The sequence below is a fragment of the Gorilla gorilla genome, chromosome 15 (genome assembly GCF_029281585.2).
Source record: "Gorilla gorilla gorilla isolate KB3781 chromosome 15, NHGRI_mGorGor1-v2.1_pri, whole genome shotgun sequence".
NCBI classification, from domain to species: Eukaryota; Metazoa; Chordata; class Mammalia; order Primates; family Hominidae; genus Gorilla; species Gorilla gorilla.
Genome location: NC_073239.2, coordinates 109,853,966 through 110,132,067, shown reverse-complemented (window position 1 = coordinate 110,132,067; position 278,102 = coordinate 109,853,966). Strand labels below are relative to the sequence as shown.

The window sequence follows — 278,102 nt, the reverse complement described above, 5'->3', positions numbered from 1 at the left end:
TGGCTCTCCCTGGTAATCCTAGCACTTTGGGAGGGGGAGGTGGGAGGATGCCTTGAGCCCAGGAGTTCTAGACAAGCCTGGACAACAGAGCAAGACCTTGTTTCAAAAAAGAAAACAAGAAAAAGAATGATAATGCAACTTCCAGAGAGTAGGAGAGCTGGGCTAAATATGAAATAAGATACCATAAAAAAGGAGCCACTTTGGCCAGGCACGGTGGCTCACACCTGTAGTCCCAGCACCTTGGGAGGCTGAGAAATAAGATGCCATAAAAAAAGAGAAGAGGTATTTCTGAAACTGATGTGCCTAACCTTGAAAACAATGGCCCTATAGCCAGTGTGTTATTTTCAAAGTATAAAATGAATTTCACAATGTTGCTGCAAGTACTCCACTTCTCAGGTGACCTTTGAGATCAGAATTGCTCTATTTAAAGACATGGCCCAGGAAACTGAAGTTAGACAGTAAGCTTCTATTTAAATCTTTTAAAAAGTAGCAGCTGACATTGGGATAGTAACAGGCCATAGGGTGCAGTTTTAAATAGAGATTTATTCCAATGCAAAAAGTTCTACTGGGGATAGAAGTAACTTCTAGAAACAGTAGTTTAAATGAGTGCTTTATGAGTCCAAGATATTGAACACCAGAGTACTGGAATTGTGTGCTGTAGCTCTAAGAGTTGTGACACTTGGCCAGGCATGGTGGCTCACACCTGTAATCCCAGCACCTTGGGAGGCTGAGGCAGAAGGATTGCTTGAGCGCCAGGAGCTTGAAACCAGCCTGGGCAACATAGCAAGACCCCATCTCTTAAAAAAAAAGAGCTGTGATACTTGCTGCATGTTAGGTGGTTTAAAAAACCATTATCTTCATGATTGTAGCTTGAGAATTTCTCAGGGACTCTAACCACCACTTAAACCTTATTTGTGAATGTGTTTTCCTCTGCATCAGTAAAGAAAATTGGCCAGGCGTGGTGGTTCACATCTGTAATCCCAGCACTTTGAGTGGCCAAGGTGGGCAGATCGCTTGAACCCAGGGCTCTGAGACCAGCCTGGCAACGTGGTGAAACCCTATCTCTAAAAATAAAAACAAAAAATAAAGAAAATTCCAAGACAACCAATATTACAAGAACTGTCAGTAAAAAAAATTCTGGTCTGTCCCTGGATCTAAAATAAATAAGTAAGTTGAGATACTCATTTTAAATCTTGGCCTTGAAGATAATATACCCCTACATGCTGAAATATGAAAGAGCTCAACAATTAAACTAGAAGATGGGACAGATTGTACTATGCATTTAACAGTAAATGTTAACTTTTTTTTTTTTTTTTTTTTGAGACAGAGTCTTGGTCTGTCACCCAGGCTGGAGTGCAGTAACGTGATCTCAGCTCACTGCAACCTCCGCCTTCCGGGTTCAAGTGATTCTCCTGCCTCAGCCTCCTGAGTACCTGAGATTACAGGCATGCATCACCATGCCCAGCTAATTTTTTAATTTTTAGTAGAGACGGGGTTTGGCCATGTTGGCCAAGCTGGTCTCAAACTCCTGACCTCAGATGATCTGCCTGCCTCTGCCCCCCGAAGTTCTGGGATTACAGGTGTGAGCCACTGCACCCAGCCAGATGTTAACTTTTAACCTTTATTCTATCTGGACAGTGAACTAGATTGCTTTGTGGTCTAGCAAGAAGTGTTCAGTGGCAATAAGAATTATTCAATAAAAAAATTACTGAGCAACTGCTATGTGCTGGGCACTGTTCTAGGCATAGGGCCCGCAGCAGTGCACAGAGACAAAATTTCTTGTATCATAGAGTTTAGATTCTGACAAAATATATAACATAGTACATGATGCTAAGTGCTATGGAGAAAAACAGAAAGTGGATGGTTAATTTCAAATAGGGGTCATCAGAGGCAGCCTTACTAAGGTGACATTTCAGCAGGCCAGGGTGGAGCATCCAGGCAGAAGACACACTGAGTGCAGCGTATTCTGGTGAGTTCAAGAATCAGCAGGAAGACCAGTGTCTGGAGTGGAGTCAAGGGCAGAGGGAGTAGTAGAAAATGAAGTCAAGGCTGGGTGTGGTGGCTCACGCCTGTAATCCCAGCACTTTGGGAGGCTGAGGCGGGTGGATTACTTGAGGTCAGGAGTTCGAAACCAGCCTGGCCAACATGGTGAAACCCCGTCTCTACTAAACATACAAAAATTAGCCGGGCATGGTGGCGGGTGCCTGTAATCCCAGCTACTCAGGAGGCTCAGGCTGGAGAATCACTTGAACCCAGGAGGCAGAGGTTGCAGTGAGCTGAGATCTGGCCACTGCACTCCAGCCTGGGTAACAAGAGTGAAACTCCATTTCAAATAAATAAGTAAATAAATAAATAAATAAATAAAATGAAAATGAGGTCAAGGGCAGGGCAGGGCAGGGCCATTTACTTAGGACTTGCCATGTGAAGGACTTTGCTTTTCATTCTGAGAAGGGAAGCTATGGGAGGATTTTTGAGAGGAGTAACATTTTAAAAGGATCCCCCTGACCACATGGATGATAACAGACTTGTAGGAAACTTGAGGAACAGATTTTGATGGGTGGAGAGATCGGCAGCTTAGATTTGAATAGGTTCAATTTCATGTGCCTGGTAAGACATATTACCAAGCACCATGTCAAGGCCTATCAAGCAGGCAACTGGATAGTCAAGTCTGGAGCTCAGGAGAAGGATCCAAGGTAGTGACATAAATTTGTATATTTATTTATTTTGAGACAAGCTCTTGCTCTGTCACCCAGGCTGGAGTGCAGTGGTGCAATCTCCGTTCACTGCAACCTCCACCTCCCAGGCTCAAGTGATCCTCCCACGTCTGCCTCCCAAGTAGCTGGGATCACAGACACGTGCCACCATGCCTGGCTAATTTTTGTATTTTTAGTAGAGGTGGGGTTTCACTATGTTGGCCAGGCTGGTCTCCAACTCCTCGCCTCAAGTGATCTGCCTACCTCGGCCTCCCAAAGTGCTGGAATTACAGGCAATGAGCCATCACGCCTGGCCAATTCATATATTGAAAGCCATGAGCCATGGATGAGATGTCCAAAGGAGTACACACAGAAAAAAGAACTGGGGCATGCCAACATTTAGAGGTTGAGCAGATCTCCAACAAGGAACTAGCAAAGACTTAAGAAGCTGCTGAGGGCCAGGAGTGGTGGCTCATGCCTGTAATCCCAGCACTTTGGGAGGCCGAGGTAGGCAGATCACTTGAGGTGAGGAGATGGAGACCAGCCTGACCAACATAGTGAAACCCCACCTCTACTAAAAATACAAAAATTAGCTGGGCGTGGTGGCATGCGCCTGTGGTCCCAGCTACTTGGGAGGCTGAGGTGGGAGAATCGCTTGAACCCGGGAGATGGAGGCTGCAGTATGCCGAGATCGCACCACTGCACTCCAGTCTGAGTAACAGAGCAACAGCTTGTCTCAAAAAAAAAGGAAAAAAAAAAAAAGCTGGTGAGGAAGAAAGCAAACCAATTAAATATCTAGAATGGGACCATCTAATACACGGTGCCACATATGCTATTTAATTAGAATTTAAAACTCAGTTTCTCAGTCACATTAGCCACATTTCTTTTTTTTAGAGATAGGATCTCACCCTGTTGCCCAGGCTGGGGTGCAGTGGTGCAATCATAGCTCACCGCAGCTTCGAACTCCTGGGCTCAGGGTATCTTTCCACCTTAGCTTCCCAAGTTGTCGGCATACAGGTGTGAGCCGCCATGCCAGGCTCATGTTAGCCACATTTCAAGGGCCCCTTTCAGGTAGCTGTTGGCTACTGATCTGGACAGCAAAGATACAGAACATCGCCAGCATTGCTAAAGTTCTATTGGACAGTGCTGGTCAGGAAGACAACTGAAGAAAGTATCTCAAGGACAGGGAGTGTCAAAAACTAATAGTAATAGTAATTTGAGGACTGAGACTTGACCATTGGATTTAGTTATGTGTAAGTGACCAGCAACTTCCTGACAGAACAGCAGTTTTGGCAGAGTGGGAGGCAAAAGCCTGATAGAAGTATATTCAGGACAAACTGGAGGAGAGGACTCGAAATCAAAAGAGACAACTCTAAAGATTTGCAATTAGGATGGCTAGGGTGAATTAAACTGCAACGTATTTGTTGAAGCTGTTCCAAAGACAAGCACAATTCTCATGACAGTTGAGTTTTTGGTAAATGGCACATAAAAACCCATGGACCAGTGATTTGCAACCCTGAGAGAATCATTTGAAGATTGCTTGGGGTCCATCCCAGAGATGTAACTGGTTGGAAAGGGACCCTGGCATTGTTTAAATGTAAGAAGTTTTCTTTGGGTAATTCTAATGTACATACAGCCACAGTCTAAGACCTATTCACTGCCTTAGAGGAAAGCATAAATACAAATGCATCATGATTCCCAGTCATGGTCCAAAATTATATGGCACTTCTTTTTATGTTGGAAAATTTATTAAACGATGGCACATATTTGCTGCAAAGATGAGACACGGTATTGTGGTAAGTTTTTCTGCCAGTGTTTTGGAGATTGAGAATGTTAAATCCATCAAGATGGGAATCAACACTAGATCGTCTTTTTTTATTATTTTTATTATTTTTTTGAGACAGAGCTTCGCTCTTGTTGCCCAGGCTGAAGTGCAATGGCGTGATCTCGGCTCACCGCAAACTCCACCTCCCGGGTTCAAGCAATTCTCCTGCGTCAGCCTCCCGAGTAACTGGGATTACAGGCATGCACCACCACGCACGGCTAATTTTGTATTTTTAGTAGAGATGGGGTTTCACCATGTTCATCAGGCTGGTCTCGAACTCCCAACCTCAAGTGATCCACCCGCCTCGGCCTCCCAAAGTGCTGGGATTATAGGCATGAGCCACCACGCCCAGCTGATAATCTTTAAAAAAAAAAAAAAAGACTAATCCTACTCACCATGAACAAATATGCTGGTTCCATGACTTTGTGGGTACAGTTACTCATAGAAGCACTTTATCTGATGACTGCACTTCCCCAAAGAAAAGCTTTCTGTTAACTGTACAAATTTTGAAATAGAACCAAATTCTAACCTTTAGGGAATCACAACTTTTACTTTAAAACTGGTATTATGAACAATTTAATATTAAAAAACGAGACAACTTAAAAACTGGTAGCATCTTTAAAACCAGAAAATTTACATGGGGCCTAAAGCTCCATGAATTACATGATTCTGTAATTCAGTTTTCTGTTCCCTATACTGGCACTTTTGAAAAAATAAAATATCTGGCATGTTTTGGTGAAAAGTCTCAACAGGATTACTTCATTTCACATATAGTTGCAAATAAAATCACCTATCAAATCATTGTAGGATATAGCTCTATTTTTCTCATCTCTGGAAGCGAGTGTTTCCTAGTTATGAATCCTAGAATGTTTGTCCACTCCCTAAAATCCCTGAAGCACTTACTATATTTGCCATTCATCTCACTAAGTAATCCTGTACTCACTGCTTTATGTATTGTGATGTGAACATGAAATAAATGGGCTGAGCACAGTGGCTCACACCTGTAATCCCAGCACTTTGGGAGGCCAAGGCGGGTGGATCACCTGAGGTCAGGAGTTTGAGACCAGCCTGGCCAACATGGCGAAACCCCATCTCTACTAAAAATACAAAAATTAGCCAGGTGTGGTGGCGTGCGCCTGTAATCCCAGCTACTTGGGAGACTGAGGCAGGAAAATCACTTGAACCCAGGAGGCAGAGGTTGCAGGGAGCCGAGACGTCATTGCACTCCAGCCTGAGAGACAGAGCGAGACTCTGTCTCAAAAAAAAAAAAAAAAAAGAAAAGAAAAGAAAATGATGATCTGCTATCACACACAGGTCTCCTAACCATCAATTTCAACCTCTTCCTCAATCCAAGAGCTAACAGATTAAAAAATATATTTCACTTTTCCCTCTTTACCTTACCTAAAAAATGCTTTGAACTATTAAATAGCCACAAACTAGAAATAATCCACAACTTGGATAAATAGCTCCTAATCAAAAAGCAGATTAAACCTGCAATCTGAAATACAGTAATTACATTTGGAAATACTGAATTTACTACGTTAATCCTACTCTAATTATTTTACTATTTCTTCTATCAAGGCAAAAGGCAATGTAATCTTGAAAGATAGAGATGGACTGAACATTTGCTTACCAAATCCCAAAATACTAGAATTTGAAGTATAAAAAGAGATGAATCGCCTTCATTAAGAAAACTTTGCAATACCAGTAGCAACCTCACAAACCTTGCATTACATAACCTTTTTTCTTTTTTTTTTTTTTTGCGATGGAATCTTGCTCTTGTGGCTCATGCAATCTTGGCTCACTGCCACCTCTCCCTCCTGGGTTCAAGCGATTCTCCTCCCTCAGCCTCCTGAGTAGCTGGGATTACAGGCATGCACCACCAGCCGTGGCTAATTTTTGTATTTTTAGTAGAGACAGGGTTTCACCATGTTGGCCAGGCTGGTCTTGAACTCCTGGCCTCAAGTGATCTGCCCGCCTCAGACTCCCAAAGTGCTGGGAATAGCATGAGCCACCCCTTTTTAATAGAAATGGGGTCTCGCCATGTTGCCCAGGCTGGTCATGAACTCCTGGGCTCAGGCTATCCTCCCATCTCTGCTTCCCAAAGTGCTGGGATTACAGATGTGAGCCACCACTCCCAGCCTACATAAAGCATTTATAAAACAAAACAAAACTGAAATAATTTTCTTAAATCACTGCCTCAAGACTAATAAAACTGGAAACTCTCGATGATTTCCCTCAAATTACTCTCCTTTTTGAGAAGAAGTATAGAATGATAAAAAGCTGGAGATCTGAAGCCAACATCCTAGGTTCAAATCGGCTCTTTCACATACTGGCTATGTGACTATGGACAAGTTATTCCTATGTGTTTCAGGTTTCTTCTGTAAAATGACACTAGTAGCAGTATAATACCTGCCTCCCAGGACTGTTGTGAAGAATAAATGTAAATCACTCATTAACAATGTCTGTAACATGCATACTGAATACTTAAAAGATGCAAGTGATTTGGTCATCTGACCCTCACAAAAACAAGTATTTCAAACTGCTGCTTACTTTGAGGATTCCACGTGTTATATCAAAAGATATATCATTTCAGTAACTAGACCTTTGGAGGCAGTGAGATAAATGAGACTAATTGATCTGAAGGATATGATCTGCTACTTTTACATCACAGAGGTACCTGCTTTATCTTTTAAGTAACAGCTTGCTATGGAATACTCAGCCTTCCTTTCGGGTTCAGTCAGATGTAGTGGAAAGATGAGGTTGCTAGGAAACTTTCAGATTTCTAGTAGACAAATGGAGAAAAACTTCTCAATACTATTGCCATTTCCATTCTTTGGCATGACTGGGCAAAGAGTACCCAGTGCTAAAACATTTGTCATTTGTGAGAAGCACTATGCCTCTGTGGTTAGTAACAAAGGCGTGAGAATGCCTGGTTATAACCCTGGCTCTGCTACTCGCTGTGACCTTTGGCAAGTAACTTGACTTCTCTGCCTCAGTTTCCTTATCTGTGAAATCTGGATAACAATACCCACCTTATAGGGTTGTTGGGAGGATTACATTAGTTAATTTCCATAAAGCTCTTAGAATAGGGCCCAACAGAATAAGCATCAAAAAGTGTTAAGATTATTAAAAGCATAAAATGTTTTCCAGTATTAATGACATAACTGTATAAAAATATATCTTGATCTCATGCAGAAAAGAAATGCTACTGTGTCCATGTTTTAGTTATTTGTATTAGTACCAGATGTGAGGTAGTACAAATGCAAAGGAGAAGGTACAGGAACACATCTTCATGTAATTAACCTACTGCCTGATGACCTGACCTTGGGCCAGAAAAGAAAATCAGAAAGATTATGACTTGATAGCATCTTTTAGAGGGGTCTCATGCATCTGATAAGGACTGGACTAAATTACCTGCTATAGGCTGGCCATGGTGGCTCATGCCTGTTATCCTAGTACTTTGGGAGGCCGAGGTGGATCACTTGAGGTCAGGAGTTCGGGACCAGCCTGGCCAACATGGTGAAACCCCGTCTCTACTAAAAAATACAAAAATTAGCCAGGCATGGTGGTGGGTGCCTGTAATCCCAGCTACTCGGGAGTCTGAGGCAGGAGAATAGCATGAACCTGGGAGGTGGAGGTTGCAGTGAGCTGAGATCGCACTTCTGCACACCAGTCTGGGCTACAGAGCAAGACTCCATCTCAAAATAAATAAAATAAATAAATACAGCTAGGCATGGTGGCTCATGCCTGTAATCCCAGGCCTTTGGGAGGCTGATGCAAGTGGATTACCTTAGTTAGGTGAGGAGTTTGAGACCAGCCTGGCCAACACACTGCAACCCTGTCTCTACTAAAATAACAAAAATCAGCCAGGCGTGGTGGTGGTCACCTGTAATCCCAGCTACTCAGGAGGCTGAGGCAAGACAATTGCTTAAACCCGAGAGGTGGAGGTTGCAGTGAGCCGAAGGTTCCAGTGAGCCAAGACTTCATCACTGCACTCCATCCTGGGTGACAAAGCAAGGCTCCATCTCAAAAATAATAATAATAATTTAAATAAATTAATTAATAAATAACCTGCTAGATTTTCATTGAACACATTGTTTCCATCTTCTATTTGTAAGTTATTTCTAGCCTTTCAACATTTAACAGTTTCCTCCCAGATAGTTTTCTAAATCAGTAGCATTGGGGCGTATGTTCTCAGGGCCTTCTGAGACTGTGTCACAAGTCATTAAAAAAAATTTTTTTTAATTAAAAATAGCTGGGCATGGTAGCTCACACCTGTAATCTTAGCACTTAGGGAGCCAGAGAGAGGAGGAAAGCTTGAGCCCAGGAGTTCGAGACCTGCCTGGGCAACACAGCGAGACCCCATTCTCCACAAAAAAGAAAAATATAAAAAATAAAACCATTAAAAGCATTAATAATAATTTAGCCATTACCAAGAGGAAGAACAAATTCTGCTTATCAAGACAGCCATTTCCTCAATAATTTTTTAGCAATGCCTCATAAGCTGACAGCAAGTATAGACAGCTGGCTTAGCTGCAATAGAATGAATCGGTGTTTTAAGTGTGAAGAATTTTAAAGCAAGCCAAGTAATTGTATAAAATTTAAATTTTATGATCATGTCTGGACCTTTTTACACTTAACACAATGGAAATGTTCATATTCATTTTTTTCCCCAAAGGAAAAATTTCTGAATCATCACTATGTTGCACAGTAGAATAGAAATATGAATTCAGGTACTTAGTCAAGTTTCTAAAGAATGCAAATAACAGACACGATTTAACTTCCAAAATCTGAAGTCATCAACATGATTTTGTAGTACTCTATCTCAGGTTTTACCTAAAAATTCGTTATTATTTAGATAAAGATAGCTCCCTAATCACATGTTTTTAAAAAGCCTCTGCCCCACCACAACTTCCTGAGATCTGTGAAGAAACTGCAGTCTTGTGATCAGACTCCATATAGGACTGGCAGTTTTGTAATCGTAGGGAAAAAACGGTGACTGATTTTACGTGTCAATCAGTTGTAGTCTGCTGATCTGATTAGAAGCCTTGACAAATGCCTGGTGGCGATTGCAAATAACTGCCAAGCATATAGGGATGATACAGTAGCCCACTGTTTTGGGATCAGCTCTTGTACAAGAGTATAGGAACAAAAACATCTGTAAGTAAGGTACCAGAAAAATAACTGTCCACAACCAAAAAGGCAAGGAGAGTAATTGAGCTTTCAAGGAGTGTGTCCATGTGGTTCCTTCAAGGGGCTCCTCAGGGTGCTGTTGAATGTGTTCCAAGGCCAGCCTGTTGTAAGTCTCACTGATTTCAAAAACATAGTAAAATGCTGCTGCACTGGCTAACAGATACAATCCCACTCCAATCCATCCCATCCGCTGACGGAAGTTCATCATTCTCCATGCTCTGTGCCTTCAAATTAAAAAAGAAAATACAATTAGGGTCTAGTAATGCTGTCACGGCAACTACTCCAAATGTACTTGCTTTATCTCCAAGAATTCTAGGCCGGGCACGGTGGCTCACGCCTGTAATCCCAGCACTTTGGGAGGCTGAGGCGGGTGGATCACGAGGTCAGGTGATAGAGACCATCCTGGCTAACATGGTGAAATCCCGTCTCTACTAAAAATACAAAAAAATTAGCCGGGCGTGGTGGCGGGCACCTGTAGTCCCAGCTACTCGGGAGGCTGAGGCAGAAGAATGGCGTGAACCCAGGAGGCAGAGCTTGCAGAGAGCCGAGATCGCGCCACTGCACTCCAGCCTGGGCGACAGAGCGAGACTCTGTCTAATTTAAAAAAAAAAAAAAAGGAATTCTGAAATATCCCACTAACACACTTAAGATTTAAAATAATTAAATTAAACACCTATTAAGAAATGTAAAACTTACAGGTTGTTTTGTGTAATACTTACAATCAAGTAAAACAACACACACAAAAAAACAAAAAACCATTGATTTCAGTATATACTGAGTTCTGCTTTTTAACGGGAATCCCTCAGAATAAATCACTGCATCCTACTCAAACAGGTCCATAATACCCGCCCTCCAGAAACTGGAATTAAACTAGTTTCTCACAGCACATTTCACTTTGACAGGTGAAACACTTTCTGGCATAACAGTACTGCTTCAGACGTGAACGCGGGGTGCTACAAGTCAAGCCCCCAAGTTAAGACAGTAACTCCTAAGCACTTACAATGGTCCCGAAAATCTTCCTGTTCCCACGGCAAGCGTTAAAGAGTCACTCAGCTCTGAATAATCGGGTGGGTTTGGCATTTCAGAGAAAGCCACCATAAAATAAATCCCCTGGGTCACCCGGCTAGGAGAAAGGTGAGCGCCGCCAGCCTGGAGCACCAGCTACTAGTGATTAAGAACGGCGTGACTGCGGCGGGTCACGCGCGGCCCGGCCCCCGTCGCCGCCGCCGGAGACCCGCTCTGAGAACCTGACCCGGCAGGGAGGCGTCCCCGCCACTTGGGCCTCCGGGCGGCCGGCCCCGCCCCCTGCCGCGCTGCAGCGCCGGCGCGCCGCGACCAAGGCTGCGCAGGCGGCGCCGGGCCCGGGCCTCGCCGCCTTGCAGCGCCGCGAGCCCAGCGCCCGTCAGCGGTCGCCGGCGGAGCCTGCTTGCAAAGCTGAGGTGCCGGATCTCACCTTCCTGTCCCGTGGTGGCCAGCCCGCCCGCCGTCCCGGATGCCGCCGCAGTCGGGGCTTCCGGCTCGGGCCGGAAGCGCGCGCGCCCCGCCCCCCGAGGCCCGCCCCTCATGACGTCAGATCGCCCCCGCCCGCCGCGCAGCTTCCCCGAGCGAGACCAAAACAGGTGGAATCCGGGCTGGAGCCGGAGCTCCGGCGGCGCGGGTGGCGGCACGTCCTTCCAGGTGGGTGGCTCTCTGGGTCTGGCGACTCAGCGCTCCTCAGCCTTGCCCCCTGGTGCCCGCTCGCGACTGTCATCGCCGCATCACTTCTCGTTGCAGACAGCACCACAGGCACCTGGAGTACCGGCATCGGTCGCTGTGGCCCCCGAGTGTCCGTCAGAGCCTAGGGGAGCCCGCCCTCCCGCGCCTCGTCGGGGCCCGGCCAGGCACCTTGGCCGCCGGCGCACGGACGCGGGCACGAACACTAGATCACGGTGAGTGGAAGCGGGCCCGACGCGGCCCTGCAGGCCCGACATCCGCCAGGCACCAGGGCTGAGAGGGGTGAGGGGCGCACGCCGCAGTGCGGCTGCCCTAGCTTCGCCGCTGGGGGCAGGGCGCGCGTGGCTTGGGGCCTGCACGCTTGCCCTGGACGTTGGCACCTTTAGCTAACCTGTCTGCTCTGTCTTGCAGGCTGCTGGACCTCGGCACGTTGACAAGATTTCTCTGGGGTACCGCGGAGGATTACTTTGAATTTCGGTGGTCGCCTGTGGTCTGGCATATTTAGAACTTAAGTCTATTATTTCGGGCACCATGACTTTGAGGCTTTTAGAAGACTGGTGCAGGGGGATGGACATGAACCCTCGGAAAGCGCTATTGATTGCCGGCATCTCCCAGAGCTGCAGTGTGGCAGAAATCGAGGAGGCTCTGCAGGCTGGTTTAGCTCCCTTGGGGGAGTACAGACTGCTTGGAAGGATGTTCAGGAGGGATGAGAACAGGAAAGTAGCCTTAGTAGGGCTTACTGCGGAGACTAGTCACGCACTGGTCCCTAAGGAGATACCGGGAAAAGGGGGTATCTGGAGAGTGATCTTTAAGCCCCCTGACCCAGATAATACATTTTTAAGCAGATTAAATGAATTTTTAGCGGGAGAGGGCATGACAGTGGGTGAGTTGACCAGAGCCCTTGGACATGAAAATGGCTCCTTAGACCCAGAGCAGGGCATGGTCCCGGAAATGTGGGCCCCTATGTTGGCACAGGCATTAGAGGCTCTTCAGCCTGCCCTGCAATGCTTGAAGTACAAAAAGCTGAGAGTGTTCTCGGGCAGGGAGTCTCCAGAACCAGGAGAAGAAGAATTTGGACGCTGGATGTTTCATACTACTCAGATGATAAAGGCGTGGCAGGTGCCAGATGTAGAGAAGAGAAGGCGATTGCTAGAGAGCCTTCGAGGCCCAGCACTTGATGTTATTCGTGTCCTCAAGATAAACAATCCTTTAATTACTGTCGATGAATGTCTGCAGGCTCTTGAGGAGGTATTTGGGGTTACAGATAATCCTAGGGAGTTGCAGGTCAAATATCTAACCACTTACCAGAAGGATGAGGAAAAGTTGTCGGCTTATGTACTAAGGCTGGAGCCTTTGTTACAGAAGCTGGTACAGAGAGGAGCAATTGAGAGAGATGCTGTGAATCAGGCCCGCCTAGACCAAGTCATTGCTGGGGCAGTCCACAAAACAATTCGCAGAGAGCTTAATCTGCCAGAGGATGGCCCAGCCCCTGGTTTCTTGCAGTTATTGGTACTAATAAAGGATTATGAGGCAGCTGAGGAGGAGGAGGCCCTTCTCCAGGCAGTATTGGAAGGTAATTTCACCTGAGTCTCAGGGAGCCACGAAGGGATATGGCAATGAGTAGAGCATGAAGGTAGAACAGTCTATATACTCTTGTGACACATACAATCCCTACCTTGTGCTGCCAAGTAACTCATTTTTGTGCAATTCTCAGTATAAGCCCTTTGTCGTTTCTATGCCTATTTAAAGTCTCCTAAAGGTGTAATTGACTAGGAAGGATGTAATTCTACACTGCCATTTACCTATTTAAATTCATCCTTGTGAATATCTTTGTTGTTGTTTTTGAGACAGAGTCTCGCTCTGTCACCCAGGCTGGAGTGCAGTGGCGTGATCTTGGCTCACTGCATCGTCCGCCTTCCAGGTTTAAGCTATTCTCCTGCCTCAGTCTCCCGAGTAGCTGGTTCTACAGGCATGTGCCACCACGCCCAGCTAAGTTTTGCATTATCAGTAGAGATGGGGTTTCACCATGTTGGCCAGGCTAGTTTCGAACTCCTGACCTCAAGTGATCCACCTGCTTCGGCCTCCGAAAGTGCTGGGATTACAGGCATGAGACACTGCGCCCAGCCTCATCCCTGTGAATTTCTTATTGTACACAAGTTCTTTCACTACCTGTGTGCAGTGCTCTGAGGGGACAGACAAGGCTTGGGTGTATATGCCAACCAGATCTCATTGAAGTATCAGCTTGTTTGGTACTAGGTGCAAGTGTAGCATGTCACATGTGACCATGTTGGATCATTGACAATTTTTAGGTATGTATTGACCTACATTTATGATGAAGATCCTGAGCGGAGGTTAAGATATTAAGTTATTTTCTGTATGAATCAGAATTATATTGATTCTGTGTAATCAAAACAAACGGCAGAATAGAATGCTGAGATTGGTTAAGTTTGCAATGACGATCTTGAACCACAGATTTCTGCTATGTGTCATCAAAACATCTAGTTCTGAGTAACATTTTCACGATTGTTATAAAATTATAGGTGTGAACTTCTAAAATAAAGGAATGCTAATAAAATGACTTTGTCTGTTTTGTTTATATCACGGTTCCAAGAGAGATTTCTTTTGAATAAAGAGTTCCCACAGCATGAATCTGCAAACCACTGGACCTACACAGACTTAGTTCCTTGGACTCTTTCCTCTTGGTGCTCAGGGGTAGGAAATTGTTTTCTAAGTGAAGGGACCTTCTACCGAAGCAGTAAAACAATGGGATGAAACAAGACAGTGCACAAATTAGTGCGAGTAGTGCAGATGTATCAGTGTGTCAAATTTGGAAGGAGAAGGAAAGAAATGAACATTGCATGCTGCTGCTTGGAAGATTGGACTAAAAGTTTCTCCATGTACTTTCCCATTTAATCCTCTTGAAAAAAGGTTGAGCAGTATAATCTTAGCACTTTGAGAGGCTGAGGCAGGAAGATCGCTTGAACCCAGGAGTTCGAGACCAGCCTGGGCAACATAGTAAGTACAAAACATTTTTAAAAACTAGCCAGGCATGGTGGTGTGCGCCTGCAGACCCTGCTACTCAGGAGGCTGAAGCTGGAGGACTGCCTGAGGCCAGGAGGTCAAGGCTACAGCAAGCCATGATCATACCACTGCACTCCAACCGGGTGACAGAGCAAGACCCTGTCTAAAAAAATAATAATAATTAAAAAAAATCCCACAATATAGGAAAACTCAGTTTCACACTTGTGGAAATGGGCACAAAAGGTTAGAAATTTGGTCAAGGGCCGGGCGCAGTGGCTCATGCCTGTAATCCCAGCACTTTGGGAGGCCGAGGTGGGTGGATCACGAGGTCAGGAGATAGAGACCATCCTGGCTAACGGTGAAACCCCGTCTCTACTGAAAACACAAAAAATTAGCTGGGCGTGGTGGCGGGTGCCTGTAGTCCCAGCTACTCAGGAGGCTGAGGCAAAAGAATCACTTGAACCCAGGAGGCGGAGGTTACAGTGAGCCAAGATAGTGCCACTGCACTCCAGCCTGGGCAAAGTGAGACTCCGTCTCAAAAAAAAAAAAAAAAAGAAATTTGGTCAAGGTGAAACATCCTTGGGCCAGAATTCTATCCTCTATAGTAAGTGTAGTGAGTGATTAGGCCAGAATTCTATCCTCTGTAGTAAGTGTAGTGAGTGATTAGGCCAGAATTCTTGTCTTTCTGCAAGGCCCATGTTCTTTCTACTGCCAAGAAAGAGAAACAATCATCAGGGTATCTATACCGAATAGCCTCACAAGGGAAGCAGGGCAGGCATTGGCTCCATTTCATAAGTGTCCATCTTATGTGCATTGGAGGGGAGTACAGTTGACCCTTGAACAACTTGTGGCTTAGGGGAGCCAGCCCACTGCACAATCTGCACATAACTTTTGATTCCTCAAAAACTTTGCTATTACTGACTGGAGGCCTTACCAATAACAGAAAGTTGGTTAACATATTTTGTATGTTATTTGTATTATATACTATATTAAAGTAAGCTAAAGAAAAAAATGTTCTTAAGAAAATTATATGGCCATATGCAGTGGTTCACACCTGCAATCCCAGCACTTTGGGAGGTCAAGGCGGGTGGATCACTTGAGTTCAGCAGTTTGAGACCAGCCTGGCCAACATGGTGAAACCCCATCTGTACTAAAAATACAAAAATTAGCTGGGTATGGTGGCATGCACCTGTAATCCCAGCTACTTGGGAGGCTGAGGCAGGAGAATCGCTTGAACCTGGGAGGCGGAGGTTGCAGTGAGCTGAGATGGCGCCACTGCACTCCAGCCTGGGCAACAGAGCGAGACTGTGTCTCAAAAAAAAGGAAGCAAATAATAAGATAAACTATATTTACAATTCATTAAAGAAGTGGATCATCATAAAGGCCTTCATCCTGGTTGTCATCTTCACATTGAGCAGGCTGAGGGGGAAAGGGAGGGTTGGTCTTGCTGTCTCAGTGGTGGCAGAGACGGAAGAAAATCTGTGGATAAGTGGACCTGTGTAGTTCAAGCTCCTGTTGCTCAAGAGTCAGCTGCACGTTATTCTGAATCAGAGTCCTACTGCAAATTAAACACTTAGCAGTGGAGAATATGAGACTCTATAAGACCTGGGCAGGTGGCATGGGTTATCTTTTACCTAAAAAAAAAAAAAAAATGGAGCATGGTTGACAATTGCTGAAAGGTAGGATAAAGCCTTTCATAAAAGTACCCAAATTTGGGATGTGCACCCTGGTTTTAGATTCAAAGGCATAGTATAATGTTTGTGTTATGACTAAATGTCATGATTAAGTTCCCATAAGTTCTACGATGGAAAGATAAATATTAGATGACATATGGACTCTGAAGAGATTAGAAGGTGTAATTCTGATCTTGTTTATATTTGTGTAGTCATTTGGAGTATACAAGGCATTGTGACACGGGCCACTCACTTGCCCCCTCAGTAGTGGGAAGCAGACATGGTTAGTGTGTGCACCCTTGGGTGTTAATACAGGTTGCTCCTCTCCATATGTGAGGCACTGAGCTGAGGGCTTAAGATTGTCGTTAGGTTTAGACTACAATCCCTGCCCTGGAGGTCTATTCAGGGTCAGTGATGATAGCTGGCGTTGAACAGCAGATACCGAGCACCAGTGAACACGTTTGATCCCACAACAAGCTCAGTCCTTGATTTTCCCCATTTTACGGATGAGACTGAGAAGCTAAGTAACTTGCCCAGGGTTTCATAGCTAGTGAGTGGCAGGCTCAGACGTTTCCAGAGTTCTCCATCTTAATGTATTCTATGCTGCCTTATTCAGAAACCTAGTATTTCCCCATTTGACAGATGAGAAGCTTGAGGATCAGAGAGATTCAATGCCAGGGGCAAGGGCTCATAGCCTGATTCCAGAAAGCTGTTCTTAAGGTGTTCTGACGTGTATCTGGTAAACACTACATAATTTTTGTTTAAGTTATGTTTATGAAATCATGTAAAATAAAATATGCTCCCCTTAAATAGTTATGTTTCAACTGGGCATGGTGGCTCATGCCTGTAATCCCAGCACTTTGGGAGGCCAAGGCAGACGGATCACCTGAGGTCAGGAGTTCGAGACCAGCCTGGCCAACATGGTGAAACCCTGTCTCTACTAAAAATAGAAAAATTAGCTGGGCGTGGTGGCGGGCGCCTGTAATCCCAGCTACTGGGGAGGCCAAGGCAGGAGAAATGCTTGAACCCAAGAGGTGGAGGTTGCAGTGAGCTGAGCTTGTGCTACTGCACTCTGGCCTAGGCGACAGAGTGAGCGCCACCTCAAAAAAAAAAAAAAAAAAAAAAGAAACCATCACAGATCACAGACTAGAGACTAAGGAGAGAGGTGGTGAACTAAATGTAATGTGTCCTGGAAGGGATCTTGGAACAGATAAAGGGCATGAGTGGAAAAGTGGGATCCAAGTACAGTTAGGAGGTTAGAGGTCACAGTAATGTGCCAATGTGAGTTTCCTGGAAGTGCCAAATGTATCATGGAAATGTAAAGTGTTAACAATAGGGGAAGTAGGTGAGAATACAGGAGCTCTCTGCACTCTTTGTAACTTATCTGTAAGCCTAAAACTACTATAAAAAATGTCCATTGAAACACACACATATCTTGGGTTCCTAGATGTTTCAGCAAAAAGTAAAAAATAATAAAAAAAGAAGGGCTGGGTGAGGTGGCTCACGCCTGTAATCCCAGCACTTTGGGAGGCCAGGGCAGGCTGATCGTTTGAGCCCAGGAGTTTAAGACTGACCTGACCAACATAGTGAAACCCTGTCTCTACAAAACCACACGTGATGGCACATGCCTGTGGTCCCAGCTACTTGGGAGGCTGAGGTGGGAGGATCTCTTGAGCCTGGGGAAGTCGAGGCTGCAGTGAGCCGAGATCGCGCCACTGCACTCCAGCCTGGGCAACAGAGCAAGACCCTGTCTCAAAAACAAAACAAAACAAAACAAAAAAAAACTATGTAGATATATACACCATATGCATGGTAATAACAAATGACCTGAGATGCCAACCAGTAAAACAAGTCATTTCATTCACTGAAACACCACTAGGTGGCGGTTAGCACGAAGGGCAGGCCCCAGCCAAGCCAAAGCAGGGAAAGGGATTCTTACGTAAACAGGGTCATATCTAACCCTGGAAAACTAAAACATTTCTCAAGCTTTTATGGAGGAAAATATTTTTGAGTGCTCAGTCTAGGACAATGACTTCTCTCTAAGTCCGTGACATTCTAGAATCTTCTAATTCACTGGTCAGAGAGGCCTGGCCTCACCAAATGGATTGATCTCAGTCTATTTAAATGAGAACATTCTTCGTGATTCCACTTCATTCCCAGCTAGAGCGTCTCTCAACATTGGAAACCAGATCAACTTCTGAAAGTCACTTATTTTAAAAAGAATGAAATTGAGGTTCAGGCTGGGCGTGGTGGCTCCCACCTGTAATCCCAGCACTTTGGGAGGCAGAGGCAGGTGGATCACCTGAGGTCGGGAGTTCGAGACCAGCCTGACCAACATGGAGAAACCTTGTCTCTACTAAAAATACAAACATTAGTCGGGCGTGGTGGCATGTGCCTGTAATACCAGCTACTTGGGTGGCTGAGGCAGGAGAATCACTTGAACCCGGGAGGCAGAGGTTGCGGTGAGCTGAGGTCGCACCACTGCACTCCAGCCTGGGCAACAAGAGTGAAACTCTGCCTCAAAAAAAAAAAAAGAAAGAAATTGAGGTTCAAAGCACTATGGAGCTATGGTGGGTTCCCACATGCTCTCCTTCTGCTGCTGCCAGCCAGCCTCACTCTGCTTTTAGAGGTGTTGGTTTTTTGTTTTGTCTTTTTTTTTTTGGAGACTGAGTCTCACTCTGTCACCCAGGCTGGAATGCAGTGACGCGATCTTGGCTCACTGCAACCTCCGCTTGCTGGGTTCAAGCGATTCTTCCCCCTCAGCCTCCCAAATAGCTGGGATTACAGGCATCTGCCATCATTCCTGGCTAATTTTTGTATTTTTGTAGAGACAGGGTTTCACCATGTTGGCCAGGCTGGTCTTGAACTCCTGATCTCAGGTGATCTGCCTGCCTCGGCCTCCCAAAGTGCTGGGATTACAGGCGTGAGCCACCACACCAGGCCTAGTTTTCTTTTTCTTTTTTTGAACTGGAGTCTTGCTCTTGTTGCCCAGGCTGGAGTGCAATGGTGCGATCTCGGCTCACTGCAACCTCCACCTCCCGGGTTCAAGCGATTCTCCTGCCTCAGCCTCCCGAGTGTCTGGGATAACAGGCATGCGCCACCACACCTGGCTAATTTTGTATTTTTAGTAGAGACGAAGTTTCTCCATGTTGGTCAGGCTGGTCTCAAATTTCCAACAGGTGATCTGCTTGCCTTGGCCTCCCAAAGTGTTGAGATTACAGGCGTGAGCCGCTGCACCTGGCCTATTCTTATATTACCATATAAACTGGGTAAGCATGTTAAATAAATTAGTGTCATTTATTACACTGATTTACTGATAATTAGTCATTAATTCACTGTAAAGTAGGCTTGTAAGTCACCACCCTAAAAGGTGGTTTGGGAGTCAGAGGTTGAATCTACAATAGTAGAATTCTACAGATGAGGCATGTGAGGCTCAGAGAGGGTGAGAGGCTTTGCTCCAGGACATGAAGCTAAGTAGTGGTGGGGCCCAACTGGGAACCCGAATCTGAGGCTGCTTCTGTCTTGCTCTGTGACCTGAGCTGAGATGCTTAATTCCTCTTCGACTTCAGTTTATTTACCTACAAAATCTGTGCTCTCTTTTAGCTCTAAAACTCTGGTACTCAGAGGATTCTTTTGAGTATCTCTAAACTATAAACTGGGCCGGGTGCAGTGGCTCACGCCTGTAATCCCAGCACTTTAGGAGGCTGAGGTGGGCAGATCACTTGAGCTCATGAGTTTGAGACCAGCCAGGCCAACATGGTGAAACCCCATCTCTACCAAAAATACAAAAAATTAGTTGGGCGTGGTCGTGCGTGCCTGTAATCCCAGCTACTTAGGAGGCTGAGGCAGGAGAATCACTTGAACCCAGGAGGCGGAGGTTGCAGGGAACCGAGATTACACTACTGCACTCCAGCCTAGGCGACAGAGTGAGACTCTGTCTCAAAAACATAAATAAATAAGCAAGCTATAAACTGACTCTAAGTTCTTAATATTTGTCATTTAATATGTGTTTCCAAATATTATCAGCATATCTGTTGATGAGTGTGCCTTTTAACTCTCCCACTAGATTCTATACTCCTCTTCAAGGAGTATCATATCCCTAGATAAGCCCAATACACTTGGAAGGTAATCAATATTTCTTTTCTTTTTTGAGACATGGTTTTACTCAGTTCCCCAAGCTGGAGTGCAATGGTGCAAACACAGCCCACTGAAACCTCAAACTCCTAGGTTCAAGGAATCCTCTGACTTCAGCCTCCTGAGTAGCTGGGACCACACACACACACCACTATGCCCAGCCGATCAATATTTCTTGTTTTTTTTTTTTGTTTTTTTTTTTTTATATGGGGTCTCACTCTGTCACCCAGGGTGGAGTGCAGTGCCACGATCATGTTTCACTGCAGCCTTGACCTCCCGGGCCCAAACAATCCTCCCACCACCTTAGCCTCTGGAGTAGCTGGGACCACAGGCATGCACCACCATGCCCAGCTAATTTTTTGTCATTGTTTGTAGGGACAGGGTTTCACCATGTTGCCCAGGCTGGTCTCAAACTCTTGAGTTCAAGAGATCCACCCGCCTCAGCGAGAGTAGGCATGAGGAAATGAATATAATCATTGGTGAACCTGTTTCTAACGTTGTAACCTAAACCCAATCCATTACGTCTCTTCTCTGTCTCTCTCCAATAACAATAATAATAATACAGCGTAACTTATGCTACAGAAGAGACAACACTGTTCGTTACCACCCAGCACAGCAACTATTAACCCTTTTCCTCTTTTGTAATTAAGATTTGTTCACCCACTTTACAGAACCGTTAATATCAGAGGAAGCTCAGCCTCTCTCTAGCCCTAATAGAAAGAGTGGGTGGTAAATCTTTTGTTGTTGTTGTTGTTTTTGTTTGTTTATTTTAGAGATTGGGTCTCACTCTCTAGCCCATGCTGGAATGCAGTGGTGCAATCATAGGTCGCTGCAGCCTCGAACTCCTGGGCTCGAGTGATCCTCCTGCCTCAGCCTCCTGAGAGAGTGGTAAATCTGATAAGTTTAAATGACTTGGTATCCTTTGCCAAACTGCTTGCTATAGGCGTGGGCAGATAATTCAGATCTAGCCAGTGAAATATGAGCAGCTATTTTTTAACCTGTCTTCATAGGAGCATAGACTCTGGTGCCAGATTGCCCCAGGTCAGATTCCAGCTTCAGGCCGGGCACAGTGGTTCACACCTGTAATCCCAGCACTTTGGGAGGCTGAGGCAGGTGGATCACTTGATGTCAGGAGTTCGAGACCAGCCTGGTCAACATGGTGAAACCCTGTCTCTACTAAAAATACAAAAACATTAGCCAGGTGTGGTGGCGCATGCCTATAATCCCAGCTACTCGGGAGGCTGAGGCAAGAGAACTGCTTGAACCTGGGAGGCAGAGGTTGCAGTGAGCCAAGATCATGCCACTGCACTCTAGCCTGGGCGACAGAGCAAGACTCCGTCTCCAAAAACAAAAATATTCCAGCTTCACCATTTTCTAACTCTGTGACCTTGGGCAAGTTGATTAACCCTGCCTGGGGCCTCAGTTTCCTCGACTGAAAATGGGGATAGTAATGAAACTCATTCCCAGGGGTCATCGTGAGGACCTAGTAAACCTGTACCTGTAAAGTGCTGTCAGCCACTGCACAGTGAATACTCAGAGATAGCTCTTGTCTCTGTTCACCACTGCTGCATCATCAACTAACCCGGAACTTAGTGTCTGAAAGCAGCAATGGTTTAATAGCTGTTATCTCGCAGTTTCCGTGGATCAGGAATCTGGCAGCAGCTTACCTGGGTGGTTCTCACTCTCGGAGACTGCAGCAGAGCAGCCAGCCGGGGCTGCAGTTGTGTCTTAGATAATCACCTTTCACACTCACCCACGTGGGCCTGTCCACCGGGGCTGCCTCATGACACAGGGCTGATTTCCCCTGGAAACAAGTGATCCAGGAGAGAGGGAGAGAGAACACCCACACGGAAGCCACCGTCTTTTAATCATCTTATCTCAAAAGTGACATCCCATTGCTGTGTCATATTCTATTCATTAGAAGCAAGTCGGTAATCCAGCCCATGCTCAAGGGGAGGAGAGAAACATGGGTGTGGATTCTAGGAGGTGGGAATCACTGGGGCTGTCTTAGAGGCTGCTGCTGACAGCTGTTAGTTTTACCTACGCAGATAAAAAGCCTATATTTTTGTTACTTCTACTTTATATTTTACCTACAAATGACAAAATTCCTCTATTAGAACTAGATTAAAAGAGAAAAAAATCCTCCATCCATTCCTTCATGTATCCGAGTAGTAAGCACAGAATTGCCCTGTGTCCATTCTAAAGGGTGCTAGAGGCCATTTGAGGTTCACTGGTGAACAGCCAGCATATGTTCACTTTTTTAGCGTACAAGCATAAGTGTCTCCTAAATCTTCCCTATTCCAAGCTGTAAATGTCCAGCTGCTTCTTGGCTTCCCCGATTCCCTCCTGATCTCACTTCCCTCCCTTCTGAGTGTCCTTTAAGAATAAGCAGTAAGCCAGGTGCGGTGGCTCACACCTGTAATCCCAGCACTTTGGGATGCCAAGGCAGGCGGATCACCTGAGGTCAGGAGTTCGAGACCAGCTTGGCCAATATGGTGAAACCCCGTCTCTACTAAAAATACAAAAACTAGTCAGGGGTGGTGGCGCATGCCTGTAATCCCAGCTACTTGGGAGGCTGAGGCAGGAGAATCACTTGAACCCAGGAGGCAGAGGTTGCAGTGAGCCAAGATTGTGCCACTGCACTCCAGCCTGGGTAAGAGAGGGGACTCTGTCTCAAAAAAAAAAAAAAGAAGAAGAAGAAGCAATAACCTGCTTGGCCTCTGACACTCTCACACCTCTTTCGGAGTGCGGAGAAGACTTACCTTGTACCAACCAGCTTCTGGTTTCTAAGCAACTGTACCCTAAATATTTAACAAAAGCTTTTATTTTTTTACTTTTGTCTCACTCTTTTGCACAGGCTGGTGTACAGTGGCACGATCACAGCTCACTGCAGCATTGACCTCCCAGGCTCAAGCGATCCTCCCACCTCAGGTGCCTGAGTAGCTGGGACTACAGGTGCATGCCATCACACTAGGCCATTTTATTTTATTTTTATTTCTATAGCGATGGAGTCTTGCCATGTTGCCCAGGCTTGTCTGGAACTCCTGGGCTCAAAGCAATCCTCCTGCCTCAGCCTCCCTTAGGCTTACAAGTGTGAGCCACCACACCCAGCAACAAAAGCTATTAAAGTGTGCATTCCTTTTATCTAACATATTCTATAGAAATGTATCCCAAGAAACTAAATAAGGATGTCTACAAAGAATGGGCTAAAATGTTTTTCATTGCAATATTTTTTATAATTGTGAAAAAAATCAGAAACCATATAAATGTCCAATCATAACTGATAGATTAAGTAAATTATGCAATGTCCAAAGGACTATAAACTCAGTAGCCATTACAAATTTTGTACTGAGGGCTGGGCATGGTGGCTTATACCTGTAATCCAGCAGTTTGGGAAGCTGGAGTGGAAGGATTGCTTGAGCCCAGGAGCTGGAGACTAGCCTGGGCAACATAGTGAGACCCCTGTCTCCATGAAAAAAAAAAAATTAGCCAGGCATGGTGGTGTGCACCTGTGGTCCCTGCTATTTGGGAAGCTGAGACAGAAAGATCACTTTAGCCTAGGAGGTCAAGGTTACTGCGATCAAGGCACTGCACTCCAGCCTGGGCAATATAGCAAGATCCTATCTATATTAAAAAACAAAAAACTTGCTTTGAGTTGTAAGTATTGCAGTTGCTGTTTTTGTAGGTCAAAACTATTTGAATTTGGGTAATTTCATGTTTCAACCTAATAGAAGGATTTTTTTTTGCATACAAATAGGTTCACAACCTACCATGTAGTGAAAAAAGACCAGGTGCAGTGTCTCACACCTGTAATCCCAGCACTTTGGAAGACTGAGGTGGGTGGATCACCTGAGGTCAGGAGTTTGAGACCAGCCTGGCTAACACGGTGAAACTCGTCTCTACTAAAAATACAAAAATTAGCTGGGCGTGGTGGCAGGCACCTGTAATCCCAGCTCAAGGCTGAGGCAGGAGAATCGCTTAAATCTGGGAGGCAGAGGTTGCAGTGAGCCGAGGTTGTGCCATTGCACTCCAGCCTGGGCGACAAAAGCGAAACTCCATCTCAAAAAAAAAAAAAAAAAAAAAAGAAAGAAAGAAAAAAAGAAAAGAAAAAAGGAAAAAAGCAGAGTACAACAGTATTTATGGAACAATCTCATTTTTGTATTGGCAAATACATATAAATTATTTGTTAACAAAAAAAGTCTTGGAGAGGCATATGCCAAAATGTTAACAGCAGTTATCTGTGGGTAGCAGAATTATGAGCAATTTTAACCTTTTTTAAAATGAAGTTTTGGCTTTTCTCCAATGAATACTTCCTATTTGTGTAATGTTTACAGATTCTTGAATAAATGAAATAAAAGAAACCACAAGAGACAAATTGTGAGCTTGAGTCTGGGAGGTCAAGGCTGCAGTGAGCTGTGATCATGCCACTTGCACTTCAGCCTGGGTGACAAAGCAAAAAAAAAAAAAAAAAATTCCTTCACTTAAAAATATCTGTGTTTGGCCAGGTACGGTGGCTCATGCCTGTAATCCCAGCACTTTGGGAGGCCAAGGTGGGTGGATTGCTTGAAGTCAGGAGTTCAAGACCAGCCTGACCAACATGGCGAAACCCTGTATCTACTAAAAATACAGAAAAAAAAAAAAAAAGCTGGCGCGGTGGCTCACACCTGTAATCCCAGCACTTTGAGAGGCCAAGGGAGGCGGATCACCCGAGGTCGGGAGTTCAAGACCAGCCTCACCCACATGGAGAAACCGTGTCTCTACTAAAAATATGAAATAACCCAGGTGTGGTGGCGCATGCCTGTAATCTCAGCTACTCGGGAGGCTGAGGCAGGAGAATCGCTTGAACTGGGGAGGTGGAGGTTGCAGTGAGCTGAGAGTGCACCATTGCACTCCAGCCTGGACAACAAGAGTGAAACGCCATCTAAAAAAAAAAAAGAAAATTCACTGGGCGTGGTGGTGAGTGCCTGTAATCCCAGCTACTCAAGAGGCTGAGGCAGGAGAATTGCTTGAACCCAGGAGGTGGAGGTTGCAGTGAGCCAAGATTGCGCCATTGCACCCCAGCCTGGGCGACACAGTGAGACTCCGTATCAAAAAAAAACAAAAACAAAAAACAGTTGTCCGTATTCCAAAACATATTGACATCGCTACTCGGCAGTCAACGCACCCACTTCTTGTTCTTGTAGGTTTATATTTGTTTTCATCCTTGACTGTCATTTTGGATGAGTTTCAGGTGGAAACAGAGATAACGTGCATTCAATATACAGTGTTTAACCAAATGTTTCTCTACAGGCTTTAAATATTTTTGTGACTAGCTTTATTCTTACATTTGTTAAAATATTATCTGCTTGTTTTCGAAATATTCTCATACCAAGGACAAATAGGCTGCTAGAAATCACATCTCTTGGTCAGGTGCGGTGGCTCATGCCTGTAATCCCAGCACTTTGAGAGGCCAAGGTGGGAGGCCAAGGTCTTTGGGCCAGGCACGGTGGTTCACGCCTATAATCCCAACCCTTTGGGAGGCTGAGGCGGGGTGGAGGATGAGAATTGCTTGAGGCCAGGAGTTCGAGACCAGCCTGTCCAACACAGAGAGAGCTCATCTATACAAAAATAAAAATTAGTCAGGGGAGGTGGTGCAGGCCTGTAGTTCTAGCTACTTGGGAGGCTGTAGTGGGAGGATCACTTGAGCCCAAGAGTTCAAGGCTACAGTGAGCTATGATCACACCACCACATCCCAGTGCCTGGGTGACTAAGCAAGACCCCGTCTCAAAACAAAAACAAAAACAAAAACAAAAACAAGGAAGGAAGAAGGAAGGAAGGAGGGAAGGAGGGAGGGAGGGAGAAGGTCTTCCAGCTCCTCAAGTAATCTCCCAATCTTGGTGCCCAAGAGTCTGAGACCAGCCTGGGCAACATAGTGAGACCCAGTCTTTATAAAAAATAATGAAAATAAATAAAATTAAAAAAAAGAAATCACACCTCTTACCCAAAAGCAATGGTTAAAATTTGGGTCTACCATTATATATTTTTGAGACAGGATCTTACTCTATCACCCAGGCTGGAGTACAGTGGTGCAATCTCAGCTCTCTACAACCTCCGCCTCCTGGGTTCAACTGATTCTCCTGCCTCAGACTCTTGAGTAGCTGGGACTACAGGTGCGCATCACCAAGCCCGGTTAATTTTTTTGTATTTTTAGTAGAGACAGGGTTTCACCACGTTGGCCAGGCTGGTCTCGAACTCCTGACCTCAGGCATCTGCCTGCCTCGGCCTCCCAAAGTGCTGGGATTACAGGTGTGAACCACCACGCCTAGCTCCTAATGTTTGTAAAGCATATCCCAAACACCATGGCATTTTGCCCCTACATGTTTCAGCATGTACTTCTTAAAATATAGACCTTTTCTTATAATACCTATAGCACACCTGACAAAATTGCCAGTAATGACTTAGTATCATCTAACATCCAGTTCATATTAAAATTTCCCCAATTGCGTCAAGAATATCTACTCACCAAAATAAAAAAGTATCTTCTTACAGTTGATTTATGGGAATCTGGATTCAAAACAAGAGCCATGCATGATACTTGGTTGCTATGCCTCCGAAGTGTCTTAATTAAAGCAGTCCCTTGCCTTGTCTCCGTGCCATTGCCTGGTTGAATTTCAATTTAAAAAAGACACATAAGAAACATACAATATTCCCCTTTTATCCACAGGGGATACGTTCCAAGATCCCCAGTGGATGCCTGAAACTGTGGCTAGTATAGAACCCATATAAGCCATGCCTTTTCCTATACATACATACATATCTATGTTTTGTTGTTGTTATTGTTGTTGTTTTTGAGACGGAGTCTCGCTCTGTCGCCCAGGCTAGAGTGCAGTGACGCAATCTCGGCTCACTGCAACCTTCACCTCCCAGGGTCAAGTGATTCTCCTGCCTCAACCTCCCGAGTAGGTGGGATTACAGATGTGTGACACTATGCCCAGTTAATTTTCGTATTTTTAGTAGAGACAGTGTTTCACCATGCTGGTCAGGCTATCTCGAACTCCTGACCTCTTGATCCGCCTGGCTTGGCCTCCCAAAGTGCTGGGATTGTAGCAGGACGAGCCGCAGACAAAACCTCTCAGACATCGAGTTGTAGAAGGAAGGGCTTTATTCAGCTGGGAGCATCGGCAAGCTACTGCCTTAAAATCCGAGCTCCCCAAGTGCACAGTTTCTTTCCCTTTTAAGGGCTCACAACACTAAAGATTTCGCATGAAAGGATCGTGATTGATCTGAGCAAGCAGGCGGTACGTGACGGGGGCTGCATGCACCGGTGGTCAGAGAGAAACAGAACAGGGCAGGGAGTTTCACAATGTTCTTCTATACAATGTCTGGAATCTATGAATAACATCGGTTTCTAAGTTATGAGTTGATTTTTAACTACTGGGTTTAGGCCAGGCAGGCCATGGCCTGGTTTTGAGCCTGGTGCTGGGCTGCCTGTCTTTGATTTTACTTCCTTGTTGTTTTTTCTTAAAACAGGTACTGAGTATAAAACAATATGAGAGGGTCTCTCTCTTCCCTCAGGATTACAAGCATGAGCCACTGCGCCGGGCCTGTTTGTTTGTTTGTTTGTTTGTTTGTTTTTAAGAGATGAGGTCTCACTATATTGCCCAGGCTGGTCTCGAACTCTTGGGCTCAAATGATCCTCCTGCCTCGGCTTCCCAAAGTGCTGGGATTATAGATGTGAACCATCACACTTGGCTTTTTTTTTTTTTTTTTTCTGAGACGGAGTCGCGCTCTGTCGCCCAGGCTCGAGTGCGGTGGTGAGATCTCGGCTCACTGCAAGCTCCGCCTCCCATGTTCATGCCATTCTCCTGCCTCAGCCTGCTGAGTAGCTGGGACTACAGGCGCCTGCCACCAAACGTGGCTAATTTTTTGTATTTTTAGTAGAGACGGGGTTTCACCATGTTAGCCAGGATGGTCTGGATCTCTTGACCTTGTGATCCACCCATCTAGGCCTCCCAAAGTGCTGGGATTATAGAAGTGAGCCACCGCGCCCAGCCATTTTTTTTTTTTTTTTAAGAGATGGGGTCTCATACTGTTGCCCGGGCTGGAGTACAGTGGTATAATCATAGCTCTCTGTAACCCCAAACTCCCGGTCTCAAGCAATCCTCCGGTCTCATCCGGTCCACTTGCTGGGATTATAGGCATGCACCACCAAACTCAGTTAATTTTTAAAAAAATTTTTGTAGCCGGGCGCAGTGGCTCACACCTGTAGTCCCAGCACTTTGGGAGGCCAAGGCGGGTGGATCATGAGGTCAGGAGATCAAGGCCATCCTGGCTAACAAGATGAAACCCATCTCTACTAAAAATACAAAAAAATAAATAAATAAATACCTGGGCATGGCGGCGGGCGCCTATAGTCCCAGCTACTCAGGAGGCTGAGGCAGGAGAATGGCGTGAACCCGGGAGGCGGAGCTTGCAGTGAGGTGAGATCGGGCCCCTGCACTCCAGCCTGGGCGACACAGCAAGACTCCGTCTCAAAAAAAAAAAAAAATTTTTTTTTTTGTAGAGATGGGGTCATGCTCTGTCGCCCAGGCTGGAGTGCAGTGGTATGATCATGGCTTACTGTAGCCTCAAACTCCTAAGCTCAAATGATCCTCCCATGTTAGCTTCCCGAGTAGCTAAGACTACAGGCATGTGCCACCAGGCCCAGCTACTATGATAAAGTTTAATTTATGAATTAGAAGCAGCAAGAGATTGACAACAATAACATAAAATAGAACAATTATAACAATATACAGTAATAAAAGTTATGTAAATGTGGTCTCTCTCTCTCCTCTGTCTGTCAAAATATCTTACTGTGTGTAGTATTTTAGGCCCCAGTTGACCGCAGGTAACTGAAACCACAGCAAGTGAAACTGCAGATAAGACAGGACTACTGTATTTCTATTTCCCACATTGTTCCAAAATCGTTTTGAGATAGTCCAATAGAGTGCACAGTTTCATTACATTAAGACTTGTGATGTGACTTGGGGCTAATGAATTAGCTTAGGTCTTGCTCAGATGTCAAACTCCGGCCCTAGGCATTTTGTCCCCAGAGCAGCCCCTGTACTCTGAAATTCAAACTTTTTCAGAAGGCACCTGTTTTTCACCCGAAGGTCTTGAACACCATATCCAGGTAAAATTACCTTTGGATCAGGTGGGATCTAGGAAAAGGCAGAGACCCCAAATACCAAATTCCTTCCACAGAGGCTATCGTGCCCAGGGGATGCTGTGCCTACATTTCCACAAGTTCATGTACAGACAGCGTCAAATTTTTATTTTTATTTTTATTATTTTTTAAATTTTTTATTGAGATGGAGTCTTGCTGTGTCACCCAGGCTGGAGTGCAGTGGTGCAATCTTGGCTCACTGCAACCTCTGCCCCAGGTTCAAGCGATTCTCATGCCTCAGCCTCCCAAGTAGCTGGGACTACAAGCATGCACCACCACACCAAGCTAATTTTTTTTTGTATTTTTAGTAGAGACGGGGTTTTGCCATGTTGGCCAGGCTGGTCTCGAACTCCTGACCTCAAGTGATCCGCCTGCCTCAGCCTCCTAAAGTGCTTGGATTACAGGCGTAAGCCACTGTGCCCGGCCAATTAATTAATTTATTTATTTGAGACGGAGTCTGGCTCTATCGCCAGGTTGGAGTGCAGTGGCACGATCTTGGCTCACTACAACCTCTGCCTCCTGGGTTCAAGTGATGCTCCTGCCTCAGCCTCCCAAGTAGTTGGGACTATAGGTGCACGCTACCACTCCCAGCTAATTTGTGTTGTAGTTTTAGTAGAGACGGGGTTTCACCATGTTGGCCAGGATGGTCTCCATCTCTTGACCTCATGATCCGCCCACCTTGGCCTCCCAGAGTGCTGGCATTACAGGCGTGAGCCACCACACGTGGCCCAATTTTTAATTTTTTTAGAGACAGGGTCTCCCTGTCATCCAGGCTAGAGTGCAGTGGTGTGATCATCGCTCACTGCAGCCTTAAACTCCTGGGCTCAAGTGATCCTCCTGCCTCAGCCTCCCAGAGTGCTGGGATTAGAGGGGCATGCCACCACCTGCTTTAAAGGAAGAAACAGACTGCTTTAAAAGAAGAAACACCCAAGAGTCCTTCCCTTGAATTACTGTTTCAGAATATTACTGAAATATGTATAGGAAAACAAATGTAACTTTTTTTTTTTTTTTTTGAGACAGTCTTGCTGTGTCGCCAGGCTGTAGTGCAATGGCGCAATCTCGGCTCACTGCAACCCCCACCTCCCGGGTTCAAGCGATTCTCCTGCCTCTGCCTCCCAAGTAGCTGGGACTACAGGCACCTGCCACCACACCTGGCTAATTTTTTGTATTTTTAGTAAAGATGGGGTTTCACCGTATTAGCCAGGATGGTCTCAATCTCCTGACCTTGTGATCTGCCCGCTTCGGCCTCCCAAAGTGTTGGGATTATAGGCGTGAGCCACTGTGCCCGGCCAACATATCTTTTTCTATGGGGGTCAAGGGATGACTTCCCTTGTCACCTCCTTCCTATACTTGAGGATCTGTCCACTGTATTCATTTCCCAGGGCTGCTGTCACAAAGCGCCCCGAACTGGGTGGCGTGAAGCAATAGAATGCAGCTTGTTCACAGTTCCGGAGGCTAAAAGTCTCAACTCCAGGTGTCAGCAGGGCCATGCACTCACTGAAGGCTGTAGGAAGGATCTGTCCCATGCTTCTCCCCGCTTCTGGTGGGTGCCAGCAATCCTCGGCATCCCTTGGCTGGGAGACATCACTCCAGTCTCTGCCTCTGTCATCATATGGCCTTCTCCCTGTGTATCTCTCTGTGTCTCTGTTTTCTCTTCTTATAAGGACATCAGTTATTGGATTAGGGCCTACCCTAATTCAGTATGACCTCATTTTAACTTAACTAATTACATCTGCAAAGGCCCTGCTTCCAAATAAGGTCACATTCTGAGGTTCTGGGCAGACATGAATTCCTGGAGGACACCATTCAGCCCCGTCCACCCACCCCATGAGTCTCACTGGGCCAGGGAGGGATGCAGCCCACCCCCTTCTACAGAAAATGAAAACACCCAATACACACTTTCTCAGTCTCCCTGGCAGGTGCTGCACAGATGCATGACCTGGGCTTGGCCAATGGGGTACAGCCACATAGGATTTTGCATCTGGAGCCAGGGATGCAAAGCAGCAGGAGTAGGAGAGATTCTCTTTTCTTTCTTTTCTTCAAGATGGAGTCTTGCTCTGTCACCTATGCTGGAGTGCAGTGGCGCGATCTCGGCTTACTGCAACCTCCACCTCCCAGGTTCAAGCGATTCTCCTGCCTTGGCCTCCCGTGTAGCTGGGATTACAGGCGTGTGCCACCACACCTGGCTAATTTTTGTATTTATTTATTATTTTTTTTTTGGAGACACAGTCTCGCACTATCCCCTAGGCTGGAGTGCAGTGACGCGATCTCAGCTCGCTACAACCTCCATCTGGGTTCAAGTGATTCTCCTGCCTGTCTTCTGAGTAGTTGGGATTACACGTGTGTGCCACCATGCCTGGCTGATTTTGGTATTTTTATAGAGATCAGGTTTCACCATGTTGGCCAGGCTGGTCTTGAACTCCTGGGTTCAAGTGTTTCACCATGTTGGCCAGGCTGGTCTTGAACTCCTGGGTTCAAGTGATCCACCCGTCTCGGCCTCCTAAAGTGCTGGGATTACAGGCATGAGACACCACACCTGGCCTGGAGAGATTCTTAAAGCTGGTCACATGTATTTTTTGTATTTTCTGTCAGCTTTTGTTGTGATAACAAACACCCCAAATCTCAGGGGCTTCCAACAACAAGCATGCGTTTCTCACAGTTCTGGGCATCAGTTGTGGGTGGTCGGCTGATTGGTGGCTTCTGCTGGAATTTGATGGGCAGGGCTCCAGACTGTAGATTGGGTTCAGGTGTGATCCACGTGTCTTGTTGCAGACCCCAGGCTGAAGGAGCAGCCAGCTACCTGGGGTATGCCCTTCTCATCCAAGACGGCAGGAGTGCAAGAGCAGGGGCAGGAACCCAGGATGTCTCCCGAGCTCTCTGCTCAGAACAGGTACAAGGTCACTTTGCCCATCCCCCATCAGTATGTGCAAGTCACACAGCCAACCCAAAGTCAGTGGGGGCAGGGCAATATACTCTGCCCACAGGGAAACACAAAGTGGGGCAAGAGAAGGAATCCTTTCTGGAAAATAATAATAGAATCCACCACACCATGGCAGCAACAGCTAGATGGCAGTGGTGTCCTTACTGGTCTGGATATGGGCTGTGGTTCCCGCCCAATTTATCTTATTTTTGTAGAAACAGGTGGTGCTGGGGCGGTAGGCGGTGGGGGGTGGGGTGGGGGGGTTCTTGTTATGTTGCCAAGGCTGGCCTTGAACTCCTAGCCTCAAGCAATCCTCCCATCTTGGCCTCCCATAGTGTTGGGATTACAGGCAAGAGCCAGTGTGCCCAGCCATCTAATTTCTGATCTGGTTTCTTTCCTTTTTCTTTTTCTTTCTTTTTTTTTGATACCTAGTCTTGTTCTGTCTGTCTCCCAGGCTGCCAGGCTGGAGTGGAGTGGTGTGATCTCGGCTCACTGCAACCTCCACCTCCCAGGTTCAAGTGATTCTCCTGCCTCGGCCTCCCAAGTAGCTGGGACTACAGGCACGTGCCACCAGTCCAGGCTAATTTTTTATTTAATTTTATCTATTTATTTATTTATTTATTTTAGATGGAGTCTGGCTCTGTCGCCCAGGCTGGAGTGCAGTGGCATTATCTCAGCTCACTGCAAACTCCACCTCCTGGGTTCAAGCAATTCTTCTGCCTCAGCATCCCGAGCAACTGGGATTACAGGCACCTGCCACCACACCCAGCTAAATATATTTTATGTATATATTATATTATATATATTATATTATATATTATATATATAATATATATAATTATATATTATATTATATATAATTATATATTATAATATATATATAATTATATATATTATATTATATAATATATAATATAATATATATAATTATATATATATTATAATATGTAATTATAATATATATGTGCTCTTGCACTCCTGCCGTCTTGGATGAGAAGGGCATACCCCAGGTAGCTGGCTGCTCCTTCAGCCTGGGGTCTGCAATAAGACACGTGGATCACACCTGAACCCAATCTACAGTCTGGAGCCCTGCCCATCAAATTCCAGCAGAAGCCACCAATCAGCCGACCACCCACAACTGATGCCCAGAACTGTGAGAAACGCATGCTTGTTGTTGGAAGCCCCTGAGATTTGGGGTGTTTGTTATCACAACAAAAGCTGACAGAAAATACAAAAAATACATGTGACCAGCTTTAAGAATCTCTCCAGGCCAGGTGTGGTGTCTCATGCCTGTAATCCCAGCATTTTAGGAGGCCGAGACGGGTGGATCACTTGAACCCAGGAGTTCAAGACCAGCCTGGCCAACATGGTGAAACCCCATCTCTATAATAATATTATCTCTATAATATTATATATTATATATATTAGATACATTATATATTATATATCATATATTATATATTTATAATATATATTATATATTTATATTATGTATTATATAGATCATATATATTTATATATAATATATATTTATATTATGTATTATATATTAATATATAGTATATATTAATATACTATATATTAATATATAATATATAAATATAATATATAATATATTAATATATTATATAATATATATTATATTTATATATATTTTATATATTATATATTTATATATTATATATATTTATATAATATATAATATATATTTACATATATTATATATTTTTATATATTATATATTTATATATATTATATATTTATATATTATATGTATTATATACACACATATTTGTGTATATACACATCTGTGTGTATATATACACACACATATATATACACACATACATATATATGTGTGTATATATATACACACATATATTTTCGAGACAGAGTCTCACTCTGTTGCCCAGGCTGGACTGCAATGGCACGATCTTGGCTCACTGCAACGTCTACCCCCCGGGTTCAAGCAATTCTTCTGCCTCAGCCTCCTGAGTAGCTGGGATTACAGGCGACTGCCACCATGCCCGGCTAATTTTTGTACTTTTAGTAGAGACAGGGTTTCACCATCTTGGCCAGGCTGGTATTGAACTTCTGACCTCATGATCCACCCTCCTTGGCCTCCCAAAGTGCTGGGATTACAGGCGTGAGCCACCATGCCCGGTCATTTTTTTTTTTTTTTGAGATGGAGTTTCGCTCTTGTTGCCCAGGCTGGAGTGCAATGGCTTGATCTCCGCTCACCGCAACCTCCGCCTCCCGGGTTCAAGCGATTCTTCTGCCTCAGCCTCTGAAGTAGCTGGGATTACAGGCAAGGGCCACCATGCCCAGCTAATTTTGTATTTTTAGTAGAGACGTGGTTTCTCTATGTTGGTCAGGCTGGTCTTGAACTCCTGACCTCAAATGATCCGCCTGCCTTGGCCTCCCAAAGTGCTGGGATTACAGGCGTGAAACACGGTGCCCAGCACCCAGTCAATTTTTTATATTTTTGGTAGAGACGGGGTTTCACCATGTTGGCCAGGCTGGTCTCCAACTCCTGACCTCAAGTGATCTGCTCACCTTGGTCTCCCAAAGTGCTGGGAATGCAAGTATGAGCCACTACGCCCAGCAATTTTTGTATTTTTAGTAGAGATGTGGTTTCATCATGTTGGCCAGGCTGGTCTTGAGCTCCTGACCTCAGGTGATCCATCTGCCTTGGCCTCCCAAAGTGCTGGGATTACAGGCGTGAGCCACTGCGCCCAGCCTCTGATCTGGGTTCTTAAACTAGTTCTGTGAGATGCCCAGTAGCCTTTGGTACATTGCTTTTCAGCTTCAATCAGCCGGAATTGGAGTAGCCAGGTGGTCACTGACCTAGTGTCTGTCATCCCCAAGTTCACCTGTCCACTTGCTCTGGGGCTGGGACTCTGAAAACCGCATTCCAGACTGCTTGGCCTGCTGGCTTTCTGGCGTGGTCAGCCCATCTAGAGAAAGAGACTGGCAGGAGGAATAGAGAAGGGGCAGCCTCCCTGACGCTTACACCCCTGTCCTCGCTTTCTTAGCAACAGCAGACAGTCCCGGCCTCCAGATTCCCTTAGCACCTCACACCCTGCTCCATCACACACTACTCATGGTTTTCCTGACGGGGTCCTCCCCAGTCACTGTCCCAGACTGGGGGCCTCCAGATTGAGCATATCATCCTAGCTTGCGGGAGTGCAAGGGGCCTCCTCCTGTCCCCACCACTGGGTAACCAGACATAGCCTCGGGGCTCTCAGGAGTCCTGGAGTATTTCAAAGAAGAGTCCACACTTTGGAGCCAGATGGGACAGGACAGTCTTGGGGCATCGCTGGCTGTTACCCCAGCTAGGCAGTCCCTGGTGAACACCTGACTCCATCCTGTGTGCAGACCAACAGGTGCTGCTCCCAGGGTCTCTGGAAGCTGATGTGGCTCTCAACAGTGCCTCTCAAAGTCCCTCCCTCTTCCCCTCTTCCTCGCTTCACACAAAGGCCTGACTCTCTTTTCTTTCCTGGGAGATGATGGCCCAATAAAACTGACCGCTAAGTCATTGCCCATTGGAAACTGGTTTCCCTTTCCCTAGGGCTGGAGGGACTAATTCTTCACATGCTACTGGAAAGGAAAGGAACTATTTACACCAGTGTGTGATTGGGATGGGAGGCAGCGAGGGTGTGGGGGATTCCCTTCCCGGATCAGGTTGAATCCTACACCAAGGCAGTGAAGAGAAGGAAGAAAAATAAAACTTAAACTTCCATATTTTAAAAGTTCATATTCTGGCCAGGTGCAATGACTCACACCTGTAATCCCAGCACTTTGGAAGGCTGAGGTAGGTGGATCACTTGAGCCCAGGAGTTCAAGACCAACCTGGCCAACATGGGGAAACACCATCTCTACTAAAAATACAAAAAGTTAGCCAGATGTGGTAGCGTGCACATGTAGCCCCAGCTACTCGCAAGGCTGAGGCACCTGGGAGGCAGAGGTTGCAGTGAACTGAGATCACATCACTGTACTCCAGCCTGGGCGACAGAGTGAGACTCTGTCTCAAAAAAAAGAAAAAAAAAAAGCTCCCATTCTGCCTCAGCTTTTTAAACTAGAATAAACTTAAAAATACAAACAAAAACTCATGAACTAAAGTTAACAACATTCAATCAACCTGATGGATGGATGATGTTTTACTGAAATGGAATCGAAGCGAATCACTGATGTGTGGGGTTTAATGGAAGAAAGATGTATTTTCAACTTGATTTTTCTCAGTTTTTTGTTTTTTTTTTGATAATGGAACTTTATTTGAGTCACTGACATAATCACTATTGATTTTTTTTCTGGATGTGAACAATAAACTCTTTCAACCACCTATCCAGTATTTTAATGAGCCAATCAATTTAATCATATACTCCCAAAATATAATACAGAAAATATTAAATGAAATTTCTTTACTGTTTATTTACTAACACACTGACTGCTAATGCAGATTGTAGTTTGGATGGGAAGAAGGTGGAAGTTGCAAAATTCATCTCACAGGACCACACAACTCTCTTGCCATTTTTTTGCATTTGAACTCTGGTGAAATGTTTGCCTTTAGTGATACTGCACACTGACTCATGTGCCGCGAACAGGATCTTAACCCAAATGGAAAAGCAGGTTTTAAAATCCTGAGCACTCATGGGAAGGATAAAATAAAAAAAATAAAATAAAATCCTGCAGGCTGGGTGCAGTGGCTCATGCCTGTAATCCCAGCACTTTGGGAGGCTCAGGCACTTTGGGAGGCTCGAACTTGAAGTGAGGAGTTTGAGATCAGCCTGGCTAACATGGTGAAACCCCGGCTCTACTAAAAATACCAAAATTAGCCGGGAGCGTGCCTGTAATCCCAGCTACTTAGGAGGCTGAGGCGGAAGGATTGCTTGAATCCAGGAGGCAAAGGTGGCAGTGACCCGAGATCATGCCACTGCAATCCAGCCTGGGCAACAAAGGAAGAATAGGTCTCAAAACAAACAAAAAAACCCAAAACCGTGCAAGGCACAAGAGTTCTGGGGTAGTAACCCAGATAACCCAAAAATGAAAACACAACATTCAAAACTTCTGGCACAGCTTATAGATCCCCAGGAATATGGCTGCTGATCCCACTTGAAAAAGCACCACCCTGAGTTACCTGGGGAGGGGAATTAGGATGAAAAGAGAGATTGCTCAGGGGCCATGTGCACGGGCCTTGGAAGTACCCACTGCTGAGCTGCAGAAGCAGCTTGGGAAGACCCTAGTTGATGAAAGAAATTGGGGGTGAGTTTCCAAGGACAAGTGTAGGCCCCTCATTTACATGTGAGGAAGTGGGCCTCCTCTAGGAAGCCTGGGGCAAACGTGGCCAGAGTGGGGCTCCTTCTGGAAGCAAACCCCATAAGATGTACGATTGCCTTTCTTTTTTAAAAACGTTTTTATTTATTTTTGAGATGGAGTCTTGCTCTGTTGCCTAGGCTGGAGTGCAGGGGCACAATCTTGGCTTACTGCAGCCTTGAACTCCTGGGCTCAAGTGTTCCTCCCATCTTAGTGTCCTGGGTAGCTGGAACTACAGGTGTGCACCACCACACCTGGCTCCTTTTTTAAAAACATTTTTAAATTTATTTTTTGTTTATTTTATTATTATTTTTGAGATGGAGTCTCACTCTGTTGCCCAGGCTAGAGTGCAGTGGCACGATCTCAGCTCACTGCAACCTCCACCTCCTGGATTCAAGTGATTCTCCTGCCTCAGCCTCCCAAGTAGCTGGGATTACAGGCATGTGCCACCACACCTGGCTAATTTCATGTATTTAGGAGAGACGGGGTTTCACCATGTTGGTCAGGCTGGTCTCGAACTCCCGACCTCAGGTGATCCACCCGCACCAGCCTCCCAAAGTGCTGGGACTACAGGCGTGCGCCACCACACCCAGCATTCCTTTTTTTTTTTTTTTTTTTTTCAGATTAATATTGTTCTTGTTTATTTTTTTATTTTTTATTGATCATTCTTGGGTGTTTCTCGGAGAGGGGGATTTGGCAGGGTTACACGACAATAGTGGAGGGAAGGTCAGCAGATAAACAAGTGAACAAAGTTCTCTGGTTTTACTAGGCAGAGGACCCTGCGGCCTTCGGCAGTGTTTGTGTCCCTGGGTACTTGAGATTAGGGAGTGGTGATGACTCTTAACGAGCATGCTGCCTTCAAGCATCTGTTTAACAAAGCACATCTTGCACCGCCCTTAATCCATTCAACCCTGAGTGGATACAGCACATGTTTCAGATAGCACAGGGTTGGGGGTAGGGTCACAGATCAACAGGATCCCAAGGCAGAAGAATTTTTTCTTAGTACAGAGAAAAGTCTCCCATGTCTACCTCCCTCCACACAGACGCGGCAACCATCCGACCTCTCAATCCTTTCCCCACCTTTCCCCGCCTTCCACTCCACAAAACCGCCATTGTCATCATGGCCCGCTCTCAATGAGCTGCTCGGCACACCTCCCAGACGGGGCGGTGGCCGGGCAGAGGGGCTCCCCACCTCCCAGACGGGGCGGTGGCCGGGCAGAGGCGCCCCCCACCTCCCGGACGGGGCGGCTGGCCGGGCAGGGGGCTGACCACCCCCACCTCCCTCCTGGACGGGGCGGCTGGCCGGGCAGAGGGGCTCCTCACTTCCCAGTAGGGGCGGCCGGGCAGAGGCGCCCCTCACCTCCCGGATGGGGCAGCTGGCCAGGCGAGGGGCTGACCCCCCCACCTCCCTCCCGGACGGGGCGGCTGGCCGGCGGGGGGCTGACACCCCCACCTCCCTCCCCGACGGGGCGGCTGGCCGGGCGGGGGGCTGACCCCCCCCACCTCCCTCCCGGACGGGGCGGCTGGACGGGCGGGGGGCTGACCACCCACCTCCCTCCCGGACAGGGCGGCTGGCTGGGCTGTGGGCTGACCCCCCCACCTCCCTCCCGGACGGGGCGGCTGGCCGGGCTGAGGGGCTCCTCACTTCCCAGTAGGGGCGGCCAGGCAGAGGCGCCCCTCACCTCCCGGACGGGGCGGCTGGCCGGGCGGGGGGCTAACCCCCCCACCTCCCTCCCGGATGGGGCGGCTGGCCGGGCGGGGGGCTAACCCCCCCACATCCCTCCCGGACGGGGCGGCTGGCCGGGCGGGGGGCTGACCCCCCCACCTCCCTCCCGGACGGGGTGGCTGGCCGGGCGGGGGGGCTCCTCACTTCCCAGTAGGGGCGGCCGGGCAGAGGCGCCCCTCACCTCCCGGACGGGGCGACTGGCCAGGTGGGGGGCTAACCCCCCCACCTCCCTTCCGGACGGGGCGGCTGGCCGGGCGGAGGGCTGACCTCCCCACCTCCCTCCCGGACGGGGCGGCTGGGCGGGCAGAGGGGCTCCTCACTTCCCAGTAGGGGCGGCCGGGCAGAGGCGCCCCTCACCTCCCGGACCGGGCGGCCGGCCAGGCGGGGGGCCAACCCCCCACCTCCCTCCCGGATGGGGCGGCTGGCCGGGCGGGGGGCTAACCCCCCCACCTCCCTCCCGGACGGGGCGGCTGGCCGGGCAGGGGGCTGACCCCCCCACCTCCCTCCCGGACGGGGCGGCTGGCCGGGCAGGGGGCTGACCCCCCCACCTCCCTCCCGGACGGAGTGGCTGGCCGGGCAGAGGGGCTCCTCACTTCCCAGTAGGGGCGGCCGGGCAGAGGCGCCCCTCACCTCCCGGACGGGGCGGCTGGCCAGGCGGGGGGCCGACCCCCCCACCTCCCTCCCGGACGGGGCGGCTGGCCGGGCGGGGGGGCTCCTCACTTCCCAGTAGGGGCGGCTGGGCAGAGGCGCCCCTCACCTCCCGGACGGGGTGACTGGCCAGGTGGGGGGCTAACCCCCCCACCTCCCTTCCGGACGGGGCGGCTGGCCGGGCGGAGGGCTGACCTCCCCACCTCCCTCACGGACGGGGCGGCTGGGCGGGCAGAGGGGCTCCTCACTTCCCAGTAGGGGCGGCCGGGCAGAGGCGCCTCTCACCTCCCGGACCGGGCGGCCGGCCAGGCGGGGGGCCAACCCCCCACCTCCCTCCCGGACGGGGCGGCTGGCCGGGCTGGGGGCTGACCCCCCCACCTCCCTCCCAGATGGAGCGGCTGGCCGGGCAGAGGGGCTCCTCACTTCCCAGTAGGGGTGGCCGGGCAGAGGCGCCCCTCACCTCCCAGACAGGGCGGCTGGCCGGGCGGGGGGCTGACCCTCCCACCTCCCTCCCGGACGAGGTGGCTGCCGGGCGGAGACGCTCCTCACTTCCCAGATGGGGTGGCTGCTGGGCGGAGGGGCTCCTCACTTCTCAGACGGGGCGGTTGCCGGGCAGAGGGTCTCCTCACTTCTCAGACGGGGCGGCCGGGCAGAGACGCTCCTCACATCCCGGACGGGGCGGCAGGGCAGAGGTGCTCCCCACATCTCAGACGATGGGCGGCCGGGCAGAGACGCTCCTCACTTCCCAGATGTGATGGCGGCCGGGAAGAGGCCCTCCTCGCTTCCTAGATGGGATGGCGGCTGGGCAGAGACGCTCCTCACTTTCCAGACTGGGCAGCCAGGCAGAGGGGCTCCTCACATCCCAGACGATGGGCGGCCAGGCGGAGACGCTCCTCACTTCCCAGACGGGGCGGCGACCGGGCAGAGGCTGCAATCTCGGCACTTTGGGAGGCCAAGGCAGGTGGCTGGGAGGTGGAGGTTGTAGCAAGCCGAGATCACGCCACTGCACTCCAGCATGGGCACCATTGAGCACTGAGTGAACGAGACTCCGTCTGCAATCCCGGCACCTCGGGAGGCCGAGGCTGGCCGATCACTCGCGGTTAGGAGCTGGAGACCAGCCCGGCCAACACAGCGAAACCCCGTCTCCACCAAAAAAATATGAAAACCAGTCAGGCGTGGCGGCGCGGCAGGCTGAGGCAGGAGAATCAGGCAGGGAGGTTGCAGTGAGCTGAGATGGCAGCAGCAGCTTCGGCTCGGCATCACAGGGAGACCGTGGAAAGAGCGGGAGAGGGAGACCCAGAGCCAAACCTCAGAGGGGCCACCTGCACCACCCTCGCGTCGACCGGCCTCTCTCCATCTCCTCTGTCCTTGTGAGCTGGAGGCTCCTCAGAGGCTTCTTGTGGGTACATCTTCTTCTTTACCGGGGAGCCATGAGGTCTCTGACACTGGTTGGTGTGCACAGCATATCTTCTTGTATTCTCATTGAATGTGCTCCCTGAAGTCACCTTGGTAGTAGAGTAGGGCTCCCTTTTCACACTCTTTTTGGAAGGCTTCTTCGAGTCACCGCCGAGGCCTGCCACCTCCTCCACCAACAAACGGAAGCCACCACATCTTCTCCGAGACTCGCTCTGACCTCGCCGCCGATGCTGCCCGGGCCTCCTTTTTTTTTTTTTTAAAGTAAAGATTGGGTCCTGGTATGTTGCTCAGGCTGGTCTGGAACTCATGGGCTCAAGGGATTCTCCTGCCTCAGCCTCCCAAAGTGTTGGGATTACAGGAGTGAGCCACCACACCTGGCGTGTATGATTGCCGTTCCACTGCTCCTCCTTGAAGCATGAGCTGCAAACTTCTTTAAAAAGGCTAAAATGAGGCCGGGCATGGTGGCTCACGCCTATAATCCCAGCAAATTTTGCAGTAGCACAATCTCAACTCACTGCCACCTCCGCCTTCTGGGTTCAAGCGATTCTTCTGCCTCAGCCTCCCAAGTAGCTGGGACTAGAGGTGAGCGCCACCACGCCCAGCTAATTTTTGTATTTTTAGTAGAGATGGGGTTTCACCATGTTGGCCAGGATGGTCTCGACATTGTGATCCGCCTGCCTCGGTCTCCCAAAGTGCTGGGATTACAGGTGTGAGCCACTGCACCTGGCCTTCACTTTTTTTTTTTTTCTAGAAAGCATAACTCAGTGGCACTCCACTTCTTTTTTGAGGTATAAACTTCCTTTCCTTGGCTAGGCACAGTGACTCACACCTGTAATCCCAGCACTTTGGGAGGCCTAGGTGGGCAGATCACTTGAGGTCAGGAGTTCGAGACCAGCCTGGCCAACATGGTGAAACCCTGTCTCTACTAAAAATACAAATATTAGCCAGGCATGGTGGTGCACACCTGTAGTCTCAGCTACTTGGGAGGCTGAGGCAGGAGAATCGCTTGAACCTGCGAAGCAGAGGTCGCAGTGAGCCACGATGGCACCATTGCACTCCAGCCTGGGTGACAAGAGTGAGACTCCATCTCAAAAAAAAAAAAAAAAAAAAAAAAAGAAGAAGAAGAAGAAAAAAAGAATCCCTTCATTTCAAAACTGGTGGAACTCTGAATTGTACACTGTTTATGATGGTCCCACGGGGTGGTACCACTCTAGCAGGTAAACAGAAATATACATCCTATCCCAAGTCAGCCACTGGGAACAGCAGCGTCCAGGTGTGCTGGGACTCAGGCATGTGGAGCTTCATTGAGTGGTCCTGGACATGCTCCAGCTAACAAGCACATCATCAGTGTTGTAATCACTTCTGCAGAATGGTTAGCTGAGACAAAGTGCTGCGAGGAAGTGCTCCCATCCCTGTGAGAGCACTTGTTGTAATTTATGTGTGAGCATTTTGCAAAATACTAGCAGTGATGCAGAGAGCAAAGGCTCAACGAAAGCAAAACAATACTGCAATGGCAGTAGAATTTGTGTTCTAAGGATCATGCCCCCAACTGTAGAGTTATTCTTATAAGAAATTATTCCTGAGTTTTTGAGCTGTAAATGATAAAGTCTTCAGAAACCTGCCATTCTCATGAAATGTAATTGACTCGATCAGATTCTGATCCCTAGGAAATGACCTCGGCTGGAAAGGAAGTACTGCCCTCCCAGCCTTTCCCATATAATCTGGGACTCCAGGATACAGGAGAAGAAACTAACAATTTTTTTATGCTTACTCACCTTCTCAATTTTTTTTTGAGACGGAGTCTTGCTCTGTTGCCCAGGCTAGAGTAGCGTGGCAAGATCTTGGCTCACTGCAACCTTTGCCTCCCGGGTTTAAGCGATTCTCCTGCTTCAGCCTCCCGAGTAGCTGGGATCACCAGCGTGCGCCACCATGACCCCCTAAGTTTTGTATTTTTAGTAGAGGCGGGGTTTCACCATGTTGGCCAGGCTGGTCTCGAACTCCTGACCTCAGGTGATCCTCCCGCCTCGGCCTCCCAAAGTGCTGGGATTGCAGGCATGAGCCACCACGCCCAGCCTCACCTTCTCCCATCTAACCCTTGGAGCGCTACCTGATTCCATCATCTTCTCCACCTACCACTCATCCTTTGTCAAGTGTTTTTTTTTTTTTTTTCTTCAACAGATGAGGAAACTGAAGCTCTGGTAGGTTAAGTTGCCCAAGACCACACAGCTGGCCATCAGTACAACTGGGATTTGAACCTAGGTCATCTTGACACCAAAGCACACCCTGTGTTGTCATTTCCACCATCAAAAACTTGGCAGGAGGGTCAAGCACCGTGGCTCATGCCTGTAATTCCAGCACTTTGGGAGGCTGGGGTGGGAGGATCACTCAAAGCCAGGAGTTGGAGACCAGTCTGGGCAACATAGCGAGACCCCATCTCTACAAGAAAAAAGGAGCTGGAAGTGGTGGTGCCTGCCTGTAGTCCCAGCTACTTGGGAGGCTGAGATGGGAGGATCACTTGGGTCCAGGAGGTTGAGGTTGCAGTGAGCTGTGATTATACCACTACACTCCAGCCCGTGTAACAGAACAAGACCCTCTCTAAATCTAAAAAAAAAAAAAAAAAAAACCCAACAGGAATAAACAGGTGTCTGCCTGTGAGGAGGGTACAGGGAAGGTATTTCTCAATAAGATATCATTATTCTTTCATAAATTATTCGAACATTATGAAGCACCCTTGAATGGGATGATTTTGAAGATTGTATAGGTGGAAACGGTCACACCTTCTCTCCAGACATAATGTCACCATCATGTGGTTAATATGGCAATGGTATGTATGTCAATCAGCAAACTCAATCAGTGATTCACTTGCAAGATTTTATTTTAGTGCGTCAGCAGACCTTTCATTTCATGGAGTCAAGGAGAGGTTGATGCAGGCAGGGCAGGAAATTGCAACACAGGGGCCAGGCGCGGTGGCTCACGCCTGTAATCCCACCACTTCGAAAGGCTGAGGCAGGCAGATCACTTGAGGACAGGAGTTCGAGACCAGCCTGGCCAACATGGCAAAACCCCGTCTCTACTAAAAATACAAAAATTAGCCAGGCATGATGGTGCACGCCTGTAATCCCAGCTATTTGGGAGGCTGACACATGAGAATCGCTTGAACCCAGGAGGCGGAGGTTGTAGTGAGCCAAGATTATGCCACTGCACCCCAGCCTGGGCGACAGCGTGAGACTCTGTCTCAGGGGAAAAAAAAAAAAACAAAAACGAAAATTGCAACACAGGCTGCAAGGGCAAACTGTCAAATGTTTCCTGATTCTCTGGGAAACTGCAAGGTTATTTATCTATCCACTCGCCAAACACAAATGACGAAATAAAAGCATGAGACCCTGGATAATTTACCCATTGCCAGATTACAGGCCAGCACTACCTTATAAAACAGCGTAATTCTGAAAGCGAAGTAGCTGTGTTCTCAATTAAATTGAAAGTAGAAATCAATTGAATTGCATAAGCATAATTCTAGGGGACTTACATAACACATTTTTCTTTTCGAAATCCTTTTACATTTGTTATCTTAATTTATCTCTGCACAACCTCCCTACTTTGGAAAAACTTTTATTATAGCACTTATCACCCTGTAGTTAATGTTTAGTGTACATGTCTGTCTCTCCCATTGGTTTATAACCTTCTTCAGGGCAGAGACCCTGCCGTATTTATGCATCTATAAAGCCCTAGCACTTGGTAAGGTATGAGTTAGGACTTGTTTTGTTAGGAAACTGACAGAAACCCACTGGATGCAGTTTAAGCAACAAGCGAGCTTTGTTTCAAGCAGCTCTAGGGCAGGGATGCAGCCACGTCTAGGATAACTGGGTACCAGGCTCTCTCACATTTCCTCATCTCCCTGCCTGCCTCACTAACACCTCTGCAGAAGTGTCTTTCATCGCTTCCTGGTCCACTGAAAACCTGGCTGCCAACATATCCTGAGTTAACTTGCAACTTGCCCAGCCCTGCATTGACAGCCTCAATCACCCTCTGGGCCCCGACCTCCCCAGTCTCCTCAGGCCTAGGCTCTGATTGTTCCGCCTCAGTGAGGTGTTCACCTCTAGTCCAATCAACGGCCGGAGGGCTGTTCCTATGGTAACCATGTGCCCGGGCAGAAAGGAAGAAGGCACAGTTCCCAGAAAAAAAGGGAGAAGGGGCAGGGCAGCTCAAACAATAGGTGGCTACGTCTGTGTGTACGTACGTGGTGCTCTATAAATGCTCACTGTGATCTGCCTTGCTCTGAATGCTGCTGCAATGCCCGCCTTCTTTTAGTTCCGCAAACACACGTGCTCTTTCTGGCCTCAAGGGTTCCCATGTGTGGTTTTCACTTCCCGATGGCTCTTCCCTGTCTGCACCCCTTGGCCTGGCTGATGCCTACTCTTCCTTTGGGTTAGCATCTGGACTCACCACCTCTTTAGAAGGCCTTTCCTGACCTGTGCCCAGAATACCCTGTACTCGCTTTCTTTATCTCTTTTTCTTTCTTTCTCTCTCTCTCTCCTTCCTTCCCTCCTTCTTTCTTTCTTTCTTTTTTTCAGTCTCACTTTGGCTTACTGTGATCTGCCTTGCTGGAGTGCAGTGGCACCATCTCAGCTCACTGCAACCTCCGTCTCCCGGGTTCAAGAGATTCTCCTGCCTCAGCCTCCCAAGTAGCTGGAACTACAGGCATGCACCGCCACGCCCGGCTAAGTTTTTATATTTTTTAGTAGAGATGGGGTTTCACCTTGTTGGCGCACCACCACGCCCGGTTAATTTTTGTATTTTTAGTAGAGACAGGGTTTTACCTTGTTGGCCAGGGCAGGTCTCGAACTTCTGACCTTAAATGATCTGACACCCTTGGCCTCCCAAAGTGCTGGGATTACAGGCATGAGCCAGTGCTTCTGGCCACCCTGTGCTATTTCTTCAAAACCCTCACCACCTTGCAGTTACTTGTTTAATTCCTGCCTGTCAGTTCCAGGGCTGCCAGCAGTCCCTGCAAATGAATTAGCCGGCAACCTGCCGGGGTGAGGGTGGCGGGGAGTTAATACCCCATGAAGCAAACCTTTGACTGATGGGAGATGGGGAAAGTGGATACATTCTGGCCCTTTTCATCCTCAATGGACTTTCAAGAGGAGGAGCCTCATAGCCACTATGGTTCCTTCTCTCCTCTCTCCCATGGTCTCTCCTCGGTGCTCTCTGCGATGGCCCTCACTTATAGAGTAGGATCAAACAGGTCTTTACCTCAAGGTTTCTGGGAACCCAAGCCAAGTTACCACCTCTGGCTGGCGTTAAGTAGAAACTTCCGTGTACGAAGCACAGTGCTGAAGCGATGCGTGAGGAGGCCCCTCTGCCCACCTCTGGGCTTTGCTTTCCTCCACATTAGGCAGCCTCTCCCTCCACGGAAGCAGTTTGCCACCAGCAGCTCCGGCTTTTTCCTAAGTGCAAATGATGTTCCTTTCCCATAGTTTCAGCCTAAGTCCCGGGCTCTGCCTCGCAGACTCTGATTGGTCCATAGAGGGACATGTGTTCTCCTTGGACCCAATCGCTGTGGGGGGTGGACACCGACCTTGATCTCCAGGTATGCATTTTTCAAGCGTCAGGAGCAGTGGTACCAGGAATAGGGAGCAGATGAGGCCCAGGAATTGCAAACAGGGTGTCTTATGGGAGAAAGGACCAACACAGAAGATAAGGATCCCTGGGGCCATCTTGGAGGCTGCCTTCCACAGCTCCCCGTTGAGTCCTCTGGGGATCAGCCCTATCTACCTACTTCCTGCAAAACTTTTTCCATGTTGTATTATGGATGCTTTGCCTTATTTCCAGATCGCAAACTCTTTGAGGGCAGCGACTAAATCTTGTTCATCTTTCCTTTCGTTTTTAGCCCCTAGAATTTCTTTCTTTTTCTTTTTCTTTTTCTAAGACGGAGTCTCACTCTGGCTGGAGTGCAATGGCGTGATCTCGGCTCACCGCAACCTCCTCCTCCCGGGTTCAAGCGATTCTCCTGCCTCAGCCACCCGAGTAGCTGGGATTACAGGCATGCGCCACCACGCCCGGCTAATTTTTTATTTTTAGTAGAGACAGGATTTCTCCATGTTGGTCAGTCTGGTCTCGAACTCCTGACCTCAGGTGATCCGCCCGCCTCGGTCTCCCAAAGTGCTGGAATTACAGGCGTAAGCCACCACGCCTGGTCCAAAATTTCTAATATAGAATATATATTTAATAAATGTCAAAATAGGCTGGGTGCAGTGGCTCACACCTGTAATCCCAGCACTTTGGGAGGCCGAGGTGGGAGGATCGCTTGAGTTGAGGAGTTTGAGACCAGCCTGGGCAACAAAATGAGACCTTATCTCCACAAAAGATTAAAAAATTAGCGGAGCATAGTAGCGTGTGTCTGTGGTCGCAGCTACACAGGAGGCTGAGGCAGGAGGATCGCTTGAGCCCAGGAGGTTGAGATTGAGGCTGCCCTGAGCTATGCTCGTGCCACTGCACTCCAGCCTGAGTGACAAAGTGAGACCCTGTCTCAAAAAAAAAAGTTTTAAAAAAAGGTCAAATTAAGGCTGAATGCATTCTTGAATGAATATAAATGAATGAATTAGTGACTACCTGGATGGATAGTTCAGAAGACTAGAGGAGATACTGTGAAATATTATATTATTAATTTCCCCCATTTTCGGCAGGCCAGATCCCTAATGAGTTGGTTACTCATATCTCGCTTTTTTTTTCTCTGATTACTTCTTCCCACTTCCCTGCCCCCACACCCTGTGGTTATAGAACCCAAGGTCTTGCTCGCCAAATTGGAATAACATCCAGCCCTCTAGTCACAGCTGGTTGGACGCTCACACCAGGAGGCACCAATGGGCTCCTTCTTAGGGAGTTTGAAGTTGGGACTAAAAGAGGCCAAGCTTTGGTCTGGCTTCTTTTTTCTCAGGAGGGACATGAAAACCTGGATAATGTTAGCAATAGCAATTCTTTGTTCTATGGACTGGGGAGCAGAGAAAGTCAATCTGCCAGAACAGGAGACAGAATGACCACATAGGAATGCGAATAAAGAGAGAGAGAAGGGTGGCCAAGGGCTACTGAAACACACCAGTTCCTGCTTCCAGTCCAGTCCTGAGATCCCAGCAGCATCTCCAGTCTTGGTCCCTATGAGACCAAGATTCTTCGTTTTTGTTTTTTGGTTTTTTTTTTTTTTGAGACAGGGTCTCATTCTGTCACCCGGGCTAGAGTACAGTGGCATGATCATACCTCACCGCAATCTCCACCTCCCAGGCTCAAGTGATCCTCCCACCTCAGCCTCCTGAGTAGCTGGGACTACAGGCACGTGCCACCACACCTGGCTAATTTTTAAAAAAATTTTGTAGAGACAGTGATTTCACTATGTTGCCCAGGCTGGTCTCCAACTCCTGGGCTCAGGCAATCCTTCCGCCTCGACCTCCCAAAGTTTTGGGATTACAGGTGTGAGCCACCATGCCTGGCTGAGACCAAGATTCTTACAGTCAATGGGACTGAAGTGGTGGTGTGCTAGAGCCACTCACCATGCCCATGTGAGCCAACTGGGCATACTTCTTCAGCGACATCACATTGGTAGCTTGAAATTGGCCATGGGGGGTACTGGGCACGGTGGCTCACACCTGTAATCCCAGCACTTTGGGAGGTGGGTGGATCACCTGAGGTCAGGAGTTAGAGACCAGCCTTGCCAACATGGCGAAACCCCGTCTCTACTAAAAATACAAAAATTAGCTGGGCATGGTGGTGTATGCCTGTAATCCCAGCTACTCAGGAGGCTGAGGCAGGAGAAACACTTGAACTCAGAAGGCAGAGGTTGCAGTGAGCCGAGATCACACCACTGCACTTCAGCCTGGGTGACAGAGCCAGACTCTGTCTTAATAGAAAAAAAGAAAGAAAGAAAGAAAGAAATTGGCCATGGGGGCAGTATTTACACCACAGAAATTGGTAATTACTACCAATCAGCTATCCCTCCCTAAGAGCTGCTTATTAAACATTTACAGGCATGCCACAGGATTTAAGGCCATTCTGAGGAATTTCTGTAACTTACAGCTTAGAGTCTTTCCGATTAAAACATTTGCTGGGCAAATTCCTCTTCATGCTTTGAGACCCAGTAGATTGCCTGTGAGAAGCCCCCCCTGATGTTTGTAGGAAGCTTGTTCTCGGCTATTTGTTGTGTCCCTTAGATATGATGAGACTTACCAGAACTCTGAGGGTTACATGACACAGGCCATGAGTAAAACTGAGACCCACCTAGGCAATAACTGTCTATTGCCCTAAGAGTGACGTCTGTGCTCCTCCGAGTGGTGGCCCTTGTCCTTCTTGTACGTCCAGACTCTTTCATGCTACCCCATCCCCATGCCCTGGCCCCTTAGCCTTCTCAATCTCTGGCCCAGACTCTCTGCTTAATGAGCTGTCGATCGTTTGGAGAATCTTATAAAGATCATGGACTTTCTCCCGCAAGAAACACACAGACACAAAAACATATGCATGTTGTTTCAAGATATTCATGGACCAAATATCTTCTTTACTCAGAAGTCTTTCCTGCATCCTGTGTGTCCCACTCTACCCCAAGCATGCTTCTATCTCAGGAATTAGCATTTTCAAATTTATGTTGATTTTCAAGTCCTTTACTACACTGGAGCTTCTCAGGGGAAGCACCTATTATTGTGTTATTTATGAGTACAAGGATGACTGAGGTGTGATTGAGGTGTGTCCCAACATCTAATTTCTAATCATGAGCTCATGGTGGCCGGGCGCAGTGGTTCACGCCTGTAATCCCACCACTTTCGGAGGCCGAGGCGGGTGGATCACTTGAGGTCAGGAGTTCGAGACCAGCCTGGCCAACATGGTGAAACCCCATCATCTCTACTAAAAATACAAAAATTAGCCGAGCATGGTGGTGCATGCCTGTAATCCCAGCTACTCAGGAGGCTGAGGCAGGAGAATTGCTTGAACCCAGGAGGTGGAGGTTGCAGTGATCCGAGATCACGCCACTGCACTCCAGCCTGGGTGACAGAGCGAGACTCCGTCTCAAAAAAAAAGAGATCACAGTGTAGCTACAGCCACAGCCCAGCTGTCTAAGCACAAAGGTGCCACTGAGGATGGCATTAGCATTGGTAAGGGACGAAGATTCCAACCAAAGATAGGCCTGGCACACGCAGAAGTGGGGGAGGAGGAGTCACCATGGCCAGTATATTCCCAGCACCCGTGGGATGAGGGGGCTCAGGGTGTGGGGAAGTGCCTTGGGCGAAGGAAGAGGAGCACCTCAAATATGGTACCAGGGGAAGAACCTGTACTTTGGGGTCTCAGAGATCTAGGTTCCCATTCTTGCTCCATCCCTTATGGCTTATAACTGTGAGCAAGTCACTTTGTCTTTCTGAGATTTAGTTTTCTCGCCCATCAAAACATACTTTATTGCCAGGCGTGGTGGCACACGCCTGTAGTACCAGCTACTTGGGAGGATGAGGTGGGAGGATCTCTTGAGCCCAGGAGTTTGAGGCTGCAGAAGAATTTGAGGACCATGTTTGCTCAGTCCCCTGTATGAACCCATCCTCTGCCCACACAGGTCTCTTCCTCCTGCCTGACTCCCCAGATAAGCTGGCCGAGTCCTCAGACGTGACCAGGGGAAAGGGAAAGAGACCAGAGTTGCAAGTTAAAATAGTATCAATCTGGCCGGGCGCCATGGTTCACGCCTATAATCCGAGCACTGTGGAAGGCCTAGGCGGAAGGATCGCTTGAGCCCAGGAATTTGAGACCAGCCTGGGCAACAAAGTGAGACCCATCTCTACAAAAAATAAAAAAATTAGCTGGGCCTGATAGCATGTACCTGTGGTCCCAGCTACTCAGGAGGCTGAGGTGGGGGATCACTTGAGACTGGGAGGTTGAGGGTGCATAAGCCATAATCGCGCCACTGCACTCCAGTCTGGGTCACAGAGCGGGACGCTGTCTCAAAAAATTTTTAAATGAAATAGTCTCAACCCCTCTGCTCCCCCTGCCCATCAAATAGCCTCCTCCTTACAATATGGCTTCCCATTTAGCCTGCTTATAGGTGCAACATGAACCGACCTCCTGGAGAAAACACGGGGCCTCGGGGAGGATGGAATATTGAATTTGTGTCCTGCCTGTAGAAAGAAGGTAATGGAAGGGGCTGAACTGCCGTACACCTTCGAAGAAGGCTGAAGGTAGAAACCTGAAGCTTCTCCAACACCCCCAGGGTGGGCGTCCAACTGCTTCTAGGGTGCCTGATGCTAAGGTAGCTGCTCTTCGAGAGCATCCAACCAACCCCCTTCTTTTTGTTTTGTTTTGTTTGAGACAGAGTCTTGCTCTTGTCGCCCGGGCTGGAGTGCAATGGCATGATCTCAGCTCACTGCAACCTCTGCCTCCTGGGTTCAAGTGATTCTCCTGCCTCAGCCTCCAGAGTAGCTGGGACCACAGGCACCCCCACCACGCCCAGCTAATTTTTGTCTTTTTAGTAGAGACGGAGTTTCACCATGTTGGCCAGGCAGGTCTCGAACTCCTGACCTCAGGTGATCCACCCGCCTCGGCCTCCCAGAGTGTTGGGATTACAGGTTTGAGCCACCATGCCTGGCAACCCCCTTCTTTTAACTCTATCCTCAAGTACCACTGCAATGACTAAAGCAACGTCTATCACCTTGTGTTAGCATGACTCGATGTGCCAGGCATTGTGTGAGAGGTTTTGTGTATATGATCTCTCTTTTTTTTTTTTTTTTTTTGAGACAGGGTCTCACTCTGTCACCCAGGCTGGAGTGCAGTGGCATGATCATGGTTCATTGCAGCCTCAGCCACTCAGGCTCAAGTGATTCCCCCACCGCAGCCTCCCAAGTGGCTGGGACCACAGGTGTGTGCCACCACACCTGATTAATTTTTGTATTTTTTGTAGAGACGGAGTTTCACCATGTTACTCAGGCTAGTCTTGAATCCCTGGGCTCAAGTGATCCTCCCCCTTTAGCCTCTCTAGTAGTTGATACCACAGGTGTGCACCACCATGCCTGGCTAATTTTGTTTATTTAACATAGAGACAAGTTCTCACTATGTTGCTCAGGCTGGAGTGCAATGGTGTAATCCCACAGCCTTGAATTCCTGCGTTCAAGGGATTCTCCTGCCTCAGCCTCCCGAGTAGCTGGGACTACAGGCACGTACCACCATGCCCAGCTAATTTTAATATTTTTAGAAGAGATAGGGTTTTGCCATGTTGTCCAGGCTGGTCTCGAACTCCTGGGCTCAACCAATCCTCCTGCCTCTGCGTCCCAAATTGCTGGGATTCCAGGTGTAAGCCACCGTGCCCGGCCTGTTACCTCTTCTGAGTCCTCACAGCACTAGTAGGAGGAGGCACTATTGTTGTCCCTGTTTTCTAGATGAGGATACTGAGTCTAGAGAAGTGGAGGAACCTGCCCGAGGTCACAGGGCAAACATTAATTCGGGAATTCTCCAAGTCCAGCGCTACCGCCCTGTTCCCCACTGCGGTGCTCCTTTGACCTCCCCCTGCCTGTCTGAGGCTGCCCATGCTCTGGCTAGTTCTGGCTTTGTCCAGGAAATAAAGCCCCAGGTTCACAAATGATGTCAGTGCCAAGCTTTTTCAAAAGGTATTATTATGTAATATTTAACACATACAAGAGAAAATATGTCACATATATGTAATTCAAAAAACATAACAATAACAACAGTTCCCCTGCCCCTCAAACCTACCTTCCAACTTAAAAATATACTAGTAAGTTTTCAAAAAACCTTTCATCTTTTGTGTTTTTAGAGATCTGTTGTGTTTTCAAAATGTGAAACCTTTCTCAATATAACCTTCTAACTGGAAACCTGAATATCCCCTGTGGGTTAGCCAGCTGTCTCCCTCTACCATCTTTTCCTGGAGGGGTAGGCGCTTGACTACAGTATTTTTTTTTAAATTTTTTTAACTTTAAAATTTAATTTTTTTTAAAGAGATGAGGGTCTTACTAAATTTAATTATTTTTTAAAAGAGATGGGGTTCTTACTAAATTTAATTATTTTTTAAAGAGATGGAGTCTTATTAAATTTAATTATTTTTTAAAGAGATGGGGGTCTTACTAAATTTAATTATTTTTTTAAAGAGATGGGAGTCTTACTAAATTTAATTATTTATTTAAAGAGATGGGGGTCTTACTGTGTTGTCCAAGCTAGTCTCAAGGTCCTGGGCTCAGGCCATCCTCCTGCCTCAGTCTTTCAAGTAGCTGGGACTATAGGTATGTGCCACCATGCATTTTTTTTTTTTAATCACACTTCTGTCAGCAAATTCTGTGGGTCTGACCTTGAAAATATATCACAAATCCAACCGTCTCTTCTGCCCTGATCTAAGTCACAATATGGCTGGACTCCTGCAGTAATCTCCCAGGCATTCTCCATCAGGCAGCTGTGGTGAGGTTTTTTTGTTTTGTTTTGTTTTTTAAAAAGAAAAAAAGGAAATTGGTCCAGGCTCAGTGGCTCACACCTGTAATCCCAGGACTTTGGGAGGCCGAGGTAGGTGGATCACCAGGTCAGGAGTTCAAGACCAGCCTGGCCAACATAGTGAAACTCTGTGTCTACTAAAAATATAAAAATTAGCCGGGTATGGTGGTGCACACCTGTAGTCCCAGCTACTCAGGAGGCTGAGGCAGGAGAATCGCTTGAACCCGGGAGGCAGAGGTTGTGGTGAGCTGAGATTGCGCCACTGCACTCCAGCCTGAGCAACCCAGCAAGACTCTGTCACAAAAAAGAAAGAAAAAAAAAAGAAACGGGCCGGGTGCGGTGGCTCACACCTGTAATTCCAGCACTTTGGGAGGCAAAGGTGGGTGGATCACCCAAGGTCAGGAGTTCGAGACCAGCCTGGCCAACATGGTGAAACCCGGTCTCTACTAAAAATACAAAAAGGTATCCAGGCATCATCCCAGCTCCTCCAGAGGCTGAGGCAGAAGAATTGCATGAACCCAGGAGGTGGAGGTTGCGGTGAGCCCAGATGGCGCCATTGTACTCCAGCCTGGGCAAGAGCAAAACTGTCTCAAAAAATAAAAAAATAAACAAAAAAGGAAGTCAAGGGCCGGGTGTGGTGGCTCACACCTATAATTCCAGCACTTTGGGAGGCCAAGGTGGGAGGATCGCTTGAGCCCGGGAGTTTGAGATCTACCTGGGCAGCACAGCGAGACTTCATCTTTGCCAAAAAAATAAAATTAGCCAGGCATGGTGACAACTGCCTGTGATTCCAGCTACTCAGGAGGCTGAGGTGGGAGAATTGCTTGAACCCAGGAGATCGAGGCTGCAGTGAGCTGTGATTGCGCCACGGCACTCCAGCCAGGGCGACAGAGCGAGACTCTGTTTCAAAAAAAAGGAAATCAGATGATGTTTCTCCCTGCTTGGTCCTGACCCTGGGACACACCTGTCCTGCTAGTTCAATACTGAATCCTCAGCACTGACCAAGGAGATAGGAAGAGAGTTCCTGGTCTGGCCACAGTTGACAAGGCCTTATGGTGCTTCCCTCTTTCCCTGCAGGAGATGAGCTGACACTCACTGTTCCCTTTTTCCAGAAGCCTTTCCCAGACATGCTCATGGCTCATGCCTTCCTCCATTTGCCTCTGCTCATTGGCACATCTGCCCTGACCTCTGACCTGCTCGACCCCTTTCCACTCCCCTGGTTCTCAGCTCACCACCGGTGAGATCAAATACGCCCTTTTTATAACACATAGTAATGTGCCCTCCCCTTTACAAGCATGAAATAAATTCACAGGCAATAAAACCTACCTAAGCATACACTTTAAAAAATCAATAGGATGTAGTGTAATTTATGGAAGAAAGAAAAGGAAATTAACTTTTAAATTTTTATTTATTTATTTATTTGAGACAGAGTCTTGCCCTGTTGCGCAGGCTGGAGTGCAGTGGCATGATCTCAGCTCACTGCAACTTCTGCCTCCCCGGTTCAAGCAATTCTCCTGTCTCAGCCTCCCAAATAGCTGGGACTACAGACACACGCCACCACGCCCAGCTAATTTTTGTATTTTTAGTAGAGATGGGGTTTTACCATATTGGTCAGGCTGGTCTCCAACTCCTGACCTCAGGTGATCCACCTGCCTCGGCCTCCCAAAGTGCTGGGATTACAGGCATGAGCCACCGAGCCCAGTCAGGAAATTAACTTTTTTTTTTTTTTTTGAGATGGAATCTCACTCTGTTGTCCAGGCTGGAGTGCAGTGGCATGATTTCTGCTCACTGCAACCTCTGCCTCCCAGGTTCAAGCAATTCTGCCTCAGCCTCCTGAATAGCTGGAATTACAGGCATGCGCCACTACACCCGGCTAATTTTCGTATTTTTAGTAGAGATAGGGTTTCGCCATGTTGGCCAGGCTGTTCTCAAACTCCTGACCTCAGGCAATCTGCCCGCCTTGGCCTCCCGAAGTGCTGGGATTATAGACGTGAGCCACTGCGCCTGGCGGAAATCAACTTTTAATAATTGAATACATAACTTCAGTAAATGAATGCCCTGGTGGCTATCTGCAAATATGCGTAGACTGATAGAGGTTGTGAGATGTTGACTTGAAATCGGCAGAGACGTGATTTCCTAAAACAATAAAAAACTCTTGGTGGAGTCCCAAACAAAACGAAGTACAGCCTGCCCTCCATATACAAAGTTCTTGAATTCCTGGAAATTCACTGAGTGATAAATCTGTGTACAAAATACTTCGTGCTTGATTATAAAACCAAGTGAGGGGCAGGGCGCGGTGGCTCATGCCTGTAATCCCAGCACTTTGGGAGGCCAGGGTGGGTGGATCATGAGGTCAGGAGATCGAGACCATCCTGGCTAGCATGGTGAAACCCTGTCTCTACTAAAAATACAAAAAAGTAGCCAGGCGTGGTGGCGGGTGCCTGTAGTCCCAGCTACTCGGGAGGCTGAGGCAGGAGAATGGCGTGAACCAGGGAGGCGGAGCTTGCAGTGAGCCGAGATCGCGCCACTGCACTCCAGTCTGGGAGACAGCGAGACTCTGTCTCAAAAAAAACCCAAAAAACAAAACAACGACAACAAAAAAACAAGTGAGGTTCTAGGCTCAAATACTTACAAACAGAATTTTCACATGCATGTATGTCTGCTGCGACATTCTAAAGTCACGTGAGGAGATCAGTTTTCATCCCCTCACCTCTCCAACTATCTTGTGCATCGCAGCATGTCTGGCGTGTCTGACTCCAGCCAGCTGAGGGCCTGCTGTGCCCCCAGTCAATGGGACAACTAGAAAAAAACCTATAGAAATTTCAAAAATGTACACTAGGCGGCGCTGCCACCCTGGGCGAGAACCATATCTGGGCCCTCGTTTTACTCTGCTTCTCCTCACCCATCACTGACCACGTGAGATTGCAGACTGCATTTTTTGTTTGTGTATGGCTTGTTTCCACGACTAGAGTGTGGGCTGCAGGAGGGCAAGGCTTTGTTTCTTTCTGTTTAAAAGTGATGTGTGTGTGTATGTGTGTTTATATATTTGTGTGTGTGTGTATATATACATATATACTTATACTTTTTTTTTTTTTTTTTTTTTTTTGGTGAGACGGAGTCTCGCTTGTCACCCAGGCTGGAGTGCAGTGGCGCCATCTCGGCTCACTGCAACCTCTGACTCCCGGGTTCAAGGGATTCTTCTGCCTCAGCCTCCCGAGTAGCTGGGATTACAGGCATGTGTCACCACGCCAGGCTAATTTCTTTTTGTATTTTTAGTGGACACGGGGTTTCACCATATTGGCCAGGTTGGTTTTGAACTCCTGACTTTGTGATCCAACCCCTTCAGCCTCCCAAAGTGCTGGGATTATAGGCGTGAGCCACGGCGCCCAGCCTATATTTTTGTATTTTAAAAGCCAGATATATTTGTAAAAGATCATGCTTACAATAAGTAAATTACGTAGTAAAGAAACATCAAAATAAAGTAGATGAATAAAAGGCACACTCGAAAAATCCGAGAGCAGAAAAGACAGTTCTTTTTGTTTTATTTCTAATGTAGGCAGAAAGAAAAAGAGATATATTAAAATTATTTTTTTCAAGAGAAGTTTTCTGTCAGTTGAAGTAATTAGCGTTGGCTTCTTTTCGCCTGTGTCTAAAGCAGGATTTTCCTGCACTGGCTTCTGAGGAGGTTCAGCCTTCTGCCATGTGTGCCTTGATAGGCGACGGCCACTGCTGACATGGCAGGGATCACCCAGTTGGTCCACTAACTGGAGCTAGAATCAACAGCAGTGATAAGAGTTTCCGAAGCTTGTTTAACTTTGGTCTGTCATCTGGATGGGGCTCCTGAATGATATATGTTTTGGACAATTCCACGGCATCTCAAAGATGCCCGACATCCTCAAAATTCTCAGTAGCGTCACCTCCAGCTTGTTCCCTTAAGACTTCTTCCCCACCAGGATGCTCTTCCAGAAATTTGGTCAAATCGTACACTTGTGGTGCAGAATCAGTCAGGTGCTCTTGCTGTCGTTGTGCTTCTGAATCTCCTCTAGGGTGTAGTACTTCACGGCCTCGTCCAGCTGCTCGGCCGTCTCGGTTGGCTGTGAGCCAGGCCCAGCACACACAGCCTCGTCGGGTGGAGTAGAGCTTGTGACTCCGCCAGCTCCACCCGGGACATTCCCCTCGCCAGGCACCACACCAGGGGCTGGGCGGCCGGCTCAGGGGCGGGGCGACATAGAAGCACATATGTATATATATATTTTAGAAACAGGGTCTTACTATGTTCCCAGGTTGGTCTTGAACTCCTGGGCCCCAGTGACCCTCCTGCCTCGGCCTCCCAAAGTCCCGGGATTACAGGCGTGAGCCACTGTGCCTGGCCAAGGTTTTGTTTCTTCCGCTGGTGTACCCCCAATGCCAACAACAGTGCCTGGCAATGACTGGGCTCGCCAAGGAGGAGTGGATAAATGAGTGGTATCCAAGCCCTCCCTAGTTTCCATCCTTAGAACTCTACGTTAAAGAGTGTTCGGAATCAGTTCTTTTTCTTTTTTGAGATGGAGTCTTGCTCTGTCGCCCAGGCTGGAGTGCAATGGTGCGATCTCGGCTCACTGCAACCTCTGCCTCCTGGGTTCAAGTGATTCTCCTGCCTCAGCCTCCTGAGTAGCTGAGATTACTCAAAGTGACCTACCTTCAGTCACTTTTAAATCCAACTCCCAATTTTGGACAACATAGGGATTTTTGAATCCCTTTCTTTGCTCACATTGTGTTTTTGTTTTATTTTGTTTTTTTGAGATGGAGTCTCACTCTGTTGTCCCACCATGATCTCGGCTCACTGCAACCTCCACCTCCCAGGTTCAAGCAATTCTCCTTCCTCAGCCTCTCAAGTAGCTGGGATTACAGGTGTGCACCACTGTGCCTGGCTAATTTTTGTATTTTTAGTAGAGACAGGGTGTTCACCATGTTGGTGAGGTTGGTCTCAAACTCCTGACCTCAAGTGATCTGCCCGCCTCAGACTCCCAAAGTGCTGAGAGTACAGGTGTGAGCCACCGTGCCTGGGCTCACATTGGTTCGATTTTACTCTGACAATGGTTCCTGCCAGCCAGGCACTGCACCAGTATTGCATAAGCGTCCTCTCATTCGATCCTCCAGGAACTCCCTTCGGTTAGGCACTGTCATTATCCTCACTTGACAAATAAGGAAACTGAGGCTCAATAGAGAGGCTGGGCAACTTTATCAGTGTCACACCCACTGAGCGCAAGGCCTGGGTTTTGAATACCAGGACCTCGCTGTCCATGCGCAGAACAACCGGGCTATATACCCCTCTGGACGCACTTCAGGCAGATCAGTGTGTTACAGTCGAGAGAAGTCTAGTCTAGGAGCCAGAAGACCTGGGTTCAAGGTATTAAGTCGGCCACTGGCTGGCTGTGTGACTTCGGGCGGCCCCTTAACCTCAGCTTCCTAGCTTCCTTATCGACCAAGTGAATAAGGAAGAACTAGCCAAGGCTGGGAACGGTGGCTCACGCCTGTAATTCCAGCACTTTGGGAGGCCAAGGCGGGTGGATCACCTGAGGTCAGGAGTTTGAGACCAGCCTGGCCAACATGGTGAAGCCCCATCTCTACTAAAAATACAAAAATTAACGGGGCATGGTGGTGCATGCCTGTAATCCCAACTACTCAGGAGGCTGAGGTGGGAGGATCTCTTTAACCCAGGAGGTGGAGGTTGCAGTGAGCTGAGATTGTGCCACTGCACTCTAGCCTGGGTGACAGAGCAAGACTCTGTCTCAAAAAAAAAAAAAAAAAAAAGGAAGAACCAGCCAAAAAGACAAACTGGACCCAAGGCTGCATGGACTGCTGTATACCTCCTCAGGAGGGAATTCAGCTCTGCTCTGAGCCAGCCAGGGGGCCAGGCATGCCCAGGATGTCCTGGAGAAGGCCCTGAGGACAACATCCACATGGGGGAGGGGCTTCCACTGGAGGGACGGGGGCTGTTCCGGCCTGAAGAGAGAGGACCAGCAGGTGGGTGGGTGAGAAGGACCTTCCAAGGGAGGAGAGTTCGCTGGTTTTCCACGTGTCCTGACATGACCCGGCACTCCTGAACAACAGCCAGAGACAGGGATGGAGGGCAATGTTCACACTCCTCAGGGTGGCCTCCGTCTTAGGTTAGAAGATAAAAAGATCTGATGCCACCCTGAGGGAATCGAAGGCTAGGCACAAAGGGAGGAAGAACTTGCTGTAAGCCAGGGGTATGGATACAGAATGGGGGGCCATGGTGGAGAGAGTGCTGGGGTGAGTAGAGGCATGTCAGGAAAGTTGTCCAGAAGCTTCAAGCTAGGCTTTCCAACATGAAGATGCTATTTGCATATAACCTATGCCCCCTCCACATACACACACACAAAAGACCAAGATGCCTTTCCCTCCTCTTCCCACTAGACCTTAAAAATCCTTTGCGGGCTTTCCTAGGCACGACATGGAGGAAGCTGCTGTGATCTATTCCACCAACCCTGCTGGGGCCAGGCCTGCCTGGATATTTCTGGCTCTCTCAAAAGAAAACAAACCTTTACCCACTAATGTAAGCAGGCAAAATCTTTACCCAACAAAACAAACAAACCAGCTCCTGGAGGTCATGCCCGGCTTTCCTAATATGGCATCGGGTTGGTACCCTTGGCACCCAATCAACATGAGTAGTCCCGCTCCCAGGAGAAGAGGAGAAACAGACTACAGGTGCAGATAAAAGTCACATTCACATTGAGGTGGCTTCAAAGTTGGACAGTGCTCTTCATGGGTAGTGTTGCCAGATAAAATACAGAAGGCCCAGTTAAACTGTAATCCCCCATAAAAAGTGACTATTTTTAAAAAATAGGCTAGGCGTGGTGGTGCACACCTGTAATCCCAGTACTTTGGGAGGCTGAGGTGGGAGGAACGTTTGAGCCCAAGAGTTTGAGACCAGCCTGGGCAACATGGCGAGACCTTGTCTCTACAAAAAATTTAAAAAGTTAGCCGAGCATGGTGGTGCCTGCCTGTGGTCCCAGCCACTCAGGAGGCTGAGGTGGGAGAATCACTTGAGCCTGGATGGCTGGGGTGGCAGTTATGACCACACCACTGCACTCCAGCCTGAGTGACATTGCTAAAAATAAAAATAAAAATAATAATTAAAAAAAGTATATCCCACAGCCCATTTGGGACATACTATAAAAATTATTCATTGTTGGCTGGGCATGGTGGATCATACCTCTAATCCCAGCACTTTGGGAGACTGAGGCAGAGGGATCTCTTGAGGTCAGGAGTTCCAGACTAGTCTGAGCAGCAAAGTAAGACCCTGTCTCTAAAAAATACAAAAATTAGTCAGATGAGGCTGAAGTGAGCTATGATGGCATCACTGCCATCTCAAGTAGCTGAGACTTCAGGTGTGAACCCACACGCCTCGCTGCCTCTTTCCTCTCTGACTGCAGAGTGTGTAACTGGCCTCAACAGATGTTTGCTAAATAAATGCTTAATCTATGCTACAAACACATGGAATATCTTGGGGGAGGTGCTACCTCACTGTCTTCACTTTGTCATTTTGATTTTTTTGGTTTGCCTTTTGCAGGCCTGGCCCAGACTCCAGGAAGGAAAACTAGCAGTCGCTACATGTGTGAGAGAACTAAGCCTCTAAGACCTCCTTCTGTTGTAAATGTCTTTATGGCTTCACACACCCGAATGCTCATAGGTTTGCATCTATAGATTTGAATCCATCTACCAGTATAAGAAATCTTAGACAAGCTTAACCAGGCGTGGTGGTGCACGCCTGTAATTGTAATCCCAGCTACTCAGGAGACTGAGGCAGGAGAATCACTTGAACCCAGGAGGCAGAGGTTGCAGTGAGCTGAGATTGTGCCACTGCACTGCAGCCTGGACAACAGAGTGAGACTTTGTTTCAAACAAAACAAAACAAAACTATAGTTTAAAAAAAAAAAAAAAGTTGGCCGGGTGCGGTGGCTCAAGCCTGTAATCCCAGCACCTTGGGAGGCCGAGGTGGGCGGATCACGAGGTCAGGAGTTCGAGACAATCCTGGCCAACCTGGTGAAACCCTGTCTCTACTAAAAATACAAAAAAATTAGCCGGGCATGGTGGCGGGTGCCTGTGGTCCCAGCTACTCAGGAGGCTGAGGCAGGAGAACGGCGTGAACCCGGGAGGCGGAGCTTGCAGTGAGCCGAGATCGCACCACTGCACTCCAGCCTGGGCGACAGAGCCAGACTCCTTCTCAAAAAAAAAAAAAAAAGTCTTAGCGAAGCAACCAATTGGTTTATGTTAACCGACCCTATAAAAGCAACTACATACATGTTCAAATTTAGCAGAGCGTTGGGGTAAGAAGAATACTCATTTGAGTGTAAAAAAAAGAAAAGTGGAGAATTTATAAACAGTGAAACCATTTCGAGCAGGGTTCAGCAAAACCTTTTCTGGCAAGGGCCAGATGTAAGTATTTTAGGCTTTACAGGCCGTATGGTCTCTGTCGCAACTATTCAGCTCTGCCTTTGCTGCAGGAAAGGAGCCACGGGCAAGATTTAAAGGAATGGGTGTGGCTGTGTTCCAACACAACTTGATTCATGGATGTTGAAATCTGAATTTCCTTTCACTTGTCATGAACTATTATCTTCTTTCAGGACATTGTCTTGCTCTGTCGCCTGGGCTGGAGTGCAGTGGCACGATCTTGGCTCACTGCAACCTCTGCCTCCCAAGTTCAAGCGATTCTCCTGCCTTAGCTTCCCGAGTAGCTGGGATTACAGGCGCATGCCACCACACGCAGCTAATTTTTGTATTTTATTTTATTTTATTTTTTGAGACAGAGTCTCTGTGGCCCAGGCTGGAGTGCAGTGGCGCGATCTCGGCTCACTGTAACCTCCATCCCCCGGGTTCAAGCGATTCTCCTGCCTCAGCCTCCTGAGTAGCTGGGATTACAGGTGCCTGCCACCGCGCCTGGCTAATTTTTGTAGTTTTAGTAGAGACAGGGTTTCACCATCTTGGCCAGGCTTGTCCTGAACTCCTAACCTCACGATCTACACGCCTCGGCCTCCCGAAGTGCTGGGATTACAGGTGTGAGCCACTGCGCCTGGCCTAATTTTTGTATTTTCAGTAGAGATAAGGTTTTGCCATGTTGGCCAGGCCCCTGAGCTCAAGTGATCTACCTGCCTCGAACTCCCGAAGTGCTGGGATTATAGGCGTGAGCCACCGCACCAGGACCTTTTGATTTTTTTCCCCCTAACTACTTAAAGATATTAAAAACATTCTTAGCTCAAGGGCTGTATAAAAATGGGTGGTTGCTTCTCTCTCCTCTTCCCCACCCAAGCCCCCATATCAAAAAACAAACCAAGACACACCAAAAAAACAAAAGGGTGATGAGTAGGGTTTGGTCTGGCTGTAGGTTGTTGAACCCATGGGCTGTGGTTTCAGCTGGCCCTGCTTTCAGCTCTGACCTCAACATTCACTGACTGTGACCTTGGAAGAGTGCCTTACCCTCTCAGCCCTTCAGTTTTCTCAGCTGGGAAGTGGTAGGAAATAACTGGCCGACAGATGGGGCTGTTATGAGGACTGTATGTGATGCTGCCTGCACAATGTCGAAGGCTTATAAATGCATGCACGGTAGCTATTATTATTATTATTATTTTGAGACCGGTCTTGCTATGTTGCTCGGACTGGTCTTGAACTTGGCCTCAAGTGATCCTCCTACCTCGGCCTCCCAAAGTTCAATATACTTTACAGTTAAAAAAAAAAAATAGCTACCTGGCCGGGCACGGTGGCTCACGCCTGTAATCTCAGCACTTTGGGAGGCTGAGGCAGGCGGATCACCTGAGGTCAGGAGTTCAAGACCAGCCTGGCCAACATGGTGAAACTCTACCTCTACAAAAATACAAACATTAGCCTGGCGAGATGGTGCATGCCTGTAATCCCAGCTACTCAGGAGGCTGAGGCAGGAGAATTGCTTGAACCGGGGAGGCAGAGGTTGTAGTGAGTCGAGATCACACCACTGCATTCCAGGCTGGGCAGCGGAGACTCTGTCTCAAAATAAATAAGTAAATAAATAATAGCTACCTGTAATCTCAACTACTAGGGAAGCTGAGGCAGGAGGATCACTAGAGGCCAGGAGTTCAAGGAGTTGCCCTAACCAACCTGGGCAACATAGTGAGATCCTGTCTCTACAAAAATATTAAAAAATTAGCCGTGTGGTGGTACACACCTGTAGTCCCAGCTACTTAGGAGGCTGAGTCGGGAGGATGGCTTGAGCCCAGGAGTTGAAAGCTGCAGGGAGCTACGATTGTGCCACTGCACTCTAGCCTGGACAATAGAGAGACACTGTTTCAAAACAAAACAAAACAAAACAAAACAAAAAGCAGACCGAGAGTGGTGGCTCACACCTGTAATCTCAGTGCTGTGGAAGGCCGAGATGGAAGGATTGCTTGAGCCCCGGAGTTTGAGATCAGCCTGGGCAACATGGTAAGACCCCATCTCTACAAAAAATTTAAAAAAACAGCTGGGCACGGTAGCTCATGCCTGTAATCCCAGCAATTTGGGAGCTTGAGGTGGGTGAGTCACCTGAGGTCAGGAGTTCAAGACTAGCCTGATCAACATGGTGAAACCACATCTCTACTAAAAATACAAACAAAAAATTAGCTGGGCGTGGAGGCAAGTGCCTGTAATCCCAGGTACTCTGGAGGCTGAGGCAGCAGAATTGCTTGAACCCGGGAGGCGGAGGTTGCAGTGAGCCGAGATTGTGTTATTGCTGTCCAGCATGGGTGACAGAGCAAGACTCCATCTCAAAAAAAAAAAAAAAAAATTTGGCAGGCATGGTGGTGCACACCTGTGGTCTCAGCTACTCCAGAAGCTGAGGTGGGAGGTGGGAGGCTCATGTAAGTCTGGGAGGTTGAGGCTGCAGTGATTGCACCACTGCACTTCAGCCTGGGCAACAGAAAAAGACTCTCCCAGAAAAAAAAATATATAGATATAGATATAGATATAGATAGATATAGAAGTCTGGGTGCCAAGGCTCACACCTGTAATCCCAGCACTTTGGGAGGCTGAGGCAGGCGGATCACTTGAGGTCAGGAGTTCGAGACCAGCCCGACCACCATGGTGAAACCCCATCTCTACTAAAAATACAAAAATTAGTCAGGTGTGTTGGCAGGTGCCTGTAATCCCAGCTGGTTGGGTAGCTGAGGCAGGAGAATTGTTTGAATCCAGGCCATAGGGCAAGACTCTGTCTCAAAAAAAAGAAAAAACGTATATATATATATATATACACACACAGAGAGAGAGAGAGAATATTGAGAACCTGATTATAAATGATGATGACAATTTTATGCTTAATTCTCCCACATTTTGGTGTAGTGTAATAGTTCTTAATCTCCATGGGCACCTAAGCACCTCGGGGCAGACTTGTCTTTTGCATTTCCTGATACTAATCTTGGATGCAGAGGGTTTGCTTCATTTCACTGCATATCATTATCACTGGCACATGTGAGGTGCAGCTCTTGTTTATTTTGGGGGTCCAACTTTCCCTCCAAGCCCCTTCTCCCCTAATAATTCCTTTTTTTTCTTTTTTTGAGACCAAGTCTCGCTCTGTCACCCAGGCTGGAATGCAGTGGTGCAATCTCAGCTCACTGCAACCTCTGCCTCTAGGGCTCAAGTAATTCTCCTGTTTCAGCCTCCTGCGTAGCTGGGACTACACTACCACGCCCGGCTAATTTTTGTATTTTTAGTAGAGACAGGGTTTCACCATATTGGTCAGGCTGGTCTCAAACTCCTGACCTCAGGCGATTTGCACCTCAGCCTCCCAAAGTCTTGGGATTATAGGCGTGAGCCCCTGTGCCCGGCCCTCCCCCAATAATTCTGATTCAGTTGGTCTGAGGTGGGATCCAGACAGGGGTATCTGTTTTTAAAGTTCCTCAGTGATTCTAATATGCAGCCAGGGAACCCTGGAACTTGTGTTTTGTTCTCATTTTTAGTATCTTCTGCTCAGAGTGACCAGTGAACCCAAGGCATCAGCATCACCTGCTAGACATGCAGAGTCTCAGGCCCCGGCCCAGACCCACTGAATCAGAATATGCATGTTAACAAGATTCCCTGGCCGGGCATCATGGCTCACACCTGTAATCTCAGCACTTTGGGAGGCAGAGGCAGGAGGATTGCTTGAGCCCACAAGTTCAAGGCCAGCCTGGGCAACATAGTGGACCCTGTCTGTACAAAAAAATTAAAAAAAAAATAGCCGGGTATGGTCCCAGCTGCTTGGGAGGCTGAGGCAGGAGGATCACTTGAAGCCGGGAGGTTGGGGCTGCAGTGAGCCATGATCATGCCACTGCACTCCAGCCTGGGTGACAGAGCAAGACCCTATCTCAAAAATAAATAAATAAATAAATAAAATTCCCAGGTGATTCGCGTGTTCACTGAAGTTGGAGAAGTGCAATTCTTGGTGGTGGGTGTGATGCTTCCCTTTCTATGATTGACAGGAGTTTGAAAGCAGTGTTTGAGACACAGGACTGTAGATGGAATCCTGTTTTAGACCCAGGAGGGGGCTGGTGAAGCATTGACTGCTGAGACACGTGTGCTGTGAACTTTTGGTGTGTGTGTGTGTGTGTGTGTGTGTGTGTGTGTGTGTGTGTGTGTGTGTGTGTGTTTTAATCTAGGGTTCTTGTAAAATGAGGTGCCGTTGCAGTAGTCTGTCTAGCAGAGCCCAGAGGGTGGGACTGTGCCAGGAAAAGCAATTTAGGACCCTAGAGGCCACCAGGGGCCTCCTTCCCCATGACCCTGGAGGGTGGACGTCACCGGGGCTTGTGAGACTGGCCAAGGATGGGCTGTAGATGGCATTTCTTAATATAGTTACTCAATAGTTATGTTTTCTAAGTGCCACAGAGGACTAAAGGAATGTCACTAAATGTTTGGCATGGAAGGAGCTAATGGCTTTGAGAGGAACATTTCCCAGGCTTTGGTAGGAGAACAGCTGTCATAGAAGGGGAGTGTCATGGAGACAAACCCCACACTTGAGCCTGGCCACTGCTTTTTCACCACTTTGGTTTTGGGCATGAAACAATGGAGTGAGCAGAGAGCCAGCATTGCCCAGGGAGGCTGTGATCTTGGGGCTTGGCCTTGCCCAGGCAGCAGGCAGGGCTGGCTGCTGCTGGCTTTCTCTGTCTGCCTCCATTTATCAGTCTGTACAAAGGGCATGTTGCTACGGCCAGCAAGATTTCAAAACTCCAGGGTACTGCCTTGCTCTCTGAGTATTTCCTTCCTTCTTTCCTCTGGAGGTCTTGAGAAGACTCCTGTCCTTGACCTCACAGTAAGAAGGATGGTAGGGAAAGCCCAGTATGAGGGGAAAAGCCCCACCCTTCCATTGCTCTGTGACTTCCAGGGGGCACTTCACCCGTCAGGACCCTCATTCCAGCAGATGGGGAGAGCATGCCCCTCTCTGCAGGGTGGCTATAGAAAGCCATGAAGCCAGGTATTTAAGAGTTCTTTAGAAACCAGATTCAGGGTAGCTGTGTATACACTAAATGAGCACCTCTTGAATAGAATCACTTCCCTCCCACCAGACCTGCAAAGTCAGTTTAAATCTCTCCTATCCCACTTTTTCAGGAATAACAGCTGACTTTAGTGTCTGATCAGTTTTGTCACCTCCAAGGAAATCATGGATTTATTGATTTATTTATTTATTATTTTTTTGAGATGGAGTCTCTCTTTGTTGCCAGGCTGGACTGCAGTGGTGCGATCTCGGCTCACTGCAACCTCTGGACTACAGGCGTGTGCCACCACGCCCAGCTAATTTTTGTATTTTTAGTAGAGACGGGGTTTCAGCATGTTGGCCAGGCTGGCCTCGATCTCTTGACCTCGTGATCTGCCCACCTCAGCCTCCCAAAGTGCTGGGATTACAGGCGTGAGCCACCGCGCCCAGCTGGAAATCATAGATTTAGTTAAGAGTATCAATTGGCGTTAAAACCATTAGGAGGTCTATCAGCAAGGGAACGAACAATAAAACCGTGGCAGATTCATTCAAAGAAATCAGTCAATAATGGGGGCCAAATGTGATACACACAACAATGTGAATGTATCTCATAGATAATGCTGACTGAAAGAGTTCATATTGTAAGATTCTGTGTGTATGAATTACGGAAACAGGCAAAACTCATCTGTGTGATAAAAGTCAGAATAGAAGTGAGGTAGTTTGGATATTTGTCTCCGCCCAAATCTCATGTTGAAATGTAATCCCCAGTGTTGGAGGTGGAGGCCGGTGGAAGGTGTTGGATCATGGGGACGGATCCCTCATGAATGGCTGGGGCTATCCACTTTTAAAGGACCAGATAAGTGAGTTCTCACTGATTTCATGAGAGATCTGGTCCTTTAAAAGTGCACAGCGGCAGAGTGCTGTAGCTCATGCCTGTAATCCCAGCACTCTGGGAGGCCGAGGCAGGCGGATCACTTGAGGTTCGAGACCAGCCTGGCCAACATGGTGAAACCCCGTCTTTACTAAAAATACAAAAATTAGCTTGGCATGGTGGCACATGCCTGTAGTCCCAGCTACTCAGGAGGCTGAGGCAGGGGAATTGCTTGAACCTGGGAGGTGGAGGTTGCAGTGAGCCGAGATTGCACCACTGCACTCCAGTACGCGTAATAGGGTAAGACTCTGTCTCAAAAAAAAAAAAAAAAAGAAGAAGTGCATGGCACCTCCACTCTACTCTCTACCTCTCTTGCCCCTGCTTTTGCCATGTGATGCCCAAGTTCCTGCTTTGCCTTTTGCCATGAGTATGAGCTCTCTGAGGCCTCCCCAGAAGGCCAGTGATTCCAGCACTATGCTTACTGTGGAGCCTGCAGAACACTGAGCCAATTAAACCTCTTTTTTTTTTTTTTTTTTTTGAGACGGAGTCTAGCTCTGTCACCCAGGCTGAAGTGCGGTGGTGCCAACTCAGCTCACCACAACTTCCGACTCCCAGGTTCAAGCAACTCTCCTGCCTCAGCCTCCCGAGTAGCTGAGATTACAGGCTCCTGCCACCAAGCCCAGCTAAGTTTTGTATTTTTAGTAGAGATGGGGTTTCACCAAGTTGGCCAGGCTGGTCTCTAACTCCTGACCTCAGGTGATTTGCCCGCCTTGGCCCCCCAAAGTGCGGGGATTACAAGCCTGAGCCACTGCGCCTGGCCCTCTTTTCTTTATAAATTACCCAAGGCCAGCTGGGCGCAGTGACTCACGCCTGTAATCTCAGCACTTTGGGAGGCCGAGGTGGGTGGATCATCTGAGATTGGGAGTTCGAGACCAACCTGGTCAACATGGAGAAACCCTGTCTCTACTAAAAAATACAAAATTAGCCAAGTGTGGTGGCACATTACTATAATCCCGGCTACTCGGGAGGCTGAGGCAGGAGAATCGCTTGAACCTGGGAGGCGGAGGTTGCGGTGAGCTGAGATCATGCCACTGCACTCCAGCCTGGGCAACAAGAGCAAAACTCCATCTAAAAAAACAAACAAACAAACAAACAAAAACAGTCCCTGGTATTTCTCTTTTCTTTCTTTTCTTTTCTTTTTTTTTTTTGACATATTCTCGTTCTGTCGCCCAGGTTGGAGTTCAGTGGCGCAATCTCTACTTACCGCAACCTCCGCCTCCTGGGTTCAAACAATTCTCCTGCCTCAGCCTCCCAAGTAGCTGGGACTACAGGCACCCGCCACCGCACCTGGCTAATTTTTGTATTTTTAGTTGAGAGGGGGTTTCACCATGTTGGCCAGTCTGGTCTCAAACTCCTGACCTCGTGATCCACCTGCATCAGCCTCCCAAAGTGCTGGAATTACAGGCATGAGCCGCCGTGACTGGCCTTCTGGTATTTCTTTATAGCAATGCAAGAACTGCCTAATATAAGAAGTTTGTTTTGTGTGCCCCCACGCAAGGGAGATGACAAATCAAAGGACACATTCAGAGGAAACTTCTTGTATTAGGCAATTCTTGCATTACTATAGTCATTGCATTGCCTTGATATTATCAAGAAGAGGGCACCAGAGGTAGCTGGGGAGCTAGGAATGTTCTCTATATTGATTTGGGCTTTGGTTCCATGGGTGCGGACATATGTAAAAATCTTAGAACAACCAGGCCTTCTGTATTTTCTGACATACATAACAACATCTATAATGTATTTCAGTCCAAAGCTTTTAACTTGACTCTAATCAAGACTTTAGATCTAATTTCTAGGCCAGGTGCAGTGGCTCACACCTGTTATCCTAGCAATTTGGGAGGCTGAGGCAGGTGGATCACTTGAGGTCGGGTGTTTGAGACCAGCCTAGCTGATATGGTGAAACCTCATCTCTACTAAAAATACAAATATTAGCCAGTCGTGGTGGCACATTCCTACAGTCCCAGCTACTTGGGAGGCTGAGGCAGGAGAATCACTTGAATCCAGGAGGCCGAGGTTGTGGTGAGTCAAGATCACACCATTGCACTCCAGCCTGGGCAACAAGAGCAAAACTCTGTCTCCAAAAAAAAAAAAAAAGTTATTTTTAAAAGATGAATGGTTTCTTGTGCATCTTTTCAGATTGAGACGTTCTCCATTCACACAAACGCATCTATGTGCACGTGGTCCCTTACTTTCTTTACTTGGCAGCAGCCTACCATACACATTGCATTATACTTCGGGTTTTTTTTGTTTTGTTTTTTTGTTTTTGAGACGGAGTTTTGCTCTTGTTGCCCAGGCTGGAATGCAATGGTGCGATCTTGGCTCACCGCAACCTCCGCCTCGGGGATTCAAGCAATTCTCCTGCCTCCGCCTCCCGAGTAACTGAGATTACAGACATGCACAACCATGCCTGGCTAATTTTTAGTAGAGATGGGGTTTCTCCATGTTGGTCAGGCTGGTCTCAAACTCCCGCCCTCAGATGATCTGCCTGCCTCAGCCTCCCAAAGTGCTGGGTATGAGCCACTGAGCCCAGCCCCCTACACTTGGGTTAAAAACCCAAGTGATATGGTTTGGTGGTGTCCACACCCAAATCTCAACTTGAATTGTATCTCCCAGAATTCCCACGTGTTGTGGGAGGGACCCAGGGGGAGATAATCGAATCATGGGGGAAATTCTTTCCTGTGATATTCTCGTGATAGTGAATAAGTCTCACAACATTTGATGGGTTTATCAGGGGTTTCCAGTTTTGCTTCTTCCTCATTTTTCTCTTGCTGCCACCATGTAAGAAGTGCCTTTGCCCCCCTGCCATGATTCTGAGGCCTCCCCCGCCATGTGGAACTGTAAGTCCAATTAAACCTCTTTTTGTTCCCAGTTTTGGTTATGTCTTTATTAGCAGTGTGAAAATGAACTAATATAGCAAGTTAAAAACACACCGCATATACACACTGCATTATACTACACAGTTACCAGTTACCACACACACCACATTACACCACCTGGCCAGGCATGATGGTGTATACTTGTGGTCCCAGCTACTTGGGACACTGAGGTGAATTGCTTGAGCCCAGGAGTTTTAGACCAGCCTGGGCAAAATAGCAGACCCCATCTCTAATAATAATAATAATAATAATAATAATAATAATACTAAATAAATAAAAATAAAAATGTAGGCTGGGTGTGGTGGTTCATACCTATAATCCGAGCACTTTCGGAGGTGAGGCGGGAGAATCACTTGAGCCCAGAGGTTCGAGACCAACCTGGGCAACATAATGAGACCTATCTGTATTACTTAAAGTAAAATTAATTTAAAAAAAATTAAAATGTGGCCAGGCGCAGTGGCTCATGCCTGTAATCCCAGCACTTTGGGAGGCTGAGGCGGCAGATCACCTGAGGTCAGGGATTCGAGATCAGCCTGATCAACATTGAGAAACCCTGTCTCTACTAAAAATACAACAATTAGCCAGGCATGGTGGTGAGCACCTGTAATCCCAGCTACTTGGGGGGCTGAGGAAGGCGAATCACTTGAATCTGGGAGGTGGAGGTTGCAGTGAGCCAAGATCACGCCACTGCATTCCAGCCTGGGCAGCAGAGTGCAACTCAGTTTCAAAAAAATAAAAAATAAATAAAATAAAATAGTCTGGGCATGGTGGCTCATGCCTGTAATCCCAGCACTTTGGGAGGTTGAGGAAGATGGATCACCTGAGATCAAGAGTTCGAGACCAGCCTGGGCAACCCCATCTCTACTAAAATATGAAAATTAGCTGGGCATGGTGGCGTGCACCTGTAATCCCAGCTACTCCAGAGTCTGAGGCAGGAGAATCGCTTGAGCCTGGAAGGTGGAATTTGCAGTGAGCTGAGATTGTGCCACAGCACTCCAGCATGGGTGACAGAGCAAGACTCCGTCTCCAAAATAAATAAACAAATAAATAAATAATAAAAATAAAATAAAAATGTATATTAAAAAAGATGCAGGGCCAGGCATGGTGGCTCATATCTGTAATCCCAGCACTTTGGGCATCTAAGACAGAAGGATCACTTGAAGCCACAAGTTTGAGACCAAACTGGGCAACAAAATAAGGCCTTGTCAGCCGGACATGGTGGCTCACGCCTGTAATCCCAGCACTTTAAGAGGCTGAAGTGGGTGGATCTCTTGAGGTCAGGAGTTCAAGACCAGCCTGGCCCACATGGTGAAACCCTGTCTCTACTAAACACACAAAAAAATTAGCCGGGCATGGTGGCTCATGCCTGTAATCCCAGCACTTTAAGAGGCTGAAGTGGGTGGATCTCTTGAGGTCAGGAGTTCAAGACCAGCCTGGCCCACATGGTGAAACCCTGTCTCTACTAAACACACAAAATTAGCCGGGCATGGTGGCGCACGCCTGTAATTCCAGTTACTCAGGAGGCTGAGGTAGGTTCCCTCACCCACTCCCTCTCCCTTTTTCTCTCTCTTTCTTTCTTGACAGGGCTTCACTCTGTTGCCTAGCCTGGTATTGAACTCCTGGCCTCAAGCTATCCTTCTGCCTCAGACTCTCAAATTGTTGGGATTACAGGTGTGAACCACTGCACCCAGCCTTTTCTTTTTAAACATTTTATTAAAATTTGTTTTTCATTTAAACTTTTTAACAATCTATGAACTAGGTCTGATGATCACTGCTGTTTAATAAATGATAAGACTAAGGTTTGGACAGATTTACTAGCTTGCCGCAGTCACACAGTTAATAAATCACAGATAATACACGGTCATGGCCAGGTGCAGTGGCTCACGCCTATAATCCCAGCACTTTGGGAGGCCGAGGCCTCCTGACCTCAGGTGATCTGCCCTCCTCTGCCTTCCAAAGTGCTGGGATTACAAGCGAGCCACCGTGCCCAGCCAAGTTTTTGTATTATTAGTAGAGACAGGTTTCACCATGTTGGCCCGGCTGGTCTCGAACTCCTGACCTCAATTGATCTGCCCACATTGGCCTCCCAAAGTGCTGGGATTACAGGCATGAATCACCACACTCAGCCACTGTGTCTTGCACTAGCAAATTTAACTTCTGTGTCAATCATCGTCCCTCTCCCCTGAGAGGTCTGAGACCACCTAGAGGAACCTACCTAGCCTGCATTCAGTTGATATTTCCTGAGCACCCTTGCATGCAGAGGGCTCTTAGAGGCAGCTTGGCTTCATTTAGAATCCAGAGAGAACCGAGATTCTTAGCATCATCTAGTTTATTTTTATTTTTATTTTTATTTTTATTTTTATTTTAAGACAGGGCCTTGCTCTGTAACCCAGGCTTGGAGTGCAGTATTGCGATCATGGCTCACTGCAGCCTCAACCTCCTGGGCTCAAGTGGTCCTCTCACCTCAGCCTACTGAGTTGCAGGGGCTACAGGCATGTGCTACCACACCTGGCTAATTAAAAAAAAAATTGGCAGGGCGCAGTGGCTCATGCCTGTAATCCCAGCACTTTGGGAGGCCAAGGCGGGCAGATCACCTGAGGTCAGGAGTTTGAGACCAGCCTGGCCAACATGGTGAAACCCTGTCTCTACTAAAAATACAAAAAATTAGCCGGGTGTGGTGGCGGGTGCCTGTAATCCCAGCTACTTGGGAGGCTGAGGCAGGAGAATCACTTGAACCCGAGAGGCGGAGGTCGCAGTGAGCTGAGATCATGCCATTGCACTCCAGCCTGGGTGACAAGACCAAGACTCCATCTCAAAAAAAAAAAATTTTTTTTTTTGGCCAGATGCAGTGGCTCATGCCTGTAATCCCCCAGAACTTTGGGAGGCAGAGGTAGGTGGATCACTTGAGGCCAGGAGTTCCAGACCAGCCTAGCCAACATGGCGAAAACTCATCTCTACTAAAAATACAAAAATTACCCAGGTGTGGTAGCGCACACCTATAGTCCCATGCAACTTGGAAGGCTGAGGCAGGAGAATTGCCTGAACCCGGGAGGCAGAGGTTGCAGTGAGCCAAGTTTGCACCACTGCACTCCAGCCTGGGTGACAGAATGAGACTTCATCTTAAATAAATAAATAAATAAATTTTAATAGAAATGGGTCTTCCTATATTGCCAGTGCTGGTCTTGAGTTCCTGAGCTCAAGTGATCCTCGCACCTCAGCCTCTCAAAGTGCTGGGATTACAGGTGTGAGCCTACTTGTATGCTATGGGATACAGGGCTGAGCAGAAAATAACCCAGCCCCTGCCCTCAAGGGGCTTACAGTCTAGTGGTAGGGACAAATATTAATCAAGCACTCAAGCAGTGTGAAAAGCCAAATGTAATTATCACCACCCCTGGAGTTACAGAGAGCTAGATGGCTGAAACAGCAGGGAAGGGACCCCTGAGCTGAGAACTGGTGAATGGGCTAACAAGCAAAGAGAGGGAAGAACATTCCAGAAAAAGGAATCGCATGTCTAAAGGCCCTAGGGAGCACAGGGACTAAAAGAGGCCAGCATGGCAGGCAGAGAGGGATGGGAATAGAGAGGGAGATGAAGCTAGGAGGCCTTGTCCTTGTCAAGGAGTTTTGGCTTTATTCCAAGTACAGTGGGAAGCCGTTGAAGCTGGGAGCATAGAGGGAAAGGGTAACTATAGCCTGATCAGATCCGATTTAGATAGTTCTGGCTCAGAACAGTCAAGTGGGGAAGAGTTGATGGGTTTCCTGGAAATGAAAGAAACTGACAAGTAGTGAATCAGATAAATACTTGGCTCAAGGTCATGTCCATTCCTGGAATCAGCCCATATCCAAACACTGTTTGATTGGGCAGGGGTGGGGTAGGCAAAAAGGCCCACTCCCTTAGTCAAGGCAGGATGTCTCTGAACGGTGGTCCTAGTCCTTGAGCTCCCTGTGGGATGACCAAGACCTTAAAACAAAGATAAACATGTAGAATGATCGGCCCAGGATTTCAGAGAAGAGTGGGGAGGACCCTGGTTCCACCTGAGCAGCGGGATGATCCTGTTCCACCCAAGGCAGGGGTCCCAGTCCTAGAACCCGCCCCTTCCTTCCTCCTCCTGATCCCCAGAAGAACGGTGAGCTGTGTGTGTGTGTGTGTGTGTGTGTGTGTGTGTGTGTACACCTTTGGCTCTAGGATCCTGGTTCTTACTTTCTCACCTACTTGTTCTGTGACTTTGAATAAATCCCCTTCTCTCTCTGGGCCCGTTTCTTTATTGGAAAAAGAGGAAGTTGAAGTAATCAGTGACTCAACTTTTGGGGTGGTTCACAGACCCTCTGAGAGTTTGTTGAAAGCTATGACCATTATGCACATAATTTCTGGCAGTTGCAGGAGTTCCTGTAGCCATGGGGTGGGGCTGGGTAGCAGGCTTTACCTGGGGCTCAAGTGAAAAATCCTTGGATGAGACATTAACAGGCACTTTTTCTGATGGCCTGCTAAGAACCAAGTCTCATACTCTGTTCTAGTCCTCACCTCAATCCTTTAACTTTTTTTTTTTTTTTTTTTTTTCAGATGAAGTCTCACTCTTGTCCGCCAGGCTGGAGTGTAATGGCATGACCTCGACTCACTGCAACCTCCGCCTCCTGGGTTCAAGCAAGTCTCCTGCCTCAGCCTCCCTAGTAGCTGGGAGTACAGGTGCCTGCCACCACGCCCAGCTAATTTTTGTAGTTTTAGTAGAGACGGGGTTTCACCATGTTGGCCAGGCTGGTCTCGAACTCCTGATCTCAGGTGATCTGCCTGCCTTGGCCTCCCAAAGTGCTGGGATTATAGGTGTCAGCCACTGCACCCGGCCGTCACAGTCCTTTAATCATTACTTTTCCCACTTGGAGCTCGGAGATAGCACTTAAGTGACTTGCCCAAGCTGAGAAGAGCTGAAGCAGGACCCCCAAGCCAGGTCTTTGTGAAGCTAAAGACTGTTCTCCCTGTTCCAAAGGGAGACATCACTACTCTTACCGTTTCCCCATTCCGCCACTGCCCCCATAATACCACACATTTTAGACCTCATAGCCCCCTCTTTTTTGTATTTTTTTTAACCCCAAAGAAGGCAAACGAGGGTTGCAGGTTTATTTATTTATTTATTTGAGATGTGGTCTCATAGTATTGCCCAGGATGGCCTGAAACTCCTGGGCTCAAGAAATCCTCCTGCTGCAGCCTCCTGAGTAGCTGGGACTACAGGTGTGCCGCCATTCCCAGCCTTTTAAATGTTTATTTATTAGACATGAGGTCTCGCTATGTTGCCCAGGCTGGAGTGTGGAGGCTATTCATAGGTATGATAATTGTGCACTACAGCCTCGAACTCCTGGGCTCAAGCGATCGTCCCATCTCAGCCTCCCAAGTAGTTGGTACTACAGGTGTGCACCACCCCACCTGGCTGTAGTTTCAACTCCTGTCATGGAGCAAGGTTTACCTTATGAAGTAAGATAGAGGATCTGAGGCCTTGATAGGCTAAGTGGCCTACAAGGTCACATAGCAAGTGAGTGGTCGAGTTGAGAGCTAGAGACAGAGGACATTTGTGTTCACCTTGGAAGTCCCAGTGAGGATGAGCCTTACCTAGCTCCAACTCAGAAGGCCAGAAGGAAGAAGCGTTTGGGGGAGGCTGTAATCAGGGGAAGGATGCAGGGCCCTGGGGTGAGCCCTAAATAAGGGGCTTCCTGTGAGCCTGAGGATGGCCATGCCCTTGTATATACTTTGTCCTCCAGGCAAGTTCTCTGCTGGCCCTTTAAATCTTCTCAACAGCTCTGGGTGGGGCATTTAGCCCCACTTTACAGATGAAGATACCAAAAGAACTTCATCCAGGCCAGGCATGGTGGCTCATGCCTGTAATCCCAGCACTTTGGGAGGTTGAGGCAGGCAGATCACTTGAGGTCAGGAGTTTGAGACCAGCCTGGTTAACACGGTGAAACCCCGTCTCTACTAAAAATACAAAAAATTAGCTGGGCGTGGTGGCGGGCGCCTGTAGTCCCAGCTACTCAGGAGGCTGAGGCAGGAGAATGGCATGAACCCGGGAGGTGGAGCTTGCAGTGAGCCGAGATTGCACCACTGCACTCCAGCCTGGGCGACAGAGCGAGACTTCGTCTCAAAAAAAAAAAAAAAAAAAAAAAAAAAAAAAAAAAATTAGCCAGGCGTGGTGACACGTGCCTATAGTCCCAGCTACCGGGAGGTCAAGGCAGGAGAATCGCTTGAACCCGGGAGACGCACTGGACTCCAGCCTGGATGACACAGCAAGACTCCATTTCAAAAAATAAAATAAAATAAAATAATAAAATAAGATAAAATAAAATAATATTAAGAAAAAAAAAAGAACTTCACCCAGCTCTTGTTCAGAAGTGACCACACACACACTGTCTTCAGCATCCCTCCCAAGTTCCCCTGGTCCATTTCTCAGGCCTTATCTTCCTGCCCATCTCCATCTTACCGTGCCCTTATTTACGGTGTTCTTCCCTTTTCACCCTCTGAAACTTCGCACCTGTTTTCCCCTTTGCCTGGAATGTTGCCTCCTTCCCCCACTGAACTCCTTCCTACTCATCCTTCAAGATCCAATGCCACAGTCTCCCCAGTCATGCAGCAAAATGGGACAGATTGCCATCTTCCTTCCCATTTCCCTCTCAGCTCTCACCCCGCGTTTCCTTTTTTCTTTCTTTTTTTTTGTTTTTGAGATGGAGTTTTGCCCTTGCTGCCCAGGCTGGAGTGCAATGGCGCGACCTCGGCTGACCGCAACCTCCGCCTCTCTGGTTCAAGCGATTCTCCTGCCTCAGCCTCCCAAGTAGCTGGGATTACAGGCATGCGCCACCATGCCCACTTAATTTTGTATTTTTAGTAGAGATGGGGTTTCTCCATGTTGGTCAGGCTGGCCTTGAACTCCTGATCTCAGGTGATCCGCCTGCCTCGGCCTCCCAGCGCCCAGCCTCATCCCGTGTTTCTAATCAATGGCTTGTGTCCATTTTCCTCTGCCACACCCTGAGCTCTCATGTGTTTGCCAAAGGAGTGAGGGAATTCCAGGAACCCTCCTGAACCACCCAGCCTCAACTGGTCTTTCAGTTCCTAAGAACAGCAGGACATTTAAAGTCGATGCCTGTAATCCCTACTGCTGACTTCAAGTATCAAGTTTACAGTTGCTGCCCCCATCCCCTTCGTTTTTACTCCCTTAGCCGCCTTCTTTTTTTTTTTTTTTTTTTTTTGAGACGGAGTCTCACTCTGTTGCCCAGGCTAGAGTGCAGTGGCGCAATCTCAGCTCACTGCCAGCTCTGCCTCCCAGGTTCACGCCATTCTCCTGCCTCAGCCTCCCAAGTAGCTGGGACTACAGGCGCCTGCCACCACGCCCGGCTAATTTTTTGTATTTTTAGTAGAGACAGGGTTTCACCGTGTTAGCCAGGATGATCTCAATCTCCTGACCTCGTGATGTGCCCGCCTCGGCCTCCCAAAGTGCTGGGATAACAGGCATGAGCCACCATGCGCAGCCTCCCTTAGCCTTCTTTTATCCATCTTGTGCCTCGGCCCTAGGGGTCCTTGCTATGATCTTCCCTTTATCCAGCTTTCCGTGTCCGCCCAGGAGCCAGGCATTCTAAGCCACAGAGCTGACCCTGGAACCTGTCACCACTTACCTTCTAGGCTCCCATGGCCTACGAACTCGCAGTACCCTTGCCTAAGGCATGCAGTGCCCGTCCCTAGCTGGCCCCCTGGAGGAGTCCTGTTTCCCATCTATCGCCTTTTCCACTCTCCACCCATCCGTTTTCTCTACCTTGTTAAAGAAAAAAACTAATCAGATTCTCGTTAAAGATGGCAGGGAAGCCAGGCGGGGTGGCTCACGCCTGCAATCCCAGCACTTTGGGAGGCCCAGGTGGGAGGACAGCTTGAGGCCAGGAGTTCGAGACCTGCCTGGGCAACACAGTGTAGTCCCAGCTGCTCGGGAGGCTGAGGGGGGAGGATCAGTTTAGCAGGGGTGTTCGAGGCTGCAGTGAGCTATGACTGCACCATTGCACTCCAGCCTGGGCAGCATAGAGAGATCCTTGTCTTTTTTTTTTTTTTTTTGAGACGGAGTTTCTTAATGTAGGCCGGCCAGGGTGATCACATACCAAGCGTGGAGATATTCTTGACAGCAGGATTCTGGCTAAAACTGGACTAAGAAGGCCAAGGACAGAGCCCAAGGTCGGGGCCTGGTCAGAAAGAGGTCTCGGAGGAGCCTGACTCAAGTGTGATCAAGGGAAGTCTTTGTCACCCGCTGGCAACTTGGCTCTTTCTTGTCTCCCAGCCTCAATTCAAGCTCATCCCCCTTCCCTGCTCCATCAAAATCTCCTTGATTTCCAAGGCCAGCTTCAGTGTCTCCTCTCAAACTTTCCTGAGCCTTCCCTCCACGGGAATCCATTTTTCCTGCCTGGGCCTGGGGAGAGAAGTCCATTTCTCCTTCCCAAACCCAGAGACCATTGAGGCAGGAAAGCTCCCTGGCTGCCCCATAGGGCAGGGCAGGGCAGGGTAGGCGGGGTTTAGTGACTCCCCGGCGCCGACGCTGACCCGCACCCCGAGGAAGGGGTCTCCGGGGACGGCCGCTGTTGTCGCTGTCGCCTCCAGTCCCCGCCCCTTCCCCCCTCAGTGAAGGGGACCTAGAGTGAGAACTGGTGGTCACGTCCTACGCCTAGGAGGGCCCCTGGGTGTTCACCCACCCCCCGGGGGCCCCATCCTGGGCCAGGGTCCGCTTCCTCGAGGGAAGGGGTGAATTCCTGGAAGGTCTCCGTCCGGGCGCAGTTGCAATGGATTGCCTTGGGGGTGCTGAACCCTGCTGGGGGTACAGAGACGTTTCCGAAACTCAGCGGCTCGGTCGCCCCCAAAGGCCAGGCGGAACACACGCCCACACCGCGGCTCCCTTCCTGAAGTAAGACCGCCGGGCCACGGCCGCCCCCAGGCAGCCCCGCGCCCCGCACCCCACACCCGGGGACACAAACAGGCGCCGGGTAGCCGCGAGGGCCGGCGCGGCGCCTTTAAGAGGCGGCGGGCGGCGCTGCCCCCTGGCGGCCGCCCCGCCGCTTCCTCGCCGCTGCGGGCTCAAGCGGGGCGGCCGGGCCAGCGCGGGGCGGCGGCGGGCAGGGGCGGCGAGTGCGCGGGCGCTCGCCGCCGCCCTTCTCGGCGGGTAGCGCGCGGGGACCAGGCCGAGGAGGAAGTGGCGGCGGCGGCGGCGGGTGAGGACCTCTGGCCGGGCCGGGTGGCCGCGTGCGCCTCGCCGGGGTCCAAGCGCGCCCAGGGGTTACGGCCCGGCTGGGAACATCAGAGGGCGAGGACCCGGGCGGGAGGAGGAGGGAGGAAGGGCTCGGAGGCCGCGCTTCTGCCGCCGCCTGAGGGCGTGTGGCTCGGGCCCGCGCGGCGGGAGGGCGGGCAGGGCGGGGGCGGTGTCTGCGGAGGCCCGGCTTCCCCTCCTGCGGGCCCTGGCCCCAGCTCCGACTCAGACTCAGGCTCAGCCGTGCCCCAGCCCCAGCCGGCAGGCCGGGCGGCGCGGCGCTCGCGAGCCGGTGGGCGGGCGGGCGAGCCCGCGGGCGGCGGGGGCGTGGGCGGTGGCAGCTTGGCCCAGCCAGTGGCCTTCCGCGCTGAGCGCCGCTCCCTCCTCCCGGCCGCCCGCCGCGCCCCGCCCCGCCCCGCGCGGCAGGACTGCGCGCCCCAGCTCCGATCCCCGTTCCGCGTCCCCGCCGCCGGGAGGAGGTGCCCACTCGCTCGCGGCGCGCGCCGGCCGCCAGACTCGGCCTGTGGGCGATTTCCTCCGGACCCAGGCTCCCCGCCCGAGGAGGAAGATGCAGACCTTTCTGAAAGGGAAGAGAGTTGGCTACTGGCTGAGCGAGAAGAAAATCAAGAAGCTGAATTTCCAGGCCTTCGCCGAGCTGTGCAGGTAAGGAGGGACGCGGCGCCGGCGCCCGGGGACCCCCGGCCCGAGCCCGGTGACCCCCGACCCGAGCCCGGTGCAGCCTCATTAGTTGTTTTGGGAGATCGGAGCCAAACGGGAAGAAGCGGCGCGCGGGGAGACTGAGTCCGAGCAGCCAGGTGGCGGTGGCGGCCACCGGCCGCGTTCCAGGGAAGCGGTGGCCGGTGCGGGCGAGGTGGCACGGACCGGGGCGTTCAGGTGCACTGTGACCCGGCTGGGGAGGCCCCCAGCAGCCCAGGGCGCGGTGGGAGTGCTACTGAGGGTTGCGGAGGGACCTGGGAAATCGGGGCATCCACGCTGTGGGGTAAGGGCTTGAGGGTACTTTTGGACCGGAGTGTTTTTCCTCCTTCGTCCCCTTCCCTTCCGTGAAGAAAGGGCACCCACGTTTGTGGACCACCTACTATGTGCCCCGCGTGTGCTCGGCTCTTGAGGCTGTCATTGCATATCATGAGGTTAAGCCCAGTTGAAGCGAGTAGCAATTCTTGGCATGTATGTGGTGATTTGCTGTCTCATTAGAGCCTCGCAAGAGCCCTGCAAATTGGCCAGGGTGGTGATTCTGGGCCACCTGTCTGAGAACGGGGACCGATCGGCAGAGGAGCGGGGTACCTCGCTTGGGGTCCCGCAGCTAGGGAGTGGCTGGTGCGTAGAAAGTGCTGGGTAAATGCCCGTGGTGTGGAGTGGCCTTCTGCCATCTGGGCTGTGTGCCCCTGCTCCCACCATGCTGGTGCTCCTTGGCGGAGTCTCCGGTGTTTAACAGATCACGTTCTTAATAAATTACAGAACTACTGAGTCTTGGGTCAGGTAGGCCTTCCCTTGCTCCACAACTGTAGCTTTGCCTCTGAGAAGCAGTTAAGCCCTTTTCTCAATGCAAGCCTAAGAGAATCTAGCTCTGAAAGCCTTTTGCAAACTCCAGGTGGAAACCTTTTGTGATGCAGCTTGTTAGACTGATTTTTGAAAATGGGCTCTACTTGCATTTTTATCCCTGTGGGGGCCCCACACATCTTGGAGAATTGAACAGTTGGGTTTCCGTAACCCCTGGTGCTCCTGGGGGCCCGTGGCTGGTCTGAGCTGGCATGCGCAGGTGAGCCTGGCAGCACCTCTGTGTGCCTGATGCCTGTCCCAAGGGCCTGCTGCTCCTTTGCCCCGTGCAAGCCCCGCAGGCGCTCTTCCTGCAGCCAGAGGGGCACAGCTTGTACAGGATAGTGCCTGGTTCTTTATCCGTTGGTCTGGGGATGGGGTTGGCTGCCTTCTCCCAGGCCGGTTTCCCTAGAAGACAGGCTCTTCATGATCAATAGGGCATGCAGAGTGGCCCCAGCAATTCATGAAGAAATCAAGAGGAGCTCGAAGCCAGAGCTTTGAAAATGAGTCTTAGGACCCTTGGAACATTACAAAACGGTACTTGAACGTTGTACCGCGGATACACTCACTTGCGGGAAGGGCATTCTAAGACACTGAAGAAATTTGGAGCAGCCGCTTTGGCATGTTCTCGAAGTCCAGTTCTGATGTGAGGCACCGGAGCTCCCCCTGCAGTCATATAAGACTTGGGAAATCCCAGCGAATACCTCGCACCCTTTGTATTGCTGTCTGTATTTATGTCATCTTGTGTCTGCAACTCAAGCTTGAGGCTTGTCATTGGGTTGGCTTGTTTTGCTTGGTAATTAGGAGGCTCTCGCAAAATATTCTTCGCCGAGACTCACAACTAGGTCGTCGTGCTGGACCTGCAGATTGGCTTGACCTTGTAGACATTCTTCCTTTAAAGGGGTGGGAGGTTCAGAGCAAGCTATGCTATCAACGTTCTGGGGAGTAGAGCATTACTTTCTCTGAAAGGGTTGTTGTCTTCAAAATCTAGTTGCCTTCCTTTGGCCAAAATATTGGCTTCAAAGAAGGCAGAAGGCATCAGGGCCATTCTAGAACCCGAGGAAGCCCACTTTGTGTTTTCACTAGGGAAGCTTTAGATATTTTATCACTTAAGCCTGAGAAGGAAAAGAAAACACCAAAAAGAGTTTTTCCGTTTCTTATTTATTACTTTCAGGGCAGTGCCCCCTGGTGGCCACATTTCTATACTGGCTGCAAAATGCTGCAACTGTTGAGCCAGTGACCAGGGAGCCCCGTGAGGTTGTTTTGTTTGGTGTGAGGGTCAATGAGACTTTAGTGGCTGAGAGACAGTGCAAAGGACATTATCATGTTTTCCACATTCAGAATCTGGGGGCGCAGGGCTTCTGTATTGACGACGGGTGATGAATTGTCTATGAATTCCCTAATGAAAAAGTCTAAAGGTATTTGAAAATGGCCCTGCTTTGGGCCGGGTGCCGTGTCTCCTGTCTGTAATCCCAGCACTTTGGGAGTCCAAGGTGGGTGGGTCACGAGGTCAGGAGATCGAGACCATCCTGGCTAACATGGTGAAACCCCATCTCTACTAAAAATACAAAAATTAGCTGGGCATGATGGCAGGCGCCTGTAGTCCCAGCTACTCAGGAGGCTGAGGCAGGAGAATCACTTGAACCTGGGAGGCAGAGGTTGCAGTAAGTCGAGATGGTGCCACTGCACTCTAGCTTGGGCGACAGAGCGAGACTCCATCTCAAAAAAAAAAAAAAAAAATGGCCCTGCTCTTAATGTTTGGGCAAAGAATGACCCGAATGGTCTGGCCCGGGGTGGGTTGTTTAGCTGAATGTCCGGCCTTGTAAAAATCTGATCTCAGAGCAGGAAGAGATGTTGGCCATCATCTCATCTAGCCCCCCTTTGTCTTACAGATGGGGAAACCCATCAAGAGAGGGGGCAAGTTCCGGACTCTTGGTCTTTTCCTTTAACTTCTAGAATGGGTCCAACCTGGCTACCTTAAGATTGCCTTTCTGATTGGGCATCTCCGACAATAAGGCAGTCCCCCTCATTATCTTTCCAGGGGTCTGGTGGCTGCTATTTAGCCCCCAGGACACATTCCTTGCAAAGCTGAGCCCCTCTGCAAGTGTAATCCTTGTCTTGGGGGGAGGGTTTGGGGGGTAGTGCACGTTGATGGCAACATTGGGTGGTTAGAGCCACTTCATGGGCCATGAAGTGCCCCACCTGCTGTAGGTAGGGACAGGCGCCAGCCTTTTCAGATGTGCACTCTGATAGGATGGGGCTCTGCTAGCCAGCAGATGGGCCTTTGAATCCGCTTGTTTGTCAGTGGTACTGTTTGTTCCTGTTGCCATCCTGTTTCTTCCCCTTTCTCTGGGGACACGGCTCTGGTTGTGTTCTCTTGTACCCCTCCCACCTGCCTTCCCTAGCCCGGGAGCGACCTTGTAGTTCTCCCACACCACCCCCTCTTTGTGGCTTTTTTTTTTTTTTTTTGAGGTGGAGTCTCGCTTTGTCGCCCAGCCTGGAGTGCAGTGGCGCAATCTCGGCTCACTGCAACCTCCGCCTCCCAGGTTCAAGCTATTCTCCTGCCTCAGCCTCCTGAGTAGCTGGGATTACAGGTGCGCGCCACCACGCCTGGCTAATTTTTGTATTTTTAGTGGAGATGGAGTTTTACCATGTTGTCCAGGCTGGTCTCGAACTCCTGACCTCAGGTGATCCGCCTGCCTTGCCCTCCCAGAGTGCTGGGATTACAGGCATTCCCGGCCTTTGTGGCTTTTTCTAGATGCTCAGAAGGGGCTTCAGAGGGGGAGTGAAGAAATTAAAACTGTTAGTTGGAAATACTGGGTGATATTAATTTAATTTTAAATTTTGTAGTTCTGTACAGTGCCTCACTGGGGAATACTGGCTGGCCCCAGTTTCCTCAGCTCATGTTTTCTGTGCCTCCTCCTCTCCTCCTCTCTGTTCCATTCTTTCTGTGGCTGAACCTATGTTGCAGGAGGTGGGGGCGGAAGAGGCACATGACTTGGTGAAGCTTTCCATATAAAATTTGGGTGAACCTTATCTGTCTTTACTGTAATAATTGCTGATTTTTAATGAAGTGCTTCGAGGGACCTCATCTCATTTAATCCTTCCAGCAGCCCAGGGATGGAGGGATGAGGGATGAGGAATGAGGGATGAGGACATCCCTCGTTGGGATGGAGGGATGAGGAAACAGAGGCTCTGGGAGTCTACAGGACCTGCACAGCCAGTTAGAGGGCTTTCTTGAGTCCACTCCTGAGGCCTTTGCACTGAGAATGTGGCTTCCCTTGTTTATTTGCCCAGGTTAGGCTGGAGCTTCCAGGAGGCTACAGAAGCACAAGAATGTCTGTGAGTTTCTCATCCTCCAGAGACTTGGAGGCCAGCTGGGCTGACTCGGCTTGCAAGAAACGTGTTTCTGGAGCAGTCTCAGACCTTGGTATCCTACCAGGGACCCTTTTGTCCCAATACCTTAGAAGGGACTGAGGAGTTCATTAATGTTCACGTTTATGAGCACCCTTGGTAGGTAGCCGAGGCCTGCGTCTGCTCTCATGGGTCTGGGAGTTTGGTGTCAACAGTAAACTGGCTTGGGAGGCGTGCCAGTGAGAGTGTAGCATGCCACCGGGCCTGTCCCTTCCCCTTGGGCCCTACATTTGTTCCTTTAAAATAGGGCCATCTCCAAGGTCCTTTTCTGCAGGGATGGCTTAGCATTCTGGTCTGGAATTCTCTTGGGAGATTCTCTGGAGGGAGGAAGGAGGATCTTTTCCAGGATTAAGTGATGCTGGTCTGTGGGTGGGTATTGTTTTATTTGTTTTAATGTCTGGATTTGCCACCATTTCTGGGGTGCAGAGGTGGGAGGAGGTGCTGACTTAGGTTTTCTTTGCAGCAGTGCACAGGGAGTATTCATAACCCAGCCTTGCAAATGAACACTTTCTACCAGCCTCCTGGGGAGCAAACAGAACTTCACATGGGAGGAAGAGTCCGTGTGCACATGGATTGTCTATTGAAGGGACTGCCTGTTTCAGGCCTGGCTCCACGACTGACTGCCTATGTGCCCCGTGACCCTCGACACATTCCCTACCCCTCTGTGCCTCACTTTCCTCATCTGTGAGGGTAATAATTTAGCTTAGGGTTGCGAGCATCAAATGAGGGAATTTGCTAAAGGGTCCAGGATAGTGCCTGGAATTCTTGTCAGTGGCGGTGGCCGCTGCTGTCGTCGTCCCTGTGGAGTGAGTGAGTGGGTCTCTGCCCATGGATGCCTCTCTATTCAGGGACCTTTGGCCTTTGTAGATTTAGTGTTCTTGGTTTTGGCAGTTTGCAAGTCACCCTGAAGGCCATGATGGCTGAACTGATCATCTTGCAGGGATGTGGGTTTGAGGATTTGAAACTGTTCAGTGGGCATAGCTAAGGAGGGGGCCCAGGCTTGCCTGGTGGCCTTTCAGCATCACAGCGGGGTTCTGTTCTCCTTCAGCACATGGCCCATCTGAATATTACAGCCCCCCAGGAGGCAGAGGTGCTGTCCCCACCTACTTTATGGATGGGGAAGCTGAGAAATTTATGTTAAGATGCTACTTGTATTTTTTTAAGTTTGGAGATTGAGAAGAGTTTGTTCTGGATTTCCTGAAAATGCCAAGTCTCCACTAGTAATCTTGTTACTATTACTAGCTAACATTTATTGTTTTCTGTATCTTTTTGAATATTTAAGACATGCACATATTAAAAAAAATTCAGAGGACTCAAAGTATACAATGAAATGTCAGCCCTGTTCGCTTCTCATTGCTGAGTTCCAGTTCCCTGGGGCAGTCTGTCTCTATAGGTGTTTATGCACACGCAGGGGCGTGTGCACATGTAGGTCTCTCCATATGTATTACTGCTGTGCTCTTGCACATTGCATGGGACTGTGTGTCTTGGAGAAACTCCACATCGCTGCTTCATTTGGAGAAAGTTTTGTATCATTGCCTCTTTTTTTTTAAACAGCTGTGTGGTCCAATTCTTAAAAGGATGGAACATGTTTCTTCCGCTGGTGTTGGTTTCTGCTGGTATGGGCAGCATGACAATACCCCATCCCCTTGCCTGGGTGTACATTGCTAGAGGAGGAGGGCTGGGTCAGAGGGCACAGGCATTTTACTTTTTCATACTTTTTGTGTGTATGTGTGAGACAGAGTCTCCCTCTGTCGCCTAGACTGGAGTGCAGTGGCACGATCTTGGCTCACCGCAACCTCCGCCTCCTGGGTTCAAGTGATTCTCCTGTCTTAGCCTCCCGAGTAGCTGGAACTACAGTCATGCACCACCACACCTGGCTAATTTTTCTATTTTTAGTAGAGACTGGGTTTCGCCATCTTGGCCAGGTTGGTTTCGAACTCCTGGCCTCAATTGATCTGCCCACCTTGGCCTCCCAAAGTGCTGGGATTACAGGTGTGAGCCACTACGCCCAGCTTTTTCATACATGTTCTGAAACTGCTCACAAAGAAATTTCACTATGTCAGTCCCAATGACAGTGAATGGGAGAGCCTGTGCTGCACACCCTCCTGCGCTCAGGGCCGGGACAAATCTGTGGGTGAGATGGTCCTCTGGATTCATATTTCACTTAGTGAGATAGTGAGATTGAGGAGTTTAGGTTGCTGGGGGCTGACTGCAGGCACCTGGAAGAGCTGGGTGCACCTGCATGGCAGGATGGGCATCAATGTTTCTAACCACTGGGCCATCCTGCTTTTACCGGTTATTTCTCCCACATGGTTTAGCAGGTTTGGGACATTCAGTAAATACTTAGTCAAGTGCCCCATGAGCACAGTTCCTGAACAGTTGGATGTAAATAGGGTTTCAGTTCCCACTCATTTTGAATTCAGCTGGAAAGCTACATTTGAGAGAATACCATGGCACTTCCCTTTTAAAAAGTAACATTCATTTTAGGAAGCAAAGCATTCAGGAGCTGTGCACCTCCTTCTTTCCCTCGCAAAGTCACTGTCTTAAACACCTTCCCCATCCTGCATGAATTAGGCCCAGCCCAGCCTCTCCCACTCTGGTGGCCCTTGGGGAGCCGGCCCGGGTGTGTGTGGCCTTGCTCTGGAGAGGGTGTGGGACTCCCGAGAGCTGGCCCATGGTCACACAGTGGAAATGTGGGAAGGGAACTTGCCTCACCCCAAGCCGAGTGCTCCCCACTCACCACTGGCCAAAGCCTCCTTGTGAACAGGCCCTTCCTCCCAGCTGCGGCCCATGGTGTGTATTAGAGTGGCCAGGCCATACCTGTGGGGCCATTTGAGTCTTTCTGGGGCTTCGTCTTGCTGCTCTGAGCCTGCTCAGAAAGCAGCTGCCCTTGTGGCCTGCATCTCCCCAGCAGAGCCTCATGGGCTGGTTTCTGTAGGCCCATCCTCTGGATGGCCCCTGGGAGTGCTCCCACAGCCGTTTTTAGGGTTCGGTGGGGTGGATCTGAGATTCATGTCAGAGATCCCGTGGAGCCATGGAGCATCAAGAATCACTCTCACAAGGGAGCTCCAGACTCTGGACCCCGCTCCGCATCCCCCCACCCCTCCAGGCCCTTGAGTGCTGGGTGCCACACCCTGTTAATTGCTCATGGTGTTCCAGGGCACACCTGTGGCAGAGGCCACCTGCAGACTCAGCTGCCCCAGAGGGTGAATCGGGACCCACAGGCCAAAGGCCCTCCCAGACAGCTTCAGGGAGATGTCTTCGTTCCGAACCTCTCTCGCCGTCAGAATCTTCACTGATACTTAGGCCCCCACCACTGGGCCTGTTCTTTCTCTCTGACTTGCTCATTGTCCTGCTTATTTTAAGTCTGTCTTGTTTTTAAGTAGTTGGTTCTATGAAGGTAGAGATTTTGGCAGCTTTATTTACTGCCGAAACCTCAGTGCCTATACCAGTGCACATAGGAGCTCAAAAAAGAATCTGTTAGTGGCTGGGTGTGATGGCTCACACCTGTAATCCCAGCACTTTGGGAGGCTGAGGCGGGCAGATTGCTTGAGGTCAGGAGTTCAAGACCAGCCTGGGCAACATGGTGAATACCTATCTCTACTAAAAATACAAAAATTAGCAGGGCATGGTGGCAGGTGCTTGTTATCCCAGCTACTTGGGAGACTGAGGCAGGAGAATTGCTTGAGCTCGGGAGGTGGAGATTGCAGTGAGCCGAGATTGCACCATTGCACTCCAGCCTGGGTAACAGAGCTGGACTCTGTCTCAAAAAAAAAAAAAAAAAAGTATGTTAGTGGATCAATAACTGCCTGGTGGTTTTTGGAAGCCTTTTTCATGTCCCTGTGGCTCAGCCAAAGCCACTTGTGACTCTGGAATGCTCTGGGCCAGGAAGGAAACCCCAGGGGTGGGGGAGATGGGGAGAGAGTTAGGTGGTAAGTCCCAGGTTCCGGAGGGGCTTGTGGGCAAGTCCTGAGCATCTGCCCTGGCCAGGCCTGCTCTGGGTGCTGGTCTTTGCCGGCATGTACACCTGCGGGAGGTGAAGGCAAACCAGCTCTCAGATGCACTGGAAATGCTGCAAGGTGTGACTAGAGCCAGGAAACCTGCAAACAGGAGAGAACTATGGCACAGTGGCTGCAGCCACTTTAGCACTCTGTGGTCAGAGAAGGCCTCTCTAAGGAGGCGACATTCAGCAAGAGGGGCCTAGAGCTCTCTCCAGGAGCTAAAGGACCCACAGGGTGGACGGTGTCCACTTTGTAGAGGCCACACACCCTGGCCTCTACCATAAGCCTTATAAGCCTCTGCCATAAGCCCTGGGTTCCATGTGGATTGGAGGGCAGGCAGCTCTGGGCAGAACTGAGGCCGGTTTCCACCTTAGACAGGGTGGTTCAAGGAGGTGTCGGGGTGTCCTTCTAGAGCCTTGTTTCCTGACAGTGTGGCCTTCCTCCCATCCGAGGGAGGCTGCAGTTATGCCCTCGGGGCCAGGGATAGGAAGACAAAATGCTCCCCGTGGGTCTGGTTCAGTCCAGCCTTTGTGTTCGGGAAATGAGCCACTCTGGGCTGTGGGGTGGTGGTGGATGGGGTGGTGGTGGATGGGGTGGTAGTGGATGGGTCAGCTGACCTTTCTCAAGGATCAGGTTAGGTCTCAGGTGCCCAAGGGAACAGAGGGAAGCCGCGCCTGACCTGTGTGCTCTTTGGCAGTCATCGATCTTCCTCCAAGTTACTTGTTTGCCAAATTTGCCCAACAAAAGAGGCACCAGGGGATGGGCGCGGTGGCTCACGCCTATAATCCCAGCACTTTGGGAGGCTGAGGTGGGCGGATCACCTGAGGTCAGGAGTTCAAGACCAGCTTGGCCAACATGGTGAAACCCAGTCTCTACTAAAAATACAAAAAATCAGCTGGGTGTGGTGACTGGCACCTATAATCCCAGCTGCTCGGGAGCCTGAGGCAGGAGAAACGCTTGAACCTGGGAGGTGGATGTTGCAGTGAGCCGAGATCACGCCACTGTACTCCAGCCTGGGTGACATGAGCGAAACTCTGTCTCAAAAAAAAAAAAAAATACCCCACAAAAATTAGCCGGGCGTGGTGGTGGGTGCCTGTAATCCCAGCTACTACTTGGCAGGCTGAGGTGGGAGAATCACTTGAACTCAGGAGGCGGAGGTTGTGGTGAGCCGAGATTGCGTAACTGCAGTCCAGCCTGGTGACAGAGCAAGACTCCGTCTCCAAAAAAAAAAAAAAAAAAAAAAAGCTCCAGGGGCACTGGGGAGAAGGGAGAAGTACACATCCTGAAGTCTCCCTTCCCTGTGAGATGAAGATTCTCCTGGGAAGGGGGCTGGGGAGCTCCTTGTGAAGTACCCTGATGATTTTTTGGGAAACTACTCATTGTCATTTCATGAAGTGCCTCACAAGACCTTACCCCAAAACTGTCAGGTGTGGGGAAGCACCGAGTTAGCCAAGGCTGAAGCAGCGTGTTTCAGACTTCTCAGGGGCAGGTCCCCTCCAGGAGGTGTGCTGGAGCCAGAGGTTCCCAGGCTGGCTCCTGGGTCTCTGTACCCTGAGCTCACTGTGGGAATCTCCAGTCTGGCACCGTTCACCTGAGGCCTCACTGGAGCCCCCTCATGCAGGAGGGAGACATGGCAGGGGCACCAGGTCATCAGCCCAGCCCAGTTCTACCTGCTGTTGCTACCTTTTGCCAAATTCCTTCTCAAAAGAAGCCTTTTCAGATTTCTTGCCTCTGGCTGCTGGTTTGCCTGGAGTGTATAGAAAGGAGCTAGTTTTGCACAAGAGACATTCCTGGGACCGATCTGGCCAGATAGACACTTGTGGCGTTTTCCTCAGCAGTTTACACTGCAAACCCATGGACTCCTCAGCAACCATTCTTATTAGCCTGGGGTCACTCTGGGTGCTCTTGAAGCCCAAGCCAGAAACTGGGACTCTGGGTTTGTTCAGGCGGCCTGCTGTGCTTTGGCAGGGCTGTGTTGCTTCCTCTCTGCCCCCTTGTACATTCATGGCTCATGCCAGATCTCAGAGGATCCTGAGAACCTACCATGGGGGTCAGGCACTATTGCAGATGGGATAACTACCCTCCAGGATGGCTGAGGGGTCTCCATTTGCTAGTTGAGGGCCCTGAGACTCAGGGAGAGGCCAGGTGCTGTGAGCGGCACAGCTTGAATTCACCCTCAGGGATGGGTGACTCCTGAAACCATGCTGTTTCCACTCCGCCAGGTTGCCTTTGTCTTCAACACAGCATCCAGCTGCCGTCGATCGGTGTGGTATCCAGTGTCAGGAAAATCAAGGAGTTCTGTTCTTTTTTTTTTTTTTTTTTTGAGATGGAGTCTCGCTATTGTCACCCAGGCCGGAGTGCAAGGTGTGATCTTGGTTCACTGCAGCCTCCACCTCAGCCTCTCCAGTAGCTGGGATTACAGGCACCCGCCATCACACCCAGCGAATTTTTGTATTTTTAGTGGAGAAGATGGGGTTTCACCATGTTGGCCAGGTTAGTCTCAAACTCCTGACCTCAGGTGATCTGCTCAACTTGGCCTCACAAAATGCTGGGATTACAAGTGTGAGCGACCGCGCCCTGCCTCAAGGGGTTCTTTTCTGAGCATCCTTTGTGTGCAGTTGTTGGGCCCAGGAGGATAGTGCATGGTGGAGATGGCAGTGAAGTTGGAGCATGAGACTTGTCCTGAGCCTCCGCCCTCCCAACTGTAAGGTGGGTGTAGTGCACCCGCCCTAGGACCAAATGATAGGATTCCCTTCCACCCAAGAGGCCACCTCACCTGCCCTCCTACCCGCCCAAGGCAGGGCCTGGGGCCTCCGACACATCTCTGCTGGGAGCTGCCACCGATCTTTTTCTGGGGGATCCTCCAGTGGTCAGCTTGCTGCTTCCTGGGCAGGGCGGGGCATGGTAGATGGGTGCAGAGAGAACCCTCCTGTGGCAGTTTCACTTTCATTTCTGCCTCACACCCTGTTTCCATCCAACAGTCAAGGGCTGGGCTGCGGAGGTGAGGAAACATCCGGTCTCCACCCTGGGGTACTTGTCCTAGTGCAGGTTCCCAGGCCTCCCCCTCCCCTGGAATGAATCTGGGGTGGGCCGTGGCATCTTCTTTTTAAAAAACACCCCATTCATTCCTTTATGCACTTACATGCCACATACTTACTGAGTGCCTGCTGTATGCTGGGCACTCCTGGGTTCTGGGGATTGATACAGCAGTGAGCACCACAGTCTCCTGGAGCCCCAGGGTCAGTCTTAGGGAGAGCTTCAGGGCAGTTGTCTCGCCACTGGGAGCTCTTGCCCACAGTGTGCTGGGTCACGTACCTCTCAGGGTCCTGGGCTCGTGAGTTTCTTCTTCTTATTTTTTTTTTTGAGATGGAGACGGAGTCTTGCTCTATTGCCCAGGCTGGAGTGCAGTGGTGCAATCTCACTGCAACCTCTGCCTCCCGGGTTCAAGCGATTCTCCTGCTTCAGCCTCCTGAGTAGCTGGGATTACAAGCACGCACCACCACGCCTGGCTAATTTTTGTATTTTTAGTAGAGATGGGGTTTCACTGTGTTGGTGAGGCTGGTCTTGAACTCGTGATCTGCCCGCCTCAGCCTCCCAAAGTGCTGGGATTACAGGCGTGAGCCACCATGCCCGGCCCTATTTTTCTTTTTTTCTTTCTTTCCTTTTTTTTTTTTTTTTTTTGAGACGGAGTCTTGCTCTGTCGCCCAGGCTGGAGTGCAGTGGCGCGATCTTGGCTCACTGCAAGCTCCACCTCCCAGGTTCATGCCATTCTCCTGCCTCAGCCTCCCGAGTAGCTGGGACTACAGGCGCCTGCCACCACGCCCGGCTAATTTTTTGTATTTTTAGTAGAGACAGGGTTTCACCATGTTAGCCAGGATGGTCTCGATCTCCTGACCTCGTGATCCGCCCACCTCGGCCTCCCAAAGTGCTGGGATGACAGGCATGAGCCACCACTCCCAGACTCGTTTCTGTCTTTTTTGCCGTTGTTGTAGAGACAGGGTTTCACTGTGTTGGCCAGGTTTGGCTGTAACTCCTGAGCTTGATCGATCGCCCGTCTCAGCCTCCCAAAGTGTTGGGATTATAGGCTTGAGCCACTGTGCCTAGCCAGCCTATTTTCTTTTTCTTTTTTGTTAGTCTCGCTCTGTCATCCAGGTTGGAGTGCAGTGGTGTGATCTTGGCTCACTGCAACCTCCACCTCCCAGGTTTAAGTGATTCTCGGACCTCAGCCTCCCAAGTAGCTGGGATTACAGGTGTGTGCCAACACGTCCGGCTAATTTTTGTAGTTTTAGCAGAGACAGGGTTTCGCCGTGTTGGCCAGGCTGTTCTTGAACTCCTGACCTCAGGTGATCCGTCCACCTCAGCCTCCCAAAGAGTTGGGATTACAGGTGTGAGCCACCACGCCCAGCCCAGCCTATTTTCTTTAAGATTTTAAAGTCCTAACATTCGTCATGGGATCCTTGAAAAGAAAAGAATTATGGCCTTGCCACCAGAGGCCTTTGCCGCCTCCCTGTAGGAAGGTGTGTCCAGCGGCATTGGGATCGTGTTGGAGAAAGGTTTTGCTTCCTGCACAGTCAGCTCCCAAGCACCCTTTTTGTCACCTTGACCTGGGCACAGCCAAGCCGTGGCCTGTGCTTGCGGAGATTTGGGTGCCCCATCCTCTCGCTGCTCTGGGGAAGCCTGAAGCTGTGGAGAGGCCAGTCCAGGCCCCAGCTTCTGACCTTTGTCTACATATCAGGAGGAGCCCTCCTGGTGAGGAATGTGCCTCGTTCTTTTGTGGGAGCTGACAGAGGTGCCTGTAGTGTGGAGGGTTAGGGGCAGGGGAGTCCCTCCAGAAATGCACGTAAGCTTGCAGAGTCACCCTGCCCTGCATTGTTAAGTGGTATAAAGACAGTTAGCTCCAGAAACAGCAGTGGCTCCTGTCTCTGGAGCTCTAGCTTCATGTCTGGCATGGTGCTGAGCGCTAACATGTGGCTCTTTGAAGCTGTCAGTCCGTATGTGGAGACCGAGGCTCAGAGAGGGTAAGTGACTTTCCCGGGGTTTCATAGCCGATCACCCTGGGGGTGGGGTTCAAACATCAGTTTGCACAGTGCCGCGATCTCAGACTGCAACCTCCGCCTCCTGGATTCAAGCGATTCTCCTGCCTCAGCCTTCCAAGTAGCTGGAGTCACAAGCGCAGGCCTCCACGCCCAGCTAATTTTTTGTATTTTTAGTAGAGATGGGGTTTTGCCACATTGGCCAGGCTGGTCTCGAACTCCTGACCTCAAATGATCCACTTGGCTTGGCTTCCCAAAGTGCTGGCATTACAGGCGTGAACCACCGTTCCCGGCCTCGGCTTCTTACTAGGTGGATGACCGTGGGTGTGTTTCAGCTCCTCTCTGGGCCTTAATTTCCTTGTCAGTAAGAGGTGACCTTGTGCTCATGCATAGGAGGGGGTCAGCACATGCAAACTTCCCTTCTGTGCAGGGCAGAGGCCATCTCTGGAAGGAAGAAGGGGGAAAGTGGCCCCTTACTCACCTGTGTCAGGTGGTATCAGAGTAAACCTCCACAGAGTCCAGAGGTACAGAGATTCACGATCTTAGAGGAGTAACTTTTGAAAACCTTTGAGCCAGAAGAGGCCTTTGCGTATAAGGGTTTGCAGCTCAGAGTGGCTGGCCTTGCAGGGTCACACATGTAGAGCTTTGGGCTGACAGCTTCGCAGCCCAGAAGTACACCTGTGGCCTCCAGGGAACCTCTAGGAGTGTGAAGAGGCGAGGGTGTGTTCTGTTCTGGCCATCATTGGTGGACCCCATCCCTGGCCAGGATGAGTTATTTTTGTTGATGGGCCCTGTGGTCTCTCCTAACCTTGCTGGGAATGCGACAGGAACCAATTCTTTGGATTTGGGATGCTCTCCTGGGAAGGATGGGGGAGTGAGTGGGTGCCCCTTCCCTGACGCAGCCGTCTGGGATGTGGGCAGTTCTGTGAGTGCTTCTGCATGTGCTTCAGGCTGGGACCCCCTGGACAGTGAGACCTGTGGAGTGGGCCACGTGGCTGCAAATCTGTTTCCATGCTGTGTGCTCCAGTCCTCTCGCTCTCAATTAACCAACAGATGTGATGAGTCACTGGGGTCTTGTCAGCTAATGATCTGAGCAGTAAGTCGATTGTATGGCTGATTCCTGGAGCCACAGGGGTGGATGGGTTCTGACAGGAGCCTCAGTGCTGAGCGGGTTCGGTAATAAAGGGGATGTATTGGTTCCTGAGTCAAATCCTTGGGGCATTCTGGCTTCAGGTGTAGGTAGACTCAGGCGACAGTCCAATAGGGCCTGGTCTGTCTGTCTGTCTGTCTGTCTCTCTCTCTGTCTCTCTCTCTGTCTCTCTGTCTCTCTCTCTCTCTCTCTCTCTCTCTCTCTCTCTCTCTCTCCCTCTCTCCCTCTCTCCCTCTCTCCCTCTCCCTTCTCTCTCCCCCCAGCCCCCTCCCTGCTTCCCTGGTCTCTTTTACATTGGCTTCATTCTCAGGCCCATGTGGTGCAAGGCGAGTCCTCACCCTCAATCCTTATTCTCAGCCAGGCACTGTGGCGTTCCTTAGGTGTGTGATCTCATTTGATCCGCATTAACAGCCCTGGGAGGGTGGTGGTTTTAGCATTCCTGTTTCTCACAGAAGGGCTAAGTAACTTGCCTGGGGTCACACAGCTGGTAGGGGCAGAGCTGGGATTCAGAGCTGGTTGGGTTGGCTCCAGGGTCCCCCATCCCTCATGCTCCAGGTCCACAGGGACGGGGATTCCTTCTGGTGGCCTCTGATTTGTCAGCCTGGGCCACACACCTGTCTCTGAACCAGTCTCTGGGGCTGGGGAATGCAGCGCCTCATTCCCTTCTACATAGCCTGAGTGTGGGCAGGGTGGATCCCCAAAAGGATGCTGCAGGGGGACTGTTTCCCAGAGGCAGGGGAGGGATGTTTGGCAGCTGAGGTGGGAGTGGATGTGCTCCCTGGTTCTGGGCTTCAGTGGCTGGCCAGAGTGAGGCTGGGGGCTGCTCTCCCTCAGCTTCCAGCTCTGGACCCGGCTTGCAAAGACCTGGACGGGGGCCTGAGGGTTCACACACAGAGTCCAGGGCTAGGACGTTGTTCCCAAGAAGGGAGTGGAGAGTACCTACCCCCACAAGTCTGAGCCCCAGGCTGGCCTACCCTGTTCTGGGCACCTCTGCTTGGGGTTCCAGAATTCTCGGAGGCAGCTGGGTGGGAGTGCTGGTGGGAAGCTCCAGAAGGGAGGCTGCTCGGGGCCTCCCTGTGGCTGCATGGGCAGCCCCGAAGCGGCTTCCTGGACCCCACCTTGTGCCTCAGTTAAACCTGAATCTGGCTTATTCCCACGGCCAGCCCGACACAGGCAGATTCTGAGAGTCCTGGCTGCGCCCAGCAGCCAGCTGGGTGGGTGGACATACTGGAGGGCTGATGTCCTATTTGTGGGCTGGGGTTTTTCCGGGCCTTGGGAAATGCTGCCTGAGTTCCTGGAGAAGGACGACATCTTTCCTGCCCCACTGTCGCTGTCGCTGTGCAGAACCTTGGTGTTTTGACACTGATATGTTCTGGAGCTAAACAATCTCATGTTATGTAAACACAATTAGCCTGTTGCTGTTTGACCCTGTCCTGCTTGGGGAGGGTTGAGAAGGTGTCTTTCTGCTGGATCCTGGGAGTTCTGAGAGCCTGGAGCAGCTGTGAACTAGTGGCTGGGGGTTGTCGGAGCTGGAGGGGAGTGTTGGTCTGGGGAGGGCCACTCCTGTCCAGGACACTCCGCTCCGATGTACTAAGCCAGACCCTGGCCCCCCACAGCTGAGCAGGCCTGGTGGAACTGCGGGGAGGACATGCTGGACTATTTCCAACCGGAAGGGGAGAGGAAATGAACGGTGAGTGGCTGGTGGCCACAAACCCAGGATGTTCCATACATCAGGGCCCCAGTTCCGAGGGCCCCGGGCAAAGGGGCTGGGCTGGAGGTTGGGAGAAGTGCAGGGTGACAGGCCCTGGTTAGAGTATGGGTCCCTTATGGTTCCTTTCTGAAACGAATGGGGCAGGTGAGGGCAAGGCCTGCTCAGAGCCCCTTGCCCCGGGCCTGCTTAACTGCTGTGGGTGCCTCTGCTTGGTGTTCCAGAATTTTCAGAGGCAGCTACATGGGAGTGCTGGAGGGAAGCTCGGGAAGGGAAGCCGTTCTGCCCTGCCTTGGTTGTGGCCGTGTGGACAGCCCTGAAGTAGCTTCATGGGCCTTTCGGTGCTGCACAAGGTGGCAGAAGCTGGGACCAGCGCTCAGACCCCTGCTCTGCCACTGAGCTGTGCGGCCCTGCACCTATTTGAGGGCCCTCAGCTCAAAGGCTCTGGGAAATGAGTTTGGGACCCATTGCTTCTGGTTTAGCTGGTGGGGCTGGTAGACCTGTCAGGTTGGACAAGCAATTCTTGTGCCTTAGCCTCCCAAGTAGCTGGGGTTACAGGCGCCCACCACCAAGCCCGGCTAATTTTTGTGTGTTTTTTTTTTTTGAGACGGAATCTCGCTCTGTCGCCCAGGTTGGAGTGCGACAGTGTGATCTTGGCTCACTGCAAGCTCCGCCTCCCGGGTTCACGCCATTCTCCTGCCTCAACCTTCCGAGTAGCTGGGACTACAGGCGCCCGCCACCATGCCCGGCTACTTTTTTTGTAGTTTTAGTAGAGACGGGGTTTCACTGTGTTAGCCAGGATGGTCTCGATCTCCTGACCTCGTGATCTGCCCGTCTTGGCCTCCCAAAGTGGTGGGATTATATGCATGAGCCACCTGGCCCAGCCCACACTTGGCTAATTTTCTTTTTTTGAGATGGAGTTTTGCTCTTGTCGCCCAGGCTGGAGTGCATTGGCGGCAATCTTGGCTCACTGCAACCTCTGCCTCCCAGGTTCAAGTGATTCTCCTGCCTCCGCCTCCTGAGTAGTTGGGATTACAGGCACCTGCCACCATGCCCGGCTAATTTTTGTACTTGTAGTAGAGACAGGGTTTCACCATGTTGGCCAGGCTGTTCTCTAACCTCTGACCCAAAGTGATCCACCCACCTTGGCCTTCCAAAATGCTGGGATTACAGGCGTGAATCACCGTGCCTGGCCGATTTTTCCCGTTTTCTTGCTGTTGTAGGTACAGCTGCATTGGACATCTTTGTGAATATAAATGTCTTCCTTCCCTTTCTGATTCCATTACGTGTAGGTAAAAGTTTTTATCAGTTATTGTTGCATAACAACCCATCCTAAAAACTACTGGCTTTAAGCAATAAGCATTTTTTCATCCCACAGTTCTGTGGGCTTTGCTGCGTAGCTCTGGTCTTGCTGGGAATCCCTTGCGTGTGTGCAGTCAGCTTGCAGTCTGGTAAGGGGTCTCTGCCCTGGGGCTTGGCCTTTGGCTAACCGAAGGTGCTGGGCATGACCTGGCCTCCTTCTTGGCTTTCCTCAGGCTGCTGGGCTTGTTCCTGACACTAACAGTGGATGTTTCCAAGGCCTCTGGAGGCCTGTTTGTGTCTCTGCAGTTTGTTGGCCAAAACAAGACCCAAGGCCAGCTAACATTCAAGGGGTAAGAAAATAAACTTTACCCCTTGGCGGAGGTGGCAAAGTCATTGCAAAGGGCCTGGATACAGGGAGGGTCAAGCCCTGGGAACATGTCTGCACACAGTGTGTGTGATCCGGGCCTGCGCGTTGGCCAGCAGCCCATAGACCTTTCCCAAATTAGTACCTGGCAGGTGCCCAGCTGGTGCTGGACTGGGTATGGGGAGGGGCGGAGAAGTCGGGTTCATAAGGAACAACTGTCATCATTCAGAAAGCTTTTCGAAGTGTCCGCTGTGTGCCCAGCTCTACCGACCCAGGTATTGTCAGTCCTGGTTCTTCAGGAACTTGGCCTTTGCTTACAGAGGGAAGGCTCTGTGGGTGACTGACCAAGGGACTCGGTGGCATCAGTGTCCTGTGTGGTGGTGGGAAGTTTTGTTCCTGGACTGGGGCCTGGTGTTATCTTTGTGGCAATCCCCCACCTCCATGATGAAGTTCGTTTTTCTCAGCTGGAAGAGGAGGAGGTTAGAACATTGGAGCCCCTACATTCTAGAACATTCGAGCCCCTACATTCTTGAACATTCCAACTGGGAGAGCCCTTGGGATTTTCAGTGGGGAAACCAGCGGTGAATCTGCAGCCAGGACTAGCTCCTGTGCTCTCTCCTTCTCCTTGTGCTGCTGGGTGCCTGTGTCGTTTCCAGATTGCATCCAGACCCAGGATTTCCTGTTGTTGTTCTTCGTGTGTGTTTCTTCACTAGAACAACTCCTGCATCCCCTGCAGAGCTGTTTACAGACATCTGTTGGCCTCCCTCCGTGCCAGGCCTCGTGGTGCATGTGGCCAAGTGATGGCCAAGATGGACAAGGTCTTGTCATTTGGAGCTTTAGTCTGTGAGGGCTATAGGGAGGGTACAGACATGTCAACCAGTGAGTTACAGGGATGATTTTATCTGGGATCGGAAAATGAAGTGATAACAGTGATATGAAGGGGTCTGGGGACTGTCCTCACATAGTCAGAGAAGACCTTTCCCAAGGAGAGAGCTGTGGCTGCTGCTGACAGGTCAGAAAGGAGTCAGCTGCAGAAAGCTGGGGCTGCGGCATCTCAGGCAGGGGAAGCGGGTTTAGCAAGTGCAGAGGCCCCAGGGGCACAGGAGGGAGCCGGAGCTTGGTGTGTTGGTGAGCTGTGGTTGGAGGACGTGGTGGGGGCAAGGCCTGGGAGGACAGGGCCGTGAGGAAGCAGGCAGGGCCAGGTTTCTCAGCGCTTTCCAGGCCCCAGCATGCAGTTTGAGATTACTTTACAGGAGGTAGAAGGCAAAGGCTCTCATCAAATTACCCCACAACGTAGTCCGTGAAATACTACTCAGCCGTGAAAAAGAACACAACCCCGTCCTTTGCAGCAACATGGATGCAGCTGGAGGCCATTATCCTAAGCAAATTAACGCAGGAACAGAAAACCAAATGTTGCATGTTCTTACTTATAGATGGGAACTAAACCTTGGGTATATATGGACACAAAGATGGGAACAGTAAACACTGGGGACTACTAGAGGGGGAAATGGGAGAGGGGGCAAGGGCTGAAAAACTACCCATTGGGTACTATGCTCAGTACCCGGGTGATGAGATCATTCATACTCCAAACCTCAGTGTCACACATTATACTTGTAACAAACCTGCACATATACCCCTGAATCTAAGATAAAAGTTGAATTTATTAAAAAAAAAAAAAAAAAAAAAACCTAGTCCGTGACTCTAGGTGACCCTTTTAAAAGCTTTGGGTGGTGCTGATAAGGCGCCCAGGCCTATCTGTGCTTGTTATCCTTTGATAATATTAAATGAACAGCATTGCTCCCAGTGTCCCTGGGGCCGTGCTCAGCCTCGCAGACGCGTGTGACTGTGTCCTGGAGCGGCTTCATTACTTCCCATCCCTCCAGCTGCCTGCCACAGGGCCCAGAAGCTGGCTTTGGAATTGGAGGGACTGGGTCAAACTTGCTTCTGCTCCTGTCTAGCAAGTTAGCGAGCTTCTCTGAGCCTGTTTCTTTGTCTGTAGGATAAACAAAGCACTTCTTAACTTCTGTGGTTGGTGTGTCAGTTGAAATAATTATTAATGGTATAAAGTTCCGTAGTTCACTGCCTGCTAGATTTATTTACAAATACTACAAATAACCCATCGTAGGCCCCAATCAGCGGTAGATGGTATTACTGTGGTGGTGGTGGTATGTAGGTGGTGCTGTGGTCTGGGTTTCAGACACCATGCGGGGTGCTGGAGCACCGAGTTCCTCCTGCACCCCGGGAGCCCAGTTGGTGCGGAGACAGAGACAGGAGGTGAAGGGTTAGATGAACTCTGCTCGAGGAACAGAGCAAGTTTCTCTATCTGGGAAGATGGAAGAAAGCTTTCCACAGGTGGTGACCCTTGAGAGGTATGTTTGAGGGTGCAGGGAGCTCGTTCACGGACAGGTATGGATGGAAGGTAGTGGAGAAAGCAGGCAAGCCTGTGCCAAGGCGTGACGCTGTGGAGCCAGGAGTCCTTCAAACACGGACTCTGGGCATGTAGGGCCGGTGCAGATGGGTGGCTGTGGGGAGCCCCTGGAAGCCTGGGCTGAGAGCCTCTAGGAAGCAGTGGGTTGGCTGTGGGAGGAACACCCCCGCCTCTCCCTGTGCCTGCAGTGGGTCCTGTCCCCACGCTGTGACTGGCAGGTGTGGACACACACTCGTCAAGTGGTGAAGAACGTGGAGCAGGTGGGCTCACCGGCTTGGGTCCTGGCTGCCTCACTGGGAAGCTTGGTGGCCCTGGGAGGTCATTGAGTGTCCCTAAGCTTCCGCCAGGGAGAAGATCGTAGGGCTGGTGTGAGGGGAGATGAGGAGTCTGTGTCTAGCACCCAGCACAGGGCATGCACTGATAAAATGATGGCTTCACCCGGCTCCCAGGGGCCACGTCCAGCTGACAGCCCCTTGGTGACTTAGCTGTATGGGTGTGCAGCCTGGCACTGCTTGCTGGTCTGGGGGAGACATCCTAGGCTGGCCTGTGGAGGACGTTCCCTCTCAGCCTCCTCTGAGCCATGGGCATAGGTGAGTTTTCGGAAAAGCCCATACTGACGGTGATTCAGCTCTGCTTCTTGCTTCCTTCTGTCTTATTCTTAAGTCACCCACAGGGCAGCCACCTGCCAGTGTCTGTCCTCCAATCCCCTGCTCCAAGGAACTGCTCTAGGCAGGGAAGAGAGAGGAGGAGGAGGCCCCGCATATCCTCGGGTAGAACGGAGGAGGAAACTGAGGCTCCTCACAGAGGTTAACTAACCTCTGCTAGACCACCCAGGTGTAAGAGCTGGGATGCCTCCAGACCCTCCCTTCTCCCGGGAGCGGTGGAGCCAAGGCGGTGGGGGCCTGGCTGGAGCGCCCCAGGAGCTGAGAGAAGTTTAGTCCACCTGGAGCTTGGCAATTGGGGTGAGGATCCCTTTGAGGCCGGGTTGCACAGGATCCTATAAGCCATCATTGTACACACTTGGGCTTTGCCCTGAAGGCTGGGGGAGCCATAGCAGTTGTGTGAGGTTGGCTGCTGGGTGGAGGCCGGGGGCTTGTGGGATTGGAGGGGGAGGCTGCTGCGATTGTCCAGGCAGTGGTGGTCTGGATCGTGCAGTGGTGGTGGATATCAACTCTTCAGAGTCCATCCAGGTCTGAGGACTCATTAGCAACCTCGGCTATTCCTCAACTACTCAGTATGTTGTCTGTTTGGGGCCGGTGGCCTCAGCACTCCTGGTTCCTCAGCATCGCCACGCACTCTGTATCCACGGACTCAGAATCTGTGTTTTAACAAGACCCCCAAGAGGTGCCAGTACACTTGGCACATTCATGTTTGCAAACACTGGTTTAGGGAACCTGTTGACCTCAGCGCAGGGCTGAGTGGGGAAGAAAGGACTGATGTCAAGGCCTGACTTCATGAGGAAGGGGAGGTTGGGGAGCGGGGGAAGAGGAGATGATGTCGGAGCACTCAGACTTCTGACTGGGAGGAGGGCTACATCACCCCACGCCAGGGGCGGCTTGAGGACTATTGCAGTTATAACACAAAGGGCCGAAACGGCCTGGCCGCCGGGGCAGGGCAGAGAGCTGGGCTCCACAGGGCAGCCTGCACACCCCATCTCTGCCCTTGGAGGCCCTAGAACCCTGTGGACCCTGTCCTTTGTCCTTTCTGCCGTGTCCATGTAGGTGTGGGTCGTGTCTGCCCCACAGGTTGGGTATTTGCCATTGTGCTGTCAGCAGATGGGTGGGTGTTGAGCCCATGCAGGCCTGGACTTGGTCACAGAACGGCATCCTGCTTGTTGAGTAGCCATCCTGGTCATGAGGGGTCATGTGGTAATGAGTGTATGGAGAGCTGGGGGCGTCATTGTGAAGACCAAGTGAAGCAGCAGTCGGATCTGGGACAGAGGTTCCTCTAGGGAAAGACCATTATGGTCTGGGGCACCCTGGAGGCACGTGCCCTGGCTGGAGGGTGGGTGAGTCTGTGGCTGGTGGGTTCGGCTGAGGCAGGGGAGTGCGCTCTTCAGCCCAGCCCGCTGGCCTGGGCCCTGCCGTGCTGGAGTCTCCTGGTGCCTGGAGGCTGAGTCGAATGCAGTGGGGCTGGGCAGAGGGTGCCCTGGCTGTCGTGGAGTGGAAGCTTGGCTGACCCAGTGGACATCAGCCAGGACCACATTAGGCCCAGCTTTGGCTGGGTTCCCCACAGCTGTGCCCAACGGCATCTCTGGCCTCCACCTACTGGATGCCAGTACTACTCTCGTCTTCCAAGAATGTCTGCAGGTACTTCCAGATGTCCTCTGGATGGGGGGTAAAATTGCTCCGTTGAGGACCAGTGCTGGCTGAGGGTTCTTCATCATTCCCTTCTGGTCCCAGCCTGGCTGCACTGCCACCTGGCGAGCTCTGTTTCCAGGCAGCGGGTCAGGCCTGCTTTGGGGGCTGGCATGCTGTCCTCCCTCACCCATGTCAAGGCCCGTGTGGCCGTGTGCTGACATGTGCTTGATGTGACCTGGGAGTCAGAGCGCCTGGCTTCCTGCTCCAGGCTTCCGTGGTGCCGTAAGGACCTCAGGTCTGGGGGTCAGGAGGCCTGAATGGAAAATCCTGGCACTCTGGTCCCTGTAGGGGACCCTGAGCCTCGATTTTGCATCTTTGGCATGGGGCTGTGGTAGCCTTTCCATGGGTGCTGGTGGAGGCTGCGAATGCCAGTGTGCCCACCCTCCCCATGCTGGGCTTAGCGTGGGTGCCTGGTGACAGTGTGTTAATCTCCCCCTGACTTCTCTGTGACCTCAGATAAGTCCCTCTCAGTTCTGGGCCTTGCTTATAAAAGGGTTCTTGGGCTCTCTTCTGTGTAAAAAGGGGGGAATGAGGTGGAGAGTCTGGGGGACAGGGGAGTCATGGGGTTGGACACCGTGCCAGAGCCTGTGGTGCTTTAAAATCAAGGCTCAAACCCAGGGTCCTGAAGAGGGCTGAGCAGCAGCTGAGGTCCGAGTGCACCCGGCCTGCCAGTGCTGCCCAGGAGTGGCACCTCCCGTCATCCCTCAAGCCCAGCAAGGACCCAGTGTGACAAGAGCATGGAGTCTGGACCTGGCAGAGCTGGGTTTGCCTCCTTGCTCTTCTATGACTAGCTGCATGGCTCCTGGAGCCTGTCTGAGCTTCAGGTGCCACATCTGAAGACTGAGGTTAAATGGGAGGTGGGGAGGAGCTGGTGACACTGACTGGATGCCACTATGTGCCAGCCTCATTCATTCCACCCTCTGGCAGTGTCCTGAGTTACACGCCCGGCCACCGTGCTATTTTCCAGGCCGGAAAACCGAGGTGTAGAGCCCAGCACTCGGCGTAGGAGGCACACAGCAAGTGAAGCCATCCTTGTTGACATGAGCTGGTTGCTCTTGGCATTTGAGTCTGAATATCAAAGGCCCTGAAGATTAAAAAGAGAGAACGAAGAATGATGTGCCTGGTGCCTTCTTGGGAAGAGCCCGAGGCCAGCTGTGGAGGGGAGCAAGACTGGTTCTGGGCTGGGCTTCCTGGCCTGGTGCTTTCCTGGGCAGCTGGAAGTGCTTCTGTGGGAGCTGTCTGGCCCTGGCGCCGTTGTTGGCTTCATTATTTTTTGCCTGCAGGGGCCTGAGTATTCTGTACTGACGGGAAAACATTTGTTGGGCTGACGCTGTAATCACACCGCAAGGGACACTTGAAATTATATCTGTATTTGGGAAGCTAATTTTAAAGAACTTTTTCTCTTCATAATTATATGCAATCAGCCAGCTAGTGTTATTGGGGATTCTCTTTTTCCCTCTTCAGCTGAGAGGCCATCTGCCTTCCTCTTCCTGCCTTTCCTTCCAGCACACGGTGAGCCATCTCCCTGGGAGAGGGACCACTGGCCCTTGGCTGCCTGCAAGCCCCAGGGAAACCTTTCCATGGTGATTGCGGAGGAAGGGATGAGGAAGAAGAGCAGGGGAGGATGATGGGGTCCTCTGGCTTGGCTACAGGATGGGTCCGTTTTCAAGATTGGAGGCGCAGGTTGGTGATGGAAATGATGGAGTGTAGCGTTTCGATTTGGACACTGAAGCAGCCAGGGCTCTTGTGAATGCAAGTGGCAGAAAATCCAGTTCAGATGAGTTTAAGCAAAAAGAAAAAAAAAAATACATTTCTTGGCCCAGGTAACCAAACTGGCACAGGAATAGTCTTATCCCTCTGGTCCCCAGACATTCCTCCTGTCCCTGGAGTTTTATTCCTCATCAGGAGGAATTTAGTTCCAGAAAACGCTGGCCAAAAAAAGAAAAGAAAAGCCCCCGTTGCCCACCCCCTGCAAATGGGGCTCATTCTTCTCTATCTTGAGCTCTGATCCTGACAAGTAGGGTTTCTCCAGGATGGTGGCTAGCACACCAGCCAGGGATACGGGCTGGACATTTAGGGTTGGCACGAAGTGGACTCTGTGGATTGTCCTTCACACGGGAGGCATTCAGGTCAGGAGGATATACCATGTGCTGGCCCTTCAGGTCTCGGTCTGACCACCCTTTCCAACACCCTGGGTTCCTCTGTGTCCTTCCTCTTGGACTGCCGTCTGAGAGGATGGTGCGAGGAAGAGGCTTCCGTGTTGTGCATGGTAGGCAGGGATGGGGGCGTTCCAGGGGCGGACAGCATGGGCAGGTGGTCAGAAGTGTGAAAGAACCGACCTGTGGGGCACGGCAGGAAGCCTGGTGTGCTAGGAACAGATGGGGCGAGACTTGCTGGGTGAGGAGGTGTGCACCTGCTGCAGAGGCCCAAGTGGTGGGGGTGAGGGAAGCCCAGGGGGTGAGTCTGGGCAGGGGCTGGGGGGTGATGAGCCATGTTTCAGATGCAGAAGGTGCAGAGTGTGTGTGCAGGGACAGCAGGGAGACCGCCTGGTGGCCTGCACCGCAGGGCTGTGTGTCTCAGGGAGTGGGAAGCTGCCTGTGCTGGCCTCAGTTCTTCCGCTCTTCTGGAATTCTGCATCCTTCTTTTGACATTTCTCTCTAATGCCCAGGGTCCTGGCTCTTGGCTTTGGCTTGGTGGCAGCTGTGACCCCCTGCATGGGGCTCTGAGGGATTATTCCAGCTGTTTGGGGACTGTAGCCATGGCTCCCAGCTGCAGAGCCTGACAGGCCTGGAGGCCGGCAGGAAGAAGATGGGGGGTGTGCCCGCCGGCAGAGAGCTGGCTCTGGGGCTGACTCTTGGCACTGGGGTCCTCTGAGGCCCTAGGCTCATTCTCACCTCCTCCAGAGACCCAGCTGACGTTCCATTCTCGTGAGCTGCAGTCCTGTGACCCAGCTGATTTCTGTCTCATTGGTAGAACCCTTTAGAGGTGGGGTAGGGCTCCTAAAACATTAGCCCTACTGCCTTCCCCACAGATTGGCCTCTCTTCCCTGCCTGTGGGCATCTGGCATCTGCTTGAATCCTTCTTGTCACGGGGTGCTCATCACCTCTTGACTGCCTTCCTTTGGAAGCCAGCAACCTCTTCCTATGGTTGAGCTGAAATCTACTTCATAGGAAGGGTTCCTTCTGCCTGGAAGGTTTGATATTGGACAGAAGGACTGTCAACCGTGTGGAGAGGGGAGGAACAGGGTGCTGGCTCCCCCGGCTTCTGGGCTGGATTGACCCAGGGCGTGTCTATCCCACAGCGTCTTGACATGCCAGAGGCTGGACCTTAGGAAGTGCCTTCCGGGCCCTTCACTGCAGGCCTGCTCAGGGGCTGCTCCTCAGGTCTTGGGGCCCCTGGGGCAATGGCATCCATCCTTTTGGCCTCCTGGGGTCGAGGTTCTGAGGGAGGATTAGGGCAGCAGGTGGTTGGGTGGAGAGGCAGCTCTGTCCAGAACAACCCTGTTCCAGAAATCCCAGAAGCCTCATCCCCAACAGACCCGGTGGGCCCCCCACCATCACACAGGTCCCCTTTCTCCCCAGGAAATCACACAGTGCTGTGGGATGAGGAGGGTTTCCTGACAGATTTGGGGAGAGCGGGCCTGGGTGGGGAGTGAGGGAGCCTGGGAATTACTGGTATTTGGATGGGTTTAGATTGTAGTTCTGCTTCTTACCTGCTGTGAGTCTTTGGTCAGGATACTGAACTGCTCTGAATTTCCCCACTTGAAAAGAGGTGACAGGCCAGGCGCGGTGGCTCACATCTGTAATCCCAGCACTCTGGGAGGCCAAGGCGGGAGGATTGCTTGAGCCTGGGAGTTTGAAACCAGCAACCTACTGGGCAACATAGTGAGACCCTGTCTCTACAAAAAATAAAAAAAGAGGCCTGGCGCAGAGGCTCATGCCTGTAATCCTAGCACTTTGGGGGCCAAGGCAGGCAGATCACTTGATGTTGGGAGTTCGAGACCAGCCTGGTCACCATGGCAAAGCCCCGTCTCTCCTAAAAACACAAAAATTAACCGAGTATGGTGGTGCACGACTGTAGTCACAGCTACTTGGGTGGCCGAGGTAGGAAAACTGCTTGAACGCGGGAGAATTGCTTGAACTCAGGAGGTCGAGGCTGCAATGAGCCGAAATTGTGCCACTGCACTCTAGCCTGGGTGACAGAGGGAGACCCTGTCTCAAAAGAAAAAAAAAACAAAAAAGAAAAGATGCAACCATTGTACCCACCCAGTGGCTGCTGAGATCCAGTGTGAGGGGGATGAAGTGCCTGGCACTCACAAGTCCTGCCCCGCCACTGCCTCGTCTGTCCCTGTTTCTGCCTGGGACAGGGAGAGCAGGCCTGGGTGGGGAACGAGAGAGCTCGGGGATTACTGGTGTTAGCCTCTCATTTATTTGGGTCATGCTCAGGCCCCTGGAATCCTCTCTGAAACTGGAGAGTCTCAGGTAGCCGATGAAGCGCTGCCTGTTTTAGGGTCAGGTGCCTGGGCACCTCTGATGGACCTCAGGATGAGCCCAAGTGTCAGTAATTATCACCCAGCTCCCCGGTTTGCAGCCAAGGCTTCCAGGCCTGGAGCCTTTGGTCTCCAGCACCCAGTTCCCCCACATCCCTTCCCTGGGCTTCTTTCCCGCCATTCCCATCAGGGACCCCTGTGGCCATGCTGGGCTGTACCCAGTGCCCCTTGGGAATCTGCAGGTACCGTGCAAAGCTGTGCTGTGCTCCTCCCCATCAACTCCTCATTGACTGTTGAAGGCCCCTACAAACTCCTGACAGGTCCTCATTCATTCCTGCCTGACACATGAATGCTTCCAGGCGATGTCTGAGAATCCTGGGATGGCAGAGCTGTGGGAACCTTGGGGTTGTGGTGGGCAAAGTAAGGCCCCTGCCACTCCCCACCAAAGACAGCAGGTTCTAATCCTCAGAGCCTGTGAGTGTGCTGCCTTACATGGTAAAAGGGTATGACATGACTACAGATGGGATTTTTAAATTTTTATTTTTTAGAGATGGCGGTCTCACTGTGTCACCCAGGCTGGAGTGCAGTGGGTATTCACAGGTGTGATCATAACGCACTGCAGCATCAAACTCACGGCCTCAAGTGATCCTCTCGCCTTAGCCTCCCAAGTAGCTGGGATTATAGGCATGTGCCACTGCTCTCGGCTTACAGATGTGAAGGAGTGAGGCATCTTGAAATAGAAAATGTTCCTGCATTACCTGGGTGGGCCTGGTGTAATTACAAGGAGGCAGGAGGGCCAGAGGAGATGTGACAGTGGAAGCAGAGGTTGGGGTGTTGTGGCCACAAGCCAAGGAATGTGGACAGCCTGTAGAACTAGAGAAAGCAGAGGAATCGATTTCTCCCTGGAGCCTCCAAAAGGAAGCCTGCCTCTGACCTCACAACCCTAAGAGAATAATACATTTGTGTTGTTTTTAGCCACTACTGTTGTGATTTGTTACAGCAGCAATGGGAAGTGAATACAGTTTTCTCCTACCCTGCTCTTCTTAGGGCTTGTGGGTGAATCTGTGACTGAGAAGGGAGGGACTGGGTCAGGGTCAAGGTCAAGGCCAGAGCCCATGTGACCCAACACCTTGGGACTTTCCTTTGACCTGCCATCCTGAAAATATCTGAGGGGCCAGGGAGATATTCCAGTAAGGTGCCTTGTGGTTTAAGTTTTCTGAGATGGGGTCAGGGCTGACTCATGCTTGTGGCTGGGGGGCCCCAGGAAACCCCAGTGCCCATGACCTGGTCTTTGCCTTTGCTTCTCCTGGTGCTTAGCAGGCCTTCTCCAGCGTGCCCTGGCAGCCTCCCTCTCCCTCCCCTCCAGGGCCTGGCTCACACAGCAGCTCTACTGAAACTTCCCTGTGCCTCCTGCTGTCCCCCAGGTGTTTGTGCTATTTAAGGGCCTGTGGCATACCCGCCAGAGGGCATGGCATGTAGCCCACTGGTCTGCCCTGTGGCAGCTAGCATCTCGGGGCAGGGTTTGCGGTTTGGGGTCCCCCTCTGGTCCCAGCCCAGCCCAGTGCGTGACAGAGAAGCCCAGCAAATGTTTGACCAAAATCAGACCAGGAAACTCTCCCTGCCTGTGGTTGGAGGTGCAGCAGCAGGGCAAAGACAACTAAACTTTAAGGGCTTGGGATCCAGGGACCAGGAGCTGCCCCCAGCCCTCAGGCCAGGTAAGGAGTGTTGGCAGCAGAATTTGGGTGAAGTCTTTCAGTCTCCTCTGGAACACAGCCTTTCAAAGAGTGTCAGCATCCAGAACACAGGCTGGGGACACACACACTTATGCTGCTATTTTAGGAGTGTGGGGTACCTTGAGGATAGGTGCTAGAACAATTCAGGCTTTCCTGAGCAGGCTTCTCCCTCCCCCAGTGAGTCCAAGGGAGGGAAATGTCACGGGAATTTCTGCCTCCCTTCCTGCAGTAGCCTACCTTGCTCATTAGGCTGATACTAAATGACTTTGCATTCTTGGGATTAAGAAGCTGCTGTGAAGAGAACCAACTGAATCATTAGCCCTGAGGCTGGCTGGCTGATGGGGGAGGGGGAGTGGGGGTAGCGGGGAGGGGAGGAGGTGCTAGAACCAAGCCTGCCAGCACCCCCCACCACCTCCCTCTCCCAGCAGCCCACTCCCCTGCTTCCCACAATTTAGGTCCCATCCCTAATTAGGGGAAAGAAAAATTACCGCACCTGCAAGGGGATAGTAAAAGACTCAAAAACAATTTCAAGTCAAGAATTTCCACACTAAAAAGCGGGGATGTCGAGAGCCATTAAGGGAATAGATTTAACGTTTGTGATCAGCAAAAAGTCAGGATGATTCCTGATCTGAAGTGGTGGCCCCTTGGATGTGGCAGAACACTGCCTTGCGTGATCTCCTGCCCTCGCCTCACTTCCTCCTTCCTGAAAATTGAACTGAGGAGGGGAGTCTCAAAGGCACCTCAGTTCCTGTGCTGCTTTCAGCCCCTGCAGCTCTGATGACCTCTTCAGGAGGTGCCAAAGGTGGGTCACCCGCTCTGTCTCTCTCTTGTGCCTGTTCACTGGGAAAAGCTGCTTCCAGGCACCCCTGGAAGCTGTTCTGGGTCTGAGGGAGTGTACTGACTCAGGCTGCTGTGCCTGCACTGAGGGGCGCCCGGACTTTGGGGCCGGCCTGCCTCCCCTGGGTGGGGCACCCGGTTGGGGGGAGGGTCTTCAGGTAAAGTGGTTGGTGACTCCCCAGTCAAAGGAAAGATGCCCCCACTCAATAAAAAAGACACATGGCAGCTTCCAGTTTATCTGGTTCTTCCCTAGAGCTGTCCAGACAATTCAAATGTTTGTACTGGCTTTAAAATTCTGTTCGTATGTTGTCTTTATATCGGGCCATTTCAGTTTCTGGCACTGTTAATAGGAGGAAAATTCAAATTACCAAATAATCAGCAAGTAAACCAAGATGCCGCAGGGCAGGCGGGCAGGGGCGACACGGGGCTGGAGCCTGGCCCAGGAACCCGGCAGCACTCGGGGAGTGTTTGCAGACAGCCTGCCAGGCCCAGGGTCTGCAGGGGGCACAGGGATGCTGAAATAAAGAGCCATCTTTGGCCTCGAGGGGCTCATGGTCTGATGCTGAGCATGGAGCAGGCTTCAGTGGAAGCCATTATTCCTGCCTCTTGATAAGGAGGGCGCTTGAGCTGCTCTTGGTGGGTGGGCAGGAGTTTGCCAGCTGAGGAAGGGTGCCTGGCAGGGGGATCAGTTTGTGCAAAGGCAGACTTAGGTCAAGCCAAGTCTTGGTGTTTGGAGATTGGGGTCCCTCCTGGGAGGGTTTGAGAGGCTGCTGCTGCCTCCCCCTGGTGTCTTCTGAGCTGCACCTCCAAATGTCCATGTGGCAGGTGTTTTGCTAAGAATTTGGGGCTGTAGACACAGGGCACAAGCTGTGTCCCTGAAAGAGTGCTTGTTAGTCAGGATAGGCCAGGTTAGGCTGCAGTGGCAAATAGTGTCGAGAGGCTGGCGGAAATAGGTTTACTCACAACTCATTCAGCATGCACTCTGGATCCAGAGACTCTCGGGGGCTGTGGTCTGCCCTGCAGTGGCTCAGTGTGTATCCCACTTCTTAAGTTCAGCACTGTGGACCTTTTGTGCTGGATAATTCTTTGTTTTAGGGGGCTGTCCTGTGCATTACAGGGGCCCTTTCCTCACTGGATTCTAGTAGCACTTTCCTCGGTGTGACAATCAAAAAGCTCTTCAGGTGTTGCTAAATCTCCTTGTGGGGGACACACAGTTGCCCATAGTTGGGAACCAGCGCTAGCTGGAGGTCCTCTTCATAGTTGTTTCTTTCTGGTTCCCAGCCTGGCTTCGTCGCCACTCAGCCCGCGTTGTTTCCAGGTGGCGGGTCTGGCTGGCTCTGCTGGTGGGTGGCAGCCTCATGTGCTTCCTTGTTTCTGAGGTCAGGGAGGCCTCGGTGCTGGCAGTGGAATGCTTCTTCCAGGAGGGGACATGGTCACCTCTGTTCACATCTCATTGCCCAAGGCAAGTCCTGTGGCCATGCCTGACTGGGGGCAGGGACAACACAGTGGCACTGTGTGTCCAGGAGGGAAATTGCCGGCTTTGATGGCCACCATTGATGTTCACCACCGAGCATTAGCCTGGTGGGGTCAGTGCAATGGAGTCCAGCAGCCTTTCTCTCTGCCCAGTGCTGGGTGTGGGCAGCTTGGGGCAGTGGGGCCTGAGGAGGGTGGGAGCCAAGGCAGGCTTCTCCAGAGGAGCTGACCTGGGGGGTCAGGTGGTGATGTGGGGATGGCATTTGAGGAAGGGAACAGTGTGGCCATCAACACACATGGGTGACGGGGCCCAGTCATCTGTTTAGGAGCCCCAAGTCCTGGGGAGACATCCTGGGCTTCTGTGGGGTACGGTGTGGGCCCTGCCCTCTGCAGGCAGGGAAAGGGGACCATAACTTGGGGCTTTTTCCCCAGCGCCTGGTACCCGGAGGTGCCAAAGGGTCTTGTTATTTGGGGTGCCTGAAATCAGTAGTTACTGAACTGTGCCACACGTTGCTTGGATGAGGATGTGCCTGGCTTCCCACTTCCCCGAGTGGTTCTCCGTAGAACCCTCCTCCTTTGCTTCTTCACCATTTCATGTACTTCACTTGCTGCAGCCCTCAGGTCCCCACCCTGCCCTGGGGAGGGCCTCTTGGGTGGGAAAGGTCATATCCTTTTAACAGATATGAAAGCTGAGACCCCGAGCGGCTCAGCGGCACATCCCATGCCTGCTGCTGGTCATGGTCCCTGAGCCTTTTGTGCCCTGCTGTGCTGTGTGGCAGGCCTGCTGCTGGATGGGGTCTGTCATCCCAGAGTGTCTTGTGTTAACCTCCTGACGCCACACCTGGTACTGTGCTGCAGTGGCCTGGTGGTGGCGTGGATGCCGTGGACGTGTCTCTGCTCTGCATCACTCTTTTCTACTTCTGCCCTGATCTTCTTTATTGTTTTTCCTTATCATCCCCTCTCCCTCAGTGCTGGGTCATCCAGAGTAATTTTCATCATCTTCAGAAGTGGTAACCACTGTCACTCACAGGGTCCCTGCTGCTCAGCGGCCAGTGACAGAAAGCTTTAGCTGGCTCGAGCAGAAATCTGCAGCTGAAGGTCCAGAGAGGACGAGCCCCACTGTGGCCGGGTCTGGCCAGGGAATTTGCCCTCCTGGAGCCCTCTTGGCCCTTTCTCCTGGTTGGCCTCTGGCTCATCTGGATTCTCGCCACATAGAAGCAATGGTGTCCTCCAGCATTTCCAGGCAGTGCCATTTGTACTGCAGACAGTCCCCCAGGACCCGTCCGGTAAAGGACCAGGACCGGCCTGGCTTGGGTCCTGCTCCTATGCTGCCACTAAGTGAGGTGACAGGTCATGTGCCCACCCCTGGAGTGGGCGTGCCGCCCCCAGTCATGTGGACTGGAGGAGGCGCAGTTCTGGAAGGGTAGGAAGGCAGGGTGGCAGGGCAGAGTGCAGGTCACAAGACCCCCATCCCTGGCATGAGCCAGGTACTGTGCCAGGCCTGGACTCTGTTTCCCTTAAAGCCCGTGTGGGATGAGTTCTAGGATTCTCCCATTTTACAGATAAGAAAACAGAGGCACAAGGTACAGGGGGGTCTGGTTCCATGTTCTGCTCTCAGGGGCTCACCCACCTCTTCTGCTCCCGCCTACCCCCGCCCCCCCCCCCCCGAATTGTGTTCATCTAAGCCTCTGAATGCTGTGAAGCTCAGTCCTGGGCTTCTAACCACTTCCTGGCACCACCACGGTTGAAAAGTGGACTGCTGCTGCCTTCTTGCAATGTTCTCCCGTCTCCTGGGCCTGGCGCAGGGCCTCGGTCTGCTCCTTCCAGACTGTGAGCGTCACAACTATTTCTGGTTCTTAGGTTTCCTTTACCCTTTTCCCAAGACCTGCAAGGGCTGCCCCCCACCCCACCCCTGCTATGTCCTCCCCTAGCAAATCAGATCCTGCTTCCACTGGTCACAGAGAAGCACATGGAGTCGCTCTTGTGGACAAGCAGCTGTCCCCATACCCAGCTGCTCCTGAGCAGCACCCAGAGTGCGATGAACCCTGAATCCTTCCCAGGCCCTGCCCCAGGCCTCCTGGATCAGAGGCCTCAGGGTGGGCCTCGAATGAGGATTTTTGACACGCTCCAGTGGTGGTTCTCAGGTTATCTGCCCTGGCATTTGGGACCCACTGGCCCATAGGTAAAGGCTGGGCCACAGGGTGACATCCTGGGCCTCTGAGGTGTGCCCCGCCTTTATCCTCTGTCCTGCGTCTCAGCCCCCGCCCCCTGAGAGGGCTTTATTCTTCCAGAGCCCCAGACACCCTTTGGGGAGGGTGCAGGACTCACCTTACTCCTCTCTAAGTACTCTTCTCAGCACCGGTCTGTAGTTACCCTTCAGTTGCTCTGCTAGATGGCAAATGCTGCCTCCTCCTTGAAGCCTTCCTTTATTGCCAGCCCCCTCCTCTGAAAGGATCGAATCATTTTGTGAGTATTTTCACTTCCTGAAGGGTTTGTGCTCCTTGGACGTCTGGGGACAGGCTTCCCTGTGCAAAGCGGATCCTCCCTTTGTTAATAATCCAGCTTTTGGAAAATCATGTTTATACTTAGCTATTCCTATTTTATTAATATTCATATTGTATTTGTATTCATATTGTATTTATATATTAGTGTAATATTTATCAATACAATGACAGTTTAGAGCCTGTAAAATTATTCGCAGGTGCAGGTTTTGTGTTTTTTTGAGACGGAATCTCGCTCTGTTGCCCAGGCTGGAGTGCAGTGGCACGATCTTGGCTCACTGCAACCCCCACCTCCTGGGTTAAAGCAATTCTTCTGCCTCAGCCTCCCAAGTAGCTGGGATTACAGGCACCCGCTGTTATGCCCAGCTAATTTTTCTATTCTTATAGAGACGAGGTTTTACCATGTTGGCCAGGCTGGTCTCGAACTCCTGACCTCAGGTGATTTGGGAGGCCCACCTCGGCCTCCCAAAGTGCTGGGATTACAGGCGTGAGCCACCATGCCTGGCTGCAGGTTTTTAATGAAACTTAAAAATTATTAAATTGTTGGCTGGGTGCAGTGGCTCAGCCTGTAATCCCAGCACTTTTGAGGTCAGGAGTTCGAGACCAGCCTGGCCAACATGGTGAAACCTTGTCTCTACTAAAAATACAAAAATTGGCTGGCATCATGGCAAATGCCTGTAGTCCCAGCTACTCGGGAGGCCGAAGCAGGAGAATTGCTTGAACCCAGGAGGCGGAGGTTGCAATGAGCTGAGATCATGCCACTGTATTCCAGCCTGGGCGATAGAGCCAGACTCTGTCTCAAAAAAAAAAAAAATTGTAACTTTTATTGTTACTTTCCCTATAGTTTTGAGGGTAGCATATATGTTCATTGTAGAAAATCTGGAAAACACAGGGAAGTATGAAGGAAAAACCACAGCCCCGTGGCCACAGTTAACACTGCAGCACACGCCCCTCAGTCTGTTTTCCAGGTACCGGAATGTTTCCACGGGCTTAGAACCCATTGCGAGTGCTGCAGCCTGGTGGTCCCCACTGCAGGCCTCATTTCAGCTCCTCTTTGGGACAGCACTTGGAAGCTTTTCATGATACATCCTGAGCTCTGCTGTCTTGTGTCCTCCATTGATCGATTGCTTCGTGCTTTTATCAAGCATCTATTTAAGAAACAATTAAAAAATATATTTTCCAGTTTTTGATAACATGTTATAGGCACATGGCACAACATTGAAGCAGTGTATGAGGGGACACAGTGAAAAGGAAGTCCCTCGGCCACCCCAGCTGCCCTTGCCCTTGACCAGGGGCCCTACCATGATTGTTTTCCTGTAGCACCCTCAGGTTCACTCTGTGTGTACAGAAGCACACATGCTTGTCCTGGATGTTGTTCTTAACACAGATAATTATCTACAGCACACAAGGTTTTGCATCTTACCTGTTTCACACAGCCACGTCTTGGAGATAATTCCTCGTGGGTGCATGGAGGCCTTCTGTGTTCTTTTTTACTGCTGCATACTATTCCTTTGACTGTGTGTGGTTTGTTAATGTCCCCTCTTGGGGGAAGTTTAGTTTGCTGCTAGTGTTTTGCTATCACATACAGTTTGGTAATTAACAGGGCAGAGCCGGAAACATATTGCACACTTGAGCCTGTCTGTGGGGTGATGAGGTGGGATCGTGGAGCCAGGGTTTTCAGGAGGAACAGTCACTTGACAACCAATGCTCTGGTTTGTCTTCCCTCCCCCTGTCTCCCATGTCCCTTCCTTTTCCCTCTTCCCCTTTGGCTTCATCATTCAATTTCTGAACTTTCTGGTTATGGCGGGACTTTAGGAACTTGCTTCTTGGGGAATCGAGGTTGTTGGTGCCTTTGCTCTGCACGAGTTTCTCAGTGAAAAATGAGCCCCGACAGGTTGTTTTATTTTCCCGAGAGACTGTGGTGGTGCATGTGGGATTCCACCACCAGAGGGGATGCAGTTTTCCGCTGCCACCTCCTGGTCCTTCCATTGCACTGAGGCCCTGGAGGCTGGAGACCAGGCCTTCCAGCTTGGTGCCACCCTTGCCCACGGTGGTGCACCTGGTGGTGAACACCTGGGTGTGGGGAGAGCCCTGCTCCGGGCCAGCTCCTGCACTTCCTGAGCCTCCCAGGCCTCGGCCTGCTCTGCAGGTAATGGGGTAACCACTGTCCCACCCTCATGAGGCTGCAGAAGGTATTGGTGAGTGGTGAGCTTCAAGGGGTGTGTAGCATACGTGGGTGGCCCCCTCTTTTCTGCCACTGTTGCAACTTATCCTTTTTTTGGAGCTCTGAGCGACAGAGGAACTGCTGTGGCTCCTGGGAGATCAACCCCACTTAAGATTGCAGCCTATCTTTTCTCTAGATTACTTTTTTGTTGCTTTCTTATTTTATGTGTTCCATCTGTTTTCAGTGAGAGACTGTTTTTTTAGGACTAAGGGAGGGAGAGCTGCCTGGGATGATGTAAAATGTGGACTGATTGGAATTGACCTCAGTAAAGAGAGGAGAGTCACACGCTGGGATAACCCAGATGCCAGCAGGGTTGACTCAGAGGGAAACCGAGGCCCTGGCCCAGAGCCCAGTGGAAGTCTGTGCTCCTCTGTCACCAGCCTTTCCCATTGTGCGGTTCACAGTCTCGGTGATTTGGGACTTGAGTTTTCTGTCCTGGAGCAGGGCCGCTGGAGTTTGGGCTGGCTCCTCAAGGTCCTCTGCTATGTGTCCTGGGTCAGGTTCCCGTCAGTGACGCTTCCTTCCGCTTTCTCGTCCGTGCGGGGGGAGGGGCAGGATGATTGGGAATGAGGCAGGGGCTGAGGTGTCCACAGGTGCTCAGAAACGGTGCAGGTTGTGAGCCGGTGGTTGGGTGTAGCACAGGTTCCTCATGATGCTATCTGTCACTGTGCTGTGGGCTGTGGTGGCCCAGGGCTCTGCTGTTGTGTGTCTCCCCTGTCCCTCATGAAATCGTGGAAGCAGATGGATATTGGCCACCATTCCTACAGGAACTGCAGACAAGCTAAGAGACACTAAGGGTCCCTGAATGCCTCAACCAGGGTGGTTCTCAAACTGGATTCCTCGGGGCCCAGGTTTCTGTTGAGGTATCGGGGGTTTGAGGGAAGGTGGGCTGGGTGCTTCCCACAGTGGGACCTGGTCAGCTCTCCTTGGCCTCTGTCTTCCTGTCTCATGGAGTGGCTCCTTTGTTGAGGTTCCGCTCAGTGCCTTGCTATCAGAAGGTGTTAAGGAAGCCCTCACTGAATGAGCTGACAAACACGTGTAGGAATTGGTGGGCGGCGCCTCAGCTGTGCCATGAAACAAGGGGGCAGGGGTGCCCAAAGGTTCCTGTGGGGCTTGTGCCCATCTCCTCCCTAAGACCTTGAGCCTCTCAAGGGCCCAGACTGTGGAGGTTGCATTTGTTGTACCCTCCGAGTGCTGGGCCCAGGAGCTGAGCTAAATTGTTACACATTTACACCTTCATCTGCCAGCAGCCGTTGAGGAGTGTCTGTGTGCCAGGTGGGCATCATAACTGGGCACGGGCACACATAGCTTTAAAGTTTGGCATAGTCCCTGCTCCAAGGAGCTTGGGTGAGTAAACCACACATTCCTGACCTTGCCTGGCTGCAGCCATCTCTGAGCATCTGCTGGAGGCCTTTCTTCCCAGCACAATGTGCACAGTATGCTGTCTTGGGTGCCTTGGTCCCTGCAGGTCCTGGTGGCCCTACACCAGTGCTCGTCCCTGGCTCATAGCAATCAATACCCCAGAACAAAGGGCCGAGACAGTGGTAGCCTTAAGTTCTTCCAGGTTAGGAGGCATCCTGGAGAGGCTATGCTGAGCTGAATCCTCAAGGCTGGGGTGGGAGGTGGGCACCAGGGCCAGGGAGGAGAAAGCCCTGTGTGCCAGAGCTGCACAGATGAGCACTTCCTGGGCCCACAGTAAGAAATGTGGGGTGGGGGAGGCTGGACGTGGTGGCTCGCGCCTGTAATCCCAGCACTTTGGGAGGCTGAGGCAGGCGGATCACCTGAGGTCAGGAGTTTGAGACCAGCCTGGCCAAAATGGTGAAACCCCATCTCTACTAAAAATACAAAAGTTAGCCGGGCTTGGTGGTGGGTGCCTGTAGTCCCAGCTACTTGGGAGGCTGAGGCAGGAGAATCGCTTGAACCTGGGAGGCGGAGGTTGTAGTGAGCTGAGATCGTAACACTCCACTCCAGCCTAGGCAACAGAGTGAGACTCTGTCTCAAAAAAAAAAGAAATGGGTCAGGGAGAGAAGGGTAGGAGTCAACAGAAAGCCTTTGTGTGTTCTGGGCAAACCCCGACCCAGGCCATGAGGCTCCTAAAATTGGGTGGCAAGAGTCAGGTTACGTGGTGGCCGTGGGACTGCATGTGAGCGGGGAGGATGTGGAGGACATGAGTGCAGCTTGGAGGCTGTTGGCGAGGCCGGGGCAGGCATCAGTGGGGCGTTGGGAAGGCAGCGGGCAGGACTGTGTGGGCCTCCCGTGTGTGGCAGTGGATGGGTTGGGGCATGACTGGCTGTGGCAGGTCCTGGGGCGAGACCTGATGGGGAGGACATGGGGAGCTATGGGGGTTGAGCTCAGCAGGGACGGCAGGTGGTGGGGATGGTGGTGAATTCGGTGGCAGGGGCCTTGGGATGACCCAGGCTGGAGCTCGGCCGACAGAGGCCCGGCCCAGGAGTGGAGGGAGGTGGCTGGCGTGGGGCCTCCAGAGGACTCCAGCAAGTCCCTCTGCAGAGCCAGCCCTCTCAGTGGGAAGGTGGTTTGAGGAGTGGCTGGGAGTGGAAGGCATGGCCATTCTGGGACAGTAGCAGGAGAGGCGCAGCTGCCGGCTCCCTCCTGAAACCCCCTCATGGTCCTGCCCTCAGCCGGCTGTCGGGAACCTTCGGAAAGGACGTGTCCAGCCTGCTGGAGTAACGCTTGTTTTCTTTGTTTTTCTCCACAGGAAGCGAGGGATGGAAGTTGTGCAGGTGAGTACAGACCATGTCCCCGTGGTTCTTTGGGTAGTGGGGCCCTTGGTGCCCACCTCTCTGTCTCTCCTCCTCTCCTCCAGTGTTGGGCACGGCTTTCTCTCTTCTTCACATGCAGCTTGTTTTTAGCTCCCCTGTGGATTTGATGTAGTTTCTGCCCTCGCCTGGGCAGACTCCGATAGGGGCTTCTCGGGTTTGGAGGGTTGCTGTGGCTTTGTCAGTGGGGAGAGGGTTGGTTTGGGAGTCCTGAGGGGGGTGTGCATGGCAGTGGTCAGGTTAGGGTGGGTGTGGGAAGGGTGAGGGGGCAGTAGGCACCCGGCTAGATGTCCAGTTGTCTTGTGCTTTGTGTAGCCTCACCCTGGGTGGACTTGGTTCAGGTGCTCATTAACTAGAAAAAGAAGGATGGATGGAAGAAGAAGGAAGAATGGATGGAGGGGGAGGGAAGGATCTTGGAGGGAGGGGAAAGGTGGACAGATGGAGGGAGAAGGAAGGATGGAGGGAGAAGGAAGGATGGATGGAGGGGAGGAAGGATAGAAGGATGGATGGAGAGAAGAGGGAAGGATGGATGGAGGGGGAGGAAGGAAACATCAAAATACTCTCAGACTCTATGTGAGGGGCAGGCTGTGTTATTTGCACTAAAGGCTGTACCTGGCACCTAATGGGTACTTGTTAAACCTGATGGTGGCCTGGCCATGTCCTCTGTTCCCCACGCTGTCCCCATTGAGGGTGACTCTGTGGTCTGTGCAGCTGGGCTGGCATCCCATCTCCTTGCCTTATGGTCCTCATCTATCTATAGCTGCAGAGAGGGGAACTCAAGCTGGGGACTAGATCAGGGCAGTGGAGGTGCTGGCCCCTGCTAGAATATCTAAGGGGCTTTCAAAAAGCCCGCTGGGGAGCTCTTCCAGCCCACCCCTGTTAACTTCAGCTCCAGGCCTTCCCTCAGCGGCCGTAGGAGAGCAGCGTCCCCATTCCTGCAGGTTCAGCATTGCAGGCCCCAGGTTTCCCCTGCTCCTGGGACCATACTGGGGCTGGTTGACGGGTGGGGCTGGTAAAGGATCCTCCTGACCTCCCTCCTGGTAGTTTGTGGGTTGACTTGTCACTGGAAGACTGAGATTTGTTTTGGGGTAAGGAGGTAGTTTCTGGAAGCCTCTCAGCAGCTCTAGGTTTTTGTCCAGGCTCTTGGCTCTGCAGAATTGCATGATCTGCACTAGATTTTTCTTTTTTCTCTTCTTTTTTTTTTTTTTTTTTGAGAAGGAGTCTCGCTCTGGAGTGGAGGCTGGAATGCAGTGGAGCTATCTCAGCTCACTGCAACCTCTGCCTCCTGGGTTCAAGTGATTCTCGTGCCTCAGCCTCCTGAGTAGCTGGGATTAGAGGTGTGCGCCACCACACCCAGCTGGTTTTTGTGTTTTTAGTAGAGATGGGGTTTCACCATGTTCCTCAGGCTGATCTTGAACTCCCGACCTCAGGTGATCCACCCACCTCGGCCTTCCAAAAGTGCTGGGATTACAGGTGTGAGCCACCGCGCCCAACCTGCACTGAATTTTTCTGTGGGCTTTAATTTCTCCATCATCAAGTGGGGGATACTGGAATTCAGGAATGGCTTAGGGGTGTGTGTTCAGGGACCATTTCTGTTTGATTGGTTTTGGCGGCCTGGAGGATCCTAAATCTGTGAGTGGGTGGGAACAGGGGTTGATCTGTAGTGCCTGCCAGGGGTACAGGCGTGGAAAGAGGAGGTGTGGTTATTCATCTCATCACGGGGTTAGATGGTCTCTAACCATTGCACCTCTAGGATGCGGTGGCTTCTATTTCCCTTTTAGCCCTCTATGATGGTTCACTGGGAAATCCACGGATCCTTTACAGATGCTGCTTTACCCACAATAAGCCTGAGACTGACAGCTGGGGCTCACTGTGCTCAGGAAGGCCCCGGATTGCCCTGTGGTTCCGCCCAGCCACTTGGGAGGGTCCATGGGGGAACTGCTGTGGGAGCCATTTTCAGAGGAAGTGAGTTCAGGTGCTCCCCAGCAAACACACTGCCTGAGAGGGCAAGACAGCCTTCCCCCATGCCTGATCCTGTCCATACGCGACCTCAAACTGTCACACAGTGGGTGTCACCCCCACCGCTCGAGGAGAGGATGAGAGATGGACAGGGGTCGGTGGGTTTCATTTATGTGGTATTCTGGGAAGATTTAGACTAAAATCTTTAATCTGCTCGGTCTGTGGGAGGAACAGGAGACTGGAGCCATTGTGTCAGAATGTCTGGGGCAGAAGAAGCATTGCGAAATCTTTCTCGACATGTATGCTGTTCATTTAGGTGGTGGCTTGGGGGAGGAAGTGGTGGCTGGGGACTAGAGCAAAGCCAAACTGGACACTTTACACTCCAGCATCTAAAAATAAAACCTACCACGATACCTCTCTGTTCACCTCCTCCTGGCATCCCTGCGTTTGGAGAACTTTCAGATTTTAAGACATTGAGAAAGACTCTGCAAAAACGGGAAGCCAAGCCACTTGGCTGGCTTTTCAAAATCAGCTGGGCTTCTGTGCACAGGATCTCCAGGCTGCTGGGCCATGGGAGCTGGGGGTGTTTGCAGTCCTCTGGGTTCAGGTGCTGGTGACTGAAGAGGACACGCGTCCCCTTGCTGCCAGCCATCTTTCTGGGTTTCCTATGTCTGGTACCTGAGGGGCGCTTCCCGTTCTGTACAGCCACCCAGGGATGGTGTGGTGTTAAGTACCCTTTAGAGGTGGGGAAACTGAGGCTCAGAATGCTGTGCTTTCTCTTGGGGATTTCAGCTGGCAGTGGTGGAGTTGGGATTTGAGTGCAGGTCTGTCTGTCTCAAAAGCCTGTGGCCCGTGGTTTTCTGCTGAACGGTCTCCTCTGCGTGTTCATAGGTTCTCCATTTACTAAATGCTTCCGTTCCTCTTATTACCTGGACTTTGGCTGCTGTCTAAAAAAAAGGATGTTGGGGCCAAGGGTCAGGACTCAAGACTGCAAAACGCTGGTGACCGGAGGTCGGTTGGTCATGGGAGTTGTTTCTCTTCCTGTTATTTAATGGCAACAGTAACAGTCCTTTTATTGAGGACTCCAGTGTACCAGGCGTCGTGGGTTTACTTTAAGGAAGCATTTGTGTGTAACCTTCCCGAGGTGGGTGTGGGAGCATATTTAAGAAAGTGGATTTTGCAGATCTCAGTGTCCTCATGTGCCTGTGCTGGAGGCTGAGGAGCTCGGGAGCCCTTCTTCCCTGCCACCCCTGTGCCTCTTCACCTCGTTCCTCCTCCCACCTCTTCAGAGGATTGTGCACTCTGTGAGGCGCAGGGCCGCCTGGGGTCAGGTTCCTGTCTGTGTGACCTTGGGCCAGTTGCCTAACGACGCTGTGTCTTTCTGCTCATCTGTAAAATGGGGATAATCATGGTGCTGGTCCCCTGGCACCACTGTGAGGACTGAGTTACTTTGGGTGAAGTAATTGGCACTGGGCCTGGCACACTGGAAGCTGGCTGTCTGCAGGAGAACTGTACACTATCCACAGGCAGACCTGACCGAGTGTGAGACCTCAGGGCATAAAACCCTCCTGGTGGTCAAGTACAGTGGCCAGTCATTGTCATCCTGGGGCCAGGGAGGTATTTCCAGTTCCCTGCTTGCAGCAAAATTCAAAGAGTACCTGATGGTGTCATCAGCTGATAGCACATTAAGAATGACCTTTGTTTTGGGTGACTGAGGTGGGTGGATTGCTTGAGCTCATGAGTTTGAGATCTGCCTGGGCAACATGGCAAAACCTCGTCTGAGGGTTCCCCCCCAACCACAAATACAAAAAATTAGTCGGGTGTGGTGGTGTATGACTGTCATCCCAGCCGCTTGGGGCTGAGGTGGGAGGATCACTTGAACCCAAGAGGTTGAGGCTGCAGTGAACTGAGATCGTGCCACTGCACTTCAGCCTGGGTGACAAAGTAAGACACTGTCTCAAAAAAAAAAAAAAAGAATGATTTTTGATAAGAGATTACTAGATTACTGTAATTCTTGGCAAATAATTATAAATGAATCCAAAGAATTTGCTATGGTAAATCTCTTTCCATTCCATTTTTTAAATTTGAATAAGTGGTTTCTGTTCTCACATCTGTAAAAATTAAATGCAGATGAAATTGATAAACCCTGTCTTATTCTAGCAACAGGCAATATTCATCTGAGGATTCATGAAATAATTTTTCAAAAAATTCCTATTCATTGTATAGATGTATTTTTAATAAGATTTATTTATTAAATTTTATTTATTTAATTTTTTTTTTTTTTTTTTTTTTTGAGATGGAGTCTTGCTCTTGTCGCCCAGGCTGGAGTGCAGAGGCATGATCTTGGCCCACTGCAACCTCCGCCTCCCAGGTTCAAACGATTTTCCTGCCTCAGCCTTCCAAGTAGCTGAGGTTACAGGTGCCTGCCACCATGCCCAGCTAATTTTTTTTTTTTTTTAAGTAGAGATGGGGTTTCACCATGTTGACCAGGCTGGTCTTGAACTGCTGACCTCAGGTGATCTGCCCACCTCAGCCTCCCAAAGTGCTGGGATTACAGGCGTGAACCACTGTGCCTGGCCTAATTAAGTTTATTTTTAAAGGTTATTTCTTATACAATTTTGCAATATATTTCTGTCTTATTGATCAATTGTATACTTATAGTAATTGTTATAATAATTCAGTCCAGGAGAAAACTTTTGACAGAGCTTTATGATCACAGGAAATTAAAAAAAATTAAAACATTGATTTTTGTATTTTTTGGCCCTATAGTATATAATAGGATAATCAGTATAAGGCTTTCAAGCATAAAATACACTGTGATAGTATAAACATCTCTGAGGGAGATCAGAGTTTGTGGAGGAAAAAGGAACACTGTTAAATTTCCAATGGTTAAAGAAGAGCTTGATTATGTAATTTAAAAATGGATGATGGTGAATCTCAAATCGCCGTGGTATTTAGATACCATTGGATCCATTTAAAAGAGAAACATTAACAGTTTTATTTTTAAATGTTAATATTTACAGTATGTTGGAAATTACATCCTCTTCAAGTATTTAGACTTATGATGAGAAATTTTTCATATCAACTTAAAAATGTGCAAATAGATATGTAGTTTTAAACATTTATTTTGTGGGGGTTTGGTTTGAAGTCCACTGCTTCAGAACATTACCCTGTTTACTTCTCAGAACCAGGCCTGAGGCAAATCTTTCCTCGGAGAGGGACAGCACGAGGCCTGGCTCTCAGGCTGTCCAGAGGCCCTGATGGGGCTGGGCTGGACTGGGCTGACTCTGGGGCCCAGAACTGTGCTCTGAGACTTGCTTGGCAGTGGACTTGTCTGCAGACCTGGTCTCTTGGGCCACATGATGATGATCATGAAAGACACAGCACTGTCTGCTCAGGGCTGCTCAGGCAGGAAAGGAAGTCGCAGGGGAGCCAGGACCCAGGTAGCTCAGAAGAAGAGGATGTCCTACTTTGTGTTTAGAGCAGGGAGTTGGGCTGCAGGACAAGGGAAGAGTGTAGTAAGGGTCGTGGGACCAGATGCTCTCTACCTCCTGTCTTCAGAGGCTACTTGTCATGACGGTGATGGTGGCAAGTGCCTGTTTCCTCAGCTCCGTGCTCTGTAGTATGGTAATGGGAATGCTGGACGCACGGGGCACCCTGACTCCACCATTTCAGTGTTGAGTTGGTCTCACTGAGTGCTGAGCTGAGGGCCCCTCATAGCCAGGCCGTGCAGACGGGACACAGTAACATGCAGCAGTTTCCCCGACACTTGCTATGGATAGGCCCCAGGTGCTGGGGGCTCACACAGGCCCAAGCCAGGCCCCTTCAACTCTCTGTGATGTCTGCGGACAGTGGCCAAGGTAGGCAGGGACAGCAGACAGGCACAGAGGAGGGCCCTCACGCAGCCTGGTAAATCAGGAAGGCTCCCTGGAAGAGGAGTCTGGTTAGTGGCAATGAGCCCATCTACCCAACAGATCCTATCTGAGAGGCAAGGCCTGACAGGGCTCGACCCAGTTCCTAGGTCCTTGTGCTTCCTTCTAAAACATCTAGTTGCTAAATTGACCAAGTGCCAAGCACGGCACTATGATTACTTCCCCCGTACACAGGAGCCTGTGTCGGAGAAAATATCCCCTTGGTTGTCTGTGGTCTGGGGAGTGGGGCTGGGGCTCTCCTGTGGGCCGGGCAGAAGGCCTGCATCAGCCTTGCTAGGTGCTGTCACCTGGGGGCATCTTCCACTCCGATCCAATCTGTGGGGAAGGCTCAGGAGGAGCGGTTTCCTCATCCAGGGACTCACTGCCTCTTTCTGGAATAGTCCTGAATTTGGTGGAGGAAGACCCTGAAAGAAAGACCCACCTGCTGCCGGGCCCCCTCCAGCCTGGACGTCCTTAGGGAAGTATGTTTTGCAGCCTGACCTCTGCCCTGGCCTGTTCTCTGGGCTGCCTTTCCCCAGTTATTATAAAAGATCAGGGGAGAAGGTGACTGTTAGCATGAGAGGGCTCGGGGTTTGACTTTAAAATGCGAATGAGCAATCTGTAAGTGTGAGAAGTGCAGTAGCCAGTTATAGATTCACTGTCCTCCATCCAAATTCCTTGAGAATTCAGACACTATGAAACCCAGTCTCTGGTGCAGCGGCTGTTTCTCAAGCAGGCAAGGAAGTAAGTAAGTTCTCCCAGCTTGCAAATGAGTAAATGGTGGGCATACGTCTTTCTGTCCGTGTTTTCTCCAGAGCTGGTGCTGGCTAGCATGCTGGTGACCTTTGTATATGTGTTTTTACCCCTTCCTGCACCAGACTTTCAGGGAAGGAGGTTGGGTGGGTGACCATCAAACCACCAAGAAAAGGCAAGTCTGAGAAAGAGACACTAAGACCCCAAGGGAAGGTCCATGTGCCTGGGGCCGAGGCAGAACTGGGTGCTGGGCCTCTGGAGGCGAAGGAACTGTGGGGATGCCCACTGGCAGGGAAACCGTGGGGATGCCCAAGCCCAGGGGCAGGGCAGGCCTGTCTGAGCTGTGGGGGAGTGGTGAGGATGCAAGGCTGGGCATGTAAGGAGGAGTGGGCCATCAGGGGATGGAGGCCATACCTCCTGACATGGAATAAACCGGGCCTAGGGGCTGGCAGGAGGCGAGATGTTAGAATGGCCTTACAGACAAGGAGCATGGCCAGGGCCACACACAGCAGCTGGGGAAGGGGGTCCTTTGGCTGCCAATGGCTTGGAAAGGCTACAGCCCCAGGCTTGAGGGGGCTAGTGAGAGACCAGGCTGGAGAGAGTAGCGGTGCCAGGTGAGTTGTTCATGGGGTGCTGTGTCAGGGGCATGGAGGGGCTTCTGCAGGCGAAAGCTGGGTGCTCCAACCCGAGGCTATGCGGGAAGAGCCGTGGGGAGGATACATGGAGGGTGATTAGACAGGGCTGCACTGGAAAGCAGACAGCAGGGTTTTCTGAGAGCGGCTGTGGCTGCAGCCTAGTGAGGGGTGATGTGCTCTCCAGGGGCTCCTGCAGTGACAGAGGGCAGCAGGAGACAGATGGCAGGGTGTGGTACCTGGGTAGATGTGGGAGGTGAGAGGGGGAGGATCAGTCCCCAGACTCCTCCCTTGTTTCTGGCCGGAGTGCCTGGGCATGGGGGTGCAGGAGGAGCAGCCACCAGGGAGGGAAAGCCCATGCCAGCACTGGCGCTTTCCGATAGGTGTGCTGAGTGCAGGCAGCGGAGGCCTGTGTTGGTAGCTGCTCTCCGAATTCAGAGCCAGAGGGGACTCATGTGGTTGCGTGGTATGCATCTCTGGAAGGATTATAGGTGCTAAATTCTCCATCTCAGCATTAAAAATGTACTTGTTATTTAGGTTATATTTTTACATGGTACCAACATTTTTTTAAAAGGTATGCTGAACACAGTGTCAAATGATCAATCCACAGCGAGGTTCCCTCTGCCACCCATACTCTACAGCGTACCCCAGCTGGCTGACCCCGGTGCTCTTGATGGATTTTATTTCCAGGTCACTGGGGCATAGGTAGGGGTGGACACCTGTGAACATCCTTCCTTCTGTCGATTTTCTCTGCCATGTGCTGTGGAGCCAAGCGTAAAGGGCTTTGGGAATAACGATCGCTGTGGGGTTCTGACATCTTTGGAGCTGGGACAGCCCATGGCAGACATGCGGTCCACCCATATCCTGGGCAGTGGCTTTCTGAAGTTCACGTGAGCCTGACTCTGACCTCTCCCCAGACCCCATCACCTCCAAGGAGGACCGCCACGGGCTTGGGGGGCTGGCTCTGCACACAGTGTTTCCATGTGGTCATTTGAGGCCAGTAATGGACACAGATTGCTCTTGGCTGTGCCTCACTTCCCTGTGGGGTCCAGAGACCTGGGTTTGAGTTTCTGAGTCTGTTTCCTGGCTGTGGATCTTTTCCTTCCTCTTTGAAGGGATGACAGCGCACAGGATTGAAGATACCTAAGAGATGCTGAAGGAATATTAATTGATTTTTACTCATCTGTTGTTATGAATAATGGTGGCATTTCTGTGGGGAAAATACAGCTACAGATGAAACTGGGCTGTTGAGAAAGATACATTGTTTCAGTGTGGAGAATATAGTTTTTTTTTTTTTTTTTTTTTTTGCCTCCCCTCTGTATCACTTTTGGGTTTCTAACAATTGTGGATTCCATCTTACTCATTCCTTTCTTAAAAGATAGATTTTATGGTTTTTTTAAAAATTTGAAATGCAGGTATTTTTTTTCCCCTAAACATTGAAAATTATTTTCATTCTCCATCATTTACTATTTGCTTAGGCTATGTAGATAACAAATAAGACAAAGTTATGTGAAAGCATGATCCCCATAGTGTTTTTTAATGATGATGATACATGAGGTGCTGGGAAGGGTTATATAAATCAGGGTCTGCTCATAGCAGTTCTCCAATGTGGCCATTAAAAAAAAAATCACATTTTGGAAGACAGCGTGGGGAAATGCTTGTGAGTTGCTTTGAGTACTGTCGTCATACTCTGAGTGGTTTCATTTCTATCTGTTTTATTTTGGTTCCTGAGCTTTTTAGGTTTGCTGTTAGAAATAGAAGCTGTCACCGTGTTGCAGTCTTGTGCAGCTTCCGAAGCCTGTGGCACTCAGTTCTAGGGCGATTCTTTCTCCAGCCTTTGATGCACTGAGTCAATTTGAGCAAATCCTTTAAAAAAAAAAAAAAAGTTCCCACATCCCATGTCAAGACAACAGAGCTCTGCCAGGGCAGGTGGGGCTCCCTGTGCTCCAGGGTGCCTGGGTGCCTTCTTGCAGGCAGGCTTCCAGAACCCCAGGCCCTCCTCACCACACCACGCAGGGTTGGGACTGGATCTCCCTGGTACCTGCCACCCTTGCTTGGCTGTCAAATGTCAAGAATTCCGTGGCCTCAGTGGAGCGTGCCAGGTAAGCATTTTACGTAAAAGCAAAGAAAAGAGATGGAATGAAGTACACAGGGGAAATAGGAAGGGATGGAACGGGGGTTTTACAAAGGGCCAGAAGCAAGATTCTGCTCTTAAAGTAGCTGACTGTCCTGGCATTCTGGGGTGAAGGTATCCATAGCATTGCTACTCAGAGTGTGATCCTAGGAAATCTGGGTGCAGATGGAGAAACTCGGATGCAAACACTGGATTCCTCAGCAGTCGGTTCCCGTTTGGCCTGGTGCAGGGCTGAGACTCTGAGGAGGAGGCATCTTGACCTGAGGGCCCTGGACTGTGCTCCTTGTCCAGCTGGGCGCAGCACCATCGTAGTCAAAGCCAGGAATGGAGATGCATTGCCTCAGGTCAGTTCCAAAGACCAGGAAGCGTCCCTGAGTATTTCAGATGAGTAAGGACCTGGCATCTCCCTCTTCAGCCCCTTCCCTGCTCTCATATTTTTATTCATGCTTTTAGAACTGCTAAATGTCAGCTGGGTGCAGTGGCTCCCGCTTGTAATCCCAGCACTTTGGGAGGCCGAGGTGGGTGGATCATGAGGTCAGGAGATCGAGACCATCCTGGCTAACACGGTGAAACCCTGTCTCTACTAAAAATACAAAAAATTAGCTGGGCGTGGTGGCAGGTGCCTGTAGTCCCAGCTACTCAGGAGGCTGAGGCAGGAGAATGGCGTGAACGCGGGAGGCGGAGCTTGCAGTGAGCCGAGATCGCGCCACTGAACTCTAGCCTGTGACAGAGCAAGACTCCGTCTCAAAAAAAAAAAAAAAAAAAAAAAAAGAATTGCTAAATGTCACCTTGGCAGTGACACCTACCCTGCTTTCCCAGCAGACGCCTCTGCCCCCTCCACACACACACACACACACATGCACGCACACACACGCACGCACACCAAGCTGAGCTGCCTGTTGGTGTGTCCTCCTGAGGCTGGGACTTGCTGGTCTCTGAGGAGCACATGGTCTGGCCCTGATGTGTGCTGTGTCTACTGGGTGAGTGAATTAAGGACTGAGCTATTGTGCTACACAGGATGCGGCAGGCCTCGAGGGTCTGTGTGTGCTAAAAATAACTCTAGATTATTCTTTTGCTCATTAAGTAATATGTACTCGTGGAAATCTTGGGAAGTCAAGATAGGCTCACAAATGAAAACCCAGAGATAATTATTGAAGCAATTTTTACATAAAATATGCTCTTTTTTCTATATGATGTGCATTCAGGTTAGGCTTTTCTGTGTCCCTAGTTTTGCCACTTGCATTCAGGGGAACAGTTGAGCATTTGCCTGTGCCATTTAAACACCTTGGAAATTGCTGTTAGAGTGGCTGCACCAGCTTCCCACCATCCCTATGTCCCAGCATCTAGAACCGTTTCTCTGCTCCAGAGTCTCAAGTTCTAGGTTATTTCTGGTTTGCTGTTACTAACAGTCCTGCCCTGGGTGTCTCTGGACCTAAATCTTTGGGGACCTAAGTCACATCTCAGGCTGTTTCATTGGGTTACGGTCTAGAAGTGACTTCAGGATTTTGTTGCTAAAGAAGAAGGGGAGAATGGGTGATAGGTTGGGCTGCAGCTAGTCAGCTGTGTCCAGCACACTCGGGCCCTGGACTTAGAACTGGACAGGTTACTTGCCCCCTCTAAGCCTCAGTTTATTCTTCTGTAAAATGGAAATAATAATGGACCCAGTCTCATAGAGTTCCAGGAGTGAGGTCATGCAGATAAGGAACAGCACAGAACCTGTTTACCTAGTTTGTCCTCAGAAGGAGCTGTTTGTGATTATTTACTGGTGCCACCTTCACCACCATCATTGTCATCCTCAGTGGCCCAGGGAAGCGTGAGTCTGAATGAGGTGTGTTGTGTAGTTAAATGATGCGATGGGTAGATGAGCCAAAATGAAAGGATCTTTTCTGTTTGATTTATTTTCATGAGTAAAAAAGCCAGAAATGTCTGTAGCATAAGTTATGTCTGTTTGGTTTGGCTAAAGCAGGGCTGACCAGGGATGAGTCTCCTGCTGTGAGTGAGTGAGGTCCCAGCTTGTCCTCTGGGGTTAGAGCAGATTTTGCTCTGGCTGGGGTGCATTTGGGGGCATGGGCTGATTTATGTTTTCCTTCTTTCTGGATCTCCCCAGGTCTAGCCATGATGGGGTGAAGGCATCACCCCCAGGGAGTGCTGACCCCTGACCCTAGCCCCATGACCCCCTCCCGTGCTAGTTCATTATGGGCAGGGGAGATCCCAGGGATTCCCCGCACACTCATCGTGACTTTTCCAAAAGCTGTGTAAATCCAGAGTTGTAACTTGGCTCTGTCTTTCTCCTTCCCCTTGATCCACCCCCAGCTCAAGAACTCCCCTGGGAAGCACAGTGGCTCCCGTCTTTGCCTCAAGTTCTCTGATGTTCTGCACAAATGGTAGGCAGAGACAGCCCTTTCAGGGACCTGATTGCCCTGGTGTCTAGTTCTCCTTTCACAGGACTGTTTTCCAGCTCGACTGTCAATCTGAGTCTTTCTCTTTTTGAGCTTTATGCAATGGCCTTAGAGTATACCCTATAAGGAGATCCCAGCTTGCTGGTGCCCGGCCCTGCAGCTGTGTCCCAGAAACTTGGCGGTGGTGCATGGGGCTCACTCAGCACTTCTACAGAAGCCGCCTGGGGTGGCTCCCAGGGTTCCGATGGGAATGGGGTACAGAGGCCTGAGAGGGGGCTTTGATCAGGTGTCCTGGGGGAACATTTAGAGCTCCTGGATTCTCTGCAGGAAGGCCACCAGCAGCCAGGCATGATGGCCTGTGTCTGTAATCCCAACACTTTGAGAGGCCAAGGCAGGAGAATTGCTTGAAGCCTGGAGTTCAAGACCAGCCTGGGCGACATAGTGAGACCCCATCTCTACAAAAATTTTAATTTTTAGTTTTTGAGATGGAGTCTCGCTCTGTCGCCCAGGCTGGAGTGCAGTGGCACCACCTCGGCTCACTGCAAGCTTCGCCTCCCGTGTTCACGCCATTCTTCTGCCTCAGCCTCCCGAGTAGCTGGGACTACAGGTGCCCACCACCACGCCCGGCTAATTTTTTGTATTTTTGGTAGAGACAGGGTTTCACCATGTTAGCCAGGATGGTCTCAATCTCCTGACCTCGTGATCCACCCACCTTGGCCTCCCAAAGTGCTGGGATTACAGGTGTGAGCCACCATGCCCGGCCAATTTTTTTTTTTTTAAAGGTCACCAGCCCTGTTGTCTGGGCAGTAAGCACCTAGTAGGATTGCTTCAGAGCTCTAGAATGCACATGTAAAAATTCCAAAGTACGTTTGGGGTCTGGGCTGGGCTTCTATGAGCAGCCCAGGCAGCAGCAGTGAGAACTCCTGTGTGTGCCTCGTCTACTGAGTGCCAGGGTTAGTGCCCCACTTGCCAGTTGAGAGGACTGAGGCTCACACAGGTGGGCTTGTCACTGCCTAGCATGTGAGCTGTGGAGCTGGGATTGGATTCTAGAGGTGTGATGGCATAGCCAGTGCCTCTTCTGCTCCGAAGACTGCCTGCCTGGTGAGAGTCCAGTGACTCCTCCCTAGTTCCAGCTCTATCCCTCCAAGGCTGTGCAGTCCTGGGTAGTGGCACAACCTCTCTGAGGCTCATCCACCAGATGGTGATGAGATGGATGATTGAGACGAGGGGAGGGCAAGTGAGAAGGCCTTCTAAAACTCAGGCCCTTGTAGGGGAAGCGTGGGTAGCCTGAGGTCAGGGACAGGGCTTAGTGTGCTGTGTGGGGCTGTGGGGAGTGGGAAGCTCACTGGTTTTCTTGCTCCTGAGATGACTCGAGGGGTCTTGTGAAGCTCACACCCCTGTCTCACCGGGCAGGAGTTTGGCCTCCACTGTGGGTCTCTGCCATCTCAGGTGGGTGGGGGACCACGGGTCCCTGGGCAGGAGGGTGTGGGTTTCCTGGCTTAGAGGCAGACCTTGGCTCACTCCCTTCCTTGCCCAGGCAGTATTTTTGCCGCAGGCCCTGCCAAGTAGAAATAAGTTATTTACAGTGTTTTGACAGGATCATCGGCAGCCGGGATGGGCAAGGATGCCTTTGGGACTGAGCTAATGGCCAAGGAGTGGGGCTTGGAGGAGGGTCTGGCGTGGGAGAGAGATGGGAGATGGGGGTGGGGTGGGGGCGCACATTTACTGAACTTGATAAATCTTGACAAATGCCAGGCCTGGCCCTCCCTTAAGCCAGGGCTTTGGGGCCTGGTGAGGGCAGGACTTGATGAGTTTGCCTGTCGACCAAATATTCCGCCGGATCGCTCAGGACCCTCGGTTATTTTGCTGTCTGAGCCCTCAGTGCCTTCCTTTGTCCAGCAGGGACAAGGACCCCGCCCACCCAGTATATCTTCTTGGGGAGAAGATGAAACGCCTTGGTATATGATAGGCCAGGCCCTGGCCTTGACTGTGAGCCAGGCAGCCCCTGCAGCCCCTCACACTGGGCCACCATTGACCTGTTTTAGGACTTCAAATAGCATAGACCTGCCGCGGGACCAGGACCTCCTGCTAGTGCCTGACCTCTGTCCTGCATGATGTTCTGACCCTCCAGAAGCAGGTTTGAAAGTGCCTTTCAGGAAGGTCTGGAGAGCCTCCTGTGTAACTTGTGGGAACAAAATGTGTTACTCCCTAGCCGAAGGATAACCAGCACACTAAAATGTGAATAAAGTGTGACTTTATTCATGTCCTTTGAACATAAAAATGGCACACACACTGATGCATTAAAAAAACTTTTTTTTTTAATTAAAGTTTTTTAGAGATGGGGTTTTGCTCTGTCACTCAGGCTAGAGTGTAGTGGTGCGATCATAGCTTGCTGCAGCTTTGAACTCCTGGGCTCAAGCAATCCTCCCACCTCAGCCTTCTGAGTAGCTGGGACCATGGTGTGCACCAACATCTTTGATGCAGTTTTTTTTTTGAGATGGAATCTCGCTCTGTCGCCCAGGCTGGAGTGCAATGGCTCGATCTTGGCTCACTGCAACCTCCGCCTCCCAGGTTCAAGCGATTTTCCTGTCTCAGACCCCAGAGTAACTGGGATTACAGGCACGCGCCACCATGCCTGGCTAATTTTTGTATTTTTAGTAGTGATGGGGTTTCACCATGTTGGCCAGGGTGGTCTTGAACTCCTGACCTCAAGTGATCTGCCCGCCTCAGCTTCTAAAAGTGTTGGGATTATAGGCGCGAGCCACCAGCCTTGACATAGTTGTAAACAAAGTTGTGGTTCTGTTGTAATCTGTTCCCACAAACACACTTAGCATTCTCTTAGAGCTTCCCCCTTTGTTAAATGTCTACTTAGGCTTGCTTTTTAAATGACTGCATAATATTATCTGATTGTAACTGAAGTTCTTTGATTCCCTTGGTTGATGCTGGCCATGGTTCTGGTCTGTCACCTTTATAAATAGTATTGTGATAACCATCCACTTTTGATACTGTTTGGGCAAGCCTGTGATGATTATTTCTTTGGGTTACATAAGTAAGTTGTATATATTGTTTTTGTAGTCTGTAGGAGGAATATGTACTTCTTGGTGAAATAAACAAACCCCTGCATTTTGGGGAATTACAGAAAGGGAAGGTCTTGTGGGAGTTTGTGCTTCCAGATTTGAACGCTGTGTTATCACCTGTGCACCAGGCACGCATACAGCAACTCATTTCTCTCTCATGTGCCCTCCCTCCCCTCCTTTCTCACTCCTGCCCCAGACCCGCTCTCTCTGCCCATGAGGCTGGGGGCTGTGGCCTAGCCGCAGCTGTGCCCATGGACTTTTCTCCCCTTGCAACTGTTCCTCACCCAGGGAGAGGAGGAAGGAGTGGTGGGCTCTGGAGGAGGTGGGTGGTCCCCGGGTGGCCTCTGGTCTTGCTTCTTCCCAGCACTGAGGGTGCTTCAGCGTCCTTGCTTGGAAAAAGGGGTTGTCGTAACACCAACCTCTAAGGTTAAGAAGGGTAATTGAGATACGGTGTCAAAGTACTTATCACACAGCCTGGCCCCAGATCTGTGTTGAGGAATCTGCAGCTAGTGGTGGAGGGTTAGGAGTCATTTGGGGAATTGCAGTCTGGAAAGTTAATTTCTGAAGAGTATCAAACACCAGCTTGCATGTTAAGTTGTCTTTTGGAGTGATCCCTCCAGTGATTCCCTAGTGGTATGGAGCCAGTCCAGATTTGGAGTGGAACTTTTGTTGTGGGTGTGGGTCACTGTTCCAGGGAACCCCAGCTACCTGACCTTGAACCAAAATCCTTGTCATTGTGGAGCCTGTGTCCCCCTCTGCCTTGGACTTTTTTACTTTTATCTTCCTAGTTCTCATAATAGCTCTGTGAGATGGGATCTATTTATTATTCTCCCTATTTTGCAGATGAGGAAACTGAGGCTCAGATCTGTCACCTGCTTCTGTGATATTTCTAGTCACAGAGCTCCAAGCACCAATCACTCTGGGTCTTTGAACTCAGATCTGCTGTTGCCTATGGCCTAGGCTCTTTCTACTCTGACTCTTCCATCCCCTGCCCCTTCCCCAGTGCTAACCAGACCTCTCTGGTTCCTCATAAAAACCTCCCGTGGCCTTCCTGAATTTTCCAAGGCTACCACACAATCAGCCCCCTAATACCTTGCAAGCATGGGCCTTTTGCAGCAGAGCAGGGTCCCCTCCATTCCTGAGCTTATTTCACTGTCCCCATGCTGATACTCGCCTGTTCCAGACTGTGTACCCTCAGCCTGGCCTCTCTCCTGGTCAGGGTGCATGCCTGGCCCATGCAGCCTGGTGGTTCTGTGCTCGTCTCTGTGGCTCAAGTTTGCTCCCCGTCTTCTGACCCTGTATGTGTGGTGACCCAGAACGTGTTCCTCTTCATATCAGCCAGGGAGCTTGCAGGAAGCAGAGCTCACCCTCAATGGTTCAAAGAGAGCCTTGAAAGCAGGGGCGGTTTGTTGAGCTGTGGGCAGGGTTAAGGGAGCAGCGGGGGCTGGTGAGGCACCTAGAGCCTGGCAGCAGAGAGGAGCTGTTCCTGCTTCTTGGGCCGCAGGTAAGGTGAAGAAAGTGTCACAGAAGCTCTGTGATGGTAGTCATAGCAAGCCACAGCCACTGCCCAGGCATGTCACTGAAGCAGGGAGAGAGAGGGGACTAAATACCCCACCCCCGTCCTCCCGCCCTCTGGTCTCCTGCCAGTGACCCCTCTTGGCCAAGTGCAACTGGAAGCCCTGGATCTTGAATGCTGCGTTCTACGGCAGTCAGCCTCCCAGGCTCAGAGCCAGGCAGCGTGGATGGGGGTGAGCAGGGAGTGACCAGCACCCCCCACCCCTGCCTCATGACCTGCACCCCCTCCACCCCGCCTCGTGACTTGCACCCCCTCCACTCCTGCTTCGGGACCCTCACCCCCTCCACCCCTGCCTCGGGACCCCCACCCACTCCACCCCTGCCTTGTGACCAGCACCCCCTCCACCCCTGCCTCGTGACCCGCACCCCCTCCACCCCGCCTCATAACCCGCACCCCGTCCACCCCTGCCTCACGACCTGCACCCCCTCCACCCCTGCCTCACGACCTGCACCCCCTCCACCCCTGCCTCGTGACTCGCACCCCCTCCACCCCTGCCTCGTGACTCGCACCCCCTCCACCCCTGCCTCGTGACCTGCACCCCCTCCACCCCGCCTCATAACCCGCACCCCGTCCATCCCTGCCTCACGACCTGCACCCCCTCCACCCCTGCCTCGTGACCTGCACCCCCTCCACCCCGCCTCATAACCCGCACCCCTTCCACCCCTGCCTCATGATCCGCACCCCCTCCACCCCTGCCTCGTGACTCGCACCCCCTCCACCCCTGCCTCATGACCTGCACCCCCTCCACCCCGCCTCATAACCCGCACCCCTTCCACCCCTGCCTCATGATCCGCACCCCCTCCACCCCTGCCTCGTGACTCGCACCCCCTCCACCCCTGCCTCGTGACCCGCACCCCCTCCACCCCGCCTCATAACCCGCACCCCGTCCACCCCTGCCTCACGACCTGCACCCCCTCCACCCCGCCTCGTGACCCGCACCCCCTCCACCCCTGCCTCATGACCTGCACCCCCTCCACCCCTGCCTCGTGACCTGCACCCCCTCCACCCCGCCTCGTGACCAGCACCCGCCCCCGCCTCGTAACCCGCACCCCCTCCACCCCGCCTCGTGACCCGCACCCCCTCCACCCCTGTGTTGTGACCTACACCCCCTCCACCCCTGCCTTATGACCCTATGGACCTCAAGGCAGAGCAGCAATGTGTCCCGTGGCCTCTGTGAGAGGGGACCCAGTTCTTCTGTCCCTACCCAGAGTCCTGCATGGCCACTCTGGCTTCGACCTTCCAGACTGGCCCTCCCAGATGCCCCTGTGGCCATCATCCCATGGCTCATTTCTGTCATCAATTTATGATTGATCCTTTGAGGGAGCTGATGGGCTTGCAGGCCCAGGGCCCTAACAGGGGCTCAGCCCTTCATTCCTTCTGTTGCTGGGTGCTCACCCAGGCCCCTGTGGCAGGTCCCCTGCTGCCCTCTAGGGACTCTAAGATGACCAAGTCTTTGACCTCTTCTGCGTCAGTAGCTCAGGGAGACAGACAACCATGGGGCTGCCTGGGAAGATCGGGGCAGGGAGCTAGGGAGGGCTCTCGCCGAGCTGATGGGTTTCTCCCACCTGTCAGTAGGTAGCCCCTTGAGAGACAGCATGTGGTGATGCCAGAATCGTGGGTCATGATTCTTTTTCTCTCCATCAAGGTGCCTAGCGCCACCAAGCATGGTGAGAATGACCAGGAGGGTGCCTGGTGGGTGAGCCCTGAGTCGTGTGGCCCCCATGGGAGAGCATGAAGCCACGGCTGCCTGTGCTGCAGGCTGGGGCCGCAGGAGACTGGGGTCCCTGCTGGTTCTGCCTCTCTTCCCTGCATGGCCTCGGCCGGGCTCTGCTTCTTTCTCTGTCCGACAGCTGATAGGATCTCATGGGTCCCGTTTCGCTCTCACCTTCTGTAAATCCCTGATTCTTCAGAAAACGGGGCTAGAAAATCTCCCAGGTGTACTCGCACGTCTGTTTCCTTTCTTAGCCTTTCATCTTGAAGTCAGCTTGGTGAGGTTGCCCTGTTCATACTGCAGAATCCAGGGATCTGAGGCCTCTCGCCCCCTGGGCAGCAAGTGAGTAGGAGTGAGCAAGTGTGTGTGAGTGAGTGAATGTGTGAGCGAGTGTGCGTGTGGGAGAATTTGTCGATCTGCTTGAAGCAGGCTCTTTGGGTGCTGTTTCAGCAGGACAGATTTCGAGAGAACACACCTAGCTCTCCACGTCGGACCTCGCCTGGGTGCAGTGTTTCTGTGTATAGCAAATGCACACATGGCTGCCTGTGTATGCATGGTGGATTTGGAGTCTGGGTGATGGGTTTGCACGCTGCCTCTGACCTTGACCAGCCTTGTGACCTTGGGGAGTCACTGTGCTCTGGGCAAGTCGCCTGTGAGGCTCATAATCCTGACAGCATTACTCATCCTGGGCCTATGGTCTCCTGGGTGGCATTTGGGAGCACCCAGAGGGTGAGCCAGGCGCTTTCTAAGCTGTAAAAGTGCCCTGTGATGTGAGCAGTTATGTGATGTGCTCTCCCAGCAGCACCCAGTTTTGGAGGCTCAGGAAGCATTCCCAGCAGGGCCTGTTTTTAGCCTTGAAACATCATGCTTGAAAAATGCTTGCATGGGGTTTATTTAACTTTAAGTGGGGCAAATTCTGAAATGGGTTGTTTATTGTCCAAGTTGAATTTTTAATTTCTCATAAATTCCCCACAAATTGCTATAGTACATCTTTATTTGTTGAATCTGTCAGAGTTGTTTATGGCACTGAAGCCTGGGCTCCCCCTGTTTGTGGGCTGTTGCCATGGCAACACGAGGCTCTGGAGGAGGGGCACTGCTCTGAGGTGGTATAGAAGGTTCTGGAATGGGCTGGTGGTGTGAAGTAGAGCTGTGGCTGCTGCACTGAGACCCAGCCGTGGGTGGACTGAGCTGCTTAAGACCCTGGTTCCTCTTCAACATCACTGCACCCCTCTTGGTCCCTCTTCCCTTGGGGGTGCACTGCTGAGGTCTCCTAATTCTGCTTCTCTAAGCCCTTACTGCTCCCAGTGTGGTCTGGGAACCAGTGGCAGCTGCACTGATGGGGCGCCCATGAAAAATGCAGACTCCCTTGCCCCCAGACCTGCTGAGTCAGTCTGCAGTTCACCAAGCTTTCAGGCGCCTTCTCAGCATGGGTAAGCTGCGGAAGCCCTCACGTGCCACACTGCCCTTGGGTGACCCCAGAGGCCTTGGCCTGGCAGTTCTTGGTGTTTGCCACCGTCCTCCCTGTGATCTTTCTGACTCCTTCCCCGACAGTTCCCTCTGCTTGGCCAGGAGTGGGCTTTGCCTCTCAACCCTGCTGCACCCAGGCCACTCTTCTGCTTCGCACACACCAGTCTCTACTCACACAGTCACCCCAGCCTTCTCTATCTGGGGAACTCTGGGCATCTTGGAAGAGGCAACTCTTGAGACACCTCCTCTGTGAAGCCCTCCCTCCTTTCCCCAGACCGGGTGAGGTTCAGCTTCACTGGAGCTCTCCTGTGGCCTAAACACCTCACCTGCCCCAGCCTCATCAGGCTGCCTGATTCACCTCCCTAGCCGTGACCTCACTGGGTGCCCCGGCTGCTCCTCCCGTCTGCTGGGTGCTCAGACCCCAGCCAGCACTCAGGAAGGTCTGTGGAGTCATTGCCACTCCAGTCAACCGGCTTCACAAGGCTGAGACTTGAGTCTGGACTTCTTCCAAGAGCCTGTACTCTCTGCCCGGGGAGTGGTAGGGACCACTGGGCACCTTCAGTTTCTACCTGAGGCCTGACTGGCAGTTGGGGCTAGGACCGGATAAGGATGGGTCCTTGGACTTTGGAAAGGCGCTGTGGGAGGGAGGCATGGGAGGGGACAGCTGAGAGGAGTCCCGAGCTCATGCGCAGGTGAGTGCAGAAGTTCAGGTGGCATTTGTATGTCCCTTGAGTATCTGCTCTGGGCCAGGCAGCGCCGAGGCTCGGGAGAGTCCCAGTAAACAAACCCCAAATCCCTCTGCCTTCGTGGAGCACTTGTGTCTAGGTTGAGAGACTGAAAACAGAAAGAAGTGTGGGTGGCGAGTGAGGTGGGGGAGGGGGACTGGGAGAAAAATGAAGCAGAGTAAGGGACTGAGGGCTGGTGTGGGATTTGGGAACATGGCTTGGTTAAAGCTGAGGAGATGCTGACCCTTTGGCCCTGCAAATCCTCCACGGCATGTACCCAAGAGAAAGGAGGGCTGTGTCCACCAAAAGACACGTGTAGAATGAATGTTCCCAGCAGCAGCATTCCTGATGGCCTCAAAGAGGAGACAGCATGCATGCCCATTGGCTGTAGAATGGGTACGTGCATGACCTGTGTTATCATCTGGCCATGGAGTTGTATCGAATACAGCAGTGAGAATGAACCATGGATGAGTCCCGTAGGCATGAAACGTGGCCAAAGATGCCAGGTACAGAGGCGTATTCAGTGTCTGATTCCATTTACCTGAAGATCTTGACCAGGCCAAGCTACTCTCTGGGGACAGGAGGCAGGCTGGCGGTCACCTTTGGGGACAAGGTGCCGGGTGGGAATGTGAGGAGCCTGCTGGTGTCTTGCAACTGTCCTCTCCTCAGTCTTCCTCTTGGGTGCCAGTTTGTGAAATATTCAAGCTGTTCACTTATGGCGTGTCCTTCCTTTCTTATGTTATACTTCAGTGAAAGGCTTATAAAAGAAAGAAACAGAAGGGGAAACAAGCCATGAGAGGCAGAGAGAGTGCTGTTTTCTGTGATATATGCCCTTAAATTCTCTAGAACATTGGTTCTCAAGCCACCGTACATATCAGGACATGGCCGCCGCCCCTCCTGAAGCTCTCCTTGCCAGGAGAGGAGTGATGCAGGCTCCGAGGATGAACCACCTGGTGAGAAGCCAGTAGCCCCAGCGGCATCTTTCTTGCTCTTCACTGGACTGGAGCCTCTCTGTAATCAAGGGAGTACATGTTCTGTACCGCCTGGCCCAGTGTCTAGTTAGAACAGACAGTGAGCATTTACAGATTGAATGGTTTTTTGTTTTTTTCCCAATGTTTTTAGCTTGTCTTTGGGAATATAGGGTCTGTTTCTGGGCATGGAGATACAGGGTTCCCTCCTGTGCTTTAAGTCTAACCTCCAAGCCAGAGAGGTGGTACTGGCAGGAGATAAGACCACCCGTTGTCTGGATGCTGTTTTCCATGCAGCAGACATGGGCTCCAGTTTCTGTCAATCAGTTTATTAAAACCTGCGTTTATTACTTGTTTGCCCTGTGCCAGGCACTGGGCTGTGTCTTAGTCCAGCCCCACAGTACCCTGTTTACAGATGACGTCAAAGCAGCTACACGTGGGTGACTGGCTCGGTTCACTTGCTAGAAGTGGGGACTCTACCTCTCAGTGGGGTGAATCCCAGGCTAGCACTTGACCCACTGACAGGGTGGAGGGGATGTGGGGAAAGAAGATGTTCAGTCAGGGTTGGATGCATGAAGTGCTGGGTGGGCTGCCAGGAAGTGCTTCTAAGCCTTTGCTCTTCGCTTCCTTCCCCCACCCCATCTCTCCCTACTTCAGTCTGACTTCCCTCCATCTAGAATCTTCCCAGATGACTCCACAACCGGGTAGTTTTACCTGCTGTTTCTGAAGCCTGGCTGTCCCATCTACCTCCCAAACATCAGCCCAGGCTCCAGAGACTACTGGAATCACAGTCACCTGGGAGATTGATTTTTAATAGACTCTATTTTAGAGCAGTTTTGGGTTCACAGCAAAATTGAGAGGAAGGTGCAGAGATTTCCCGTATCTGCCCTACCCTGACACACATGCAGCCCCCCTTACTGTCAACATCCCACGCTAGCCTGGAACATTGCTACAATCAGTGAACCTCCCTGGGTGCATCAGGATCACCTGAAGTCCCCAGTGTGCATAGGGCTCACTCTTGGTGTTGCACATTCTGTGGGTTTGGACACATGCATAGTGACCTGCATCTACCATTACCATACCATACAGAGCAGCTTCACTACCGTGAAAGTCGTCTGCACCGCCTGTTCTTTTTAAAGCACTTCTAAAAAGAAGTGCTGATGGGGTGGCATCAATTATATCCAGATCTCTGGGGCAGCTCTTGAGCACTGGCTGTCATGAGGCCCCCAAGACAACAGGCAGCCGGGAGAGGGGCGGGTGGGGAACCACTGGATTGAAGTAATGGTTCTCGAACTTGAGTGTGCACTAGAACCCCCAGGGAGCACATCTTCAAACAGGTGGCTGGCCCCATTCCCAGGGTCTCTGAACCAGTAGGTCTGAGGGGGCTGAGAATCCACATCTGTAACAGGTATCCAGGTGATGTTGACCCTGCTTGTGAGCCCCTCTGTCTGAGAACCACTGGTTTTTTTTATTATTGTTTTTTATTTTATTTTTATTTTTATTTTTTATTTATTTTTTATTATACTTTAAGTTTTAGGGTACATGTGCACAACATGCAGGATCGTTACATATGTATACATGTGCTGTGTTGGTGTGCTGCACCCATTAACTCGTCATTTAACATTAGGTATATCTCCTAATGCTATCCCTCCCCCCTCCCCCCTCCCCCCACCCCACAATAGGTCCTAGTGTGTGATGTTCCCCTTCCTGTGTCTATGTGGAGAACCACTGGTTTTAAACAGTGGTGGTGAAAGGTGTGGTTGGGCCAGATGTGCCTGCTCAGAAAGCCACCAGAGCGCTTTCCAAGTCTTTGGGGCATCTGGGAGATTGTGCCCGGCCCCTTTCCCAGTTCTGAGTGAGGGACTGAACCCTGGGTTGGGAGATGTAGGGCTGTTTCCTGTACCACCAGCCCCTTGGGGACCTGGGTTTGGAGGGAGGGTGGTGGTGCGGGCAGGTATTATATTGAATATAGAGTGAGCCAGAAGGCCGGTGAGGCTTGGGGGCGAACTTCCAGCCCACTGAGTCACTCTCAGGCCGTCTCTGGCCCCACTGAAGGATCTCCTGTCCCCCTACCCCACTGGGGGTTCCTTTGGCCCTCACAGAAGGACAAATAAGGCCCCCAGGGTAAGAACAACCCAGACCAGGCCTCCCTGGGTCAGAGTGTCAGCCAGGGCCTGGTATCGAGACTTAGACCGTGGAGAGCCTGGGATTATGGAAGAATCAGGCTGTTCTTCAGACAACAGGCCGCCCTAGATGCCTGGCGTCTGTTGTAATAAAAGACCTTTAGTGGAAACTAAGTCTGTTGCCTTTGGCCTCCTAGGAGCCCAGCAATAAAATCAGTGTAAATAGAGCTAACATTTGGGAGTGGTTTATAAAGCACTTGAAAAAAATCCCTCATATAAACCCAAAGACAGTCCTACAAGCTGCAGGGACGATTAATTATCCTACCTTTTGGATATGGAAATTGAAGTTGAGAAAGGTTAAATAACTTGCCCATGGTCACAGATCTGTTAAATGGCAGAGCTGGGATTTGGCCTGGGGACTCTGCCACCCAAATCTCTGTGCTTTCTGCTGTCTTATTCCCCTTCCACCACGTGGCCCCTCCAGGCAGAGATGAAGGCTCTCCCCTGGTGCAAGTTCCAGCTACAAAAGGGTGAAGATGGTGGTGCCCTCAGAGTGGAATGTGCTGGAATTTCTCACAACAGAGTTGTTCTTGAAATAGGTACTTATTCTTGGCGTTTCTTAGCCAAAAACTGCAGAGGTGAGTACCCCATAGCCATAACAGTGGCAGGGATTAGGGAGTGAGTTAGCTTTACAATGGAAGGGCTTCCGCCCAATCTGCTGTCTTCCATTCCCCACGCTGAGACATTTGGAGGCACAGGGTGGTTTCCGGTCTCATTGAATTGGCTTTCACGCTTGGCTATGAGGCACCCCTAGGGGTTCCTTGAAGGGGTACCTGCTTTTCAAGGGGGATGAGTTGCTCACCACTCCCTTCACCTGAGCAGCTCTTTCTTTTTTTTTTTTCTTTTGAGACAGAGTTTCACTCCGTCACCCAGGCTGGAGTGCAGTGGCATGATCTGGACTCACTGCAATCTCCGCCTCCCAGGCTCAAGCGATTCCCCTGCCTCAGCCACCTGAATAGCTGGGATTACAGGCATGCGCCACCAAGCCTGGCTGATTTTTGTATTTTTAGGAGAGACAGGGTTTCACTATGTTGCCCAGGCTGGTCTCGAACTCCTGAGTTCAAGCGATCCGCCCGCCTTGGCCTTCCAAAGTGCAGGGATTACAGATGTGAGCCACCTTTCCCAGCCACTCTCTCTTGATCGGTGTTTGATCTGGGGTCTGCATGTTAGATTTCATTTCAGGAAAGACATTTGAGGTCAGAGAGAGTTTGAAAACCATGGTGTCTGGGGCAGAATCCTGGGATATTCAGCTCCCCCATGCCTGGGAAATTGAGGCATGTGTATGTGCAGAGAGCTGCGGGCCTGCCAGTTGCGTGGTGACTGTTGGCTGTCAGGTCCTGGGGGTGGAGTGTGGCCATCACCGTTTGATTGGTTCCTTGTCCGTCAGGTGTCCTTCTGAGTGCCCAGGCAGGCCGGGCCCTGTGCTGAGCACTGGGCATATAGCTGAGAGCAAAACTGCCACGTCCCGGTCCTTAAGGAGCTTCCAGTTTAGTGGGAAGACAGAATCTGTCTTGGATGGACTTTGAGTCTCTTCCAGCACCGCAAGGCATGTTTATTAAAGAGCTGGGCATTGGACTCGCCTGCACAGGTACCTCTGCCAGCTCTGCTTGCTGATGGGCCGGTGACACTCACTTCCTCCCCCACACGTGTGGGCCTACCCGATGCTGGCGACTGGAGGTCTCGGTAGGTCGGCCATGGGGTCACTGAGGTCCCATGACTTGGCTCCCTGGGTCTCTAACCATTCCTCACCTGACCCCATCTCTCCAGAATTACTCTTGCGAACCCCCCTCACATCCAGGGCTTGGATTTGTCACCTTTCTGGGTGGAGGGAATAAAGGGAGGAAACACGAACTGAGGTGGGGTGCAGGAGCCAAGGCAGGCCCTCAAAGTGTGCATCGATGCCTTCAAAAGCCAGCTGCAGTATTCGGCCACCTGCGACCCCTGGGTGCCCGCCATCAGCCCTTGCTCCTCTCTCTTGCCTTGGATAGGACAGAAGTTGACACTTGGGGGCTCTTGGAGAACCATTTGGAGCACGTGGAACTCAAGAGTGAATCACTTATTTTTTGCTGTGTGGCAGCAGGGCCTCCCTAGACAGGACATATTCGGGGGCTTGCAGCCAGGTAGGGGAGTGGAAGTACCTCCTCTCACCCCACACACGGGAATTGGAGATGAGGCAGCCGATCCTGCCTGCTTGAGTCTCAGCTGTTATTTTCCAGGCTGGCAGCACCAGCAGGAGAACCCGTGTGTCCGCCGGGCTTTCTTTAAAATGCACCGAGTGCAACCCAGTCCTCCTTGTGTAAACTTTCTCCAACTGGCCAGATGGTTTGCTTCTATTTAAGGCAGTGAGAGTATTTCCTACAGCCTGCTGCCCCCTGGCCTTTGTTTTGCCCCGGGAAGGCCATTCCTCGAAAGGGAAGCTGAGCAGGAGTTGCACTTCCCAGCAGCAGGGATTGTCGGCGCCCACCCCCATGGCAGGCCTAGAACCTTTGCCAAGTGCCTCTGCCTGGAGGGACCGTGTTTGTAACTTGACTCCCTCTGTCCCCTCCAAATCTGCTTGCGCTGTGTTTTCTTAGATGGTCATGAAGGTCTCCCCCCATCTCCCACCCCAGCTGCCAGCCCGGTGCCTCTGTCCCTCCACATCCATATCTTTTCCGTTTCCAGGTTCTGTTGATTTTTCCCTCTGGATATTTCCTTACCCACCCCCCACCCCCGTCCTTCTGTTCTGTGACCCCGGTCAGTCTCCCAGTCCCCCTTACCCATTATTGCCAAGCCTCTGGCTGGCATCCCCAGCTCTGGGCTCTCGCACCCTCAGTCCAGCCCCCACCTGGCAGAATGATCTTTCATCGAGAATATCTGAGTCACTCCACTGATCTAACCTTTCCTGGCCTTTCATTGTCTTTAGGTTAAAGTCTAAGCCCTGGAGAATGGTTTACGAGGCCCTTCCCCGTTTGGTCCTGCCAGCCAGGCAGCCTCACCCTGCCACTCCCAACTCAGACACCAGCAACACCTGCGCACTCTCTCCCTGCCTCTGCACTTGCTGGTCCGACCTACTCCAGCCAGGTGTCACTTGCTGGCAGAAGCATTCCTGGCTTCCCCTCTGTCCCCTCAACCTCCTCCGGGCCGACTGTGTTTACCTGTGGGCTCCTCGCGGGCACTCACCTTGGTACTTAGCACAGAGCCCTGCATGCAGGAGGCCTTCCACGCAGGATTCTTGTGTATTGCTGACTTTCCCCCCAGGTCTACCTAGAAGCCACAGAAGGGGTTTTGTAGGGCTTTTAAATGGCAAATGGAATCTGTTATTCTTTAGTATCATTAATATCTGCAAAGTTTCCTTCTCAGCAGATCTTCACTTCTCATTGTCTACACTGTCCCTTTTCCTCTGGGTGGCAGTGATGATTGGCCTGAGCCTGTTATGAGATGCTTCATTCCCAGCCTTCCTTGCAGTGGGGGTGCCCATGTTATGTGCACTTCTAACCAGTAAGACATGACTGGAGAGAGTGTTTCTTTTTTTTGAGACAGAGTCTTGCCCTGTCGTCCAGGCTGGAGTGCAGTGGTGTGACCTCGGCTCACTGCAACCTCTGCCTCCTGGGTTCAAGCAGTTCTTGTGCCTCAGTCTCCTGAGTAGCTGGGATTACAGGTGTGTGCCACCATATCTGGGTAACTTTTGTATTTTTAGTAGAGATGGGGTTTCATGGTGTTGGCCAGGCTGGTCTCGAACTCCTGAGCTTAAGCAATCCACCCACCTTGGCCTCCCAAAGTGCTGGGATTACAGGCGTGAGCCACCGCGCCCAGCTGGGAAAGAGTGTTTCTTCTCTTTCAAAGGGTTGCCTATTTCACCCTGGCCCCTTCTTCCCCCCTTCCAGATATTTTGTGGGAGTATCAGGAGCTTTGGCAGCTGTCTTGTGAGCGTGAGGCGACAGGCACGTGGACAAAGGTCTACCATGGCGAGCATGGCAGAATAGAAACTTGAAAGGAGTATGGGTTCTTGCTGATGTCAACCTGTTGAAACACCCTGGAGACTCCACTCCCTCCTAACATTCCGTCCTTACGATTAAAGCCATTTTTAGTCAGCACTTAAAACCAGACACATCTTCACTCATGATTCTGAGCTTGTTGGAATTGTTTTTTGTTATACGAAAACCAAATGCACCCTTGACGTAAAGACTGGCCATCTTCAAACAAAGCTTTGAAGGCCGAAGGCGCTTGCCAAAGAGAAGGATGCCAGTGCTTTGAGTGTTACTACCATCGATGTCAGAAATGTAGGTGCCCAAAAGGATGACCGTTGGGCACCCTGTTCATTTGGACATGTTATGTCAGAAAACAAATCACACCATGTTCACCATGTTATGAGAAAATGTAAAGCCTCTTCAGGTTGTAAGTAGCAGCTGTCAATGTGAAAGAAAAATCTTAAGGAAATGTCAATAAATAGAATTTATTGGCCCGAATATCTCAGAAGGTCCAGAGATAGGTCTGGCAGGTTTCAGGCCATTAAGAACTCACATGTATTGTCATCAGAAATATTTCTTCACTTTTCATGCTCCGTGTGAAAGTCATTTTGGGTGGGCTTGTGCCAAGTCATGTGAAACTGGTTGCCTGCAGCTTCATCCCCTTGGCTTAACAGCCCCGCAGGAATCAGATGTCGGGCTGGCTGGTGCTGGCTGGCTCTGGTTGGCCTGGCTTGGGTGACATACATATCATATTTGCCTGCTAGGAATGCCATAACAGGTCACTGCAAACTGCGTGGCTTAGGAGAACAGAAATTCACTCTCAGTTCTGGAGGCTAGGAGTTGGACTCAGGATGTCAGCAGGGCACTTCTCCCTCTGAAGCCCCGAAGGGAGGAGCCTTCCTTGCCTCTGCCAGCTTCTCATAGTCCCAGGCGCGCCTTGGCTTGTGGGAGCATCGTTGTAGTCTCTGCCTCCATCCCCACTTGGCCGTCCTGCCTGGGTGTCTGTGTCTTCACCTGGCTTTCTCCTTTTCCTATAAGGACACTAGTCATATTGAATCAGTGCCAACCCTGATGACCTCATCTTAATTTGATTATATCTGCAAAGACCCTGTTTTCAAGTAAGATCATGTTCATAGGTACCAGAGGTTAGGACTTCAGCTTATCTTGTTGGGGGACAAAGTTCAACCCATGACACCTGTCCTTAGGCTGGATGACATGATACTCTAGCTGGCCAGGACTGTATCACTTGCCCACTCCAAAGTGAGTGTGGGTCAACCCCCTGGAGTTATGTGGCTTAAACGTCGGGGAGGAAGGTTCTTCAAGGGAACTAAGTTGAGGGCAGTCCACAGATGGAAACTTGGCAAAGGCAGTGGTGGTAATGGTTCACCAGCAGCCCGGCTTGGCCTGAGGGCCCCAGCTTTCCAGTCCGGAGTGGTCCATTGGTCTGATTCTTCTCTCCCAGTTTGGTCCCCTCTTTCCTGACTTCCATTCTTTGACTCTGCAGGAGGGGGCGCTTAGTTTAGTTGGAGGTGAATGGAGAGGGAAAGGAGACCCAAAGCAGGGAGGCCCTTGTGATTTCCCTACCAGCCGCCTGCTCTGGGCTGGAGCATGGGCCTCAGATAGCCTAGGTGCTGGGCTGCATGTGCGGCCTTGTGGGAGTTCCACCGAGCAGAGCTTCTGATGGGGGTTCGCAGCCTGGGTGGGCTAGCTAGTGACCGAGCTTTGATGATAATGAACCATCGTTTGCTGCTTTTATTCATTCACTAGTTTTTCATCTGCTGTGGGAGAAGGCTGTGGGAGTGTGCAGTCCGAAAGAAATGGAAAAACACCAGTCTCCTGTTTCTGCCCTGTGCTTTCCAGTTGACCACTCATTTGGAGATGTTTCTGCTTGCTTGTGTTCCCCCCTCCCCCCCCAGGCTGCTGGGCCATCCCTGCTTACCTAGCCTTTTTCTGAAGGTCCCGAAGCTCAGAGCACTTAGGAAAGTCTGAGCACTAAATTGCGTCTTGCCCAATCACCATATCCTGTGTGTATGTCTTATCTCCTTTATGACAGGAACATGGTTCATAGTTGCCTTTATCTGGAGCACATGGGGCCATGTGGGAAAGGAAGCTTGAGCCAGGCCAACCCTGTGCAGACCCTGCTGTCCCCACCGTGGGGCCCCGGGCTAGCGCTGTTTCTCTGAGCCTCAGTTTCTACCTCCTCAGAATAGAAAATGGGAGTAGTGCTAATGGTTGAGATTTCTCTCAGCCAAGTGTCTGTGAGTGGGTTTGTGCATGCCTGGGACCTGAGCAATGGCCACAAGAAAGTCCTGTTTGGAGCTTGTGGTCAGCCTGGGCGATGAGGTCAAGATGCCCTGAGAGTCAGGAGGGAGGGGTGCGGCTTGACTGCCCCAGACCACACTGGGAGGTTTGCAGAAGAAAAGAGCGTGGGTTGGGGATGGGGTCAAAGAGGACTCTGTGTGTGCCTGGTGAGGGCTTGAGGCCCGGCTCACAGACCACTGGTGGACCCGTCCCGCCAGAGCAGTGACCGCTTGGGAGGCAGTGAGCTGTGAGTGTGGAAAGGAAGTCGGAGGCAACATGGGTCCTCATTTGGGGGCACTGGGGAGCGACTGAAGGTTTTTAGGTAGTTGCAGAGGACAGTTTCAGGGAAGGTATTCTGGCAGTTCTGGCCCAGGGTGGATTGGGTTGTGTCCAGGCTAGAAACCGGATCCTGAAATTAGTTCTGAAACAATAAAAAAAAAGTCTGAATTAGAGAGTATAGCTTAATTTTAATTACTGGTCCTTGTTAATTAGTTCTCTAATTGCATGTAAGCCAAGGTCTCTAATTGGATTTTCTTAGATAGGGTTTCGCTGTGTTGCCCAGGCTGGAGTACAGTGGCTATTTCACAGATGCAATCATAGCGCACTTCAGCCTTGAGCTCCTGGGCTCCAGTGATCCTCCTCTCACCTCCTCCTCCTGAGTAGCTGGGACTACAGGCACGCGCCATCTAATTGGTTTTTAAGTGCTGTCAGTACGTTTCAGGGAGACTCTCCACCCACTTTGCGCTAATCTTCCCCCATCCTGGTGATTTGCTGTAGAGTCTTTGTTATGGGGCAGGGGCAGCATAGCCTACTTCCAGCCTCTCAGTCTGCGGCAGTGCTCTTCAGGGTCACCAGGGGAGTTGAATTAAAAGGCCACTCTGACCTGGCCTCTGTGGTTTCCTGGCTGGCTGCATGGACCAGCCCTCAAGCGCTGCGGGAGGCAGAGCTGCTGACTGGCAGGGACAGGGGCCTGAGGGCTTGCCCAGAGGGGTAACTGGCCTCTGCTTATTTGTGAGAGGTGAGGCTTGGAGGTTTGGTTTGATCTTGATGCCCTGTGCCTGCAAGGGCAAGGAACCAGTGCCTGGTGACTTAGAACTAAGGCACAGACTTCCATTTCAGGCTCAAAGGCAGCATGGCACTGGGCTGCAAAGTCAGGGATCTGGTTCTTTAAGGTAGATCTTATAGGAGGGAGACCTTAAATGCCCCTTTCTTCCTGATCTGACAGATCCTAGAGCCCTGGGGCCTGCCCTGGCCAGGATTCCTGGTGCTAAACCCTGTCAGGTTGGTGGGGAAAGGGCATTTAAGGCCCTTACCCTGTTAAGATATGTCCTAAAGAACCACAACCCTGACTTGCGGCCCACGCTAGTCCGTCACGGTGTCGGGTTTTTCTTGCTTCTTCCTCTTCCTCCTTTGCTAGCCTTGGTGCTTGCGGTGGCCCTTCTGGCCAGGCCATAGACAGAGGCCACACCCTTCTTCCCTCTCTGCCGTGTTGCTGTCCGCTGGGCCACTGTCCCACCTCCTCTGAGATCTACAGCCCCACAGGGTTGGGTGATGGTTGTTGCCGCATTGGTCAGTTCTGCATCTGGGTCAGTCCCAGGGGCTTGCATGGCTGGCTCTCAGTCCTTTACCTGGGGGGCCCTGTGGCTCATCCGTGGCCCTCGAGTTCCAGAGTTTCCATCTGCTGCCAGGCCGAGTGCAGCATCCTCACCAGCTTCACAGCCAAGCAGAAGGATGCCAGTGTTCGGCCTAGGCTTCGGTTTAATTTTTATGCTGGACTTTCTCAGTAATCGCCAGCACAAACTTATTCATGGTCCCTTCCTTGTGTCTGGATTTCAGCTTTCCTATCTCTGCGGAGGGGGTTGGCCCAGATTACACATGGGTGACTCAGATATACCTGGGCCTGCATGCAATCTGTTTGGCCCACACAGGAATTTTACATTCTTTCCTTTGAATTTGTTGCCAGTGTGTAAGCTGGTTGCCCCTTAGGCCCCACCATTCTCTGTTGTCCCACACCACCAGCCCCATGGTTTACATTTGCCCCATGGGCGCTTCAGTTTGTGACCCTCCATTTGCTCCTAGGACCCCCTCCTCACCTCCCCCCCAACCCCTCCCACCTGAATTCCTCAGTACCCTCTGGCTCTGTCTTCCCAGGGTGATGGGACAGAAGAGGAGGGAGGCTAGAGCCTAGCCATCCACAAGCCGGGTTCCAGAATGGTTGGATTTGAGGAATCTGGTGAAGGGGAAAAGATTTTTCATTTGTCCAGAACTCAGGGTAGTGGACTTGGGGCAGTAAAGGTCTCAGGAACAGAGTTGAAGCCAGAACTGTAGGAAGATGTGTATTGGGGCCTTCAGGTGGGCAGCAGGAGAGGAAGGGTGGGGCTGTGGTCTGGGAAGGGCCTCCTGCAGGATGCCAGCCTGCCACCGATGAGGGCAAGGAGAACGGTGGCCTGGGCATGACGTGCGCCTGGAACAGATTCCTGGTGACACCACCCCCAGCCTTGGGGCTTAAAGATTGTGGTGTAATCCAAGCTTGTTTTAATCAAGCCACAGATAAGAACGAGCCTCCTCCCGGCCAGGCTGAGGCTGGCTACGGCCTGAGTGCACATTCCTGCCTGGTGCACTTTGTTCTTCTTGTAGGTGGGGCTGGGCGGGGCAGGGAGGCTGCCCTGCTGCCTTGGACCCAGGATGGCATTTCTCCTGCTTGACAGGGACACTTGGAATTTCCTGTTGGAAGTAGCCCCAAAGGAAAGAGTGCCTGATGGGTCGAGCCTTGAATGTGTTCAGTGCTTTCTGCAGTGACTCCACAGAGCACTGGGCTTTTGCAGTCTCTACTGTGCTGTCTTCGGCTTTCCCACTGGTATTTCCTGCCCTCAGAAATCCACCTGCCCCACATCTCTTTTCTCCCCTTCTGTCTGTGCACATAAATTGGGGTGGATTTCAATCCAATCTACTTAGCTGTGTGATCTTGGACAAGTTATTTTGCTTCTCTGAGCCCCAGCTTCTGGTTCTGTGTGTGCTGTGAAACCACCTGTGGCCCACGTGGCCAATCCTGGGTCAATATTTTTTTTACCAATGACAAGAAGTTTCTAAGGGTTTTCCCCAAAGTGTGGGCCTCGGTGGGGAGCTGGCAGTAGCTGGATGAGAAAGAGTTTGGACTTCAAGTCAATTTGTAGAGTTAATATTGAAACTTTTTTTTTTGAGACAGTCTCGCTCTGTCACCAGGCTGGGGTGCAGTGGTGCGATCTTGGCTCGCTACAACCTCCGCCTCCTGGGTTCAAGCTATTCTCTTGCCTCAGCCTCCCGAGTAGCTGCGATTGCAGGTGCACGCCACCATGCCTGGGTAATTCTTGAGTTTTTAATAGAGGTGGGGTTTCACCATGTTGCTCAGGTTGGTCTTGAACTCCTGACCTCAAGTGATCTGCCCACCTTGGCCTCCCAAAGTGCTGGGATTACAGGTGTGAGCCACCGCAGCCAGCCATGATTGAAACTTTAATTTCCTTCTCCTTGTTCGAGGCCCTTCTCCCTTTCTTTGCCCACCAGTTCCTCCCTCTGAGCGCTGCAGCCACCCCACAAGCCCCAGTGCCCTGTCAGGCCCATCAGGACATGCAGGTGGGGCACTGGCCTGAGTTTTGGATCTTTGCTTCAAAGCCGTGTTAAGTCCAGCTCTACCTTGTCCCAGTTCCCAGCCCTGTCCCTGTTAGGGGTATCCGATCAGCACCCTCAAAACTAGAGAGATCGCAGCCTCAAACAAATCCTTTTGGCAAATGGCTGCATGTTAGGAGGGTTTTGGTGACCCAAACATGTGCCAGGCATGTTCCAAAACCCCCAGCATCAAGGCCCACTCAGGGATTAGGGTCGAAGCTGCTTGGCTGGGGAGAGAGGGACTGTTTTTGTTCTTAGCCACTTTCTGTTCACATATGGCTATCATTCACTGAGTGAACGTTTACTAGAACAGCAGGGTGGCGGAGTAGAGAAAACGTGTTTCCAGTTTGCTGTACCTGTGTCGGAATCTTGGATTTGTTACTGTGAGATTCAGGGCACTTGAGTCATTTGTTCTCTAGAAGGTTAATTTCCTCAACTTATAAAATAACTTGATTTGTACCTCCTGCAGTGGGTGTTGTGAGGACTGGGTGAGAGGAAGTCTGTGAGGACCCAGCATGACACCTGCACATGGCAGCTGTGTGGTAGGCGGTCACTGCTGTTGTCACTTAGTAGGTGGCCCTTAGGATTAGACACCACGGGGGACACAGGCTGGGTGAGATAGGGTCCTTGCTACCAGGAGCATATGGTTAACAGGCGGCTGCAGGATAGATTTGCTGTGTTTCGGGAGTTCCTAGCATCTGAACCCCCTCTGAGTTTACATCTGAGGATTCTCTTCCATATGTATCTTGGAGGCCAGACAGGAAAGGCCAGGAACTCTTGTCACCTGTAGTGCTGGGTGTGAGCACAGGACTGGGGCCTGCCAGCCAGACCCACCCCCTGGTGCTGGGATTCAGGAAGCAGGACAGGGAGCATTCGTCATGGTGGCTCAGTGGCAGAGGCAGGTGCCAGATGGGATGCTGAGCCCTGTGTGCCCGGGTGTGGGCTGGGCAGGGGTCCTTGCCTGCCTGCCTGCCTGCCACAGGGCCTACTTTCACTGTGCTTCTCTGGGTGAACAGCCTCCCTGGCAGAGGCCTGGTTTCTGAGCGTGGCTCTCCCAGCTTCCTGTGTTTTCTGACCTGCACAGTGGCCTTTTAGTGAGGTCCCTTGCTGCTCAGGTCAGCCCCAGGAAGGTTCTGGTGCTCACATCCCAGAACTTGCTGGTCTCTGGGCCTCAGAGTAACTCATACTGAGAGGAGGGAAGGATGCCCAGGCAATACTGTGCAGAGACAGGGTTGCCACTTCTGGCCGCAGGGAGGAGTCAGAGAAGACTTCTTGGAGGAGGGGGCATTTGAAAGGTACTTTGTAGGACAGAGGGCCTGGAGGGAGGTTCAGATCCTGGCCGGGCAGTGGAAGCCTGGCCCTTGCCTTATAGCCTCTTTGAAATGTAAATGATGCTAGTGCCTGTGGGATAGGGCCTTTGTGAGGAGTAAATGTTTGAGGACAGCGGCTGGCTAATCGCTGATCAAAATAGCCCCCTCCTGACAGGGGATTAGGTTCATGGCAGTTGTATATACGAGACCAACCATCTCCCCCCAAACTCTGTATTGATGGGGAGTGGTAGAGTTACACTGGGGGGCTTCTGCTCTGAGCTCAGTGCATAGACATCCTATCTTGTTGAATGTGCACGACGCCTCGAGATGTAGGCAGGATCCTTCCTTTTTTACAGGGGAGAAGACAGGGCCTTGGTGAGGTGAAGTAGTTCCCAGGGCCTTCCATCCAGGTGATGGGGCCAGGACCTTGCTTCTAGTTCTCCTGCCTCCCAAGCTTGGCTGTTTCCTACAGCTGCATACGGCCCCACCCAGAGGGAGGCAGTCACCAGAGAAAGAGAATGGCAGTGACCCAGAGGGGGCACAGAGCTACTTCCTGCTCAGGGAGTGCTGGGCAGCCTCCTGCGGGGTGGGGAGAGGGGGGCATTGAATGGGCCCTTCAGAGAAGGCTGGGAGCTCACCAGGTCCTGAGGAAGAGGAGGGACTGCGTGCAGGAAGCCTCAAGGCACGAGCCAGCTTAGCATTTGGGGGAACTCCAAGTATTTGGTGTATACAGTGTCTGCAGGGTGCCTGGGCAGGGGCGTTGGGCCAAGCGGTGTGGCAGGGGACCATGTGTGCTCTGGCCAGGGGCCTGGACCTCATTCTGTTGGTGGTGAGGGCCCCTGCAGGTGGGGAGTGGCAAAGTGGACCAAGACCACCTCTCCTCCACTATCTCCCCTCCCTACCCCTGCTCTGTCCTTGTACCCCAGGCCACAGTGAAGGACATTGGGCCGAGGCCCTGCTTTCATAGGAGGAAGCAAAGCCCTGCTTCATGTAGCTGAAGCCCAGGCTCCCCATTGTCCACCCTTACACAGACCCTCTGAGTCCTCAGTTTTCTGGTCTGTAAGTGGCTATGAAGTCTGTCTTGCTTCTCCTCCCAGAGAAATCATGAGCATAAAGAGCCTGCCAGACGTGTGGATATGCGGTTTTAAAGATTAAGGCAGTTTAACCAAAAAGAACAAAACATTGGCTGAATTAATAGAAGTGGCACTGGGCGTTCTTCCCGTCAGCCTGAGTTGGAGGTGGGGTGCCTCCCAGCAGGGGCTGGCAGGAGCACCCGTGTGCGCTCTGACCCCATCCAGAGGGTTTCTGGGTGCCCTGCACAGCGGGACACCTTCTGGAGGAGGCCCTGTGGGGAGGGCAGAGGGCCAGTAAGAACACTCAGTGGCCTTGGAGAAGCAAAGGTGTCATTTATCCCCTCCCAACCACCCTGTACTTCCTGTACTGAAACTGACAGCAAGGGAGACTTGGCAGGGAGAACTCCCAGTTTAGCTCCTCAAGTGTTTTTGAGGCTGAATACCAGCCTGACAGCTTGCTGGCCTGCTGCGGGGTGTGGGGCTGAGACGGCCTCAGCGACTTATCACAGCGACCCTGTGAGGTGTAGGTGCGTCCTGGTCCCCCATTCAGTGGTCACAGAAGCACAGTGGGGTTTAAGTGACCAGTCAGGTCTGCGAGCAACGGATTCAAGATTCCAGAGTCTGGGGGTCTGACACCAAGCACCTTGGGTTTGTAAAGATACAAAGTCTCCAGCAGGCACAGGGTGGAAGAGGAGGTTTCTGTTTTTAATTTTTTTTTGTAGACAAGGGGTCTTGCTGTGTTGCCCAGGCTGCTCTTGAACTCCTAGGCTCAAGTGATTCTCCTGCCTTGGCCTCCCAAAGTGCTGAGATTACAGGTGTGAGTCACCATGCCTAGCAAAAAAAGAGGAGGCGTCTTGTTGACATGGGTTGGGAGAAGGTTGAGTAGCTGAGAAGGAGAGAGAACAGCCTCTGTAGAACAAGAAGGTGGGGGGTGTTTCTGGGTATCGTGAGCATGGAGCAAATAGGAGAGGGAGCCCAAAGCATGCTGGGGCCAGAGCCTGCCCAAGAGGCCTGTGCCCAGAACTCTGGGCATCATTTAGTAGGAAAGGGGAAGTCAGTGGTGGGCTCTTGAGTTTGGCAGCACCCCTGTGAGAGCTGGGCGTATGCAGGCGGATGCTGTAGCCATGGCAGCAAGGTCGGCGGTGGTAGCAAAGGGAACTTAACTCCCAACTTGGGACATCTTTTGGGGCTCAGTTCAGAGAAAAACTGAGCAAGAAATAGGTCACAGGTTTTAGGAACGGTATTAGAGTATCTTATTTTCTGGCATGTCCAGGAAATGCCATTTTCCACTGGATGCATTTTTTAGATAGTTGCTTGGCACTTATGTCTTTGTCTTCAGAAGAATGGTTTTCCGGTTTTAAACACATAGCTGGCTGGGTGCGGTGGCTCACGCCTGTAATCCCAGCACTTTGGGAGGCCGAAACGGGTGGATCACTTGAGGTCAGGAGTTCCAGACCAGCCTGGCCAACATGGTAAAACCCATCTCTACTAAAAATACAAAAATTAGCCGGGTGTGGTGGCACATGCCTGTAATCCCAGCTACATGGGAGGCTGAGGCAGGAGAATCGCTTGAACCCAGGAGGTGGAGGTTGCAGTGAGCCGAGATTGCACCATTGCACTCCAGCCTGGCGACAAAGTGAGACTCTGTCTCAAAAAACAAACAAACCAAAAAACCCCCACATATATCCCACTTTTCTTTCGCTTCCAAAAGAGAGTATAATGGATATAATTTAATCATTTTTTTGTGTTATGTATAATTGTACAATTAGAAACAACCAAACATTAAAAGGTAGGGAATTGATTAAATAAATTATGCTTGATTTACCTTTTAATGATAATGCTTTAGAAGAATATGCAATGTTGGCTGGACGTGGTGGCTCACACCTGTAATCCCAGTACTTTGGGAGGCTGAGGTGGGCAGATCACGTGAAGTCAGGAGTTTGAGACCAGCCTGGCTGACATGGCAAAACCACGTCTCTACAAAAAATACAAAAGTTAGCTGGGTGTGGTTGCTCACACCTGCAGTCCCAGCTACTTGGGAGGCTGAACCTGGGAGGCAGAGGTTGCAGTGAGCTGAGACTGTGCCATTGCACTCTAGCCTGGGCAACAGAGCAAGGCTCCATCTCAAAAAAAAAAAAAAGAATATGTCATGTCACAGGAATATATTCCTTATAGTTTGTTAATTAAAAAGTAGGATCCAGATGTTTGTGTAGTATAATTTCAGTTTTAGCAAAGATAAATATTAAAAACTTGGAGGAGTATGTTATGTAATACAAATGTTACAGGCTATCTCTGAGATTAAGTTAAAATTTTTCGATCCCTGAGTAAATAACTGGAGATATAAACATCTCTTACAATGGACATTAATTTGATCAGAGAAAAAAGACAGTTTTTTTGAAAAGCTGTATTACTTTATAGACACAGCTGGTATCTTTATTCTGCCTGAGTCTCACCATCTCCACTGCAGGAGGCAGCTGGGTCATGTTAAGGGTTCCTAGAGCCCCAGGTGGCACTTTTCTGTCTTCCTTGTCTTTAGCATCCGGACCACATCTTGTCAGGAAGCTGAGTTTGAATCTCAGCCCCGGGCTCGCCAGTAGGAGTTCTTGAGTCCTGGGCCCGGCCTTGGACTCCCGTTGTGAAGTGGGAGCCAGCCTTGCAGGTGGCTGCTCAGGTGAGCATGTAAGGTGCGTCTAGGTGGCTGGGGCCTGGGGCTACATCCTGAAGCTTACCTGGGCCTTCAGCCAGTGGCTGCTGTTTATTCCAGCAGTGAAACCCAACCGTCACATTCCTTGAAATACCTTTAATAACTCTTACCAAATTTTGAATTTTCAGTGAGTTTGACCTTGACCATCTGTTTGAAAGAAAGGCAGACACACACCCACACATACCCATGGTGAAATGCAGGCAGGATCTGACGTCCTAGGCTGAGAAATGCTGGTCTCCTCTTTTCCTATCAACACTGCCCTGTTGACCATGCAAGGGGCATGGAGATGCCATTGTCCCGGGGTCAGAGGGTTGTCAGGGAGACTTGCTGTGGCTCCGGGGCTTCCTGTGTAGGCCCCAGGGATTGGGACTGGCCTGGCTCAGAGCAGGAGCCACCCAGGGAGCAGGGGAACAGCCTTCCAGGGCCTCCCTGGTCCAGCTGCCTGGGCCTGCGGGCTCTTCTGAGGACAGAGCCCTGACAAGTGAGGGTCAGTGCCCAAGAAAAAAGGAGCATTGTTAGGGGGTGGGGGCCGGGGGAACAGCCAGGGCTTTGTCGCCAAGCCGGGAGGCTCTGTGTGTTCCGTGGCTTTCCCAGCTCTCTGACAGTCACAAGCACTGAGGTTTGGGGCTTCCACCCCTTGACAGCAGGTAGGTCCCTTTTTGGCAGCTGTCAGCATCTCTCAGCCCTTCTCTGCTCTGCTCTGGGGGGATTTTTCTTGGCATTTCCAAGTTCTGGGGGCTGCATCCTCCCCTGCGGTATTGAGATGAGTGGGAGAGAATGCGGTGCGGGTTGTTGGTAACGATCCCAGAGCCCAGAGAATAGGGGCAGTGTTCCTGGGGGAGAGCCCTCACCCGGCCCCTGGGGTGCTGAGCCTGGTGAGTCATGAGGGGTGTGGGCCACAGAACGCGGGGGAGAGTGGCTGGGGGTTAGGGGGTGTGGAGAGGCTGCCACCAGCAAACAGCAAGAGCCGTGGGGGTCAAATGGGGCACGTGCTCCCACCAGCCTCTCGGAGGAGGTCACGTGTTTGTCATTGTTGGCTGTGTCTGACGTGCGGGAAAGCAGCCGTGAACACTGAGGAGCCTGTCACATTTGTTTTCTCAGCATCTTTGGTTTATCTTAAACCTCAGTGAGATGTTTGCAGTTCTTCTCACGCTGTCACAGAGCGTGACCTTGTGGCCTCAACTGCATGCCCTTTAGACATTGCAGTCCACTGCACCATGTGGACCTCCTGGGGCAGGGCTGGTTGCTACAGGAGCGGCCCTTCCCGGTAGGACGGGGACAGTGTCCCTCCGGTTGTGGCCTCTGCTCCCCGCAGCTCTTGAAGTTACCGACCTTGGGCTCCTGGGACCTTAGGCTCCTGGGGAGGGGCAGGTCTCACTGGTGCCACCATTGCTTTCGTAGCCCTTTCTTGGAAAGGGTGGCCTTGGGCTTGGTGAGTGCTCCTCCCACCTGTTTCCAAACTCTGAGGAGGCTCCTCGGGAATTAGAACAAGTCAAATTAGTCATCAAGTGCTAGAGTCAGGCTGGGAAGAGGCAGCCACTTGGCACCACATACATCCACCTGGGCCTGCCACCCTTAGCCCAGGCCTTGGACCTCTCTGGGCTCCTGGCTAGGCCCTGGGCCCAGCTGGTTTCTGGTGGGAGGTGACAGGCCCAGTAACTGAAGCAGGAGGCTCTGGTCCAGACCGACCTGGGTGGGTTGAAACCTGCCTCTGCCACCTCCTGGTACCCAGGAGGGTGAGGCAGCTGTTCATGGTGCTGTCGGGCACCAGGCCCTGGACAGCCATGGTTGTTCCCATTCTGGGCCTCATACAGCGCCTGGTAGACCACTGCCTCCCACTCACCAGTGTCACAGCAGCCAGATGGGTTTCTACGGCCTGAACCCCCTCCCTCCCTCCCTCCCGTCCTGTTTCCTAGGCAGCGTGGCCTCTTTGGCCATTTATTGACCTCCCATTCCCCTTGGCTTCTCAGTGCAGAATTTCCATAGCACATCAGTCTGCACTGGTGATTTGGGGCTCTCTGGTGTACATGTGCAGATACACACACCCATGGGAGATGAGGGAGGCATTCCACTGTCCTTCAAGGCTCAGCTTACCTGCCATCTCCTTTGAGTCGGCTTTTGACTGCCCAGCGTGAATACCTGTGCCTGCCTTTGTGTGCTCACTGCACTCTTTTGGGTCATTCTGGAAGAGCCTCCATTTTATTTTGCCTCACTGGCCCAACTGCCAACCATGTCTGCCCTTGAGGCCATCCCTGCTGCCCTGGTACAGCATGAAGTCCACAGCGAGTGCCTGGTCTCTATTTGTTGAATGAATGTCTGCAACGTAATGTGACCAAGGTCCCACAGATCAGCATCCTAGTGAGCTGAGAGCTCAGGTGAGCTCATCTGTGTGTTTCAGAGGGGGTGGTGGACAGAGGACAGCAGGCTGTTGTCCTGAAGCCTCTAGAACCTAGCGGAGAAGAGGCAGGACCCAAAAGAAGGAGGTGTGTTCACCCTGTAGGACTTGCTTTGTAGGTGCAGGTGCCCAGAGGCCAGGCCCGTCAGTGCTACCTGGGGTGGGGCTGGAGAAGGGAAGGCCTGCCAGGCCCCATAGGTGATGGGAGGGCCAGGACCTCAGGTTGGAGGGAACCACTGAATCCTTGGCCCTGTGGTGCAGGCCCACACAGGGCATAGCCCCTGGGCACTGGCACTGCCCACTGCCCACTGCCCGTGTGTGCTGGGGCCATGCCAGCCTTCTCCGCTGCTAACCTGGCTTCTTCACCCTCCCTCAGTGGGCGCAGCTGCCGCTTCCATCTCAGTGTCTGCTTCTCCCTTGCTTGGTGGGTCATTATGTGCCCACTTAGCCATAGGCTTTCACTGAGTCCCTACCTTCATGCAGGATGTGGGAGGTCCCAGGGGCCCCCAGGCAGCTCAGGCTGGCCTGCCCTCTAGTGGGGAGCAGAGCAGACAGATCTCCCAGCCCAGGGGGGCCAGCTGTGGTGGAGCCCGCCTCCCCATTCTATTCTTGGAGAGGAAAAGCACAGAAATACAGGAGTGAAGGCACAGACTGGGCAGAGGGGCCGGAGTCGCCCTCTGAGGAGGCCTGTAGGGCCCCCAGAAGAGTTTTCTGGGTCAGAATCAAGAGACTCAGGAGCCTTTTTGCATTCTGTGAGCCCAGTCACTTTGCCTCTGGTCAGGGTAGGTTTTCCAGAGCATCTTCCTGCTCCGACAGGGGGTGGGGGAGTGGGGGGGTGGTGGTTTGCCATGGGAACCCCCGGCTGCTGCAGGTGCTGTGTGGCTGAAGTCACCTCCCAGTTCAGTGTGCTGGGGGCAGGATGTGGGGGAGGGCACCTGGGAGGAAGGTGTCAGGGCAGGGCTTACCAGGGACCCATGGGGAAGTATTAGACGGCTTTTGGGGCTACACTTTGGATAGGGAGCTGGGGGCTCCCAGCATCAGAGCCCACTCTTTCTCCCCCATTCCTGAGTTTGGGAAAAGGCTGCCAGCTGGTGCCTCACCCCTGCCCCTCACCAGAAGAGGTCCTGTGCTTGCCCCCCGCCCCATCCTCAGTCCCCAGTCCCACAGCTGCTGTGCAGTCTTGCTTCTCTTTCTGCCTCCTCCCCTGCATCATTCCTGCCCTAGCTCTAGACCTCTCCACCTAGCTACCCCTGTGCTGCCCGAGAGCCCTCCTGTGCCCCACCACACACCCACATGCACAGGCACGCACATTCACACACGCCGTTCTCTTCCAGGAGAAACCCTCCCTGGTTCATGAGGCCCTGGGGACCAGTGGGTGTGTGTCTGTCTCTCTCTAGCACCTCTTTCTCCTCTCTGCCTTTCCTTAGACACGTACCTCTTACCTCCTGTCTGGCCTGGCTTCCTCCATGAAGTGCTGTTTGGTTTTCTCAGCAGGAGCCTCCCAGCCCCAAGGCTCCCACTGTTCCTCTACCAGTCCTGTCCTGGGGCCCTCGCTCCTGGGTGGTCACTGTTGACTGATTACTCATCAGTGTTCCCTCTCTAGACCCTGGTTCTGATGTCTGTGCCCAGCAGGGCTGGCCCAGAGGAGGTGGTGGGGAATGTTGGGGGGCATTGGCTGTTGTGGGGCTTTGAGGAAGCCTCCTTCCTTCTCTGGTTAGGAAGTTATTGCAGCAGATCCAGCTTTTCTTATTCTCCTTTTCACAAGGCTCACAGGTCACATGGCTGCTGCCTCAGAGTCACTGAGGCACTGCTGTGCCAATGCACAGTTGGTTTATCTTAACATTACCCACCCCAGGAAACCTCCCTTGACCCTGTCCCTAGGCCTGGCTGAGATGACCTTCGGTCCTACTCTCACCTGTAGGATTGCAGGAATAACAAATGACACTTAATCACAGGCCTCTGAGCAGAAACTGGGACCCAACAAATTTGAGTGTGCTGATTTCATTTGTAGACCCTGGGAAAACCGATGCTTATACCTTTCCCAAGCCCTGGCAGGGCATTGGCACAGATCTGCTTTCACCCTGAGTCTCTCTAGGTGTCTCTGTGTCCATGCCTTCTCAGCAGCTCACAACTGCTGCCCAGGGAGATGAAGCCCACCAGCTCCTTTGCTAAAGGGCTCACCCCCTAGAGAAAAGCGCTGGCTTTGCAGGGTGCACGATCTGATCCCTGCTGGCCTTTGTCACCCGATTCCCTGAGCAGCTGCTCAGAGCTGTGGAGTACGCTGCAGTCTGCAGAGTGCGATGGCCCCTTCGTGAGTCCCAGCGACTCACCAGGGTCACAGCCAGAGCTGGGTGGACATGTGCCTTCTAGATGAGGCTAATCGGAAGATATTCAAGGGCATCAAGCTGCCCCGCCCAGCATGGTGTGTACGTGGTCCCTGGGGGACTTCCTCCCATCGAGGGTGGGGCAGGTCAGATGTGGGTCAGTAAATTTTTGTGACCTGGCAGCATTCTCTGGAATTCTCCCAAGTGAGTATGCAAGGGTTTCAGTGTCAGCTTCTTCCTCTCTGCAAATCTCTGTGCAAGTGAACATATTAAAGTATCTGAGAAGTCCTGCAGGAAAGCTTCTGCTGCTGCTTAGCTTGACGCAACCGAGTCTTTGCAAATGATTTTGAGTACTGAACTTCCCCTTTTCATGTGATGTTTAAAAGAATGTTAATGCTCTATTATTATTATTATTATTATTATTATTATTATTTGAGATGGAGTCTCGCTCTGTCGCCCAGCCTGGAGTGCAGTGGCGTAATCTCGGCTCACTGCAACCTCCGCCTCCTGGGTTCAAGTGATTCTCCTGCCTCAGCCTTCCGAGTAGCTGGGATTGCAGGCATGCACCACCATGCCCAGCTAATTTTTGCGCTTTTAGTAGAGATGGGGTTTCACCATGTTGCCCAGGCTGGTTGCAAACTCCTGACCTCAAGTGATCCGCCCGCCCCAGCCTCCTAAAGTGCTGGGATGACAGGCGTGAGCCACTGCACCCGGCTGCTTTATTACTATTATATCAAATACCAGTTTGGAAAACTGCCTCAAGGAATGCTCTCTTCGGATTGGAAAGCAATGGATATAGAAAGAGTACAGCTTTAGGGCTTAAATAATAATCTATGCAGGCTTTGTAGGAGTTTGAGTCAGAGTTTCCCTCCTTATTATTAAAAAGGATGCATAGAAAATTTTTTTGGCTTGGAGAATTCTTTGCCACTTGTGGCCGGGGCTGCCAGTTACCATTCTAGGGGGAACATGGAGATAAAGCAAACATTGAAATATGTTTTTTATTGTCAGCAAAAATAAACATCCCAGGCCAGAAGCCAGGGCGTGGAAGGGAGAAGTCTGGGGGCATGAAGTCGGAATCCCACTTGGGGATGGGCACTTATTCTCATACCACCACCTCTTGGAGCCAGACCAGGAGGCCTTAGGGGGGGTCTATGGCCCTCATTAAAGCCCAGGCCCCAAGCTTCCAGACAAGGGAAATGATGGCTCGAGGTCCCACAGCAAGTCAGTGCCAGGCTCCTGACCCCTGGCCCGCTGCTGTCTTCAAAGCATCATGGTTTCTGAAAATCTTACCTAAGTCCCTTGTTCCATGAGGCCATAAAAATGGCAACTGCCATGTATGAAGCGCTTACAGCCTGTACCAGGCAAGGTGCTGACGCCTCACCTGTGTTAACTTCCACAGCGGTCTCTCCAAAGGGACTGAGGCATCTAACTCCCTCACTCATGGCCTTTTGCCAGCTTCCCCCACTCTGAGGACACTGACTCCAATCGTGCCCCCACCTCTTTGTCCCCCGTCCCCTGCACCCACGCTGGCCTCCTCTGCTCGGGACCCCTGCACTTGCCTTCTTCCTAGTTCAGAACATTCTTCCCCAGGTCTCTCCTGGGCCTTCTTCTTGCCCAGGCCTTCCTTAGAGAGGCCTTGGATTCATTTGCCAGTGCTGCTGTCACAAAGGGCCACAAACTGGGCAGCTTAAATAGCAGAAATGCACCCCTCCCAGTTCCGGAGGTGAGAAGTCTGAGATCCCAAGTGGGGCTCCTTCCGAGGCAGCGGGGCCTGTTCCAGCCGTCTCTCCCTGCTGGGAGTGGATTGCCAGCCATCTTTGGCGTTCCCGGGAATGTAGAAGTACCGCCCTCATCTCTGCCTTCATCTCCTCACGATGTTCCTCCTTTGTGCGGGTCTGTGTCTAAATTTCCCCTTTTTATAGGAGCACCAGTCATCGTGGACTAGGGACCTACCTGCTCTAGAATGACCTCATCTTAACAAAGGTCATCTGCAAAGACCCCATTTCCTAACAAGGTCACGTTCTGAGGTACTAGGGGTTAGGACTTCAACATACCGTTTTTTGGGGACACAGTTTAGCCTGTACCAGGCCTTCTCTGACGAGTGCCCCCCTTTCCTATCATGCCCTCTGCACTTCATTGATGTTGCAGCCCTCGGTGGTGCCTCCAGTCACTTCATTTGCTTGTTTGTTGTCTGTCTCCCACACTAGGGTGTGAGTATGAGCACTGAGGACAGGGACCTGGTGGTCATCTTCACGTCGTATCTTCAGAGCTTGAGCAATGCTCGGCACAAAATTACTCTGTTCACTTAATTACTCAATGAATGAGTGCATGAATGAATGAATGAATGAATGAAAGAAAACAAGTCCTGTTGTCTTTCCCATGCATCACTCACACAAACTGAGGCTTTGAGAAAACCAGAGGAGAGTAAAGAACAGGCTTTTGTGTGTGATTCATGAAGCAGTAACGGTTTCTCTTTTATTTACATCTTGGATAAAGGGCAGAAGCAAGAAGGGTGGCTGTGACTGCATTCTTGATGTTTTCAGCATTTGTCAAGTGGGACGTGTCACCTCATTTTATTTTTGCACATTCCCCAGTCAGCTCTACTGAGTGTAAATGCGGGGTGCCGCTCTCACACCCTCAGTTCCCATGTTGGCAGTTGGAAGGGAGTGCAGCCTGCATTGCGCGCTAACTTCGTGCTTGCCATCTGGGAGGGAAGTTGGGATCCAGGTGGTTCAGTCCTGGATCTGAAATCCTCTGTGGGAAGTGCAGAGAGACAGGGTAGCTGGGTGTCTGGAAGCGGGTAGCAGCCTTTGAATTCGTCTGGCTGAGAGCTCAGATAGAAATCCATCCCTCGCCACAGCTTTGGGACAGTCAGATGTGGTGCACCGAAGACAATCTGCTGGGGACTGTCAGTGGCTTCCTTTGTTACCCTTGCCTTGTCCACTCTCTTGGGCCTGAGAGGGTCAGTGTCTGTGACTGTTTGATCCTTACTATGCTTGGCTGTAGAGGAAGGGGCCTGCAAGATGCTCATGGCCTGCTTGGGAGGACAAGAGTCATGCCCAGGAAGCCGTGCCAGTGACCAAGGGTGGTGGCTCATCTCCTGCCTTGTGTGCTTGTTGTCAGAGCCGTGGCATCTTCAGCCCTCAAAGATTGTGGCCTGCCAGCTTGGCTAAAAGCTCAGCTGCCTGGAGCCTCTGTGCCTTTTGGGCTTCCTGGGGCCCATGTCTCCTCTCTGCAAGGTGCACCCTGGGGCTGAAGCTCGGGTGGCTCGGGTGTCCTTGCCTGCTCTGTTGCCCAGAGACGGCTTTATTTTTCTTACTCTGCTAGGCCCAGGGCATGTGTGGCTTATTCCTGGGGCTGCTTGGGACATCATGGAATTCTTTAACCAGAAGATTCTCACCTCCCCCACCATACCCTCCAGAGTCCAACACGGACACAACTAAGCTCAGGGTCCCCAAGGGTCCAGGCCCCAGGTGGAGGTGAGGGGCGGGCAGTGTGAGGTGTTGGCTGTAGGGAAGGGAGTGGTAAGAAAACATGGGCCTGCCGCTTACTCTCAGTGACCTTCCATGAGTTCCCTCATCTCATCGTGTCCTCTTTTTTCGGGGCAAAGCAGGGATAACATGTCCTTGGAGGGTGGTTATGGAAATGCCCAATGCCCCATACATACTGTATGGATAGGTGAATGGCATGAATCTCTCCAGCTTTGGGGAATCAATTCAGTCCATGTTTGCTGGCTTCTAGAACAACTGGGCATGATGCCAGGCCACACAGGGGCCACGGGGAGGAATAGGACATAGTCCCTGTCCTCAGGGAGGGGGCACAGGCTAAGGAGAACTCTCTGCAACTCATCAGCCATGTAAGCTCAGTCAGCTTGAGTGTCTCTGTTCTCCCTGAGTAGGCACCACTGCGAGGAGGCAGTGAAGTGTTCTCAATGGGAGGGAGGAGCCACAGCCCCATCATTGTGCCTGGGACACTGAGGCTTAGAAATGCCGAAGCTGAACCTGAAGGTGGTTACTGTTTAGCGTTAGAGGTGGGAGATCCAATGGGAACTATGATTGATGAGGTTCCGGAGGGTCTGAGAGCTGACACCCGCTTGGGGAGGTGCCTGCAGGGGGCCTGCTCTGGGCCAGGCTTGCTGCTAAGGCTTCACCAACACTGTCTCGTGGAATGCTGATGGCAGCTGTCATCGGCTGTATTGTACCAGTGAGGAAACAGTGTCTCAAGGGGGTTGAAGATCACTGCCTGAAGGCCCAGGTCTGCCCACAGCTGCCTCCACCCCTCCATTGCTTCCAGTATCTGGGACTTGAGTTCCAAAGCCATCCTTGGCGTAGGCACACAGTGAGCAGTGCCTGGGGAGAGATTGTCCTGGCTGGAGAGCTCGTCAACAGGCTGAGCGAAGGTGTTAGAACAGGCTGCCCTGTACCTCTGGGGGTTGGTTTCCTGCTCATGTCACAGTCTAGTGGAGACCAGCGGCCTCTCCAAGCAGTGACTCAAGAATCTGGGTTCACTCCATCAGGTTATTCTGTCATCCAAGTCTTTTTCGTCAGCCACATGAATGGGGTCTAGGGAAGACACGCCGTTCATCATACACTTGAACTAGCTTGGCCAGGACGCGTCCTGTGGCTCCTGTGCGTGTGCGAGGGAACCAGGGCATGTTGGGCATGTGGCTGTGGGAGAGCAGCCTCCGGGTTTCTGGCGGGAGCCAGCAGGTGCATGGACCCACAGTGCCAGTTTCCCACAGAGGTCCTCTCAGTGCAGAAAGCCAAGGACCAGCCCCTTTTTTTCCCCACTGCTCTCTGGGTGACTTGGAAAGTGCTGAAGCCTCAGGCCAGAGGCTGGAGAGAGGAGAGCCAGGATTCCTTGGGCACTGAGAGCAGGGAAGGGTTTTCAGTGAGCCCCTTGTGCTCAGCCAAAGCAGCTGGGTCAGGTGGCCCTGGGTGAGACTGAGGTTGTCACGTGTGCCATTTGGTGGGAATGGGGGCACCAGTTGGACAGCAGTGGAAATCATTTCTGTTTTCTGTTGACTCTCTTGCTTACTCAGTGACTAGTGCACGGGCTCTGAGATCTGCAGAGGAGTCCTGAGGCACATGTACACAGTTGTCCACGTGCGTGCACATGTTGTAGACGTGTCCCTGTGTTGGAACATCTGGAGTGTGGTTCTCCAGTTGTCTAGCCCAGAGTCTGCCTCCCTGGCCCCCTCCCAGCTCCTTCATCATTAGCTGTGTGGATGAAGGCGAGTTGCCTTGGTGTCCCCATCTGTACAATGGGAATAATAATCGGCTCTGCCTCATGGGGTCATTGAGATGATTAAGTGAGATAGTTCATGTGAAGTGCGTAGAGTTGGGCTGGGTGCACAGAGGTGCTCGATGGATGTTAGTTATTGGCTGGATTTGAATCTAAGCCTGTCTGACTCTCAGACTCCAAATGTGTGCTCTTCCTAGAGACTGCTCAGTTGGTAATTTACAAACTTTCAGTAAGTAAATAAGACATTTCACTGGTTTTAAATTTCTGGGAGCACACGATGAGAAGTCTCCCTTTCACCCTGATCCCACAAGCCCCCTGGTCCTTTCCCCTGTGGTGGCTGCCACTCTGACCAGTTTCTAGTGCACATCCCAAGATACTCTGTGCATATCCAGTAAGATCTCACTTAATGTCTTCGATAGGTTCTTGAGGACTGTGACTTTAAATGAAATATATAATGAAACCAATTTTTTTCTCACTGTTATAAAAAAGTGATGTTGAAGGAATCGATGTTATTTAAGGACCTGCTGTACAATTCAGTTGATACCGCACTTTCCAAGAACCTATCCCCAACGTTCAGCGAAACCTTACTGTACGAGCAAATGTTGATTTTGTGTAACCCTTTTTTCCCCTCCCCATACATATTCTAGCGTGCTATACTCAGTGATCGGCCCCTTCTTGGAGATCTTTCTATGTCACTACAGAAAGCACTCCCCGTTCTCTTCTGTGGCAGCATGGTCTTCCACCATATGGATCTTCATAAGCGATTCCGTCCCTTCTTGTTGGACTTTTATTTAGTTACTAATTTTTGGCGATTACAAACAGTGCAGCAATGTGTGTGAGTGCATATGTGGGTGAGTTCACCCTGTGAGATCAGCTCCTGGAAGTGAGACTCCTGGACGAGAAAGGTTATGCATTTATATTGTGATGGATGTTACCAACTTGCTGCCATTGAGACGGTTGAGTCTGCATCCCCCCAGCCCTGGCCGATAAGTCTCTCTGACTTTCACCAATCTGGTACATAAAACATGGTTATCATAATGTAGTTGTAATTTGCATTTGTTGCATGAATGAGGTTGAGTATTTTCTAATATTTATATGTTGGAAGCCTTTTGTAGTTAATTTTCTGTACTTAACATTCAAACATATCTTTTGTTCATGTTTTCTATTGTGTTAGGTTGTCTTTTTAAAAAAATCAGTTTGTAGGATCTTAATATATTTGAGAGAGATTAGTCATTTTTGATATAAGCTGCAAATATAATATGTGGTGTTCCTGGCTAAGAGGATTCATGATCAAACCATGGGTTTTCCTTAAATTGATACATAAATGTAACTAATTCTCCATCCAAGTCCTATTCTTTTTTTCTTTTTTTTTAGACAGGGCCTCACTCTGTCACCCAGGCTGGAGTGCAGTGGCGCAATCTGTGCTTAAACCACCCTCCTGCCTCAACCTCCTGAGCAGCTGGGATGACAGGCGTGGGCGTGGTGTGCACCACCAGCGCGGCTAATTTTTTATTTTTTTAGAGATGGGGTCTCACTCTGTCATCCAGGCTGGTCTCAAACTCCTGGACTCAGGCGATCCACCTGCCTCAACCTTCCAACAATCCCATGCTGGGATTACAGGCATGAGCCACCACACCCAGCTCCAAGTCCTGTTCTTAAGGATGTGTAGGAAAAATAAATGAGCATGACTGGTCAGGAAAATTGTGAAAAAGGGAGGACCTAGCTCTTATTGGTATTAAGCTTATCATGAAGCAATTGTAATTACAACAATGTGAGAAAAAGAAAACCAAACGAAATCATTGTGATATTGGTGAAAGACAAGTAAATGAAGAGTCCAAAAAATGTGAGAATTATGAAAATATTGGCATTTGAAAACAGTGGGTAAAAGACGGGTAAGTAAATGTTGTTGAGACGCTTGAGTGCTCATCCGGAGGAAAACGTACACAGATGCACACCTCAGTCTTTCACTGAAACAGCTCCCGGTGGATTTAAGATTTAATGATAAAAACTTAAAATGTAAAAATAGTTGAGAAAACCGTGGGCTGATTTAAAAAACAGTCTAGGGAGCAAAGATCAAAAGATGAAAATATTTATACATTTGAATTACAGAAAAGTCAAGATTTTCTGCCTGGCAAAACCACCACAACCAAAGTAGAAAGACAGCAACGTGGGCGGCGCTAGGCAGGCCTTACCACTGTCTGCTTGCCCCCACAGCCTCCATTCCTGCTCTTGATTTCCGGGTTGGGGTGCCAGTGCCAGGTCCTTCATCTTGGAGAACTCTGCAAAGCTGACAGTGGTGTGCTGTGTCGGTGGCCGGCAGGATGGAAAGACCCTGATTCCAGCCCTGGACAGGTTCTCGCTTCCTCACCCAGGTGGCTCTCAGGAGATGGCGTTGTGGTTGAAAACTTGAGGCCTGCCAGCTAGGATTTCAGAATTGTCCTGTTCTCCTGGAACTGGGGCAAGTCTGGGTTGTTGACGCTGTCCTTGTGGGTGCTTCCCTGCCTCTGGCCCCCTCAGATTGTATCTCGGACCACATGATAGCTGCCCCCAGCCTCAATCCCTGCACATCAGGAAAGGACGTCTAGCCAGCTGTGTTGTCGGCCCACTCCCCTTCCTGATGAAGGCAGAAGGCTCAGGAGCCTGTGTCCCGGAGCCACAGGGACCTGGGGGTGTTGGGAGAGATTTGCTGGTTATACAGCCTCAGTTCGGTTGTTTTGCTCTTGACTTCCTTGCTTCATGTGTAAAATGGTGACAGTGGCTTCTGCCTCCTAAGGACATGGAGATTATGTGCTAACGAGATTAGGTCTGTCATTTGCTCAGTGCAGCACCTGGAATATGATAAGGGTCCCGGTAGTTCTGGTGGAGGTGATTATCAGAATCATGCTGGTGGAAAGCCAAAGAAGGCCGGAAAGGCCTCCACTGAGGCCAGAGAACATCCAGCCTCATGTGAGGAAGAAAGTCCTATTTGCTGACACCTGTACAGCATGGTCAGCTCTAGTCACAGAGGGAGGTAATCGATGGCTTTCCCTGGCTGTGTGCTCATCGCGACTATAGGAAGGATATTTCTTTACCCTCACTCCACAGGCGAGGAAGCAGGCTTGGGGAGGGGAGGGATGTGCCCTTCCCCAGGCTGCACAGCTGGAGGCTCAGCCCGTGCCCTCTAACCCCTGGGCATCCTTCTGCCTGGGGAGGGAGCGCCTCTGTGCTTGAGGTGGCTTGGGAAGAAGAGCACTGGCCAGCCATGGAGGAGTGCTGTGGGCAAGAGGATTCCGCGAGTTCCTTCCTCCAGGCCTGGCAACAGGAGGTTCATGTGTGGGATCCTCTCCGCTCTCCCCGCAGCACACACAGTGCGGTCAGGCTTTGTTACGTGGCTTCTGACTCCCCACCTTGTGGATCCAGACCTGCCAGCCCTTTTATACCCCCTTTTTTTCTTTTTCTGCTAGCCTGTGATTCGTACTTTCCCCCCAGGACAGGACTAGACTGGTGCCTGGCAACAGAGGGGAGGGGTTAGCTCCTATCAGCTCTGACTCTGGCCTCTCAGGTGCCACTGTGAACAATAACACAGATGAAGCAGCCCCTTGGCCAAGATGCACGGGATCGAGGGACTCATCTGGCAGGTTGAGGGGACTGCTAGGGGTGAGCTTTCCTAGGATGCTGGGGAATAGCCACATCGTGATGTGGCTCTATCAAGGCTCCTGCCTTCTGCTCCTAAGGGCTCTGACAAGTTATCTTCCCATTACAGGATAAATCCCCATTCCTCTCTCATCCAAATACTAATAAACTACAATGTGAAAAAAATCATAGCTAAATCCTGTTCTCAACCTTGCAGTTACCTGTCAGGGCCTGTTTGCCTTAATCTGCTTTTCTCCCCTTCCCTTTCCCTTCCCTTCCATCCTTCCTTTGTTTCAACAAATGAAAAAGAAAAGCTTGGGGTAGGGGGACCAGCTATTTTATGAGGACAGATTTGGTTGTGCTGTATTAACCAACAGCCTCAGAATCTTAGCTGAAAACCGTGGGTTATTCCGCACTCATGCCACGTGTCCACAGGGCCAGCTGGGGGCTCTGTCCATCTTATTCACTCAGAGATCTAAAACTGAGCAGCCCCATCTGGAAGGTTGCTGGTCCTGCACCAGAGGGGAGAGAGGGCTCTGGAGACCTTACTCCTGCAGTTACATGCTCTGCCCAGGAAACGGCATGTTCTATTTTCACTCACAGCTCATTGGCCAGAACGAGTCACATGATCACCCATTTACCAGGGAATCAGGAAGTGCAGTCCTGCCTTGTGTCCGGGAAAGGGGCTGATAGGCCAGGTGCGGTGGCTCACACCTGTAATCCCAGCATTTTGGGAGGCCAAGGCGGGCAGATCACATGAGATCAGGAGTTCGAGACCAGCCTGGCCAAACATGGTGAAACCCAGCACATCTCTACAAAACAAACAAACAAACAAACAAACAAACAAAGCAAAAACAGAAAAGGGGCTGCTATACCCACAGTCCTTTTATTTTCATATTCTGGGTTTTCTTATCAGCCTTTTCCACAGTAAATGTTGGTTCATGTGCTTGTAATTCAAGCACCTACCCTTATCTCTATCAAGACCTCTTCATTGTCATCTCAGTGACTGTTTTTTTCTTCGTTTTTGTTTTGTTGTTGTTGTTGTTGTTTAAGAGATATGGCCAGGCACAGTGGCTCACGCCTGTAATCCCAGCACTTTGGGAGGCTGAGGCAGGTGAATCACTTGAGTTTAGGAGTTGAAGACCAGCCTGCCCAACATCTGGTAGAGATGAGTAGTGAAACCCATCTCTACTAAAAATACAAAAATTAGCTGGGTGTGGTGGTGCATGCTTGTAATCCCAGCTACTTGGGAAGCTAGGCAGGAGAATCACTTGGACCCGGGAGGCAGAGGTTGCACTGAGTGGAGATCATGCCACTGTACTCCAGCCTCGACGGTAGACCGAGACTGTCTCAAAAAAAAAAAAAAAGATGTGGTCTTGCCATGTTGGCCAGGGTGGATTCAAACTCCTGGGCTCAAATGATCCTCCCACCTCAGCCCCATGAGTAGCTGGGATTACAAGTGTGCCCCACTGTGCCCAGCCACACCATCTCAGTGGCTCTTGACTAGCCCTTTGTGGTGGCATGCCCAGCATTAGCCAGCATCCCGTTTTCACACATGCTTTCTGTCTTTTCTCTTGTCAGTATGTTGTCAGTGACTCTCCCTAGGCCAGAAGTGGCCTCACCTGTTGATCATTTCCTTAGGCCAGCATCCTGGGAGTGGGTGTGCTTATCCTTTGCCTGCTCTTGGACCTGGCCTTCCAGCACCCAGTGTTGAGAACACAGAACAGGACTGGCCCATCCTGAGAACTCAGGGTCAGTCCTATTCTTAAGGAGCTGTGCTTGCTGAATGGGTGTAACTTTTCTGGGTCTAACGTCAGCTCGTAAATTCCCAGAACTTTGGCTCTGCAAGGTAGCACCATCCTCAGGCCATTTAGTTGTCTTGACCCTTTATCTTCTAGGGAGAAAAGTTACCCACTCATGCCTTCACGAGTTTGCCGTTTCTTCCCATTATCCGAGTAATTGGAAACCAGTTACTCAGAAATCAGGGAATTGGGTCAGAGAGCATTTTCAACAGCTTCCCTCCCCAGCCTGGGGCAGAGGCTGCTAAGGTGACCAGTACCGTCCTTGTCCCAGCCTGCTGGTCTTGGGGGCAGCCCCAAATGACCTCTAGCTCTTGACCTCTCTGGAGCTCCTTTGAGAGTGAGAGTTGTTCTTGCCAGGGAAAAGACTCCATCTCCTCTTCTCCAGTCTTCCTTTGGAATCAAACCCGTTGAAAACGCACCACTGGCATGGAGTCCTCTGAGGCCAAGCTCGTTTCTTTTTCTTTTTCTTTTCTTTTCTTTTTTTTTGAGACAGGGTCTCATTCTGTCACCCAAGCTGGAGTGCAGTGGCGTCATCTCGGCTCACTGCAACCTCTGCCTCCTGGGTTCAAGCAATTCTCCCACCTCAGCCTCCCAAGTAGCTGGGACTACAGGTGCACACCACCACACCTGGCTAATTTTTGTATTGTTTGGTAGAGACAGGGTTTCACCATGTTGGCCAGGCTGGTCTCAAACTCCTGACCTCAAGTGATCGGCCCACCTGGCCTCCCAAAGTGCTGGGATTACAGGCACGAGCCACTGTGTCCGGCCCCAACATCCTTCTTGAAGTCTGTCCATGAGGTTCCCAGATCTGACTTTCCCTTCTGGAGAGACCTGCTTCTGCTTGGCAAGGCCTTTGAACTTTGGCAATGGCAGTTCTGTCCCAGATTCTCAGATCCATGGAGAGGGCAGAGGAATAAGTCAGACTTCAGCCTTCTCACCCTTTATTGGGGCCATTTTGTCTCAAGCTTGGTTGGGACAAAACTTTTCGGAAGTTTCCACTGGTCAGTAATAATAAGAATAGTAAGTATAGGGAAATACAATAGCTGACATTTATTGAGTGTCACTGGCTAGGTACTGCTAAGAGTGAGTGAGTGTGAAGTTGTGAGACTGTGACCTGTTATTTAACCACCCTGTGCCTCTCATGAGTCCCCGTCTCAGACTATTGTGAGAATTGAGCAACTCAGTGCATGTGAAGTGCTTAGAGTAGAGCCTGGCACCGAGCAAGTGTGCAAGAGCTGGGTGCTAGTGCTGGGATCACGAGGCTTTTTGCTTTAAAGACAAGGAAACTGAGGTTCCTAGAGGGCGGTGGCCACACAGCCTTCCCCATTACCTGAGTAATTGGAAACCAGTTACTGAGAAATTGAGGAATTGGGTCAGAAAGATTATATGATACCGTGGGGGAAGAGCAGCCCCCAGCACTGGAGCAGGAGACAGTGGATTAAAGAATCAGCATCATAACTGGGGTTACGGTGCAATCCTGGAGCAACGTGCAAAGGGTTCTGGGGCTGTGGGCAACACAAGGGAGCCACTAATTCTTCCTGTTTGGGCTGAGGTGAGTTGAGAAATGTGAAAGAGGATTGAACTGTTGCTCTGGGACTCATAACAATCCTGTGAGGTGCAGGGAAGGGTGAGTAGCATCCTCATTTTATGACTGGGGAAACTGAGGTACCACACAGCTCAGCGACCTGCTCTTGTTCAGAAGCAGTGGATTGGAGATGGGTTTCTAGGCCTGTCTGCCTGGCCCACCCTCCCCAGTTCCAGATCCTGGGAGAGACAGGGATAGTGTCAGGGCCTAGCTCAGCTTGGTTACCAGGCTGGGTACGATTGGGTTAATCATTTTGGAAGTCAAAGAGGACTCTGGGGCCACTGGGGTTTGCAGGCCTTTGTCCCGTCTCCCAGCCCTGCCCCCACCTCTAGTAAGTCTCTGCCTTCGTCCCTGAGGGAAACAGTGGCCCCTTGTTTTCTCTGAGTTCTGAACTCCAAGCTCCACACAGCGCAGGATCCAGCATGGGCCCTGCGAGATGGCGTGACTTGGAAACGGAGTGCCCACAGACCTCAGGCCCTGGCGGGCAGCCTTTCATTGAGACACCCTTGCTCCTGCTGGGAGGGACAAACCAGACCCCGTCCTCTGAGGAGAACAAGAAGTCCCTGGGAATGTTCTCTTTTCTGGGGGGCAGAGTGTGGTCAGAAAAGCAGAATGACAACCTTGAAATGAGTTCCTGTCCCCATTGCATCTGGGAGACCTGCCTCTGTGGTGTCCTTCCCCCCGGGCATCCCCCTGCACAGTGTCCTTTTCTCCGTGGCCTCCCCAGTCTCAGGAGCTGGGCCCTTTCTCCTGTGGGGGCCGCACCCAAGGGCCCATCTCTTTTCTAGCTAGTGGAGGGAGACCGCAGCCTGTTTGCAGTGTGTTCAGGGGACAGACCCCTTCAGGGCGGTTGTGGCATGTCAGGCACCTGAGGAAGAGCCACTAGAGCTGCCAGCAGCCCTGCTGGTACCCAGCACAGACGCCACAGCGAGAGGCGGCCGCACCCGAGAGCAGCCCAGGCCTGATGTGTGTCCCAAGCTGCTGTTCTCACAAAAGGGTTTTACTGGCATGAAAATGCTTGGAAAATACACAAAGGAGGGTGGCCCGTTTCCAGAGCTCAGCTGTTTACCTTCAGTGGAGCGCCGGGGATGCGGAGAGCTTATTTTCCAAACAGCTGCGGTTGTCAGGTCTACGGGCCTCAGGCTGATGCCAGGCGAGGACACCAAGGGCGTCCCCTCTGCTCACCTCCTTCCCCAGCGCCAAGGGAACCCCACAGTTTCTCCCAGGCAGGGAAACCTGGAGGGCTGTCTGGAGATGTGGGTGCTGGTGGGCATGGGGGTTCTGTGGGCCCGGATGTGTCGCTCCTGTGGCCCAGCTCCCCCTGCGCTCGTAGCTGTCTTGGCCTCTCGTTTGTGGTGCCTGACCCACTGAAGCCACAGGCTGTAGTGGAAATGGGTTGGTGTTTGGCTCTGTCTGAGAGCCCAGTGTTCTCTGCCCATGGCCTCTCTACCTTCCTTCAGAGTCTGCTTTTTCTGGGAAGAGGTGTTGGGTGGAGTGTAATTTGGAATCTGTGAAGAGAGCCAGCAAAGCTCTTGCAGTTTCTTGTTTCTATCAAAGGGGAAACTGAGGCCCCAGGGGATGGTGAGCCCAGGTCAGCGGGCTGCTCATGGAGACTGACACATGGGCATTGCTGCACAGCCTCCATCCTGGCCGCTCCACCTGCGTGGCCTTGCTTGGTCATTTTCCTTCCTGGGCCGTTGGTGTCCTGGTCTTTGCAGCAGGGAGCATCTTCCCCGGCCCCTGGGCTTGCCGTGAGGATGAGCCGGCGCCAAGTCTCAGGAGATATTGGGAAGTGTCTTTCCCTTCCCCTTCCTCACCCAAGAGCCCCAGAGATGGGCAGCTTCTCAGCTGGCCTGGTTTTGGTTTTATTTTGTGTTGTTTTGTACACAGGCTTGTCACCATGGGGAGGGAACAGCATTCCTTAGTAGTTTCTTACTGTGAGGTCTAAAGGATATTTTTTTTTCTATATAGGGGAAATCCCTTAACATCTTTCCTGGCAAACAGTAAGAAAGAGGAGTTAAAGACACCAGCAGACGAGCTGCTGCGTTCCGGGGGTGCAACGGAGAGGAGTTTAGTAAGGGACCATCACAGGGTGTGGGCAGGCCCGAGAGCCAGCACAGGACAAAGTTCCCCAGTGCTAACAAGCCCTGAGAGCTGTCACCACCCCTAGGCCTGAGGGGACTAGGGGACCAAAAATGTACCTGGAGCCATAGGGGAGGTGGTAGTGTTGAGAGAGGAGCTCTCCTGCTCCATGGGAGCTGTGACTGCTGCCAGAAATATGGCAGGGTTGGGGGCGTGAGGATGCTGCAAATACATTCCCTCCCTCTCTCCTTCTTGCCCATCTTCTGCTGTGCCTCCAGTTGGCCCGACTTGGCCAGAGGACAAGGCAGCCAGGTGATTGTGGCCTGAGAGGACAGCTGCCTAGGGCACAGAGCAGGCGTGGGGAGCGGGGTTGCAGGGGCAGGCAGCGGGGAATGGAGTGAGAAGCGCAGCCTTAGATCTGAGTTTGTGTCCCCACTTCACTGCCTTCCTGCTGTGAGACCCTAGGCAGGTTTTAAAAGTCTCCGTCCTCCACTTTTCTCATTCGTAAAATCACTTCTCATAGTGGTTGTTAAATACGATGAAAGAAATGCACGCAAGCTTTGAGCATGGTGCCCACTGCCAGTGACCATTTGTAGTTGTCATTATGATGTCTTTAGTAACATTTTTAAAACAGTCAGCCTTGAATCCTGGAGGGAAACCCACTTGGGGGTGGGGATGAGAGCAGGGGTGGGGCTTGTGGCCTTCTCTGGCCTCTGCTAAGGCCAGATTGGGGGTCAGCCAGGTGCCGGGCTGGCGCCGCTGCCTCCGAGGCACTGGCCTTGCAGGTGGTGGTGGCCGCGTGCCGGGAGGGAGACATGTGGCGGGTCAGGAAGCGGGTGTCAGGCTGCCCCGGCTTTTGGCAGGTGCTCCTGTCTTGGGGTCAGGTGACGCTGACTGTCTGTTGGCCAGAGGCTCTGGCTCTCTTGGGGCCTGATCTTCCCAACCTCAGGCACTTGCAAAAATAAACACCTTCCCTGGCATAGCAGGAGAGCAGTATGGAACAGATTGCAGACAGCCCTACGCGCCTTCGCTTTTCCCGATGAGCCCAGATTTCAGTGTGAAGTGCAAGTGGCTGGTCGCTCAAAGCGGCAATTTCTAGATTCCTGAGGACCACAGCTTTGCTAAGGCTTTTTATAGATTAGCAGAAGCAGTATCCACTTAGATCTAAGTTCTGATCTGGCTGTGTGATGTTAGTCATTTACATAACCCCTTGGAACCCTAGTTTTCCTAGGTGGTTGGGCAGATGGGGTGTGTTCAGAAAAGCCTTTCTCTGCAAAGCCATTTCTCAGCATCACTTGCCTGGCCTGTTGACACTATTGCCCTGATTCCTCTTATGTGTCTTCTGCGTCCTGGGTAGCATGGGGCTTGGGGAACAGAAGTTACAAACGTGGGGTGTGCCCTTGAGGAGTTAGCAGGAGAGAAGAGTTGTGGGGTCTTGGAGGGTTTGTCCTGCTTGTCCTGTCTGTATTTTCCATGTCAGCCTTCCTCCTGCCCCATCTCCAGAGTGCTACAGGGAGGCTCGAGGGTCCTCTGGTGATATGCCCCAGGGTGGACAAGAGGATGGGGGCAGTGGACTCAGGTGCTGAAGTTGTTGCTTTTGTCTGTGTTCCCTGCCTCACAGCTGAACCTTAGCCGGCCGATCGAGGAGCAGGGCCCCCTGGACGTCATCATCCACAAGCTGACTGACGTCATCCTTGAAGCCGACCAGAATGATAGCCAGTCCCTGGAGCTGGTGCACAGGTTCCAGGTGAGTGAGGACCATGCAGCCCTTGGCTGTGGCATTTTCAGGAGGAGGAGGGGAGGCCCTGGAATGGCCGTGTGTGTATTTAGGGCGGTAGCAGCTCTCTGGAGGTATAGTCTGGAGAAATGGCTCTGCCACTGGCAAGACATGGGCTCGTGGGCAGGTACTTCTGTGCGGCGTCAGTGTCCTTGGGTGTAGCATGGGGACTGAACCAGGGCATGGTTGGGCTGTCTCCACCCCCTGGCTGTGTAGACACGGTTTACTGATGAGGCATCGCTGAGTTCCAGTGTGGCCTCCACGTCCTCAGCACAGGCATGCGCAACCCTTTCCCCTGGCTCAGGTAGGCACAAGGGATGGAACCCTTCTGCTGCACTTGGTACAGGGGACCCCCGAGGGCCTTTGAACTGAGTCCTGCCTTGGTGGAGAACCCTGCCTCTGCCCATTACTTTGACCTGGGTACTCACCTTTGAGCATGGCCTGAGGTATCTTGCTGAGTCCCTTGGCTGCTTCCCTCTCCCCACACCACTTCTCCAGCGGCCTCCCAGGTCCTGATCGCACAGTGACCTGCCCACCGCCTTGGGGTTCTCATGCTGGCTACTGACTTGTCCTGTGTTCTCTCTGTTGTGGACAAGAACGTGATTCTGTCCTCTAGAAAGCGGCTCAGAGGTCATGAAAAACAAAGTTGTATTGTCAGTGAAAATGCAGTCAAGATGGTAGCTGTTTTCAGGCGTGCCTGGTGGGATGGGGATGCCTGAGTTGGGGTTTCTAGCGTGTGACAGGCGCAGATTTGGTGCCCTGCTTTTCTTCACCAGGACAAAGGGAATCTCACCCGCCTCCTAGTCACCCGGTGCTGCCGTCCTGCCGACACTGTTCTCTCCCCGCGTGTTCGGGGTCAGCCGCCTTGGCCCCCCTTGCTTCCTTGGGGCTCTCACCCCGTTCCTTGGCCAACTCCCTGCTGCACATTCCTGCTTCCCACCAGGAAGTGGCCCCGGACACAGATGCAGCCTGCTCCTGGCCTCCCCTGCTTGGGGGCAGGGCATGTCCCACGTTGTGCCCTCCAGGGCGTCTGCCCTGCCAGTGGCCCCAAGTCCATTCCACTTGCTGAACACTGTCTCCTTCATCGGACTGGAGACTGTGGGAAAAACATGGTCGGGCTCCTCTGTGACCTCGTGGAGCCTCAGTTTCCTTATTTGTAAAATGGGTGCTAGGAATAAGAAAAGCTCAGACCATGTTGGGAGGAGTGTGCTGGGGTTCGAGGGGAACAAGACAGAGGAGATGTGTGCCCTGGTGATGTGCTGCTTCCTGAGTCCCTGCCCTGTGCCAGGGCTGGGCTGATCAGCACTCACCCATGTGCTACATTTGATCCCCACAGCCCTCAGTGCGGACTCACCAGCCTTGTTGATAAGCAGGAAGTGGAGGCGTGGAAGCATGTGCAGCTTGTCCACAGGGACCCAGCAGAGCCGGGGGTCAGTCTTGACTTTCTCAGGTGAGCCACTGCTCATCCTGAGGGCTTGCTCTTCTGTTCCTCTCTGCCTCCAACCTACACAACTGTCCTGGGGTGTGGTCCCAGCTGATCCCAAGTCATACAGCGACTTTCCTCTCCCCTGAGCCATTTGCTCCTGCCTCACCCCCGTGTCCTTCGGAAGGCCCCTGAGTGCCCAGTTCATGTGCCTGTGGTGCCCTTGGGGCTTATTCTCTGGAGGAGCACAGCCATGCCTGGGCTGCCACGCAGACCTTTGGGGCAGGGATGGTGCATCTCTTGCTGAGTCCATCTGGGGGACGATGGCCTTCCGGACGCCTGATTACCGTTACCTCAGAAAGCACTGCAGAGCAGTTACCGCTTACCAGGCCCTGCTCAAAAGCGCTTCATGGCGGTTGACCCACTTGCTCCCAAGAGCTGTAAGGTTCGATGATTCCCGTCCTGTGGATGAAGAAGCAGCTGCAGGACAACTAGAAATGGTCCAGGTGGGATTTGAGCCTGCGCTAGCTTGCTCTCCTCACCTGTCGTGTGGCCTCTCCAGAGATGGATGAGGTGGAGGACTTGGGAGTCAAACTGTCTTCAAGGCAGATCCTTGTTCCAAAACTTAGGAGCCGCGTGCCTCCCGACAGCCTCAGTTCCTTCCTCCTTGGGTGGGCAGGTTGCTGGGAGGAGTAAATGCCTGTGGGTGTAAAGTGCCCATTGTAGCTGAGTGCCACTTCATCACACCCACACGGTTGCTCTTCCTAGAGACCACATCTCCCAGCTAGCCTGGGCCCGGAGTTCTGGAACATCTGCTCCCAAGCTCTTATCCCTCTTGCCCACTTCCCAGACACACACACAGCCCACAGCCCAGGCAGGTGATGTCCAAACAGTGAATGAGAGTGCCCGCTGTGTTCCTTTTCTGGGCAGAAAACAATATTAACAGGGAGCGTGTGTGGAGGGCAGCATGGGGCCTTGTGGCTTAAGGCTGTCAGGCAGCCACAGGTGCATTTCCCAGGCAGTGTCTTGTCTGGGTCTTGGGGGATGGTTGCCGTGACCTCACCATAACCTCCCAGCACTGATATTTCTGGGATAAATTTTCATCACCGTCTGTGCTTCAGTAAGAGGCCGGATATCTGATAAGGTGGGAAGTTTCCTCCTTTGTGAGAACAATCCTTTGGAGAAAAGGGTGCGGGGCTGCACTTTCCAGAGGCCCCAGGAGAGAGGAGGCAGGCGGGGTTGGCACAGAGAATGACTGAGAGGCACTGAGATGGGGGCTGGGGAAGAGGCTTCCTTTTACCACCGGTCACTGGGCTGTCAGCATTGATCGTCCCCTTCCCTCTGCCATAAGATGCAAGTTCAGAGCCGGACCACATAGACCCAGGGAGGCGGACACTTGACCTCAGTCGTGCCCTTTGTTTTCAGATTTTTGTTTTAAATTTTATTCTCTAGACACTAACAAGGAGGCATGAGTGTGGTTTGAGGACTGGGAGGGATAGGGATGCTATAGGCAGAGGCAGGGGAAGCAGCACCCAGAGCTGGGGTCCTCCCATTTTGTTGTGAGCAGGGAAACCGAGGCAAGATGCTTTGCCCCAGCAGGGGCTCAGCTTGAAGGGCCTTCTCCACAGTCCATACTCAGGTCCTGGGAGGGAGGAGGAAGTGGTTTGGGGCTGTGTGGGTGGAGAAAAATGAATTTCTGAGATGTTCCTCAGGGCCCCAGAGCACTGCACTGGGCTGCCTCTGTGAAAGCTCCGGTCCCCAGGGAGGGAAGAAATTCCCAGAGCCAGGAGGCCGTGCCTGCTTCTGGCTGCCCTGGTGGGCAGGTGGAGGGTGTGGGCCAGAGGCTTACTGCAGAACATTAAAGCTGCTTGTCACAGAACCTTCATCACTGCCCCAGAGTTTTGGATTTTTTTTGTTTTTGTTTGTTTGTTTTTTGTGTGTTTTTGATTGGCTTCTAAATGGCTTGGCTTGGAGACTCAATTGGGATGATTCAGTTGTTTTTCTGCTCCAAGGTTCATGTGGAGCCAGCAGCCTGATGCCCCCGAGGCTCTGCCTGAGGTTTGGTTCTCAGTGTGCAGACCCAGGCAGGGGCCCCCAGGGCCTGCCCACGTGGGCAAGTGGGGCCGGCATGCCGAGAGGGTCCCTGCCCCAGGCTCGGGGACACTAGGGGCCTCCTGGCCTGGTGAGTGGCTTTCCCAGGGGGGCAACACGAGCCTTCTCCTCGCTGTGGCGCCCAGAGCCACCTGACAGGTGTGGGCGCAGGGTGGGAAGGGAGGGGCCCACCGTCCTCTTCTGCTGCCCCTTCTAGCCCTGGAATTGCCCCTGAAGGGGTGCTGTGATTGTGATCCATGGGCCATGTGGGGCTGCCTCGGGGGACCTTCCTGGGGTTCTCCCTGAATAAGCTTAGGACTAAGAAGGAAGTTTCAGTCTCAACTGCTGCCTTTGCCCTGTCTTTATCAGCTGGAAGGACGGTAATTGTCCCTCAGATGTCCCCTGAATTCCCGGTCTGCACACAGACTGCTAGGAGAGTGTCCTCTGCGGCAGCACTGCTGGGTGCCCTGCCCGCGAGCTCCTGGCCAGGAGGAGAGGCCAGCGGGCAGACCCAGAACTGACCTCACGGCCCCTAAAGTGATGAGTTAGGAAAAACACAGGTCTGATCACAGCACAGCTTGGCTTAAAACATCCCATGCTTTCTTATTGCTGTGACACTGAAGGCCATGATTGCCAGCTTGACCCATGGGGCCTTGGTGATCTGCCCCACCCGCTCTTTCCCTGGCCCCCTCAGCAGCTGCTCAGGCTCTGGTGTGTGTCCACCTCAGCGCCTTTGCACAGGCTGTTCCGTCAGCTCAGTGCCCCTTCCCGAGAAATGTCCTCCCTCGTGAGCTGATTAATGACACATCTCTCGTCCCAGGCCCTGCCAACTTTGCACTTTTCCTTCATGCCCTTCGGAAGTTCGTAATTCTTTATCAGTGGCTATTGTCTGTCCCTTCACTGGGGCAGGGATTGTGTCTGCTCGCAGCAGCTGGTGTTCCCATTGCCGCCTGCAGTGCCTAAGTGTTTGGGTGGCGGCGCATGCCCAGTGCTGGTCATGCGCTGGGGCGGCCTTTCATGGGGTGCCCTGATGGCCTTGCGGAGGGAGGACGTGGCTCTGCTGGGCTGCTTGGAGTGGGGAGGGAGGAGGCCAGGAGGGTTAATGAGGCAGATGGCGCTGCCTGATGGGCATGTGCGGCAATGTCTCCAGGTGTCAGCGAGGTTGGAGAGGGAGCAGCAAGGCCGGAGCTTGAGGGCTTTTTCATGCCAGGCTGTGCAGCTTGGACTCTATCCTGCAGGGAGGGTGGGGCGGGGATGGCGGTGATATGATCAGATATAATTGGCAAGAGAGAGGCCCTGCTTCGAAGGGGAGATTGCCAGTGCAAGATGAACTCTGAGCAGCTGAGGACACTGTTTACTCTTTGGAGCCCACGTGCGTCCAAGGTGAAGAAGGAGCTCATGGCCCCAGGCTCAGTGTTGTGCCCATCCTCAGCCCCAGGTGCCCCTGCATGTGGTCCTGAGCATCCCCTCCCTCCGCTGCCATGAAGGCTGGCCTCTGAGCAGCTTGAGCCTTGCCCAGCCTACACAGGACAAAGTTGCACTCACCTCCTGGCTCCTCTCAGTGTGTAATCATCTAAAGTGGATCTGGGAAGGAAGCTCCTGCCCCAAAGGATGCCGGAAGAGAATGCACACTTGGCCACACTGGTTCTTCTCGTGTTGTCCCTGGAAGGAAACCATGTTTAGCCTTCAATAGTGCCTCCCCGACCCCACCATCCTCCTGAGGGGACAGGAAGTGAGTGGGGCTGGGAGCTGGTGGGAGAGGGTGATGTTTGGGGCCCTCCCTGCTAGTCCGCCAAGCAAGGCCAGGCTTCGCCACAGGGATAGACAGCTCCCCTCACCCAGCACAGGCTTAGCTTGGCTTGCACCACGTGGTCACGGAGGGTTAACTACAGCTTTGCAGCCTGAAATGACAGCCATCACGGCGGAGGGATGAGAAGGCAGTGAGGCTTATGCTGGCTCTCAGTGTCTGCCCTGTGGTGACACGGACTCATCCATCTCACTGGACCTCCCTACGGGCAAGGGAACCCAATACTGCATAGTTCCTTTTTCTTCTTAAAAACAATTAAAATACCTTGTAGGGTTATTGTTAGCATTAAACTAATTAAAACCTGCGATTCCCGTAGTGCCTGGCATGGTGTGAGTGGTGCACGTGTGTGTAAGGGTCAGTCAGCCACGCTTACTGTGAGTGCCTGGGGTGTGATGATGCGTACGAGCCACTCAGTACAGGCCTGGCGCCTAGTGAACCATCAGTCACTGTGGCTTATGTCAATATTATTATTACAGTGACAGTAGGACTACTCTGTCAGCCTTATCTGTGGCCCCAGCTGACTTGAGAGCTCTCAGTCCTAATTGGAGTCAGTGAGGCAGTGATTATGAAAGTGTCCCCAAACGGGAGATGCATTCTGTGCTAGGGCAGTGGAAATGCCTAAAAGGCAGGGCCAGGTGGGGGTCAGAGGGACTCAAGTGCTGTTCCTAGCCCCACCCTTCACCTGCTGGCCCACCTGGGCCTCGGTCCCCTTGCCTACCGCATAGGGAAGGTGCAGGATGGCACAGAACACCTTCAGAGCTGTTGCGTCTGCCTCCAAAGGACTACCCAAGGCCGCGGTTCACGTTTGCCCCAAATGTGATTTCACAGCTGCATTGAATCAAACCCTGTTGGCCCCCTGATGTTTATTGAGCAGTCGCCAGCACAGGGATGGAGAGGAAGTAGAAGAAACAAAGGTTTTTGTTGTTCTAGGTGTTCGAATCCGACTTGGAAGATAACATCTAAACCTATCAGAGGATAAATAACACCGTAGAATCTAAGTGGGCTTGTGTCGGCTTTGCCTTTGTGCCTGCTGACCGGTGGGGTCAGAGTAAGAACCATGGGCCCCGGGAAGGGGTTTGTGTTGTCACCAGGGAGCCATGGGAGGGCTCCCTATTTTCTAAGAATGTACCACGTGACCCATTCTGCCACGGGTGTTCTCATCTCTTATGTCTTTGGTCCTCATCTCAGTCCCTGAGATAATGGAATTATTTCCCCATTTTTCAGGAGGAGACAACTGCGGCCCGGGGAAGTTAAGTCACTTGCCCAGGGTCAGGTAGAAAGTGGCAAGGTCAGGATCATAGCTCGGAGGGGCTTTGGTGACAGCTGATGGCACTGTGGGTGGTGTGAGGGTTGGTGATTTCAGGGCCACCTTGGCAGGAGGTCATCGTCTGGGATTGCCTCTGACACAGCTGGTGCCGTGTGACGATGAGACTGCTGGCCAGCAGATGCTACGGGAGGCAGAGTTGGACGCATCTGGCGGCCCTGGTCCCAGAGAAACAGATCATGTCCTGTTCTGGGGTTGCTGTGAGGTCAGCCTCTCGATGACTGCTGCCCTGGGTCATAGGCGACTCCTCCTGTGGTGGAGACAGCCACACAATCTGTCCATTGTGCACCAATGCCAGGCCAGGAATCGCCCTTTCTGCTTCGGGGAGGGTGGGACCATTCTGTGCCGTTAGCCCGTTGCAGTTGCTTCCCCTTGTGGAAAGCAGGCCTGGTCCCTAGGAAGACATGTGGCCCTCTTACCAACCAGGAACAGAGCTAGACTTTGTGCAGCCCAGTTGGGACAGGGGCAGGAGAGGGCACCCCAAAGCCTGCACTCTGAGCCAGCATGTGGGCTGCAGCCCCTCTGCTTGTGTGTGGACGGTCAGGGTTTTTCAGCTCAAGGTCTGGGGGCATGTTGAGTTTTAGAAATATCAATGTTTATCAATAATACATTTTCCCCAAAGTTTTAGAAAGAACTTTTATGCACACTATTTCTGGGTTTCTTAACCTCAACATGATTGACATCTTGGGCTGGATAATTCTGCACTGCTAGGGGCTATCCCAGGCAATACAGGGTGCTTAGTTGCCTTCCGGCTGCTCATTACCAGATGCTAACAGCACTCCCCACCCTGCCCCTCATGACAACCAAAAATGTCTCCAGATGTTCCCTGGTGGAGGGAGCCCATGCCACCCTTGGTCGAGCGTCACTGCATTTTGTAAGAGATGGGTCCAGCAGCTCTGAGAGCTCAGGTGGGCCAGTCAAGTTGTTTCTGATTTTTGTGTGGACACTGAGGCCCCATTGGGTGCAGTTTCTGGGTTTTAGTGTTTGGAATCACACACCAAGAGGACTAACATCTTGTCACTTCTTTTCTTCAGTAATATTAGTACCTGCAGCAGAAAGGACACCCTGTTTTCTGTTTCCTCCTGGTTTGTTTGAGTGGCATGACTTCCCAACGTGTTTCTGTGCTGCCTGTGCAGGCTGTGTGCCGTGATAAAGCCCACTGTGTCTGCCTTTGTCTTCATGTAATAAATCCCATTGCCACCTCACCAGCCAAGAGCACAGCCGGCCGGGTAAAGCACGTGCTGGGCCTCTGCTGACCTCGGCCCTCTGGGATGGACAGAGTGAGGCATGAGGATATCCTCTGAGCCCCTCCCTGTAGGTCCCTGCCCCAGGCCTCCCACGCATCCTGGCAGCCAGCCCTGGATCTGGCCCTGGCCCCTACCCGTTTGTCTCTCCACTGATCTGTGAGATCATTCTTCAATAACTATTATGTTCATTCAGCAAGTCTTAGTTGAGAACTTACTGTCTGCCAGAGTTCCTAAAAGACATTACAGATGCAACAATGAATAAGACCTGGTGGACGCAGCCCCTGCCCTGCTGGAGCTGTATCTGAGTGTGAGTGCATCGGATGATGGGAACAAAACATAGGTAAATAGAGGACAAGGTAACACAGCCCCAGTGATGGCGAGTACTAGGAAGAAACACACCGAGGCCTGGGAGAACAGGGAGGTCCTTGTTACTGATCCTCTGAAGAGCTGACATTGAGTTGAGCCCTAAAGGGCAGGACAGTCAGGAGGGGAGCAGGCAAGGGGGCAGCACCTGGCCAGGCCCTTCAGTGAGACAGGATGGAGGCGCAAGGACCCGCAGTAGCTGGGTGCAGCTGGAGCACGGTGGATAGGGCTGTCTGCAGTGGGCTGGCAGGAGCCAGGCTGAGCCTGGGCCTGGTGGCCTCCTGGGAGCGCTGGGTAGCTCTTTGAGGACACAAAATATCGTGCCAGCTCCCCTCTTTGATGGCCCCAAGTTGAGCCACAGACAACGTGCCATTTTCTAGTCCCCAAGCTCTCTGAGGAGGAAGGGGCCCTGCCCATTGCAGCAGTCAGAGGTCAGGGAGGAGCTCCTGGGGCGGCAGGACGACTCCCACTTCTGAGCATGCCCGCAGCCACTGAAGAGGATGGCTGACATGTGGAACAGAGGCCAGTGTCATCCACGGGGTAGATGTCGTAGCCAGGTCACCCCTGGCAGCAGGATCTGTCTCTCTTATTGTGCACCTAGAGCCTGTACCAGAAACTAGAAGACTCGGGTGGCTGGATGCAGAGGTGAGGAGCCCAGGGGTCCTCTGGCCTCAGTGCCCCAGTTGGCCTAGGTCAGCAGCACCACCGCAAACTGTGCCCTGATTCTGGATGACTGTTCTCTCCCTGCAGACACTAGTTTGTAAGCCCTGCTGGCTGTGAGTCACATTTGCAAACCCAGCAATGCATCACACGGACAAGGCAGGGTAACCCATGGGCTGCCAGGAGGCATTGGCTTATTCTGGGAACTGAAAGTCAGACTCGGCCGGGCGACTGTGGGCCAGGGTGGGGGGGGGTGGGGCTCCAGCAGGCATGTCATCTTTGGCCTTGATGTAGGGAAGCTGCTCTTCTGTGTATTATTGTATACAGGGGAGGGGCAGCTGCACAGGCCCACCTGAGCAGGTGCGTGGGAATGCATGTAGGGGTTCAGACAGGTGCTTAGGGGGCGTGGGGCTGCTGCTGAGGTGGGTGGAACCCAGCTCTGTGTGACCTTGGGCAGGCAGCCCCTTTCTTGCCCTCCTCTTGTTCAGCTGGTAGCTGTGACAGTGGGCCAGATGACCGACCCCTTCCAGCTCCATCTGCGTGGAAATCCCAGCTGTCCCTTCATCCTGCGGGATCCTTCCCTGGTCGCCTAGAGGACCTGACTAGTGTGATGGTGCTGTGACACAGCATGTGGCATTTGTCAGGGGAATAGCTCTGGCTGGGCACCTTGCCTGCCTCCCGCTGACAGAAGGTGGAGAAGGCTCATAAAAGTTTGGTGTGAAATCTGGGGACAGAGGGGAGGTATTGTTTTCAGTGGCAGGCCTGGAAAAAGGGGGAGTTTGCTGTCTCCAAATAATAGTGTTCTGTTTCCTTCCAGCCCTCTCCTCTGTGGCAGTCAGGGTTATTTTTTGGCCTGAACACCATTGTTTTGCATGGGTCTTCCTGCTGGCTCTTGAACAACAGTTTCCCCCTCAGAGAGCCTGTGGTTTCTCCCAGCCGTGGCTCACACCACATGCCAGGCGGCTAAGTGAGGAGCATGACACTGTAATGCCTCAGTAGCCCCCATGGGAGGATGACCTGAAGTGACCATTGTGGGTAGCACCCACCTTCAGGATGGGGGTGCCTGTGACCTGCAGGCCACAGGAGACACAGTGGGGTCTGCATGCAGAATCACGTTCAGGGTGCCCCGTTTGCGTGCTCGGGCCCCTGCCCTGCTCCGCCCCACACAGCCCCTTTTAATGCCTTCCCCCAATCTGAAATGGAGAATCATGTACAGTTCATTCACCCTGGAGGCTGGAGCCTGGTTGCTTTGAATCCCTTATTCTATATTCATTCTGTTCACCAGGGAGGGGATGGGTTGTTGTTGGCGTCTGCTCCAGGGAAGCTTCCCCAGCCCTTCCCAGGGCTCCAGCATTTCCCCTACCCCTTGTTGGGCCTGGGACACCGAGTTTGACCAGCTTGCACATGGTCTGTGAGTCTGATGGATCCTAAGTGTGGCTTGCCCTGCGCACCACTGCTCGGCTCTCAGCAGTCCTGAACGAGCTGGCATGTGCATTTGGAACAAGTTTGTGAACAGAGTCCCTCTGCTGCCCAGCCAGCCGCTTCCCATCTTGGGGGGCAGCCATCAGTTCCAGTGGCCTGGAGCCTTTCCAGGGGGTTCTGTGGGACTGAACAGAGACAGTCTTCCTCGCTACACAGCCCCTGTACAATGGGGCTGTACGGTATGCCCTGGAAGTGATTTCATCTTAGTCTTTTGCAGGCAGCCTCATTCTAACGGCTGCATGTTAAACGGCCTCCCTGTCCTTTTTACCAAGCCAGCTCTCTACTGGTGTATACCTAGGGCATTTCTGATCATGTTTTAGAAACATGCTGTAGTGAATAGCCTAGTACATGTATTTTTGGGTGCACAGGTGAGGAATTCTGTAGGATAAACACCTAGGAATTGGGATGCTGAATTTGCGCATTCTGCATTTTGGCTGTTGTCCGGTTTCTCTCTGCAGAAGCAGTACCAGTTACACTGCCACCAACCAAGGACTGGTCCCTTTCCACCACCTTAGGAAGCGTCTCTAATCAGTTTACCTTGGCATGGAGTCACAGAGTGTTGGAGGGTGCCAGGATCCTAGCAGTCTCCTCCTCTTGCCTGTTGGTTTTGCTGCTGGGAGCTCCAGGCCCTGGGAAGGGTGGTGTCATGCTGCCTCACTTGGCTTGCCCGGACCCTGAATCTGGGCCATTTTGCCCCTGTCTGGTGCTGTGTTCTCACACTTCACTTTTCTCTTCTGCACTCCATGTCTGACCACCCCAGCCTGAGCTCATGGGTTTAAATATTGGCTCACAGGAGTTGATAGACCTAGAGGCAGATTGCATCAGAGTTTTCTTTTTGCCAGCTCTACCAAATCACAGAGATCACTGTATAAAAGATGAAGGCAGCCCATCAGTTCTTCCTGAACAGTGAGGTCCAGCACACATACCCCTAAGGCCAGCACCACATCTGACACACCACCAAGACCGCATCCATCCCCAGCTCTATCCTGTGGCCTTGCAGGCTGCTGGACTGGTCACTCCATAACCCATAGCTGTCCTTGTCACTTCCCAGCTCAGGACCCTGTTGCTTTAGGGTCAAGTCCAAACTCCTCAGCTGGTCCATCTCCTGCTCTCTACCTTGTCCTCACTTCTCATGTTGAGACTGCCGTCCGCCCCAGCCCTGCCAGGCCCCCAGCAGGCCCGTGAATGTGCTGGACTCCCTCACCCCAGACCTCTGCTTTTGCTGTCCCCTCTGCTTGGAGTACCCTTTCTCCCCTGGCCCATGCCTGTGGCCCTTTGTGGTTGACATCACCAACCTCAGCAGGCTCCTCCCCAGCCCCCAACCCTGTGCCCCCCGCACCCACACTTCTCTGCTCCTTTATTGCTGGTCAGCCCCACGCCTCTCCTTTGCTCAGCCACATGGCTGCCACTTAGGAGCCTCTGGGAGGGTGGGGAGAATGTGGCTGCTCTATAGCTGAATAGGTGGCATCCATCACCACACATGCACGCGCACACACACACACTCATATGCTCTCACACTCATTCTCACACACACACACATATGCTCTCACACTCATACACACACACGCACTCACAAGCTCTCACATACACGTGCTTCTCAGAGGCTGTCACTCTTTCTGCTCTCGTACTGTCTGGGAGGCCTCAGGCTGAGTGCTCAGACGTGGGAGATTTCTCTGGAATACAAATGAGGGTTGCTTAAGACCCAAGTGTCTGCTGATGGGGGAGCTCAACTCTCCCAAGGAGCCGTTTTAGAAAAGTTAGGAAAGAAGGAGTGAGGAAATGCCCTCAACACACTAGGACTGAATCCCAAGCAAAACAGAGACCGCAGAGAACCGCAGCCTCAGAGGACAGCTTTGCTTGGGCTGGTGGTCGGTGCCTGTCGCCAACGCACAGCTGTCCACTGCCCACCAGGGTGTGCCTCCTGCTGGCCTCCCTCCCTCACCTGTGGTGGGCATGGATCTCGCTGGCTTGCAGGCGACTGGGATGCGTGCAGTGACCATGCCGTGGGTGTGCTCTGAGGACAGCAGGCCCTGGCTCCTGCGTTTGAATGTCTCTGGGCCTGGGAGGCATCTGGCTCCGTTCAGGGGCCTAACAGCTCTGTTTTTGGTTTGTTCATCACATCACAGAATCAAATAATCTAGAACTTAAGATGCAGAAAGGATGTTATAAATGAGTTATTCTAGCCCACACATCTTACAGATGGGAAACTGAGATACAGATAACTTAAGTGACTTTCAGAAACACACATAAAGTGAATGGCAGTTCTAGGACTTGTAACCCAAGTTTCTTGACTCTGCATTTGTTTCAACTTGCACAGTGCCCCAGGACCCACGCGTTCGGGTTAAGTTAGCCAGGTGTAGCTGGGCTGCAAAAGATTATCTGACAGTGATGGGCAGGCAGAAGCCTTGGCTGACTGTCAGGACTGTTACATAGGTTGCATGCTGCCCAGCCCAGTGGTAGGCTTTGTGAATGGCACCCTGGGTAGCTAGGCTTGGTGGTCCTGTCCCAGCGTACAGTGGATGCTGCTGCAACCTTCTTTTGGCTCTTGAGAGCCCACCTCCAAGGTTTACCTGCATGCATCTCCAACTCCAACCCTATGCCAGCCTGGCCACCTGGCACATTCTGTTGCACCCAGGCCTAGTGTGGATTTCCCAGGACTATCTGTGGCATGTGGTTTTCTGTAAGCTGTAATCAACAGGCAGGTGTTCTGGGAGGTGCCAGGAAGGCTTTTTCTGGGGGATGTTCGGCTGGCCTTGGTTGATGACAAGTTAATCAACAGGGGTTGGTTTCACGGTTGCAGTGGTCTGCCAAGAGAGTTCATTACTTGTCCTTCCCAGAAAGCATTGCTTGGCCTGGCCCCATCCCCGTCCCCATGTGACCTGACCTCCAAGGGAGAGGCTTTGCTTTCTGCAGAACCACACTTTCTGCCTTCGAAAGTACAACTGCTCTTGACACTGTTGTGTCTGTTAGTCCTCCCTCTGCAGGGGCCACTCCATTCAGCAGCTGCCTTGGGAGCCCTCCTGTGCATAAGCGCAGTGCTGGCCCTGACACGCTCTTCCCCCTGTGCCACGCGGACCCTCCTCACAGAGGCCCTGTGGACTGTGGCCTTCAGTTATGTCATGTATTTACTGTCCTAAGGGGTGTGTGTCTTCCATTTGCTTTCATCTGTCTTGTTCCAGGGCTGGGAAGAGATGCAGAGCCTCTGGTCCAGCTGTGGCTTTGAGAGAACAAACAACCAGTGAGGACTATGGGTTGGGAGGAACAGTGGAAATGGAGCTGCAGTCTCAGCTCTGCCACTCTCCCTTGCGACCCTGGCCTCACTACCACTGCCTTTCCCCTTTCCAAAAAGATGGGGGCTGGATGAAGGATCCATCTGGGTTTTGCTAGTTCTGACCATCTGTGCCTTTCCCTCTGGGAAAGGAAATCGCAAACTGGATCTACTATTTTTTTTCTTGGATGCTCTACCTCATGCAGACCCCAAATGGAACACACCCGGCCTCCCTGGACTGTCAGGCTGGTGGCCTTGCCTTGGGGTAGTGAACATGAGAAAGGCTTCCCTTTTTCCTGAAATGCCCCAGAGCAACCCTGGCCCTAGTTAGAGTTGAGATGCTTTTCATTTCGCCAGGCCTTCCATGCCTTGGGTCTTTGACTGGAGGGCTCTGGAGCCAGAGGCCCTGGGTTCAGACTCCATCTTGGCCACTGCTGGCAGGGAGAGCCCTGGCCACCTACTAGGTGCTTTGAGCCCTACTTTGTTTTCTTTTTTCTTTTTATTTTATTTTGAGACAGGGTCTCACTGTAATGCCCCGGCTGAGTGCAATGTCGTGATTACTGCTCACTGGAGCCCCGACCTTCCTGGCTCAAGTGATTCTCCCACCTCAGCCTCTTGAGTAAGTGCGCACCACCATGCCTGGCTAATTTTTAATTTTTTGTAGAGACAGGGTCTCGCTATGTTGCCCAGGCTGGTCTTGAACTCTCAGACTCAAGCAATCCACTTGCCTTGGCCTCACAGAATGCTGGAATTACAGACGTGAGCCACCACACCTGGCCAGGCCTAGTTTCTTTGATTGTCAAATGAGGCTGCTAACGGGATCTACATAGGGTTGTTTTGAGAGGGAAACATGTTCATTCCTGCAAGGTGTATAGGTCTGTGACCTGTGCGTGGTGAGCATGTTTATAACTCACCCTGGAATCTTGTCAGGACCCCCGTCAAGATGCCAGGGCTTCAGGAACCAGAGACTTCCAGGGTTTCACCCGGCGCTGGGTACGGAGGAGCTGGTGGAAAGGCCAGGCCTTGTGGCCCTCAGCTGGGCCTGGCTGTGCTCTCAGGAGGAGCCAGGGGAGTGAAATTGTGCTGAGTGAGTCCAGGGTCACGTCCTTTCCCATGAAAGCCCCTGTGAGTACTTTTAACAGCCATAAGGAAGTAATTTCAGTTCTTCTGTCAAGAGTAGAATCACTGGTGTTAATGGGGTAGCTGAGTGTTAACTGAACACACAGGCCCTGATGCAGTGGATCCTAGAGTCGGCTGGGAAGTTTCCTCTGGGTGTGGCACGCTGGGTTCGCCTTGGTGCTGACACCTATCTCCTTCTGGAGCCAGGTGGTGGTCAGGATTCTAGAATCCTGTTGGGTTCAGTACAGGAGGCTGTTGTCATCCCCAGCCGATGCTGCTGTGGCCATGGGGGAGGTGACGGAATTGTGCCCCCTCTGATGCTTGATCTATTCCACGTGGAAAGCTGGAGTCCCGAGAAGCAAACTCCAGGCAGGCCCACGCTGGCTTTCAGACCTGTGCTTGCCGGTTTTTTGTTTGTTTGTTTGTTTGTTTGTTTGTTTGTTTGTTTGTTTTTCCTGAGACAGATTCTTGCTCTGTCACCCAGGCTGAAGTGCGGTGGCACAATCTCAGCTCATGCAACCTCTGCCTCCCAGGTACAAGCGATTCTCCTGCCTCAGCCTCCTGAGTAGCTGGGATTACAGGCGCCCACCACCATGCCTGGCTAATTTTTGTGTTTTTAATAGAGATGGGGTTTCACCATGTTGGCCAGGCTGGTCTCTAACTGGCTGGTTTTGAACTCCTGACCTTGTGATACTCCCGCGTCAGCCTCCCAAAGTGGTGGGATTACAGGCGGGAGCCACCGTGCCCAGCCTTTTTTTTTTTTTTTTTTTTTTTAGTTGGAGTCTCACTTTATCTCTCAGGCTGGAGTGAAGTGGAGTGGTGCGATCTCAGCTCACTGCAACCTCTGCCTCCCATGTTCAAGTGATTCTCCTGCCTCAGCCTCCTGAGTAGCTGGGATTACAGGCGTGCACCACCATGCCCAGCAATTTTTGTATTTTTGCGGGGGGTTTTGCTATGTTGGCCAGTCTGGTTTCAAACTCCTGACCTCAGGTGATCCACCTGCCTCAGCCTCCCAAAGTGCTGGGATTACAGGCGCAAGCCACCGCGAGCCACTGTGATATGTCGAGTTCACTAGCGTTTAGCTTTCAGGTGCTCCCTAGCCTTTCTGGGGATGCACAACAGTTCAGTCACAGAGCCTGTTTCTGTAGGTGACCAGGTGCACTGCAGTGGCCTGGGGTTTGACACTGGCATGGCTGATTTTGAATCCTGGCAAAGCCCCCCAGCTGGTTGTGTTTGACCTTGAGCCAGTCACATTGCCTCTCAGAAACTTGGTTTCTTTATTTATAAAATGGGAATAAAAACAGAGACGTTTTGCTCTGTAAACCATGGGGCTGCTCTGAGAATCAAATGCAATATTTTGTGTCACTGCCCTTGTTGAACCAGAAAAGTGCTACACTTGTATACTGTGGTGGATCATTATGACTATGATTTAAAACATCCATGCCTGAGGAGCCAAATCTTGGGGTCTTTTGTATTTTCATTTCAATTTATACACCCAAGAGAAGTGAAAACGTTTGTTGACACAAAAATTTATACACGTATGTTCACAGCAGCATTGCTCCTAACAGCCAAAAAGTGGAAACAACTCAAATTCCATCCAATGATAAATGGATAAACAAAATACACTACACCATGCCGTGAAGTACTATTTCATCTTAAAGAAGAACGAAGCACTGCCGCACGCTGCGACATGGATGCATTTTAAAACACGATGTGAGCAAAAGGAGCCTGTCATGAAGGACCACACATCACATGGCTTCACTTGAAGGAAATGCCCAGAATAGGCAGATCTACCCAGACAGAAAGTAGATGTGTGATTGCCAGAGGCTGGGACTTGGGGCTGAGAGTGAAAGGGAATGGGATTTCCTTCGGATGGGATGAAAACGTTCTAAAATTGAGCTGATCGTTGCACAACCCTGTTAATATTCCAAAAGCCCTTGCTTTGGGGTAAATTGCATCGTATGTGAATGATATCTTAATCAGGTTGTTTTTCATCAAAATCCTATGAGGTAGGAACAAGTACAATCTCCATTTACAGGTGAGGCCCGGGCTTACAATGAGGAAGGCCCAGTTAACTGGGCCTGGCGGCCTCCAGCTCCCTGGCATGCAGTCCCTTCATGCCATCAGCCCTCACTCTACAGAGAAGGGAGCTGAGGCCCAGCAAGGAGGAGGGGTTTCCAGGCTCTGTGTGGGGTCTTTTCCTCCCTTCCAGCCTCCCCACCCACCGGAGGAGAGATTTCCTAAGCAGCGTGTGGAGCAGGACCTTCCCAGCCCTGCCATGGTACCCGCTCGGTGCTCAGGCCATGCAGCCCAGTGGGCAGAATTTCAGCCCCTGGGTCCTGAGTGAAGGAAGGAGCAAGCTGTTAGGATGGGCAGGGCCGGAGCCCGGGACTTTGTCTCTGACCAAAACCTCTCAGAGCCTCAGGGTCCTGAGAAAAATGGGGAGAAACCCTGCCACCCTCTCTGTGCTGTGGGGGACCCACAAATACGGGAAGGTGCTGCGAGACCTGCCAGGACTTGCCTTGTGCGCAGCCGTCCCTGCTGGCTTAGGGGTCAGTCCGGGCCCCTGGGCCTCTGCCAGGCGGGTCACACACAGGCTCTCCTCAGAGCACAGGCCTAGGGCAGATGGGGGCTGGAACTCACAGAGGTTTCCAGTTTCCATGATGTCCACTTCATCTATTTCTTTTTCTGTCTTGTGCTTTTGGGGTCACATTTAAGAAACTGTTGTTTAATCCAAGGTCACGAAGATTTATGACCGTGTTTTCTTCTAAAAGTTTTATAGTTTGGGCTTTTACCCAATAGCGTTTTTATATTGAAAGAAGCAGTGTTTGAAAACCCTTTTGTCCAGCAGTGTGCATATAGCAAGTCCCAGGTAAGTGGCCACTGCCTTTATTTTTAAATGATTACTGATTGTGATCATTTTTATTTATTATTATTATCCTTACTATAATTAATCTCTCGTTGTCTTTCCCATCTGGGTAGCTGGCTCTTATTTCTTCTTGAAAGATAGTATTGGTGTTTGAATCCATTTCTGGCACACTTAGGGGTGCAGGGTAGAAGGGGAAGATCTGGTTACTTGCCTCCCATTTCCCCCCAAACTTTGTGTTATGGGAAATTAAAAATATTTGAGAAGAGAGAATGCCGCAACGTGCTCCCAGGTGCCACCTGCCAGCCTCATGCGTCAGCAGCTGCAGCCACTCTCATTTCATCGGTCCCTCACCTACTTCTGTCCCTGCCCCCAACCCGGATTGTTTTGAAACACATCCCAGATTCCTATTTAATCTGTGAGTCCTTTTTGAGTTGCATCTCTGAAAAACGAATCTCCTGGAAGGTCGCTGCCTGGAGCCTGGGCTGCCGGTGGGGTTGGGAGGTTGTGTTGCACCCCAGGCATCAGCAGGAGGGTGGGCATGGGCCAGAACCACAGCCCCCTTCCATGGGCACAGCTGGCTCCTCTGGGGTCGGCTGCACGGGGCAAGGCAGGGTGAGCCCAGAGACCTTGCGTCAGGTTTAGCCCTAGGAGCCCAGGTGTTGCAGGGTAATGAGAATCCTTTCACTTTTGTGTCTACAAACTCCTTTTGCATCCGTGACCTCCATGATGCCCACAGCAGCTGCCTCGGGTAGGCTTTATTCAGAATGGACCTTACCCAGGATGAGTCTCAGAGGGTTAACTCCAGACACAGAGTCAATGTCAGAGGCAGAATCTGGACTCAGGACTCTGACAGCATTTTCCATTAGAAGGAGCAAATCTCTGTGTCTCACTCCCTGCTCATTTCCTGCCTGTGAGGGTCGAGGAGGAAAGAGTATCTCTGACGTTCATCTCATTCTGCTCAGATTCTCAGTGGCAGCTTAGCAAAGGGCCAGTTGTCTCTGTTGGCATCACTCCATGGGCTTGGGGCCTCTAAAAACCCTGAGAGAGCTTGCGCTGTAGGTGGGCACCGTGACGCTCTGCCCCAGGTGTGTTCCAGCCCTCATCCTGGCAGGGGCTGAATGTTTCTGCCTAGAGCCAGGCTGCCCTTGTTAGCTCCAGGATCCCACTCTTGGTGTCCTTTAGCTGGCAGGCCCTGCGAGGGAACATGTGCTTACAATTTGCCATGGAGACGGCGGTGCCTTTCTTCCTCTGAGTGGTGATAAAATGGTACGGAAGCTCACCCACCCAGCAGATTGGTAATTCTAAGAGACTTGTGAAAAATGCACGAGGCCCTCAGTATAATAGATAAGCTGGAAAGCTTGGCACAAAGTCCGCTTGTGGATAGTGAGGTGACTGGAAAAATTCTTTGCCCTCTCTGTTCCCATCCCAGAAGAGATCGTGTTTAGGAAGAATTCTTCTGTTAATGCTGATGCTTTCATCCCCAGTCAAAAGCTAGTTGGCGCCTGCTTGTCAGATGTTTTCCCCTTTGGTTTCATGTAGCCGCTTTCCCTCATGAGTTTGGCTTAACTTCATGTCTTAATGAATCTGAGTTCTCTCTTTAAAGGTCACTGTCCTAACGCATAAACATGGAATCAGAATCGCCCTCATTTGTTCAGAGCTGAGCGGAGACTCTTCTTGGGACTTGGAGGGGAGGAAGGAGCACATCTGTGTTCTAAGTGGCCTCGGTTGCTGAGGGAGAATTGGGTCGTCCCATCTACGTGCTCGGCTGTTGGCCCCCTTTTGGAAGGAAGGCAGCGAATGCGTGGGTGGCCCTCCCGTTACCTGGAATGCCTCTAGCTGGTGGTCCATCCCGTTCTAGAATGGCTCCCCTGTGCAGCCTTCAAGTTTACCTTTACAAATACACTCTCCATTTTCTCAGTCTGTTTACACCCTTGGAACTAGAGGCCATCTTTACAGAGACCCTAAGGGCATCTGCAGTATTCTTCATGTCACAGATGAGGAGACTGAGACCCTGAGAAGCCAAGTGACTTGCCTAAAGGTGACTCTGAGAGGTGACGACACCGGGCGCCTGGGTTTCTTGACTCTAGGTCACATAGCCTTCCCACTACACCAGGCTGCTTCCTGGTGTGTTTAGGGGAAGGGAGTGAGGACAGCCAAGTGCCTTTAGCTCATAACCGAGGACATGAACTTGCTAGCCAGGACTATAGATCTGGCGGGGCGAAGCGGAGAAGGCTTTTGATCATCTGAGTATCTGCTGCACCCCACATAATGCCCTGAGCACTGTCAGTGATGTGAAGTCTCTTTAGTGGATGACCTTTTTTTTTTTTAAATTTAAGTTCTAGGGTACATGTGCACAACGTGCAGGTTTGTTACATATGTATACATGTGCCATGCTGGTGTGCTGCATCCGTTAACTCGTCATTTACATTAGGTATATCTCCCAGTGCTATCCCTCCCCCCTCCCCCCACCCCGTGACAGGCCCCGGTGTATGATGTTCCCCACCCTGTGTCCAAGTGTTCTCATTGTTCAATTCCCACCTATGAGTGAGAACATGCAGTGTTTGGTTTTCTGTCCTCGCAATAGTTTGCTCAGAATGATGGTTTCTAGCTGAGTGGATGACCTTTTAATGTTGACATTTATTTTTCTTTATTTTTTTTGGAGACAGGGTCTTACTCTATTGCCGAGGCTGGAGTGCAGTGGCACCATTGTGCGTTGCTGCAGCCTCAATCTCCTGGGCCTGAGTGATCCTCCCACCTCAGCCTCCCAAGGAGCTGGGACTAGGGGCTTGTGCCACTGCCCCCAGCTATTAATGTTGGGCTGTGAATATGATTTCATACATATGTGTGAGTCTCGGCGGGGAGGGCCTCATGAATGACCTGCTCTCATGGAAGCATGGACTGCATTTAAAAGAACAAGCTCTGATGACGGAATGGTGCCAAGAGGGGTAGTTGCCCATGGAGAGCTCCCAAATGAGACGAGGGATCAGGTGTAGGCGCTTGGGTGAGGCTGAGACTGTCAGGAGAGAGGCACTGGGTGTGGCCGCTTGGCCCCAGGGCAGCTCTAGATAAAACCTTCCTTAAGGAGACTCCTCGGTTAGTCCCCAGGCTCCATGTGGGTGGCAGACGTGGGCTCTCCCGCATCAGTGCCTGGTTCACTGTCTACAGGCAGTGGGTTGGTGGCCAAATGGCTTGCTGATGGCTGGAGGGTTCTGCCCCACATCTAGGTCCTCGCACTTATGTGCAGGGAGAGGATGGCTAAGGGGTGAGGAGAGTCACAGGTGCGAGGACTGGAATGTGAGGCCTCCCCTAGGTTACGCCGGCCACCACTGAGGCCAGAGGAAGTCTTTAAACATTCAGACAGAAAGGAGCCCAGGGCCAGACACTCTGCCGCGAAATCCAAGGAGAGACTGATTTCAGAGCAGAAGTGGGAATATGAGTCTCTGGTTTTTGTGTTAAAAGTGGCTTTTGGCTTAACGAGTGGTCACTAGGACCAAAATAAGTTCACTTAAGAAAAATAATTCCAAATGGCTCTTTCTTTCTGTCCATAAGATTCACTAGGAAGGCAGCACTGGGGTGTGTTTCCCCAGCCTGTGCAGGCCTCACTGACGGGCGGTGGAGTGGGTGAGCGGAGGGCAGGGGAGCTGGCTGGGCGGAGGAATCACGCTGGCATGTCTGCTTCCTCCGGCTGTCATAACCAAGTATCACAAACAGGGAGGCTTTTAACACTGCAGGAATCTCCCAGCCCTGGGGGCCAACAGCTCCAGTCAGGGCGTCAGCAGTGGCTCCCTCCCGAGGCCCTGAGGGTGAAGCTTCCCTGCCCCTCTCCCGGCTCCCAGTGGTGGTGGTGGTGGTGGTGGGCACCTTCCACCCTCCTTGGCTTGTAGGCGTGTCACTGCAGTTGTCTGTCTCCACACGGCCTCCTCCCTGCGTCTGTGTTCAGATTTCTCTCCTAAGAAATCCAGCCAGGGGATTCGGGCCCACCCATATGGTGTGGTCCACCCATATGGAGTCCTAACTCTGTTCCATCCACAAAGACCCTGTTTCCTTATAAATAAGGCCACGTTCACAAATGCTGAAGGGTTAGGACTTGAGAGGACACAGTTCAACCCGCAGCAGCTGGTTGAGGCCTTCTTCAGGCCAGCTTTTTCCCTGAGACCCCCCCATCACACCAGCATTCCAGTTTTGTCCTTAGAATCATGGAGGTTGGGAGCAAGGGTGGGCTCCTTCGCTATGTCAGCTCGGGTTGGTCTGGCCCACCTGGGTGGTGTGGGGTTCTGCCCATTATTTTATTGAGTTCTGTTCTGAACAGCAGTGTCTTCCCCCCATGTAAGTTAGGGTTATTCACCTAAGAAGATAGTAAGTTCCTTAGAGACTGGTTTTTGTCATGGTTTCTCTTGCATTTCCTTCGTGCCTACCCCAAAGCTAATAGGTACAGAAGTGGAGTACTTGAGGAGTGTTGGGTGGCTGGTGCCCACCCTGTGGCGTGTTTCTCTCCACCACACCTTCCCGCAGACCCTCTGATGACTCCTGGCCTCATCCCACTCTCCCGCCCCTGCCTCAGAGTCCTTATCAGTGCGGGGCATGGGGCCGCCACTCCCAGAGGAGCCAGCGCCTGGAGTGGATCTGCTTCCGGGTGAGGTTTTGTCTGGAGTCAGGCGGCCTGCCCTGAGCCTGGTTGCAGTTTCCTCGCTGTCTTCTGCGTGGTGCTCTATTTCTGAGTTTGGCCTAGTCAAGCCTCTCTCTCAGATCTCCAGGTGACTGCTCGAAATGTCCCAGTGCTGGAATGTACCACCCTCCACCAAAGCCAGGGCTGGAGGATAGGACAGGAACGGATGGACGTGCAGAGGGCGCGAGGGGTGAGTTGCTACCTGGCCCTATCCCCGCTCTAACCAGAGCAGCATGCTTCCCTTTCAGGAGTACATCGATGCCCACCCTGAGACCATCGTCCTGGACCCGCTCCCTGCCATCAGAACCCTGCTCGACCGCTCCAAATCCTACGAGCTCATCCGGAAGATTGAGGCCTACATGGAAGGTAGGGACATGTGTGGCACCACATCCGTGGCAGGCAGCCACCTTTGTGGTCACAAAGTGGCCACGGCCTGAGATGTGGAGACAGAGGGGTCTTGTCTTTTTAAGTACTTTGGGGCAGGAAGCATTTGAATTCCATGGTGCAGTCATTCTGGGGAGGTCCTTTCATTCTCCTGTGACCAGCAGTGAGGAAACAAAAGCCTCAGGGTGCTTTTGCGGAAGGGGGCTCTGAGGGTTTTGTTTTGCTGTGTTGAACCCATGGGTGACATTGAAGTGTCCCGGTAACACAGTGGCTGGAGAGCAGGAGTGTGTGTAGACTGCTCAGTGGCAGGCAAGCAAGTGGAGTTACGTAACTGCGCAGAGGACACAAACAGAAACTGAAGGCCTTTAATCAAACACGTGGAGATGTAATGTGGCTGCTGGACCTCATGGGTCCACTCTGTTCTGGAGGGCAGGGGCCTCCCTCTTCACTGCGGCGCCTCCCCTGCCAGCTGCAGGCTCCTGTCCCTGAGGGCTCACCCTGACCCCTCCCCACCCCTTGGGCAGGCAGAGCCAGAGAACTCAAGGCCACATTCTCAAGGTGTTTATGTGAGAAAGACTTTGTGGAGAGATTCATGTTAACAGTAACCTCCTAGTTCACTGCTTGGTCCAAGTGTGCCCTGCTGAGAGCTCTTGTCTAATTTTAAGGAAAAGTGCTTGGCCTGGGCCCTCCGGCTTTGTGAGGATTTATCCTGGGGTCAAGGAGGCAGCCCCTGCTCCCTGCCCTACAGACCATGATTGAGGCCTAACCTGGCTGCCTTGAACCCTGACCTGGATGGTGACTTGGCCTCGGGCATAATTTCCTGTGATGGTGACCGGTGGGACCAGTGGGTTCCATTTTGCTCACAGCTCCAGAGGCAGACCATCTGCATGGGAGTCTGAGACCACCATTTATTGGCTATGTGTTGTGTTCCTGCCTTTGGGTTAGGCCTTCTCCTTGTATTCTCCGTTTTGGTACTCTTAGAAGTGGGCATGATAAGCCTTCCCATTTTACAGATGAATCCCAGAGGCTCTGAGAGGTTAGCAGACGTGCCACATCACGCAGCATTCAGGTGGCTGGGCCAGCATCCAGCCAGGTCTCTCTGACTCAGGCTCCCCGGCCCCTACTCCTGAGCTTGACTTTCATGTCCATGGCCAGAGGGCCCTGGATCTAGAAGAACCTGAAATGGGTACCACTGAGGACCCTGGCCTGGAGAGTAGGTGAGTCCTCGGTTCCCTCTCTGAGGAATGTGCCCTGCAGAAGAGCTGGCTGCTGGATTTGGCTGTCCTGGAAGGGCTCCCGAGGCCTCTTTCCCTGAATGCCTGACACACCGGTGGGTGCAGAGAATGGGGATGTCATGCTCGTGCCCCATGCAGGCAGGCTTTCTTAGCACATGCCAGCAGCCTTTATTTGCTAGGCCTGGAGTGATTGGCCTCTGCTGTGCACTTCATCTCCCTTTGCACTGTCTTCCTGGATCCATCCAGAATCCCAGATGGGAAGAAAGAGCTGTACGTTCCCTCCTGGGGTCACCTTCATCTCAGCCTGCCATGGGTGAAGGTTTGGTCAAATTTGGGAAAGGGAGTCAGCCTCTTTCCAGAAGGTGTGCTTGTTGGACACTGCCTGTGTGAAGAGCAGGAGGCTGTATTAGAACATGAGAAGGCCCAGTTAGTGGAAGAAGGTGGCAGACCAGCAGCCACATCTCATGTCCCAGAGAAGTCCATTCCAAGAGTGATGGGTTTGGGGGGGAATTGAGAAGGTGCCGCTGAAGGGCCTTTTGGAGCCAAAAGCACAGGCTCTGGCATGTGAGTTCCTGTCTGGGCTCTTGTTAGCCACATGGTCTCCGACAAATCAATCATTTGAGTTCTGCTGGTGTTCTGGAAGATATGGGTGATACCTGGTTCAGCCACGGGGTCAGGGGTCAGGATACCTGGGATGATGTCTGCAGAGCACTTAGCATGGGACCGGCCCACTGGGTCACCCGGGAACAGCAGCTGCTCCAGCTGTTCCCACCACGATGGCAGGACCCCAGCATCCTAACTGAGTCTTCACATCCATCTTAGATTTTTAGGAGTAGAAGACCAGGGCTGGGGATCAAGGGTGAGCCTGGGCTCAGGGTGTGAGTGTGCACGGTGTGTTCAAGGAGCAGGAACCCGGTGATGAGGTGGACCGTAGGAAGTCACATGCTGAGAGGAAGGCCCAGGAGGTACCTCTGTTGCCCACTTGCCTGGCTTGGAATTGGGCCTCTCCTGGAGGCAGTTAGGAATCAGGTCAGGAATTTTAAGCAGGGTGTGTCCTAGTTCACTGGGAGATTAGAAAGTTTAGGAGCTGCCCATAAGGGGAGAGCTGTGGGTGTTCCAGGAGAGGGCCCCGTCCTCAACAGGTCCAGAGAGAGCTGTTGACCAAACCCTAACGCATGCTTGGTTCTAGATCAGCAGGAAGTGTAGGGTGGGTGGGCCACGAATGTTGCACGCTGGGTTTTCCTTATCGTGCACGCCGAGCCTGAGCTTGTATTCTTCCAGGAGGGCGGTCAGAGGCTGGGACTTCCTGGAGCCCTTTCCTGACCCCCAGTGGCTGTCCATTCACCAGCACCGCTGGGTGGGTCCCTGCTGCATGCCCCCACCAGCTGCGGAGGCAGAGAGCCTTCCTGGGAAGCACACCCTGGGCCCCGCTCCTCAACTGCCTGCTGTTCCTGGAGGCACTCAGCCCTTTCAGGCGTACTGTAAATGGCCATAATTACCCTCGAAGTTCCCTCAGATAATCACAGCAATCCAGTGACACGCTTTTGTGTTGGGAGAAGGGGCTTGGCGAGACTTCCTCCGGTTGTCACCCCCCCTGCCCCGGCAGTAAGGCTGCTCTGTTTTCAGAGACTCTGGACAGCTGCAGGGAAAACAGAGCTGGTGGGGGACGGGTGGGTGCTTCGGGACTGCTAGGATCCTCATTGATGAGCAGGGGGAGGGAGACGACCAGAGCCCCTGCTTTGCGGTGGGGGTGGGCAGTTGGGCCATGGCACAAGGGGAGGCTCTCCCAGGAATAGCAGGCAGAGCCCTTGGATAAGGGTCTGTGCTCAGGTGGGCCGTCTGTCTCCCTGCAGAGCATCAGCCGTGGAGGGCCTCTCCCACCCCAGCTCTGCATCCTGGAGACAGATGAGGCCTGCTGCTGGGAGCTCCCAGCGTCGCTGTCTCCGGGCAGCCTGTGTGAGGTCACTGCCTTCTCAGTTCCACATTCCCAGAGCTCATCCTTGTCTCATTCAGAGCCTGGAGGGGAAGCAGGGTCATTTCTCTGCCTCGGCTCTGGCAGCTTCAAACCCACCCACTTCGTATCAATTAGCATTCAAGTTGCTTTAACAGCAGACCTAAAATAATGGTGGCTTAAATGCGACAGAACTTCCTTTCTCTCTGATGTAAAAGCCCAGAGGAAGGCCATCCAGCACGGGCACAGGGGCTGGGACCCTGGCTCCTTCTAGCTCCTTATTCTTCTGTGGTCTGCCCATCTGGTCCTGGGTGATGGCTGTATTTCCAGCCCTCACATCCAAGATCTAGACATTAGGATGGAGAGGAAGACCAAGAAAAAGGAAGCAAATGAGAAGAAGGCCTAGTTCTCTTTTAAGGAGGGGTTCTGAAAGCAATCCAGTGACATGTTTTTGTGCTGGGAGAAGGGACTTTGGCCAGAATTAGTCACATCCTAAGCTGCAAGGGAGTCAGGAAATTTGAGTCCTTGTTCTGAGCAGCCACATGCCCAGCTACAATTCGGGTTTTATCACCATGGAAGAAGGGCTAGAATGAGTTTTAGGGGAGCATTAGCAGTCTTCCAAGACATGGGTCCCTGCCTGAGGACCCAACTTTCCCATGGCAGAACAACCTTGGAATTTCTCCTCTGGCTGGGGGTTTGGCCTCGGCCTGTGACCTCAGCAGCAGTCCCCTTTTTGTAGCAACCAGCATCCTGGAGGCTTGCAGAATGACCCACCCCAGCATGCCAGGGCCCTACCTTTCCCTCATAGATGACTGCTTCTGGGAGGCAGCCATGCCTATACCCATACCCATGTCCCTCTCCACACCCGCACCCCCTAGGCAGAGGCACAGGCAGGGTTGAGCCTGGATTCAATTCAAACCAAGCACTTAATTCTTCCTAGAAATTAAGCATTCCCTGGTGCAGGCCTGGGGGAGGGAGGGAGGAGGCCGCAGTAACAAACATTGAATTTGCAGGCTCTTTCTCCCATCAGCAGCCCACTCTGCCACCCAGGGCCAGGGTCCAGAGATGGAAGCCCCAAAGCCAAGGCGTGGCTGTGCTACCCCAGGGTGAGCAATTCTGGGCAAGGCTCTAGCTGGCTCCTGAACTGGCTGAGAAGGCACCATGTGTGAGAAGGCACCTGGGCCGTAATTGCATGGCGTGGGTTTGTGTCCCTGTCTTCAGGGACAGCAGGTCTCAGACCATTGGGCAACAGGCTGGAGAGATCCTTGAAAGCCCTGACTGCTTTGGGGTGATGGGTGGCTCTCCTGTTCTTCTTCTCTTAGAAGTTCTCACGTGTCTGCTCTGGGGGTGACAGATGGCCTGTTTGGGATCCCAGGCCTCCCTGGGGATGGGGGGTGCATACCGCAGATTGAATGCTTCTGCCTGTGGTTTTACGGGAATTTAATTAGGGCTCATCTTAGAGGCCATTTGAAAGCTGGGTTGAAATTGAGTAGTCTGGATACCAAGCAAAGAGAAAGTAACATTCCTTAGAGCCTGGAGAAATAATTCCCCAAAAAGCTTTTGCCTTGGGGGTGGGCGTTTGTGATTGGTGGGGAGCTGCTCCCAGAGGCAGGAACTGGCTCTCAACCCTCGGGGAGCTGCAGAGGGGTGGGGACTTGGAGTCAAGGCCTCAGACCCTGCCCATTGCCACCGCCACCCCTCCAACCCTCCCCCAATTGTGTGGCCTCTCTGAGCTGTGTGTCTGTCAGCGCTTAGGCAGGTGCTTAGTGTGCCAGGCACTGGGTTAAATACTTTACAGACAGTAGCTAATTTAATCCACTTAATGACCCTATGAGGAAGGTTCTGATTTCACCTCCGATTTAGAGGTGAGGATACTGAGGGGCTTTGATCTTAAGTTACTTGAGGTCACAGAGCTAGTGGGGCAGATTTGGGATCAGAATCCACACAGTGTGGGTCTGCTGTTAGCCAGTGGTTCCCAAGCCCAGTCCCTCACCCCTATGTGTACCCCTTCCACACCCCCACTTCCCCTGTGGCTGATGGAGAGGGACCGAGGCAAAGATAGGTAGGGTTGGGGCTCTGTGCCTGCGGGCGAGTCCTGCCTAGGCTCACCTGGTGCTGATGGCATGGCCGTCATCCCTGGGGGTGCCCTCTGGGGTCTAGGAAATGATACTTGAGGGCAGCCACACATCATGGCAGGAAAGAAGGACCTTGTCGCTGATAAGGCTTCCAATCTTAGCCCCTCAGAGGGCTGGGCCAGTCACTCTCCCCTGAGTTGTTCTCTCATTTGGGAAGTGGGTCGCCAGTGCCTCGGACGTGCTGAGTGGACATCTCAGCTGGTGGCCCCATCCCAGATCGGGCAGAGCGACCCCTTGGTGTGCACCTGCCCATGCCTCCCCCAGTGTCAGCCTGCCCAGACCACAGGGCTGAGGTGAGGGGACAGCGTGCCCCATCGAAGGGTCTGGAATGAGGGAGGACAGGGTGCCAGGGAGGTAGGGTCCTCTCAGGGGAGGTGCTTGGTTTGTGGTTCCCTTTCTTGGACTTCAGGGATGTGTGGGAGCACCACTGTTTTTGTTTTCACATCGGCTGTTGTCTGCCACCCAGGCTGAGACCCGCCCTTTCAGTGCAGGGGAGGCTCCGCAGAGCAGGATTGTGCTTGTGGCTCCCCTGCCCTGGGGCGGCTAAGCGCCAGCTGCAGACCAGGCCGGGTAGGTGCCTTGCCGGCATGAGGCGGCAGCTGGGACCAAGGCCAGCCCTGGTCTGAGTCTGCATGAGCCGCCTTCCCGGCATCTGCCGTGTGGAAGCCAGTGCCCTCCCCCAGTCCGAGAGTCGTGGGGTGAGGAAGAAATGGTGCCCCAGAGCATGTGGGACCAGGTCTGGCCTGCAAGGGTGGCTCCTCCTGTCCTTGAAGCTGCTCCTTCCCTCAGCTGTAGGGTTCCCCCTTTACAGATGGGGGGCGTGGAACCTTAGAGAGGTTATGGTAACTTAGTTGAGGTTTCAGAGCTGGTGCATCTTCAAGCTGAGCTCCATGTTGATGCCAAAGCTCACCCTGTTCCCTTACAACAAACATCTATTTTACAGCTGATTCTCAGAATCGCTCCCATCTCCCTGCCCTTGGCTGACCCTTCTGTGGGTTCTGCTCCTGTCCTCTGGAGCCAGGGGCCACCTGTGCAGCTATCCAGGCATTCACATTCTAAGACAAGACCCTGTCAGCCCCCAGGACCTGGGAATCTCGGAAGCGTCAGTCCTGCTGGCCGGGCTCTCAGTTGAGGCAGCAGAGGCCAGGGATGTTCAGGGCAGGACAGGGCCTCAGGGAGCACGCCCCCAGGTTCACACTGCCCCGTCCCCTTTCCTGCGCCCCCACAGCCAAAGCCAGCTCCACATCAGGCCCACAGGCCTACTCGCAGCCCTTTCCGTGCCATCTCCTCTTCCCTGGCCTAGCTGCAGCAGGGGTCCCTGGAGAGTAATGAGAGCTTCCCCACTCTCCCTCCAGCAACCTCACCCCTTTGTCCCACCAGGGCTGGGGTTTGTGCCTGGAGGACAGTGGCCCGGGAGCCTGGATCAGCTTTTCCTGGAGAGATTGTCAGGTCCAGGCCTCCTAAGGGCACTGGCAGAGATGAAACAGATGCTGGATTCTCTGCCAAGCTCATTTCCACAGCTGTGGGCACTGTGGACAGGGCAGCAGCCCCTGGCATCCTGATGGTAGGCTTGCAGTGACCCTCGTGAGACCAGACCCTGCCAGGAATTTGCTGCCCTCTGTCCCTCCTGCCCAGGACACTGGTCTGGAGGCTCCCAGGAGAGACTCAGAGGAGTGAACTGAGCTCTCATGGCGACTGGCTGGCACCGTGCAGGAGAGATGCATCTTCATCTAGGGAAGAATGTTCCTGTCTGTTCACTCAGAGCTTAACCTTGCTGGGCCTTTACGACCATGGCAGGGACCCGCTCCCCAGCAAAACAAGAAGGCCCCTCCACCCACAGCCCACCAACCCCTCCAGCGCCATCCAGCTCAGTGGCTTCTGGACGAGATACCCCACTTGGTCCAGGTGGGCCTGCCCCAGGCCTTCCTGCAGAGCTTTCTGAAAACCTCTGTCCCCTCTCAACCCACAGGCACCCCTCCTCTAGGAGGTACTCCCCCAATGACATCAGCTGGCTCCGATCACTCTACTAGGGCACTTCTACTGATCCTAGGCCAGTTGGTGAACAGACTGTTTGTCTTTGGGACTCTGGCTCTCACCCAAAATTCCTTTCCCCTGGCTGTGTTGACTAACTCCCTCCAGACTCCACTCCCAGGAACCTTCTTCCCCCTCCTCACACTGAGTCTCCTGGCTCCCCTGGGATATAAGCAGGGTACATGGGTACTCAAAACCTCCTTGTTGGTCAGATTGGTCAGAAAGTATCCAACAGCAGCCATTTACACTTTAGTGTGAATTTATGGCTAACTTAGTGTTTTTCCAGCTGAAAGAGATCTTGAGTTCTGGAAGCCCTACAAAAACTGCTCTTCTCCACATCCTCAACAACGAGAATAGAGGCCCAGAGTGGTCGCATGGCTGACCCAGGACCACTCAGCACCTTTCCGACTCTCAGTCCAGTGCTGTCTCCATGGGACCCACATCTCTGCAGGGGTCTTTTCAGAAGCAGCGCCATAGTGAATCTAAAGTCAGACTGCCTGTGTTCAGATCCTCTCCTGAACACCCAGCTGTGTGCATTTAGGCAGGTTATTTAACTGCATTGAGCCCCAGTTTTCCTATCTGTAAAATGGGGAGGGAGGTAATGTTGGTGGCACCTTCCTCATAGGTTGTTGTAAGGATTCCTCAATAGATGGGAGCTCTCCTGGCGGACAGTGCATTGTGAGTTTCAGACTACACCCTGTGTGCTGTGACCCTGTGAGTCCTGTGTTTCTCAACTTGCATTTAGTGCTAAAGGCAGCAGCCCCTGGCGCCCTGATGGTAGGCTTGCAGTGACCCCCATGAGACCAGACCCTGCCAGGCATTTGCTCCCCTCTGTCCATTCTGCCCAAACGCCCAGCCCCGTGTTTGCAAATGTGTACCTGGGTTTATTTCCCCAAACAAGAGTGTCTTCAGGGTGACCCATCATGTAACACAAGTGGGCTTTTAAAAATCTCTTTATTGGCTACTAGATGATGTATTGTAGATTTATTATAATAAAGTTCACATTGCACAGGTTTGTTTAGTGTAATTTTTATTTTTAAGAAATGTTGACAGAGTTGCAAAGATAGTACACAGAGTTCCCATATACCCTTTGCACAGCTTCCTCCAGTGTTAACATCCTATCTGACCATAATTATCTAAACCAGGAAGTTCACATTGATAACTATTCAATAATTGAAAGACCTAAATGAATTCGAATTTCCCCAGTTGTCCCACTAATACCCATTTTTCAGTCCAGGATCCAATCTGGTTGTCGCTCTCTGTGGTCTCCTGCCATCTGGGATGGAGCCTCAGGTTTTGACCTTGACACTTTGGAAGAACCTCGACTGTTTATTTTGTGGAGTGTCTCTCAATTCGGGTTTATCTGGTGTTTTCGTGACTAGGTCAAGGTCATACATTTTCAGCAGGAACACCACCCAGCAGTGCCAGTCCCTCCCTAGTGCGTCATATCAGGAGGTGCATGAGGACGACGATGTCTTCTGTCTGCTCAGCAGCAGTTATTTGGTTAAAGTCCACCAGGCTTTTCCACTCTAAATTTCTATTTTTTCCTTTGTAGTTGGCAAGAACCTTCTAAGAGGATTCTTTGCAGACTGTCTCTCATACGTTTGCCCTTCTCTTGTAGCATCTGTGGATGGGTGTTGCCATTGTTACTGTGGTATTTACCGAACAGTCATCATACAGAATTGTAAGAACTGTGTCCCAGCCACCCCAGTTGCCCTAGAAGTGACAGGATCCCCTTGCAGCTTTGCAGACATCCACAGGGCACCAGGTGGCACCTTGTGGAGTGTCAGCATAATCTCATGTGTGAACAAAGGGAAAGGCAAAATAAGGAAAAGAGAAAAGTGTCAGATATGTTGGAGAATCAGGATTACATGTTTCTTTGCTGCAGGACTTCTCAGAGCCTTAGTAATGTGTTAATATGAATCTTTAGTCTGGGGGCAGTGTTGAATTTCATCACCGATTGTAAGATGCACTGATACTTCATATTCTATAAAAAAGAAAAAATCCTAAGTTGTGAAATATCGATTATGAGACACATCTCAATTTCAGAGATGGAAAATATGAAAAACATGCCATAGAATCAGTGAAGTTCTGCAGAATTTAGCCTTTTCCATCCAATTAACTATAGAGTCCCCTCCTCTCTCTGGGGCTTCTCTTGAGAGACTGTTGCACTCAACACACTCAGGAATTCCCTGACTGGGTGCCTTCTGGCCGCCCTCACTTCCGGCCCTGCACAGGTCTGTTCTTGAGTTCCCTGTATTAGTGTGTGGGGCCCTCATTGCTGGTGCTTCTCGAATCTGTTTAACTCCAGCCTCACTTCCCTGAGGCAGCCACTGTTCATAGTTTGGAACTTATCTTTCTAGACCCTTCCTATTCATACATGTAGAGATACATGTGCACTTTTAGTATTATTTTTTCATTACAGTAGGCTCTGGTGCAATGTGTACATTTAGAAACAGGGTCATTTTACACGTGTCCTGATACAGCTCTTTGTCCCCACTGAACATGTGTCTTGCTTCGCTTCTTTCCATGTTAGCCCATGAAGATGAGGAGGATCAGGTCTGCCCCTTTTGCTGGCAGCATAATATTTCCATACATGAATGAATGAATCCTAATTTATGTTGGGCCCATAAGGTCATTCCAGTCTTGTTTGGATTTTTTTTTTTAAACAAACTGGGCTGCAGTAAACAGCTCCCTGCATATTTCTGCATAATTAATCCCTAGAAGTGGGATTTCTCAGCCAAAGATTATAAACATTCCTCACTTTGGCAGATCTCACTGGATTGCCCTTCAAAAAGTTTGAGCAAATTTCACTCCTGATGGTGCCAGTCTGCCTGGGGAAGCCGTACCCAGCTCGATTGATGTGTGTTTGTTGTTATTGGCACAATTGAGTATCCCATCATGGATTCACTGGCTCCATTTGCATGTCTTCTATGAATGAATCTTTGCCTGTTGTTTGCCTATTTTTTAGTTGAGCTGTTGGGCTTGCTGATTAATTAGATCCCTTTTTGTATGAAGAAAATTGTTCCATTGTTAAAAATTGTGGATGGGTTCATGAATGTAGGTGTCATCTTTGCTCTGGGTCCAAGCTAAGATGTTTTGCTTTTAGAATAGGTACTACCAGAAAGAGCCCTCCAAACATTTTAAAAACGTCTTGAAAGTAAAAAAGGCTGCCATGTTTTGGGAGCGGGAGCTGGAGCTGAGCAGGGACAGTGAGCGTCTGCCTGGGTCCAGAAGGGGCTGTAAATCAGTGGGAGCAGCTGCCACAGAGTCTACCCACGTTTCCAGCTACCGCCGCCAGACTCAGACATCGGGTGCAGAAATGTCTGTCTCTGTCTGAGCCAGCGTCTGGCTCCTCTTCTCCTGGGCTTTGGACATTCTGGTTGCAAACAGCTCTCTGGTCACATAAGATGAAATGAGTCACTAGCTAAGTCGGGTGGGAGGAAACCTGCTCTTCCCCTGCCCGTGGCTTGCTGTATTGGACTGTAACTTTGCACCTGTGGCATTTGTTGTCTTCTCTTCTCGTCCTCCAGTGTTTTCTCTCCACAGCTCGCCTGTCACCAGGTAGCTAAGTGAGGATCTAGCTGCTAGCAGGGAGGTTGCACCTGTGGTAAGGCCATAGGGTCTCTTAGATGCCTTCAAGGAGCAGGGTAGGGGGCTGTGGCCACTGGCGAAATGCCCCCTCCTTTCCCCCAGTGACTCCAAATATCACAATTGCGTTTCCCCCTTGAAAGCTCATAGTAGCTGGGTGTGTTAATTTCCTATTGCTGCATGACAGATGACAGCAGATTGAGTGGCTTCTGACAGTACCCATTTATTATCTCACGGGTGGGTGGGTCAGAAGCCCGCATGGTGTGGTTGGGCTCTTGGCCCAGGGTGTCACAGGCTGAAATCAAGGTGTCCGCAGGGGCAGGTGATCTTCTGGAGGCCCTGAGGAAAAATCCACCTCCAAGCTAACTCTTATTGGCAGAATCCAGTTCCTGGTGGCTGTAGGACTGAGGTCCCCACCCTTGCTGGCCAGCAGCTCCTACAGGTCCTGTGTTTCTTCTCACAGTGCCCCTCTACTTGCAAGGCGGCCACAGCTGGCCAGTCTCTTTGTGCTTTGAATCTCCAGCTTCCTCTTCAGAGAAGAAGCTCTGTGTGTGATGCCCTAAGAGTCACCAAGACCATCTCCCTGTTTTGAGGGCAGCAATGCAACATAACCGAGTCACAGAAGAGAACCCATCCATCATGCATGCAGTTCTGGCGATCATGCAGGGTGTTGCCCAGCCACAGGGATCTTGGGGTCGACTTAGATTCTGCCTGCCACACTGAGTAATACAATGCTTTTTCCTTGCATACTTATAAGTTCAATGGAATTTAATTGCTATCATTGCATCTTTCCAGGCCCTGTCACCTGTGCTGGGTGTCTTGGGGCATGTCGCCCCTGCCCACTCCCTCTCCTGGGTGGCGTCTCCTGTCATACTGCCCCTGCACTCCACACTGCAGCCAAGCCAAACCCCAGGGGCACCCCTCTTGACCCTTGGCCTTTGTCCATGGTGTTCCGCCTATCTGGAATACTCTTGGTCCCCACAACTAACTCCAACTTTGGGGTTTGGCTCAGGCCACTTCCTCCCAGAAGCCCTCTGTGCTGCACACTCCCTTCCCTGCGTGGGCCTCAGTGCCTTCCTCCCTATTCACAGACCCTTTGCTGCCCTCATCGCACATTCATTCCACTGTTTCGTCATTGTCTGCTGGCCGCTGTCTTCCCCACCTGACCGTGACAGCCTTGAGGACAGAGGCGAGTGTGTCTTTGGGGACCATGACAGGTCAGGGCCTAGAACGTAGTACCTGCTCAATAAGTATGCAAAGGAGGGAAGAATGTTTTCAAGAATCAGATACATAAGAGGGAGATGCACTGGGGGAGGCTCTGAGCAGAAATCCCACTCCCATGGGAGATAGGCCTGGGGCAGGTGGGGTCATGGGCTCGGGGCCACAGGAAGGGGTGGTCCTGGTTGTCTGTGGGGCTCTCGCGGAGGTGGTATTTGGAGCGGCTCTGAAATACTGGGCTCGATTAGAGGAAGGTGGGAGCCATTCCAGGGAGAGGGAGCAGGATGTTCAGGAGAAATGGGGGCTATTGGTGCTGCGGGAGAGAGCCCAATGCCGAGACCCAGAGGGCCTCCAGGGCCAGTTTCTGCTTAGCCTATGCGGGGAGACAGGGAGGCCACTGGGAGGCTGCTGTGGCTTCTGGAAAAGATGCTGAGGGTGTGATGAGGGTGGTGACTCTGGTCAGGAAGAAATAGGATGGAGGCCAGAAATTGAGGGGGAACATTGGCAGGCATCAGGGCAGGCATTATTATCTGGGATGAGTTAAGGAGAAGGAAACACAGGACAAGCCATAACCACAATCTGTGTGCCAGCTCCACAGGGCAGGACAGTGCTGGGGGGCTCCAAGGGTGGGCCAGGTGTCTCCACGGTGGCCAAGAAAAACTACAAGAGAGGCCGGATGCGGTGGCTCATGCCTGTAATCCCAGCATTTTGGGAGGCCAAGGTGGGTGGATCACCTGAGGTCAAGAGCTCAAGACCAGCCTGACCAATATAGTGAAACCTTGTCTCTACTAAAAATACAAAAATTAGCTGGGCGTGGTGGCACGTGCCTGTAGTCCCAGCTACTTGGGAGGCTGAGGCAGGAGAATTGCTTGAACTTGGGAGGCTGAAGCAGGAGAATTGCTTGAACCTGGGAGGCGGAGGTTATAGTGAACCAAGATCGCACCACTGCACTCTAGCCTGGGCAACAGAGTGAGACTCCATCTCAAAACAAACAAATAAACAAACAAACTATGAGAGAGGGACCCTTTGTAGGCCCCCAATAGTAATAAGTCCCCAGCCTGGGCCAAATCCCAGGCCTTCAGTGATAAAGATTCCATTTCAACAGGCAGAGATGAGGAGGGAGGGCGTTCCGGTGGCAGTTACAGCACAGACAAAGACCAGGCAGGTAAGAAAGGCCAAGTTATCACCAGGAATAGAGATGGTCCCTCTTGGTGAGAGCCTTTCTTGTTTTGGGGCATGGGGTGGTACAGGCCCCCTCCACCTGGCTTGGAGTGGACTTGTTGGCCTTGTCATGGGCCAGAGCCCTCCACCTTTCTCCCCTCTTCTCAAGCCTTCAGAGAAGTTTCTGTCATGGAGTTCACTCGGCTGCCTCAGGGGCTCTGGCTCAGCCAAGAACATTGTCAGGGCTGGGTGGTGTTCCCTTTGTGTTTTCTCTGGACTTGTTCTGGCAACTGACAGCCCCAGATCCAGCCTTGTATTTTAAACACAAGGATCCTGCATCGAAGCTGTGTGTTCTGCCCAAAGATGATCCAGGCCTCAGTGCTCCTCTGGGGCTGGTGTATAGTCTGTTCTCACACTGCTATAAAGAACTACTTGAGGCCTGTCATGGTGGCTCACACCTGTAAACCCGGCACTTTGAGAGGCCGAGGTGGGTGGATCGTTTGAGGTCAGGAGTTCCAGACCAGCCTGGCCAACATGGGAAAACCCCGTCTCTACTAAAAATACAAAAATTAGCCAGGCGTGGTGATGTGCACCTGTAATCACAGCTACTTAGGAGGCTGAGGCTGCAGTGAGCTGAGATCGCACACTGCATACCAGCCTGAGTGACAAAGTGAGATTCTGTCTCCAAAAAAAAAAAAAAAAAAGGATTAAAAAAAACCTACCAGAGAGTGGGTAATTTATGAAGACATTATGAAGAGGTTTAATTGACTCACGGTTGTGCAGGCTGTACAAAAAATATGGCCAGGGAGGCCTCAGGAAACTTACAATCATGGCGGAAGGCAAAGGGGAAGTAGGCATGTCTTTATGTGGCAGCAGGAGAGAGAAACAGAGCAAAAGGGGAAGTGTGACATGCTAGATTTCATGAGAACTTACTATCACATGAACAGCTAGAGGGAAATCTGCTTCCATGATCCAATCACCTCCCACCAGGTCCCTCCCCCAAATTGGGAATTACAATTTGACATGAGATTTGGGTGGGGACACAGAGCCAAACCATATCATTCCACCCTGGCCCCTCCCAAACCTCATGTCCTTCTCACATTTCAAAACACAATCATGCCTTCCCAACAGCCCCCCAAAGTCTTAACTCATTCCAGCATTAACTCAAAAGTCCCAGTCCAAAGTCTCATCTGAGACAAGGCAAGTCCCTTCTGCCTATAAGCCTGTAAAATCAAAAACAAGTTAGTTACTTCCAAGATACAATGAGGGTGCAGTCATTGGTTAAACAGACCCAATTCCAAGAGGGAGAAATTAGCCCAAACAAGAACTACAGGGACTGAGGTCCCCATGCAAGTCCAAAACCCAGCAGGGCAGTCATTAAATCTTAAAGCTCCAAAATAATCTCCTTTGACTCCATGTCTCACATCCAGGCCACACTGATGCAAGGGATGGGCTCACAAGACTTGGGCAGCTCCACCCCTGTGGCTCTGCAGGGTACAGCCCTCACAGCTGCTTTCATGGGCTGACACTGAGTACCTACAGCTTTTCCAGGGACACAGTATAAGCTCTCGGTGGATCTGTCATTCTGGGATCTGGAGGATGGTGGCTCTCTTCTCACAGCTCCCCTAGGCAGTGCTCCTGTGGGGTCTCTAACATCACATTTACTCTCTGCACTGCCCTAGCAGAGGTTTTCTATGAGGGCTCCACCCTTGCAGCAGACTTCTGCCTGGACATCCAGGTGTTTCCATACATCCTCTGAAATCTAGGCAGAGGCTAAAATCTTGCCTTCAGCACACCTGCAGGCCCAACACCATGTGTAAGCCACCAAGGCTTGGGGATTGCACCCTCTGAAGCTGTACCTTGGCCCCTTTTAGCCACTGCTGGAGCTGGAGCAGCTGGGATGCAGGGTGCCATGTCCTGAGGCTGCATGGAGCAGCAGGGCCCTGAGCCCAGCCCACAAAACAATTTTTCCCTTCTAGACCTCCTGGCCTGTGATGGGAGGGACTGCTGTGAAGGTCTCTGAAATGCCCTGGAGGCATTTTCCCCTATTGTCTTGGCTATTAGCCTTCAGGGCTTCTTATGCAAATTTCTGCAGCTTTGAGTTCCTCCTCAGAAAATGGGTTTTTCTTTTCTACCACGTGGTCAGCCTGCAAATTTTTCACTTTTATGCTCTGCTTCCCTTTTAAATATAAGTTCTAGTTTCTGGTCGTTTCTTTGTTTTTGCAGATGAGCATAGGCTTTTAGAAGCAGCCAGTCCACGTCTTGAATGCTTTGTTACTTAGAAATTTCTTACCCTAAACCATCTCTCTCAAGTTCAAAGTTCCACAGATCTCTAGAGCAGGGACACAATGTGCCAGTCTCTTTGCTAAAGCATAAGAAGAATGTCATTTACTCCAGTTTCCAGTAAGTTCCTCATCTCCATCTGAGACCTACTCAGCCTGGACTTCACTGTTCATAGCACTATCAGCATTTTGGTCACAACCATTCCACAAGTCTCTGGGAAGTTCCAAACTTTCCCTCACCTTCCTGTCTTCTTCCGAGCCCTCCAAACTGTTCCAAACTCTGCCCGTTATCTAGTTCCAAAGTTGCTTCCACGTTTTCAGGTATCCTTATAGCAGTGCCCCACTTCTCTGGTACCATTTTTCTGTATTAGTTTGTTCCTAACATTGCTATAAAGAACTACCTGTGACTGGGTAATTTATGAAGAAAAGAGGTTTAGTTGACTCCCGGTTCCACAGGCTATACAGAAGGCATGGCTGGTGAGGCCTCAGGAAACTTACAATGATGGTGGAAGGTGAAAGGGAAGCAGGCACACCTTCACATGGTGACAGGAGAGAGAGAAAGAAGGATGAAGTGCTACACCCTTTTAAGCAACCAGATCTCGAGAGAACTCACTCATGTCATGAGAACAGCGAGGGGGAAATCCACCCCCATGATCCAGTCACCTTTCACCAGGTCCTCCCCCAATGCTGGGAATTACAATTCAACATGAGATTTGGGTGCAGACAGAGAGCCAAACCACGTCGGCTGGCTTAGAAGTTTGCTGCTGATCTGAGTTCGAGTTCTGTCATGGTAGGTAGATGGACGAGAAGGCTGCACCTTCCTTAATGCCTAAGGGTCAAGAGTTCCATCTTTGGGCAGGAGGAAGCGAACATGTCACTCCTCCAGTATTCTCTACTCTTCTTTCTCCCCTGCCTCCCCCAGGGCCATGTCAGGCTGCAGAGCAGTGATAGGCTCTGTAAGGTGATCTTGGATGGTTTTAAATGGCAGACCTTCAAATAGTAATACCAGTGATGATGATGACGATAATGATGGACAGGATGTTGGGATCTGACACTTGGTGTCTTCTGCATGCTGGTTTCTGTTTTAAGTGCTTTGTGTGTTAACCTGTTTGATCCTTACAGCAATCCTATGAGCAGGACTGCTCTTATTGCCATTTTACAGATCAGGAAATGAAGGCACCAAAAGGTGAAGTAACCGTCTCAAGTTCACACAGTATGGAGCGTTCAGCCAGGCAGCTCCTGGGACTGGCTACAGTGTTTGGGAAGCACAGCTGGCCCAGTGCCTGTTTCCTGGTCCCTGAAGTGGGAAAGGAGCCTTCCTTAACTCTTTCCAGACTCAGTGTTCTTAAGTGGGAATGATGAGACTGGAGACCAGTGACAAAGGCTATTATTGCAGTGGTTTGCCCAGCAGTCAAGGGTATCCTTTCCCGCCACATGCTGGCTTTGATCTTGAATGCGCAACCACTCAGGGCCTCTGCTTCTCACATGCAAAATGGAGTGGTGATAGTGATCCGTGCTATGGCATTGCTATAAAGATGACACAAGTTGATGCCTGCAAGTGCTTGTTGATGGCGCAGAGCACACTGCATTGCTTGTCTGGTTATTGTTGACATTAAGCCCTGCATATGCTGTGTTAAGTGCCCAACACATGTCATTTCCATGAGCCTTCATTTTGGTTGTCTGTTAGATGGAAATCCAAAATGATAATGGTGTTTCTTGTGCTCATGAATCGGCAGCTTGGCTGGGCTCAGCTGGGTGGTTCTCCCACGCAGTCTTGCATGGCAGTTTAGCATGATGGTGACAGAGTAGCCAGACTACTGACTTGGCAGCTCAGGGACCCAGGGGTGTGTCCCGAGAAAGAGAGCCTCTCTGGCCTTGCTTCCAGAGTCCATATTCTATTTATCTGTGAGGCTCTAGGGCCAGTTCACATTCAAGGGAACAGCATTTAGGGTCTACTTCATAATGGAAAGAAGCATGTAAGAAATAGAGACTGAGAAGTCCCACAATCTGCTATCTGCTAACTGGAGACTTGAGACCTAGGAGAGCTGGTGGTGTAAGTTATAGTCTGTATTAGTTCATTCTCACACTGCTATAAGGACATACCCAAGACTGTGTCATTTATAAAGGAAAGAGGTTTAATTGACTCACAGTTTGCAGGGCCAGGGAGGCCTTAGGAAACTTACAATCATGGTGGAAGGGGAAGCAAACATGCCCTTCTTCACATGGCAGCAGCAAGGAGAAGTGCAGAGTGAAGCAGGGGAGCATGGGGGGTGCCCCTTATAAAGCCATCAGATCTCGTGGGAACTGACTATCATGAGACAGCATGGAAGTAACCGCCTCCATGATTCAATTACCTCCCACCGGCTCCCTCCCATGACATGGGGATGATGAGATTTGGGTAGGGACACAGCCAAACCATATCATAGTCCAAGTCCAAAGGCCTGAGGACCAGGAGAGCTGATGCTATAATTTGTGGTTCTTCTGCAGGAGACTGATGTCCCAGCTTGAACAGGGAGGCCAAGTGAGTGAATTCTTTCTTACCCTTCCTTTTGTTCTATTCAGGCCTTTGACTGATTGGACAGGGTCCACCCACGTTGGGGAAAGTAGTCTGCTTGACTCAGTTTACCAGTTCAAATGCTAATCTCATTCAGGTACACGCAGAACAATGTTAACCAAATATGTGGGAACCCTGTGGCCCAGTCAAGCTGACAAGAATTAAGCGTCCCACCATGGCAGGCCTGCTGTGTTCTAGGCTCTAGGGCAGGTCCCAGGCACACAGAGATGAGCAAGGCAGGCATAGTCCCTGCTCCCACCGAGCCTCCCGCCTCATCTGCCTCCATCAGGGAGGAAGGAACTGGGTACTGGGGCAGGGGCACCCAAGAAGCCTTAATGTCGGAGGAACTGGGTACTGGGGCAGGGGCACTGCCTGGGGCACTGAGCCTGCACCCTGTGGCGGAGCTTGATTGAGAAACTGAGCAAGGCTCATTTTGCCCAGAGCTTGGGAGGAGGGAGGCATAGGCAGGCCCTTGGCCATGGAGGACTTCAAGGCTGGCAAGGAGTCTGGACCTGATTCCGAAGGCCATGGGAGCCGTGGGGGAGCATGGAGTAGCAGCTCAGCCTTAGGCTGGGCTTTACAGGTCACACCTCCCGAGTTCTCCCTTGCCCCCTCGCAACAGCATGAGGCATGCCAACACTCAGGAGATGCCACTTCCCTACCCTCTCCTCATGGTGGGTCCAAGGGAGGAGACACAGTCCTGCCCTAGCCCCTGTGCCCTGAAGCTGTGAAGTCACTGCTTAGTCCATGTGGCAAGGGCCTGGCCTTCTCTCACACCCCCGCTCCTCCTGTGACCACAGTCCTCATGTGAACCTTCCTTTCCTCAGTGAACCGGACGGCTGGGCAGCACCCAGTCCTGCTGGGGAAGCCTCACTCCAGGCTGCCTTTCAGTGACCCAGGCCCCGTGGGCCTTTTGCCATTGGCCTTGAGTGCCCTCAGCTCTGAGTTCCTCAGTGCCTAAGCAGCATGGGAAGTGCCTTCTCTCCTCCCTTGTCCCACGAGGGCACCTGAGAGGGCCACTGTGTCCTTACGCCCGATGCCCATGAGAGATGCTAGCTCCTGGGGAGCTCCTGAGACTGTGCACCTTGGATTGGAACCTGGGCTTGTAGCTCTGTGTCCTACATGTATGCATCACTGCACATGCCTGGCCTGCCCAAGGCCCTTGGGGTTGCTGCATTAGCTACAAGGGGCTGCGAGGCTGAGGGTCCACTGCTCCTAGGAGCCAGGCAGGGCTGTCACAGATTTTCAGGTGGCTTCCAGGAGCCAGGCTCTTTGTCCTGCATCCCCAGGGCATGCCAGCTTCAGGATCTGGAACTTTTAATGTCTTCGCAAACAAAACACAACATGTCATTCCAGTTTTATCTCATCCAGGACTGTTCATAGACCTTTAACACACGATGATGTCACTGCCATCCAATTGTTTCCATCCTTTCTGAAGCCCCCAAATCCCCTACAAATCCAGCCCTGCTCAGTGCCAGCCCCTGCAGGGGCCCCACCCTCCAGGGGCCCCCAACTTCAGGGAGAGATGAGTCACTCATCCTAAGCGAGAGGGACAGTTCGGAGGTGTTAGGGATGTACCCTGGAGGCACAGGGCAAGGGCAGCTCCTCAGCATAGCCAGAGGGATCTGGTGCTCTGCCAATCTGCAGGAGGGCAGGGTGGGGGCCTGGGCAGTCAGGCACCCCAGAGGGGCATGGAGGGGCCCTGCCTGCGGGCAAGGCACATGGCTTTCTAGGATGGGATGCCTGGAGCCCTCCAGCCGGGCCACGTGAACAGGACCTTGTGCTGTGGTGGTGAGGGTGCACCCAGCCCCTCTCTTCTGGCTCTAAGTCCCTTCAGATCGGGACCACTTCTGTCTCTCTGTCACTTGCATCCCGGGGCCTCTCACCCGCGCCCTTCCTGGCATCCCCCTCCTGGCTTAGGCCTGTGCCTCCCTCCCACCCACGTGCCTATGAGTTGACTGTGGGTGTTACTGGGTGGCTGCCATCGTCATCGCTGGCCAAAAAGCCATTTGGGTTGTTTCCAGAGCTGCTGTCAGGCTGGAACTTGGTTCACCCGGATGCACAGAACATCTTCCCTGTCTAGAATTCAAGAGCATGTGGCTCCCGCCCCCTAACTGCATAACCACAGAGGGAAGGTGACTTTGGATGATGAGTCCAGGGCCTGAATGAGTCCAGAGCACTTGAACTTACAGATGGGCCGGCCAGGCTCTTTCCAGCCCTGCCACAGCCATCTTCAAGGCTGTTCCAGACCCACAGCGCCACAGGGTGGCCAGGCGGGAAATTGCAGGCCCCTCCTCCTTCGCAGGCTGTGCCAACACTGGGCTTCGCTCCTCCTTTTGTTTCCAGTGCTTACGGCTCACTTATCCCATCCATCAACTTATCTTCACACGTGCACATGTGCCAGAGAGATGGTTCTTAGTGAGGCCTGCCTTCTCCTGTCCCCAAGGAACATACTGCCTAGTTACTGAATCAGAACCCATATATGAAAATTTAATAGCGTACAAGAGGTAAACAACAAAACTCGGTAGCAGTGCCAGAAAAGGTACTAGACAGACGTGACTGTGGGTAGAAGTTGCAGGGTGAATGCCGCTCGAGGCAGCAGCATGGGACAGCGTGTTCTTGGGGGCTCTGCAGAACAGCTGGGATTCTGTGATGCTTGGAAGAGCAGGTGTTGCCAAGTGAGGCATGGAACGGGGACCATCCCAGAGATATAGTGGGGACAGTATATCCACCTGGCACAAGGGTTTGGCTGGGAACGATCTTGGGTTGTGCGGTCAGAGAAGAGTTGGGCGCGGTGGCTCATGCCTGTAATCCCAACACTTTGGGAGGCCGAGGCGGGCAGATCACTTGAGGTCTGGAGTTCAAGACCAGCCTGGCCAACATGGCAAAACCCCGTCTCTGCTAAAGACAAAAAAATTAGCCAGGCATGGTGGCGTGTTCCTGTAATCCCAGCTACTTGGGAGGCTGAGGCAGGAGAATTGCTTGAACCGGGAGGGGGAGGTTGCAGTGAGCTGAGATCACAATGCCTCTGCACTCCAACCTGGGTGACAGAGTGAGACTCTGTCTCAGAAAAACAAATAAACAAACAAACAAAAGAGTTGGGAAGTATATTCATTTGCTTGGGCTGCATGACAGTGCTGCATTTAAACAGCAGCAATGCACTGCCTCCCAGTTCTGGAGGCAGAAGTCTCAGATCTGAGTGTTGGCAGAGTTAGCTTCTTCTGAGGCCTCCCTCCTTGGCCTGCGGATGGCCGTCATCTCCCCGCGTCTGCACATGGTCTTCCCCTGTGTGTGTCTGTGTCCTAATCTCCTTATAAGGACACCAGTCCTATTGGATTAGGACCCACTCTACTGACTTCATTTTACCTCTTTAAAGACCCTGTCTCCCAGTGCAGTCCCGTTCTCAGGCATGGGGATTGGGGCTTCAATATCAACTTGGAAACAGCGCTCAGCCCATCACAGGAAGGTACAGAGTCAGGCTGCGGAGGCCTGGAAAGGCTGTGGGCTTCACTCGCGGGGCATGGACGCCTTGCTGGGAGCTGTCTCAGTGCAGGTGAGAGCTGTAGGACGGTGGTTTGTGGGCAGAGGAGCTTGTGTGTGGAGATGATTATTATGGAGTGAGGGGACCCACAAGGGGCTTCCTGGATTAACAGACTTCAGGAACATCGATTCCAGGAGCTGGGAAGAGGTCGCGGTGCTGGCCACAGCCCTTGTTCCATCAGTGTCCCAGGAGGGCAGGCCAGAGCAGGCTGGGGGTGCTGTGCTGGTGGGTACCAGGCACCCCGAGGAGGGTGGGCATCCATGGAAACAGGGCTGGACAATATGATTCTCAGTCATTCCGAATGCCCCTCATGGGCGTGGCCTCACCGCGTCCCTGCAACCACCCCGGGAGGTGGGCAGCATCACTGGCCTAGTTTACAGATATCAGATCAGAGCATTGGCGGTCCCAGTCATGGCAACTGGGCTGGCCCTCCTTTTGCTTCCTGGGCTTTCCCTGCTATGACAGCTTCCTCCCTGCAGTGTCCCTGGCTTCCCTGGCCCTGGGCATTGTGGCATCAGTGCTGGGTGCTCCTGTTCCTTGGCGTGTTACTGACATTTGACCTACTTCTTGGACCCTCCCCAGCAGACCTTGCCTATGATGGTCCAGGTGATGACGACAGTAGTACAGCGAGTTTTTCATGCACACGTGCTAGTGCCAGGGTTTAAACATGAGGCCCATCCTCAGCATCTGCTGGATGCTGGCCATCTCTGAGTGAGGGCAGTGGGACCACGACGATGAGTGGGGGAGGGGTAACAGCCCTCTGAACCAGATGCTGTTCTAGTCCTCATTTTACAGCAAGGAAACTGAGGCATAGTGAGGTAACTGAGACAAAACAAGGCAAAATTTCTTGGCCAGGGTCATACGGCTGATATAAGATGGAGCCAGGATTCAAACCCAGACAGCCCAGGTCCTCTGTGGATCCTGCAGGGTGCCCAGTCGGGTGGGGGAGGTGGATGCATCATTAGTTGGCCAAGATGAGCAGCGTGGGGCCCTTGGGTGGCACAGCAAGGGGGCTGCTCCCAGGTGAGCAGGAAGAGGGTGCCTGACCCATGTTGGAGGATAAGCAGGAGTCTCCCAGGCCATGGGTTGGTGCTGGGAGGGGAAAGAAAGTGCGTGTGGGGCTGAGATAGCTGCCCGTGCAGGGGCTCCAGGGCCTGAGAAGTCCAGGGGTGGGTTTCACTCCAACCCCCACTTTCAAAAGATGCTGTAAGGCTGGCCCGGTGGCTCATGCCTGTAATCCCAGCACTTTGGGAGGCCGAGGCGGGCGGATCATGGGGTCAGGAGATTGAGACCATCCTGGCTAACACGGTGAAACCCCATCTCTACTAAAAAAATATGAAAAAATTAGCCAGACATGGTGGTGGGTACCTGTAGTCCCAGCTACTTGGGAGGCTGAGGCAGGAGAATGTCATGAACCTGGAAGGCAGAGCTTGCAGTGAGCGGAGATCGCACCACTGCACTCCAGCCTGGGTGACAGAGCGAGACTCCGTCTCAAAAAAAAAAAAAAAATGATGCTGCGAGAACTTAGATCCTGCTGACCCTGTCCCCAGTGCCCTGCTCTATCAGCAACACAATGGGGCCCCTCTTGCCCCAGTTTCCTGCCATATAATATGGGCCCCTAGGAACCGGGAGTGGCCCAGGAAGCAGGACTGAGCGCAGTTCTAAGAGCCGGTGTCGGAGGCACACATAGCTGGGGTCTCCCACTTGCAGGGGCGCCCTGGGATGTGGACCAGTAGCCACTGTTTGACACCTGCCTGCTCCCCTGAGGGCATCCCCTGCTGGGTGCCTGTCGTGTGCCAGGCCTCCCAGCAGCTCTCTAGGGAAGCAACACTCCCATTTTATAGAGAGGAAAGCAAGGCTCAGCAGAGTTAAGTCGTGTGCCCAAGGTTTCAGCTAGTGGAAGTTTGCCACAGGTCCAGCGTCGGGCCGGCTGGCTTCAAAGCTGCCCCTTCAGGTGCTCATTTCCTCCTCCCTCCACCCCTGTTGTCCTCTCGGGTCCACCTGTTTGTCACTGAACTTTTGTTTTCTTATAAGTTCTGTAGCTGCTACCGGTCGGATGAGGGAAAGGTCACCTGGTGGAGTGGATGGGTAATGAGGTGTGACGCGGCAGGCCAGCCTTTTCCTGGCTCTGCTGGTAACTCATGTGGCCTTGAACTAGTTCCCTCCCCTTTCTGGACTTGTGGAAGCCTGTGGCTGGGACTTGCCCATCTCCACATGCCCTCCCGCTTCATGGTGTCTGATTTGGAAAGGCAGAGAGGGAAGACGGGAGCATTTCCGTTTCCCAGGGGCTGATATTTGCTCTCAAAAGAACACAACCCACCATCCAACCAAAGAAAGCCTCATTCCACCTCCCATCCAAAAATAAGGATGGTAGAGAAATAAGCAACAGTCGCCTTTTTCAGGGAACCAGAAATAGCCTCCCGGGCTCCCCGCTCTGACTTCCCAAGTCTTCATTCTGTCTCTATTCTGGGAGAAGAGCTGCTGGCGCTGCCACTGCGAGCTTCTCATGATGGAGAGGGAGGAACCCCTGCTGTCGCTGTCCCTCAGGCAGGCAGAAGGGGCTTGTCTGCTGGTACTGAGATGGTTGGGGTGCACCTGGGCGCCACCTGCCAGTGAAGACAGCTGGGCCTGGTTCCTTCCCAGCCTCCCACTCAGCTGGAGCGTTCTCGGGTTGGGTCCAGTTCGTACATCCTAAGAGCAGCAGGTTGGGCCTTTGCACCGGCTGTTCCCTGTGCCTCGTTGGCGCCTCCCCACCCCCCTGGTCTTTGGAAGGTGCCCCTCACCATGTTGTTCAAATCGCATACCCCACCTCTGCCGGCACCCCCATTTTGTGGTTAATGTTTCCCTGCCAGCTCCGGCCAGCTATACATTTCATTTATCTCTCTGGATTATTGTCTGGGTCCCTTCCACTAGAATGTAAGCTTCTTGAGGACAGGGATGCCTCTGTTTTATTTATTACTATATTGTTAGCTCCTGGAATCTAGTAGAGGCTCAACATGTTTTTCTGTTGGTGAATGGTTATTGGAACAGTAGTACTCTACGTTTCTTATTTACTCCCACTTCATGGGTGTGTCGGGATGCTTTTGGCTACCAGAAACTGACTCAAGCGGTGCAGACATAGCAGCCTGTCATGCCCAGCAACCCGAGCGGGGGCAGCTCGGGATGCAAAACAGTCTGTGTCCACTGAGAGATGGGGTCCTTCCCAGCATGTGCTCTGTGGGCTCAAGACTGCCTTCAGCAAAGGCTGGTGCCCGAGCTTGGAATACGAGCTCATCCTAGCAGTGTGGCTGGGCGAGTCTCAGTTGAGTCCCCACCCCACGCCAGAGCAGGAGTGGTCCAGGCAGCCGGTGTGTCTGCTGCTCAGAGTGTGGTCAGCAAGCTCCAGCCTGGGACGAATGAACAAGAATGACTGTGCAGACCTCCCTGCTTTCCTGGCCTCCCAATTCCTGCTCCCACCTAGGCTGCTGTCTTAATAGAGCCTGGGATTTCAGAAGTGTGGGCGTGTCTGGCCTGATGCTGGATGTGGCCCATTCTTTGGAAATGTCTTATTCTTGCATTTCATCTGGACTCCAGACATCTCTGGAGGAAGATGGGCTCCCCTTGTTCCTTCTCTGACTTCACCTCAGACCCAGTGGGGATGAGGAACAAGACTCAATGCGTGTGTAGGGAGGACTGGAGGAGACCGTGGTTGTGAAGCATTTACTTAGCCCAGTGTCCTGCAGAGGGCAAGCACTCTGGATGACAGCTACTGCTACTAGGTTTTTTTTCCCCTTAATGTATTGATACAATTTATGTATCATACATTTACCTTTCTTTTTTTTTTTTTTTGAGACGGAGTCTCGCTCTGTTACCAGGCTGGAGTGCAGTGACGCGATCTTGGCTCACTGCAACCTCCGCCTCCCGGGTTCAAAGGATTCTCCTTCCTCAGCCTCCCCGAGTCGCTGGGATTACAGACATGTGCCACCACACCCAGCTAATTCTTGTATTTTTAGTAGAGACAGGGTTTCACCATGTTGGCCAGGCTGGTCTCAAACTCCTGACTTCAGGTGATCGGCCCACCTCGGCCTCCCAAAGTACTGGGATTACAGTTGTGAGCCACCGTGCCCAGCCAAATTTACCTTTTTGAAGTGTACATCTAGTTCTGTAGTTTTGATTATATTCACAAAATTGTGCAGTCATCACTACTAATTCTAGAACATTTTCATCACCCCCAAAGGAATGTACCCATTTGCAGTCCCTCCCAGTTCCTTCCTTCCCCAGCTCCTGTCAACCATTAATCTCTTTTTTTGTCTCCATGGATGTGCTTGTTCTGGACATTTCAGATAAATGGAATCTTACAGTATGTGGTCTTCTGTGTCTGGCTTCTTCCACTTAGCCCAGTGTTTTTACGGTTCTTCCATGTTGTAGCATGTCTCAATACTTTGTTCCTTTTCATGGCTGAATAATATTCCATTGTATGGGTAGATCACATTTTGTTTATTCCTTCTGCAGTTGATGGGCTTCTGGATTGTTGCCCCATTTGGACTATGATGAGTAATGCTGCTGTGAACCATTTTTAGGATTTTGTGCGGACATATGTTTCCATTCTCTTGGGTATAAGAAGTGGAATTGCTGGATCGTATGGTCACTCTGTTTAACTGTTTGAAAAACTGCCAGACTGTTTCCCAAGCTTCTGTACCATTTCTCTATTCCCACCAGCAATGTATGAGGGTTGGAATTTTTTCCATACCCTCAGCAACACTTGTTATTGTTGGTCTCTTTTATTATAGTCATCCTGGTAGGTGTAAAGTGGTGTCTCATTGTGGTTTTGATTTGCATTTCCCCGATGGCTAATAAGGTGCTTATTGGCCATTTATATGTCTTATTTTGAGAACTTTCTATTCAAATCCTTTGCCCATTTTTAAATAGAGATATCTTTTTAATTGTTCAGTTGTTGATAGTGTTTTATATATTTTGGATACTAGACGCTTCTCATGATTTGCAAATATTTCCCCCATTCTGTGGGTTGTCTTTATGTTTTCTTTATAGTGCTCTTTGAAGCAAAACATTTTAAATTTTGATGATGTCCGATTCTATTTTTCCTTGGGTTGCTTTTGCTTTTAGTGTGCTATCTAAGAAGCCATTGCCTAATGCACGGTCATGAAGGTTCACATCTATGTTTTCTTTTAAAGTTTTGTAGTTCTAGCTGTTATAATGAGATCCTGATCAGTTTTGAATTAATTTTGTATACGATGTGAAGTAGGGTTCCATCTTCATTCTTTTGCATGTGAATATCCAGTTGTCCGAGCACCATTTGTTGAAATGAATATTCTTTCCGCCCCTTGAATTGTCTTGGCACCCTTGTAGAAAATCAGTTGAGCATAGATGCACAAGTTTATTTCCAGATTCTCTGTTCTATTCCATTGATCTTTATGTCTGTCCTTAGGCTGGTACCACATTGCCTCAATTACTCTAGCTTTGTAGTAAGTTTCGTATTGAGGAAGTGTGAGTCCTCCAACTTTGTTTTTCTTTTTCCAGATATTTTAGTGGTCCTGAGTCTCTTGCGTTTTCATAGGAATTTTAGGATCAGCTTGTCATTTCCTGCAAAGAAAAAGCTGTAGTTTTGATGGCTGTCATATTGAGTCTATAGATCAATTTGGGAGTATTGCCCACTTAACAATATTAAATCTCCTATTAATGAGCCTTGTGTGTCTTTCCATTTATTGAAGTCTTCTTTAATTTCTTTCAATGGTATTTTGTAGTTTTCAGTGTTTAAGTCTTACACTTATTTTTTAAATTTATTTCTTTTTGATGCTTTTATAAATGGAATTGTTTTCTTAATTTCATGTTTGGATTGTTCATTGCTGGGGTATAGAAATACAGTTGAGGCCAGGCATGGTAGCTCACACCTGTAATCCTAGCACTTTGGGAGGCTGAGGCGGGACAATCACTTGAGCCAAGGAGTTTGAGACAAGTCTGGGCAACATAGTGAGACCCCATCTCTACCAGTTAGTTGGGTATGGTGGTGCAGTTACTCAGAAGGCTGAGCGGGGAAGATCCCTTGAGCCTGGGAGTTTGAGGCTACAGTGAACTGTGATCGTGCCACTGCACTCTAGCTTAGGCAACTGAGTGAGACCCTGTCTAAAATACATATATATAATTTTCTCTTTTTTTGATATGGAGTTTCGCTCTTGTTGCCCAGGCTGGAATGCAATGGCGCGATCTTGGCTCACGTCAACCTCCACCTCCCACGTTCAAGCGATTCTCCTGCCTCGACCTCCTGAGTAGCTGGGATTACAGGCGTGCACCACCACGCCTGGCTAATTTTGTATTTTTAGTAGAGACGGGTTTTCTCCATGTTGATCAGGCTGGTCTTGAACTCCCGACCTCAGGTGATCTGCCTGCTTTGGCCTCCCAAAGTGCTGGGATTACAGGCGTGAGCCACCACGCCAGACCCATAAATATAATTTTTAAAAATCAAAAAAGTACAGTTGCTTATCATATATTGATCTTGTATCCTGCAACCTTGCTAAACTCATTTATTAGCTCTAATAGTTTTGGAGGTTTTTTAAATATGTGCATTCCTTGGGATTTTCTATGTGTAAGATCCTATTATCTGCAAGTGGAGATGGTTTCACTTCCTCCCTTCCACTCTGTATGCTGTTTCATTTTTCTTGCCTAATGGCCGTGGCTAGAACCTCCAGTACAGTGTTAAATAGAAGTGGCAAGAGCAGACCTCCTTATCTTGTTCCTGGTCTTAGGGGAAGTGTCTAGTCTTTCACTGGGGAGTCTGGGTTTTTCTAGAAGGTTGAAGAAGCTCCCTTATTTTCCTAGTTTGTGGAGTGTTCTTGCCATGAAAGGGTTTTAGATTTTTTCAAATGCTTTTTCTGCATCCATTGAGATGATCATGTGGTTTTTGTCCTCTATTGATATGGTGTATTGCCTTGGTTGATTCTGTGTGTTGACACTGCTATTATTATGAGGTTTGCCACAGAGCAGAGTAGCATGCTGTCAGGAACCCCTTGAGCCAGGGAGCTCCATGGGCACTTTTTCTGCGAGGGAGGCTGTAGTCAACAGCAGGGACCTGGGAGTCAGATGGTCTGGATATGACCTCCTGGCTGTACCACTGGCTCACCATGGAACTCTATGCAGGGAAATGCCACCTCTGTGCCCTAGTTTCCTCATCTGTAAAATTCTCAGGGGACAGGAGTGCTTCCTTGTGGGGTTCTTATGAGGGTAAATGAGTTACTGTGTAACTACGTGGGACAGTTTCTGGCATGGAACACATGCAGTGTTTTGAGACATTGGCTACTGGCCACTAGTGACATTATGTAAAAGCTTGGATGGGCCAGGGTGGGGAGGGACAGTTGAGGAGGGCATTGAAATCTGAAAGCCAAGCTGATTCACCTGCTCTAAAAACTCTGGGGGGCCACAGGGAGTCTGGAAGCTCTTCCAGGAGGTGGCCTGTTTGACCCCAGCAGCCTCCAAATCTTCCTGTGGGAGGAGGGGCCAAGGGTGGAGCCCAGGCTGGTGAGCGCCCGTCCGAAGCCTGCCTATGGCAGAACCCTCCAGTTTAAATTCAGGCCTGAGCACCATATCCTTTGGGACTGGGTTGCAGGGGCGGTGTGTTTGCAGCGAGGAGGCTTTTGCTCAGACTGCTTCCTCCCTTGACAGCCATGGAGGGCCTGCCAGCCCTCACAGCATTCCCACCCTGCCTGGGGCCTTGTTTGGAAAATGGCTTTCAGCTGAGCACCAGCTCCCCTCCCTCCCCACCCTGACTTCCCTGACTTCCCCTCTCCTGTGCTGCCAGGTGAGCCTGGCTCCTTGTCCTGGCTCTGCTGTTGACCACTGTATGACCTTGGGGCCTGTTCCTGGACACTGTCAGGGACCGCTGGGGATTGAACAGGCCTCTGTGCAGAGGGCCTGCAACACTGTCTGCCAGGGGCTCGGGAAACACTGGCTCCAGACCACCCTCCCAGTGCCCCAGAGAAACTGCAACCCCCCAAATCTTTCTGTTTGGAGTTTAGACTGTGAGGGTAGGAGTGGGGGAACGGGGGAATGAGGATGAGGAGGGAGATAAAAGCACTTTTATATGCCCTGTGTAATTCTTGGCATTTGTTTTTATGAGATAAATGAGGCTGGATCTACCTTGATTTAATGTCCTGACCTCCTAGCCAGCCAAGTAGCTAGCAGCTCCAGACAGTCCGCTTTGCTCTGTTTACTTTTGGTTTGGTTTCCAAGCCTGTGGGTGGCAGACCGCCCCCGCCCTGCTCACACTCAGCCTTTCCTGGCCCCTGTGCCCTGAAGTACAGGGTGGTCCCACCTTTGTGGTCTTATCAGGGAAGGGGGACAATGACAAGAAACAATAATAACAAACCAGCAATTTCATCATCAGCAGAGAGATTCCAAATACATTTTGTTATCCCACAAAAAATCAGTTTACCCCTGCTCGGTGCCGGGCACGAGTAAGGATGAACAGAACAGGTCAGCTTTTGAGGGTTTTAGGAAATTGGGCTCACCCTTAGAATCCACTGGGTGGGCCTGGAGAGGGGCCCAGGAATGCCAAGCTGTGAAGGGCGAGGAGGCATTGGCAGGGGGACCAGGCGCGGCCTGGGCTGGAGCATGCAGCAGAGATGCAATGAGCATGGTGAGGAGGCCACCTCTGGAGCACACAATGCCCTCAATTATGTTAAGTAGTCTGCAGGTGAGGGGTCAGGCAGTGTCCATGTGGAAACAGTTGTGTCACCACCAGCTAGTTCTTTAATCTCTCTGACCTCAGTTTCCTCCTCATGGGATTATTTTGCAAACTGTGGAGGTGATGCCGGCAAAGCCCTCGGTACAGCGCCAGACGCATGCTAAGAGCTATATTGTCACTGCGATTATTATTAAGCCAGTGTGTCACATGGTGGGAAAGTCTTTATTGAACCAGAAAAAATGGTCATGGCTTATGAAGTTAGGATTCAGGTTACAAAATTTGTACAGCTCTCTGTGTGTAAATGTACGCGTGGCTAAAAGTCCACAGTGGTGGGGTAGTAGTTGTAATGTCTGTCAATATGTACATTTTTTACTTTTCTGTACTCTTCGGATTTTACACAGTGATCATACACGAGTTTTGTAATTACAGAAATGTTATTAGACAATGTAACGGCAGGGCTGTGGTTATTGTTCACACACACGAGCACATGGGACTGCAGAGGTTGGGGACGGTCAGATCCAGGAGCGTGGGGGCACTGAAGGCCCCTGGGGTGGGATGGGCTGTCACAGGACGTGCACCTGGGGCGGCTGCCCAGGAGCTGTGCTGACCAGGCCTCCCTTCTGCCCTAGACGACAGGATCTGCTCACCACCCTTCATGGAGCTCACGAGCCTGTGCGGGGATGACACCATGCGGCTGCTGGAGAAGAACGGCTTGGCTTTCCCATTCAGTGCGTACCATCCCAGCTCCACCTGAGGGCAGGCGCTGTAGACCACAGACCAGCATAGGGGAGGGGCTGGGTTTATAGTCCCCTCTGGATTTAAGCTCACCCGAGGATGGACGAGCACATGGCCCTGGGTCCCACCTCCACCCACACCATAGAAACGGGTCCTGGTGGGGGGCACAGGTCAACATGCTCTCCTGCCTGGCCTGGGGGTGTCTACCCACACATCACCCTCAGTGCAGATACCAGGTGTCCAGAGTCTGTGTCTCAGCTAGAGTTCCTTTCTAGACGTGCCAAGTACCTGCCTTGTGGGTGAACGGCCTCACCAATTTCTCTCTGCTTTTCTCTCCCCAACCCATAGTTTGCAAAACCAGAGTGGCTCATGGCACCAACTCTCACGAGGTGAGTGGAAGAAGATCTGACTGTTGTCCCTGACCCCCATCCTTTCAGCTCATCGTGTCTCACTGCTACCCTGCCGGATTCCTCACTGCCACTGCTCTTGCCCTGCTGTTAGTCCTGGCTCCTTGGTAGATAGCCTCCTTCCCTTCCCTGGACTCCAGAGGAATCGAGCAGGAGTGCTGTGGCTTCATGCACTGTCTGCAACCTCACCCCAATGCCTGTCCTGTCCCTAAGGCAGGAGGATGTGCTGGGGACCCACCTGTCCTCTGTGGAGCCTGTCTTAGCTCTGGCAGCCATAACAAACCCCAGGCACTGGGTGGCTTCGCCACATTTATTTTCTCACAGCCCCGGAGGCTAAAAGTCCCAGGTCAAGGTGCCAGCAGGGTCAGTTTCTGGTGAGGGCTCTCTTCCTACCTTGCAAATGGCCACCTTCTCACTGTGTCCTCACACGGCCTCTTGCGTGTGTGAATGGGGAGGGGCAGAAAGCAAGAGCAAGCTCTCTGATTTCTTCTGATAGGGGCACTAATCCCATCTTGAGGGCCCCGCCCTCAAGACCTCCCAAAGGCCCCACCTCCGGATACCACCACAGTGGGGCATGGGCTTCAGCGTAGGAATTCTGGGGCACACGTTCAGTCCATAGGGGAGCTTGTGCGAGTCATGCCCCAGTCCGGCCCGCCCTGCAGGGCTGTCTGTCCTTTGGGCCATCAGTGGCATCTCCTCGAGGGCCTGTTTTGTGGCAGGCACCGGGCTGGGCCCACATGAGGGCTGTTAGCTCTGACAAGGCTCTGTCACTGCCACAGGGGTCTGCCATGCTGCTGAATTGAGACGGGCCGGGGAGGAAAAGAGGGCCGCTTAGAGTCAACCCCGTGGAATGCTTTGAATCATGAGTCACCCGCCCGCCCATTCATTCTTTTATTCACTCTGTGATGTTCCCGGCCACCTTGAGGACCATGGAGACCAGGAGACAGATGCATAGGATGTGAGTCCTGTCCCTAGAGAGAGCCAAGGAGCCTGTGAGGACTCCGGGGGCTAGAGGAGTGGATGGTCATGCAGGGGCTTCGCTGGGGCCAGGGCCTGCGCCACCCTCAGGAGCCACACCTGGGGCCTTGTCTTTGCCCTGGACACAGCCCTGCCTGGGGTCTCCCCACTGGGCACATGTCGGGGTACGCTGGGCAACAGGCATCTGACCGGAGTGGGCTCTCTGGGGAAGGCCTGTCCTTGGAAAGCCCCACCAACAGAAATGCTCCCCAGAGCTCACGACTAAAAGGGGAAGATGCAGCAGCATGGGCCTTTCCTGGGTTATGTACTGCTCTTTATCCCTGGCCTGCACTTCCGGGGAAGTGTCAGCAGACAGTGTCAGCGTAGTGCAGTGCATGCTGTGATGGGAAGGAGTGTGGAGACAGCCCGCCGTCCCGTTGTCAGTTGTCTGAAATCAGGAGCCCTCATGTAGTCTTCCTGTGGGTGCTGGCCCTCCTGCTGCAGCCTACCTGGGCTCTGTGCCTGGTGCTGGCAGCACCCTCCGGGATGTGCCAGGCCAGGGAGGGAGCAGGAAGGCTTGAGAGCAGCAGCATTGGTCCCCAGGCCCCCCTCAGCCCCAGTATCTGCCTGCCCACCTTCCACCAGCCCCTTTAACCACCCAGTGGTTCCTCTGTGTGTGAGTGGCTTGGGTGTTCCCAGATGGAAGCACGAGCGTAGTTATTAGTGTGATTAGATCTGCCTAACTCAGAACCTGGCAGCCCGGGAGGAGGGAGCCACTTCTGCGAGTCACTCGAGGCCTGAGGGCCGGGGCTGTGGAATCCCAGAGACCTGGGACCGATTCTGGTGCCGTGTGTTGCCATTTGTGCGACTTTGGCAAATTACCCAGCCACCCAGAGTATCACATTTGTGACTGGAGACGTTAGCGGCTTCTGTGAAGGATGAGGGGTCACTGCCAGGGTTGCCTGGGTGGACTGTTGGATGAGCTGCCGGAACCAGCTGCCCTGGAGCCTGCCGGGTACTTGCTGAAGGGGATGGGGGTTCTGGATCCAGGTGCACCCCTCTTAGGATGCCCCTGATGGGCCTCGGGACTCTCAGCCCTCAAGTATGGGGTCAGCACGCTCAGGGGAAGCTATAAATCACCCCTCATTCTAGCCTCCTGGCTCCAGGATGTTTGTACAGGTGCCCCTCCCTCTACTCCCCAGCCGGCTGTCTGGGTCCACTGCTGGCAAGGTGTGCCACCACGTCCCATGTACTCAGAGACCCCAGCGGACTCTCTGTGCAGACGGGGCATGTTAGCATTACAGGGACGTGCCCTCTGGGGTGGACACTGTCCACCAGATAGGCAGAGGTTGGGGGACAAGCTTCTCACAGATTCCAGGGGTACCCGGGGAAGCCAAGTACAGCAGGGGCAGAAAATAGCACTGTGCATGGCTGGCTTTAGATAGGGCAGCAGGCGCTTCTGATCGGGAGTCCTCGTCTGCATCCCAGCCTGCGCACTCCCTGCCTCTGAATCTCCCAGCCCCAGACTCAACCAAAACCAGGACCATTTCTGCTAAACCACTCTGTCTTCATTTTATGTTCTCAGAACTATTGTATTTGGGTTTTTGTTTTGTTTTTGAGCCAGTGTGAGGGTACTCATTTGCTCCACAGTGGAATCTGTCTTTTTTTTTTTTTTAAGCTATAACTTAGCCGAAAGCTCAAAGCATCCCTGGAGCCACCCATGATTTTGCAGAGGAAGACAGTGGCGCTTAAGCAGGGTGGGGGCCCAGCCCCGGCTCACACAGCAAGTGCTCAGCAGGCATTCCAGCCCCCGCCTGACTCCAGAGCTGCTCGTGTTTTTCCTGTCCTTTACTCTTGTCAGAAGGCTGAGGAGATGTTCACTGCCCCCCAACGCTCCCAGCACAGACACACACTTTTTGTTTTTCCCATGTGGCCTGGATTTCCACGTCTGTCCTGCCCAGCTGAGCTCCAGGCACGTAGGGACGGCACTCCGTGACAGCTGACACAAGGGGTGGCAGCTGGGGAGGCAGCCAGCTCTCCAGGGCCCATTATCCCTGCTCAGCAGCCCCAGCCGTCTGGTGGCTCCTTCCTGGGGCCCTGCGGGCTGAGGGATTAGCCGTGACCCTGGCACCAGCACCTGGATCGACTAGGCCTAGGGCCCACCCCTCTTCCTTAGAGCAGACCCTGTGCAGAGCCCGTGCTGGCCAGGGCTGAGAGGGTTTTGGCAGCTGCCCCTCTGCACTCCCTACCCCAGCCCCTACCAGATCCTCCTGTCAGGGCCCTTTTTCCCCAGAGGAGTCGGGGACCAGGAGCACAAAGGCCTGTTGTTTGTGGAGTATCACATGGCTCCGTGTGTAGGGGCGCGGCTGGGTGCTGTGCAGACCCAGTTCCATCCCGGGCTCACTCACTGTCCAGCAGTCACTGAACCTCTCAGCGCCTCATCGTCCTCATCTGTGAAAGGTTGTATGCTCACCTCAGATGTGCATTGTGAGGGAGACACTAGGTAACTGGTGTACGTGCTCAGAACAGGGCCCGGCTTGTCACAACTGCTTGACAAGAGGCAGCCGTTGTCATCAGACAGGCTTTGACCCAAGGCCTCCTGACTCCTGCGCCCGAGTCATCTGCTTCCTTCCTCCTCCTCCCGGGTCTTTGTGGAGGAGCCTTTAGGATGTCAGAGGGTTGAGCAGCACACAACCTCAGCGGTCCCCTTCCCTGGACCACGGTGCGACAAGTGGCATCACACTCTCAGAAGCTGTGCAGTGCACAGCCAGCTCGATCTCACATGGCAGGCCCTGTGGAGGGAGGATCTCCAACCCCGCGGCAGAAGGGATGCATCCCCAGGTGTTCTTCACAAGTCCCACTCCACTCACCCTGGCTCAAGGCTCCTCTCGGGGAGTCCTCATGCCACAGGACCAGGGATGGGCCTTGGTGGAGGTGCTCTGGACAGGTGACACACCTGTGTGTTGGAGGCTGAGAGGGTGGTGGATTCTGACAGAGCTTTTGACCCCTCGTCTTCCCAGATGGCTATCGTGTTCAACCAGGAGGGCCTGAACGCCATCCAGCCACCCTGCGTGGTCCAGAATTTCATCAACCACAACGCCGTCCTGTACAAGGTGTTCGTGGTTGGCGAGTCCTACACCGTGGTCCAGAGGCCCTCACTCAAGAACTTCTCCGCAGGCACATCAGGTAACTGCTCCTCTCACCGTCTTGGGCTGAGCAAGACTCAGGGGCCCAGCTGGGATGTGGCAGCAGCTGTCTGTCCTTCGGCACTGCCCCCACCACCCTGTGTTCTTGGTGGGATGGAGAGGTGCTCTAAAGGTGGAAACAGTTGTGTACGGTGGATAAAGAGGTCTTGGGGAACTAGTAAAATGTCCCTATTCCCTGTGTCATTGTAGGGGGCCCCACCCACCTGAACCACCGTAGACTCCAGGACGCATCCAGAAGTGTTCTGTCCCCAGGATGCTTCCTGGGGACCCACACAATAATGATATTCATGGAGGAACACGCTGGGACAGGTGTGGCCAGCATGGCGTGGATTGGCCTTCCAGGGAAGCAAGGGCAGGTGCTGCCTGCTGTCTCCCGCTGAGCCATCTTTACCTTGGGTCTCATTTTCCCGTGGGGAGCCTGAGACAGAGTTGCCTGCTGCTACCTGCATAGCTGCCAGGGTGAATCAGGCTCTGTGAGCAGCAGCTGCCGGGTTACAGGTCTTCTTAGGTGCAGGACTCCTACCGTACCAGTGAGCGGGTTTTGAGTCAGTGGACGGTGGCCTAGGAGTCCCGTGGGTGTCACATAGGGCGTTCTCTGCATGATGCTGTTGTCGCTGGGCCTGAGAAGCAGCCTCCCAGGGAGCAGCCTGTGGACCCCACTGCGCTGAGGGGCCTTCCTTCCGCCAGCTGCTCACCGCCCTCTCCAGCCTCAGCCATTTTAAAAACGGACACTGAGTTAAAGATTTGCTGGCAGTGGAGCTGCTTGAAAGGATGTTCTAGTGGCTTCTGAAGGCATCTCTAAGGCACGTTCTGGAAACCTTTGGAACAGTGGCAGTGTCTTGGGATAAGTAGCTTTCCAGGAGGACCCTTTGGAGAACACTCACTGCCCCGCTGTGGCTTGTTCAAATCAGCTGCACATTTCTTTCAGCAAGGGGAACCCACATCATCAGAAGCGTTCAGACGCCGGCTGTTTTACCTCCAGCTGAGCAAACAGATGTGTCCTCTTGGCATCCCTCCTCCGGGGACTGCCTGTGGCCATCCACACCTCCTGGCTGGTGTGCCGCCCGGCATGGAGGGGCTGCAGTGCTGCGGTCGCCCTCTCAGCCCTTCTTCCCCTAGATGCCTCTTCTCTTTCCATGGACACATGCAGAGCGTGGATACTTTGGAAACGTGCAGGTGTTCATTTTCCTCCGAGGGCAGGCGGCCTTCCTAGCTGGGCATCTGGCTCCCAGACTCAAGGCTGTATTTTCAGGGTTTGGGACATCATGGTCCCAGCCCCTGCCCACTGGGTGGGAGCCACATGCTGGAAGCATATTTTTATATGTGGCTATATACCACCAAGAGATATTCCTCCAAGTTATGGGCTGGAAGAGGCTGACATTTTTTAAAATGCTGTTTATTCCCTGATTTAAGAAAATAATAATGCTTTAAGTCTATGGAAAATATATTAAATTAAGAGGAGTTATATTTTATATCAACTCCTTTCTGTTTTTACCCAGGTCACTCCATCTCTAAAAGAAATTTACTGTTAGATCTCCTTTCTTATCCACTGTGGTTGGGTTTTTCTGTTTTTTTGTTTTTTTTTTTTTCTCCTTTTTCCTTCTGGTTGCAAAATGCTGGGCCAGTTTCCGTCTTGACGTTGGGAACAATTAGCAGCAGAGTGTGGGCTCCTATCCTGTATCTGTGAGGACGAGGACTCCTTGCCTGTGTGTCTTCTTGTGTGGCTATTTCTAGGTTGCCAGTTTGCCATAAAATGCACACCAGGAGACCAGACATGGTGGCTCATGCCTGTAGTCCCAGTTCTTTGAAGAGACCAAGGTGGGAAGATTGCTTGAGGCCAGGAATTTGAGACCAGCCTGGGCAACATAGTGAAACTCCATCTCTACCAAAAAAAAAAAAAAATTAAAAAATTACCTGGGCATGGTGGTGTGCACCTGCAGTCCCAGCTACTAAGGAGGCTGAGGCAGGAGGATTGCTTGGGCCCAGGAGTTTAAGGTTGCAGTGAGCCACTGCATTCCAGCCTGGGTGACAGTAAGACCTTGCCTCTTAAAAAAAAAAAAAAAAAAGCAGACTAAGCCCAAATAGTAGAGAAACACACAGAGCTAAAAAGGAGAAATGTTTATTCTGTTCACGTGAACTAAGTAACTGTTAGTGTGTCTCTCCATCCCCAAAGCTGATTCTGTGTCCCCGTCTCTGGGGCACTGTGCCAGGGAGCTAACGTGGGTCCTCTGGTTTCTGCCTGTATGTTCTCTTTCTGGATAAGAAGTGTAATGCAACAGCAGCCTTTTAAGCTGGACCAGTTGGAAAGGGGGTTTGGGACTCTGGCCTCTTTCCGGCCCTCACCCCAGCTTTCCAATTTCCTTTGCCCAATGACATGTCCCCCAACTTCCCGTGGCCACGCAGGGATGAGGGTTCCTTGAGTGGGATTTTTCTGGACCTGGGATAGAGACAGGGGCATGAGTCTTCACTCGACAACTGCCAGTCTCCTTTGCCTGTCAGCTGCACTTTTGTTTTTTACGTGTTGACATCTCAAATCAAGTGTGCCTTATAGCCAGTGGCATCCATGCAGAGGCCTTGGCTGGAGCTGAAGTCAGGTTGTGGCTTGTGCCATCCACCAGGAACATTTTGTGTTCTCTGCCTGTGGTTCGCATTCACGGAGAGACTGTTTCCCTCCCTCCACCCTGTGCCAGGGTAGAGATTAGCAGGTTCCTTTGCTCTCCCTTTCTGTAGAGTGGGTTTATTTCTTGCTCGTCTTTACCCTGAGGATGCAGCGCAGGCTCCCAGCTTTATGCAGGTTCCCTCCATTATTCTCTCCAGCTTGAGCCTTGTTTCTCTTAGGCGTGCATGAGTGGTACCTCTCACCATGTAGAGCGGGAGGCAGCAAACTTTTTTTTTGCAAAAGGCCAAATTATAAACATTTCCAGCTCCATCCCAATTATTTAATGCTGCTGTTGTAGTGCAACAGCAGCTGTAGATATGTAAATGAGTGGCACGGCTGTGTTCAAATGAAACTTTATTTACAAGTGCAGGTGGCCGGGCTTACAGTCTGTAGTCTGCTGAGCTCCTCTCCAGAGCCTCTTAATAGTCAGTGATACAGCATTTATCAAACCTACCATGTGCCCAGCCCTGCGTGAGCTGCTGGGGATCCAGTCAGGGACTAGACAGGCACCCAGCTTCCTGCCCTCATGAGCTTGTATTCTGGTGGGAGAAACTGCACACAAGGAGAGAAATAAGAAAAGGGTCAACTGTGGCCTGAGATGAGGGGTTCTGAGGGGAAGAGAATGTGTCCTGGGATACCACTGGGTGAGGGGAGACACTTGGAAAGGGCAGCTCAGGATGTCCCTCTGCAGAGATGATACTCATGGCAACTGGAAGATGACTTGGGTCACCATCTCTAGCATTGGGACACATTCTCCCCATCCCCTTCGCCTCCCGAGAGAGAGAGAGGAGATGAAGTAAATAAGGCTAAAAGCAGTGTGGCCCAGCTCGTGGCTGTACTGCTGAGTTGCTGGGATGTTTGGGGGCTAATCTTATCATTTATTCTTCTTTTAAACCTATTTTTTAAATCCATAAGTTGAGAAGAAAACACACACGTTCTTCCTTTCATTGCCCTCCCTCCCTGTAGAACGTTGGTGGTAGTTCTCCACCGGTGCTATTGGGCTAGTCCAGGAACAGACTGCATGGGGCACCCAAAATCCAGGGTGCTGTCGTGAGTGAGGGCTTGCCGCTACATGCTGGGAGCAACGCCCTGGTCTGGTGTGTTAGAGGAACCGACTGTCTTGGAGCTGGCCACCAGGTCTCTTTCCCTGATGCCTTCTCACTTGCCTCAGCTTTCCATCATCTCTTGGGTGACTGGCAGCCACGGGAGGCTGCTCCCACTCCCTCCGACCCCTGTTCAGACTGCACATAGAGAGGAACTGAGCCCAGACCATCTCTCACTGCCCTGCCAAAAGGGTCTTCTGGCCAGAGCTCCCAGGTCAGAATTAGCCAGAAGGGCCAGGTGCGGTGGCTCATGCCTATATCCCCAGCACTTTGGGAGGCTGAGGCGGGAAGATCATCTGAGGTCAGGAGTTCAAGACCAGCCTGACCAACATGGCAAAACCCCGTCTCTACTGAAAATACAAAAAATTAGCCAGGCGTGGTGGTGGGTGCCTGTAATCCCAGCTACTGAGGAGGCTGAGGCAGGAGAATCACTTGAACATAGGAGGCAGAGGTTGCAGTGAGCCGAGATCGGGCCACAGCACTCCAGCCTGGGCAACAGAGTGAGACTCCATCTCAAAAAAATAAAAAGAAAAACAGAATTAGCCAGGAGGAGAAAAGAGCCCCTTTTGAAATGTCCTGGACTCCAGCTCTTCCTGCCAGGAGAAGCTGTTGGGTTGCATGATCTGTCCAGGTGAGTAGACACTGGCCGGCCCCTCTGAGTACCCAGCTCTGGCCCTTCCTGGCACCCACTCAGCACCCACGTGTTCTCCTTGCGGCTCCTGCAGACTTCCCAGCCTCCCTGATCTTTGCTGTGTCTACCTGCGCTTGGTGGCCCTTCCTCCCCCTGGGCCTTCTCCGCCACTCGGCAACTGCTATTCAGGATCTACAGGGAAATAGGTGGGAAGGTGCCCTGAGCTCAGGGGGCTGAGCCAGGCTGGGCTACAGGATGAGAAGGTGGGCAGCGTTCCCCTCCCAGCTGCTTGAGCTTTTTCAGCCACAAGCCCATGGGGCTTATGCCATCTCCACAGACTCCCTCTTCTTGGCTGTCGGTGCCTTGGGAGTAGAGATCCTGGGGGCCACATGACACATGTCCTGCGGGGTGTTTATTTTCCCCAGGCTCCTCCCCAGGACCATCTTTCATGCCCCCCGTCTGGACTGGCTCTGGTCAGAGCGGCAGGAGGACTGTCGGGCACACCAGGGCAGCCAGGGGCCTCTGTGCCCCGCTAGCGGGAAGGACGCCGGGCGCATCTCAGCGCCTGCCTGCTTGGCTTCCGCCCGAATCACTCCCTCATGCATGATTGTTGCGGCGCTGTGGAGTCCTGGAGCTGATGGGTCGTTGGCAGCCAGATCAGGTGCCCCATTGGCATGGCCCCCGGCACGCAGCGGCCCTCAGCCAGTGCCCTCCTGTCCTCGCACATAGGCGCCTGGGTGCCAGGGGTGTGCATTGCATCCTGGGGGTGGGAGCCACAATGCCTCACCCTGCAAGGACTCAAGGAGGGGCTGCTGGGGCTGGCGGCCCAGGACGGTCCCGTGCCAGCCTTGGGGGAAGTCGTGGGATGGTGACAGATAGCCTTTTCCAGAACTCGGCCTGAGGCTCATGGTTCTGCAATTCTTGCATTTGCGTGCCAATGCTTCCCAGTGCCTACGAGCGTGTTTCTGACCAACCGACCTGACATTTCCCCCAAGTGACTTTGGCTTACTCCCCAAAGACATTTCTCCTATGGGATCTACTTGCACTTTCAGTATTCTTTGGACTGGTCTGCCTCTGCGGGTCCCCAGTGGGCCTGTACGGGCCGGGTGTTGTGGGAGGCAGGCGGGAGCCAGACGTGTGGGGTGAGGGTATTTCAGACTCTCTGTGCCAGCTTCCAGTGCCAAAGAGAAATTGTGCTGTGTGCTTTCTTGGACGGATCCTGTGGAAGCCTGCATTCTCTGATTTCCTATTTTTTTCCCTAAGTCGCTAAGAACCACCAGAACCCTTTGTATTTAAAGTGCTCACGTGCCGGTGCCAGCCTGTCCCTATGTCTCTAGCATGTTCCCCAAAAGAGAGTCCCGTGGGCTGCGGAGTGGGCTGGGAGCACTGGCCTAAATAACACCAAGAGGCTGCTTTACTGTGGGCCCTCTCTGGCCATGATATTCAGGTGTTTAGCTGTCCCACCCAGCCCTTTTCCCCCACTTCCCTGTATAGTGACAGCACACTTTGGGAACAGGGCCTCAGGGAAAACCAGATGTGATGCTGTGAGACGGTAGCAGAGGTCAGCTCATTACATCGGTTACTTTTATGTGGGAGGAGAAGGTGAACCGGAGCCCTGATGGGGCACACATCCGTGCCCAGGGCTGGTGCCCAGCTTGCTGGAGCCCAGGGCTCTGCAGAGCCCGGGGCCACGTGTTGTGTGCCTGGGGTGATGCTGCCCCCTGGTGTCAGGTGGCGGCAGTGTGGTCCCTGCATTGAGGTTCTAACGCCGGCTCCTTCCTGTCGCTTTTTCAGACCGTGAGTCCATCTTCTTCAACAGCCACAACGTGTCAAAGCCGGAGTCGTCATCGGTCCTCACAGAGGTGGGTCCCTCTGCTGGGGTGGCCTGGCCTGAAACTGCCCTCCCGTGGGCCTAGGTGTGGGCTGCTGTGGCCATGGGGTCCTTGGCCAAGCTCTCCAGCAGGGTAGGGTAGGAAGGACGTTTGCCTCCATGCCAGGGGCCCCAGGAGGTTCCAGAGACCCCTGTTCCTCTGCTTGCTTCGAGTTTTCATGCTAGCAGCCATTGCAGCCTGGCCCAGCACAGGGAGAGGTGAGGGGCACACTGGGCTTGCGGGGACAGACCACTCACTGCAAGCTGCCCACACAGAAGGTGTGCTGACCCTTCTCCCAGCATGAGGAATTGGAAGAACTGCTCTCTAATCTGCCTTGTTCCTGATTTTTAAAAAGGCTGTGGAGGTAGCACCATCTCAGTCCTTTGTCCTGCAGTGGTCCTGAGGCTGGCAGGAGTGTTACCCTGCCCCCAGCACTATGGGTGACGGGCGTCCTGGCCGTTCAGTGAGTGTCGCTGTGGCCAGTGTCAGCCCAGGTGCCCTGCAGTGTGGGTTGCAGTCAGGTCTCATGGCATCAGAGAGGCTCAGTGGTCTTTGCACGTTCACAAGGCTGTTCACACGGTGCAAGGCTGGGGTTTGACCCCAGATCTGTCTGACTCCAAAGTTGGATCTTCCAGGAATTTAGGACTTCTGACCTCACCAGTGATTCCTGAGCACCTGACCCCAAAGAATTTAGGAAAGGCTACCCTCTGCTGTTTGCCCGAAGTCCAGAGAGCCAGCGGCCACTTCCCTAAACTCAGAGCCCTCTGCCAGGGAGCCCGCTGTTCTGAGGATGCGTGTGTGCTGCTCTTCTGGGGGGCTTTGCTGGTGTCTTCCTCCCTGTCCTGGGCTGGCCTCTCCAACGAACCAGCCTCCACTCCAGTGGCAGTGCTCGCATCCCTCGGGGGGCTGCCCCAGAACCCAGATGGCCTGTCTGTCTGTCTGTCTTTTGTGTCAGGGTCCTCTGAGGAGCCAGCAGTGTGCTGAGGATTAGACAGAGCACAGGCGTGGGTAGGACCATCCCTCAGGATGTTGACACATGTCCCCTGGGAACATATCAGGCTTTGGGAACAGATTTCAACAGAGCCTCAGTGCCTGGCTGAGAATATTATAAGATGTTCTGTGCAAGAGATGGCTTTCTTCTAAGCTTCAGAATCCCGGGGCTTCTTCCCTGCATGGCTTTGCTCTGGGGGCCTCGGCAGCCCATGCAATGGTGGGGAGTTGGCATTTGCAGACTGAGTGTCCTCTCAGGGGCAGGGCCAGCAGCCGTGATGGCAGAAGGACCCATCCAGAAGTCACTGTCTTGGATTATCACTTGTTGACCTCAGCCTCAATCTCCTCATTTGTAAAACGGGAAGGGGTCAGCCTAGAGACACTGCAGGGCCCTTCCCTTCACCTCTGAGGTCTGCAGTCACCTCCTCCTTCCCTCAGCACATGGCTGCTAGTCAGGAATCTGCCAGGACTGACAACTTCCAAAAATAGAAAAGGGAAATGCGGTCAGCACCACCTTTTCCACTGGGACATCAGCCCCTCCTGGACGCCCGCAGGCTGGCCTGACAGAGCCAGCTCTGTTCCCAGGTGCGGAAACACGCTTGCTGCTCATCCACCTGCCCCTGCCCACCTGGGGCTCCTCCAGTCCTGCCTTGGCCTCCCTGGGAGTCTGGTGCAGGAAGCCCTCCTCTGGCCTTAAAGCACCCCCTCCCTTCCCGGTGGGATGCCCCTGCGGATGAGCCTAGCCCCACCTAACTTGGAGGGCCCCATACATTTTTTGCTTTTCGAAATTCAGTCTAAGGTATTAGTTAAGAGCACAGACTCTGATGGGACTGCCTGGGGTCCGGCCCAAGCTAAGGCGAGTCGCGTCGCCTCTCTGAGCCTTGGTTTCTTCTTCCTGCCCCAGAAGGATTCCGGAGTCCAGGGAGTTCCTGGGTGAGAAGCACCCACCGCAGTTGCCAGGTGTGCAGTATGGGCACGGTCTCGGCGGCCAGGTGCCGAGGCCCACTGGGGACCCATGAACGCCTTCCCAGTTCCTCTGTCACCTCCTTGCTTTCCAGAACGTCATCAGATCACTTGCGTTGAGGGCCCCAGGCATCTTGTCCTAGGATGGCTATTTGGTTTTGGATAACCAGACAACTTCGGAAGGATTTCTGAGATTCTGCAACCAAGCCGAGAGCACTTTTGTAAATGGCGTGTCATGGGGCGTGTGGCAGTGCAGCAGCCAAGCTCCCTTGCTGCTGGGCCTGTGCTGTCAGCCTGAGGCAGCAGCTCCTCCCGTCGTCGGCACCACAATCTTACAGCGAGATGTTTTTATTACCCATTTACTGGGGCAAGAAAACAAGGCCCAGAAGGGTTCTATTATGGCTTAGGGTACACAGTGGAGAGTGGGCAGCTCCAAGGTGTCTACCAGGGTCTCTCTGACTTAGTGAGGGCCTTAGGCTGCAGGATGAGTGGCTGAGCTGCCCCACTAGGCTTAGCCTCTGGCCCCCACTGGCAAGAGTGACCCAGGAGGCTCAGAAAAGCTAAGTGGCTGGGCGCAGTGGCTCATGCCTTTAATCCCAACACTTTGGGAGGCCAAGGCGGGCAGATCGCTTGAGCCCAGGAGTTTGAGACCAGCCTGGGAAACGTAGTGAGATCTTTAATCCCTACCAAAACAAAATACAAAAATTAGCAGGGCGTAGTATTGCTTGCCTGTAGTTTCGGCTACTCGGGAGGCTGAGGTGGTAGGATCATTTGAGCCCGGAAAGTCGAGGCTGCGGTGAGTTGTGATCTCGCCATTGCACTGTAGCCTGGGCAACAGAGCAAGGCCCTGTCTCAAAAGAAAAAAAAAAAGAAAAGTGCTAAGGGATGAGTGTCTCTTACAGCCAGGCCACTCCTGCCCCCTAGAAAGTATTTCTTCCAGATACGACACCAAGGCCTTGAGGTTGTGAGCGGGGGGCCCTGCGTGTCCTGCAAAGCCGGGGTGGGAGATGCGCTGGTGTAGGCCTCAGAGCGTGGGTGATATCCGGGCGTGGGTCCCTCAGAGCGTGGGTGATATCCGGGCGTGGGTCCCTCGGAGCGTGGGTGATATCCGGGCGTGGGTCCCTCGGAGCGTGGGTGATATCCGGGCGTGGGTCCCTCGGAGCGTGGGTGATATCCGGGCGTGGGTCCCTCGGAGCGTGGGTGATATCCAGGCGTGGGTCCCTCAGAGCGTGGGTGATATCCGGGCGTGGATCCCTCGGAGCGTGGGTGATATCCAGGCGTGGGTCCCTCGGAGCGTGGGTGATATCCGGGTGTGGGTCCCTCGGAGCGTGGGCGGCGCCCGGACTTGGAGCGTGGGTGGTGCCTGGACTTGGAGCGTGGGTGGTGCCTGGGCATGGGTCCCTCGGAGCGTGGGCAGCGCCCGGGCATGGGTCCCTCGGAGCGTGGGCGGCGCCCGGGCGTGGGTCCCTGGGAGAGTGGGCGGCGCCCGGGCATGGGTCCCTCGGAGCATGGGTGGCGCCTGGGCGTGGGTCCCTGCTCAGCGCTTCCCTCCCTGGAAGTTCCCAGTGGTTACTTCAGCCTCCTGTGCTTGGGTAAGGGCCATTTTTCTTGGTGACCAGGGCTCTGTCCCCAGCCCTGTCGATCTGCTTTCACTTTTTTTTTTTAATTCAGGTGCACCTGGCACAGCGGCTCACACCTGTAATCCCAGCATTTTGGGAGGCCAAGGAGGGAGGATTACTTGAGGCCAGAAGTTTGAGACCAGCCTGGGCAAGATAGTGAGACCCTCTCCCTACAAAAAACAAATAAAATTAGCCAGGCATGGTGGCACACGCCTGTAGTCCCAGCTACTCCAGAGGCTGAGGCCCAGGAGTTCGAGGCTGCAGTGAGCCGTGACTGCACCACTACACTCCAGCCTGAGTGACAGAGTGAAACATTGTCTCTAAATAAAATAAAATTGAGGTAAATTCACATACATAAGATTAACCATTTTAAAGTGAATAATTCAGTGGCAATTAGTACCTTCACAGTGTTGTCCAATCACCACCTCTATCTGGTTCCAAAACATTTTCATCACTGAGAAGAAAACCCTGGGCCCGCCGGCACTCACTCCCCATTTCCCCCACCTCATGTTACTGGCAGCCGCTGAGCTCGTTGCTGTCTCTGTGGCGTTACCTGTCCTAGATATTCCATAGAAATGGAATCACACAATATATGAGCTTTTGTGTCTGGGTTCCTGCACTCAGCATGATGTATTCAGGGTTCCTCCGCGTTGTGGCATATGTCAGAAGTTCATTCCTTTTTATGGCTGTACAATATTCCGTCGTATGGATAGACCAGTTTTTGTAGCTGTTCATCTGTGGATGCACGCTGGGGTATGAATAACACCACGGTGAGCGTGGGTGGACAGCATCCGTTTGAGTACACGTTCTCAGCTCTGGGGTGTGTACCCCGGAGCAGAACTGCCAGGTCAGATGGTTATTCCATCTCCAGCTTTTGAACCCAGCTTCACTTTTGTCTTTCATGGATCAGCCACTCCCTTCCCCTTTGGCCCCTAAGCCCACAACCCCCAAAACTTCACTATTTATTGAGCACCTAGTGTGAGCCCTCCCTTGGCTGATTTAGAGGAGATGGGATGCAGTTCCTGCCCTAGAATTCAGATGAATCTCCTCCCAGCCGGGCACATGCTGTCCACACCTTATCAACATAAGTCTGAGATGGAGGCCTGTTGCTTCCTTTTACAGAAGAGCAAACCTGAGACAGAGAGGCCAAGTACTGTTTCCTAAGTCCACAGAGCTAGGAGTTCACTGTCAGGTTTGGAACCCACGTCTCTCTGACTCCAGAATCCTTCCCGGTGCAGTGCCCCACTTCCTTGGAGGCCTTGGCTGGGGCAGGCTGAGCCCATGACAGTGTGTGCCTGTCCCAGGCCAGCTGCGACAGGCACAGGACTTGAGTGGCAGAGGGGAGTGCCGGGCTGGGAGGCAGAACAGAGCAGGGTGGCCTGACCAGCACATGGAAGCCTTGAGGAAAGCTGAGCTTGGACCCCAGGAGGCAGGCAGGAGCAGCAGAGCAGCCTCTCTGGGGAGCCCGCATTGTTTGGGGTGTGAGTTCATTTGGAAACAGCATTTTTTGGGAAGGAAGACTGGCCTGCTGGGCCCCAGGGCCCTCGCCCTCACCTCCTTGGGGGTCTCTGTGATGGCGGGCAAGTGGGGGTCTGATCAGAACTCCTCACTTCTGCCCGGCTCTGCGCCCCAGCTGCTCCTAGCCATGTCCCGCAGCTGCTGGCCTCTGCACCTTTGCCTCACCTGTGTCCTCCCTGGGGCTGCTCTCCTTCTCCCACCCCTCCCAGGGGCCCACATCCTCCTGCCTCCAAGTTCCGGCTTCGGTGCTCTGCACCATGTCTTCCTGGGTCCCTGACACACTCTCCATCTCCTTCCTCCCTGTTAAAAGGCTTTGGTTTTAGAGGCTAAAAAATATGGGTCCAAATTCTGCCCTGTGCTTTAGAGCTGTGTGACTTTGGACCAGCCCCAACCCTCTCTGAGCTCCGGTTTCCCTGTGTGTAACGTGCAGTGCTGGCACTGGCCTTCCAGGCTGTGATGAGCCCACAGGAGGTAATGAGCCTCACACACCTGGTGCCTGGCGGCCCTCAGAGGGCAGGACCTGGTCAGTGGCCGCCCCGTGCTCACCACAGTATGTCTGTCTGGCTTCCTGGCCCGAAGCATGCCAGGGCCTCGTGGCAGCTGGTGTGGGGGTCTGTCTGTGTGGTGTGGCTTCGCAGCTCCTCGGCCCATGGGCTGACTTCCTTGTGTATGTTGGCAGCTGGACAAGATCGAGGGCGTGTTCGAGCGGCCGAGCGACGAGGTCATCCGGGAGCTCTCCCGGGCCCTGCGGCAGGCACTGGGTGTGTCACTCTTCGGCATCGACATCATCATCAACAACCAGACAGGGCAGCACGCCGTCATTGACATCAATGCCTTCCCAGGTGAGTGGCGGCCAGGCCACCTCCACTGACTGGCCTCCAGAGACTGTCCTCAGGTGACCAGGCAGGCGAGGCGGGGTGACCGAGGCCGGAAAGCCAGCTTTCTCCCTGACCACGGGGTCCGGGGAGGTGCAGCCCCGAGAAGCCTCAGCCTCACCCGCGCGATGGGCTTACGGGGTGTGCGAGGAGGGAGGGAGAGCTGCACGTCCACCTGGGGAGCGCCAGGCACAGTGGCCACAGCACGAATGTCCCTCACCTCCTCTCTCCACCTGTGTCATTGGTGGATCAGCCCCTCCCCCAGGCCCTCCTCGATTTAAGGAGCAGGAAGGACCTTGAAGGGATTACAGCCCCCTGCAGTTTACATGTTGGGAAACTGAGGCCCTAGAGAGGAGGAAGCTGTTCAGGCCCCACAGCACATTGGTGGCAGGCCAGAGACTCCCAGGCTCACGTTGCCTCCACCACCCTGAACTGCAGCGCCGGGCAGAGGCCTGGGGAGGAGCCCTGGGCTATGGGGTCTGTTCCCTGCTGCCAGCTGGGCCCTAGGAACCCACTGGCATTGAGCCAGGCTCTGCCATGTGCCCCTCAGCTCTCAGTGAGGGGCCCTATGGGGACCGCAGGAGCAGAGCCCCAGCACAGGGCATGAGGAACGATGGTGTGACATCACAGCTCGCAGTCACCAGGCTGCGTGCCTCGCCCTGGGGACACCAAGGCTCAGTGGCTTGTTTACCTCCCGCAGCAGCTCAGAGACAGAGCCGCGCTTGATGCCTTGGTGCCCGCCGTTCCCCAGATGGGGGTTCCCCGTTCCTTTCTCCATCCTGACCCTTGTAAAGCATCTGCTGTGGAGGTGAAGCCAGCCTTGCTAGCTGCTGAGGTGCAAAAACGTTCAGGAAATGCCTCCTGCCTTCAGAGACTGTGCCTGGCAGGTGGGGACTCGGGGTTGTTTATTGTGGAGGTGAGGCAGGACCTTGGCCCCACGCACTGGTTGGGCACTTTCTGTGTGTGTCACCTCCGCTTGTCTGAGAGCATGTGCAGGCGCAGTCAGCAGCACAGGCCACAGCAAGGAAGCCAAGGCTCAGAGGAGTGTGCTGGCTCCTGTCATTCAGCTGGTGTTTACCCAGGGCTGCTGTCGCCCAGGGCTGCTGTCACCCAGGGCTGCTGTGTGTCCCAGCTGGTCCAGATGCTGATGCAGCTTGAGTTCCACTGCCATGCCCTGCCTGGGGAGAGCTCACTCCTGTCTGGAGGAGGCGGAGGACAGAGTGGGTGGTTGGCGGGCTCCTCTGTGAGGTGGTGACACTGGAGCACAGGGGCAGGTCCCAGGAGAGGCACCGTGGAGCCCTGTGGCTACAGCAGGTGCAGCTGCGGGGCAGGAAGGGTGGAGGACAGAGTCAGGGGAGCTGCGTGTGGTGAACTGAGGACGTTGGAGCTCACCCTGGGAGTCGGGGAGCAGCCACCATGAGATCTGTGCTTGTGAACTGAAGGGCAGACCCGTGGGACGATCATGTTTTTCTCCATTGCCTCTGGGTGCAGTGGGGAGGAAACCATGGGTTTAGCTGGAGCTGGGATTTCATGGGGTTTTGCTGTGCAGGTATGAGGGAACCAGGGCGCAAGGGACATTCAGGATAATGCAAGGGACATTCAGGATAAGGAAGCGTGGGATCTAAATCACGGAGCATGTTTTGAGTGGCAGAATGAAAAGGGGACAACGTCAGTGACTGGAGGGCCGGGGGGCACAGGGAGGCCTGTTAGAAGAGAAGTTCTAGAAGGAGGGAGGAGACAGGAGAGGGTGGGAAGCTTTGCACCTGAGCAAGGCCAGTGCCTCCCAACACAAAATGTGTGGATGGTCACGATCTATGGGTGCAGATAAGGGATGGCCTTTTGAGCCAGTGTGGGGCACTGTGAGCCAGTGTGGACAGGGAGGGTTCTTCCAGAGAAGCCAAGAGAAGGGCCACCCAGATGGGGTGGGACTATGGCTGAGCCTGGCGGAGACTGGTGAGGGAGCCTGGTACTGAGGAGAGGCCCAGGGCTCTGGCAGGGCAGAGCTGGTTCCCCGGGAGATAGCTCAGTGTGCCCGCCTTACCATAGAGCACCCTTTTGGGGCCAAGCAGAGCAGCAGGCCTGTTCTCCTGCACCCCACAGGAGGCACCTTGGGCCATGGGTGTCCAGCAGCACGTGGGTGGGAGAGGCCTGGGAGAGAGCCCCTCCAGAGAGGGGCTGGCTCTGGAGTAATAACCGCAACAGCTGCATGTGCTGATGACACTGTGAGCCAGGCCTGCCCCGACGCCTCACTTCGTCCTCACGAGGCGATGTGCAAAGGGCCGCTGGAATCTCTGTGTTGCTGATAAGAATGTGAGGCTGGGGGTTGAGTGGCTTGTCCAAAGTCACGTGGTGGAGCCGGATGGGGCCCAGACTGTCAGCCCCAGCCTTTCCACCTCTCAGCTCCAGCCATGGGTTCGAATCTTGCCTCTGCCTTTACAGTCTGTGATGGCACAAGCCACCTAACGTTTAAGTCTCAGTGTTCACTGCGGTGGGAACCAGTTTCCCACCCTGCAGACAGAGGAGATGGCTTTTGCACAGTGCTGGTGTGGAGCTGGCACCCTGCCCTGCGGTTTCATGCCTCAGTCCGCTCCCGGAGCTCCTGTTTATCCTCAGGCCTCCGTGGAGGCAGCCGTCTCTGCACCACCACAGAAAGCGGCCTCCCTGCCCTGGGCCACTGGGCGTTGTCTGGGGATGCTGGAGGAGGTTGCTGGAGAATGGCTCCCTGTTCCCTGGCGCTGACCTGATGGTGGAGCTCCTCCACTGCATTTCTCCCTAGGCAGCCAACAGCCATGCGCGTGCCCCCGACACTACCCTGCCCTCTAGCCCTAGCCCAGGGCCGACGGACACCCGGGGTCCTATGGTGGGGGACCTGGCACCATGTGGTATTCAAGGCACACACAAGACCAAGGGCGTCCTTCAGATCCCACTCTGCCTCTTAGGAGCCACCTTGAGCCTCAGTGTCCCCACCTGTGAAACAGGCTGCAGGGGTGCGGTGAGCTGAGGACTGTGGCGCTCACAGCCCAGGGGCTGCTACTTCCCGAGTGCTGTGAACACCATGGACGTCATCACTGCCCTCCCCGTGGTGGTTAACGGTCACGCCTCCTCATCTGTAAAATGGGGACAGCATTATGAAGATTAGGCGAGAGGACGTTGCGGGACGCTTGCACAGTGCCAGCTTGGGAGGCGCTGCTTGCCGGCCAGAATAGCCATCTTTATTTCCACCGCGGGCACCCCTGCATCCCCTCTCAGACTTGGGCTTCCTCAAACCACAGCAGTTGTTTGCTGAATAAGTAAGGGCATGGGCAGATTCAGCAGTCTCATCTTCCAGGCCCCTGGGCACTGTAAGAGGTGGCACAGGGTGCCCCCGTCTGAACCTTCATTCCTACCCTGGTGGGGCTGATGGTTGTAAATGTTGTCCCAGAGGACAGCCCAGGGTTTTTGAAAACTCCCGCCCCTCCAAGTTGGCTCAGGCAGGCGGGGCGCTTGCCCTGTGTGTCTCTTTTGGAGCAGTTTGCTGGGAGCCAGCAGAATCCTCCCCTGAGGTCCGAAACCTGCTTGGTGGCTCCCGAGGGCTCTGCCGATGTTCGCAACTGTGTTAGGAAGCATTTGCCCCAGGCAGGTACCACGGTTTCTGTTCTGTTCCCCTCTGTTAAGGGGAGCATGTGATGCTGCGCCCTGGAGCTTGTCTCAGGCCTGGGTGTTGCTAGTGTTGCCCAGCGTTTCTGTTCCTTGGCTGTGATCCTCAGAGAATGGGACACAGGGGGCCTCCCTGCAGGTATTTTGTGGTGAGAAGGAAGCAGACTCAGTTGGGGCGGCAGCTGCTTTGTGAAGCAGACACCACTCACATCCCAGCCTCTCTCAATAGTGCCACAGCAGCCTCCACCTGGGCGGTAGGCGTTCTCTTCTCAGTTTGCAGACAGGGAAGCTGAGGCTCAGGGTGGAAGTGGTCTCTGGGACTCAGCCTGAGGCCAGACTCAGCTGGGCCTCAGGGGTATTTATTACTCCAAGTGTGTGGAGCTGGCTTTGGTGCTGCTACCTCCAGCCACGCCAACATCCCCTGCACATGTACTGGCTTTTACCATGCAAGTGGATGGGTGGGTGAGACAGTGGAGCTGTGCCTGAGAGTAACAGGGACAAGCAAGTTTCATCCTCAGCTCAGGTTCTTCAGCTTCTCACACCCTGGCAACAGCTGAAGGTCGAGGAGCATGCACCTGGTTGGGCGTCCAAGCTTTTTGACTCCCCTCAGCCCCCCTTATCCGCTGAGCCTCACGTTTTCTCTGTAAATGGGACGCTGACGGCACACCCCGCCTCGTCCCAGGAGCCCATCGGTTCTGCCTCCTCCTCCTCCTCCTCCCTGCATGATGCGTGCCCCTGGCTCATGCCCCTTGTGCTGTCTCTCTCTCCCACCCCCAGGCTACGAGGGCGTGAGCGAGTTCTTCACAGACCTCCTGAACCACATCGCCACTGTCCTGCAGGGCCAGAGCACAGCCACGGCAGCCACAGGGGACGTGGCCCCGCTGAGGCACAGCAAGCTTCTGGCCGAGCCGGCGGGCGGCCTGGTGGGTGAGCGGACATGCAGCGCCAGCCCCGGCTGCTGCGGCAGCATGATGGGCCAGGACGCGCCCTGGAAGGCTGAGGCTGATGCGGGCGGCACCGCCAAGCTGCCGCACCAGAGACTCGGCTGCAACGCCGGCGTGTCGCCCAGCTTCCAGCAGCATTGTGTGGCCTCCCTGGCCACCAAGGCCTCCTCCCAGTAGCCACGGAGCCAGGACCCAGAGGGGCAGCGCAGGGCGCAGAGCACACCCGCTGGGCCAGCAGCTCCCAACGGCGATGCTACTAAGAATCCCCAGTGATCTGATTCTTCTGTTTTTTAATTTTTAACCTGATTTTCTGATGTCATGATCTAAATGAGGGGTGGGAGGGGGGATGGAAGAGAGTACCAGGTGGTGCACCATTGGGGAGCAGAGCTGTCCGCCTGCTCTCTACTGTGCAGACCTCCTAACTGAGTTTACACACGCTTGTGTTTGCAACACTAGGTCTGGATGGGAGGTGAGGGGTGTGCGTATGGCTGCCATGCCAGTGTCTGTGCACATCCCTGTCTGTTGGTCTGCATGGCCGCTGTGGACCGGGACCCTTGAGGGAAGCCTGCCCATGTCGGGCTGTGGGTGGCTGATCAGGGCTGTGGGAGGCTGATCAGTGCGTGTGAGAGTGGCTTCCCTTCTGCCTGACTCCCCACTCCCTGACCTGCCCCTTCCTTGTTTTTCCTCCTACTGGTCTCCACCAAGGCTTTGTAAGCCCCCACCCTGCCTGGTGTGCAGCTAACTCCTCCATCCCCACAGCCAGAGGAGGCCACAGACCCCTCAGGGGAGTTCTGCGCTGGGGTCTGGGCTGTGCTCCCTCACTAAAGGGAAGGAAAGGAAGCTGGGCGTCCTCCGGGCCCCCCAACACACATCCCACTTAGCCCTGCACAGCGGTCTCCTTCCCCTAAGCCAGCACTGCTGCTCCCTGGAGCCCGGGAAGGAGGCTGCCTGGCTGGAGGCCCGAGCTGATGGCGCCTGTGCTGAGGATTTGTGCTGTGATTTGGGCAAATCATTCCAGGTCTTTGGGCCTGCACCCCCTCGTCTCTAGTGGACATTTGAGACCAGAGAGCACCACAGGGCTGGCTTTGTGCCCTAACCCCTGGGATGCAGCCTGCCTTTCCATAAAGTCACCTAGGTGAGGATAGGCGCAGGAGCCTCGGCATGACACCATGGAGATCGGGGCCCTCTTCCCAGTGGGTTCACTCCTTTTCGCACCTGCTGGGTCCCTCCTCACCCAGCAGACCCGGTCCACCTCTCATTGCAAGCCCCAAGCACTGAGCCAGCAGGTGCCAGGGAACCACCCGCCCCCCATCGCTTCTGCACACCTCGGACTCACCCCATCACCTTGGCAGCAAAGCACTGGCTCTGCCGTCTGACCCCTGATCCAGGCAGCCCCCTCCGCAGAGAAAAGGGTTGGGGAGAAGCCTCTGCAGTCCTGGAAGGTGTGGAGTGCTGGGTGAGAGGCATCAGCCCCCACAAGTATGTTTTTGTGTCTTAAGATAGCAGTTTACTTTGAAAAAGTGAAAAAGGCTTCCGGGCTGTCCTCTGCCCAGTGAGACGGAGGACGCTAGAGAAAGTGCTGAGTGTCCCGAGAGAGGCCCCCGAGCCAGTGCATGGAGGTCCTTCGGCCTGGCTCAGCTGGGCTGCAGGGTGCCCACTTTGAGGAGGGAGGCACAGGGCTTGGGCAAGGGGCAGAGGCCATCAGAACTGATGGCTTTTTTGGAAACTGAGGACCCAACAACTAACCACGTTTACACGACTTGAGTGTTGAACCCCGATTAATGTCTGTACGTCACCTTTCCTAGTTCTGACCCTGAGCCCCGGGGAACAGGAAAGCGTGGCCGGCCTCTTGCACTGCTTTGTCTTCAAAATAAACTACTGAAATCAAACCGCATTTCACACGTGTTTACACATGTTGCTCAAGTTTGTTATGTCATACTCCCAGTCCTTAAAAGACGTTTAATAAAACAGCTTTACCTTTTAAAAATAAAATTTCAATCCCAGTCTGCCTCAGGTACGGGTGGGGGTGTGCAGTGTGACTCCTGGCTGTGTACCTGTACCGTTTGTGGCCTCCGGGGTCTTGCGCGTCCAGGGCCCAGATACCGAGTAACTGCCATGTGGTGTCGTGGCAGCGTCCATAGGCCTCCGTGGCGGGGCGGGGGCGGGGCTGTGGGTGTGCAGGGCACCTGCATTTTCCAAGAGTGGAGATGGAGGATGGAGATTTGCTTCGTAAAGGCCTGGGAGCTACGTGGGAGGTAGGGAGGGGCCAGCCACACCCAGGGCTGGGGGGCCGGTGGACTCTGCCCAGTGAAGCCAGGGGAGTGTCAGCAATGAGGGGCCTGGACAGCGACACGGGACCCGCACCTGGGAGCGGCGGAGATGGAGCCCAGCTTGCTAAACGTTCCCTAGGTGCACGCTGACCGTCTTTGATCCCCGGACAGTGTCCATAGAGTTGTGTCCCCTTCGGTCACATTGTCCCTGGCCTTGGAGTTTCTGCCTCAGGGAAAGACCCACTAAAACCACCCGGGCTCTGGCGGCCTCCTCTTCTCCAGAGCATGGTGGTGCTGCCTCCTGAGCAGAGTCACTGAGAGTGTCTGGGTCCAAGGAAGGGACCCGCTTAGCAAAGGTTGTTGTGTGGTGCTGTGCAGGCACGGCGCCTGGAGTTGGCCCTGCCAGCATCGGGGTGGCTTGGGGCTCTGGTTCCTAAGCTGCTGCTTCTGAGTTGGTCAGCACGTTGGCTCTGCGCCCTGCAGTGCCTGTCTTGATGGTGGTCCATGGATGTGCTGAAGGGCTCCAGGAGCAAGGGGCCGGACTACACTTTGGCTGAGTCCTTGGGTAGTTTCAGAGGGTCACCTGCACAGTCTGCATTGAGCACCCTGGGGCTGAGGCCGTGGGTCAAGTTCTGTCTGACAGTGCTTTGATTATATGGTGATGTGATTCTGCAAACATAACCCCCCAACTGAGTGCCAGCTGCTGGGTGTCCCCACCCCAAGAGCCAAGGGGAGGCCACCCTGGAACTTGTGCTTTGCCCTTGGTGTCATGGAGGTGTCTGGGTCCACACGTGGTGGGTGGGCTGGGCCTGCAGTCACCCAGCATGGCCGGCGGGATTGGACCCAGCTGCAACCTGGCAGGTTCCATGGGGCTTCCTGTGCCTGGGCCTGCCTGTGTCTCATGCCTGTCAATAAAGGAGAAAGCAACCTGGGAAAAACATTCCTCTCTGTACCCAGGGGACTGCCAAGTGTGCTTTATAGAAGGCTGGAAGACCGACCCAAGTAGGAAGCTGTCACATGTTTGAGCCAACTGAGCAAAGCAGCTGTTGCCTGCCAGACAGCCACCCCAAGACCAAGGGAGCCAGCCTGTCGTTTGTCCTTCTAGCCTGGAAGACCAGTTCTTGGCTCTTAGGCACTCACATTGGCCACTGGCCGCAACCGCTGAATGGCTTCACTAATGTCCCTGGGGTGTGTATCTGCCCTCTCTTCTATTCCCTAGAAACTCTGGCCGGGCATGGCGGCTCACGCCTGTCATCCCAGCACTTAAGGAGGCCGAGGCAGGTGGATCACAAGGTCAAGAGATCGACACCATCCTGGCCAACATGGTGAAACCCCATCTCTACTAAAAATACAAAAATTAGCTGGACATGGTGGTGGGCGCCTGTAGTCCCAGCTACTTGGGAGGCTGAGGCAGGAGAATTGCTTGAACTCGGGAGGCGTAGATTGCAGTGAGCCAAGATCGCGCCACTGCACTTCAGCCTGGCAACAGAGCAAGACTCCTCAAAAAACAAACAAACAAACAAACAAACTCTGATCATTCACCTGGTGGGATCCCCGGCAGCTCCTTCTCCTTCCCGAGCTGTGGCTCATGGGCCATTGGATTCAGAGAACTTGAGCTGGGTGCTGGCTGCCCTAAAGGAGCACGACCCCTCCAGCCTGGTGACCGGGAGGCAGAGAAGTGCAGCGGTCCTTGACAAAGGCCCAGTCTCTGCTGCCTCAGGCCAGCCTGGCCACACCCCGATGTCACAATCATCTGCCCCGCCCAGGCATAAACCTGACTCAGGTGATACAGGCGAGGCTTCTCCCATGGGTCCTCCCCTTGTGAGAAAGGGTCTGTGCTGTGTACCTTCTCTCTGCACAGCCATTGTCAGTGTGGTTTGGAGTGAGTGAGCCTCCCGCACTGCTCAGGGGAGAGCTGGTGAGCATGACTCCATGGCCTCCTGCTGGTTGGGGTCTTCTTCTGATTCTCACCAGCAGGAGCACCCAGACCCCCCCTTTTCAGAAATGATTACATTTTCCCTTCAAGAGTCATCTGTGACCTGGCAGTGTGGAGGGACTGTCCCCTCCTACAGCCTGGCCAACCCCCTTCCTCCAGGGCTGTGTGGAATCACCTCTCGGAAGCTCACTCTGAAAAGCCACTCACAGGGATTTCACCAGGATGTTGCTGTTCCTGCCGACACCTGGGCTTTGTGACAAATGCTGTTTGCTTCAAGCTGTTCACAAGCAACTTCACCAGAATCCCAAGCTGGTTCGTACTTAATTTGTGTACATACATATGCATAATATACATGGCCATGTATGAGATACAGACACCATGGCTTCTGTCCATTGGCTCATTCGCCTGGTCGCATGTTCACTGCATGAGGTTATGACACTGCGGGTGGCTTTGGGATGGGTGGTTTCAGGGACAAGGTGTCGCTGTGATCTCTGTATTTGCTAACTAGTCTTGTTTTGATTTCTAACGGTCTAGTGGAGTACAGTTAATGTTGTGTTTATTTCTGTAACTGTAGGGGTGGAGTATAAACCTAACTTTTGGAAACATGAAGAAATAAACAATAGCGCCAGCCGTTCGGAGGGTGTCCTTCTGTGCTTTGCAGGGGGCAGGGGGTGCGCATTAGCCGCCATGAGCAGCCCATCCTCATCAGAGAAACCCAGACTTGCCGAGACCCCTCAAACGACTCAACACCATTGCAGTGGTTTTCTGTGTGGGCTCCTGATCATCACCGTAATCTGGTAAGGAGATAGTAAGTATTGTCTCCATTTTATAGATGAGGAAACTGAGGCCCTGAGAGGGCCAGGAGCGCCTGCCCAAAGACTCCTGCTCATTAATGGCTGGGTTGGGGAGTTCAACTCCAGTCTTAGGTCCAAATCTGAGTTCCCACCATGGAACCTTGCCTGCTCAGACTCACCAGGCAGAGCCTCAGGGACTTGGTTCCCAAATCCCAACTGGCCTCTGGACTTGGCTCTGCCTGGGACCCTGGAGGGTGGCAGCGATGCCTCTGAGCCTCACCCACCCACAATGCCCATGTCTTTCCCATTCCTACCTGGAAGACACCACGTGGGCAGCCTGCGAAGGCCGAGGCCCCTCCCTGCACCCTCTCCACCACTGCCTGGGATCATCACCCTCCCTGGCTTGCTCGTGTTTGAACTGCAAAGGCCAAGGACGTTAGCCCCAGAACTGCCACCTGGACAGGTGAAGTGACTGGCCAAGGCTAACCAGCCAGTCCAGCAGAACCTGGCTCGAACCCAACCTCCTCCTCCTCCTGGCCTGCAAGGGGCGCCCTCCAGCGTGGGCGTGTGCTCCTCCTGCTGAGCGTACTTTTGTCCCCGTGGGTTGCTTTGGCTGTTGAAGGGTGCAGCTGTCCCCGCTGGGCAGTGAGCTTCTTAAAGCCAGGGCTTGTCTCAGCCATGCTCAGGCCTACCAGGCCCAGAGCAGCCATGCACAAATGTTTGACGAGTGACTGAATGATGGGCCCTGATATTCAGCCAGTACACATGGGTCCTGACTGTAATCCTCACAGTCCCCACGCTTCAGTGTTCTGAGCATCATCCCCGCCTGTGACTTGGGTGAGTCATTTCACCTTCTCTGCCTCAGTTTCCTCATTCACAAAACTGGGACTAAGAGCAGCCCGTGCTCTAGTGAAGCGTTACATACACGAGATCTTCAGACGCCCCACATTCCTATGCCTTCTTCCTAGGCCAGAAGTCATAGCAGGGCCTAATAAGTGGTCATGCCAAGGGGGCCCTGCAGCTCAGAGGCTCAAGTCTGATGCCTGTGTCCTGCGACAGGCACTAGACTGGGGCTGTCAGGGCCTCCACCCAGCACCACAGGTGACTGGATGGCGGGGACCATCAGGGAGGGGCGACCTGGTCTCAGGAAACAGAGCCCGTGTCCCCACCTGGCGCTGCCTCTGCATGGCCCAGCTCAGGTGTGGCTGGGGACGGGGAGAGGAAGGAACCTGGAGGCCCTCAGCAAGTGTGCTTTAATCCCTGCACACACTCTTTGAGGCAGGTCAGCATTCCCGTTTTACAGATGAGGAAACTGAGGCTCAGAGCTAACAAAGTCACTTGCTCAAGATCCCACAGCCAGGAAGTGGCCCAGAAAGGAGGTCCCCAGGAGGACTGAACCTCCCTTTGTCCCTTCGCCCAAATCCAGTGCATCTCACTCCACTCTAAGTTGAGAGGGGAAAAAATTCAGAGGAAAGAGCCCAGAACAGATTTATTTTTCTTTAGATAAAGTTCATACAGAATATGTTACAGTCAGGAGTTCTCAGCTTTCACCAAAAGGTCAGAAGTTATTGCAGTTGTGCCCAGTGGATAGGATGGAGGAAGGGAAACTTCTAGAAAGCTGCCTGTGTTCAGAGAAGGAATGTCAATGTTTAAAGTTGTGGGGCTGCCCTGCAAAGGATGTTCCAGGGCAGGTAGGAGTCAGGAGTAGGAGACAAGGCGCGTGGGGGGCGATAGGGTGGCCTGGGCTTGGGCAGGCTGGAGGCTGCCTCCCTACTGGAAGCAGCGTCCGGGCCATCTGGCCAGGACCTGCCAAGGGGACAGCAGAGCCAGGGCCACAGGGTGCCCTGCAGCCAGCCCTGCCAGCCGGTGTCTCAGCCCCGCCGTAGTGCCTGCAGCTGGTGGGCCACTTTCTCCAGCTCTGCCTCAATGGCCGACAGGCTCTCCAGCTCCTGGTCCTAGGAGAGACATTGGGGTTCACTCGGGCCAGCCTGGCCAGTGGCACGGAAGGCACAGTAAGCCAGAAAGGCGCTGGGTTAGCTGTGTGGCCTCGGACAGGTGGCTTTGTCTCTCTGTACCCTCATCCATCATGGAGACAGTGATAATGAGCCTACTGTACTGCTCTCGGGATCATTATGCACAAGAAGGTGGCTGATGCCGGGGGCCCTGTCCCCACACTGCTCTTGGTGGCCTCTTATCCAGGCCCCACTTCCTCTCAAATGGTTCCGCACAGGTGGGAGTCTGTTCTTTCAGGGCACATGGAAAACAAAGCTTACAGTGCCCTGAAGAGCCCCCTTCCCTCGGCCTAGCCCATGGTTGCCAGGACCCAGGGTGAGGCCAGCCTGGGACTTCCGGGTCTGTCTTCTGCAGCCTTCCCACCTGAGGGGAATGTGGGGCCTGAGGCAGGGCTACATGCTGGGGGAGCTGCCCTACGTCAGCCTGCCTAGGGCTGGGCTTTGATCCCTGGTCCTGATTGTGAGAGGATCCCGAACTCTGGCTACCCAAGTTTAGGGAAGCAGGGACCCCTCCTCTGAGCCCTGTTCTATGCCCCAGTCTCCAGAAGCTTTCAGGCCTCAGAACTTGGACACCCACAAGAGCACACCCTCAAGACTCAGAGCAGGAGCACAGGGAAGGCTGCCTCCTTTGACCTGGGAGGGGTCATTTTCCTGGGGTCACTGCCAGATTTGAGGCTGCCGAGGGCATCCTGGCCCAGGGACCCCGACATTGCAGGCCGTGGAAATAGACTCTACAGCCCCCTAGTCTTGGAGGAGGCCCTGGGGCAGGTGCTCTGCGAGGCTGGGGTTTCTAAGATGACCCTTGGGCTGTGTTGAGGAGGCCCCCACCCCATCCTCTCCATATGCCTCAGGGGTCCAGTTTCTCTGCCCTGCGGTCCAGAGCTCCCTCTGCTTGTGGAGAAAGGAAGCTGGTGGCACCTCTGGGCCCCCATTCTCTCCAGCTTTGTCCTCAGCCCCTCGCCCTGGGCTCCCAGGCACGTGGGCAGATGCCCTCTCCCGCTACAGCTGCCAACATGGAGCCTTCTTCCTCTCAGACTGCCAGGCCCAGAGAGGGGGTCGGGGGCCCAGTGAAGGGGCCACACCCTCTTCTAGGTGGGCAGAGAAGAGCCTTGGGGTCAGGGCTGCGGACAGGTGTCAGCCTTCCCACAGAGCCTGGGTTCCTACCTGGACACTAGGCTTGAACCAGGTATCCCAGCCGCCTAGCTGCCAGGGACCCCAACTCCCACCCTGCTCCTGTGGGCTGTGTCCCCACGCCCCATTTGTCTTCCCCAGGGGCCCTGGTTTTCAAAGCCTTTGTGTGTTCCAATCATGGTAATGACGTGGGCAGAGGAGACTCCTTACCCCTACTTCATAAATGGGGGAACCGATGAGGCTCGGGGAGGGGAGTGACCCTCCCAAGTCCACGCAGCCAGGAGGAGGCAGAGCCCAGGTCTTCCAGCTCACATCCGGTGTGGCTCCCACCCACTCCCCACAGGCAAGAGATCCCCTGGCCCTGCCCCTGCCCTGCCCCGTTACCCTCATGGGCCAGAGGCAGGGCCTGAGCCTGGGAGGAGGCTGTGCCTGGGCTGCCTGGGGGCCAGGAGGGGACACGGTCAGACCCACCGCATGGTTTTTCCAGGGCACCCTACTGCCTTCGGGACAACGTCCCCACTCAGCGCCTCCCCCGCTGCCACAGGCTGACCTGAGCTCCTCCCATCTCCCAGCCAGCTTTGCTGGGTGCCCCCTGTGAGCTGGGGCGTTCTCCCGCCCTGAGAGCCCCCGGTCTGAGCATCTCTCCATCCCCAGACTCCGGCGGGGGAGCCCTGTCCCCTCAGTGGGGCAGGGGCAGTGTGTCTGGGTGCGGCTGCCCCCTGCTGCTCTGCGGCCTGGCACAGAGCTGGCTCCCGCCCCATACCAACCTCTGGTCTGCGGTTTGCGCTGCCCTCCTCCTCTTTCTTCTCCTCGGGGTAGCCTCGGACCTGGAGGGGCAGGCCCGCCTCAAGGCTGTCCTCCCGGGAGGATGGCCTCCAGCCTCGTCGCAGCTGCGGCCCAGGGCCCCTGAAGCCGTAGGCCCGGGCCCGGAAGGAGAGCTTCATGGAACTGTCCCGGTTGTCGTCCTCCTCCTCATGCCCCTCCAGCCGCTTCTCAGCCGTCAGCTCCTTGGCCAGCTGGTCCATCTTGCTCCAGCGTTTGGAGTCCTCCCACTCCTTGGAGAGCCGCTCCTCCTCCGGCTCCTGCTCCAGCTCTCCGCTCTTCCCACCCCGGAAGAGGCCTTGCGGGACCACTGCCATCTCCTCCTCCTCCTCTTTCTGCTGGGAGTGCTCCTGTTCTCCCTTCCCTTCGGGGTCCTGAGCCTCCTCAGCCCCAGGCTTCCCAGCTCCATCCACAGCCAGAGCCTCCGACCGACCTGGAGCAGGTGGTGGGCAAGAGCAGGAGAATGGGTGGGGGACCACCATTTTCCCAGTCTCTGCCACTCCCTGGGGGCCTCTGCTGCGGCCACAGCCCAGCCTCTCCACAGTGATGACGCTTAGCGGGAAAAACCTTCTTGATGCCAGGCTTTGCAAGACCCTCTCGGCTCAGAGGGGTGGGTTAGCTGGAGCCTGCCTCTTCCCCTCATCCTCACCCCAGAAGCCCGGCAGCTGGAGAGTGAGGAAAGACCCTGACAGGCCCGCAGCGGGAGCCAGGGCCTCTCCTAAACCGTAGTTGAAGCTGACACTGTTCCCAGATCAGCCTGTGCGCTCCTGCCATGGTCTCTGTTCCCAAAGCCAGCCCACCCATCACCCACCCCTAGCTTCTGGGGTTGGTGGGGGCAGGCTATGTGGAATAGTGGGAAATGCATGGTTTTGGAGTCAGATAAATCTGGGGTAGAACCTCAGCTTTTGCTACAAATTAGCTGTGTGACCTTGGGCAAATTACTTAACCTCTCTGAGCCTCATTTGTCCACCTGGGAAATGGAGCTAATACCTACCTTTCAGGGTTGTTATGAAGGTGGAATGAGGTTATGGAGAAGGCTCTCCTCCCACCCATCTCCCTCTCCCAGACACGTTCGTTGAGGTCTTCGCCATCATACGTACTCTCGCCTTTCCGGATCTCCTTGTAGCCAAGGCTCGGGTGGGGGTTCAGCACTACAGTGGGGCCTTCTTCCTCGGGGACAGCCTCCTCTCCAGCCTCAGCCTCCTCCTCCTCCTCCTCCTCTTCTTCTCTCTTTGCCTGCCACCCTGGCTCTGCACTCAGGCCCTTCTCTCTGTCCACCAGACCCTGAGAGAGGCCCTCACTGTCCCCCTCGGCCTGTGGGCCTGGGTATTTCTGGCTGGGGAGGCTGGCTGGAGGGTGGGTGTTGGTGGCCTCCTCCTCCTCCTCCTCTTCCTCCCCGGGGGCCTGATTGTTCCCCTCAGCCTTGGACTCCTGCATGGGCTCCGGGAGGGCCTGGGGCCTGGCTCCGTCTGTGGCTTCACCACTTTTCTCTGCCTCCTTGGAATCCTCTCTTTTCTCCATAACATCCTTGGATGATGGCTCTTCCACCGCCTCTGCAGACACAGCACAGCCAAGTCAGGCCCTGAGGACTGGGCCACGTGTGGGGCCACCCCACAGGCTAATTTCAGATGTTACTCATTATGTTTCTTGGCTTCCAGCGAGCCCAGCCCAGGACAACGATTAGGGTTACCCCTCTGTCCATGTCCAGGCTTGATCTGAGCACAGCTGGATTTGTTTCTTTCTTTTTAATCCTGACTTTTAAAACAGGTTATTATTCAAAGAACAAAAACAAAAAACCAGACCTTAAGATTAATCTAGGAGATAAAGCCTGAACTGAAAATTAATGTCAGCTATGTGATCTTGGGCAAGTTGCTTAACCTCTCTGTGTAAGAGGCACCATGACTGCAACTTCATTCTCCCCTCCATGTGGGGCTTCTCTGTCTTCAGCATCCTGTGAAAGGGCTCAATTCTGCAATATTTTAGGGTTTCATTAAAAGGTATTTTATTGTGGCTGCCTTAAAGACAGCCTTTGAACAAGTAAAAATTCCTCCCGTCATTAGAATGATAACCACTGAACAAAGTGCTCCCAAGTACATTCCACCATCTGAGCTTCACCAGGACTCTGGTGAAAGGTGCTCCTATGCCTATTTCACAGAAACCCAAAATGATCTGCAGAAAGGTAAGATGACCTGTCCATCTCACACAGTTTGCGGGCAGCAGAGCTGAGCCTGGAACCCAAGCCTCCAAATGCCAAGTTTGGGATCTCTTTGCGCTGACACATGGCTGCCTGCCTCATTAAAGCTTCAACCAAAGTGGGGGCACCTGGGCTTCACTTGTGGGCTTTCCCTTTCAGCCCCAGATGGGAGACACCGGGATCCAGCTCCTGGACACCGGCCTTACCGGCCCATCTTCTACATGGAGAGCAGAAGTGCCACGGGGCCAGTTTGTGGCTCTCCCCGAGAAGGGAGGATGGCTCAGAGTGTCACACTGACCTAAGGCATGACCTCTTAGACTCCTAGAAGCTCTTTGGTTTCAAGAAAGATGATCTGGGTTCATTTCACGTTTCACACCTACTCTGTCTGTGGTCCTCCTGCATCCTGGCTATTCTGAGGCCCCACCACATCCCAGGAGGACAGGCACTGGGGGTGGGGGCTCTGCTACAGTGGCCACTGGGTAGACCCAGAGTTGAAGCTGTCCACCTGCCATGCCAGAGATCGCCTGCCCTAGAGTGCCAGCCCCTCTTCTGGGTAGACGGGACCGAGCGAGGGCTTTGGTGTGAGGCAGGACCAGATCGAAACCCCTGGTCATGCCATTCACCTTGGGCAAGGGACCTAGTCTCTCTGGGCAGCAGTTTCCCCATTTGTAGAGAGAGGGAAATAAGGGATTATGGGTGGGGCTCCCAACTCACTGGAACCCTGGGTCCATCATAGCCACTGTTCCCACTGCCACCCTCCCTTCCCCACCTCCGGCCAGACCGGCTGGGACAGACCTTTCAGCTCGGCCTGGCTGCTCTGGTTCTCAAGAACCTCTGAGAGTTCATCTTCAAAACCGCTGTGTTTCTTCTGCTGATGTGCCCTCTCCTTGGCACCTGGTATGAGAAAAGGAGGGAAAAGTCCCATTGGGTGCAGCTGTGGCATATTTGTCTATAAGAGTGAAGACCTCCATTTCCCCATCTGTAAGCTGGGCACATCATGTTCAGGGCCTGCCCAATGAGACACTGATGGGGCATGAGCTTGGGGAGCGGTGAAGGGTTGGCGTCCCTCACCTCTCTCAGCTGGGCCCTCAGGCAGCCACCCTGCCTCGCCAGACTCAGCTTCTCCCCGGGAGGCCAGAGCAAGCGTGCTGTGTCCTCACACAGCAAGAAAGGCTCAAATGGAGCAAGGATCCCAGGGGCAGGAGTTGGGGGTGGGGAACCCCTCAGGACCTGGCTGGGCAGGAGTTGGGGGTGGGGAACCCCTCAGGACCTGGCTGGGCAGGAGTTGGGGGTGGGGAACCCCTCAGGACCTGGCTGGGCAGGAGTTGGGGGTGGGGAACCCCTCAGGACCTGGCTGGGCAGGAGTTGGGGGTGGGGAACCCCTCAGGACCTGGCTGGTAGCTCCAGGAACCCTGCAGCAGGCAGTAATGGTGACAGCTCTTGATTCAGGCAAGCTCTGCTAACCTTGGACGCTGAGTCCAGGCGCGGGGAGAAGGCCAAGCCCTGTGCCTACATCTGATCCCAGGGTTGGCGCCTGCAGCCATGACCCAGAGACCCCTCTCCCCCCGCCGCTGCTGCCTCCTCTGACTGTCCCTACACCTGTGCCTTATTCCTGATGTTGGCCCGTCAGCTAGCCCAGCTCATTTCTTCCCCAACAATGGGCTTTCCTGGGCAGCTGTGGGCCAGGGAGCATGCCCAGCCCTGGTCTCAGGCAACGTGGGTTCTAGTCCCCTTCTGGCTATTTCCTAGCTCCATGGGCAACTTGGGCTCTCCAAGAGTTGGGTGCTTGTCTAGAAAATAGGGTTGCTGTGTGGTAAATGCTAAGACAGAGGCACACAGAAGATGTTATGGGAGCCCAAGAGGGAGTGGACGGATAGATGGATGGACAGAAATACATCCAGGAATCTGTTAATGGAAAACAGTCATATATACATATATTGGATACTGCTTATACGGGATACACACGTGCATGTGAATATAGATGTTTCAGGACACATTCTCCTATAATAGTCTCTGTTGACAGTCTAATTATTTAAATGTAATCAGTTAGTCATTCAATATTTAATTTTAAAGTTATCATATTGTAATAAAATATTTAATGCTTAGTTAAAAAAAAAAAACACTAGTCCAAGGTCACTGATGATGACATAACTATCCAGGTAATAATAGTCCCAGCTGTGCCCAGCACTCCCTGCCCCCTCCAACAACAGTAGGAGGTGGGTGCTTGCTGCCCAGGCTGGCTCATGAGTGGGAGGAAGAACAGTGTGTTAGCTTGGAAAGGGCCATAGAAATCCTATTGATGTGGCTGTGTTTACACGCCTCTTCCCCAAAGCCCTCTCTGTTCTCACACTTGGCCTGGTCTGCCCCACAGGCCTCGGAGTGGGGCCCATCCTGGAGGCAGAGCAGCCTTCGTACCCCCACCCTACCCCAGACACAAGCCCAGCCCTGAAAAACACTCTCGCTTCGTTGGGAAGCAGATGCTGGATTCATGCTATAATGCCCTGTTCTCATGGAGAGACACACCACCACCAGTGGTCCTGCCCTGGTGGAAACGGCCACTTCCCACAGGAAGTCAGCCGGGGCAGGTGCAGGGCCAAACTCAGGTTTCCTGACTTGCAAGGCTAGGGCCGTGCTTTGCATCAAGCCTGGAAGGAGCTGGGGGGCTGGGCATAGAGGCTAACTGTGGGAAGATGGCAGCTTAACCCTCCACTCCAGTATCCTGTCCAGGCTTGGCTTGAATATCATCAGTGACGAGTGGCTCACTACTTCATAAAGGTATTTCCTAAAATGACTGAACTGCAGAGGCCGTGGGTTTTAGGGAAGCTGCACCTGGCATGTCTCTATTCACTGTGTGACCTTGGATAAGTCACTCAACCTCTCTGGGCCTTGATTTCTTTAACAATATCAATAACAGATTGAGCCAGGTGGCACGGCGGATCCTGCTTTTCTGCTTTATAATTAAAAGGAAATGACAGTCCCAGAGAGGAACTTGCTGAATCTTCCACCAGATTTTCTGACTCTCAGTTACTGGAATTTACCCAGAGTCAAGTGCAGTGGCTGGAAAATACCTTGGAGAGCGAGGTCTTGGAGCTCCTTCAGTAAATTCTGATGTCTCAGAATGGAAAGGATCCGTTCATCTGCAATGAAGAAGAGTCATCATGGGTGGTTTCCAGAGAACAGCCGAGAAAGAGATTACCATCAATATTTTCAGCTGAGCACAAGGAATTTACTCTGGAAACTCAAAACCAGGGTGGTGGCAGCAAGATTGGGTCTTCAGATAACACTTTTGAAATTACCTCCTTTCCAAGGTGTGTGTCAGTTTCCTACTACATCAGAGAAGTCAGCCACTGCCCCAGCAGCCAGACCTCAGCCAAAGGGTGGCAACCCCTGAGGATGAGTGGGGTCTCTTTAAATACAACAGGTTCCCATCTCCATGCCTGCACTCACATTGTCTACCACACCTGGACAACCCTGTCTTCATTTTTCCACTCATCGGTTTCCAATGTTTCTTTTAAAGCCCAACCGAAATGCTGCTGGCTCTATCCAGCAGTTAGTAAAAACTTGACTGGTTGCCTGGAAAGATTTCGTCCTTCTCCTGTCCACCCATAACATTCCTTTATTCATCACACATCTAGAGGGTGTCTGCAGAGGCCAGAGGCTGTTCTAGGCACTGGGATACAGCACACAAAATCTTTGTCCATAGGGAGCTCACAGTCTGGGGGCTTGCTGTTCCAGCCCTGGTTTTATTTTGCCCAGATTTCTAGTTAACTGTGTTCATATGCATCCCCTCTGCCAGTCTGTAAGCACCTGGGCTACAACCCCTTCAACTGTCTGTACACCTTGGACCCTAGTGCAGTGCATGGACATGACGGGCACTCAGTCAGTGACTGTTGAGTTAAATCATTAATTCCACCAAAAGCCACACACCCGTGTCCTAGCCTCCCAGCCCAGCAGGCAGCAGCCCTCACCCCTAGCCTCCAGCTCATACCTCCTCGGAGTGTCTCAAAACATTCCTGGCTGACAGGCATGGGGCTGGGCTTGGAAAGTGTGTCGGAGATGACCTCCACGATGCATTTCATCACCTGGGAACACAGTGCAGGGGCAGGTTGGGGTGGTTTGAGCATGGGGCTCAGTCCCTGGAGGCTCTAGGGTGAATTTCTAGTGAGGACAGAGGATATTTGCTTTTGTCTTTGGGAGTCCGTGATCCCTGGCTCAGGGACACAGCTCTGCTTTCTTAGCCAGACAGTGATAGCAATGATAATAGAAAACCCTTAACACAGTGCTTACCATGTGTCAGCCACTCCAACCACATGGCCAGCAGTTTCCCCTCCAAGGTGGATCATAGCGAGAATGGGGTGTAGGGAATGGTACCTGGTACCTTCTCATCCCCAAGTGCTATTTCTCTAAACATGAGAAAACTGCTTCAGGGCACTAAAATGATGTCTTACAAAAGTGCTCTGATCATGAAGATGCCCAAAGGTCAGCTCCTCCAGGAAGTCCTGGACTGCCCAGAGGAGACAAAGACCTTCCCTGGCTCTACCCTGTTTGGAAATAGGATGTAGGTTACTGTCTCCAAACACCCATGGTGTTGTCGCATGCAAGGAGTCACAGCTTCATATTCTCACTCCATGTTCACCATGGGATGGATGAATCCCTGGGCGGCATGTGAGCACACACTGACTACACCTGGAAGCATATCCCAGGTCAACCACAGCCACGCCTCTGAAAGTCTTATCCTGTGCCTGCAAAGGTGCTGTGGATAATTAGGCATCTGATAAATGAGTGATCTTTGATGATGGTGCCCACCGTAATGTGGTATCCTAGCTGTGTGATCTTGGAGAAGTGACTTAACCTCTCTGAGCCTCAGTGTCCTCATTTGTAAAACGGGAGTGAGAATACCTTCTCAACTGCTCTCCCAGGGTAATGAGGTACAGATGGAAAAACACTCTCTCAAGCATGGAGCGTCAGCATGCCCAGGGAGGGGTTCACAACTCCAGCCCTGCTTCCACAGCCTAGAGCTGAGTAGAGAGCAGGAGGTGTCAGACAGGCATCAGGCAACACCGGCAGGGAGTGAGGGGGTGGGAGGCTGTGTCTACAGGATGCCAAGGCAACCGGTCCAAGGATCCAAGATGGCAAACTGGCAAGTGCTCTATAATGCATGTAGTCACAACAACCTCATATAGAATCTTCAGGTCTTAGCCAGCTGCTCTGGTGCCCCTGACCACAGGCTGCTGGGTATAATATGGTGACCAGGGTGTCTCCCATAAGGGATCTAGCAAGGAGAGCCCAGCAGCCTGTACCCTGTATCTCCCTGCAACCCCGGACCTTGCATTGGGAATATCAGATAACCACCTGTTCGAGAGGGCATTTTCTGGGAGGCAGGAATTGGGTAGAGGGTCTGGAGAGGGATGGGGAGATCAAGAAGGCAGCTCTAGGAATAAAAGTGCCCATTTACTGAGGACCTATTATGTGCTAGGCAATTCACATCCATGATTCCTACTCTTTACACCTCCCCTCAAGGAAAAGGAGAAAAAGGCAGAGCTCAGAGAAATTAAGGAATTTTCCCAAGGTCACACAGCTAGAATGTGTAGAAAACATAGGAAATATAATTGAGCAAACTGAGGTTGGAATCTCTTGGATGGTTTGGATTTTAACTGTGGTGTCTAGTGGAAGAAAATAGTTTCTGGGAAGGTGGGGAGTAGAAATTTCTCTGATCCTCAAGTCAGAGATTTGAATGAGCACTAGAGCCTGGAAAAAACAGCCCCAGCTCAGCCATGAATGAATTCCAAGTACACACCCAGTGTGGCGTGTCTCTTGCTGCCAGAGAAACCCCTACCAGTGTCTCCTAAGGCCCTTTCCTGGGTGACCTCCACAACTAGCCCCTATTGGTGGGACCGTGGGTGCAGGAGCCATGATCAAGATGTTTTGCTTGTGTTCCTTTGGGACAGCCAGGGCTGGAGAGCCTGCTGGGTGTGGGTTGTTACTGGCAGAGCCTTTCAGGGAGAAAGAGCAAAGCGGGGAGGCCAGAGCCAGGCAGGCAAAGGCCATTTTTACAGGCCTGTGGACAACTACAACTACAGAGAAGCCACTCCCACCAGCCCCTGGGGAGCCTACTGGATTCAGAGTGTTCAAGACAGCCTGAAGCCAGGCACCTCGGCCCAGCAGGTAAGATGCAGGCCTCTTCCGCTGCACGTGCAGCTCAGAGGAAGCTGGGGAAGTCCCCACAGCAGGACAGCAGGGAAAGCAAGCAATCTTTGATATCTTCTTTTGCAAGCTGTCCCCAGGCTCAGCAGTCGCAGTGCTGGCTCTTGGCTTTATGCTGAACTTACTCCTGCAGCTGCCCAAGAACTGGCTGTGAAGTGTCCACTGGAGCCTCCTACCCTTCATCCCCAGCACCCCTTCTTACCTCGGTATCCCCTTTATTCATAGGGCTGTTCACAGGGAGCGCAGTGACTGGGAAGAAGAAGAGAGTGCTGGGGTCACTCCTCTGCTCCAAGTGGAGGCCAGTCCTTTCTGACCGGGCTCACTGGGGCCCGTTCACCCAATGCCACCCCTCAAAACTGCCCCCACCAAAAAGAGAGGCTAGGGCTGATTTTGTTTCCCTTCCCTGGTTGCTGCCCACAGTGGGGTGGTCCCCAGAGGCTGCACTGAGAGGTCCTCCCCCTCCCCCTTGGGAAACTCTTGCTCTGGAGCGGGTGTGCTTTGGAGCGGGGAGCGCCATCAAAACAAGGCCAAGGGCTGCACAGTGGGACAGGGGTGGGAGACAGATGAAGGGGAGAGAGAGACCCCAGAGGTGGGGGGGGGGGGGGTGCGGGGGAAGAGATGGAGGAAGGGGATTGTGAGGGATGATATGGCGAAGTAGAAGTCAAGGGCAGAAAGGCAGGGAGAGTGAGATGAAAGGGGAAGAGGGGTGGAGGGTTGCGAGCAGCCATGCTCCCACCTCCCCGTAGTGACCTTGGCCGGCCACCGCGCAACCGGCACTGGCCCTGATGCAACCGAGGCGCCAAGCCCAGACAAGGGGTGGGCACAAGGGGGACTTGCCCCGCGGGGTTTGGAGTCAGGCCCAAGTGTCTTGTGGGTCCCAGGCGGAGACCACACTGCAGGGTCAGGCGGGAGGCGGAGGCGCTGTCCGCGGTGCTGAAAACTCGCCGCGCCCGAAGGGAAGTGTGGAGGGGTGCGGGGCGCCGCGCGGTGCCCGGACCTCAAGGTGGGCAGGGGCGCCCGGAACCCTCTCCCGCGAGCTCCCCGCGCTCGCTCACCTTGCCCGGCGCAGAGCAGAAGCGCCAGGACAGCGGCGGAGCGCATGGCGGACCCGGGCGCTGAGCAGCTGGCGGTGTGGGGCCGGGCACCTAGGCACCGGGCGAGGGGCGGCTGGACGGGCGGCCGGGGTCGGGCTGCGGTGGCACCGGCGCGGGGCTGGGGGCGCAGTGCCTCGGCGTGCGTCCGTCTGTCGGTCGATCCTCCCGCAAGCTGCTGCACGGGGCTAGAGCACTGCAGTGGCAGGAGCGGCGGCAGCAGCAGCGCCCTCGCGCCCCGCTTATATACCCCGACCCCGGAAATGACGTCAGCGGTGCCGCCCCCTCCCCCTTTCCCCACTCCCCAGGGGTCCAGTCCCCGCTCGCCCCCACCTCTAACCTCACCCCTCGCTACCTCTGGCCTCCGCCGCTTGGAGCTGGTGGGTCTTGGCCGCGAAGCGGGTATCTGGTTTCCAAGAGGTGGCGTGGGAGGCGGGGGGCTGTGGCTGATCCTCCACCCCTCGACGATTCCACCGATTTGCCGTGTGTCCCTAGGCAAGTCACTCCGATCTCTGGACCTTGCCTTCTTCCATGTGTACTGAGGTCCCTGGCAGCGCTAGCACCCCGTGCTATTTTCCCGAAGTGCCCTCTGCCTGGGGTGTGCTCCCCCGGTCTCACAGGCTGGAGGCATGCCCATCACTCATGGCTCTCTCCAATATCTAGGAGGCTCTAGAGGGGCCTCCGATCCCCTGTCTGAGTGAGGCTTCTCTCTCTCTGGCAAGCTAGTTTTGTGCCTTCACACTTTGTTGTTGAATGTGTATTTATTTGAATAATGTTTAGTCATCATTACTTTCACAGTGCTGAGCGCCACACAATCTGGCACAGAGGAAACGCACTTGACAGGTAACTGATGAATGTATCCATTAAAGGCTCAAGCCATGGGTGAGTGAATCCTGGGCTCTGCATACACACGGGAACCAGGGGCTCACTTTCACCAGGAAGCTTAAGCCACTGTTGGACACCTCTTGTTAGGTAGAGGGAGGAGTGGGGGCCAGTTCTTATTACATCCGCCAAAATAGGAGTCCTTGCAACACCTACCCATTAGCCCTAGTGCAACCCCTTAGCATCACCTTCTTGCCACTGGCAGCCCATCTGAATTTGAGAACAGCTCTCGCCTCTTCCTGAGCATTCTCAAAACCTGGATATTTTGTGTAAAAGGTCAGTTTCCTGGTTGGCTTCCCTTATTTCTGGGGCCCCTGATGCTCCAGCTCTTTGGGCTCCAGCTCTGAGGGCCATGTTGGAAGCTCTTTGCCACCTAACCCCACTGTCACAGGGAACCTGGGATCTGGGTGACGGTTTGTCATTGGCTGGCATCGTCCAGAGCCCCTCCTTCCTGCCCACCCCTCTCCATCTGCTGCTGCTGTTTTCTACTAATACTTCCTTTCCCACACCTGTGCTCACGCCTGTCCCTAAATGAGAACCTGGTGGGAGCTCAAAGGAGACTGAAATGGCCACATTCATGAATTTACATATTTGCTTTACTAAGCACCTACTATGTGCTTAGAACATCCTAGAACAGTACACAGTTGAGGGTACAGCATTAAACAGAACAGACAGAAGCCCTACATTCTAGATGGTGAAGACAGACAATGAATAAGAAGTAACACCCACAGTTTGTCAGCAGAGAAGGGGACGGCTGTGCTGAGAGAGGGTGGGGTTATACTTAAATAGGGTGGGTCAGCTGGGCGCAGTGGTTTACACCTGTAATCCCAGCAGTATGGGAGGCTGAGGCGGGCAGATCACCTGAGGTCAGGAGTTTGAGACCAGCCTGACCAACATGGTGAAACCCCATCTCTACTAAAAATACAAAATTAGCTGGGCATGGTGGCGCATGCCTGTAATCCCAGCTACTTGGAAGGCTGAGGCAGGGGAATCGCTTGAACCCAAGAGGAGGAGGCCGAGTGCAGTGAGCCAAGATCACGCCACTGCACTCCAGCCTGGGCAACAAGAGTGAAACTCTGTCTCAAACAAACAAACAAACAACAACAGAAATGGGAAATAGGATGCTGGTTGCCAGGGGCTGAGGGGGAGGAGGAAACAGAGAGTTAGTGTTTCATGGGTACAGAGTTTGGGCAGATGAAAAAGTTCTGGAAATGGATAGTGATGACGGCTGCACAGCAACATAACTGGACTTAATGCCACTGAATTGTGCCCCTAAAAATGGTCAAGATGGTAAATGTTATGTTAGGGATATTTTATCACAATAAAAAAAATCACTGTCAATATCTTGTGGGGATGTTGACTGCAGGAAGGTGGCTGGTTCTAGCCTGCAGGATAGAGAGCAGGGGGCAGAGCAGGTGTCTTGGCCTCCCTGGAGGACAGAAGCTGTCCAGCCAGCATCTCTGGGAGCACCACAGGCACTGGACCTAGTGAACAGAAGGGGAGGGGCACCAGAGCCCCTGCCCGGGCTTGGTCTACTGGAATCCAGGGAGGATTCTCACAGATGTTCTCCTCTCCAGAATGCTGATTTCGAGAGAGGCCCCAAATGTAGCCCTCTCTCTCCCCGATGGGGAGATGTAGGCTCAGAGCTGGCCAGGACCTCTTGCTGCTCCCCAAAAGCCAGGCGTGAGTCTAACTCTAACAGTGCAGTCAGAGCCCTGCCCATGTCCCTTGGTGCTTTGAGGGCCCTGATGAACCTCCCACTGCTGGGATCTACCCTTCTGTGCCCACAGGCTCTATTTTTTTTTTTTTTTTTGGAGACGGAGTCTCTCTCTGTCATCCGGGCTGGATTCCAGTGGCAAGATCTCGGCTCACTGCAACCTAGAAACCCAGAAGCCTGCAGAAAGCTGCAAGTTCAGGGAGTTACCCCCAGGAGCAGCCCTCAGCCAGTGATATCAGGCTTTTACTTGTAAATACCCTTGGGTGGGATAATTCGAAGGAGGATTTTTTGGTACCATTTCCCAGCAGTGATGTCTGGCTTGATAGTGCACATTTTATTGACAGCGCACACTTTATTGACAGCACACACTTTATGACAGCGCACACTTCATGACAGCGCACACTTCATTTAGCCCACATTTTATTGACAGTGCACACTTTATTGACAGCGCACACTTTATGACAGCGCACACTATTGACATCACACACTTTATTAACAGCACACACTATTGACAGTGCACACTTTATCAACAGCGCGCACTTTATTGACAGTGCACACTTTATTGACAGCACACACCTTGACAGTGCACACTTCACTGACAGAGCACACTTTATTAACAGCGTGCACTTTATTGACAGCGTGCACTTTATTGGCAGCGTACACTTTATTGACAGCTCGCATTTTATTGACAGCACACACTTTATTGACAGTGCGCACTTTATCGACAGCGCACACTTTATTGACAGCGCACACTTTGACAGTGCACACTTTATTGATAGTGCACACTTTATTGACAGCGCACAATTTATTGATAGCGCACACTTTATTGACAGCGCACAATTTATTGATAGCGCACACTTTATTGACAGCGCACAATTTATTGACAGCACACACTTTATTGACAGTGCACAATTTATTGATAGCTCACACTTTATTGACAGCGCACAATTTATTGATAGCGCACACTTTATTGACAGCGCACACTTTATGGATAGCGCACAATTTATTGACAGCGCACACTTTATTGACAGCGCACACTTTATTGATAGCGCACACTTTATTGACAGCGCAAAGTTTATTGACAGCGCACACTTTATTGATAGCACACACTTCATTGGCTTCCTTTCCCTTCCCGACCCATTCACCCTCCAGCCCCATTTTCCCTTCCTGGTCTTCTACCAGGGATTCCTTGTCAGCCACGTGCACTCAAATCCTTGTGTCAGGGAACCCAAGCTAAGACGCTGACCAGCACCGGCTCTGGGTCTGAGGTGTGGGTGGTCTGTTTTCCCATTCCTCCAATGGTCCTTGGTACTGTGGCCACATGGAACTCAGTGCCCTTCAAGCCTCATCCCTTCTCGGGCCCTGGCAGGTTTCTCCTCTGTCCCTGGCTCCGGGGCTTGGTTGGTGTTAGTGTGGAGGGTGGCTCTTTAAACACCTGTCCTACCTAGGAGGTGTCTTGTCAGCTCCAGGTCATTGCAATGCCTCCGACCAAGGTTGTGGCCCAAATGGTGAGGGTGGGCCAAGGCCAGAATGCACTTGGTTGGGAAACTGAACAGGGCCTTCCATGAGCCAAGGTGCAGTGACAGAATGAAGGGGTGGGCAGAGCCCGGGGCTCTAGGGTCAGCCTGACACACAGCCTACCCTGGGGTTTCCGTCAACTCCCTGAGCGGCCCATGCCAGCCACTTTCCCATGACTTCCCATGAGGAGGAGGATGATAGAATTGCTCACAAGTGTGTGAAGAGTGAAGCAGTCCATGCAGGTGAAAGGCTCACATACTTGTGATGCAGTCACTATCACCATCGTCACCTGTAGATTAGGAGGTAGAGGGTCAGAGAGGTTGCCTAAGTTGCCTAATAGCACACAGCTAGCAAGTAGCAGAGGAAGGATTTAACCTCAGGCTGTGGGTCCCCAACACAGTAACGTGGATGTTCATTGGTTTTAGATAAATGTGGAAGTTTATTTCTTTTAGGTAGATGCTAATTTTGTCCGACAAAAGGGGGAATTGAGTCTCAGAGACAGATAGTGTCTTGTCCCAAGTCACACAGCAAATCCAAATCAATAGCAGGGCTAGGTTGAGAGCTAAGCTCCCCTGGGTCCCAGCACTGGGTTTTCCTTCCTGGAAAAGGTTGCTTTCCCCTGAATGTCCCATGTGATGGTGCTGTGGGGGAATGAGCTTCCCCCAGGTATTGCCCAGGGTTGCTCAGCTGCCTTGGAGATGAGCAGTCCAGGCCCTGCCACACTCTGGCCTCTCTGGATCCATCCTCTTTTTCACTAGTTCTACCAAAGCTGTTTGAGGTCTGGGAAGGGGAGACATTCAACTAACATGTCTTGAGCACCTGCTGTGTTCCTGTCTCTGTTCTGGATTCTTGAAATATGCTGCTAAAGAGAAGAGGCAAGGCCCCTGCCTTGTTGGAGCCTATGTCGTAGGCTGAGACAGACATCAACAGCAAACCATAATAAATATGTGCAGTCTAGAGTGGCGTAGAAGGTGGTGATGGCTGTAAAATACCAGGGTGGGAGGGCGTGGGCCTCACTAAATAAGTGGCCAAGGTAAGCCTCATTAAGACAGTAACTTAAGTGAGGACTTGAAGGGGTCCGGGGAGCAAACCACATAGGTGTATGGAGGAAGAACTTTCCAGGCAGAGTGAACAGCCAGTGCAAAGGCCCTGGGGTGGGGGCAACAGCCAGTGCAAAGGCCCTGGGGCGGGGGCATGCCTGGCAGGCTTGGGAAAGAGCAAAAAGGCCGAGGTGGCTGGGAGAGAGCGAGGCCCGGGTGGTAGGAGATGCCGTG

General features: G+C 52.2%; 5 protein-coding genes, 2 long non-coding RNA genes and 1 pseudogene across 13 annotated transcripts; 3 read left to right on the top strand and 5 right to left on the bottom strand.

Annotated features, from left to right (window-relative positions):
* Positions 1 to 9,111: 9,111 nt before the first annotated feature.
* LYSET (lysosomal enzyme trafficking factor) lies at positions 9,112 to 11,257 on the bottom strand. Of its 2 annotated transcripts, none has more exons than XM_031001506.3 (2): positions 11,168 to 11,257; positions 9,112 to 9,938 (listed from the first exon to the last, which is right to left on the bottom strand). In XM_031001506.3, exon 2 carries the CDS (start codon positions 9,920 to 9,922, stop codon positions 9,527 to 9,529), a length of 396 nt encoding a protein of 131 aa, XP_030857366.1. In that variant the 5' UTR covers positions 9,923 to 9,938; positions 11,168 to 11,257; the 3' UTR covers positions 9,112 to 9,526. The 2 variants fall into 2 exon arrangements, with proteins under 2 accessions (XP_030857366.1, XP_018865132.1); XM_019009587.4 differs by lacking the exon at positions 11,168 to 11,257 and adding an exon at positions 10,715 to 11,161.
* Positions 11,258 to 11,280: 23 nt separating this feature from the next.
* Positions 11,281 to 14,002, top strand: MOAP1 (modulator of apoptosis 1). Its single transcript, XM_004055605.4, has 3 exons — positions 11,281 to 11,391; positions 11,488 to 11,642; positions 11,839 to 14,002. The coding sequence occupies exon 3, from the start codon at positions 11,959 to 11,961 to the stop codon at positions 13,012 to 13,014; it is 1,056 nt and encodes a 351-aa protein (XP_004055653.3). The 5' UTR covers positions 11,281 to 11,391; positions 11,488 to 11,642; positions 11,839 to 11,958; the 3' UTR covers positions 13,015 to 14,002.
* Positions 14,003 to 40,490: 26,488 nt separating this feature from the next.
* On the bottom strand, positions 40,491 to 45,601 carry LOC129526381 (uncharacterized). The gene is made up of 2 exons (XM_063698161.1): positions 45,501 to 45,601; positions 40,491 to 41,705 (listed from the first exon to the last, which is right to left on the bottom strand). The coding sequence occupies exons 1-2, from the start codon at positions 45,599 to 45,601 to the stop codon at positions 41,306 to 41,308; spliced, it is 501 nt and encodes a 166-aa protein (XP_063554231.1). The 3' UTR covers positions 40,491 to 41,305.
* A 12,055-nt stretch (positions 45,602 to 57,656) lies between these two features.
* On the bottom strand, positions 57,657 to 59,196 carry LOC101137187 (cytochrome b5-like; annotated as a pseudogene).
* A 20,507-nt stretch (positions 59,197 to 79,703) lies between these two features.
* Positions 79,704 to 256,249, top strand: ITPK1 (inositol-tetrakisphosphate 1-kinase). Of its 4 annotated transcripts, none has more exons than XM_055361277.2 (11): positions 79,704 to 80,087; positions 80,853 to 81,089; positions 119,714 to 119,738; positions 178,912 to 179,037; positions 201,635 to 201,752; positions 232,773 to 232,871; positions 233,227 to 233,267; positions 237,263 to 237,428; positions 243,636 to 243,703; positions 249,482 to 249,644; positions 254,091 to 256,249. In XM_055361277.2, the coding sequence occupies exons 1-11, from the start codon at positions 79,966 to 79,968 to the stop codon at positions 254,432 to 254,434; spliced, it is 1,509 nt and encodes a 502-aa protein (XP_055217252.1). In that variant the 5' UTR covers positions 79,704 to 79,965; the 3' UTR covers positions 254,435 to 256,249. The 4 variants fall into 4 exon arrangements, with proteins under 4 accessions (XP_055217252.1, XP_004055644.4, XP_055217253.2 ...); XM_004055596.5 differs by lacking the exon at positions 79,704 to 80,087 and adding an exon at positions 80,229 to 80,391; XM_055361278.2 differs by lacking the exons at positions 79,704 to 80,087; positions 80,853 to 81,089; positions 119,714 to 119,738 and adding an exon at positions 130,052 to 130,143.
* LOC129526607 (uncharacterized) lies at positions 256,032 to 258,203 on the bottom strand. Its single transcript, XR_008671282.2, has 2 exons — positions 258,070 to 258,203; positions 256,032 to 257,432 (listed from the first exon to the last, which is right to left on the bottom strand). It is a non-coding gene; the product is annotated as an uncharacterized lncRNA (long non-coding RNA).
* On the top strand, positions 258,204 to 265,787 carry LOC129526606 (uncharacterized). 2 transcript variants are annotated; one of them, XR_008671281.2, is made up of 4 exons: positions 258,204 to 258,445; positions 258,623 to 258,775; positions 259,038 to 259,260; positions 265,576 to 265,787. It is a non-coding gene; the product is annotated as an uncharacterized lncRNA (long non-coding RNA). The 2 variants fall into 2 exon arrangements; XR_008671280.2 differs by having other exon boundaries at positions 258,285 to 258,775.
* On the bottom strand, positions 260,732 to 273,409 carry CHGA (chromogranin A). Of its 2 annotated transcripts, XM_019009788.4 has the most exons (9): positions 273,067 to 273,409; positions 272,676 to 272,952; positions 271,823 to 271,869; positions 269,405 to 269,498; positions 268,485 to 268,553; positions 266,212 to 266,310; positions 264,323 to 264,775; positions 263,168 to 263,655; positions 260,732 to 261,212 (listed from the first exon to the last, which is right to left on the bottom strand). In XM_019009788.4, exons 2-9 carry the CDS (start codon positions 272,719 to 272,721, stop codon positions 261,129 to 261,131), a joined length of 1,380 nt encoding a protein of 459 aa, XP_018865333.4. In that variant the 5' UTR covers positions 272,722 to 272,952; positions 273,067 to 273,409; the 3' UTR covers positions 260,732 to 261,128. The 2 variants fall into 2 exon arrangements, with proteins under 2 accessions (XP_018865333.4, XP_004055643.5); XM_004055595.5 differs by lacking the exon at positions 273,067 to 273,409 and having other exon boundaries at positions 272,676 to 272,976.
* Between the last annotated feature and the right edge of the window lie 4,693 nt (positions 273,410 to 278,102).

Bases quoted from the DNA above. Each gene is read 5' to 3' on its own strand.
- ITPK1 (XM_055361277.2), top strand. From the start codon at position 79,966: ATGGATTGCCTTGGGGGTGCTGAACCCTGCTGGGGGTACAGAGACGTT. The intron at 80,088-80,852 runs GTAAGACCGCCG...CCCGCGCGGCAG, and splicing joins ACCGCGGCTCCCTTCCTGAA to GACTGCGCGCCCCAGCTCCG. The intron at 179,038-201,634 runs GTGAGTGAGGAC...CTTCCCTTTCAG, and splicing joins AGCTGGTGCACAGGTTCCAG to GAGTACATCGATGCCCACCC.
- CHGA (XM_019009788.4), bottom strand. From the start codon at position 272,721: ATGCGCTCCGCCGCTGTCCTGGCGCTTCTGCTCTGCGCCGGGCAAG. The intron at 268,554-269,404 runs GTATGAGCTGGA...TCTTCATTGCAG, and splicing joins TTTTGAGACACTCCGAGGAG to ATGAACGGATCCTTTCCATT. The intron at 263,656-264,322 runs GTACGTATGATG...CACCTGCTCCAG, and splicing joins GGAGATCCGGAAAGGCGAGA to GTCGGTCGGAGGCTCTGGCT.
- LYSET (XM_019009587.4), bottom strand. From the start codon at position 10,812: ATGGTGGCTTTCTCTGAAATGCCAAACCCACCCGATTATTCAGAGCTG. The intron at 9,939-10,714 runs GTAAGTGCTTAG...TTTAATTTGAAG, and splicing joins GGAAGATTTTCGGGACCATT to GCACAGAGCATGGAGAATGA.
- MOAP1 (XM_004055605.4), top strand. From the start codon at position 11,959: ATGACTTTGAGGCTTTTAGAAGACTGGTGCAGGGGGATGGACATGAAC.
- LOC129526381 (XM_063698161.1), bottom strand. From the start codon at position 45,601: ATGGTTACCATAGGAACAGCCCTCCGGCCGTTGATTGGACTAGAGGTG. The intron at 41,706-45,500 runs GTCGGGGCCCAG...AAAAAAAAAAAG, and splicing joins GGCCTGAGGAGACTGGGGAG to GAGGCCCGGGCAGCATCGGC.